This window comes from Bos indicus x Bos taurus, chromosome 13, assembly GCF_003369695.1.
Source record: "Bos indicus x Bos taurus breed Angus x Brahman F1 hybrid chromosome 13, Bos_hybrid_MaternalHap_v2.0, whole genome shotgun sequence".
NCBI lineage: Eukaryota > Metazoa > Chordata > Mammalia > Artiodactyla > Bovidae > Bos > Bos indicus x Bos taurus.
Window position 1 is genome coordinate 44,666,520 of NC_040088.1, and position 285,848 is coordinate 44,952,367.

The window sequence follows — 285,848 nt, forward strand, 5'->3', positions numbered from 1 at the left end:
CCCATTGCTCCACTTTTGTTTCTGACCCAGTGTCTCTTTCACGTCCTTCAGATATTCAGAGTCTTGGTTTTTGCCCCTTCAGCTCATCTCCCTTTATGGTTTTCAGATCCTTCATCAAGTTGACCACATGCTACTGTTCACACTCAGGTCTGTCTGAGTTCCTCTGAGGTGGGATCCGGGAACTGGGTTGTGAGCGATGAGCCTCGTGTTTCATCACTGTCCATATGCCAGGCACACAGGCTCTTCTGTCTGTACAGACAGGCTGCAGCTCTTCACTCAGCATGAGCTGCTGGTGATCAAATGCTATGGCAGGAAACCCCTGACAGATCTGTTCAACAAGTCCATTGCCCTACGACAGAGTCTACAAAACTGGAGATTCACTCTGTAAAAGCTGACTTAGACAAGGGAAACAGGACAGCTTCCTGGACCTCAATGCCTGTGGGCTGGAGGAATGACCACAAACTGCATCTGGGTCACCAGGATTTCAAACCAAGAGGTTTACACCACTGCAGATTCAAATGGACCATCTGGATACTGAACAATCTGCACTGGGTCAGAATAAAGCAATTCAGCAAGCCCCTTTCCAACTCTGTGTTCCAAGTACTTGAATGTACAGAGGTGATGTGATCTGAGCTTTTTTCCCCCTATTTTCCAGCTATGTTCTTATTTGAAGCAGACAACTGGATCAGAGTACAGGGGCTGAGAAATTATTATAAAGTCACAGAGTGTCAGCATTACCCATCTATGGCCTTATCATCCTAAATGCGACTCATCTCATCTGATCTCAGAAGCTAAGCACAGTCGGGCTTGGTTAGGACTTGGATGGGAGATTGCCTGGGAATACCAGGTGCCATGAGCTTTTAGAAAAGTTTCAACATCACCAAAATGCCAAATAAGGATGTCTCTTCTATACTTAGGCAAGAAGTATTTCAAGAGAGGATAACTATATAGGCATTAGTATATTACAGATATGCTATGTATATTATGTATGGTAATATATTATTATTATTGACATCATATAACGTCTAAAAATTATCACTGTTGTACCACTAGATCAAACTTAACTGAGAAACCCTTTACCAGACACAGTTCTTCCTTCACGTTGCTATGGGGACTTGGACACCCAGACAGCCATGCGGCTCCTGGGAGGTCATCTGTGTGGTCTGGCATGGTGGGGCTTCCCCCTGCTACATCCCAGAGGTGGATAAACCAGACACAGAGCAGCATGCACGTGGTGTTAGTCACTTGGCCTTTCTGAAGAGGATTTCCTTCACAGGCACATTCCCCTTTCCTGCTACTTACTGTCCAAGGAAAATGGCACCAACTATAAATCACCAGACAGGCTCTCACCATAGAAGCAGGAGCCTGTGTGGACCCTGAGGGAAGGCCCCCTGCAAAAGGGTTATCTGGAAAGATGTGTATGTAGATGCAGAAGGGTCAGACACGTCATATTTCTACAAACACAATCCTTAAGAAGAAACATAGCAGAATTTGGCTAAGAATAAAGTGGTTTGTTGAGCTTTGGAGTTTATTTCTTTTTAGAAAAAAAGAGAAAATTTATAAGATGCAAAGGTCTCACATAATGTATTATCATGGACGAATGTTCTCTTTATACCCTAACATGAGCCCTGGCCTAGCCAGTGTTTGGAAAAACATGGACAGTGTGACCGCATTTGGGACCCATCATGGACACTCAGAAACACACCACAGGGTGAAAGGAGGACTTGATGACAAGTGCTGTCGGGCCAGCCTGTTCCAAGAGCAAGCCGAGAATCAGAGGAACCAACGTGGCCTTCCTGAGGGGACCCTTGAGTGTGTTCCTTGCTGCCCTGTGCATGGGGCACCTTCCCCATCCTGGCAGCACCCATCTCCTCTATTAAGCCACAGCAGCAACAAAAAATGGTAACGCTCCTTTGGTGGTCTTTTGTGTGTTTTTGTATGTTCCCAGTTTCTTATTTCCATCTTCCTTTTCAGGATTCAGGTCCAAGTCTTTAAAGTAGTACAGGTGCCTAGCATCTTTCATGAATTTTTCAGGATCCAGTTCTGCCCAATGATAATGCACTAAAAAGAACAAAGATAAGACATATTACTCAGAAAGGTCCCAAAATTTGCTTTCAAATCATATTAAAATACATGACCAAGCATAACAAAACAGCTAGAGATATCCTTTCAAGTTCATACAACAACAAGAGAATGACAGTGTTTTTTTTTCACCTTACTGGGAGAAATGTGCCGTGCTGTCATGTATCAGTGCTAATACCTCTCACCAAAGAGACGCCAATTTAGCAGAACTTCATCCTTAGAGCTCAAAAAGACACCAACCAAGTATCTGGGAATTAAACAACATACTTCTGAATGGTCTTGGTATCCAAGAGAAGTCACATGGCAAATCAGAAAACATTTTAAAGTGAGTGAAAATACAACAATCAAAATTTGTGATATTCATCTATAGCAGTGATTAGAGGAAAATTCATAGTATCAAATGCTTATTACATTAGAAAACAAGAAAGCTTTCAAGTCAATAATTGGAGTTTCCATCTTAAGGAATTAAAAGAATAAAAGCAAAGTAAACCCAAAACAAGCAGGAGAAGGGGAATAACAAGAGCAGGAAGTAATGAAATTTCAAACAGAAAAACAAAAGAGAAAATTTTTTAAAAAGATGACTAAAACTAATATACTTCTTGCTAGACTTATCAAGAAAAAAAGAGAAGAAACAAGTTACGAGTATCAGGAATCAAAGAGGCAACAGCAGAACATTTTACAGACATTAAAAGAATGAAAAGGATATATTGCAACTTTATGCCCACAAATTAGACATGGATAAAATGGACAAATCTCTTGAAAAAAATACAAGGCTCATTTCCACATACTTTTAACAACGAGGGAGGCAGAGGGATTGGGAGCCTAAAGAAAGCATACGAACAGGGTACAAACTAAATGCTTGTTCTTGGGATATTTTTTATATTGCTCAAAGGAGGGTAGGTTCTTTACTATAGAATGCCCAAGTGTCTTCCTTGGCAATTCTTAGAATTTCCTTTTGCAATTCTGAGCCTACAACAAAAGCCAGATGGTCATGCCAAGATTGACATGGCAACCATTTGTCATCCAGTTTAGTTCAGTTCAGTCACTCAGTTGTGCCTGACTCTTTGTGACCCCATGGACTGCAGCACGCCAGGCCTCCCTGTCCATCACCAACTTCTGGAGCTTTCTCAAACTCACGTCCATTGAGTTGATGATGCCATCCAGCTATTTCATCCTCTGTTGTCCCCTCTCCTCCTGCCTTCAATCTTCCCCAGCATCAGGGTCTTTTCCTATGAGTCAGTTCTTTGCATCAGGTGGCCAAAGTATTGGAGTTTCAGCTTCAGCATCAATCCTTCCAATGAATATTCAGGACTGATTTCCTTTAGGATTGACTGGTTGGATCCCCTTGCAGTCCAAGGGACTCTCAAGAGTCTTCTCCAACACCACAGTTCAAAAGCATCAATTCTTTGGTGCTCTTTATAAAGCACTGAAGACTATATAAAATTTTCTTTATAGTCCAACTCTCATATCCATACATGACTACTGGAAAAACCATAGCTTTGACTAGATGGACCTTTGTTGACAAAGTAATGTCTCTGCTTTTTAATATGCTGCTTAGGTTGGTCATAGCTTTTCTTCCAAGGAGCAAGTGTCTTTTAATTTCATGGCTGCAGTCACCATCTGCAGTGATTCTGGAGCCCCAAAAAAATAAAGTCTGACACTGTTTCCATTGTTTTCCCATCTATTTGCCATGAACTGATGGGACTGGATGCCATGATCTTAGATATCTGAATGTTGAGTTTTAAGCCAACTTTTCCACTCTCCTCTTTCACTTTCATCAAGAGGCTCTTTAGTTCTTCACTTTCTGCCATAAGGGTGGTGTCATCTGTGTATCTGAGGTTATTGATATTTCTCCCAGCGATCTTGATTCCAGCTTGTGCTTCATCCAGCCTGGCATTTCTCATCATGTATTCTGCATGTAAGTTAAATAAGCAGGGTGACAATATACAGCCTTGATGTACTCCTTTCCCGATTTGGAACCAGTCTGTTGTTCCATGTCCGGTTCTAACTGTTGCTTCTTGATTTGTCATCCAAGTTTAACTAAATCCCAGACTTAACAGAGCAGTTTCTATCCCCTCAGATCTAAATTAATTGGATGAACTTCAGTAAAAGCAAAAGCACAGTAGTTTACACATGGAGATGCCACATCTGTAAACATGCTTCCAACAGATGTACTCAACACAGGTCACACTCTTAGGAAAGAGTCATATTATGAGTAGATGTCTCAATGGAATTATCAGCCTTCCATTCCAGAGCCCAGCTTGACACTGAAGTTCACAGGCCCACATGAGGAAGGCTTGTTTGAACTGCAGCTTGTCCAAGTTCTTTAGGTCTATCTGGACACACAAGAGGAATAAAAATTTCCTCCAGGTCTACCCTCGTGCTCTGAAACCCACCTGCCACAGTTCTGCACTACATTGTAACCGATATCTGAAAAAACACAAAGGTAATACGTAACTTAATTCCCAGAGACCATAATACTTCCATTTTACAGTCCAGAAAAGTAACCCACTTGCTCCTATATTTCAATCAAGATATTAACCCAAACTTAAGAGCCAGGGCCTTTCAACACCTTTCTCACCTGCAATACCAGTAACTAAAATACTGAAACTAGTTTCCATGTCCCATCTTTGGGGAACTCCACCTTCTTGGCATAGATTAAAACCTTTGTTTTTGAACCTAAAATGAGCTTTGGGATCCTGTTTGAACACATTATTCTTTTACATTTCCTACCATTAAATATTCTACATTTTAATGAACTGTGATAATAAATTTATGCTTCAAGCATCCAATGTGCAGATGAAAGTGATATGGTTTACTACACAAGAATAAACGATCCAGAAAGTGCTCATGATATTCTGCTTGATGGTAAACACAGGTCACATTATACCTACAGTATGTCTCCAACTTTGTAAACTTAGAAAGCCATAGAATTTTCTGCTTAGAGAAAACATAAAAGCATTAAGAAGTGTCTAATAACTTGGCACCACTATTTCAAGACCTTATGAAAGAAGCTGCTGGGGTGGTTCTTCTTCACTGCCTTCAAACGCTGGTTGGGTGGGAGAGAGTCCAGGGTCAGGAGCAAGGGCTCCTTCAACAGCCTGTATAAACCCTGAGTCTCTCAAAGATGCTGACTTCCAGCTGATCTGTTTCTGGTTTTAAGCCTTTTGAGCAACCAGAAGATGTGACTGCCAGAGTCAGAACATACACACCACAGACCTGCTCTCCAAACCACTGTCAAAAGAACCTAGTTTCATTTATTTTTATTTAGTTCTGGTCATGGCTGGAAACTAACATGAGCTCATTGACACAGAAAAAGCAGACTGTTCCATGAAAAACATAAGCTACTGGGAGGTCAGTGTTATCAATGAAGGATTCATGCAGCCTGTCTAGCATGTTAGGGACCCCAGTAAGGCCTGTGGCACGCTCTCAGAGCAGACATTCTTCCTATGCATGAGTTCTGTGGGTCCTGGCTTGGCACTGAGAACATAGGGACAATGGTGTCATTTCTAACTGAGAAAGGAAAGCTTGGTGTCAACTAATAAGCCAAGCAGGGGAAAAAATAAAACTAATGTCATTTGATCATGGAAGGAACAAACTCTGACAGCAGTCAGTTTTTATTTTTTGCCTTAAATTCTACCCCACGTATTTCTAATGCATACTTGTTCATATTTAACCACACCCACAGTGGCTCAGATGACGGTCTCAAAAATCTTAGTTTGATCCCTCCAAGCTGCTGCTGCTAAGTCGCTTCAGCCATGTCCAGCTCTGTGCGACCCCATAGACGGCAGCCCACCAGGCTCCCCATCTCTGGGATTCTCCAGGCAAGAACACTGGAGTGGGTTGCCATCTCCTTCTCCAATGCATAAAAGTGAAAGTGAAGTCACTCAGTCGTGTCCGACTCTTAGCGATCCCATGGACTGCGGCGCACCAGGCTCTTCCGTCCATGGGATTTTCCAGGCAAGAGTACTGGAGTGGGGTGCCATTGCCTTCTCCCCCTCTAAGCTAATGCCACCCAAAAGAACTTTGTGCAGTGACAGACTGTGGTCTATCAGCTCTGCGCAGCGTAGCAGCCACCAGCTGCACGTAGCCACTAAGCACTTGAAATGTGGCTACTGTGACTAAGGAAATTAAACATATTTAATTTTAATTAATTTGCATTTAAATATCCACAGGCAAGTAGTGTCTACTATATTAGCACACTCCAGGTTATCAGCAAGCTTAGCTCTGCACTTGAGCAATAAGCAGAATCGTTATTACGGTCAGAGTCTTGCTGATTTGTTTCTAATAAATAAGGCAACTGAGGTGCAAGGAAGTAAATCCAACCCCCTTGCCAGTAAAGTGACATAATATGCCTGCTCCTGTGTAATATCTGCATCCTGTAAAACAAAGGCCAGAACAACACTTGTGGTTTGGGACCAATAACCTCCTTCCAGCAAGAGGAGAGAAAACAGGGCAGAAAATAACGCTGGAAGAAACACTCCTTAAAATTTCCCAGATGAATTGAAAGACATGCATTTATAGACTCCAGAAGTTCAGGAAACCAAAGCAATCATCAGAATGAGGCTTAGATATTTAAAACAAGATGCTGGAATTGTCAGATAAGGAAAAGTAACTACGATTAATATGTTAAGGGCTCTACTGGGAAGAGTAGACAACGCTCGAGAAAAGACAGGTAATGTATGCAGAGAGACAGAAGCTCCAGAAAGGATCAAAAGAAAAGGAAGAGAGCTTCCTGTGGGCTCATCAGCCCCAGGAGAAGTCAGTGGGCTTGCAGAAGGTCAACACAGACTTCCAAACTGAACTTCCAAGAGAGAGAGAAAGGAGTGGGGGGAAAGAAACACACTGTCCAAGAACCTTGGGGAAACTGCACAAGGGATAACATACACAAAACCAAATTCCAGGAGGAGAAGGTGGAAAGAGCAGAGAAGTAATGATGGCCAAGAACAGCCCAGACACCAAATCACAGACCCAGGAAGCTCAGAGCATACCCATCAAGAACCGCACTGGGGCAGATCATAAGCAAACTGCAAAAAACAAAGAGAAAATCTTGAAAGAAGCTGTGTGCAGAGTGGGAGGAGAGGCACACGTTACCTGCAGCAGAACAAGGCTGTGAGTTACACAGGACTTCTCAGGAGAGACTACGCTAGCAAGGAAAGAGTGGAATGAGATATCTAAAATGTTCAAGCGAGAAAACCACCACCAATCTAGAATTCTATACCAACAAAACTATCCTTCAAAAGTGAAAGGGAAATGAAGGCTTGGTTTGATCCACAAGAAACGCTCAAGGAAGTTCTCAGGCAAGAGGAACACGACACAGGTCAGAAACTTGGATTCACATAATGAAAGGAAGTGTATCCCCTGACCAGGGATGGAGCCCATGCCCCTGCAGTGGAAGCACAGAGCCCTACCCAGTGGGCTACCAGAGAAGTCCCCAGATCAGTTCTTTTTCTTATTCTTGGTTCATCTAAAAAAAAAAAAAAAAGTCTTTATAAGGTAATAATAGGTAACAATGCACTGGGCTGTGGGACACACGGAAGGTGACATGAGTGACACAGCATCACCAGGTCTGGGACCCGCTTCCATGAGGCACCTGCACAAATAAGGTGGCCACGCTGTTTGAGGATGGGCTCAGATTAGTGAAAAATGCAGACTGCAAACTCTAGGAAACCACTGGAAAAAGGTTGTTTAAAGTTAAAAAAAATAATAAAAACACTATCGCAGGCACAGAGTGTCTTATACCATGAAACACCAGCACAGGGATGGAAAAAGTGACAAGAATACTGACACAGGGAAGCAAAGTAAAGTTCAGGAATGAGAGATCCCACCTTCACCAGGGAAACAGCAGCAAAAAGTGACGAGACAGCCTTCTACAGAGCATACACACACACACACATACAACTGCTCTAGCGCCTTAGAAAGAAACGTGCTCTGCCAGGACTCGTCTCACTATGCAGACAAAGGTTAAGTTGGAAAAGCACACGGATGGCAGCATCCAAAACACTTTCCTTGTTTGGTTTCGAGGGCTGAAACCTCAGGACAGAAATGCGGGTATTGGTCGGGAGTGCCTCTCTCACACCCTCCCAGGGGCAGCTTGGTCGATGCTCAAACAAGGGAACACTGCAGCCTGTGGTCCCAAGTGGAAACCACACTCTATTTCATAGGCAGCAGCCCTGATGCCTTTAGCCATGGGCCAGAAAGAGGGTAACTGAGCTGCGGCCTCACAGGAAACCTTGGATCCTCCTAGCACAGTGAGGAGCCTGAGGAATGGGATGGAGGACAAAAGAGGAGCTGATTTTAGCAGTTTCATGTCCATTTGGTAAGATAAGGAATGTCTGCTGTATAACAGAGAGATGGTGACACCCTGGGAATGTCCTCTGAACCAAGGGGGTTTGGGCTCATTTTCAAAGAAACACTTGCCCAAGATCCTGCAGCCTCTCACTCCATCTTCTCTTGCTTTTTTTTTCTCTCTCAAGCCTCAGAAATTCAGAGCTGCTCCCCTTCAGGCCTGTGATGCTCCTGAGGGCACTTGTTTTTAAAGAAAAGTAAATGAACCCCATATCAAATGAAAACCACAGCTCCCCTCATTGTGGGGAGGTGGGGGGACTGTTTTCCTGTAGAGCAAGGTAGATGGCAAGGTCACCTTCCATCTGTCACCACCTGTCTGCTCTTACAGACTTCTGGACACTGGGTGGTAGCTCTGGGAGGAGCGGCTGGGAGGACACATTTCGGCAGAAGGGCAGCACAGGTCCACAGGCCTCAAACCCCTAATAGACCTGTGGAGACCCCTGTAGGGTCTACAAATCTGGAAGCGTCCCCTGGTCTTCGCCTGGTGCGGGTGTCTCAGAGGACCCCTCCTCAATTTACACCTGCACCAGCCACAGAGTCTCTGCCGCCATCTCGGTGTGAATAACTACAGCTGGACCCCCCATCTTAAACAGTCAGGAAAGGAGGTTTCACTTCAGGCCCCTGGTCCAAAACCCAGCGGCTGCAGTTATATTCATATAAATGTGGCTTTGACATCTTCATGGACCCATCTACACTGCCTCAAGAGCCTCCATCCCATAAGCAGCAGCGGCTGGATCCTCAAGGCTCAGTGAGTCTGTCTCCTAAGGTGCCAGCACCTGGGCCCCACACGTGGTCCTGAGGGACCCTGGCCAACCTGGCCACACCTCGGTCTCTAGCACCACAGATCCCTCAAGGCTCACCCAGACACCTGACGGAAGTCACAGCTGAAACCTGCGAGGCCTGTCAGTGCTCGTCAAGGGCTGAGGCCGTGAGACACCTCGCTGCCTGGACGCAGCTGACCACTCAGCCTCTGGGGCTCACCTCCCCTCCACTGAGACCCGCGGTTGGCCCAGGGGACCCAATGCAGCTCCTTTGCACCTTCCCAGGGCAGGCGAGACGGCCCCTCAGCGGCTCTGCCACGTCTTGGTGGCCACGTCTTGCCGAGGGGACCTGGAGGCACCCTGCACAGCAGTCTCACCCACACGGGGTCCCCATCCACCCCGTCCGCTGGGCGTGGTGGCCTGCCTGCCTTTTCCACCATCACTGAACTCCACTCACTTAGTTCATAGAAGAAAAACTAAGGAAGCAGAAACGACATAACTCACTCACTGTCACACAGAAACTGGTAGGATGCAGGTAAGAACCTGATGAAGTTCTGAGTCACGGCTGGATTCACTTAATTAGCATAATCAGAAAACTAACTTCAAGAGCCGCCCTGCACACTGCCTTTATGTGGCCCGTCACCCCCAGATTTAGGATTTCTGGACGGACTGTAAGTCAGAGGTGGTAACGGTATTTCTGACGACAGAACTGACTATATCAATGATGATCAAGTCCTCAGCAGGTCTTGGAAGAGGTGGGAATGGAACTTCTACACATATATGCCACATAAAAGGTTAAATGTGTGTTCATGAATACCAAACATGACTTATACACCAAATTTCAGGTTCAGAAGACTCCCTTCTGAGGACAGTGAAAAAGGTGGCTTAAAACACAGCATTCAAAAAACAAAGATCATAGCTTTTTCCCCCCTGGAGCCGTGCTGGTTCTGCAGCTCTGTGGCAAGCCACGGAGTCTGGGTTCTGATCCACAGGATGGGGTTTGTTAAAGTTGTCGAGAACAAGGCCTACTTCAAGAGATACCAAGTGAAATTCAGAAGAAGGCAAGAGGGCAAAACTGACTACTATGCTCGGAAACGATTGGTAATCCAAGATAAAAATAAGTACAACACACCTAAATACAGAATGATTGTTCGTGTAACGAACAGAGATATCATTTGTCAGATTGCTTATGCCCATATAGAAGGAGATATGATAGTTTGTGCAGCTTATGCTCACGAACTCCCAAAATATGGTGTGAAGGCTGGCCTGACAAATTATGCTGCGGCATATTGTACTGGCCTGCTGCTGGCCCGCAGGCTTCTTAATAGGTTTGGTATGGACAAAATTTATGAAGGGCAAGTCGAGGTGACTGGAGATGAATACAATGTGGAAAGCATCGATGGTCAACCTGGTGCCTTCACCTGTTACCTGGATGCAGGACTTGCCAGAACTACTACCGGGAATAAAGTTTTTGGGGCCCTAAAGGGAGCTGTTGATGGAGGCTTGTCTATCCCTCACAGTACCAAATGGTTCCCTGGTTATGATTCAGAAAGCAAAGAATTCAGTGCTGAGGTACACCGAAAGCACATCATGGGGCAAAACGTTGCAGATTACATGCGCTACCTGATTGAGGAAGATGAAGATGCTTACAAGAAACAATTCTCTCAGTACATAAAGAACAACGTAACTCCAGACATGATGGAGGAGATGTATAAGAAAGCTCATGCTGCAATACGAGAGAATCCAGTGTATGAGAAGAAGCCTAAGAAAGAAGTTAAAAAGAAGAGGTGGAACCGTCCCAAAATGTCACTTGCCCAGAAGAAAGATCGGGTAGCTCAGAAGAAGGCAAGCTTCCTTAGAGCTCAGGAACGAGCTGCTGAGAGTTAAACCAAACTACAATTTTCTATCAAGATTTTTCAGATAAGAATAATAAACTTATTGAACAAGCAAAAAAAAAAAAAAACAAAGATCATAGCATCCGGTCCCATCACTTCGTGGCAAATAGAAGGGGAAAAAGTGGAAGCAGTGTCTAGATTTTATTTTCTTGGGCTTCAAAATCACTGCAGATGGTGACTGCAGCCATGAAATTAAAAAACACTTGCTCCTTGCTATGTGTTTTTTAAAGAAGAAAAGCTATGACAAACCTAGACAGCATATTAAAAAGCAGAGACATTACTTTGCCAACAAAGGTCTGTACAGTCAAAGCTATGGTTTTTCCAGTGGTCATGTACAGATACGAGAGTACCATAAAAAAGACTGAGTGCTGAAGAAATGGTGCTTTTGAACTGCGGTGTTGGAGAAAACTCTTCAGAGTCCCTTGGACTGCAAGAGATCAAACCAATCAATCCTAAAGAAAATCAACTCTGAATATTCATTGGAAGGACTGATGCCGAAGCTGAAGCTCCAATACTCTGGCCACCTGATGTGAAGAACTGACTCACTGGAGAAGACCCTGATGCTGGGAAACAGTGAAGGCAGGAGGAGAAAGGGACGACAGAGGATGAGATGGTTGAATGGCATCACCGACTCAATGGACATGAGTTTGAGCAAGCTCCAGGAGATAATGAAGGACAGGGAAGCCTGGCATGCTGCAGTCCATAGGGGTCGCAAAGAGCTAGACACGACTGGGTGACTGAACAACAACAAAACTCATACCAACTGTTTCAGTTCATGAATAAAAATCAGTGGCTTTAGGTCAGAGCATCAAGATCCAGAACAAGGTGGGGTTTGTGATGATGACAAAGGAGGCCGAGCATGAAGGGACTCCCTTCCAACTTTGGCTTCATGTTCACATGAGTGTGTGACACACGTTGAGCCCAGATCAGTGGACATGGCTGTCACCTCCCCATAGTGACACTCTGACAAAACACGGAGCCTGGGCCAAGTCAACAGGACCTACAGGACTGACCATCCCACATGGCCCCCTCACAACATGGCTTAGCAACCCCACCTCTTCCGAGATCTGCGTCCTGCCTGTCGGCAAGCCGGCTCCACCGCGCCTGGCCACACCTGCGGGCTCAGCTCACTGTCTCCGTGCTGGCAGCGAGCATCCTAACAGACATCCCACAGGCAGACCCCAGGCACCCCACTCCAGAGGCAGAAGCCACGTCCCAGGTGTTCTCTCACTATGTGGCATCTCCAGGGTTAGGGTTAGGGTTCCCAGGGTTAGGGTTAGGGTTCCCTAACCCTAACCCTAACCCACAGGCGGACTTGATCTGAACCACAGTTCACAGGCCAAAGGCTCTGAACTGCACACCGGCTCTTGATCCCATGCATTCTGCAGCTGCCTCCCCACTGGCCTGTGCCCTCCAGCCTGCTCCCTAGGGCTGTTGGCTCACCTTTCTAAACTGGAACCTGTGTCCCTTGTGCACCTGACAGCTCTCAGAGCCCCCCCGGGACCCCAGGACAGAACCCAGGTGGCTCAGACCCGCCCACCAGACTCACCACGGCCTGGACTGTTCTGGGCCCCTGCCTCAGACAAGCATCCGGATAGCAGTCGATGTGCCCACTCTCCAGCCTCTGCCCGCGCCCACCTGTCCAGGTCATCCCAACACGCACACCTGCTCTCCTCTCAGCTGGGCAGCTCCATGCCCTTGCCCCCTTCGCCCCGTTTCCACTGGCCCCTCAAGGTCCTGCCCCTCAATCCCTCATTCCCTGGAGTCTCGCCCGCATCCCTCCACACCCCCACGCCAGTGTGCCAGCTGACATGTGGCTGGACGGTTCCCATGCTTCTCCCTGCACCAGTGAATGCTGGCAAGTGATGTGTTCACAGGGAATTAAGCTAAGCCAAGGGCCATCAGGCAGCAGAGACATCGACCCCATGACCTTTAGGCAGGGAGTTGGACCCAAAACTACAGGGAACCCCCTGGAACATGAGTGGGCAGCGCCAGGAGGGTGTAGTGAAGGACAACAGGTGAGAGGCTGCACAGAGTGCCAGCTGCAAGTCCCCCCAACACACAGCTCCCAAGAGGAAAGTGTGGAAGTGGGAGCTCAAGTCTGGAACACTCTAGTAGCATTAAGAACCGCAGTGGTCAGCTGATGCAGGTGCATCTCAGCTCTTCTTTCCATCCTGGAGGGCAGCAGGATTTAAGGCGACCACAAGCGAACGTCCATAAAGTAAACTGCCCCAAGCCGTCCCATCCTCCATCCTTGACCAGTGCCCCCACATAAGAAGACCACGTAGCTCGAGGAGGCCACCCTACCTGCATCCAGCCCACCTACGGCTCCCGCTCCGAGGACACGTCCCCCTCGGCCCCACTGCTGGCACTGCGGTCTTCCTTGCGGGGAGCACTTCTCTCCTTGCTTGACTCAGAAGGCCCTTTGGCTCTGGTTTTTTCTTTCCTCTGCTGCTGCTTTTCAAGCTTTGACAGCTGGTTGTTAAAAAAAGAAAGAAAGAATTATTTTACAAATGTAAACTATGCCTGTATGTCCAAAACACCAATGACCTCACAGGCAGCAACCACGGACAATGATTTCTGTCTGATAATGTGGGGTATCGCATTGGCTCTGACACACCAGATACCATACCCACTGTCTATCCATCTGACACCAGATGCATCAGACGTGTGATCTCCGTCAGACCCTCCCCATAGCTCAGCCTGTCCCAGGGTCTGTGGGAAGGGTCCACTCATAGGCTGCTCTGACAGGCTGAGCAGGAAAGGCTTTTAGTCTAGTTTATAGTTTAGCTATTTTTTTCTTTCATGGCTCTATAGCTTTTTCTCATGGGCAGGTTGTCTTCCTGTTCAGTGTTTCCTAAAGAGTGATAAGCTCTTTAGATAAGCTCACTCTCCTATTTACTGAAGGTTAAGAGAAGCTGTGACAAAAAGCATGTGGACATCCCCTTAGCTCTCGGTTTGTCCTGAGACTCATCCATGGTCCAGGCCCTGGTGTTCGCAGCGGGCTGCATGGCGGCTACCTGGAGATGCTGCCATGGGGCCCTCACACATGTCCCCCAGGCCACCTGAGGCCACCCGAGGCCACTTCTGCCCTTCTGGGTGCCTCCCCAGCTTGTTCAGAGACCACAACCAGACAGCGGGAAGACAGATCTGCTGGAACTCTTGAGCAATGCCCAGCACTCCAGAAAGGCATGCTGAGAAACTCATCTGAGGAGATGGACCAAGCTGTGGCCAGAGGACTTTCTTGGACCAGAAGAGCCATCTGTGACAAAGCCTGACAGATGGCAACACCCAGGTTCATGGGCTCCCCAGGCCAAGTCTGCAAACATTTTGCTGTTCACATGGAAAAGGGGGAACCTGAAGGGCTGGCTGCTCCCCACTGGTCTCTGCCCCAAGCCCAGAGACATGAAGAAAAGTCACTGTAAGCAACCTGCCAGATGCTTGCTTTACTATTTTTAGACTCTGAGCTAAACCTTTAGACAGATCAATAATCAGAAACTTTCAATTTGGTGTCCAGAAAACCAAATTTATTACTGGTTGACTTAATATTCTCTCTCCCCCTACTCCCACTCCAGGTGCCTGAACAACTGCAGTAAATAGCCAGGTTGGTTGAGCAGGGAATTCAATTTTGTGAACAAAGCCTTCTCTTCCCCTTTGACCTGGTGACTCTCTTCCCAGAAAGCTCCCTGGGATAAACTCCGTCTCGTGTGTGCAGGAAAGGCTCCCTGGCATGTGCACTGTGGTATTAATGTATCAGCAAGAACCTAGAAACAACCCAGGTGTCCACCGATAGGAAGACAGGTAATTAGAACGTGGCACAGTCATACAGAGTGATCCTCTAGAGCAGATGGACATGGATCAACATAGATAAGTCTTTAAACCCAGTTTATAGTCAATACAAACCAATGTCAGTTTCAGAAGCCTTAATGGCAGGATTTCAGCAGATATAAGAGGGGCTTGGAGAGTACAAACCAAAGTCAGTTCACTAGTTAACTTTGGGGAGAAAGAGTAGAGCGTGGTATCACAGTAGAATGAATATATACGGGCTCTGACTGTAACCACCGGCTTAACTTCTATAAAAATAAGACAAGCTCTAGAACAGGGCTGCTGACCACTGCCAGACGTGAAATGCTTGCTACTGGCACTCAGGCCAGCAATGATAAGATTCATGCCAGGACATAAATGAACACATGGCTTCCTTCGTCTGCAAAGTCTGACTGTGAAGAAATACCACCGCTGAACTGTATGCTTGGAAGCCACGCTGAGCTCCTCCAGCCCGAGCTCTATGACCTGCTGTGGCCTGGTAACAAACAGCTCAAGGACAGATGCTGTGAGCAGGATGGTTTTAGGCAAAGAAGAAACAAGCGAGTATTTTTTTTATTATTATTAAGATATAATTGGCAGAAAACATGATATTAGTTTTAGGTGTAATGGCAAAACAAGAAGGTTAGCATTTTACACATCTGAGTAAAGGCTACAAGGAGCTCCTTGCCCTCTGTCCCTCTGCACTGTTATGTTTCCATAAATGATTATTATTTTCTCTGTGCTTTTCTATCACAGACGCGGGAGGAACATCCTTCATCAAGATGCCAGCTGGGCTTCCCCAGAGGCTCAATGGGTAAAGAATCTGCCTGCCAATGATGGAGACATGGGTTTGATCCCTGGGTCAGGAAGATCCCCTGGAGAAGGATAAGGGAACCCATTCCAGTATTCTTGCCTGGAAAATTCCATGGACAGTGGGAGCCTGGTGGGCTACAGTCCAGAGGGTCAGAAAGTCACACACAACTGACTGACTAGGCGTGTGCACACATGCATACACACACAAGATGCCAGCCTCCCTGCCTTGTTTCCCTTCTGGCACTCTTTCCTCTATGAAATGATTAGGACAGGAAATGGGGCCCATCTGTCTAGTTCTTTTTCTTGTAAAATGATCTTGGATGCACAACATGAATGTATATAACCATACTGAACTGTACACTTTTAAATGGGCAGGATGTTAAATTTTATGTTGTGTGTATCTTACAACTAAAATAATTTTTACTGAGACATAACTGACATATAACATTTTATCAGTTTCCGGTGTACAATGTGATTCTGTATTTGTATATAGTACAAAATGATCATCACAGTAAGTCTACTTACCATCCACCACCAAGAAAATGTTTAACGACCTTAGAAAACATGATGTTGGCAACCCCTTCCTTTTTTATTTTTCATGTCCTTAGGTTATGGAATCCAAACATCTAGAAATCAACATTCAGCAGTGAACTGTGATAAGCTGCTGCCAGCAGTTTATATTCACATCAGTGTCTGTATGCACGTTGACACATGTGTGTTCTACATATACATGTCTGCAGGCAGATGGATACTTATACATACCTATATAACTGTGAATATGTTCCAAGCTAGCCTCTGAGAAAGCATGATTTTTATTCCCCAAAGAGGATCTCTTGGTTTTGGTTCCCCTCTTTAGAGGTAAATATAAAACAATGTGGCCATCTCCAGTGACACAAGCAGACCAAGGCTCTGTGATGCTGAGAGTCCATTATACACAAAGGCTTGTTTGTGATTCTGTTATCTGCCTCCCACTCTTTAACACTGTTGAGAAACCAGATCCTGGCTGGATGACAGGGAACAATTCCCAGTAGAAGCAGGCTTCCTAAGGGTCCTCAGGTCCCCACATCGCCCATCCAATTCTGCACTGACCCAGGGGTGCCATCAATGCCGAGTAAAACTGCGGGAGCATCCACTTGACCTTCCACCCCAGCCCTGTGCCCGCCGCCCTGGACCAAGCTTGTGGATCACGTGTGACAATTACTGAAGCAACAGGCACAGCCCGACTTTCTGTAAAGGATGTGATGCTGACTCTTTCATTATTTATCTTAAAACAACCCCGACCACACATGGCTCCATGCCTCAGAGTAAAAGTTTCTCTGCGAGAACATTCTGAACTAACCTAATAAATTTAAGCCTTTTCTCGGAAAAAGTTGGAATCCAATGCAGCCAGAATGTGGAATTTACATCTCAAGGCAAGAAAGCGGTGGATTTTTTTTTTTTTTTTTTTTTGAGGAAACAAATGAGAAAGAAAAAGAAGAAGAAAAGGGTGTGCATACAGACTCCTGTAGCACGCCGTGGCTTTCAAGTTAACGAGGACACAAACGGCAAGGAAAATATAAACCACGACAGGCCTGTGGTGACACACCTACACCAGCGCAATGGAGGACTTTTGCTTTTTGTTTCTGTGTTTTTTCATTTTTAAAGATTTTTTATTTTATTTTTGGCTGCACTGGATCTTCGTTTCTGGTGTGGGCTCTCTGGTTGAGGTGAGGGGGCGGCTCTTGGCTGTGTACAGTGGCTTCTCTTCTGCAGAGCACAGGCCCCAGGCACGCACGCTTCAGTAGTCGCAGCTCATGGGCTCAGTAGTTGCGGTGCACTGGCTTAGCTGCCCCATGGCATGTGGGATCTTCTCAGACCAGGGATGAAACCTGTGTCCCTTGCATTGGCAGGTGGATTCTTAACCACTGGACCATCAGGGAATTTTTTTTTAATCATCTGAGAGGGTCCATATTGCAAAGCAGTTTGCAAACCATACAGGCTCTAGTGTCTCAAAGTGAAACCCAAACCTTCCAAAGGCAGTTCCAGGCCAAGACAACCCCAGGGGCCAGGTAACCATCCCGAGGTCAGCCCATTCCTCTCGCGCCGCATCTCTGAAGGTGGCGGGGGGTAGGTCGGGGGTGGTTGTAGCAAAGAATAGAGGACTGGACTATTTAGACCCAAACCTCCCTGACTCATGCTTAAATCCACTGAGAAAACAAAGAGCTTTCTTTTTAATCAAGATGATCATGCTCTAAGTGCCTAACATACAAATAAGCTGGTTCAACACAAAGGTCACAGTTCTCCATCATAGGGCCCGCAAACATGATCATGATCTGCGGCTCCAGGCAAGAGCATGAGTGAAGTGACCACACATGAGACATCAGGGCAGGGTGGAGACTGCGGCCACACCACAGAAGACAAGCTCCCTAAGCTCTACCAGGGCAGTCACATCCTGTTTTCAAGCATGCAACTGGGCAAAGGTAAAGTCACTGGGGTAGATACAGCCCCCTGGTGGGCTCCTGGCTTTGTACCTCTGCCCAACTGATCCGGACTGCTCTGAACAGCCCACTAACAGATGTGTCCTTACCAGCATCCCCTGGAGAAACCACACTGGTGGCCTGAGCTACAGTCACCATCCAGTCCCTCCTCTTCCCTCTACTCAGAAGTGGCCCTGAGCCTGCTCTCACACGGACCTGAGGCACAGTCACGAGGACCGGACCTAAGGGAGCTCCAGGGGGCTTCAGAGGACCATTTTGCTCCCAAATAAACACAAGTGCATGAGACTTCTCAGAATGGAGGCAGTTCTCAGAACGAGGAGGGGGTGTCTGGGGGACACAGAAGCCCTGAGGAGGGGCAGGGGCAGGGCCAAGCCAGAGGAATCAGCTGTCCTCTTGGAGGGGGGCACGGATCACTAAGTTCCTCACTGTTTCAGCTACATGTGGGCACGTCTGGAGCATGACCAGCTGACAGCAAAGCATCTCATCACACACCCATCGAAGTAAAGGAGAAATGGACCTTCAGGGGGTGAGACTTGCTCAGGGGTCGTCCACAGGATGCAAGAGGCAGACACGGGACAACACCCCAGGCCTCTAGACACCAAGCTCTACATTCTCTCCAGGGAGTCATGTGGCCTTAATCTATAAGCTTCAGTTCAGAAATTTATGAGCACTGGCTACAAGTCATGTCCTGTCCAAGGTGCCAGGAACATAGGGGAGAATCAGACATAGCCCTGGCTTTCTGGGCCGAATGTCCACCACACAAATAACTAGCGATCCCCACTCCAGCCTGGTCTTATTCTCAGCCCTGGGTGTGCAGGAAAGGAACTATTACCACCCCGTTTTGAAGTGGAGAAGCTTACAGCACTGGCGACCCCAGCATCCTGCCCGAAGCTCATGGCAGGCCAAGCAGCTACCCTCCTTTGCACTCAGCCTTGCAGATGGAGACACACAGGGACCTTGGGGCCATTTCCTTTCAACAAATGAAAACAAAACCAGCCCTGACCCAGATCCTGCTCCTTAGTGGTTTACCAAAAAGCCACTGCAGGACCTCAGTGTGACTGGATGTTTCTACCTGTGGCTGAAGAATCAGAAGGACCAAACCTAAGGTGAGTGAACTGGATACTCGGCTAAGAGGAAGCAGGATGGGGAAGCCTCCAGAGCAATGAGAACCTGGAAGAGCGCTTCGAGGTCACTGGTACTGACCTCAGGAGAGGCCTGCAGGCCCATCAGCGGCAGTAGGAGAGGTGGGCCAGGGTGAGGGAGGCAAGTGTGGCTCCAGCCTGTCCACAGATAAACGGGGTGGCCACGAGCAAGGGGCAGCCGCAGAGGCAATCAGCACCAGGGAACACGGGGTGGCCAGTGTGTGGTGGGCTGGTGGGGTACAGGCCCTCAAGTTCAGGGAAGCCTAAATGGAAGCAGAGCTGAGGGTGGGGCGGGAGTCCCTGGAGGGAGGGGAAGGTGGGCCCACTCCAGGCAGCACTGCCTCTGTATTCATCTTCACTACAGGACACTCACAGCGGAGGGTGCAGGCCCCCCCGGCATGAGGCGACTGAACCAGAAGGTCAAGGGCTGTGGAGGACAAGGCTGAGAAGCAAGAGGCCAAGGGAAGTCAGGGCTGAGCCAGGAGAAGCTGAGGAAGGGAGGGCAAGGCATGGCCAGGACTCAGAACATCCCCTGGCTGGGATCAGAGGTGGGACAAGGTGCTGCTGGGGTAACCATCACCCAAGACAGAGGTGGAGACCTCTGCCAGCTGACTGGGGGGCTGGGTCAGATGGAGACGGCTATGGTGGTGGGCGGTCCAGCACTCACTGCTGAAACATCTTTAAAGGCGGGTCCCTTCAGCCTGTGGAACAATCCAGTGGACGGTGACATAAAACACGAAATGAAGGAGCAACTCCAGGGTGCTGCAGACACCAGCCAGTCCCAGACTTGCACCACGGTCCACACAGTCAGCATTCCAGCCACCTTGAGATTCTGCTCTTTCCGGAGAAGCTCAGCAGAGGGCATGGCTCTGCGGCTGGGGATACCCGTCCAGGCTGAGAGGGTGTGAAGGGGGAGACACAGAGACGTGTGTCTGCTGTTGCCACCACACGCCTGCCCCTCTCAGGAACATCCAACCACCCAGCTGACAGGCGCGAGCAGCCGTGTCAGAGGGACCGAGAAAAGTGATTTCTTTACATTTCTGAACATAACAGGTACCCAGGAACCCCTGATGGAAGGGTCCCTCCTGGAGCAAAACGGTGCCTCAGACTTGCTTCTAACACAATTTTGCAAAAAGGTGTGAATAATTACAACTTCTAAGTGTTTCTGTATGTTCTCACAAATCCCACAAAAACCATTTCAGGTCTTCTTGACTTTCAGATGACAGCCAACTAAAAGGAGCACCTCCCTCCTCAAAGGGTCCACGAGTGTAACCTGAAATGTTAATTTCCTCCCTTAAAAGTCTGTCTTCACACCAGGGAAACAAATGGCCCCTTAGATGGTGACAACCAATTTGTCACCTTGAGCATTCTGAGAAGTCAAGAGCAGGTCATCTTATTCCCAGATTGATTTTGAGCACCACGGAGGGGTGGAGTCAATTGAGAGAGCAAGCTCAAGGCCACGGCCAGGCCGGGGAAAGCGCCAGGCCTCCGGACTCCCAGCCGAGCTTCCTGTTGACCTGGCTCCTTAGGAGCCAAAGCTCACCTGGACAGGGGCTTCTGAGGTCAGCCCTAGCGCTGGGGCAGCCAAACCTGTGCTGTCCTTACGAGGGTGGTACCAGGTATAGTCTTGCCCTTGAGATATTTCAATGCTGGTTATTTCCTGTTAGACTGTTCTGTCCTGCACATGAGCAGAATCTAATCAGAGAGTGAAGGAAATAACAAAAGAAAAGCTCAAGCCCCATGAAGTCAGTTACTAGGATTTTTATAGACCGTGGTGTAGATGGAAAAGTTCTGTTCCAACCCACCCCTTGCAAAGATTCCACGAAAGTCTTATGGTGCAAGTCATCGAGATCAAATGTCTCCTCTGCAATTACGTTTTAAAACACCACGAGGTAACGATGGCTCTGCAGACACTGGCCCACACCTGCTGACATCAGGAGGCACGAGCGGGCAACCTCAGGAAGCTGCTGAGGAGGGGACACGGCTGGCATGTCCCCTCGTTAGTAAAGACAGGAGCTAAGAGACAAAATGCCCCACACCCAGCAGCCCATGAGTCCTTCTCAACAGCTCTAGAACCTTCCCTCCATAAGCTCGCCATCCTTCCTGGGTCCACCAACTCCTGCCGCCAGAATGCCCTGACGGTGCCGATTCATTGAAACCGGCCTGCTGACCACTCTCCCACTCTGCAGATCCACCAAATGCACTGACACCAGACAACTGTTTTGCTGGCTAATTAACACACCTGAGACAGTAAGGAAGATGCGCTGTGGAGCAGAGCAATGCTCCACCGACGGTGTTCCTCCTGGGGTCAGGTGCAATCACACACACACACACACACACACACACACACACACACACAGGAGGCAGCCATCCAGCCCCACCATGGAGGTGCAGGAAAGCCCAAGGGTCCCTGCACAGTGACCAGAGAAGCCTGCAGCCCCTCCACCATGGGCAGGGATCCATCAAGAAATGACACAGGCTGGTGCTGGAAACCTGGGAGAGGGCACCCACCTCAGTCTGAAGCCCCCGAGCCAGCCCACGTTACCCTCAGGGGCGGGGCACCTGCTGAGGTCCTGGAAACCTCTGGGCCCACGACCTGCGGCTTCTCCTGCTGCCTAACAGGCCGGAGGGCAGAGGACAGGAAGAGGACAGAAGAGAAGGTAAAAAAAAAAAAAAAAAAAGAGTAGGCCAAACCCGAGTAGCCTAGAGAAACTCCAGGAAGACAGAAGTGTCAGACTACGGTGGGATTTTAAACAATCTATAGAAACCGACTTCCTCGGACTAGTTCTAACTGATCGAGCCATCTTTAAAAACTGGAATTTGTGTCGGGCAATTTGTTTTATTGAACTGTAACTTTATATAATTTCCTATTATGCGATAATTCTGAAACCTCTTTTTTTAAAGTGTCCTTGTGTAATGGAAAATCTGACAACATTCAAAGAGGATGTTGCCATACACGCCAAGGCGTCTGCCATTATGTCAACTGTTGCGTTGTGTTATTTTTAAATCAACTGGCTGCTTAATAAAAACATAACAAAGCAAAGTACACACATGGTACCTAATTTTCATACATTATTAACTCTGCTTGAGGTTTTTGTGGGAATTAAAAAAAGCCGGGGGTGGGGGGCGTGGGGAGAAGTCAAGCAAGGAGGCATCTGTTCCCATCTGAAATTGTGCAAGCTAATTTTATTTTCTAATTTCCCCCTTGTTTACAAAAACCCTCTTAGGCATGCACAGTGGTAGGTGAGGGTGGGGTGCTTGCTGTCTCTGCCTTATTCCTACTCAGCTGCCTGTCCCCCCATCCACCCAGCCTTCCCTGCGGGCGATGCGATACATTGGGTGGTTTGTTTCGGGCCATCGTGGGATGGAGGTCAGCCCAGGCGTGGGCTTCTCCATCCTCGCAGCGGAGGCTGTTGGGGTCCCTGCAGGGTTAGGACAGCTGCCCACCAGCCCACGACTTCTGACCTCCTGCCAGAGCATCTGCACCTTCATCATGAAGACGCCCGCAGGCCCGGCCAGAGCACAGGTGGTCCCAAGGCGAGCACCTCTGGAGGTGACTTCGGTCCCTCAGGGGGTGCCCAGGGGTCACACGCTGGCTCCCCGTCCCCATCTGGTTTCCACCCTCCCTGTGCCCCCTGGGAAGACTATCCACGTTAACTACCTGAACCGAAGCCTCTCACTTTGGGGGCACCCCGACCAAAGTGCTTCAGATGCTCTGAGATGAGCCAGGGTCTCATGTGAGCACTCCCTGTGTCACTGGCCAGTGTGACCCCGCATTCTCCACCAGTCAGCACCTGGGATACTGGAGGGCCACGGGGGAGATGAGGGTCCCCCATTCAAGGGGCTGAGGGATGCAGTTTACAGTCCTGTGACATCTCATACAGGTGAATGCTCTGAAGACTGGTCGCCCACATACATGGCCAACGATGTGTTTCAGCATCCAAGAGTTTTGTTGTTGACCACCCCCTCCCCACCCCACTGGGGAAAAGGACCCAAGAGCCCTCCTCACGCCTGTGCCCTGGGCCCTTCCTTCACTGGAAAATCTCCAGAGTGACAGGCGACAGCTAACCTCTCTGGGCCACTCCGTTCAGAGGCAGAAATAACAGGCGCCTGGTTTATTCAACATCCATCTAGGGCTGGAGTTGATACTGAGCTCGCTGTCAGCACGTGTCTGGTTAATCACTGGGGAGCAATGTTTAAGGAGACACTAAAACCATTTCAGTGTTGGTATTCCAGTGCATAATTGGTAACAGAAAACTCTTCATGAGCATTTGAAACTAACAGTGCTCTGTAAATGATTCAAAATGTTTCTTCAATTTGCAAGACTCTTAAAAAAGAGGAGGGGGAACCTTTCCTCTGCCCTACTTGGTCTCACATGTTGCACAAATGCCAACAGAGCAGATCTGGAGCAACATAATAATCCAGAAAAGGGGAAGACATGGGCCCCAGAAAAACAGCGCACACGACCTACAGAGAGGTCAAAGCCAGGGTGCTCAGCCGCCAGGGGTTTACCTGTCCACATTGGGGGCGGGGGCAGGTGGGCATGAGGGCTCCAGAGGGGCTCCCAGAAAGGGGCCTATGCTATGCTATGCTATGCTAAGTCACTTCAGTTGTGTCCGACTCTGTGTGACCCCATAGATGGCAGCCCACCAGGCTCCCCCGTCCCTGGGATTCTCTAGACAAGAACACTGGAGCAGGTTGCCATTTCCTTCTCCAATGCATGAAAGTGAAAAGTGAAAGTGAAGTCGCTCAGTCGTGTCCAACTCCTAGCAACCCCATGGACTGCAGCCTACCAGGCTCCTCCGTCCATGGGATTTTCCAGGCAAGAGTACTGGACTGGGGTGCCATTCCTAGAGACAGATAATGCTTAGAAACAGAGGTCTGGGAGCAAGAGGACAAAACAGTGCTTTCAGCAGGATCTCAAGAAGAAAAGATAAGTACACACTCCCAGAAAAGCAAAAGACTGAACAAGAGAAAAAAAACATAGGATACAACTTGGATCCTGGGGTGACCATAGTCACGGGGTCATGGCAACATAAAACCATTTACTGATTCAATTAAAATGATATCACAACACTGGGAAGATGGGGGATGTGAACAGTGCAGATTCCTCCTCTACAGTAATGTGAGATAAATAATGTCAGAACTTAGTACATCAAGAAATGGTAAAAGTTTATTATTTAGGGATAAAGAGGGAAAGGACCCAAGGAAACAGCTTAAAGTATGTTAGAGGTACTTGCTTGTGGGGAAGAGAACAAGGACGAGGGAAAACAGGCCAAAAAAGGGTATTTTTATTACAAGCCTTTATATGTTAAATATTTTTAATTATGCACATAATTACTTGAATAGGCAATTTAAAATTTAAGAAAGAAAACTCATACACTGGATATAGTTAACCACAGATCCAATACTACGGAAAGAAATTAATGACTCAGGAAAATCAATTCATGTAATCCTAATACACAGAGGAAAAGATGATAAGCAAAGACAGCAGAAACTTGGAAGTCACGTGTAGGAAGGGAGAAAAGGCGAGATCAGAGCAGATACTGAGAAAGCAATAAGTAAAGACATTGCAGAAGGACATGCCACGGGCTCAAGTGTATCCTGGAAGGACCAGCCGTCAGGGAAATTGAGAGAAATCCACACAGAGAGTATCATCTTCTCTTCCACATGACTACATGCCCGCAGAGAGGCAGCAGTAAAGCACTAGGGACCTGGGTGTCCCATGAACGAAAGGATGACTGCATGATGACAGACAGACATGTGGGTAAGGAAGGAAGGAGGCCAACCAGCCATTGGGATGACACCTATAGAACCTGAAGGCAACGGATGATGACCCAAACGTTCCCAGTCAACCAGGGTGTCCCCAAACTTGCAAGTCTTCAGAATGTATCATGGCCATTCCCATCCTTAAAAAATAAATGCATAAATAACTTACTCATAGAACTCCAGCCTCTTGAGAGACGAATAAAGGAAATTGTATTAAGTAATGTAGCCAATAAAATTGAGTTATGCAAATCCCAAAACTAATCAGTGAAGAAGAAAATAGAAATGTAAACAAGAAATGAATTAATCAGAATCTGAAATTCATGTTCATAGGCAATTTTTTACATAAGAAAAAATGCCAATGCCTAATAAGCTTATGAGAAAGAGCTCAACTTCACTAGCAATTAAACTGATGCAAATAAAACAATGAGATGCAATTTAGAATCCACCAAGTTGACAAGGATTAAACAATGATAATACTCAGCCTTCATGAGGGTTTAAGAAAAGGAACATTACATGATGCTGATGGAGAGTTAGTTTGGACCTCAGGAGTGCAATCTGGCAACCCACAGCAAGTGGCTGCACACTTCGACCAATAATTTCACCTCTTAAAATTTATCTTGTGGAAAATAAGTGGCTTAGTGCACAAAGATACATACAAAAGGGTGTTCAATGAATTGGTTTTTACAGCAGTAAAAACTGTGGAGCAATCTAAGCGTCCACTAAAAAGAGGCTTTCAATCCATTACAAGACTTTCTGTATAGACTGACTGACTCTAAGGCATTGCTATGGAATATTTATGGCTGTGGGAATCAAAACCTATTTAACAGACTTCCCATCTCTTCACCAATTAAAAGAGCTTCCCAGGTGATGCTAGTGGTAAAGAACCCACCTGCCAATGCAGGAGACGCAAGAAACGTGGGTTCGACCCCTGGATTGGGAAGATCCCCTGGAGGGGGCATGGCAGCCCACTCTGCCCAGTATTCTTGCCTGGAGAATTCCATGGACAGAAGAGCCTGGCGGCCTACAGTCCACGGGGTCACCAAGAGTCAGACACGACTAGTGACTAACACTAACTAGCACTAACCCGTTGTTGTGCGGGATGCTCCGTGGGTCTCAGGGTGTTCAGCCGCATCCCGGCCGCTACTCACTAGAAGCTAGCAGCATTCTCCCTCCCCAACCACCTGTTAAAACCAAAATGGTCTCCAGACACTGCAAGATGTCCTTGGTGTGAGAAATGGTTGAGAAATAAAAATAACTTTTTAAAACAAATACAAACAACAACAAAAATACCGTTCTTAGAACTGCTGTGAAATCTCAGTTTATGTTACAGGATAAAGCTGCTCTCTCCAATTTGCCCCTCGGTTAAGCACCCTTTCCCACCTCTTGCTCAGACCTTTTTAAAACCTGAGTCGATGAGGGATCCTGCACTGTTTTTCTGAGGTTCCTGCCCACATATGTGTGTAGGCTGTGTGCCCCCACTGATCCAGGGAACAGAAGAACTGGAGACCAAATCTACCTACCTGTAAACTAACTACCCACCAACCAACCACCTAATTAATTGACTTGGGTCAGCATCCCTAGGTACAGACAGACAGCCAAGAGCAGCCAGACACTTGGGGGAGCACCCACAGCTCAAGAGAGAAGGATCAGGTAGACTAAACAGAACAGCTGACTCTGAGCAGAGATAATTCTGTGAACAGAAATGAACATTTAAAAATCCAATCAATATTTTCAGAGGGCATTAAAAAGACAATACTACTAAACCCTCTACCGCTCTCCATGAATCAAAACCACAAGGAGATACCCCTTTACACCTGTCAGAATGGCTGTCATCAAAAAGAACACATATGACAAGTGTTGGCAAGGATGGGGAAAACTGAAAAACCTCTTACACTGTTGGTGGGAATGTAAATTGGTGCTGTCACTATGGAAAACAGTATGGAGAGTCCTCGAAAAATTAAAAATAGAATTACCATATGATCTAGAAATTCTACTCCTGGGTATTTATCTGAAGAAAACAAAAAAGCTAGTTAGGAAAAAATATATGCACCCCTATATCCATTGCAGCATTATTTACAATAGCCAAGATTCAAAAATAGCCTAGGCATCCACTCATAGATGAATGGATAATGTGTGTCTGTCTGTGTGTGTATATATATATATATATATGTATATATGTATGTATACACATATATATATGTATATATATACACACACACATATATATATCACATTTTAAGTGTGTATGTGTGTGTGCACATATATGTATATTATATGTATACATAATTAAACATTATTCAGCCTTAAAAAAGGATGAAATTTTGCAACAACATGGATGGACCTATAAGGTATTAGGCTAAGTGAAATAAATCAGAGAAAGGCATGATCTGTTTGATTTCAATTCTATGTGGAATCTAAAAAATCATAAATGAACAAACATTACAAAACAGTTATAGCTAGAGAGAACAAACAGGTGGCTGCCAGAGGGTTGTGGGAGGAAAGAAATCGGTCAGGAGGATTAAGAGGCACAGACTTCCAGCTACAAAGTAAATGAGTTATGAGGGAGAATATAGTCAAGAATCATATAATACCCTGCATGGTGACCAATGGTAACTAAATGTGATAATTTTGAAACATATAGAAATATCCAGTCATTCTGCTGCCTAACAGGAACTAACATTGTGCGTGCATGCTCAGTCACTTCAGTTGTGTCCAATTCTTTGTGACCCTATGGACTATAGCCCCCCAGGCTTCTCTGTCCATGGAATTCTCCAGGGAAGAATACTGGAGTGGGTTGCCATGCCCTCCTCCAGGGGATATTCCTGTCTCAGGGATCAAACCCATGTCTCTTGCATCTCTAGCACTGCAGGCAGATTCTTCACCGCTGAGCCAAGGGAAGCCCCAACTAACACTGTACTATAGGTCAAATTATACTTCAAAAGCAAACTCAAAGAAAAAGGGATCAGATCTGTGGTCACCACAGGGGAAAGGCGTTGGGGGGGATTGCATGAAGGCAGCCAAATGGCACAAACCTCTAGTTACAGGATGAATAAGCAACGGGACATAATGTACAACATGAATACAATTAACACTGCTGGATGTTGTATATGAAAGCTGTTCAGAGAGTTAAATCTAAGAGTTCTCGTCACCAGGAAAAAAATTTTTTCTATTGATTTATTTGTGCATCTATATGAGATGACAGATGCTTCCTAAACTTAATATGGTCATTTCATGATGTATGTAAGTCAGATCATTATGGTGTACACCTTAAACTTATACAACATTGTATGTCAACTTCATCTCAACAAAACTGAAAAAAAGAAAAGAAGACATAATACCCCTAAAAACAAAGTAAGAAAACAAAACAAAAACACTAGCTGGGGTCAAAAAGCAGCAATCAGAACAACAACAAAGAGAGTTCATGGATACTTAAAACATGACTATCAGAACTTAAAACTCAGTATAAGGGCTGGATAAAATTCAATCATTGTCCCAGGGAGAAAAATAACAGAAAAAGACACAGAAAACACTGAAAAAGTTTAAGACAGAGGAACAATCTATAATAACTATAAAGTGACCTCTAGGCTTTCCAGAAAGAGAGAACAGAAAAGTAAACAGGGGTGAAAGTAAACAACAGCAACAATAACAGGAGGAAGAGACTTCCCAGAGCTAAAAGCAAGCTAGAGAATTGAGATTTATGAAATCCTGGATTACTAATAAACAAGATGAAAACTGGACACGTCTTAATGGAATTTCAGGACACCAAAGAAAAAGGTTCCCACAGGATCCCCGGAAGAAAAAAGAAAGCTACCACCCAGCCGAGGGATGAAAATGGGACCGATCTGCAAGCATCCCCAGAGGCAGGAGAAAACCCTCGGGAATCCTGAAGGATTTTGAACCTACACATCTGTGTTCATCCAAACCAACGGTCAACTATAAGGACAAGATGTACAGTTCAGATTTCTAAGAACGTTTACTTTCCAAACGTTCTTCTTAGGGGAAAAAAAAAAAAAAAAAGGTGACTTGAAGATGGACATCAGAGCAAATAAAAAAGAAACCCAAGAAGCATAAAGGGTGGGGTTGGGGTGGATCCAGGAAGGGCCCTCTAGATCACGGTGGGCAGCTGAGGCTGAGCCTGCTCCAGGGTGGAGCCAAGTCCTCAAGCTTGGGGACAAAAACTAGTACCGAGAACAGGAACCACCAGTGACAGGGAGGAAAACCTTAGGGACACGGCAAAGACACATGCTGACGAGGACATCAGTTTGCCAGTTCTTAAAAGCATTTTACTGACAATTTCCTCTCCTGACTTATTCCAGACCCCATCTGTCCTCCAGCAGAAATAGTGACAGCTTTGCCTCTGATCCCCATCCTCGGAACAGTGCAATTCCCTTCAGCACTCCCGATGCAGAGACATCTAAGACCGTCCTGCTGCCGGTCACTGGCGGCTGGGGGGCCCTGAGGATGCAGCGTGGCCCACGGTAGCCGCCGGCTCTACGACCTCAGTATTGACACTAGTTTGGCTCCTCCAGTTGGCCTCGGGTCTTCATCCAAAGCTGCTAAATGAGCCAACTGCTCTAATTCACTCTAGATTCAACATCTGCCTCATCTGGAAAGCAGGGAAAGGGGAATTTATAACAGGAGATAGGTAATGGCATCCATGTGAGAGGCTGAATTGCCAAGAAAATTAAAATTAAGGAAGGGGAGCTTGTTATGGGGGTGAGGGGAGACGTTCTACACAGATGGGGAGATTCAGAGGCCCCAGAATGGAGACCAAGCATTTCTTCTGTGAAAAGATAGTCAGCCCTTCCCTCTGTCTTGGCTCAAAAGACCAATGCAAGGGTCTCTTCTCTGGGCACTTCTGCTTCACCTCTCTGTTCTGTTTTTGAAGAATATACAAGTAGACACTTACTCTAAAAACCCTTTGGCAGAGAGTTGAAGAAGAGGTTCTCAAAACATTTATTATGCAACAGATTAAAATGATTATAGAGAAATGCCTCCTATAGCAACAATAAGGTTACATAACAGGGCTTTAAAATGGACCTCGGGCGTCACACTGCATTAGTGGTATGCAAAACGAACGACTCCAGAAGGTCATTTAAATCAACCGTGGAGTGAGTTTTGTTCCTTCTCGGAATCATCCACGCACTCGATGCGTTTCATCTGGTAGACGCACAAATAAGTAATCTGCAGGACTTACAGATGATTACGTAGGAGCTGAGACCAAAACAAGCGCACAGGACATCACCCACCTGGCAGATGCTTACCAAAGAAAACCAGACTGCTGCATCTACGGCGCTGAGGTTAGGCAAGTGCTAACTCCTAAGTGACCTGTGTGCCAGCCTGTGTCCCAAGGGATGCCATCCTAGAAGCTCCCCAGGACCCTCCACACCAGATGGCCTTCCTGAGAGCACTCAGCTCACAGGGGCAGCCCCCGGCTCTTTTGCTCCAACCTTCCTCGGACCACACGTGATGAAGAAAAGCCTAAAGTCTTAAGAGCAAAAGCTCTATCACTATAAAAGCCTAAAAAGCTCAAAGAACATCGCCCGGATCTAGCAAAGACAGGATGAATCATCAGAAACTAACCTATTTAGGGAAGGTCATTTGCATTGTTTTTAAATGCTATGCACTCCTGATGAGGGAATTTCTCAAGGATTCAATAGGCCAAGCTTGTTGGTAACATCATCCCCTCTGGCCACAGGCAGATACTGAGTGCTGTCTTGCGTGTGAGGCATCAGGCAGGGGACAACTGCCTGCACACCCCTGGGACAATAACTCTCTGGGGCTCACAGTCCCTGATGAGAAAACCTGGTACCCTGTGCATCACTGAGTTAATGAATGAAACAGCCAATAGGTTAACTGGTGCTTTACTGATGTACTGACCTTTGTTAGGAACGTTCCATAACACACCATGGGAGGGCTTTCCCTGCTGGCTCGGTGGTAAAGAACCTGCCTACCAGTGCAGGACACAAGAGTTCGATCCCTGATCCAGAAAGATCCCACAGACTGTGCAGCAACTAAGTCCGTGGGCCACAACTACAGAACTTGTGCTCTAGAGCCCCGGAGCCCCACACACCAAGCCCACGCGCAGCAACTACTGACGCCCACGTGCCCTAGAGCCTTTGTTTCCAGTAAGAGAAGCCACTGCGAATGGGAAGGCTGTGCATTGCAACCAGAGAGTGGTCCCCGTTTCTGAAACTAGAGAAGAGTCTGTGCAACAACAAAGACCCAGCACAGTCAAAAACAAATAAATTTTTTAAAAAATTGTAGGAAAGCAGCAGCTTTTACACCACCACAGAATTAGGCACTTCTTTCATGGCACCTGTCACCAGGTACTCTCTTCCTAGGATGTCATGCTGAACTGTGTAATTATTGTTAAAAACAAGTATATGAGCAAATCCTAGAAAATTCTAACAGAATAGTAATATTACATGTGTGCTCTGATGAAGTTTTACTGACTTGCTTATACATATGAGCCATAAATGTGTTCATACTCATTTCTTACCATTTCTCTTATGTAAAAAAAGCATTATTAGAATAAAGATGTTCACTTTGGTGTTACTTACAACTGTGAAAAAATGTAAGATAATCTAGATGTCCAATATAAAGGAGAGTTAGGAACTTTTAGTAGAGTGATTTAACAACTAGTATATAAACACAAAAATGATAAACATAAAAATGAATCACCCTCAATGAAGATATTTAAGAAGAGTTTTAATTAGAAGAAGTATGTGGTGGTTACACCAAAATAAAGGTTATATGACTATCTGAAAAAGACTATAAATGAGAAATTAAAATCGTTCCATTAAGAGGAGTAAAATAGTTTTCTGTATTCAATGTTTCAATGTAATGTTGTTTAATTATTTTTTAAAGATTTGCTCTATTTTGGTTATAAGATTTTCCTCTAGTTTCTCAGTTTTTTGTTTTTTTTTTTTTTAATGAAAAGCAAAGAAAAAAGCAGTTACCTGGGAGCACAGTAAGTAACTCTTTTCTAGACCCCACCAAGACAGGGCTGTTCACTCTTATGAATGTCCTCAGTGACCTGCAATTCAATCACCCACACGGGACCCTCCCAGCGAGGGCAGGCACCTGGGGTCAGCATGACCAGAAGGGTGGGGGAGACCAGAGGAGATCTGCGACAAAGACGTAGAGACCAGAGGTGTCATCTGGCCATCCTGTCTGACCTGGCAAGAGGCTGTTGCCCCCTCCCCCCAAGACAGGGCTGTCCCAGCAGGTGACCCAATTTGCTCAAACACTCGAAGTCCTGAGCTGGGGGAAACGCACTGCGGGGGCCGGACCTGACACCCACCACAGTTCACCTGGAGAATTCTAAGAGAGGCTCAAGAGTGGAGGTGTGCTATTTACACAGAGGCCAAGAGAACCTGGGTATACACCAGATCCATAAAGGCACGAGCAGAACGGGTCTGCTGAGCGCTCCCTATAGACCAGAGGCGCGCTGGGAGTGTCCTCTGGGCTCTGCGGCATCCCTCGTGGGTGCTGGGCTCGGGGGAGCCCACTGCTCCTGTTCCTGGAAAAGGCCTCCCTCCCGCTGCCTCCAGCTGAAGTTGCTCTTCAAGCATCTATACCATTTCTATGACGGAAGAGATGAGAGTAATAGAGTCTCCATCGAATGCTGAGTGCTGAGCTGCACAAGCTGCACGAGCACCTCTTGTCTCTGCACCCTCACTGCCGCTCTGCAGGACGGGGACTAAAAGCCTCTCTACTCAAATGGAAGAAAATGCAGCTCAGAGAGCCTGAGAGACGGACGACAGGATGGGCTGCTCTGCACTGACCGCGCTCCCCTTCTGTAACACGTGCTGCTTAACTATCTCTCTTCCTGCTGACCTGAGGGACGGACCCGTGGCCCCCAGTGGCAGTGGGCAGAGAAGGCCTGACGTGTGTCACATGGGGATTTCTGTCTCAGCTTCTTGTGCTGCATCCCCACTGTGATGGTGGTTCCGTGAGTGCCAGGCCTTCCCTGCTCCCCGTGGTGTCCCTGTGGTCAGAACAGCCTGACAAGGAGATATTCCGCAATACCTGCCGGCTGGACAAATCAAGCTCATCACCAAAATGTCCTGCCCGGCCCTGTCCACTAGGACTTGCTTTGTGACAGAGATGTCTTGGTCTGCACTGACAACAGCAGCCAGGAGACACATGTGGCCACTGAGTACCTGAAATGTGGCCAGTAGGGCTAGCTAAGGAAAAAATATGTTTTTGCACTATCATCTTCATTTAATTTTTTTTAATTGAAGTAACATCGGTTTATAACTTTGTATGTTTCATGTATATAAAATTTTAATTATATTTCTACTTCTACAGCATACTCACCACCACCAGGAAAACAGTTAAGCAGGTATCTCAAAAAATTAAGACTAGAACTAACATATCATCCAGCCATCATCCCACTTCTGACCATTTGCCCAACGAATTTGTATGTGCTTAGTTGCTCAGTTGTATCTGACTCTTTGTGACCCCATGGAATGCGGCCTGCCAGGCTCCTCCATCCATGGGGATTCTCCAGGCAAGAATACTGGAGGGGGTTGCCATGCCCTCCTCCAGGGGATCTTCCCAACCCAGGGATCAAACCCAGGTCTCCCGCATTGCAGGCGGATTCTTTATGTTCTGAGCCACCATGGAAGTCCTGACCAAAGAATACGAAAAACTAACTCAACAAGAGACCTGCGACCCTGCCCCTCACTGTTCATCATGGCATCATTAACTGCCAAGATACAGAAACAATCCAAGTGCTTGTCATCAGATGAATGGATAAGGAAGATGTGGTGTGTATATATTAATAGTACAATGAAATACTTCTCAGTCATAAAGAAGGAACGTGTTTTTATTTTATTTAATCTTCATGAATGCAAAGTTCCATAGCTAGGTATGGCTGGTGCCTGCCCGCTGGTCAGCTGAATCTACCCCATTCTGTAATAACACAGCCCGCTGCCTTCCCAACCATGCCCCATGCCTCTGCTCCCACATCACCCTGTACCAGCCTGGTCCCCATGTGGACACCATGCTGACTAAGTATGTAGTGGGTATGAAGGTGGTACCTTCAGGCACTCATTCAGGAGCAAGAGGAGAAGCAAAATGATTCAAATAAGCACAACTAGTGATGAAGACATGGTTTGGGGACAAAAGCCGATAGAAAACATTCTTCACTGATCACTTTCTCTTCATTGATATAAGTGAGTCTTGGGAACACATAGTCCCTCCCTTCCTACCCCTTCAACCACCCCAAGGAAGAGGCATAGAAAGTCAAAAACAAAAGCAAAAAAAAAAAAAAGCAAAGAATAATTCTGCTACCAAATTTACCAATTATCAACAATTGGAGTCATGGCTACTCAGGTACCAATTAAAAGCAGAAAAGCTGACTCTACATCCCTGTCACATTTCCAGGAAACGTTCAAATGTAAAAGCAGCAAATGTCAAATTAAGCGAGTTCCAAGTATGAGGTATTTTAAGGAGGAATGCTGATTAATTCATGTGCGGCTCCATACTGTTTGGCAGGAAGACCAGGCAGGTTTTATTAAAGGAAGTGGAACTCCTAGCCTGGTGTATCAGCTGCTACGACCCCAGTTCTGAGTGACAGTTCTCTTCCGGCCTGATGGCCCTGCTTCCAGGATGTCCTTTAGGCCCCTGGCATCAGGGACAACCAGATCAATGGCTGTGAGAGCACCAGCCCTACTCCCTAAGTGATCCTATCTACCAGTACTCTTGCCTGAAGAATCCCATGGACAGAGGAGCCTGGCAGGCTACAATCCAAAGGGTCACAAAGGGTCGGACACGACTGAGTGACTAACACTTTCACAAGTCAGGCTAGTCCTCACCCTGGCGAAACCAGTCAGCTCTGTGATACAGGCAGAGGAGGTGATCCCTTTTTCCTCCACGAGTCCTAGACGCCCCAAGTGCCCCCAGACACATGGCATTCCCACTAGAAACGGCCAGAGGAAGCAAAGATGCAGAGTGGCTGATATAAATATCAACATACCACAGGCCAGAGACTTGCTCCTAAGAGGGCAGAAACCACTTTGCTACCTCCAATTTGCAAATACTAACCCTCTGTCTGTGGCATCATGTCCCTTCATAATCACACATGGAAGAGAGGATCTCCGTTCAGCCCTGGCACTGGCCAACGTGCACCCCAAGTGAGGAATAAACCCAGGAAAGGGGCACAGCTGGGATACGGTGCATACATCTTTGGTATACAGTAGGCATCCAGTAAGAGTACGTTCTTTTATACACTTGGCACTGCACCTTACGCTGCCAGCGAGGTGCTCACATTTGTCACGGGACTTCATCTGGCTTCTACCTCTAGTCATGGTGCCGACAGTGAAAGGTGAGGGGCAGCCTGAGAGCTGGCTGGCGTGAGGGTCTCCAGGCAGCGGGGCTGAGGGTGCAGGCAACAGGTGGCCTCGCCCACCCTGCGCTATTCAAGACAGTGACCACCAGCCACACGGGGCTTTTTTTTTTTTCCTTAATTCATTTTTTTTTTAATTGAAGGATAACTGCTTTACAGAATTTTGTTTGTTTCTGCCAAACATCAACATGAATCAGCCATAGGTACACGTGTCCCCTTCTTCTTGAACCTCCCTCCCATCTCACCCTTCTAAGTTGTTATAGAGCCCCTGTTTTGAGATCCCTTTAAATCTAAACTTAGTGAAATTAAACGTCACGTTCCACACTCATGCTGACCACATCTGAGGCGCTCACAGTCACAGTGGCTGTCGGATACTATGTAGATGCCACAGGTTTCCAACATCACAGAAGATTCTACTGGACGGTGTGGGTCCAGATGCTTGAAAAAAAATAGTAAAATGGACAAGACACCCTGACTTTTACTGTCAACGTGCACAGTAGTTCTAAACAATAAAGAGATAAAAGATGCCTCCCTGTCCCCCAACCCCTGGGCCTCCCCACATCCTGTTGTCCAAATAAATCTCCCTGGTGATACAGGGTAACTCAACCACAAGCTGACGACCATCTCAGCTGCATCACTGCTCACATGATGTTAAAAGGGAGGGGGGATAATGTGAGTTCTACTCCCTTTCTCTGTCTATAAGAGAACCACCTTAAAGAAAGCCTACAGCTAATTCTACAAAAAATCTAGAAAGAAAACTAGTAAAAGAATCTATAATTACCAAATGGCATATAGCCCCTGAAAATGGCATGTATACAAGGGGGCAGGTAGATAACCCAGGGCACTTTTCTTGTATCAAATGCACCTGTTCATAGGGCAGAGAAAAGGCAAGGACCTCAGGGCTCTCGTTCCACAGCAGGATCATGTCCCAAAGATGGTTCTAAAATAGAACTTCTTCCTCCAGACCAGACTGGAAGCCACAGAGAACTGCTTAGCTCTCTATGATGATCTGGGCATTAAACATTGATGGGCTACGGACCTTTTCCTAGAAGGATATTAAAAATGCACACTGTTTCTAATTTCAAACCCCGAGACGGTCTGTAAAGCTTCCAGACAGTTCTGTGTTTCTGATTTCTTATGCAGTCCTCCCCTCCCTTGCTGCTGCTCTGTCTCCCTCCCCCATAGGAGGAGGTGCACACTCTCCGAGATTGCATGTTCACTCTCTCAGTGGATCAACTACACTTATTTTCCATGACTGTCCTAGAGCTTACAGCATGCACTTTGTAACTAACTTAAGTCCCTGCACACTGCAGTGTCAACACCTGGGGTGCAGGTCCTGCGAAGGGCATCCCAATTCCTCCCTCCCATCCCTGGTGACTCAGCCGTCCCTTCAGCTCCCCCTTCCCCAAGCCAGCCTCACCCAGGGCAGCATGACTATGACAGACTGAAACACACAGTTAACTTTCGGATGAAGAATTTTAAAAAATCTAAAAATGTATCCCATCTTGATATATTCTTTCTCTCATACTCTTCTTTATGGAGATCTGAGTTTCTGACCTGCATTATTTTCCTTCTGCCCTGAGGAACTTCTTTCAACATTCCCTGCCAGACTGGGCTGCTGGAGATGAAGTCTCTTTTTGTTGGTCTGAGAAAGTCTCTATTTCTCCTGTGCCTTTGCCAGGTAACTTCATTGAATACAGAATTCTCGACTGGTGGGGGTCTTCTTCACCACCCGAAATACCATCCTCTACTCTCTTCCTGTGTGCATGGCTTCTGACAAGAAGCCCTGCTGATGCCTGTCCTTATTCCTCTCTAGGTAGTGATGCTTCATCTCTAAATTGAAAAACTTTCCAGTATAACACCTTCCTCTTAAAGCAGATACCCTCTTTATGGAACTCATAAAATTCTCAGTGGGGTAAACCTGAACAACACATGCAATACAAGCCAATTAATGAGGCTCAGATAGATGGCACGGGGTCACAGAAGCATCTGTGAAGGGGTCTTGCCTGACTGCTGCATTGCAATGCTTAAAATAATTCCACGGCTTGCAAGAAAAGCGGGCTGTAAATGAATCTGACTGCTGATAAATGCCCCCAACTGACAGACAGCTCAGCATGTCCAGCTGGTATCTGATGCAGGGATAATCCACTCCCATCCCCCTCAGGAGGCTCCTCTGTCAGGTGTGCGGGTCAGGACTTGGAACCACTTAACCGCCAAACACTTGCCAGACAAACCCGAAAAAAAAAAACCCACTGAGATAAAAGTAGAGAATGCTTACTGCTTGCTTCTGGCCATTTGTCAGCTTCACAGAAAGAATGGTTGAAAATTATTATGAACCCAATAAAACAGAAGGCTATCTATGGTGGTTTTAGGGATAATGAACCAACTGGGAAACTCATAGTACAGAAAATTGTCCTTTCAGTCAACTCATTGATTCAGGGAACAAATATTTTAAGACAATGCTGCTGGGAATTCCCTGGAGGGCCAATGGTTTCATTGCCAGGGCTCAGAATTTATCCCTGGTCAGGGAACTAAGAGTCCACAAGCCACTCAGCACAGCACCCGCCCGCCCCCCCCAAAAAAGATGATGCCTCCTAAATTTATCCATCATCCACTCTGAACTGGATTCAGTCTGCATTTGACCCCTTGAAGGATGGGCTTCCACCTGCTCCAGGTGGCCTAGTGCAAGAGCCTTGTCTCTGCTGCAGAAAGTAGCTGCCAGTGGCTCTGCTGTCTCCCCAAGCCCTGCAGCCTTGGTCACATGGCCCATCAGAAATCGACAGTGCAGGGGGGCGGCTGGCGTTCTAAGCAGGACTCACGCTCAGAGGCAGGGCGCCAGGGGCTTCATTAACCACACCCTGGCAACGGGCCATATGCTATGGATGTCAGAAGTAGGCCTTCAGGGGCAAATCAGTGATTTGTTCATCCGCATCATGGGTTCTCACCAGTGACACGAGGGGCCTTCATGAAATATGGAGTGGTCACAGTATTAGCAACATAAACAGAATGTAAAAGTCCACCTGCTGCATAGCTTCCATGCCTGGGAACCTGGCCCAGGCTCCTGCGCCCATGGGCAGGGCTGTGTACTCTGGTAGGACACAGACCCAGGGTCCCACGCAGACCCTACAGGTAACAGTTCCTTGTGTCTGCCTATTACCAGGTCTCTCTATAATCAATCCCGTGGAGCCTCTGGTCTGATGGCTGTTCCCATCTCATGTTGCAGAAGGGTTATGGGGTGGAATACCTAATGCTCACCCACCTCAAACATCCTGGAGCTGATTATCACCCGCCAGAAAGAATCTGAGCATTGTCACAGCCAGGTTGATTAGGTCAGTTCCCGGCAGTGGTTTATCCATCTTCCCTCCTGTCCATCAGACGGTCGGTGTCACATATAAATCAGAGAGTAATCATTTAAAATTTCATCTTTAATATCTGTTCTTTTTAAAAAAAAGAAAAGGGCGGGGGGGCTTCGAGTTTCAGACTCCCTAGAAAATTACAGACTGGAGAGGCCAATTACAATCATTGCCTCAGCTGGGACATGCGTCACGTGGCTCCAGAGCATCGTTGGAGAGCGGAGAACAGGCGGGGTGACTCACTGTCACGCGCTGTGCAATGGAGCCTGTTCCACACAGGGGACAAAGCGGCACCTGCCCAGCAGCATTAACCAAGTACCATCGCCATAGCAACTGTTGTCAGGCCAACAGACCTTTTCAAAGCAATCAAAGAAAATGTAAATCAAGGAAGCTTTCTGGACTCAAAAGTGGAGGAATAGGGCCCCCGGCTCACTCCTGGATTGACTTCATAAGGGAGTGCTCATTATGGGTGAAGCGATTTAGCAGCAGCAGCAGCAGAGGCATTATGGGTTTAACTCTGAGAGCCAACTGGACATTTCTTTAACATTGAAGAAACGCCCCTGACATAAAGCCTGGGGTCTCACCAGCTTTCCCCCCGTCCCTCATAGGCCATCCTAATAGATGGTAGAGTTGAACACAGAGAAAGGAGCAGTCCTAAGAAGTCAAAGGACAGGGAGGCAAGGAGAACATCTGTGTCTGGAGGAGCTTACTGACTCCAAGTGCAAAGCACACTAAAAGGAAATGAAATCAGTTCTCTATGGGGTCCCCCAGAGTGAGCAGGGGAGAAGAGGGATGACGAGATGGAGGGGCAGGACACAGGGAGGTCAAGACGGAAAATGAGTACGACACCAAATGGGTAAAAAATGCTGTCTCCCACGGTGGGAAACAGTGCATCTCCACATCAAGCATAAAGATAACATTCATTGCAAATTCTGAGAGCTTATTTCTCACATACTTTTCAGATCTCCTTTCACAGCAGATCACAGGTACAATATGGCCTCAGCTGTAATCAAGTCTCAAAATATAAATTCCTTGAAGAGAGTGTGTAGAAAACAGCAAGCATTAGAACTCCAAAGATACCTCATGTCTAGTGAGACGAGGTCACAAGTAGGCAGTGGGTTCACCTAGAAGACTCATGTTCCAAACAAAGAACAATTTCTGGGCAGTAAAGTTAGAGATGAGTGGAGGTGTTAACAGCCCACCCAGCACCTGGAAACCTCTTAGTCAGCTCTATCTCCTGCAGTCAGGTGACGGGCTTGGTGCACCTGGGGAGGCCAGCCAAGGTGGGGCTCCAGGCATTCTTGGACCCCTCCCACCTGCAGCCGCAGACACCAGAGTCCTCCGCCACCGACAGGCCGTCTCTCACCACTGCCTTCTCTGCAGTCCCATCTTGATCGCACTGACATCTGGGTTCTGAGCACCTCTTGGTTTCAAAGTCTTTTCTGTGCCTTTCTGTCATACTTCCACTCAAAAGGCTCTCATAGCATTTCAAAAATCTGGGGAAAACCTGCACTCATCACTTACGACCCATGAGACAGGAGCATCAGGATGCAGGGTTGTAGAACCCACCCCCGCCTCCTCCTCACCAAGGACACTGTAGGAGAAGCTCACACTCGTGCATCCTGTACGGAGAGCAGAGGTTTAATTTTTAAAAAGAAGCAATTTTAGTTCTCAAATCAGTGTTGAAGACTTTGGCAGAGCAGACACTCCTGAGCTGTGCCCTTGCCTGTGGGTGGATTTGGATAACAGCCTAGCAAAGTCAAGGGAAGAGGAGAATAAGAGGGTGTTCAGGATCTGCTCCTCCACCAGACTCAGCCCCCAGTTTTCCACCCTCCCCTCAGGTTCCTCTGAGACAGGCGTCTGTGGGAGGTTCTGATACTTAACGTCTTCATTAAGCGGTGCTGGAGGCACATCTGGGGCACAGGGCACCCCCCCCGACTCAGCAGCATCACCTTGGGTGGGTCCTCCCAGGTGACACCAGAGCACCAGGTGGATAATGGGGACCCTTAGCCAGTCTCAGTTACCCTCCCCTAATCCCATGTCCAGTATCCTGGATGACAGAAAACAGAGAAAAACAAAACCCAACAGTAAAACAAACCAGGAACCACTCATCACTGAAATGTTCCCTAAGTCATTGGCACTGCAGAGACAACATGGGCTCTTCAGCAACAGGTTTGGAAGTCAGGGCTCCGTTCACAAAAAAGGCAGCCCTCTTCCCTCTTGGGAAAAGAGCTGCGCGTGTTTTCTTTAGGTTCACAGAAGAGCACACTGAAGCCTCAAACATTTAAGTGCACAAGGATTGTGAAAGGCTGTAAAATTCTTGAACTCAGGCAAAGAAAGCAGAAGCTCCCAAGAAGAAAATATTTACTTGACCATCAAGGTCACCTGCCCAATTTCTTACAGCAATTAGGAATTAATCCACTTTTTTTTTCAGTGAGGCATACTCCCAATAAACAAAACTTCTGTCTTTTTCCAACACTCTTTAATCTATTGAATTGGCAAAAATCCACACTGATACGCAGAGCCCAGTGCTAGAGAAACAGCACCTGCTAATGACCTGAGGAGGAGCCTCTTGATAAAAGCAGCATACCCTGACCGTGTGTCCAGAGGCTACAGGTCTGGGAGCTTACACCAAGAATCAACCCAGGTACAGAGCAAGACTGAGGACACAATGCACCTCCCCAGCACTGCCCTTGAGAGGAGAGGCTAGGATATAACTTAAATGCCCAGCAAGAGGCAGTTAGCTAAACAGACTCGGCTACCTCTCATGGTGAAAACAGGAGGCACTCGTTAAAACTGAGGTTGAAGAGATGATTTGAAGATATGCAAAAATGTCTGTATCATTAGGAAAAATTAGGTTATGAAACAGTGCAGTGTGATCCTATTTGGTAAATTTATACGCAGATATAGAGGGGGTGTACATGCCCTACAGAGGAATGAGGGGAAGTATGACCCAGAAAACAGACTGACAGTACTTTTGTGCTATGAAGTGAGTGTAGTAAAAGTCACTCAGTAGTGTCCGACTCTTTGCAACCCCATGGACTGTCACCTGCCAGGCTCCTATGTCCATGGAATTCTCTAGTCAAGAATACTGGAGTGGGTTGCCGTTTCCAGATCTTCAGGGGATCTTCCCAACCCAGGGATTGAACCCAGGTCTCCTGCATTGTAGGTGGATTCTTTACCAGCTGAGCTACAATGCCAGGTTCCCATGGAGGGGAGAATTAAAAGGTGATTTTATTTTCTTCTTTGAAAAGATAAGATTGAGTATCATCACTGATTTCAAAAGAAGAGTGTTTGAATAAAATGCTCCCACCGTGCACTCAGCAAGGACGAACCTGTCCTCTGTTACATCTGAGCAGCCGCCCTGCAACCTCCTAGGACACGATTCACTATGTGGTACCCACACTCAGGAAGCATCCTGTTTAAGCTCACAATGGGAAGACAGGATGGATCTTACCGACCGGAAGGGACACCTGGGATGGTGGGAAGGCCAGCCTTCAAGATTCCCTAGGACCTTGTGACCTTGTGAAGCCACACTGCACAGGGCTAACCAGTGTAACCACAGGACACCACAGAGATGACAGTGTGTGACTTCAAAGGCCAGGGCTCTAGGGAAGCCAGCTGTCATGTTGGGAAGACATCTGAGTAGCCCTGTCCATGTGGCAAAAAAACTGAGGCCTCTGGCTAACAGCCAGCACCAGCTTGCCAACCCCAAGGGCTATGCAGGAGACGGGCCCTGCCGACACAGTGGCTGCGACCTAACCAGAGTTCCCTCCCTGGCAGAACCATCCAGCTCCATGGTCCACATTCCTGACTCACAGAAACAGTATGAAAAACGTCTATTGTTGTGTCAAGCCGCTGAGTTTGGGGTAGTTCTCTGCACAGCACTAGATAATGAACACAGATGCTGTCTGGCTTAAAGCATGACCCCCGTGATCCAGGCAGGCTTCACTTCGCAGGGGCAGGGGGGCCATCACCCACATGGCTGCAAGGTGTGTCCCTGGAAACAGGGGTGGGGACTTTTTTCTGCCACCGGGGTCCAGGGCTCCACCAGTGACCTGGGAGGCCAGCCAGCTTCCAACAGTGCTTGGTGAACACTCTAAATGGGACAGTAGAGGACGGGACACCAACCCCACCCCCCGAGGAGACAGCATTTGAGCTTATCAACAAAGAGACCTCTGAATCAACCTGGGCTCTGAATCAGTCAAGATCACACATGTGGCCCCAAACTGCAGGCCCAGCCCCCAGCAGCACCAACCAGCTTCCACAATGTAACACTCAAAATCGTGCCTGCCACCCAACAACTCCTCATGTGAACTGTTCGCTCATCTGGACTTCCGATTTCTGCTCCAAGTCATTCTACAAGTAAGATTATTTTTAACTCTCAATGTTATGACCATTTTTTAAGTGACTTGGGTTAACTGCCCTCTCTATGTAAATGCTACAAGCACAAGCAGTTTGTAATTTAAACAGCATTTTTTCCACTCCCTGCCCTACTCTTTCCTTTTTTTTTTTTCCTTTCTGTCATAAACTTTTGGTAAGGATCTCAGGGTTGTCAGTTATTTTAAACACTGCAATGCAAACAACCACTGGAAGTCGAGACAACTCAGGCTTCCAAGTCAATAAAATTATTATTGCTCAGAATAGTGCAATAGTTTCCGTATATATCACCAAATCACTAAACTGGCAAAAAAGAAAAAAGAAATCACCAAAGTAGGAAAGAAGTACCTCTGATATAAATCCATGGAGAAAAACAGAAATTGAGCAATGCAAATACAGGAAAAAAGCAAACCTGAGAAATTTAATTTGGTGACTTAGGAAGAGAAACTAAAGGGACTTCCCTGGTGGTCCAGTGGCTAAGACTTCGAGCTCCAGTGCAGGGGGCTTGGATTCAATTCCTGGTGAGGCATATAGATTCCACATGCTGCAGTTAAGACCTGGTGCAGCCAAATAAATATTAAAAAAAAAAGAACATAAAGCGATTCATTTTTTTAAAAAAGAGAAACTAGGCATCTTCTCCCCTTTACTACCAATATTTTTGAAAAAGGGACTCTGTAATGGTTAGTATCAGAATAGAATATAGCAAAATGTTTTCATAATGAAGTCTAAACAGAAAAATATCTCCATGTAAGGTTTTATTATCATCTTGGACAGATTTTTTTTTAATGGAGAAAAATGATCAGATAAATGTTGCCAGGCAGTTTGGCAGGACCCTTGGCTGAAAAACACTCTAGTCCACTCAGCCCTCAAAGCCTCCTGTACTGACCTCCCTGGATGCAAGCTGGAAATGCTGCTTCTCCTGCCCTGAAAAGTAAGGCTTCTAAGGGTCGATTCAGATGTGACCCAGATTTTAAAGAGCTAAAGTTCTGAGACAGAGGAGTGACAGCATTTCAGAGGAACTTACTCTCACCCTCCTCATCAACTGGGACAGACGTTATTCTGCAGAGTTAGACTCGGAAACTTGACAAGAAGTTAAGACCTCTAGATCCTTCCCTTTTTATTACATAAGAGTCGGAACCTGCAAAGAATTAAGTCCCTCCCACTCCTTCCCCCAATAACATGTGGAAATGAGTAACAAGCACAAAATAATATATGACTCATAGACATTATCTACCATGTAGCATTGATTTGTAGCATTTTTCACACCAGAAAAGGTTTGACATTTTATTAACCATAAGGTGCTTGCTGCTGCTGCTGCTGCTAAGTCGCTTCAGTCGTGTCCAACTCTGTGCGACCCCAGAGACGGCAGCCAACCAGGATCCCCCGTCCCTGGGATTCTTCAGGCAAGAACAATGGAGTGGGCTGCCATTTCCTTCTCCAATGCATGAAAGTGAAAAGTGAAAGTGAAGTCGCTCAGTCGTGTCCGACTCTTTGTGACCCCATGGACCATAGCCTACCAGGCTCCTCCGTCCATGGGATTTTCCAGGCAAGAGTACTGCTTAGGTGAATACAAAAAAAAAAAAAAGTTGATCCATTGACCTCAAATGGTTTAAAACATCACATAAAAACAAAAATCACACTAACGTTTAAGAAAACCTCAGAATTCCAGTTTAGGACTTGAATATCCCGGACAGATTAACCTGTGTGGTGGCTGCCGGTTAACACTCGCAGGTGATGACAGCACCGTGGACAGCGGGCAGCACTCCCTGCGGACACATGACATCTGGTGACTTGTACGCTGTCTGTCGAGTCACTCATCGGACAAGCAGCTGCTGAGCACCGACCACACACCTGACAAGCATCATGCTTAGTGCCCGCAATAGTGAGAAGCTTCAGACAGGACCCGCTGGTGGCAGAAGACGCTCACCTCTTGGCTCAGAAGCAAGAAGCATCTATACCGAGGAACCATGAGGATGGGCTGAGTAGCCCCTGTCTGTCCTCTCACAACAGGTGTTTTCTGTATGATTGTAATGACACACCCCAGTCGGCCCACGTATCGATTAAAGGATTACAGACTACAGGATTCACCATGACCACTTCTGCTAACAATGTGATGCTTACATACTAAGTTTAACCAACGGAGTTCCCCCACCAACCCAAAAGTTTTTAAGGGCAGGGAAGACGACTCATATAGTCTAAAAGAATAACAAATCTTTAAAAGAATCCTTGTATACTCAGAGGCTTTTTCTGAACCTAAAATTCTTTACAATACAGAGTTATAATATTATTTTACAAACACTGCTATCAAATAGCAATTTAGGAAGTTTATTTTGGCCCAAACACAGAAGCAAATCTTCTTTTTTTCCCCCAAAGTTAGTATTGGTAAGCTTTTCTATGAACGCCCAAATTCAAAGAACCACAAATGATCACTGATTATTTTAACTGTGGCATGTGAACCAAGCTCACACCCAAGTCTGAAGTCAGGACTTTATACAAAGATACAAAAGTTGCAAAAGCATAACTGGCTCATATGCTTTCTAAATAGGATGACTATTTTCTTTCTAATTTTGCCAATGTTAAAACAGTGGTAACTTGACTTCCAATTTTTGGAAGCCATCCTGCAAGGTGGTTTGACATTGGGAAAGCTCTGGAGTGCCCTGCTGACTGTAAGTTGAAAGGTTCATGCCTACTGGTGAAGCTCTTCCAGTTCATGTTTCCTCCAGGCAAACCTCCTCCTCAGCAAAGCCTTCTTGGCAACCTTGTTACTCTCTAGGACCAGGTTCTGTAGGAAGGGCTGCTCTGCTCCCACTGCCCCCACCTTTTTTTAATGTAGAAATAAATGTCCTGCAAGTCATCAGAAATTAAATAAGCAAATGTAGTCATGCCAAAATCTTCCTACTAAAACATCTGTTCTAACAACAACCAATTAAAGTGATGACAGAGTCAATAAAAAATAGAACAGATGACCATGCTGGTGCTGTTTTTAATGCTTTGCGCCATGAACAGCTCAGGAGTGAGGGGTTCAGCTTCCTCAGGCTTCAGCCTCTCAGATGCAGTCAAAGCTTTGAGAGGAGCATAACTCAAGAGTGCCATCAGCCAAAAACATGATGCTGTTCCACACTGATCGAGATGGGCAAAGGCCTTGGGAAACGATGGAAGGGAGGCCATCGACAGGGTATTCTTCGTTCATCACAAGGATCAATTAAAACCTCTCCATGACCCTAGATTCTTTACAACTGCTATGTTTTAAACATTTTTCATCAAGTGTTCTCAATTAAACAGGCTGTGAAAATAAATATGAGAATAACATTTAAACTGTAGAGACCAAGGTCTCAGAATGAAATACTGGAGAAGAGAGGAGCCCCCAGCCCAAGGACGTCTGTGAAGGGGCAGCCTCTCCATCCTGCCTCCCTTCCTCCCACCAAGGAAAGCGCCGCCCGGGCTCTGCGGGTTCCAGTTTGTCTACACTGTGGAGACGTCTGTGTGTAGACGTCTGTCTACACTGTGGAAGAAGGCTAACCATGGAAAGACAAGGATCTCTGGTCTCCACGCTTGTGAGGATGTCATCACTTCCAGCCCAGACTCTGCAGCGCTGGGCCCCATCACAAGCATCATCAGGAGCATATGGACGCCCCCTGACTCATGGCGGCCTAAGTAAACAGGGAGAATGGGTCACCCGGGCGAGGGGGAGTGTGGTCACATGCTGGCCACTGGTGCTGTTTCACTATAACCGAGATGCTGGGGAACGGGCCCTGGTTACCCGTGAGAAGCAGGAGGCTGAGGAAGGCGGGCAGGTCCCCAGGGCCCAGTCACTGACAGATGCTGACCATGACCAGGAAAAGGACTGCAGCCAAAGAGACACCAGAGCTTCTGAGAAAGACCGTCTGGCCTCTGTGAGGGCCTGGGCTCAAAGGTCAGAGGGAGCCGCTGGCCTGCAAGGGGTGGCAGCACCATGGACAGACCCCGTGGGGCACAGCAACCCTACCCACCAATACCTGAGTCCAGAGCTTCCGGCCCGGGCTCCTTGGAGGTGGTCTTGGGCACCACCTCCCCACCATTTCTCGCAGATATAGCGCTGCTGCTAAATCGCTTCAGTCATGTCTGACCCCGTGCAACCCCACAGACAGCAGCCCACCAGGCTTCCCCGTCCCTGGGATTCTCCAGGCAAGGACACTGGAGTGGGTAGATATAGCGCTAAACACCCCCAAAGACTTGCCCCTGCCTGGTCCCCACACCACACAGTGGCCCGTCTGGGTGTCAGATAGCCTTGGGGATGCAATCATATGCCTACCAAGGAGTCCCCCACTAAGTCTGCAATCAAGCGGTCCACGGTGTCCCCTTCCCTGATGGCTAGAGAGGCTCAAGCCAAGACACGTGGCGGGTTGCACGCTGCAGAGACCCCTCTCCTAGGGAGACTCTCACCACCTCTGAGAAGCTCATCAGCCAGAACCAAGGGAAACAAACATCCAAGACCTGCAGCTGCAAAAATGGTCAATTCAATCACAGTAAAGCTGAAAAGAAAACCTTCTGGTGACCTCATATTCAACTATCAAAAAGAGAGCCAGAAAAATCCGGGAAAGGGCAAGTGAAAGAAGCTATTTAAGTTTCCTCCTAAAAGAGCAGTGAGTGGCTCAGAAGAGCTCGTGGTCCACGTGAAAATGAGAACTCTGCAGCTCGCTCTGCTCAGCAGCTCCAGACCCAGAAGAGCACCCACCCAGAGCCACAGCTCGTAACAATCAGGGGAGGGCTCGGCTTCTGCGACACTGACCAGGACAGCCGGAGCAGGGGCCGCCACCAGCCCTCTGCTGGGCCACACACAGGACGGGCCCTGCAACAGGTGAGGGTCAAGGTGACCCAACAACAGGGCCCCCGGTGTCCCCCACCTCTGAACAACACAGAGTGTGGCCGTCATGCTTCAGGGCTGACGGGCTCACTCCAAAGTCCTCGACGAAAACATAACTGCCTGCTCTTCCTCAGAGCTGTTACGAACTGACCTCACAGTTTACCATGTATGTATTTAACACGCTGGCATCTCATAAACAGAAACTCAAGAAAATCCGAGACTCGGAACAGCTTGCCAGAACAGCGCGTATAGTCAGGTACCATGGAACGCTCCTGGCTACAGCAAGATCCCAAAATGTGCTTTTTACGTTTCAAAACATAATTCAAAAATAGATAATAAAATCTTGTCCTACAGATATCTGTTATCTGAGAAAATGTAAACACATGGACAAACATATGTTGTTCGATTCAACAGGATTACAAGAGCCACGCACAGGCACGTGTAACATCTTCAAGGAGCTATGTGGAACACGATGCTCCTTGTTTCTTTATGAAACAAGAATTGGCTGGGACTTCCCGGGTGGTCCAGTGGCTAAGACTCTGCACTCCCAATGCAGGGGGCCCAGGCTCGATTCCTGGTCAGGGAACTAGATCCCACATGCTGCAACTAAATGTCCTGCACACCACAACGAAGATCGAAGATCCCAAGTGCCACAACCAAGACCTGGTGCAGCCAAATAAATATTAAAAATAATAATAATAACCAGCAGCCTCAGACTAAAGGTAGTACCTGTCACATTGTGCAGTATTCTAGTAAGTTGCCCTGGGCAGTTTCACACCTATGCGGACCTCTTACTTGGGACGTGCAAGCAATCCCAGCCTGCCGAGGGTGGGTCAGTGACTGTGCGGGTGCCAGAGATGGGGCAGCAAGGAGATGGGGGCAAGGAGACCCCTCCAGAAGCAGAGGCACAGGCAGCCCCTACCTCGTGGGGAAAGGAGAGGGCACTTGGGTCAAAGGGCACCAGAGCCCCAGGACTGCTGGAAGCTTTCTGTGGAAACCTGGTGGAGTCAGACCCCATTGGGCAAGAAAACTGATTTGAAGCAACGACAACCAGCTGGCATTTTGAACGCAGAAGACAGGTCAGTGTAGGGACAAACGGTGGATCTTTGTCACAATTATTGAGGATGAGCCAAACACCTGGCAGGGCAAATAGTGATGCCCTTATTCCTCGGACAAATGTTTGCTAAAGCTCCTACTACGTGCTGGGGAGGTGTTCACCTTAAAGGGGCACCTATATCCTTTCACGTGCATCCTTTCCAATGACCTAGGAAGGCAACTGCCGTGGGTGAGAGCCACACCCCACTCACTGAGCCCAGCACCTCCCCTCTGCCTGCCCCCCAGGGACCTCGCTCTGGGGAGGCCCTCCCGAGCCCCTGGACCACCTTTGAGCATCACAGTTCCTGCTGTGTCCAGGAACACCTGCTGCTGACGAGAAGCCAGCCCTGCCTTTCTGGCTACCAGCTGCAGAGAACAAAACGCAGAGCCACAACACCAGCTGGTGGGCAAGGCGACTTTCAAGAAACCAGATCCAGAGTTCTCCAGGAAACCAGAGTCTTCCAGGTCTTCTTTTCATGGTAAAACTACCCAGATGTCTTGGGCATCCCCACTGCCCTAGGCCTCTTCATGTCCACATCCTCTTGGTGAGCGTTCCCCCTCACACCTACCACAGGTTGGGAGTTGAGGCCGCCATACTCACCTCGCCCGGTCAAGGCCAGTGGGATCCACAGGCCTGCTGCTGCCGCCCTGCCCCACCCACGATCTACACCTGCAAATTCAGCACAAAGTTCCTTTCCCTCAGCTCTGGGTTTCATTTATAAGGGCTGGAAACTATCGTGCTTTCTGGCTCATGTAATGAGAAAAATGGGCTTCCCTGGTGTCTCAGCAGTCAAGAATCCACCCCACAATGCAGGAGACGCAGGAGACCTGGGTTGTATCCCTGGGTTGGGAAGATCCCCTGTAGGAGAGCACAGCAACCCACTCTAGGATTCTTGCTGGAAAAATCCCATGGGCAGAGGAGCATGGTGGGGTCATAGAGAGTCGGACAAAGCAACTGAGCACTCACGCAATGAGAAAAATCCTTTGATTAAACATACACATATACACACTCATGCTAATTCATCTTCTAAAGCAAACAAAACTATGTTTAAAAAAAGTTAATACAATCTCTTTCACCAACTATGTGAATTTGAACAAGTCATGTGATTTAAGTCCTAATGTTCTCATTTGAAAATGTAAATAATAATAGCTGACAGTATGGCAGAAACCAACATAATACTGTAAAACAATTGTCCTTCAATTAAAAATAAAGTCTTTTAAAAAAAAAAAATTAAGTAGACAAATTGTAATCTCACTGAAACACATCAAACTGTGCTAAAGGATGACACAAAGTGGGAAGAAAAGGATACTAGGAGGATGGTAGAGTCGAACTAAAATCAGATGTTGGGAAGAAGAGACCAATTTTTCTTACAGAAGAATTCCAAATCATTAGGGTTGCCAGACTTAACAAAGTACAGGACACCCAGTTAAATATGAAGTTCAGATATCTATCACAAGGCACATACTGACATCACAAAACTACTCGTTTATCTAAAAATCAAAGTCATCTGGGGTGTCCTGCAACCCTACAAATAATCCATGTGGATGTTTCTGCTCTAGGAAATGGAGTTTACTCTTCCCTGAACCTCTTCAAGGTGGGCTGTGCTTAGGGGTTCGCTTCTAAGAATGGAGTAGGGAAAATCAATGCCCCTGCAGCAGAGAGACCCAGCCATACATCACCAGCCAGGGGACCGCGTCTCATGTCCTGTAGATGTCACACGTCCCCCTACATGATGAGACACGAAGGGCCCTCCACCCTGTGTGCTCATTTTAAAAGCCCATGCGTGCATGCTAAGTCACTTCAGTCATGTCCAGCTCTTTGTGACCCATGGACTATAGCCTGCCAAGCTCCTCTGTCCATGGGATTTTCCAGGCTAGAATACTGGAGTGTGCATTGCCATTTCCTTCTCCAGGGGGATCTTCGTGACCCAGGGATCTGACCCAGGTCTCCTGTGGCTCCTGCATTACAGGTAGATTCTTTACCACTGAGTCACCTGGGAAGCCCCTACAAAGATCATAATTCCGGTCTAATCACAAGACACATAGTGGGACAAACCCAGGCATGGGGACGTTCTGCAGGGTATCTCAGGACTGTCAGGTCAGGATCGTGGAATTGCTGCCGTTCCCCTTTGTTAAAAATGAGAAAGATGGAGAAACTGTCCCAGACAAGGAAAGGCAGTAGGGACCCTGAATGGGATCGTGGGATGGACCGAGGGGGTGAATGGAGACAGGTAGATCCAAACAAAGTCTGGAGCCTGGGCCACCGTCAGGCACGCATGCCAGTTTCTAGCTCTGACAGATGAGCCATGGAAATGCAGGAGGGTGAACGATGAGACACGTGGGTAGGAGGTACCCAGGAACTCTCTCCCTGGAGTGAAAACTACCCCACAAGTTTTACTTAAAAAAAAAATCAGAGGTAACAGAATGAAAGGACCTGCAGCATTAACCCTGGGATGGTCCTAGCAAACTTCAAAGGACAAACCTGAGGCAGAAAGTGGTGGGGCTGGTGTGACCCAAGAGCCCTGGAGTGAAGTTTCTGGTCATCGTCTTCTGCCATTGGCTCATGTCCCTTTATAAAGAAGTTCTTATTTTTAAAAAACTTTTAAAAATTAAGATTATTGGCACTTCATGAGTCTTGTCAACTTCCTCCCTGTGTTTTGCTGGAGAATTTTGAAGCCTTTCTGCCTTGGGCACGTCCTTCGAAGTTTGCTGGGACCGTCTCAGGATTAATGCTGCAGGTCCTATAACTCAGAGAAGCCTGCATGCTGGGCAAGCCCTGGCCTCTTGATGTCCATCTCTCTGCGTGTGTGTGGCTGTGTGTCCATTTCATAAGCACACGCACACACATGCACACACATACTGCGATGCTTGACTTGAATACACAAAAAGCTGGGCCCACCTCCAGAATCCAGGAAACTCCCTTTTTCTTTTTTATTGATTTTTATCAGAGTATAGTTGCTTTGCAATATTATATTAGTTTCCGCTGTCCAGCAAAGTGAATCAGCTATATATATACATGCTGCTACTAAGTCGCTTCAGTCGTGTCCGACTCTGTGCGACCCCAGAGACAGCAGCCCACCAGGCTCCTCTGTCCCTGGGATTCTCCAGGCAAGAATACTGGAGTGGGTTGCCATTTCCTTCTCCAATGCATGAAAATGAAAAGTGAAAGTGACGTCGTTCAGTCGTGTCCCACCCTCAGCGACCCCATGGACTGCAGCCTATCAGGCTCCTCCATCCATGGGATCTTCCAGGCAAGAGTACTGGAGTAGGGTGCCATTGCCTTCTCCGATATATACACATATCCCCTCTTTTTTGGATTTCCTTCCCATTCACGTCACCACAGAGCAGAGTTCCCTGTGCTACACAGTAGGTTGTCATTAGCTATCTACTTCATACATAGCATCGGTAGTGTGCATATGTTATCTCAGTCTCCCTATTCATCCCTCCCCTTTCCCCGCCTGGTGTCCATACTTGTCCTCTACATCTGTTTTGCTTTGCAGATAAGCCCATCTATACCATTTTTCTGGGCTTCCCAGATGGTGCTAGTGGTAAAGAATCCTCCTGACAATGCAGGAGACGTAAGAGACACGGTGTGTTTGAGCCCTGAGTCGGGAAGATCCCCTTGAGAAAGGAATGGCTACCCACTTCAGTATTCTTGCCTGGAGAATCCCACGGACAGAGGAACCTATCAGGCTACCATCCATGGGGTCGGACATGACCGAAGTGACTTAACACGCACATACCATTTTTCTAGGTTCCACATACAGGCGTTAATAAGAGATATTCATTTTTCTCTTTCTGACTTCAGGTAACTCACTTTTACAGAAAACTCTAGAATGAACACTGCCCTCCCTCCTCTCTGCCACCCACCCACCACCAGCACAGATTTGCACCCAGCAGCGAGCCCGGTGTGTAAATACAGAGCACCTTTGTGCACATTCTCCACAGCCTTGGTCCCGGATGTTTCTAGAGCACAGAGCCCTAGGGAGGACCACACTAGAAGCAGTCCACTACCCAGAGGAAGGGTGGTTTCCTAGGCACAGGCCTCAAAAGTGAAATCGGGGCTTTCTGGGGTCTGGCCTGGATCGACCTGAGCACGAACGTCCAGAAGGAGAAGCCGGTCGGCCCCTCCTTGGCCCCAGCCATCCTGAGGCTGTAAACAAAATATGTTCAAAGAATTTCTACCAACTCAGATATATACATTTTCAAAAATACAACATGAACATATAAAATACAAATATGACTGAGGCAGTGTTCCAGATTGGAGGAAACCAAAGAGACATGACTGATGAAACCTGGATCTCAGAGAAGACCCCAGCACAGAAAAGTGGGAAAACTAGAGAAATTCACTTTAGAGTTCAGATTAGTTCATCATATTGTACCCATGTTAATTCCTTACTTTTGATAACTATGCTGTGTTCATGTAAGATCTGAATACAGGAGAGGCTAGAGAAAGAAACTTATTATCATTGTGGTAACTTCTTTTCAAGTTCTAAGATCACTCCAAAATAAAAAGTCTGAACAGATACATTTTTGCAAGGAACATGTAAGAGACTATAAAAAGAAACCCTATAGACCACATGCATTCTTTTGTAAAGATATTTCAAAGTTATTGAAAAGAGTATGAAAATTGACTTTTATTTCATTTTTAGATTTCAGACTACAAAGTAACCTTTGCAAAGGAAGGCAGCAAAGGTTGAGCCTTACTGTTTGTACCTTGTCAAATGCTAAGCTGGATGGGTGGGTGAATGGATAGATGGGTGAATGGATGGACAGACATAAAGACAGGTGGAGGAGCGGTGGCGAAGCAGGTGGGGGAAAGGGGCCAGATCTAGACCCTGCACTGCCTCACTGGCTTACTGAGCGCCAGCATCGCCACAGCCCTGGCAAAAGAGGGGGAAGATCACCATGTAAACTTCACATGCATGCACACCAAGTCGCTTCACTCATGTCCAACTCTTTGCTACCCCATGGAGTGTAGCCCACCAGGCTCCTCTCTCCATGGGAGTCTCCAGACAAGAATACTAGAGTGGGTTGCCATGCCTTTCTCCAGGGGATCTTCCCAACCCAGGGACTGAACCCGCGTATCTTAAGTCTCATGCACTGGCAGGCAAGTTCTTTACCACAAGCGCCACCTGAGAAGCCCCTATAAACCTTGTGTTAAATACTAAAATTCATCTACAGAGAAATCGCAGGAAGTCATTTTCTGAGTCTGCTCCCCCGGCACTGCATCACTGCAGACTCAACCTGGGCTGGTGGATTTCCCCTCGAGGGGGCAGTAGGAGAAGCAGCAGGTAGCTGGGCCCAGCTACCCATATTCAATCAGAAGACGCTGGCACGAGGGGCTTTAAGATGGCCAGTCCCCCCTCTTCAGTGGAATGTTTGCAAGAATCTCCAAGTAAGGAGAATGCTTTCTTATGCTGGAAAGTGGATGTACCAGTGTCTCCTGTCTTACTCCTCTTACTTGTCCTAAATAACTCACAGTAAAGTATTTTTAATTGGAAAAGAACAAACAGAAAATGAGCTCGGATCCCAGAAGCAATGCTGTTCTGAAACGTTTTTTAAAAAAATAAATATTTTGATTTACTAAATTACACGCACAATCCATTTTGAAAGGAGCATAGTTCAAGGTACTTAGTCAATTACTGTCAAACACTTTCTGGGAAACTTTTCTCCCAAATTGGATCATGAAAACAAGATGTCTTTGGGACGCCAGCCCTATTAAGACCTTGTCAAAGGAAAACCACTTCTCAGAGGGGTTAGCACTGCCCTTCTGACCCAAGCAGGATGACAAACGGCCAGGGAACTGGGAGGACCAGACCACTGGGCAAAGCCAGAGACACATCATTCCTACCGAGGCAGGACTCCTCCCCCTAGCCCTTTATTCCCCATTCCCGGCACATACCGAAAGCAATAAAAATGATTTTGAAGTAAGAGCCATAAAAAGAAAGTTAATTTATTATTTAGCCTCCCTGAGCCACAGCGTACTATCTGAAGCAGCTGTATCAGTTCAGCCATGTGACAAGAAAGTAGTGACCAGACAGTTGTTTTACATCTGTTTAAAGGGAAAATAGAACCAAAAAAGGGCATGAATCACAGGCTGGAATCAAGATTGCTCAGAGAAATAGCAACAATCTCAGATATGCAGACGTTACCACTCTAACTGCAGAAAGTGAAGAGGAACTAAAGAGCTTCTTGACGGGGGTGAAAGAGGAGAGTGAAAAAGTTGGCTTAAAACTCGACATTCAAAAAACTAATATCATGGCATGTGGTCCCATCACTTCACAGCAAATAGATGGGAAAAAACAGACGCAGCAGCTAGATTTTATTTTCTTGGGGCTCCAAAATCACTGCCAATAGTGACTGCAACCATGAAATTAAAAGACGCTTGCTCCTTGGAAGAAAAGCTATGACCAACCTAGATAGCATACTAAAAGGCAGAGACATCAATTTGCTGACAAAGGTCTGTCTAGTCAAAGCCATAGTTTTTCCAGTAGTTGGATGCATTACTGTACAGATGTGAGACTTGGACCATAAAGAAGGCTGAGCACCGAAGAACTGATGCTCTTGAACTGCAGTCCTGGGGAAGACTTTTGAGAGTCCCTTGGAAGGAGATCAAACCAGTCAATCCTAAAGAAAATCAACCCTGAATATTCACTGGAAGGACTGATGCTGAAGCTGAAGCTCCAATATTCTGTCCACCTGATGCAAAGAGCCAACTCACTGGAAAAGACCCTGACGCTGGGAAAGACTGAAGGCAGGAGGACAAGGGGGAAACAGAGGATGAGATGGTTGGATGGCATCACTGACCCAATGGACATGACTTTGAGCAAACTCTGTGAGACAGTGAAGGACAAGGAAACCTGGTGTGCTGCAGTCCATGGGGTCATAAAGAGTTGGACACGACTTGCTGCTGCTGCTACTGCTAAGTCGCTTCAGTCATGTCCAACTCTGTGCGACCCCATCAATGGCAGCCCACCAGGCTCCCCCATCCCTGGGATTCTCCAGGCAAGAACACTGGAGTGGGTTGCCATTTCCTTAGAGAGTGAACAACAACAAGAACCAAAAAAGGGGGAGGGGTACAGTTAGACCTCTATTCCTATCTAATCTGAGATGTCATTGCATACAGGTGCGCAAAGACATAAAGCACGACAAGCATTTCATTATTAGAAATTTAGTATCAATAGCAATGGAATACTACTCAGCCATAAAAAAGAATGAAATAATGCCATTTGCAGCAATATGGATGGACCTAGAGATGATCATACCAAGTGAAGTAAGCCAGACAAAGAAAGACAAATATCATGTATCACTTACATGTGGAATCTAAAATAGGACACAAATGAACTTATCTACAAAAGAGACTCCCAGACACAGAGAATAGACTTATGGCTGCCAAGAGAGACAGGGGTGAGGGAGGGATGGAGTGGGAGCTTGGGATTAGCCGATGTAAACTATTATATACAAATCGATGGACAACAAGGTTCTGCTGTATAGCAGAAATCAAAACGACACTATAAGTCAACTACACTTCAATTAAAAAATATTTTGTTGAATTACCTTTCTTTACACAGGACCCAGCTTGAAGGGCCAAAGTTAAGGAGGGACCTGAGACAGAAAGAAAGTCTAGGTTTGATTTCAAACCTCCTTTCCCTTAAGTGCAGTGGTTGGTGGTGAAGACTTTAAGTGTTTGGACGGGCAAACATGGAGCTGGAGCTTAAGAGTGGTCAAATATACAAAGTCCCCCTCCTTGAGGGCTGGAGGACGGGCACAGTTATGGTGCTCACCCAACATCTGAGCACAAGCCCACGAAGTGAGTGGTCCCAAGAGACACGTGAGCAGAGGTGACCAGCAACTGCTGATAAGGGGTCTCCATCCTTCTCCCCTCCTGCACAGCAGGCCAGTGTTATAAGCTGGGGGAGCCTGGGTCCCTGAGTCAGCAAATGGAGTAGACCCCTACCAACCTAGTCTGTGTTTTGGGGCCAGTAACTTTTACTGTGTGAAGCTACGGAGACATATGAGTGTCTCCTGTGGCAGACGGCATTTCTTTTATTTACTTATTTGGCTGGGTCTTAGTTACCGTATGCAGGCCCTTTAGTTGCAGCACGTGGGATCTAGTGCTCTGACCAGAAATCGAACCTAGGCCCCCTGTATAGGGAGCATGGAGTCATAGCCACTGGACCACCCTGAAAGTCCCTAGCATTTCTTAAGACAGTTCCAATAAAGATACTTCCATTCAGAGAATAATTAAGCTAGAACTTTGAAAAAAAAGAGCAAGGAAGTTCTAAAATGTAGCAGGTTATGATATGTTTACGGGGAAGATGAAAGTATGCAAAGCTGCTCTCATACGTACAGGTTTCCTCCATCATCCAACAGAAACACTCACACAAGCAGGAAAAAATTTACATACGAGCGTGTATACTAACACACTGCCCATTTGTATTAGGAAAAAAACAATTTTAACTAAATGCCCTTCAAACAAGGAAAGAATACAGCCACTCAATGACCTGTTCTCTGTGGTCCCCACCCTCTACCCCTAGATGTGTGCTCTGCCCACATGGCTCTCCAGCTGGACCTCAATCAGCACTGCCCACAGCTGGCCATGCACAGGGACACCCGTAAGGTGTGAATTCTCTGTGATGGGTGACAGCCACTGGTGTAGGATGCCAAGTACATGGGGATTTGTCACCGTATCCTATTTATGTGAGCTCAACGTTTCCTATGGCATAAAACTTTAAAAATGTCAATTTCAGAACAATTGCCATAATTAAAAGTGACTAACCTTTGCAATAAACAGAAAAGACTATGCTCACTGAAAGAGGCAAGACCACTAACCCAAGCAGATAAAGCAACTTCTCAAGCATTTGTATCAGTGGCTGGAATGGGCTGCGATTAACTCATTTGTTCACTAAAGCACTCACGTCAGTTCAATGGTGATGGAAGCAGTCTGGATCGAGATTAACTTGACAGTGCATGACCTGGCCTGAAAACACAAAATACTGAGAAAGAAGCATTCCCAGTGGAGCCACATTTTCTAGACTATGCTGTAGACCCTAAGACTCAGTTCCTGTTCTGTTGTTACTGGAATTAAATTTAAGTGGAATATCAAAATATAGTGAAACAAATTAATAAACAAAAACAAGCTTTGAAATAACTTTAAATTACAAATTAAAGTCAAAATATGGAAGTATGGTTCATAAACATTTATTCATATCCCAACTCATAATTAAACTAGTAATGTAGCTTTTAAACTAGTAAGTGCCAAAGCTAGTTATCTGCTTTTTGATGACAGCTATTCTGACAGGTGTGAAATGATGTCTCATTGTGGTTATAATTTGCATGTCCCTGATGACTAGAGGTGTGGAGCATCTTTTAATATGTCTATTGGCCATCTGGATACCTTCTTTGGAGAAATGTCAGTTTAGGTCCTCTGCCCACTTTTTAATCAACTGTTTTGTAGATACTGAGTTGCATAATTTCTGTATAGACTCTGGATACTAACCCCTTATCAGATATGTCATTTGCAAATTCTTCTCCCATTCAGCAGGTGGCCTTTTCATTTTGCTGACAGTTTCCTTCACCATGCAAAAGCTTTCTAGTTTAATACAGTCCAATTTGCTTATTTTGCTTTTGTTGCCCTTGCCTGAGGAGACAGATCCAAAAATATATTTGTATATATATAAATATACAAATATATAATATATATATGTATGTTCTGCCTATTTTCTTCTACTTTTATGGTTTATGATTAAGTTTTTAACCCATTTGAGTTTATTTTTGTGTAAGAAAAATCATATTTTGGTATAAGAAAATGGGCTAGTTTCATTCTTTTACATGCAGCTGTCCAGTCTTCCTAACATCATTTATTGAAGAGACAATTTCCCACTTTATATTCCTGCTTCCTTTTCAGAGATGAACTGACCATATGAGTGTGGCCAAGAGGGAGCCCTCATGCACTGTTGGTGGGGATGTAAACTGGTGCAGTCACTGTGGAAAATAGTCTGGAGATGTCTCAAAAAATCAATAGAACTACCATAAGATCCAGCAATTTCACTTCAGGATATATACCCAAAGAAAACAAAACACGAATTGAAAGAGATATATGCACCTCTATGTTCACTGCAGCATCATTTACAATACGCAAGATATGGAAGTAACCCAAGTGCCCATCAATGTATGAATGAATAAAGATGATGTGGTTATAAATACACAATGGGATATTAATCAGCCATAAAAAAAAGAATGAAATCTTGCCATTTGCAACAACATGAATGGATCTAGATGTTATCATGCTAAGTGAAATAAGTCAGGCAGAGAAAGACAAATACCACATGATCCAACTTAAATGTGGACTCTAAAAAACAAACAAAGCAAAACAGAAACAGATCGTAGATACAGAGAACAAACTGGTAGCTGCCAGAAAGGGAGGGAGGTGGGAAAAGGAAGTGAAGACCAAGAAACAAATTCCCAGTTATAAAATAACTAAGTCACAGGAACATAATATACATAGTAAGGAATATAGTCAATAATACTGTAATTTTGTATGGTGACAGATGGTTACTAGAATTATCACGGTGATCATTCAGTAATGTATTTAAATGTGGAATTGCTATGTTGTATAACTGAAACTAACATCATATATTAATTATACCTCTATCAATAAAATAAATCGATAATATAACCTTAACAAAAAGACACTGTTAATATCGATTAATGGTCAAAATAGGAGGTTAACATTGTAAGACACTTTGATTTCCATGTCTCCCTTATGAATCTAACCTTTTACTCAACAAAATTGTTTCCCACCTGTCAAACACAGACCATGTTTCTAACTGTGACATACAAAGGCTCTGGAGACAGGCCAGTGATTCCCAGAACCTGGAAAAATACAACAGGATGAGTAAGCCCTGAAGGATGGCTTTGCAAGCCTGTACCAAGGGATTCTGCTCAACACCATCCAACGTTCAGGGAAAACAAGAACACACAGACCTGTAAACCTCAGTGCAATTACAAGTGAACTGAAGGTCAATGGCAAGGACACGAACCCATTTCTAGATCAGCTGACTCCTAGAGGACCAAGTTCCACCCACTGATCTGAGAGGTGTTGAGGCTTCATTTCTTTGAACAGATCATATTATAGATCAGAAAGATGGCAGTTAAGGAAGTTGCGTCAGAAGAAACCTTAGACAGGATGACCTGAAAGACTGTCTTCTACTGGAACCCAGTTCGTTTACTTAGTAGCCACGTCCCATGACCTTGAACAAGTCAGTCAAGGGCAGAATCGAGCTTCCCCCCGTCTTGTGGTACTTGAGGGTCCACAAGCACGGATACAAAGCTCAGAAACCATTAGTTCTCAACTGTGTTTCTATTAACAATGATCATCTGCTATGTACTATAATCCTCCTTCAGGCGGAATAATTTCATTTTTCAAAAGTGAGGTTTACTTTTAGATTACACATTAAAAAAAAAAACAAACAGAAAAACAACATTCTCAACACTTTTTTTTCTTCCAATTTGGATTGGGGGCAAGAGGAGAAGGGGACGACAGAGGATGAGATGGCTGGATGGCATCACTGACTCGATGGACGTGAGTCTCAGTGAACTCCAGGAGTTGGTGATGGACGGGGAGGCCTGGCGTGCTGCGATTCATGGGGTCGCAAAGAGTCGGACACGACTGAGCGACTGATCTGATCTAATCTGATAGTTGATTTACCAAGTTGTATTACTTTCAAGTGTACATCAAAGTGAATCAGTTATACATACACATATACCCACTCTTTCTTTTTTTAGATTCTTTTCCCATCCAGGCCGTTATAGAGTATTGAGTAGAGAACCCTGTGCTATACAGTAGGTTCTCATTAGTGTCTCATTTTATATATAGTTCAACACTTCCTTTAAAGAAAAAACAAAAGAAACATCTAGAAAGAAGAGCAGAGCTACCAGGCACAGAGAGAAGGCACATTAAAAGTTTATGAATCCAGGTCTGACCAACCTGTAAACAAGCAGACTATTTGGCTATTGAGCTGATTACTTCTCACATTATTAGAAGCCCCTTATAAGTTAAACTGATCTTCCCAGGTGGTGAAGAATGTGCCAAGGCAGGAGACACAAGAGATGTGGGTTTAATCCCTGTCAGGAAGATCCCCTGGAGGAGGGCATGGCAACCCACTCCAGTATTCTTGCCTGGAGAACCCATGGAGAGAGGAGCCTGGAGGACTACGGTTCACAGATCTCAAAGAACTGGACACAACTGAAGCAACTTAGCATGCACTTGTTCCATGGCATGTGGGATCTTGGTTCCCCGACCAGGGATCAAACCCATGTCCCCTGCATCACAAAATGGATTCTTAATCCCTGGCCCAGCAGAGAAGTCCCTCAATTTTTAAAAAACATATAAACTTTCTCTGTACCAGAATGTATTAGAGACAGCAGATCCAGAGAGTGGGAGACAGATAAATGAGTTACATACCAACCGACAGTCTTAGGTTTATATAACTGGAATCACATTGCATGTATTCTTTGGAGTTTTCCACGTAAGTTCACAGATCTCCACTGTGTTCAATTTTTAAAACTAACCAGCCAGTTCTCATAACACCTTTGATGAGAATCCACTTCTTGACCTGATCTGAAACACCATCTTTATTACAAACCAAACTTCTCATCAATAATCAGGCTCCCTTTCAGGCCTCTCATCTCCTCGGTGATGGGTTTCTCTCTTGCTCAGCCAGGACCATCTGTTTTCATTACTGTGACACTGTAATATTACATTTTACATCTAGGAAGGCCAAGTATGCTCCATAAGACAACAGACACACGAAAAGATGCTCAGCATTGCTAATTATTAGAGAAATGTGAAGTCCAGTGAGGTATCACCTCACACCAATCAGAATGGCCATCTCAAAATATCTCCAACAATAAATGCTGGAGAGGGTGTGGAGAATAGGGAATCCTCCTAAATTGTTGTTGGGAATATAAGTTGGTACAGCCACTATGGAGAATAGTGTGAAGGTTCCTCAGAAAACGAAAAAGAGAGTTATCACATGATCCAGCAGCCTTACTCTGGGGCATGCATCTGGAGAAAACTGTAATTCAAAAAGATACATTCACCTCAATGCTCACAGCAGCACTGAATATTCACAGTAGCCAAGACCAGGAAGCAACCTAAATGTCCATTGATAGAGAAGTGGATAAAGAAGAACTGGTGTGTGTGTGTGTGTGTGTGTGTGTGTATATATATAAAGGAGTATTCAGTTCAGTTCAGTTCAGTCTCTCAGTCATGTCCGACTCTAAGACCCCATGAATTGCAGCATGCCAGGCCTCCCTGTCCATCACCAACTCCCAGAGTTCACTCAAACTCATGTCCATTGAGTTGGTGATGCCATCCAGCCATCTCATCCTCAGTCGTCCCCTTTTCCTCCTGCCCCCAATCCCTCCCACCATCACAGTCTTTTCCAATGAGTCAACTCTTCACATGAGGTGGGCAAAGTACTGGAGTTTCAGCTTTAGCATCATTCCTTCCAGAGAACACCCAGGGCTGATCTCCTTTAGAATGGTCTGGTTGGATCTCCTTGCAGTCCAAGGGACTCTCAAGAGTCTTCTCCAACACCACAGTTCAAAAGCATCAATTCTTTGGCGCTCAGCTTTCTTCACAGTCCAACTCTCACATCCATACATGACCACTGGAAAAACCATAGCCTTGACTAGACAGACCTTTGTTGGCAAAGTAACATCTCTGTTTTTCAATATGCTATCTAGGTTGGTCATAACTTTCCTTCCAGGGAGTAAGTGTCTTTTAATTTCATGGCTGCAGTCACCATCTGCAGTGATTTTGGAGCCCAGAAAAATAAAGTCTGACATTGTTTCCACTTTTCCCCATCTATTTCCCATGAAGTGATAGGACCGGATGCCATGATCTTCGTTTTCTGAATGTTGAGCTTTAAGCCAACTTTTTCACTCTCCACTTTCACTTTCATCAAGAGGCTTTTGAGTTCCTCTTCACTTTCTGCCATAAGGGTGGTGTCTTCTGCATATCTGAGGTTATTGATATTTCTCCTGGCAATCTTGATTCCAGCTTGTGCTTCTTCCAGCCCAGCGTTTCTCATGATGTACTCTGCATATAAGTTAAACAAGCAGGGTGACAGTATACAGCCTTGACGTACTCCTTTTCCTATTTGGAACCAGTCCGTTGTTCCATGTCCATTACTCAGCCATAAAAAAGAATGGAAATCATGTCATCTGTAGCAACATGAATGGACCTGGAGATTATCATACTAAGTGAAGTGGGTCAGAGAGAGAAAGACAAATACCATATAATACCCCTTATATGTGGAATCTAAAATATGGCACAAATGAACTTACCTACGGAACAGACAGTCTCACAGACACAGAGAACAGACTTGTGGTTGCCAAGGGGGAGGGAGTAGAGGAGGGATGGAGGAGGAGTCTGGGGTCAGCAGATGCAGACTATTATATATAGAATGAATAAACAACAAGGTCCTACTGTATGGCACAGGAACTATACTCAATATCCTATGACAAACCATAATGGAAAAGAGAATGGAAAACAATATATATATGCAAAGTTGAATCACTATGCCATACACCAGAAATTAACTATACTTGTAAATCAACTAAAAGACAAAATATTTTTTTAATGGTTTGGACAATATAAAGAGAAATGATAAATTCACGTCAATAATATAAGTTTTTACTTTGTCTTTGGTTAGAATGGTATTAAATAGCAAATAAAAAGCATGGTAAGTCCAGAGACTATGGATGAAAGTAAAAAGCTTTACACTGTAGTAACTTTCAGTTCAGTTCAGTCACTCAGTCATGTCCAACTCTTTGCGACCCCATGGACTGTAGCACACCGGGCTTCCTTGTCCATAACCAACTCCCAGAGCTTATTCAAACTCATGTCCATTGAGTTGGTGATGCCATCCAACCACCTCACCCTCTGTCATCCCCTTCTCCTTCCACCTTCAATCTTTCCCAGAATCAGGGTCTTTTCCAAGGAGTCAGTTCTTCATATCAGGTGGCCAAAGTATTGGAGTTTCAGCTTCAGCACTTCCAATGAATATTCAGGACTGATCTCCTTTAGGATAGACTGGTTGGATCTCCTTGAAGTCCAAGGGACTCTCAAGAGTCTTCTCCAACACCACAGTTCAAAAGCATCAGTTCTTTGGTGCTCAGCTTTCTTTATGATCCAACTCTCACATCCATACTTGGACCTTTGTAGTAACTTTACAGGCACTTTTTCCTGCTTTTTGAGCAAGGAGTCTGGTATTTTGTCTGCAAGTGATCTGGCCAGCCCTTAGACGTTCGAGGTAACAGACCCCATCAAGGCACAGGCCAGGGCGCGGGTCCCTCCCTCTGCAGCTCACACTCGTGGTTCCAATCGTGGCTTCAGACCAGAACCTCCTCTGACCCGACCCCAGAGAATCTGTGTCATTGGTCTGGGTGCAGCCAGGCAGTGGGAATATTGATTTCTCCCATTACTTTGCTGCATGTCAGAGGCTGAGAACCAGCAGCTTGGATTAAGGCTAGCAGATACCGAGCATACCTGCCCAATGAAAATCAGTAACGAGAAAGAAAGGCTCTGTTCCCCTTAGAAATGGTGACTCTGAACAGGGCACAGAGCTTCAGGTTTATATAATGCTCCCCCCAGCCCCCATAGCCTTCTTTTCATGGCGTCCTAGAAGCAGGGGAGGAAGACGGAACTACCTCCTGAGCTCTCACGCCTCCTGCCCACATGCCTCTCAAAGGTCACTAAGTGGTTGCGTTAATCACAGCCTTCAGAAGCACTAAGCACCTACCAGAAGCCCACAGCACACAAGGGCTAGCACAGATTTCCTTTTTCTGTTTGAATTAAATTTTTTCTGAAGGCTGACAGAGTTGGCAGCAAATCCAGGTCAGACATTGCTTTAGGAAACAGGATTCAGAAAGAACCTCTGGTAGCACATGTACCCACACCTGGGATAAACCCACTCCACATACACTCCACACTCGGGTACCGGAGCTGTGGACAAGGGGAGCTATGCCGCTCCACTGCTGCCACCCAGTGGCCAGCGGGTGCCACAGCCCTACCCAAGAGCTGCTCGGAGGAGGGACTGGGCAGTGCCACGGATTCTGAGTCAGGAGGTGGCCAGGCCATAGCACAGAGGAGATGCAGGACAATAGGTGTGTTCTTGGGAACGGATGTAGGAAAACAAAACCCTAGGTTCCTGCAATGAAGAGTTGTCTCCACCCCAGATTGAGACAAGCTCCAGGAACTAAGTCAAAGCCAGAAGGTGTCCCTGGCTCCCAGGAGACTGACCAGCCCCTGATTCTGGGCTTACCTGCTTCGGGTCGGAGGCAGCAGCACCAGGGGCTGGAGATTCCAGTTCTATGGTCACAGGCCCGTCGTTCTGAATGTGAACTTGCATGTAGGCGCCGAACTTGCCATCTGTAAGAGCAATGGCAGCCATCACGAGAGGTGGAGACCTCAGGTTAAGGCTCTCCGCGATCAGTTCAATCGGAAACCTGGGAGCAGGGCCGGCCAGCCCCAGAATAAGGGAGACACAAGACCACACACATCAGAGGGGCCCTGCACGCCCTGCAGCCCTGGCAAGTGGGCGGCTGGGGAAATCATGGGTTAACAGGACTGTGAAGCCATGAGGACATGAAGTGTATGAACACTTTAGAGGGCAAAGAATTTGGTAAAATTCAAGTTGAACCAACACCACAACTCTGGAATTCCATTTTGGGGCAGACAGCCCAGTGTTTATGACCTGGGGTCTCATGGGGGGACAGATGGGCACAGTCTGCTGATGACACAGCACTGTTTGACCTTGAGAATCCTGACCCTGAAGGCCAGAGAAGGGCGAGAGGTCCCCAGCCCCTCCCTAGAGGATGGACAAGGAGTGAGAGGGGCTCCCTGGAGGAGGCTCCGCAGGGCACAGGACTTCAAAGGCCACGGGATTCAGGGCCCCAGCCAGCTCTGAGGCCTCTGCGTCCCTCCTGCAACACACGGAGACCAGCGAGAGGACCGAGGTTGAGATCCAAGTTCGAGGAGCAGGGGAATGCTCCTGTGTGCAGAGTCAGGGTCTGCTCTCCGCATCATGGTCTGAGGGACCATGACTGCCTGCCCATCCCTGGGGGTCACGGTGCACTGCAGCTCAAGATGGGCTCTCAAGACGTGGAGGAGGGACACCTGCTTGGTTCTTCACTCCGGTGGTCCCCACAGTCCCCTGGGGAGGAGCCCTCACTTCACATGGAGCACCTTTCACAGGACGGACCACCTCTGGGGGACAGGCCAAGGAGAAGGGCAGCCCAGGAGCCCCTTGGGCTCCCCCCTCCAGAACGGCTCAGTGCTGGGACCCCCGGACACCAGAGCCACCACAGCAGCAAGGGGCCCCTCCAATGATCCATGACCTCATGGAGGGTCCCGGCAGAACAGGCTCGGGCAGTGGCGCAGGCAACTAAGAGAAGCCAAGCTGCTCCCCATTTTTAGAGGCGACATGGATCTAGTTCCCGCTGGGCACCAGTCATGCTCAGATGACGGTGGCTTCCTGTGGCCTCCACTTAGATTAAAGTGGCCGTTCAGATCCACAGAGCTTTTGTGCTACCCTTGTCAGGAGCTAAAAAGACATCAGCTGGGAAGGAAATCATGTGTTTAATTGCAGGCTAAAAATTATGGCTACAATTAGGAGCAACTTTCAGCCGCAGCTCTCCTCAGGGAAGCTGAAGGCAGGCTCAGGAGGAAAGGAATTATTTCCGACCTTGAATTTCTGTTGCCAGGATATACAGCATATGCTTCACCCCGTTTATCATTCTAAGTAGCAAGAAATTTATTTTCTTTGCCTGTTTTTCTTCAGTTAAGAACAGAACTATTGTGCGCCTTTCCACTGGTACAGACAATAAATCCAAAGACATGTTTCAAGAAGTCTTAAAATGGTAATATATTTTTTTCCCAGTCCAGCTCACAGAGTAAAGCCCCCAAGAAAACTTACAATGGTTAGGAAAAATAAAAACATTAAAAAAAAATAATAATGTCAAAAGGCAGGAACATATCTACAAAACTACATCTGGGCTCCAGTGGTGATATAATCAGGTTGCTCTGAAATATAAGTCCCACATGTTTCCAGCAGCAACACTCCCCACTGGGGCCAACCCCGCAAGGTCCAAGGGCCCTACCAGCCCCAAACCACAGTGCTCCATGTACCGAGAAAGGCTGATGTCCACGCCCCTGATGTCAATGCCTGAAAGCCTGCCGACCTCCACCAGGAAGCCACACCCTGCCTCTCTGTGGCCCGGTGTCTTTCAGGATGACCGGCCACCACAAGGAACGTGCACGTGAGTACAGGCAGGGCACCAGCCCAGAGCCCAGCAAATCAGCATGCAGGAAAACTTGTCACTCTTTTTTTTATATATATATCTATGTGTGTATGTAGGTATTCATTTGGCTGCACCAGGTCTTAGTTACAGCACGCAGGCTCTTTGATCTTCCTCGCATCATGCAAGATCTTTAGTAGTGACATATGAACTCTCAGGGGCGGCACATGAGATCTAGTTCCCTGACCCGGGATCAAACTCCGGCCCCCTACATTGGGAGCTCAGAGTCTTAGCCACTAGACCACTAGGGAAGTCCCTAAAGGCAATTTTAAAAAGATAAGTCACAGGTATAGGTGGAAAGAAACTCCTTTCACCCTTGTCACCATCCAAAGACAGGAAACGACTCAGCATGAAAGGAGAAGTTTAAATCTTTCAGCAGGGGAAGCAGGAACAGTTTAAAAAACTTCATGGACTCGGGGTCTACAGATTCAGATCTCAACAAAGATGTGATTCCCCCATCGAGAATTCCTAGATTTACATGAACAGTAACGCCTCTGGCATCGTAGCACTGGCCAAAGTACGTAACACAGGCTTCCACTGAAAGTTTACGCATGTGATGAAAATGTTTTAAGTATTAATAGTAAAAAGAGAAGAAAATTAAGCAAACCCATAAAAAAATTAAACCCTAACCATGAAGGAAAGACTCAACATGGTCTTCCTCCTTTGGGCACTTTTCTGCAAGATGAACTTGTCAGGGCTGGGACATGCCCAGAGGGAATATGGGTCGGGATGAGGGGTGGAGGACAGTCAGAAGTCTCCTGCATTCCTTAAACAACCTTCCACATTCCTCTAGCTCTCTGCCACCCACCACGGATCAGACCTGCAGGGAATACATAGGTAGCTCTTTTTAATCCCATGGAGGCTTCTGATTTGCTGAACAAAGCTGACAGGTAAGCGCTTTCCTAGACTGAGCACAAAACGGCTAAGAGTGGGAACAAGATGCTGGAGAGTGGAGATCCCTCTTTTCAACTGTTCCATTCTGGTATCACATTTATTTTTGTTTCCTAACTATAAAAGCAACACATGCTCAGAACTCAACTCTGAGAATGGTTAAGGACACCCGCTAAGCGGTACTTCTAGGATTCAGCTGAAGGATGGAGGCTCCTGGGTGGGGGGTGGGGTGGGGTTGTAGGGGGCCACATGAGAACTCAGCATCCTGAAGCCCACTCAGGTTGGGGGTGTCCACAAAGCGCCCTCAGCCTCAGGCTCGTTCTGCAAGAGAGGGGAGGACTGAGGATTTGTGCGCTGGGTTTCTCCCCCAAAGCAAGTATTTGAAGGGAAGGCAGAGGATGAGAAAAACCCTCTGAGAACAGCAGAGGTGTGAACTGCGGAGGATGAAAGATAGTCACAGACTCTGACGTTTCTTCCACTGGAGGCGGGTCTCCACTCTTCCCCCAGAATCCGGGCGGCTGAGTAACTGCCCTAACCAACAGCACGTGGGGCATGACACAGGCCACTTTCCAGGCCTGTCTGTGGGGCTGGCGCTTCCACTTCCTGCTCCTTGAAGCGTCCCCTTCTGGTTGGGGAAGCCAGGCACCATTGTAGAAATCCAGCTACTCCAATACAGCTGGGCTAAGAGAAGCCAAGCATCATGGGGAGCCCAGGGGAATTAGATGAGGCAGGGCACAGAAACAAGATGAACAGAGGCCATCCCAGAAGCAGATCCCCAGCCCCAGCCAGCACCGTGGCCGCCACCTGGCAGCGTCGACCCCACCACGGGTTTCTACCATGAAGGCAGGGCAGTCCCTGTGTTAGTTGCCCAGTCATGTCCGACTCTTTGTGATCCCATGGACTGCAGCCCGCCCAGCTCCTCTGTCCATGGGATTCTCCAGGCAAGAATACTGGAGTAGGTTGTCAGGCCCTCCTCCAGGGGATCTTCCCAACTCAGGGATCGAACCCAGGTCTCCTGCATTGCAGGACGATTCTTTATCGTCTGAGCCAAGAAATCCCTCAGGCTGATCGGGGTCTGGGACAAGAGCCCGCCCAAGCCCTTCCAAGATTCCTGACCTGCAAAATAGTGATGAAGACAGTCATTTTTTGTTTGTTTTTACTTGAAAATACTGGATTTAGTAGAAAATATCACATTGTAAACAAGTCCATTGATGCATTAGTTTAAAACAGAATGACAGCACAATCATGCCTAAAAGTTAAAGATGAAACACTGGTACCAAACACAGCACTTAAAGAGAGGCCTGAGCTAGGCTCTGAAAGATCTTTCTCAGAATCAGAGGCGGCGGCAGCTTCCAACTGGCACAAAAGCAGGGAGGAGGAGGACACATCCAAACTGTCAGGGCACAGCGGTAACAGGAAATGAGAGCAGCACACTCGTCTTGTGAACAAAGAGTGAAGGAGCGAAGGGCAAAGCATCGTGTTTCCTGATGCCCTGGGGACCTGAGACCATGCCACATGAAGCCAGGAGGGTTAGAAGGGCAGGGTATTTTACATGGGGAAAGGATATTAGGCAACTTAGAAGAAGTTGGTGTGTTTTGGGCACTCAGCTCTTAGGGATGTAGACATGTAACCTGGGAGGGGATGGATGTCAATTTGTGGTCATTTCACAGTACATACATACGTCAAGTCACTAAATCTAACAGAGCGTTACAGGTCAATTACATCTCAAAAGAACTGGACATTTCTTTTTAATTTCTTGGCATCAGGGTTAAATTTTCTAATTTTCAAATTAAACTACATTGTCTTAAAGTCACTGAAGAGACCCTGAAAATCTTTCAAGAAAGAAAATGTATTCAGCACTTTATGTTCCTTCAGCTCACAGAGGACTTTCCACGTTGGAGGTGAAAGCCAGAATCTCAAAATTAACCCAACGACAGTAAGCGTGTAAAACATACTCCCTGCACTTTGTTCCACTACAGAAGAGCAAGCAAGGCACGGGAGATCACCGTAAGGCCTCTGAAAGCCCAAAGGAGCTGAAAATAAATTCTGATTAAAACCCCTGGCATCATCCATGTTGGCTTTTCATCAGAATGATCTGATGTACCATATCCCATGAGCTTAATTCTGATCCTTTATAAAATTATAGTGTTTACAGTACACTGCTTCAGGCACTTCACATAATGACCTGGACAAAATACACATCTTTTCAAAAAGTAAGAGCTGTTTTTAGGAACACAAAGCACTTAAGGGTACATGGAACACTCGTGTTGAAGGGCTTCCATGAAAGTGGCCTTGTTTTCACCCGCAAGTTCCCTGACAACCATCACTCATGTCCCACAGAAAGGGCTCTCTCCCGTGCTTCTGTGATATTCCTGGTGCTCATCCTTCTAAGGAACTTGGTGCAGTCTCAAACACATCTGAGGTTACTCAGAAATGGGATGATTCTACACGGCAGGCAGATGACACAATGATGGCAGCAGTTAATCCCTGGCTCAGCAAAGAAACATCATTATTCAAAGCACTGAACTCCTAATTGGGGGAAGAACCTTGTTTGTAGCAAAGCCATGTTGGACAGAGGACCCCAGTGGACGTCCACAACCAGACTTGTCCATGGAATTCTAAACTGGGATGTTCCCAGATGAGGGATGTGTATTCCTTCTCTACCAGGACCCAAGTAAAGGGCAGGACTTGACTTAAGGTGAAAGGGTCCTGATCACATAGAACCCATCTGTCCTTTTGGCAAATGGACACTTCACATAAGAGGAAAATTTAATTTAAAGAAATACCAGTGAGGAGCTGGGACAAAACTCCTCTGAACATGACCGATCTGAGGAGCTGACAGCCCTTGAGGTGGGGTTCTGCTACAGAACTCCAGAGTCAGGTCATGACATTTATCACTTATGGTTGAAAACAGACCCAATAAAAAAGGGACCTGGGTTTATTTAACCCAGAGAGAGAAAGTTAAAGAACAAGAAAAACTACAGAATTAACTGGTGACAACAGCTAAATGTCTACAGGAGGCTGACAGCAGCAGCAGACACAATTGTGGTTGATCAGACACAGAAGTGGTCATCCTGCGGTCTCACCCTGAGGTTCATCACCAAAGGAGGCTAAATACACTTTCCCAGTAGCTGAAGCAAAAGGCACACTGCTGCTGCTGTTAAGTCGCTTCAGTCGTGTCTGACTCTGTGCGACCCCATAGACAGTAGCCCACCAGGCTCCCCCGTCCCTGGGATTCTCCAGGCAAGAACACTGGAGTGGGTTGCCATTTCCTTCTCCAATGCATCAAAGTGAAAAGTGAAAGTGAAGTCGCTCAGTCGTGTCCGACTCTTAGTGACCCCACAGACTGCAGCCCACCAGGCTCTTCCATCCATGGGATTTTCCAGGCAAGAGTACTGGAGTAGGGTAACATTGCCTTCTCCAAAAGGCACACTAGGATAGTCTAAATGCAACTCGTCCCCTGAAACATGAAAACAGACTAGAGGTGAATGGCCCTCAGAAGAAAATTCATAATGTTGGATTCACAGTTCTCCTACAAACCAGGCCCACTCTTCTCAGGCCTTTTCTAGGCTCCCTCTTGGTCGATGAAGCTTGGATAGCATCTCCCACAACCAGCGGTTAAGTCTACACTGTTCACATGCCAGCAGAGAGCCACACGCAGCCACGGAGTGCTGGAAACGGGGTGGGCCTGGATCGAGGTGCACAGTGAGCAGAAAGCTTCAGTACAAGGCAGGAAAGAAGAACGCTCATCAGGAACTCTCTACACTGACTGCGGGGTCAAATCAGAACCCTGGGGATGTCCTGCGCGCCAGTTTTGCTTGTTTCTTTTTCCTTTTTTTAGTATGGCTCCTAGAAATTTGAGAGGACATGCGACTCCCCTCTTCGGCCGGCAGTTGCATTCCTCGTCAGGCAGGGTGAATAACCAAAACAAAGCACCCTGCATCCTGTGCGCTGCTGCGCCGCGACACGCCTCAAACGTGGACAGAAGCACGGAGAAGGGTGAACGGTACCATGCAGCCTTCAGAAGACACACATGGCAGCGGCAGGGGCAGCGGCTCCAATGTGGTTTTAACAAAATAATAAACTATTATATAGCACAAGGGCACTCAGCTCAGGGCTCTGTGATAACCTAGATGGGTGGGATGGGGTAGGGAGGGAGGGAGGTCAAAGAGGGAGGGGATATATGTATGTGTGCGTGCTAAGTCGCTTCAATCAGGTCCGACTGTGCAATCCCATGGACTGTAGCCCACCAGGCTCCTCTGTCCGTGGGATTCTCTAGTCAAGAATACCGGAGTGGGTTGCCATTTCCTCCTCCAAAGGATCTTCCCCACCCAGGAATCGAGCCCGCATCTCTTACGTCTCCTGCACTGGCAGGAGGTTCTGCCCACTGAACCACCTGGGAAGCCCACATATATATACACATAGCTGATTCACTGTTGTTGTACAGCAGAAACTTAACACGACATTATAAAGCAATTATACCCCAATTAAAAAAAAAGTAATAAGTATAAACAGCGAACTTTCTGGAAAGGAAATCTGCAGACTGTTGGTCCTCTGCTGGAAAATGTCCTGGGGACACTGCCCCCCTATCCCCTGGGGGACCCCACCTACCTTTGACGAGCTCCGGCCTGTAGGCCTTGCGCAGCTGCTCCAGGAAGCCCTTGTAGAAGGACTCGGCCTGCTCTGCAGGCATGGCCAGGTGGAAGTCGGGCTTGTTCCCCTTGAGGACACACTGCAGGGTGAACTGGCTGACGCACAGCACCTCGTACTGCTTGTCCATCACGCTCTTCGACCAGTGTTTCCCACTTTCATCCTCAAATACACGCAGGTTTAAGATCTTCCGGACCCTGGGGGAAAACCCGGGTGAGAGCCACCTAGAGACCCGCAAGACCCAGACACACCCATGCCCCTAAAATGTCACCAGTGCTCTGCAGACGGGGAACACTGTGCTGGCTCCATCGCCTACATGACGGATGACCTCGGGCAAGTTCCTTTCCTCCCTGCGCCTCATCAGTAAAAAGTGAGAGTGCTGGTCACTAAGTTGTGTCAGACTCTTCTGGACCCCATGGACTATAGCCCGCCAGGCTCCTCTGTCCATGGGATTTCCCAGACAAGAATACTGAATGGGTTGCCATTTCCTTCTCCAGGGGTTCTTCCCCACCCAAGAATCGAACCTGGGCCTCCCGCATTGTGGGCAAACTCTTTACCGTCTGAGCCCTTCAGTAATGGGATAATGCTGCTGCTGTTGCTGCTGCTGCTGCTGCTAAGTTGCTTCAGTTGTGTCTGACTCTGTGCAACCCCATAGATGGCAGCCCACCAGGCTCCCCCATCCCTGGAATTCTCCAGGCAAGAACACTGGAGTGGGTTGCCATTTCCTTCTCCAGTGCATTTAAGTGAAAAGTGAAAGTGAAGTCGCTCAGTCGTGTCCAACCTTCAGCGACCCCATGGACTGCGGAGCCTTCCAGGCTCCGCAGTCCATGGGATTTTCCAGGCAAGAGTACTGGAGTGGGGTGCCACTGCCTTCTCCGAATGGGATAATAACAGTCCTTTCTTTTATCAGCCCCTCTAATTCACAGAGCTTCCAGTGGGAACTTGAGCTGAGATGACGAACCCTTCTTCACTATCTGCTCCTTCAAGCTGGGGCTATATCAAAACATGAGCTCAGTTCTATTTTCTAGAGAATTCAATCTTTACACAGGGGTAAATGATGACCCTTTTTAACAATTCGGCAAACACCCTGGAGAAAACTCATGGTCAGTGCAGAAATGCAGGAAGATCTGGGGAGAGACATTTTGACAACCATGTCACAGGCTCCTTATAGCCAGAGGGGCTTTCCCTGTATGTGGGGATGACAAAGGACATCCACCTCAGCAAGGAAGAGGACTGGCTAACATTTATAAGGTCAGACTTGAGACAAATAACAACTATTTCCATGCAAGCTGCAATTCCACCCCCTGAACCCACCTGTGTGGATGATGCCAAAGACACGTTCAGAGCCTCTACAAATACTCGCTCGCCACCAGTTTTGTAGGCGCCTTCTGCAGGGGACATGTCCATGGCCCCTTTTCCATGGCTGAGGTCCACCTTCTGTTGAGTCCTCTCTCTGAACCACCAAGTTACATACTAGCTCTCCATTTTGTCAGAGCCACAGAAAGATTCAGACCCAGGCCCCAGCTTTTAACCCCTACACCACCCCCAGCCTCCTGTGTATCTGAGGGACAGCTATGGAAACACCGACATTCGTGAAGTGGTACTGAATGGTCCTTGCCAGACAGTAACACCTTAGCAGGAATTCGGTTCCAAGTCTGGTTTTCAACCTAACACAAAAGGGACTACTGGGCGCTGCTGCACTTTTGCTCTGGGCACCAAAGGGCAGAGAGAAAACAGATCCAAGCTTTGGAAGAAAGTGTGCCAGGTAGTGCTGGGGAGAGGAAACGTGAGGACAGGCCAGTCAGGCAATAACAGTGACAAAGCTCCCACCTTAGAAGAGAGAGCACCGGCTTCCAGGTCAGGCAGCCCAGGTTCTAGTCTGGAGTCAGGCTTTGTGCTACATACATGTGTGCAACCGTCAGCAGGTAACGTAACCTCACTGACCTGCAGATCCTCATGTGTCCAGTGAACAACTGAGCATTTCTGACATGTGTAACAGGGCCCAGACAGTGCAGCTCAAACTGGAAACATAAACTATTCATGTGAAAAGAGGCTCAGTGTTTGCATTAGGAGAATGGCTCGAGGCTGCAAGAGCACACAGGGACAGAGGCTGAGCTGTGCTCCAGCCCGCCACTGACGTCACCCGCCAGGTGACGGCTCTTCCCTGCCCTCCTCGTCCGTGACACAGAGGTGGCCACAATGCACCGAAAGGCACACAGATGAAAGTGACAGAGGCTCACTTTACAGGAGCAAGACACTACGGAAGTTCCGTGTGTGTGTGTGTATATACATATATGTATCTTTTTTTAAGTTTTGTTATATATTTATTTATTTGGCTGCACTGGGTCTTAGTAGCAGCACATAGGATCTTCAATCTTCTTTTTGGCATATGCAAGATCTTCAGTTGCAGCATGTGAGATCTAGTTCCCTGACCAGGGATTGAACCTGGGGCCTCTTGCATGGACAGCATGGAGTCTCAGCCACTGGACCACCAGGGCAGTGCCTATATATACATACATATATATGTCTGTGTGTATATATTATATAAAGAACTAGCCAGCTAGCTGGACAACCAGCACATATCCCACCAGAACAGCAGTGATGTGGAATGTAAGATAAGATGCCTCTTACATGTGCTCCAGTTCCTTCTGTGTATCTTCCAAGGAAATACCCAGCAACACGCAGATGCCCCGTCCAATGGCGCTTATCTGTTCTCCTCCAACTGGGAAGGCAACAAAAGGGAAAAGAGACTCAGAACCAGGCAGGTGCCATGAAGCACGTATGAGTATCCACAGGAAAGCTTAAACGCTGTACTTGTAACTTCTTTGGCAAAGGCCACAGGTACTGAAACATATAAGAGCTTACATTAACTCAGTATTATGATCATAGCTGCCCATTCTGATTTGACATCTGGAATGAATGAGTTGTGAACAACCGTGACACATGATTTTCAGGCCTCATGTTCATTTGTGTTACCATGAGTGAGACACCTGAAATTTTCTATGAGTCTGCCCATCTGTAACAACAGAGCTTTCCTCCCAGAGAATCCAGCTTAGCAATGTTAGTTCTGAGAAAGGAAATACTTGCTTTTCTTGAAAATCAGCAAACTGGGTAACACAATACAGAATGCAAAAACATTTATGTCATACAAAATAAATGATTTCTCTACTAACTGCAGAAAAGAGAAATATACATAAAAAATACATCTTAAAAGTTAAGCTTCAAGTCAGAAAAATTCTATTATTTCCCAGTTTATTACTAATGTTGCATTATAAGCCAATGACCTCCAAATCTTTTTGAATGATGCACCCCACCCATAAAAAAGAAAATTCTCTGAACACAGATTTCTATTTCAAATATTTGCGTGTATTTAGAGTCAACTGTTGGAGAAGGCAATGGCAACCCACTCCAGTACTCTTGCCTGGAAAACCCCATGGATGGAGGAGCCTGGTAGGCTGCAGTCCATGGGATCGCGAAGAATCAGACATGACTGAGTGACTTCACTTTCATTTTTCACTTTCATGCATTGGAGAAGGAAATGGCAACCCACTCCAGTGTTCTTGCCTGGAGAATCCCAGGGACAGGGGAGCTTGGTGGGCTGCCATCTATGGGGTCACACAGAGTCGGACACGACTGAAGCGACTTAGCAGCAGCAGCAGCAGAGTCAACTGTACACTCTGGGCTTCCATGGTGGCTCAGTGGTAAAGAATCCACCTGCCAATGCAGGAGATGCAGATTCCATCCCTGGGCTAGGAAGATCCCCAGGAGAAGGAAATGGCAACCCACTCCAGTGTTTTTGCCTGGGAAATCCCATGGACAGAGAAGCTGGGTAGACTACAGTCTATGGGGTCGCAAGAGTCAGATACGACTTAGGGACTAAACAGCAAGTACACAACACTACCATTTTATCAATGGTGGCACACTACTTAAGCAAGAAACATTATTACAGGGGTCAAACTAAAGCCATATTTCAAATGTTTATCTTCATAATTTTCAATTTTAGGGCCAACTTGTTACTGAAGCTCATTAGATTATTGATGTTTGGTTAGTTTATTCTGTACTGACCTAATGTTCCAATCCAGAGAAGGGTCAGCTCTGATATTTTTTTGCTGTCTGCTTCTGCTGGATGATAATATCCATAAATGTTCCTGACAAGGCATCGCATACTGTGCCATGTCCCACATCCTGCAAGCTCAGGAAAGAATGAGAAACCCTCCATTTCTGCAGGCATCTGACAAGGGACCATCTGACAGTCAGAAACCAGGAAAGTATATGCCTCGACTTATTCCTTAAATAACTCTTTTTACAGCTTAACGTTTCTTATTTTTATACTTTAAAAAACCAAACATTTTAATATTTTCTTCTATGCTTTTTTTTTTGTAATGGACTATGAGTGATGAACCACTGACTCAAAATATGAAACCAAAATCATCTATCCTGACATAGCCAGTAAACACTCAGGGTTGTTTGCCTGTTTGTATGGCTTTAGAAAACTTCGGCTCTATTTGTTCTTTAATTAAATCCATATTATTTTCTTACAATATCAGTATTTTAAAATTTTTCCCCAGAGTATATTTTAAAAACTGAAAAAATGATTATTGAACTATGTTCACCATTAAAGTAATGCCATATGCATTATAGAAATTTTTTAAAAAAACAGGAAAGAAAAAAAGAACACAGAACATCCAAAGACAAGCACTTTAGTATGTTACTGATTGATTTCCTTTTGAGATTTCTCCACTCACAGATTTTACTCCATATTTGTTCTCCACCGAATAATATTATATATAAATTTTTGTGTCTCATCTTTTAACAGCACATGGGCCTGTTTTCACATTATGAGCTTTTCCTAAACATCTTTTAGTTGCAGCCCATCCAGTGAAACAGCTGCATTCTATCTATGGATGGACTAACCATCCTATTTGGCCAGATAAATGGCTTGCTTTCAAGTTCTCACTTCAATAAATAACACCGTGGTGAAAATCTTTGGACACTAAAGACCTTTTTTTTTTAACAGACGTTTCTGTATAGCATAGTTTTAGGTTCATAGCAAAATTGAACAGAAGGTACAGAGGCTTCTCATATACCCTGCCCCCAGACAGTCCCCCCACCACCAACATCCCTCATCAGATGGTATATTTGTTCCAAACAATGAACCTCCATGGACACGTCATCATTCAAAGTCCACAGTTTACACCAAGGGTCACTCTTGGTGTTGTGGGGGTTTGAACAAATGTCTCATGACATATATCCACCATGACACTATCATATAGAGCAGTGTGACTGCCCTAAGAGACCTCAGGGCTCTGCTGGCTCATCCCTCTAAAGCTTTTTCCACAATTAGGATTAACTTCGTAGATAAATCCTCAGAAGTAGAATCACAATTTGAAGTGTTTCAAATCACTATGTGAAGAGTTTCAACATTTTCATAATGTGGTATTGTCCTAAAGAACAAATTATGCACCAAAGCCTTGAAATGACACTTTCCTTTTGGAGAAGTTATGCCCCTCCCTAGGGATGTTTTATTATAGACAAATGGATTTCTAAAGGGAAAAAACACAGGGCTAGGAAAGACCTGAGATATTTAGTCAATATAAATTTATTTTGTGTAAATATAAATTTATTTAGTTTATAAGTAAACTAAAATAGTTTATTTGATGCCATGTATGTTGGCACCATACAAGACCTCTTCTTTGAGAAGAATTCACCACCTAATTAATCCATTCAAACCCAACCAATCTCTTTCCAACATTCTATGAATCTATTCACATTTCAGCTCATAAAGCTGAGTGAGGAATCTAAAAAAGAGGTATGTATGTATATGTGTAACTGATTCACTTTGCTATGCACCTAAAACCAACCATTGTAAGTCAACTATACTCCAATAAAAATTAAAGAAAAAGCTGAGTGATAGACATGGGGGTTACTGTCTTGTTCCATCCATGTAACCATATGAATATGTCTGAAATGTTCCATCATTTTAAAGCTTTTAAAATTAGATGATCACAATAACCAAGCTAAGGCATCAATGTGCCGGACCATGTTCATAAAGGAGGCTACTACATAATGTGACTCCTAATATTCTCCTCTGTCACTCATAAAATCGGAAGTTGCATTTTAGAACCTTTGAAATAAAATGCCACTCACGAAAGGCCAAATGGCAGTGGAGCCAGTCATCCTAAAGCAATCAGAAAATGTCTCTGTTGTAATTCAAGGAGAAGGCCTGGCTAACCAAAGGCTCCTCCAGCACTGCGAGAGAATTCCATCTTATTAACTCCTAACCACAGTTAGCACTCTTGCATGTTTTTTCTTTTTTTTTCCTTAACATGCAGGATGGTTTCTACGTTGTTTTTAATCCAAAGCATGTAATTTAAATAGTAAACTAAAATCATTCAAACTATGCAGCTAATCTCACAGAATCATGTTTTTAATCAGATTGGCAGAATGGAGAGTTGTCGGTTAGGACCAAAACTCAACGTTCTGCAAAGTGTGCTCGCTGCTCATGACGATCACATTGAGCAGACTGCAAAATTCTTCCCCAAAAAAAAAAAAGGCAATAAACCCCAGAGTTATACTATCCCCCGTTACTCCAGGACCATATCGCAAACCAGTTACCAAAACACCTCAGAAATCATGTTGCAGGACTGAAAAGTAGAATCTCAGATTTAAATACATGGTTTTACCGAGTTTGATGGTTTCTTTAGGGGAGTTTGCTGTTTCGTTCTTAGAGCTATACTTTCTTGGACACAAAAACACGCGTTTGGTATACACTGGCTTGAGGGCAGGGTTATCTACAAGGGAAACAATACTAGAATTCTGCCAATAAGAATAGGAAAGACTAGAAGACAATGTAGCCATTCCAAAAAAAAATAATAATGTTAACATCTTTATGATCTTGTCTGAGTTTTGAAACGATTCCCTTGTACCCACTAGTCATCTGGACCCCTGATGTCCACACGAGACCACAAGTGACCAGGAGAAAGACTGAGGGCCGCGAGGCTCGGTCCACGAGAGACTGGTGGAAAGAAACGCCTCCCGATGCTTCAGGGTCTCCCCGGGTTACGGGAGCAAACACGCTCAGAACCAGCCCCTGCGAACACCTGTCAGGAGCGCGCACCTCGCGGGGCGTCCAGCTCCAGGAAGACCGGGACACGGAGAAAACCCGGGGTGGGTGTGGGGGGACAGAAAGGCACAAACGCCGAGGGGAGCGGCTGGGGAGGAGCTGCGCGCTCCGGAGACGCCCCCCCACGCGCAGCCCAGCAACACCCCGCGGAAGGGCGGGCCGGGGGACGCCCGGGGGTGCGGCCATCCGCGCTCCGAACAAAAGCAAGCGCCGCTGAAGACGACGGTCACCGCGTCCCTCAGCGGAGACCCGGCGGCCCTTGGAGAGCGCCGCGGGCCGGGGGACGGAGGAGCGGTCGGGGTGCTCGGGGCCGCGGGGCTGGGATCGCCCGGGGGTGGCGCCCGGGAGAACCCTTGGCAGGGGCAACCGGGCGCGGGGTCAGGGCGGCTCCTCCCGGCCCCGCCCGACTGACCTGTGACGCTGGCCCGGGTGACGCGCTGCACCACGGCCTTCATGGCGGCGGCTGCGGCGAGCGGGGCGGCGCCGGGCGGCTTCCGGCCTCGGGGACTCCGCGGGCGGCGCGGCGGCCGGCGCCCTCTGCCGGGGATACCCGGAAGCGCGCCGCAGCGCGGCCCCGCCGGCCTCGCCCACCGCAGGTTGGTCCCGCCCTCCGTAACTTGGCCCCGCCCTCCGTGTAGCCCCGCCCCGCGGTGGGCCCCGCCCACTCCCCGTTCCTGCCCACCCAGAGCTGAGCCCCGCCCAGACTCAACCCCTTTCCCGGCCCCACTCCTAGGCAGACTCACAGGTGCTAAGTTTCTGCTCACATCCCGCCAGTCATCCCTGCATCCCAGCTTTGTCCCGATTCCTAATCCTAACCGTGTTCCTCCTGCTGTTTTCCCACCCCTCTGACTCCAGATCCTCCCAAATTCCTTTTCCCTTTTCTTCCTCCCTCTGCAGCTCCTCAGAAACCAGACATAAGAGGATCTGCTGCCTAAAATAGCCATCTAACTGTTTAGGTCAATCCTAAAGGAAATCAACCCTGAACATTCATTAGGACGGATGCTGAAGCTCCAATACTTGGCCACCTGATGCGAAAAGCCAACTCCTTAGAAAAGACCCTGATGCTGGGAAACATTGAAGGCAGGAGGAAAAGGGAGCAACATAGGAGATGGTTGGATGGCATCACCGACTCAACGGACATGAGTTTGAATAAGCTCTGGGAGATGGTGAAGGACGGAAGCCTGGTGTGCTGCAGTCCGTGAGATCGCAGAGTCGGACACAACTGAGCAATTGAACAACAAACTGTTTAAGTACTCATTTGACCTACCTGTCATGTTTCCTGCAGAGATACATGATTCTGTAATTCTAATTCCTTCTCTAATCCTAATATTTGGCCTCTCTTACAGGATTATTAGAAGGTTTGAATAAAATACACTGTGTAAAAGTGCTTGGAAAGCTGCAAAGGACTGTACAAATATTACCCTAACAATCATTGTCACAGATTAAAAAAAAAAAAGAACTCCTCTGAGTGTGTCTTCTTCAGTCTGATAGTGCTGGTGGGTACAGAGGAATGGGGTTCCTGATATTCCTGAACCAAACTTGGTCTTCCCTGCCCTACTTTTGTGCTGAGCACCTCAGAAATGGCAGCTGGTTTATGGTCTTTTTGTATCTTAGTTTTCATAATTGTGGGCTTCCCAGGTGGCTCAGTGGAAAGAATTCAGCTGCCAATGCAGGAGACTCGGGTTCCGCCCCTGGGTCGGGGAAAATCCCCTGGAGAAGGAAATGGCAACCCAACTCCAGTATGCTGCTGCTACTGCTAAGTCACTTCAATCTTGTACCCCAGAGACAGCAGCCCACCAGGCTCGGCCGTCCCTGGGATTCTCCAGGCAAGAACACTGGAGTGGGTTGCCATTTCCTTCTCCAATACATGAAAGTGAAAAGTGAAAGTGAAGTCACTCAGTCATGTCCGACTCCTAGCAACCCTATGGACTGCAGCCTACCAGGCTCCTCCATCCATGGGGTTTTCCAGGCAAGAGTACTGGAGTGGGGTGCCATTGCCTTCTCCAAACTCCGGTGTACTTGCCTGGGAAATTCTATGGACAGAGAAGCCTGTCAGGCTACAGTCCATGGGATCCCAAGAGTCAGACACAACTTGGCTACTGAGCACATATCCACGTTCATTTCTGCCCCACTGTGACTGTGCATGGGTGCTGTTATTTGAGGTCCCTTATGGTTTCTTTGTATCCTGTTGCTGGAGCTGACCTCTGTCCAGGTGCAAGCACTCAGGTTGAAGGTCCCAGGTTTCAGCCTGTGTCACCCTGACCCTTCTCTCCTGAAACAGGTCACAAACTCTCATGTGAGAGATGCCCCTCTATACTGGGAGGAAAGGAGCAGTCTTATTTCCAAAGACAAAAGCTCACCAAGAAGAATCTGAACCAATAAGCTTTGCAGTTTCCCCCAGTTTACTTGCCTACCTCATATTCCTTAACCTGTCATGTTCCTCCATGATTCTTCAGTTCAGTTCAGTTCACTCAGTCGTGTCTGACTCTTTGCGACCCCATGAATCGCAGCACGCCAGGCCTCCCTGTCCATCACCAACTCCCGGAGTTCACTCAGACTCACGTCCATCGAGTCAGTGATGCCTTCCAGCCATCTCATCCTCTGTCGTCCCCTTCTCCTCCTGCCCCCAATCCCTCCCAGCATCAGAGTCTTTCCCAATGAGTCAACTCTTCACATGAGGTGGCCAAAGTACTGGAGTTTCAGCTTTACTATCATTCCTTCCAAAGAACACCCAGGGCTGATCTCCTTCAGAACGGACTGGTTGGATCTTCTTGCAGTCCAAGGGACTCTCAAGAGCCTTCTCCAACACCACAGTTCAAAAGCATCAATTCTTCGACGCTCAGCTTTCTTCACAGTCCAACTCTCACATCCATACATGACCACTGGAAAAACCATAGCCTTGACTAGACTGACCTTTGTTGGCAAAGTAATGTCTCTGCTTTTGAATATGCTATCTAGGTTGATCATAACTTTTCTTCCAAGGAGTAAGCATCTTTTAATTTCATGGCTGCAGTCACCATCTGTAGTGATTTTGGAGCCCAAAAAAATAAAGTCTGACACTGTTTCCACTGTTTCCCCATCTATTTCCCATGAAGTGATGGGACCGGATGCCATGATCTTCGTTTTCTGAATGTTGAGCTTTAAGCCAACTTTTTCACTCTCCACTTTGACTTTCATCAAGAGGCTTTTGAGTTCCTCTTCACTTTCTGCCATAAGGGTGGTGTCATCTGCATATCTGAGGTTATTGATATTTCTCCCGGCAATCTTGATTCTAGCTTGTGCTTCTTCCAGCCCAGCGTTTCTCATGATGTACTCTGCTGCTGCTGCTAAGTCACTTCAGTCGTGTCCAACTCTGTGCGACCCCATAGACGGCAGCCCACCAGGCTCCGCCGTCCCTGGGATTCTCTAGGCAAGAACACTGGAGTGGGTTGCCATTTCCTTCTCCAATGCATGAAACTGAAAAGTGAAAGTGAAGTCGCTCAGTCGTGTCCGACTCTTAGTGACCCCATGGACTGCAGCCCACCAGGCTCCTCCATCCATGGGGTTTTCCAGGCAAGAGTACTGGAGTGGGGTGCCATCGCCTTCTCCGGATGTACTCTGTATATAAGTTAAATAAGCAGGGTGACAGTATACAGCCTTGACGCACTTCTTTTCCTATTTGGAACTAGTCTGTTGTTCCATGTCCAGTTCTAACTGTTACTTCCTGACCTGCATACAGATTTCCCAAGAGGCAGGTCAGGTGGTCTGGTATTCCCATCTCTTTCAGAATTTTCCAGTTTATTGTGATCCACACAGTCAAAGGCTTTGGCATAGTCAATAAAGCAGAAATAGATGTTTTTCTGGAACTCTCTTGCTTTTTCGATGATCCAGCGGATGTTGGCAATTTGATCTCTGGTTCCTCTGTCTTTTCAAAAACCAGCTTAAACATCTGGAAGTTCACAGTTCATGTATTGCTGAAGCCTGGCTTGGAGAATAGAATTTTGAGCATTACTTTACTAGCGTGTGAGATGAGTGCAATTGCAAACATAATGACAAAAACATACATACACACACAAAACACAGGCCTGCTTCTTTAGGTCTTCATCTCCTTATCAAGACTCTCATGTCATGTAAGTGAAGTGAAAGTCGCTCAGTCATCTCTTTGCAACCCCCTGGACTGTAACATGCCAGCCTCCTCTGTCCATGGAATTCTCCAGGCAAGAGTCCTGGAGTGGGTAGCTGAAAACTTTATATAAATCTGTATGCTTTTCTCCTGTTGATTTGTCTATCACTTTACTTTTTCAGACCTGAGGAGAATAAGGAAAACTTTTTCCTCCCCTAGAAGAGAAAGTTTCAAGTTGAAAACAAGAAAGAGTCATTTGGCCAGAAAAGACTACAAAATATTATGCTGGAATGTTAAATACTACACACTCAGATCAGATCAGATCAGTTGCTCAGTCGTGTCTGACTCTTTGCGACCCCATGAATCACAGCAAGCCAGGCCTCCCTGTCCATCACCAACTCCCGGAGTTCACTCAGACTCATGTCCATCGAGTCAGTGATGCCATCCAGCCATCTCATCCTCTGTTGTCCCCTTCTCCTTCTGCCCCCAATCCCTCCCAGCATCAGTCTTTTCCAATGAGTCAACTCTTCACATGAGGTGGCCAAAGTACTACACACTAAGTTGCCAAAAATAGTATCACCGGTAGTAAAACAAACATCATACACTTCTGATACTTCACTGAGGAAAGACATGCTATCACTTTAGTGGTATTGTCTGCCAAAAACATATAATCTGAATCCAATCATGAAGCAAGATCAAACCTAAATTAAGGAGCATTCTACAGAATGCAGATTGAAGGCAGAAGGGGACGACAGAGGATGAGATAGCTGGAGGGCATTACTGACTCAGTGGACAAGAGTTTGAGCAAGCTCCTGGAGATGGTGAAGGACAGGGAAGCGTGGCATGCTATCCTCCATAGGGTCACAGAGTCCAACACGACTGAGTGACTGAACAACAACTACAGAGTAACTAGAATAATCCTTCAAAAATGTCAAGGAAAAGAAAATCTGAGATATTTTTCCAAGTTATACGGAGCTTTTCTTTTCCATTTTTGGCACCGCACAGCAGACAGGATCTTAGTTGCCCAACCAACGACAGAACCTGGACCCCCAGCAGTGAAAGTTCCAAGTCCTAACCATTGGACTGCCAGGGAATTCCATGTTCATACGCGTATTTCATATACATCTCCTTCTGATTTAGGTGCATTTACGTGGGTTTGTCACTTGCAATCAACGGAGACCAGTGGAGAAAACCCTGCAGCACCAGAGGGCAAGGACCCGGATCCTCACTTTGTACCCCCATCTCTAGAATACTAGTAGCCACTGTTGGGATTTAATCCACATCAGCTGAAAGGATGAGGGTATCTGTGCTGCTCCTAAAGAACCGATGGAGTCTACTGAATCCAGGAGTTACGACCCAGTTCATAATACACTTACCAAGCACCCACATAGTACACAAAGGGCTGCTCCAAGTCCCAAACTAAACGTGGAGGTTTCCCAAACCTAATCTTAAAGGGACCACAGAAGCTCTGTTTGACAGCAACATGAAACAAGTATAAAGTTACATCAACTAATTTCAGAACACCAAGTTTACAAAGTTCAATATGATATTTCACTTCAATCTTTCACTCCTGTGATACAGAAGGACACCCGCTGAATATGCAATTTACTTTTTTTCAAGGGGATATTTATTGCCTATTTTTTATTTTATTTTAAAGCAAACTTAAATGTATTCACTTTTCACAAATGGAAAGTGGAAATCAAGGTATCTCTCAAATGTATATGCTGAACCAAAGTTCTGTTTTCAGAGTTCAGCAGTCAATCATGATTTTGGTCCAGGGCCACTAGTCCATGATTTCAAATAATTGATGATCCTGGCAGTAACTGGAACAAAATCTTCTCTATATGTGACAATCGTTTCCACATAAAAGCCTTGTGGGGGCTCAGATAGTTCGTTTCTTGAGGCATCCTTTTGTTCTACTTTATCACCTTAAAAAAGAAAAAAAAAAAGGAACATCTGCATCATTAACTTTTTTATCTTTTTTTTTTTATAGTTGATCACAAACTTCTAACTATACAGCAGTCATTAGAATTATTAGTAGAGTCTTGAAAATTAAATAAACTAAGGTAAGAATTACCCCACCCCATCAGATTCCTGACACCATTGTCAAAAGAATTTTTTAAAATATTTTTTTTTAAAAAATGACCACTATAGGGGACTTCCCTGATAGTCCAGACACTAAGACTCGGAGTTCCCAATGCAAGGGGTCCCATTTCAATCCCTAATCAGGGAACTAGATCCCACATGCCACAACCAAGACACCCGCAATCAATAAATAAATGTTTGTGTTTTTTTTTTCAAATGACCACTACAGAGATAAATGTTTTAAAACGCTCAATTGTGGATATGTGTATTTTCAGGCCCCTGGTAATTTTCAACACCAAACGAAATCATCAGCACAGTTTTTACATAAAAAGCTTTACTGAAATATATTTTTCATATACACATTTAACTCACTTATACAATTCAGTAGTTTTTAGTCTTTCCAGATCTGTGCAATCAGCACCAAATAAAGTTTAGAATACCAGACACACACACACACACAAAATCCCTGATTTTTTTAGCAGTCGCTCCCCACCAAGCCCCAGGCAACGCCTACTCTGGAGGAAACTAGATTTATACCCCATTTCTGAAAGCTGGAGGATTTCCTCTTTGGTAGGTAATCTATTGGGAAAATTTCAATACTCCAGCAGGTGCAAGTCCTGAAACCCTTTGCTCGCTGAATGGGAGGAAGGCTGACGCTATAGGAGCATCGCCTCTTTAAACCACCTTCTAGTGTCTTTTGACATTTGACCGGGAACCTCACAAATTCTTCAGATTCTGAGGACAGTGATGGCCTCATTCAATAACTCAGCAAGGTCGAGGGAAAAGGCTCTAAAAGTCCTTTCCTGCCTGGTTCCATGATAACGATAAGCAGTCGCCCCAGTGCTCCGTAGAATAAACCTGGGGAAGCGGCCCCGCGAAGCCACTTCCGCTAACCGCCCGGACACGGCCCACGAAAGGCCGCGCGTCTGCGGAGGTCCTGCCAGAGAGCCGTACCTGGCGGCTTGCTCTTTTTCTGACTCAAAAAAATCAAGGAGCCCAGCAGGGTCCAGGCGCCCAGTCCGTAAACGACTGACATCCGCCGGTACCAACGAAGGGCTTGCGCCGGCCGCATGACACCGCCGCGTAGACCACACTCCTCCGAGTCTCGGGTGAAGGCGGGCCTTCCGGTCTGCGCGTCACCGCCGCCGCCTCCAATGAAGAGCCGCCTTGGGCAGCCGCTTCCGGCGTTGGCCCCCGATGCATCCTGGGGCGTGTAGTACGGACCTCCCACCCGGAAAGAACTCAGGTGTGGGGCTGGGCCCGAGGGCTTCCGTCTTTTGCCTGGAACCCACGACCTTGCCTTCCATGTGACGGGGCCCTATGACAGCTTCTCTTAAGCACACCTCTCAGTTCAGTTCAGTTCAGTCGCTCAGTCGTATCCGACTCCCTGCGACCCCATGGACAGCAGCATGCCAGGCTTCCCTGTCCATCACCAACTTCCAGACCTTGCTCAGACTCGTCCATCCATTCGGTGATGCTATCCAACCATCTCATCCTCTGTCGTCCCTTTCTCTTCCTGCCTTCAACCTTTCCCAGCATCAGGGTCTTTTCCAATGAGTCAGTTCTTTGCATCAAGTGGCCAAAGTATTGGAGCTTGCATAATTGTAACGACATGCCTTACAAAGGCTTCAGGTGGCACTTGTTTTGGGGTCCCCCCTTTTTTTTGGACCCCTTAGCTTGTGGGATCTTAGTTTCCTGACCAGGGATGAAGCCAAGACCCCTGCACTGGAAGCAGAGCCTTAATTACTGGACTGCCAAGGAAAGCCCCTGGCACTTATTTTTATTGGAATATAGTTGATTTACAATGCTGTAGTTTCAGGTATAGAGCAAACTGAATCAGTTTACATATACATAGATCCCCTCTTTTTTAGATTCTTTCCCATATAGGTCATTACAGAGTATTGAGTAGTTTCCTGCACTATAGGTCCTTATTACTCCTGGAAACTAACAGAGGAGTCCAACAAAAGAAATTCCTGGATGACAGCTGTCGTAGCAATTGTGTGTTAGTTGCTCAGTCATCTCCAACTCTTTGCGACCTCAAGTAGCCCTCCAGGCTCTTCTGTCCATGGGATTCTCCAGGCAAGAATACCAGAGTGGGTTGCAATGCCCTCCTCCAGGGGGATCTTCTGCACCCAGGGATCAAACCCAGGTTTCCTGCATCCCAAGCAGATTCTTTACCATCTTAGCCATCGGGGGCCTATGTGAAAGGGGACATAACCTCAAAACAAGAATGAACTCCACTGGGTAGAATAGCTAGAATTTTTATAATTGAGGTAACGTTGGTTTATAACATGTTTCACATGTACATTATAATTCAAGTTCTGTATGCACTGCAGTCACTTCACTACCACAATCCCTAGTTTCCCTCCATCACAGTACAACAGACCCCCTCCCCCCTTAATCCATTTCACCCTTCCCCATCCCTCCTCCACTGGTAACCACCAATGTGTTCTCTGTATCTCAGGTGAGGGAGGGACAGTGCCACTCCAGACCACTCAGCCTCAACAGCTGCACATTATTTCTTACGTTTCCTTATCTGTTAATATTTGGACAGTAAATGAAGATTAAGTTCAGGAATTACTTGTTGGAGAATTTACATAAAACATACTCAAGACTTACAGAGACTTCAGAAATCAAATATGTATTAGCACTATTTTAACCAATGCTTTCTCCATCCAGATTTATTTCCTTTCTGATCATTGATTTTCATGTAAGCAAGTTGCCAAAATACATTAGCTCTGATTTTATACAGACTCTAAAAGTTAGGATACAAAAAGCATATAAACATCTACCAATACCAAAATGTTTATGACCTTAAAATTTCAGAGAGTAAGAAAAGGGCACAGATAAGGAATATAAATAAATTAAAATCTAAATAGTTACTAACACTTCCTTTGATTATTTATTAAAATCCATTGGCAAAGTAAAAGGAATGTTAAGCCTTTATAAACATTTGTGAACACAAAATGACAGTGTTTTCTTCCATTTCCTGCCTATATCCTTAACTCAACAAGCACTGGAGACAGCCAGCTTCTTCAGATGGTCCATGAACACCTGCAGGCTAACGTCATCAGTGAGGATGGGCGCTCCCGTTTCCTGAAATAAAACGAGAAGGGTTTACTGGCAGGTATCTTAAAAGCTGGTTAAAATTCATGAATTAGGGACTTTCCCCTCAGGAAACTAGAAGTGCTGTCCCTCTGCCAAGAATACTCCTGTCACCCATGCCCATCTCCTACCGAGCTAACTAATTTTTTCAAGTGAAGCATAGTTTCCTCACAAAACCCTCCCTGATCCACTAAGATCTGGCCATCCCTGCCACTACACAGTTCTGAGAACATGCTCTCTTACTTCATCCTCTGTGTAATTCTCAGGACTCCTCCAGAGCTGGCTCCCACATGACAGAATTCAAAAGAGCAACAAACTCACCATTAAGAGTAAGAAATGTTAACATCCTCTCTCAAGAACTTATAGAACTATACAGATAATCAGCAGAAGTATATAAGAATTCAACATCACCATCAACTAACAGGACCTAGCTGACATTTACAGAACAATCTATAAATCTATCCAACAGCAGAATACCCAATCAAGTGACCATGGAACATATAGGCCAAACAGACCATATCCTAGACCATAAAACAAACCATCAAATTTTTTAAAAACTGAAATAATGCAAGGTATATTGTTTAACCACAATGGAATCAAAATAAAATCAATAACTAAAGACAAAAAGAAAATCTCTGGAAACTAAACACTTATAATCCAAAAGACAAAAAAGAACTCTCAAAGGAAATTTTAGAAAATGTATCAAACTGAATGAAAACAAGAATACAACAATCAAAACTTGTGGGACACAGCAAAAGTCATGCTGCAAAGGGATTCAGAAGCACTAAATGCATACAGTGAAGAAGTGAAAAGTCTCAAATCAATAATCTAAACTCCTATCCTCAAGAACCTAGAAGATGAAAGATATAAACCCACAGCAAGCAGAAGAAAATAAAGATTAGAGCAGAAATCAATGACCCAGCAAACAGATAAAAGGACAAGAAAAGGAAATAACGGGTTTCAAATTGGAATGGAAGAAATAAACTGCTTCTACTTGAAGAAGTCTGTAAAAAATCCCAAGGAATCTACCAAAAAACTGTCAAAGGTAGTAAGTGACTCAGGAAGGTCACAGGACACAAGTCTACAAAAATGACTTTATGTTATGCTTGCTGACTTATGATTCTTTGATTTTATGATAGCATAAAAGCAATACTCATTCAGTAGAAATCATACACCGTATTTTACATCTTGAGTTTTGGTCTCTTTCCAGGCTAGTGATACACAGCCCGTTTCCTGTGATGCTGGGCAGGTCCCAGTCAGCCACACTAATCACATGGGTGAACAACCAAGACGCAACCATTCTGACCCAGACAACCACTCTGCTTTTCACTTTCAGTTCAGTATTTAATAAGTTACATGAGATACTCAATACGTTCTGTGTTATTATAAAATATGTTTTGTGTTAGACGGTTTTGCCTCACTATAGGCTGATGTAAGTGCTCTGAGCATATTTAAGGCAGGCCAGGCTAAGCTATGATGTTTAGCAGGTTAGGTGTATTAAATGCATTTTCAACTTACGATACATTTATTCAGATGTAATCCCAGTGTAAGTTAAAGACCTGTACTAGCAATGAACAACTGGACACCGAAATTAAAAATACAGTATCACTCAGAGTCACTCAAGAAAAAAAGAAAAACTGATGAAAGAAATAAAAACAGACTTAATAAATGGAGAGACGTACTGAGTTCACAGATAGGAAAGCTCAATAAAGGTACCAACTCTCCCAAAATTGACAGAGAGGTTCAGTGCAATTTTTACCAAACTTCCAGCAAGATTTTTAAAAGATAGATACAAGATTATTGTACAACTCATATGGAAATGCAAAGAAATCAGAATAGTTAAGCAAGTTTTGAAAAAAAAGTGACAGAAACCAGTCTACCTGATTTCAAAACTTACTATGCAGCTACAATAACCAAGACTGTATAGTGTTAGTAGAGAGACAGAAACATAGGTCAACAGGACAGAACAGAAGCCCCAAAGTGGACTCACACAAATATGCCCAAATAATCTCTGACAAATATGCAAAAGCAATCAATGGAAAAAAGGTAGCCTTTTCAAGTAATGGTACTGGAGCAATCGGATACCCATAAACAAAAAATAAACCTAAGCCTCACATCTCATACAAAAATTAACTCAAAATGGATCACAGACTGAAATGCAAATTTAAAGTAAAAAAAGTCACAGGAGATATTTGGAATCTAGGGTAAGACAAAGATTTCTTGACATCAAAAACACAATCCATTAAAAAAAAAGTGCACTTCATAGAAATAACTTTTACTTTACAAAGACCCTGTGAAGACAATGTATACACAAACCAGAAGTGAGAGAAAACATACGCAAACCATGAATCTGACAGAAGATTAGCATCAAGAATATATAACTCTCAAAACTCAATCATTTCTAAAAAACAAATCCAATTAAAACATAGGCAAGACACAGCCTTCACCGAAGAAAACACATAGATGAGAAAGCACCAAAAAAGATGTTCAACATCACTAGCTATTAGGAAAATATAAATCAAAACCACGATGTTATACCACTCACATCTGTCAGGACACAAAATAAGAATAATGACAACATCATACGCAGACAAGGACAGAGAAATGAGGCTTCATACACTGCAGCTGGGGATATAAAAGGAGACAGTCACTCTGGAAAAAGAGTATGGCAGTTTCTTTAAAAACTGTGAACTATCAGCCAACTCAACTAATGAACTCCTAGGCATTTATCACAGAGAAATGAAGACTTATGTTCAAGAAACTTGTACAAGAATGTTTACAGCCGCTTTATTCCTAATGGCCAGAAACTGTGAACACCACAGCTGTCCTTCATGGGTGAATGATAAACTGCAGTATGTCTACACCATGGAACACTACTCAACCAATAAAGGAGCAAATTATCCACACATCCAACAATCTGGATCTCTAGATAAGCACGCTGAGGGGAGAAAGGCCAGTCCCCCAAGATTATGTGCCGTGTGGTTTCATATATGTTCACTGATTCGCAAAAGTTTCTGCTATACAGCAAAGTGATTCAGCTACATATACATGTGTAAATATATTCTTTTTCACACTCTTTTCCATCACAGTTTATTACAGGATGTTGAATATAGTTCCCTGTGGAACCTTTTTCATGAGAAAATTACAGAAATGGAAACCAGGACATGAGCTGCCAGGTGTTAGGGAAAGGGTGGAGGCAGGAGGGATGTGAGTGGCACTATAAAAGGCAACACAAGAGACCCCTGGGGAGATGGAAATGCATATCTTGACCTCATCAATGTCCATATCCTGGTTATGATATTGTTATAGCTCTGCAAGATGTTACCACTGGGGGAACTGGGTTAAGGAATAGGGGATCTTTCTGTGTTATTTCTTACAACTGCACATAAATTTTTAAAAATTACCACCCCCAAGAATGCTCTATGAAAAATAAGACTCATTTAAAGGAGACATAAATGCTGGGAATAATCAGATAAAGAAGCCAGAGCTGAGAAGTGAAGAGGAGGGAGGAGGAGTGGTGAGCAGGAGCAGAGGGGAGACAGAGCAGGAAGCGGAGGGCTTGGGGAGATGCTGCGTGTCTCTGAGGGGAGCACACGGAGGTCACAGGTCAGCATCCGGTCCTTTGGCATGAACCCATCAAACTCCACTGTGCACTGCAGAAGGGGATCCACGTGTCTCCCTGCCCCTAGCCTACACAGTAGACTCTAGTCGCCCCCTTATCCACAGTGGACAGGTTCCAAGACTCCAGTGCCTGACACCACACACGGGTAGAATGGAACCCTGCATATACTAAGGTTTTCCTATACAGGTGTTAACAGGCAGGTGGTGTAGACAGCGTGGATGCACCAGACAAAGAGAACACGGGTGAGAGGGAACAGGAAGGTGTGAGGCTTCATCAGGCTACTCAGAATGGTGTGTAATCAAAAGTCATGAATTATTATTTCTGACTACTTTCTCAGGTAACTGAAACCTTATAAACTGAAAATGCTGGTAACAGAAAATTTCTATATTATTCAAAGTTTTCTTCCCAGCAAAACACCCAAATTATCTCTGGGCCAAAAAGGATTCAATTTGTAGCATTTATTTATTTTCTCACTTCGGGTTTTTTTTTTTTGGTCACACCATGTGGCTTGCAGAATCTTAGTTCTAGGGCAGGGCTCGAACCCTGGGCCCTGGCAGTGAAAGTGCTGAGTCCTAACCACTGTACTGCCAGGGAATCCTCCAATTTGTAGAATTTAAAAGCAACATTTTAAAAAAGTAGCCTGGCCTCTCCTCAATTTCCTGACAGTTACTCACCTGTCCCCAAGCATACAGGTTATTGTGTGTCTGAGACGGATTCACTTTGGACAAAAGAAATCGAGCCTTAAAAAAAAAAAAGTAGATTTAAAGATTAAAAATGGCATTAATATTAGTTTAACAGGAAAAAAACGTCTTTACTTTTTTTTTTTTTGGTTAAATTAGAAGTTTTTTTACCACACGGGAACCCATTTGTTCAGTTTATGCCCAAAGGCTCTCCATTCACTGGGCTCCTGAAACACGAGGTATATTTTACTCTGGTAATCCTCTCCTTTCCACACCAGCATATTCTAACCACTCATTTAGAAAGAAGTTGTATTTGGAAGCCACCTGCCTGTTGATTTCGGTCACCATGTGAAATACTGACCAGGCTGTGTGGATTTAGAGCCTTCAGAGGCATCGTGCACGAGGCCAGCAGAGCAGCGGGCCGAGCTGGCTCACCTGGCTGCCACCGTGCTCTGTGTGGATGTACCGTGGCATCGGGAACCGCGCCTGCAGGATCTCCTGTGCATCGTCCAGGGGCGCCTGCAGGAGATGCTTGAAGTTTTCATACTCGGGCATGTCCTGGTAGCCTGCCTTCCGCCACTGGGCTATGGTCTGCAGCAAACAGACAAATCACAACTTGTTGTGGAGATGCTGTAATGACAGTCTTAGGATGGCCCTGACATTCTAACACTCCACTCAGGACCTGTTTCTAGTGACAAGGTCTTAAGTCAGGAAAGACGAGTTGCAGAGGGGAGCCAAGTGGATCTGACCAGGATACCACCATCTGAAAAAAGTCTCAGGTTATAAAACGCCTGTTAACATTAGAAAACAATTTCTTCCTTGCAGGACATTTGAAATCACTTCTAATGTACAGACACCAGAGAGTCAAGTCAGTTGTTAAAAAGAAATGAACTGAAGGTAAAGAATGTATCAATATATAATAGAAAAAAAGAAAACATCCTTGAACATAGAGGATTTTCTTTTGAGGAATCCCTCCTTTCCTTAGGGCACAAACCTCTCAGAGAAAGGAATAAACACCACCTACAGCCATCCTTGGGAACCACAGACCTGGCATAAGGTTCACTGGGCCATGTTATCTCAGGTAAACACTCTAGCCCCAAACTTAGCGGTGTTTACTAGTAACTCTAATGCAATTCCGAAAGGACAGTGTGAATATAAAGAGTTCACTGAGAAAAAGTAAACTGATTTTGCCTGACAACTCAGAAAGCAATAAATCATAGTGATTTAAAAGGACCACCTAAAAAAAAGTATGGAGGTTTCTCAGAAAACTAAAGACAGAACTATCATATATGACCACTTCTGGGCATATATCTGAAAAGAACAAAAACACTAATTAAAAAAGATACGTGCACCCCAATGTTCATAGCACACTTCTCACAACTGCCCAGATATGGAAGCAACCTAAGTGTCCATCAACAGATGAATGGATAAAGAAAACATGGGATATATACACAACTCTACCCTAAAAAAAGAACAAAATTTTGTCATTTGCAACAACATGGATAGACTTGAAAGGCATTATGCTAGTGAAATAAGTCAGACAGAGAAAGATAAATACTGGATCAGCTCACTTATATGTGGAATCTGAAAAAATACAACAAATTAGTGAATATAATGAAAGAGAAACAGTCACAAAGATCTAGGGAACAAGCTAGCGGTTACTGGGGGGAGGAGGAAGGGGCAGGATAGAGCTCAAGGATGTACTTAACAACGTGAGAAAAGTAACCTTTAAAAATTGCAAAAAAATAAATAAATAAAAATTGCATAAAAAAACTTTAAAAATGTAAAAGGACCACTTCAGATTTACTTACAGCAAGTAATATTGAAATTACTAAGTATACAAATACCATAACCAAGGTCTTACCTCACCAAGATAAATGACAATTTGGAAGAAGGTGTCCATGAGCAGAATTCTGTCAGCAAGAATGCTGCTGCTGTCCAGGAGCACGGGCTGCAACACAGGGAGAGAACGGCGTGGGTCTTCCCTTGGTGCCCACATGGCCACCTGCCAGCCCCCCACCCAGGGCCAGCCCCCTGCTTCCCTCCAGGCAGCTGCAGGGCCGAATATACACTGCAGGGAGGTTCACCCCCTCTTCGTGCCAAGTTCCCACTTTCTGCTCCGATGGGGCAACTCTAGGTTTCAATTTTGTACAAGAAAGAGATTTAAATAATCTCTCATCAACTGGGAAGCAAGATGAATGTTATCTTCTGCTCTAGGAACCAGAAATAATTCCAAATTTTGTTTTGTGCTAGAAATAAATTCTATCAGAGACATATTTCTCTCAAATCTACTGCGGTAGATGACAGAGAACTACAATGCCTACATGAAAAAGAACATCCTTTAATACCAGTTTTAAAGTTCATTTGATTATGACTTTTATTTCAATAATAAAAGTATACTTAAACTCATTAAGGGAAATCTGAAAATTTCTGCTAAAGAACAACAAATATGGTCATTGTGGTTTATTTTTTTTATAGTTTTCATTCCTGGTGGCTTTTTAAAAATCATCTTTAATCTAACATAAGGATTTACTTTATTCTATTACATAAACTTTGTGAATATTTCTGATTACTTAACTTCCCTACATTGAACATTTGGACTGCTTTCTAATTTTATGCATCCTGTGACTTTTTCCTATGCACGTTTTTTTAATACTCAGAAATGCTGCTAAATTACTATAAAGACTCAAAAGATTTCTTTCTTATAGTTTTGCTCGAAGAGTGAACTTGCTAGACTAAAAGCACTCCATATCAGCTGATTCCTAGTGCCTAGGTCCCTTACCTCTGGGGGGCCGTGGAAAGAGTAGGAATACAGGATGGGCTGGATCATGATGAGGGACTGGGTGAGGTCCTGCCGGGCAAAGTGGTGCCGATAATACGAAGACTCGTCAGGGCTATTGTTGAAGACTTGAAGGAATGGAGACCTTCTAAGATGGAACATGAACTGCATTTACAAAGAAAAAAGAACAAAGCACATAACTGTCACCTTCCTAGACCCCCAGAGAGCAGAACTGCCACCACCCGTAGACAGAAGAACCAGCCCTCAGGACCAAGGCCTTCAGGCGCAGTGAGCTGAGGCTGGGATGGCAGCCCATGGCCGGGGAACAGGGAGGGGAGAGCTGAAAGATGACCATTCTTTACTGAGGTGAAAGTGGCTGAGATTTGCTGCTCAACAATTGAACATACTCAACACTACCAAACTGCACACTTAAAAATGGGTGAGAGGGTCAATCGTATGCTGTGGAGTTTTCACAATTAGAAATAAACATTTCTAAAAAAGAGGGGGTTCTCTGGGGAAGTCAAAGTTTCCACATGGAAGGGCCAAGGTAGAGAAGCTTGTCTTCTTGTGGGCCTTCTTCTAGCCTCGACAGTTCGCACAGAGGCCAGACGGACACACGTCAGAACCGCCCAGCCAGCCCGTCCAGTGAGCTAGGCTCTTGAGCCTCCCTGAAGCCCTAGAGTCCAAGTTAAACAAGCTAAAGACTGAAATCTAGGTCAACTCACCAAATCGAGTATCCAATAAGGTAATACCTGTTTGTGTAGCAAAGTCCTAACAAGTTCCCTTAAAAATGAAAGTCTGCTTCTTCCTACTTATTCCTCACTAAGGCATCCCTGAGGGAAGGAGGAAAACGTTGAGTTTGCCTCCTGTTCTGGGGAAGCTGCTCTGTGAAGGGCCCGACCCACACACCCCAGGCCCGGCTACAGGGCTGGCTCCCAGCCACCAAGTGAAACAGGCGCCTGGCCCTCAGCAAACCACGAATCAGAGATCATGCCATGGCCTCACAGCAAGGGGCCTGTTCTGCCTTCTCCCCAAAGTCTGTGCACCTGCTCTCTGGGTGTCCCCTGTGTCTCCCAAGGGGCTCTGGCACCATTTGACCTTGACCTGAATGACCTTCATCACCTACAGATGAAGTCTCCAAACACATGGAGTCTTCACTTTACCCTGAGAGCAGTGAGCTTTATTTATATGACTTTCTTCTTTTGTTATTTAACATGTATTACTTACCTGAGGATACAGAGAGAAGGAATCTGATAACCTAAATGACATGGGGTCTTCTTTGTTATACTGTCCAAACTTCTGACACTGGTGAGAGAAAACAGGAAAAAAAACAACAACAAAGTGAGCATTACCTGAAAACTCCTGGGAAGAGGGCCACGCCCCACCCTCACCTCCACCCCTTCCTGCTCAGCCCAGCACTGCACTTAACACTCAACACCTGTGTGTGGGGAGGAGATGGAGAGATCTTGGAGGGGCCGGAGATCTTGGAGGGGCGGGAGATCTGGGAGGGGCCAGAGCCCCACGTCCTAACAGCTCCCATGCAGTGCCGGCTGCAAGGGGCTAGAAGAGGCATCCCAGGCAACTCTTCCATAGGAAAACCTCCAGGACCGGGATAACCTAACATCCCATCTCTCTACCACTCCGCTGTCCTCTCACAGGCAAATTTATGAATGTTTTCTTGTCAGGAAGCATTTAACAGGAGGCTTCCTGTGTGCAGTTGTGGATCTGTCAGGAATCCTCTGTTCTTTATTAATTCATAAATATTCAGGAATTAAAAGGAGAAGCAAGCCTCTCCCAGGGGCTGAGGAATCCAGGCTTTTCCTTCGTTAGTTTTTCTATATGGTGATAAGTACCCTCTTCCTTTTTATGAACCATATGGTAAAAGTGATTATTTACAACCCTCTCTCTTTCATATGGATGACCTCAGGTTTCCTTGATAACTTGTAAATTTTGATTTTATCTCTGCTGAAAATAGCTATCTTGTAAGACAGTATAAATACCTACACAATATTGAATAAAACACCTCTGCTCCATCAGAGCTTTGGTCCCCGTGTCTTGCTTTCTCTCTCTCTCTCTCTCTCTCTCTCTCTCTCTCTCTCTCTCTCTTTCAGGCTATCCCCTGGAGCACAGAGGCTCTCTGAGTTCACTTTCCTGCCCGGGCTTCTAAGACCCTCTCGAGAAGGCGCTCTGCGCCTTCACCCCATTGAGAGGGCGCCTGAGGCCTCCGTGAACAGAGCAAGCCCCATGTCAGGGATTTTATTGGCTTTCTGCGTAAACCAAGGAGTATCAGCCTCTTTCTCTCTCCTTTACTTTCTTATCAGTCGACTCCGGACCACCAGGTTCCGGTCCATTAAAGGACCTCAACATTTTCTCTTTCATTCCGATGTCCTTCTCTCACACCCCCTCCTTTCTTTCACACACCCTCTAGTCACCAAAGGATCCAACTGCCCACCGTTTGGAGAAAGCTCATCTCTGGCAACGAGCCTCTCTGCATCACATTCTCGCACAGACCTCACCATCATAAATCCTCTCCTGCCGTGAGCCAGGGGACCCCCAGCCTCTTCAATTTCTCCTGTCAGCCAGCCACTAGAGCAGCAATTTCCTGAACCCCATTATCGAACAACTGATCCTCCTCTGCCTCTTCTGACAGCCCGGCCCCTCCCTCCCCATGACTGTGGCGGGCTCCTCCACCCTCTTCCTCACCTCCCATCCTCACCTCCTTGTCTACAAACAGCTTGACAGCCAGGCCAGTGTCACCCATGTCCCTTCTCCAGATGCAGTGCTGACCTCTGACCTGAGCTCCTTCAGGACCTCTCCTGACTACAGGGGGACGCTTTCCTTGGACATGCTTTGCAAGTTCACACTCAAAATAAACTACTACATTAAAAAAAAAAAAAAAAAAAAAGGAGATTCCTTTCCGCCACTTTCAAGTTGTTCTCCTTTCCCCTTTTCCAGCGCTCCACCATTCTTGCAATTACCCACACTTAAAATCTGACTCTGTGTTGATTTTCTGAGTCCACAGACAGTTTGACCAGGTTCAATCAATCCTCCTCTCAGCATACATCCTGATTCCAAACTTCCTCTCCCCTCCAACCGTACCGCCACCATCCTGGCCTCTGCCCCCTGGAGCCAGAAAAATTCTCCATGGGCCTCCCCAACAGCAGCCCTTTCACCCTCTGATGGATCTTACATGGTGACAGGTGGCATCACGCTGCTGACACACCTCTGCTCAAGAACCACACTTGCCCCTTCCCCTCTGTGACTCCACAACCAGGGAACCGCGCAAACAACCTGCACGGCTGCTCCCCTGCTGCACACTCAGGCACCTGTGACCGTGGCCTCTGCAGGTCCCCACACACTGACCGCACACTGTGCCCACAGGCTGGCAGTGCTGCACCCCAACTCCCCCCCAAACCGTCCAAGGTCTGGAGGGAAAATGCAGAAGCCCAGCATTCACAGGGACTCCCGAGTCAACCCTCAACACACTTAGGTCTACACCATCATCTAAACAGCCTGCGTGTGGAGCCTCTTCCCACCTGTAAGGTGAGCCCTGGAGAAAATGTGTATTTGATGCTTTGTTTACACCCTTCTCAGAACCACCAGTGCTTGGTATGAGGTAAGCAACTGATAAAACTCTTGTTTACAGAATATATAAAATAAGAGGTTTCAATGAGTTTTCTTTTCTCAAAAGTAGAATTGAGACCAAGACTGAACTCAGTGCCACTGCCCCCAACTCACCAGCCGGATGAGCTGTCGGTCCAGCCACCGGAGCACATCCGGCCCCTCCTCCGTCTCGGCTCGGAACACCCCCAGCCGTGCCATCAGCACCGCCGCCGCCTCCTGGTCAAACGCCGCTTCGATGTGCTTCAGCTGGCTCTGCACGTCTGCCCAACTGACCGGACATCCCAGGGTGAGGGCCGGCTCTCACATTCACACACGCACCTCTTCTTAATCTCTGCTTTTACACACACACACACGCACACACACAAACACATGCACACACACATGGGAATACTACTCAGCCACAAAAAAGGGAATTCTATTCCACCATTTCCAACAACACGAATGGACCTAGAGGGTGCTATGCTTACTGAGACACGTCAGACGGAGAAAGACAAATACTAAATATGTTCACTTACACCTGGAATCTAAAAAATGAAACAAATGAATATAAAAAAACAGAAACAGATTCACAAATAGAGAACAAGCTAGTGGTTACCAGTCAGGAAAGGGAAGGAGGGAGGAGCAAGGAGGAAGAGGTAAAACCTACTGTGTATAAAATAAACTGGCTACAAGGACATACTGTATAGCACAGGGACTAGAGCCAACATTTTATAATAACTTTGAACGGATTACAACCTATTAAAACATGCGATCACTATGCTGTACACCTGAATCTAATGTGTGCTTGGTCACTCAGTCATGTCTGACTCTTTGCAACCCCATGGACTGCAGCCCGCCAGGCTCCTCTGTCCATGGGATTCTCTAGGCAAGAATACCGGAGTGGGTTGCCGTGCCCTCCTCCAGGGGATCTTCCCAACACAGGGATTGAACCCAGGTCTCTTGCACTGCAGGCAGATTCTTTACCAACTACTTCAAAACAGCTTTTTTTTTTCCAAAACAAAACATAAACGTTGAGGCCTTTATGTACTGACAAGAAAGGTGTCCTTGACACAGTAACGAGAGAAGCTTATGCACACCAACACAAAAGCCATCACATATATAATGCACACACGTGGTACATGACTGCCCAGAAATGGGACTGTGGACAGTGAAGCCAGCACGGTAACTGTACTTCACCTCAGGGGAAGCAGGGAGACCCACTCTTTACATAACTATGTGCTGTTTGAATCTTTTACGAGGACGGTATGCTTGTGGGTCACTTATTTGATAAATAAAATAATGAAACATCACTTTTAAAGAACTTATCCCTACTAAAGGAGTGTCTTCTAAGCTGAGTGAGCTGCAATGCTGCCTCCTCCCCTGCCCCCTCCTCCCCCCACCCTCGTCCCCACCCTGCTCTGGTCAAATGAGCCAGCAAGGGCTGGTGAGGACCATGCAATCAGTGGATCGCAGAGATGAACAACTAGATACTAGATTCCCTCCACAGCAAAGACCAGGGGCTCAGCAGAGAGGAAGCTGGGGTGCTCACTTGCGGGCAACGGTGGTCACACGGATGCGCCGCTGGGTGCTGGAGTGCTGGTAGTGCGTGACAAACTGGATGGCGCCTCGGCCTCCTTGCGGGATCGGGGCGTTGTGCTGCAGGGCAAGAGGCCTGTGACTGTCAGTGCAGGACCCCACACAAGCAGTCAGAGGCTGCAGGTGCGTCCTAAGACGACCAACACCATGGTGACAGCAAGGTTCTCAAGGCGTGTTGAATGTGACACTTAAAATCAGGGCTTTTCACTTTTCATAATTCTTATCTCAAAAACAGAGAACCAGCTGGGGCTCAGTGACAACTTACTGGGGTGGGATGTCGCGGGGAGGTGGGAGGGATGTTCAAGTGGGAAGGGCCATGGGTAAATCTATGGCTGATTCATGTTGATGTATGGTAGAAACCAATACTGTAAAGCAACCATCCTTCAATTATAAATGAATAAACTTTAAAAAAAATTAACTAAAGATAAAAATTAAAAGAATACTGGAGTGGGTTGCCATTCCCTCCTCCAGGGTATCTTCCCGACCCAGGGATCAAAAAAGAAAAAAAAGCAACAAGAGAACCATATTCAAATAAACACTGAACACGACTTAATGATATACATGCTGAGGGGTTCAGCGAGGAAAGACACTGATAACTGCAGCTTGCTTCAAAGTCCAGCCAAATAGAAGGAATTGAGGGAAGGCTAGACAATTACAGAACCTCAGTGGTGGCTACTGGGGTATTCACTGTACAATTCTACTCATTCTTCTGTATGTCTGAGTTTAAAACAGTAAAATCCTGGAGAAAAACTGACACACTCAGAAATTCACCAACATTATGATGGCTGATAAAAGCCATTCCTCTTCTGATGACCTTATCAGTTCAATAAAGTGACAAGGGCAATCTCCTGTCTGACTCTGACCAAACCCCAGAAAGAATAAAAAAGATGATGCCAGAATGGTATCGGACCCAACACGGGCCCAAAGTAGTATCAGCTTCTGGAGAGAGAAACCAAAGGCCACTGGTCGGTAATAAACCAGAAAACACAACACGGAGACATGACTATTCACAAAGAAATCCAGCCCACCTGGTTGACTACTTCAAAGTAGATGCCGAGCGTTGTCGTGGGATCCAGGCCACAGATTTTCCACTGGCTCGTGCCACCGACACCAAGCTCCTAGGGGTGAGAAGACGAATTAAAAAGAATTAAGACAAAAAAGATACTCCAGTGATTAACTGCTAATGACAAGTACTGACTCTGAGGACAGGCCCCTTAGACTATCTCACTCCAAACAAAAGCCTGAATTTCAGGTATTCCCTGGCAGTCCAGTGGCTAGGAACTGTGAGCTTCCACTGCAGGGGGGCACAAGTTCAAATCCCAGGTCAAGGAACTAAGATCCCACATCTGCACAGCACAGCCAAAAAATAAAGAAAATCTAAATTTCACGAAAAAAGTAAAATTACAAGCCAGAATAAAGTTTAACACTTATCACAGTGCTTTAAAATCAGGCTTTTCAAATGGGCACTCTGATCAGTTTTCATTACATCACTGAGACGTATCTCTACACAGACACACACAGTGCAGAACACTGACGTCAACTGAGAGGATAAGTCAGGGACAGGGAAGAAGCAAATACTAGAAGAAAAAAGAACCGCCTGCTTAGCTTGAAAGATTTGTGTGCTTCCCCCATTGTTGCTAGACTAAGAAATAATTACAGAACTTGAGCTGTCAAATATTAATTCTTAACCCAATTCCTTTACGCAAAAGCAACGTATAAATTCTTGGTAAGAGAACTGAGATTTTAGCTGTGTGAAAGCTACTTTATGTTGAACAGCTGAACGGCTCCCCAGTGATAAGAAGTTCACTGAAGTGTGAAGGGTATCACAGCTTTAAGCATATCATTGAGAAGAAAAGCTACAGGTATCATACACCTAGAACCACGAACCAGGGTCTGAGACATACATTCAACACCTCACTAGAATACGGAAAACCATCCTTGGAGAGCAACATGACTGTGCATTGAGAGTCATGACACCTCTCATACATTTCTCTGAATCCACCCGCAGTGTAAAGGGTCAGCTGAGGACAGCTGACATCAATCCAGTCTCTATGGAGCCGAGCCAGGAGCCTGTGTCCCCGGGGAACAGAACCAGCATCTGAGGAAGGTGACGCTCAGGCAGGAGAGGGGAGAGTCACAGTGACATCAGGTCACAGCTCCTTGTGCTTCATGAGACTTTCCTGAGAAGACTGCGAGATGGACAGAGGTCTGGGTGTTCACCTTCCCTTTAACTCCTGCTGGGCAGTGAAGCCACCCCCAGGAATGAGGGTGAGGAAGTAACGGGCCTGCCCACCTCCTTTTCTGGCCTTGTTAACCCTTCTCTCCACACTGTCCACCTCCATTTTTAATACGTGAAACTCATTCAAGTTTCAGACCCACGGGTTCAGGATACTGTCACCCGAAACATGCCATGATGGCCTAAGGATTATTTTAAACTGAAGGTCATTTTTTAAAAGCAGAAGTAAAAAAACTCTCCGTCCTCCTCCTGCCAAGAAGGCAGGAGCTTCTGAAGTAACCACCAAGGACGTGCTAGATGCTCATCAGCCCAGAGGTGGCATGGAAGAATGTGTAATGACTTGTGCTTAAAAAACCCTCCTTTTTCATGAGTTTCCCCGTCTATCTACGTTTCCTCCATCTACCACTCTTCAGGATCCGAAGTCCCATTCCTCTGTGTTATCCCTCTTCAACAGATTTATTGCTCTTCTGTTAAGAAGCAACATACTCCCCAAGTTCTAAGCACCCCTTGCAGTTACCTATCACTAGGCACGTACGTGCTGTGTATATGTGCGATGCACACACCAACAAACTTGCTTGTTTGCCTGTTGTTAAGCTGTTTTGTCAGGTCCCGAACAATGAAACTGACATGGGCAGAATAGCACCAGCTGCCAAGCGTGGTCACAAACCATCCAGAGCCCCACAAGGACTTCTCACTAATACACAAACTCCTTAAGTAAGCATTTACCCTGCCTTGATCAGAAGAAAATGGAAAGATGGAACTAGGAGTCACCATTTTATTGAGATTCAAATACACTGAAACACAGGGTTATCAAAGTATAACCTAATGCAATCAGAGGAAAGGCTGCTGGCAAACAAGATACTCGTGTTGTGCTATCATCTCATTCAACTGGTTTCCTGCTGAGGCAAAAAGGGAACGGCCCCTATACTTGAGGCATGAGCAGTATCACCTCCCCACAGCTCGGCTGCAGGCACACAGATCACTCAGGAAGTGTGGGCCCAAAAGGGTTTCACTTGCATCTAATCATCCGCCCAGCCTCCACTTCACAGCAAATATACGACAGAAAGCAAGTCAAATGAGAAAACAGACACACGGAAACCTCGTGACACTCAAGGACAGAAGACACTGGCACGTGGCTCCGTCTCTTCAACAGATGTCGTCAAACAAGACAAGCTAGAAAGCATAAACAAAACGACAGGAAGTCCATTCTAGATCTTAGAAGACTGAGGATACATAATCCCAGATGCAATGCTGGTTAGAGGGAAAAACAGCTGCAAGAGCACTTGGAGAGAAAGCAGGCAAAGAACGTGACTGTGTGTTAGATGGTATCAGGAAACTGCTTTCCTAGTCTTGAGAATAGCCTTGTCTTCAGAAGCTGCACACTGAAACACGGACTCAAGACATCTGCAATGTGTTTTCAAAGGCAACATAGGATAGCAAATATGGCAAATAGAGGATATCAGATAGGTAACTCAAATGTGGCCAACGAGAGGACAGAGCGATAATCCTGACAAAATGTCCAGGATTGATGAGCCTAGGTGGGGAAAGAGGATTCATTACACTCTTCTCAGACTTCCCAATGTGTCTGAAAACTGTACTTCCCTCGCCGTTGCCTCCTCCCTCCCCATCAACAAGTGTCATGGCTGATCCCTGCTGGACCCCAGAGCAGCTCATCAGCATGAACTAATCAACAACACCTTCTGAGGCAGATTCTAAGTCTATGGGGAATATTTAGGAACAAGGAAGCCTCCCAAGGCCCCAGTGAGAAACAGGAGTACAAGTCCCATAGTACTTGGGGATGATGAGGGACTCATCAGAGGCGCTTGGGGCAGCAATCCACCTCACCCAGAGGGTTACAGGAAAATTCTCACAAATTATCTTGCCTCTGGCAACTTCAAACTTGCTCTAGGTAGTCACTAGTGAAACAGTCACTGCTGAGGACAGAACTCTGATGTGAAGGGTGAAATCTAGTGCGGGCATCCCCGGTGCTTCCCCTGGGCTGCTCGCTGAATCCTCCCAATAGTGCTATACAGCAGGTCCCATCACTTCCTTTATTCCCCAACAGAGATGCTGAGTCCTGCATCCGTGAAGTACCTTGTCCTGACCACCCTCCCCGAGTCCACATTCAGCCCTCTCGTCCACCCTCAAGTTGAAGATGACGGTGGGGAAGGACATAAACATCATCACCCTGCCCAGAGCCAGCCTGGACAGGCCTCACTGGACCGCTGGTGCACCCTTGGTAGCTGAAGTGTGAGAAGAGGAAGCAGGCCACCAGCAAGGCCACCTCCCCATCTGGTAAGGGCTGAACCGTGCTTCCACGCACTCGAGGAACACCAACATCTGCACGCACAGTGTCACCCACCGCCCAGCCAACTCGAATGGTCTCTGAGAAGTGAGACAAAGGCAGCCCTTCCAAGGGCAATAAGCACATGAGTTTATTTCAAAAGGGCTGTACTCCATGGGATGGAATGCCTAGTGGTTCTCTGGCGCGACCACCCAAGCAGGAGTAGCAGGTGAGGGGGACCTGGGCCTGGCTCCTCTGTGTCAGCTCTGACCCTGAGCAGGACACTGAACCTCTGCGAGTCTCAGCTTTCTCCTCTCTGACCATTCAGATGGATGGATGGAAAGACAGAGATGACACTACCCCTCCACCCCTCTGCACAGACACAAGCCAACAGGTGACACACAAAAGGTCATCCAGCTTCAACCCATCTAAGCGGTCAAATCTGGGACAGAGGAGGGAAAGGTGATGAAGTTTTTCTTACGTTTTCTGACACACACGGTCCTTTCACATTTAGAGACACACAGGGTCCGATGGCTCCCGCAACCTTCAGCTCCCTTGAGGTCTGAGACAGAATTACACAAGAGCACACAGTTAACAACCACTAAGAACCACCCTCTTACAAAGGACACAACTAAAACTTAGAGGAAGAAACGGCAGGGTTATCATTCACCCAGAGAAAACCCTACAGGGATTCCAGTACACAAAAGCTGGTACACGGTTCTCCATGGCTTCTGTGAACCAACCAGAACTTTAATAAAACCCTCCTTGAGAAGCAGCATGTCTTGTTCCAAAGATGATGCCACATGTCCTGCTTTCTCCAAGTTGAAATGATTGTGCACACAGAGGACAGCAATTCCACCAATGATACCACATTCCTCCCCAATGCCACGAGCCTGCTGTAATGAGTCACAACTGTCAATCAGCAAACATGCTGTCTTGTGTATCTTTAAATATACTTAATTCTGAATTCATTTCAGCAAAGTCCATTCTTCATCTATTTAAATAAACCTCAAACATTTGATGATGTTGTTTGAAGTTTAACCCAGATGATTTACTCATTATCACCAATTCGCAAAGTAATATTTACCATCGTATTTTCTAATGGTCACTTTGACTGTTTTCTCAGTGACTCAGGATCAAGGGTATAGGTCTACAGTCCCTGAGTGGAAAATAAAAAGCTATACTCATGATGCCGCCCTATTTAAGAGCACTCTGGTCCATCTGCAGGCAGGTGTTATGCACGAATCAGTGGCTGAGTGGGTGCTCAGCCTACCACCCGTAATCTACGGCCTGCTGTCCTAGGGCAGGGCAGAACCTGCGGAGAGAGCAGACAACTCTGTGTTTCAAACACTGATAAATACACAGTTCATTCTTGAGAAGCAAAGCAACCAGAGATGGTGGGATTATTTTGCTGGGAAATTCTTATCTTTATAAATGCTCATGTCCTGCGGGGTGAGGTTTCTCCAAAGCCAACTACTAAATAAGCAGGAACACTATTCTTCCCTTAAATATTTAGAAATATATTGTACCTTTACTTCCAAAGTAGCACCAAAGGCCATTCGGAAATTGCCATTAAAATCTTTACTGAAAATTCTTTGGAATGTCTGCTTGAAGAGAGAAGTGTTGAAAGAATCTCCCATCACCATGTAGCCTCTAGGAAGAAAAAAGGAAAAAGAAAGTGAACCTTTAGATGACTGAAAGCCATTCAGAGGCTTCTTGGGTACTGACAAACAATTAATTTAGAGAAGAAAGTAAAAAGCAAGCCTGTCTATAAAGGTGTTACTGACAATATACTGCTTGCTAATGGTAACAGCCAGTTCAAGCTGTACTCTGGAAAAACACTATTTTTAAAACATGAAACAGAATTAATTAGAACAGCGCTTGTATCTTGATCACTATGGCAGTTATATAAACCTACAAGAGATGACAAATACCTCACAGAATTAGACGTACACAGAGATTTTAAAAATGAATGCATGTAAACACTGGTGAGAGCCAAGTCCAGTCCATAATGGAGTTAACTGTATAAACTAAGTCAAGTTTCCTGGTTGTGACATTGTGCTGTATTTATGTAAGTGCCACCACTGGGCTCCAAAATCACTGCAGATGGTGACTGCAGCCAGGAAATTAAAAGATGCTTACTCCTTGGAAGGATAACCTTGGTATCTAGGTTATGACCAACCTAGATACCATATTAAAAAGCAGAGACATTACTTTGCCAACAAAGGTCCGTCTAGTCAAGGCTATGGCTTTTCCAGTAGTCATGTATGGATGTGAGAGTTGGACTATAAAGAAAGCTGAGTGCTGAAGAATTGATGCTTTTCAACTGTGGAGTTGGAGAAGACTCTTGAGAGTCCCTTGGACTACAAGGAGATCCAATCAGTTCATTCAAGGAGATCAGTCCTAAGTATTCATTGGAAGGACTAATGTTGAAGCTGAAACTCCAATACTTTGGCCACCTGATGCAAAGAACTAACTCATTGGAAAAGACCCTGATGCTGGGAAAGATTGAAGGCGGGAGGAGAAGGAGACGAGGATGAGATGGTTGGATGGCATCACCGACTCAATGGACATGAGTTTGGGTGAACTCTGGGAGTTGGTGATGGACAGGAAGGCCTGGCAAGCTACAGTCCATGGGGTCACAAAGAGTGGACACGACTAAGCAACTGAACTGAACCGCTGGGAATTGCTGGATGAAAAGTATGGACAGATCTCTTTGTACTATGTTTGCAATTCCTTGTGAATCTTAATTACTTCAATTAAAAAGTTAAAACAAAAATGATATAATCATCAGCTGCGTGTGCTCAGCCACACCTAGAACACGCAGGGATTCTCAAACCCTGCACATCAGAAATGCTCAGCAACTTTAAATACGCTGATGCCCAGGCCATGTGCTGTGCTAATTAAATCCGACTTTAGGAACAGGACTCAAATCAAGAGTAGCTTTTAATGTTCGCAGGTGATGCCAACGTGCAGCAGCTTCAGACCAGCACTGCACGTCTGTGGATCTCACCAAAATCCCCAGAGAGTTTGTTAAAACCGACCGCCACACTGGAGCCTCAGCCTCTGATTCAGGAGGTCTGGGGTGAAGCCCAAGTGTGCACATTTCTAATCAGGCCCCATGGAGCACTGAGGCGGCTGGTTGGGCCTCATCCTGCTTTGAGGACCATGCCTCCACAACGCCATCCACCCAAGGTGAGGACTTGTGCTCTCAACCCACCCCTCACTGCACCCTCCAGGCTGTCAGGAAGTGTGGTTGCTAGGCCAGGGGAGGGGCAGCTAGTTTCTCCGGCATTCAGACCTATTCCCTACCCTTCTCACAAGGAAGTGCTAAAGGCCACACACTTCATGCTTGCCATCTTGCCCGGGTGTCTGGACAACTCTAAGAAATGAAGTTCCTCTGAAACGACAGGTTCCTAGGAAAGCCTGACCTCCCTCCGATCATAGCTTCTTCCTCCGAGAAGTACACCACCCTCCCCAGCCCAGAAACCGCAGCCCAGAGCCAAACGAATGCTCCTGTGAGCCAGCCTGGGCCCTCCCCATGGTTCCACCCCTCATTTTTCTTTCCTTAGAACCACCACTCTCACTTTACTCAGGGAGGGGCTCGCTGTCCACATACCCAGTAAGATTTGGACAACACTTCATCTCCAGGAGTCCAGTCTGATCAAGGGCACAGGCGTAAATATCAATGCAGTGACCGTTTGCAGCAGTGCGGTTCGCAAGCATCTCATAGTGCTGCAGAGAGAGAAAAACCATCTTCATGGAACAGGGACATCACCCATTAGGTATCCTCAAAGTTTTTCGAGATTGGAAGCTACACTTTTTTTATATGGATGTCATAAACTGTCCCCATGTCCCCTGTTTGATCACATCCACTCTAATCAAGGTCTCAGAACTGGGGCAGATATTTAATGTCAGCGAGATCTGGCAGGTCATCTCAGCAAAAGCAGCTCGCCTGCCACACAGCATGGCCTGGGCAGAGCAGAGGCTGCTCCCCTGAGCAGCCGAAGCCCCACCCTGGGTGACTACACTTACAGCCCGTGGCCAGGAGCACCTACCTTGGTTGCCTTTTTCATGAAGCGGGCATTGTCTTTCTCAATGTCATGCCAGGAACGAATAGGAACCTTTAATTCATCTCCAACCACCATGCCAGGTCCCTGGGTGGGGGGTCCCCCAGTGAACAGCATGATCCTGGCTCCCGTGTTTGGAAAAGTGCCCTGTGACAGTGAGTGGCAGCATGTTAGAGACACACAGCCCGCCCCAAGCATACTTCCCACAGAGATGCCGCAAACACGCGCTCCCTCAGCTGTCGTGAACTGCCGTGGACACTGAGGACACTGCAGCAAAGAGCAGACGACACTATGGACAAGCAGCTTCTCACTTCCAGGCTGAGGCTCTGGAGAGCTTTTATTAATTTACTGTGATCCCACTGCCCTAATGGTCTTGTGTTTCTCAAGAAAACTTTCTGTAATTTTCAAAACACTGAGGGCTCCTTCAGTGTGGACAATAATAATCACTGAAGTACATTCTGATAAACTAACACAGCCAGCTGACTGGGGTCACAGCTGATTTTTCAGACAAGGCCAAGAACACACCTTCTGCCATCAAGCTTGCAAGGTTTGGGGGCAGGGCAGTAAATTCTGAGTTACCTCCAACAGGCCTACAGCAATGGACAAGGCAACACCAGTGGATCGCAAAGGCCTCTTCCCCTGAGGTACGGGCCACGGGTCCCTCTGTAGCTCCCCAAGGAGATCAGTGAGGTTCATGTCAATCTTGTGAATGGGCTGCAGAAACCTGCATGATTTTGAATGGACACGTCAAATCTGAGTTAATAAAGTACTCTGGTCCTCGGCCCACGTAACACATAGCTACTGCTCTTCAAAACGTGTATCAGAGTAGAAAAAACTTGCAGTTTTTTTTCTTCAAAGTTGTCTCTAACTACAAACACAAAAAACTCAAAGCAATTTTATACAGGACAATCTCTTAAAGCCTAACGTATAATACTTTGCACATGTAGTGTGAAAGAAAATCAATTTCAAACAGGAGCAAATCAGTTTAATTAAAGTTTAAGTGGCCAAAAAAAAAACAACAACAACAGCAACAATCCTAAAGACACGCCTAACAGGAACTCAGTTCATGTAACGTTCACAAGCAGGGACAACCTTCATCGATCGTTCTGAAGATTCTCTCAATGTTTCTCTTAAACACTTGGAGTCATCAGGGAAACACCGGTTTCTTAGAGAAGAGGCTGTAACCATCACCTTATGTTGGCCAACTGTTAACCCAGCCCTTGGCCGTTCTAGGAGTGCAGCAGGCCATGTGAACTAAGTGCCCAGTCTCAGGACACTCAACAGAAGCCTTTTCAGTGTCCCCAGCTTTACAAAATGGGGGGAGTTCCCTAGTGGCCTAGTGGTTAGGATTATGGGCCTTCACTGTTGTGGCCCGGGTTCAACTCCTGGTTGGGGAACCGAAGTCCCGAAAGCTGCAGTGCTGCCAAAATTAAAAAAAGGAAAAAAAGGACAACAGCCACGTGTCTAAGAAGAGGGGAATGACTGTGTGCAGTGCTCTCAAAACCTCTATGGTGATCCAACTCTAAAAGGAAAAGCATCCTGAGCAAAACTGCCCCAGGATATATGTGAACGTATATATTTATATAGATTATAAATTTTCAACATACACTGATGTATTATGCTTATTATTAAACATTAAATATTGATTAGGCCTAATCTTTTCTTCCCCTTTAAAAATAAAATACAAAGCACTCTCGCTGCGCCCCCCCCACCCCCCACCCAAGGGGCTAGGCTCACCTGCTGGACACGGACGGGCGCTCCTGCGGCTGAGCCGGGCGCATTGGCTGCACGGGCATCGCAGGCTTGGTCAGGCCCAGCATGTCCTACACAAACCAAAAAGACGCATTTCTCATAACACGATAAGAGAATGGCTCCTATTTTTTTCCTTTTTCTTAATGAAACTTTAAGAACTATCCCTGCTCCTGCCTGAGGACAAGCTGCACACTGACCTGGATCTGCTTGGCAGTAAGGTCCTTCGTACCCCGGAAGACGTAACTCTTGGAGATCCCCTCGCAGCTGAGTTCGTGAACCTGTACCATCCTCCCAAACGTGATCAAACCCACCAGCGCGTCCGGAGGAAGGAGGCTCAGGGACATCTGCAGGGACTCCTTGAGTGCTTGGAGGTCATCATCCTCCAGACACGTGTCCACCACATACAGGAAGATCAGAGGGGATGGGGCGCCTCGCTGGATATGGGGGAAAATGGCATACAGTTAGTGTACAGACAGACGTGACCTGCTCTTTTTAAAACAAAACAGGTATGCACTAAATAACAACTCTTTATTTACACCTGTCAGGGATAACAATATCAAAACAAACTTCTACTTACCTCATTAAAAGGTAGGTTTTATCAAAACCAACTGGATGCAGACTATTTGTATCCAACAATTTATTCCCCATTTTGAATGCCAGGCCTTGCTCTAGGTCCTGCCATACATCAGCAGACCAAAAGGCCAGAGATCCCTATCTGCCTGAGGAGCTAACTTTCAAGAATCGAGAAGAGGGGCAGGATTGTGCAGGTAGGGCAGGGTAGGGGTGGAGCTCCACCAGTAACTGGGAGGCTAGGGGAGCCTTATTAAGAAAGTAACATTTTGGATTTCAAAAGAAAAAAAAAAAAAAAAAAGAAGTAACATGTGAGCAAAAAGCTGGAGGGGAAGGAGGGAGCAATGCAGATACAGGGAGAGAGCTCCAGCCTGAGGAAAAGCCAGAACCAAGGCCCAGGGACATGTCTGTGCCCACACACTGAGCAGTCAAGGATCCCGCGGGCCTTGCAGCTGTAAATCGTTCATATGGGCAAGAGACAAAGAAGACAGAGTATTTCAGAAGAAACTCAATACTTAACACTGCTCCTTAAACACATGACAATTACCTGTATCACGTACTCAATTGTAGAAAACTGGGGCATCAATTCAGCAGGCTGGTTCACCTCAGATATGCCTGCGTAAGCTGGAGGAAACTGGAGAAAACAAGACAGAGCAATGTTTCATGAGGGCTGAAAGTTACACTATGTCTCCTATCTTCCATTTATAAAAATAGTAATAGTTTAATGACCACGTATTTATTATGAAAGTATTAAACCTAGAACATGTTACTAAAATACAAAAATCTATTAACACTGCCCTATATCACACTGGAACTTTATTTTAAATGGTTTTCAGATATGTTGTAACTTCTAAATGATTAAAACACACACTATTAAAAACCATTTCCTAATTGTTGCCTATAAATGAAGGGCTGAGATTTCAGCTATCTTATCAATTATCTATGTGGAATCTAAAGCTTTTATTTAGGTTTATTATTCTAGCTGTGATCAATAAAGTAATACACGTTCATTGTAGAAACCCTGGCAAGTACAAGAAATTTCATGGATAGAGGAGCCTGGCAGGCTATAGCCCAGGGGGTTGCAAAAGCTGTACATGACTGAGCTACTGAACAAGAAAAATATAAGAAAAAAGAAACAATCCCCCGATCACACACACACCCACACACACTCCCACCACTTGGAGGCAGCCTCTGTCAACATCTCAGCTTCCACACTTGTTCTTAAGCACAGCTGAGATCATCTTGCATGCACAATTTTGCAACCTGCCTTTTGGTGCTTAACATGTCATAGGTGTCTTCTTTTTTCTCTGCAAACATTTTAGATTCGTAGCTTGTATGTTGCTTTTCCTTTCCCCCAAGTTAAAAACTGAGGTATGACGCCGTACATATCAATTTTACCATCTTTTTGAGTGTCCGGTTCAGAGATCTTAAATACACTTATAACACTGTGCGACCACCTCTAACATCCATCCCCAGAACTTTCCTCATCTTGTAAAACTGAAACTCTGAACCTGTTAAACAATCTCCGGTTCATCCCCATCCAGCCCCTAGCACCCACCTCTCCATTACTCCAAGTACCTCATTTAATGGGGATCATATATGCTTGTCTTTTTAGGACTGGCTTATTTCACTCAGTAATATCAGTAAAGCTCAATTACATTGTAGCATTAAGTCAGAACATCCTTGCATCTTAAGGCTGATACTATTTCACTGAATACAGGACACTTGCTTACCCATTCACCTGGCAGCAGATACTGAAGTCAGGTGAAATGTTTAGCTACTGTGAATACTACTACTATGAATAGGAGTGTATATCTACAAGATCCTGTTTTCAGTTCTTTTGGATATATATCCAGAGGTGGGAATGCTGCATCATTTGGTAAACATCCCTAATGATTAGTGACGATGAGCACCTTTTTATGTGCTTATTGGCCATCCATCTATCATCTTTGGAGAAATTATCTCTTCAAGTCCTTTGGACATTTCTGAACTAGGCTTCCCTGTTGTTGACTATTATGAGTTCTTAAATATTCTACACATTAATCCCTTAGACATACGATTTGCAAATACTTTCACCCACTGTATGAGCTGGCTTTTACTCTCTTGACACTGTCTTTTTGATCCAGTAGAATTCTCACAATTAATAAAATTAAACAGACATCAATTCTGAGTGTAATAGGGTGTAGGAATGTTTTTAAGACTTGCATATACTTCTGAATCGCCCATGGAATCTTGAATGGTGGGACTTCCCTGGTGATCTAGTGGCTAAGACTCCATGTTTCCAATGCAGGAGGCCTGGGTTTGATCCCTGGTCAGGGAACTAGATCCCACATGCTGCAACTAAAGATTCTGAAAGTTGCAATGAAGATCTCATGTGCCTCAGCTAAGACCCGGCATGGCCAAAATAAATGAATGAAAAAAACAAAAATACTGAATGGTACCTGCTTCTAATTCCCAAGCTTATACTCAGTTATCAACTACAGGCTAGTCCTTTATCACTGGTCTCAGTGTGCACTGAGCATGAGACTCATAATTATGATCAAATTAAGAATAAGTAGATTATGACTATCTTAAGATCTACTAGAACAGTATATATTATGATGAGCATAATTAATTATTTGCTAACTGCTTTACCAAGGTATAGTTTATATACCATAAAATCACTCATTTTAAATGCACAATTCAGTGATTTTTAGTAAATGCACATAGAACTGTGCAATACTTATCATAATCCACTTTTAGAACATTTGCTTCATAGACACAGTTCATGTCAAAGAGAATTCTCTCCCATCATTTGGGAGCTCTTAACTCAATAACTTAAAAATGCTTAAATCAAAACAAGATAAATACTGATATTTGACCCTAAAAGTTAGAAGGGTCAGAAAATGAAAATCCAGTATCCAATTAAAATAAATTGAAGTCAAATGTAATATAAATACCTTCTGTTTTTTGGGTAACATACTCAGTGCTTACAGAGAGCGTACTTAGAAAAAAAAAGAAGGGAGTTCTACGTCCTCTCCACAGCAAACGACAAAGACTCAAATAAAGAAATGGAATGACCATTTCAAAGAAAAATCACGGATGTTCAATGTTCAATATTACCAGGAGAGACCCAAATTCACCTCAATTTTTTCAGTGTAGGACAATGAACTGAAACACAGGGAATACTTTTAAAATAATTATGTTCACATACCTGATTTCTCTGGAAACAGAAATTACAGGCCCAAAGTTTTGCTCGATAATCAACCTGACTGTGAGAAAGATAAAATATTACATCCAGGTTCTATTTTCATTTTTAAACAGTACTGAGTGGGGGATTTTTGTAGAAACGAACACCTCGGGCATTAATACGTCTCTGGTCAATAACGTGTTTTAAGCTAGAAAACATTTACGTGTAAACTTCAAGTTCAGTTAATCTCAGAGATGTGTGTTCCTATGTGGGTGCATCAGTGGATGAAGGCACACAACACCTTCTCTGCAGCTCGAGTTCTAGCTAAGGACACAGAAAGGCTCCTTCAAGCAGCAACAGTGAATGGCTACTAAACCCTTTTTTCTCTTTTCTGACTTCCTAGATAATATTTAGAAGTTTGTGAGCTATAAAATTTATTCGTTACTTCCTATGGCCCCATTATCTAAACAGTCTTTATGATTTTCCTAACATCTTTACTTTTTGGATATGTGAAACTACTATATTTTAGTACTAAAAAGTACACTGCACACAGGAAAAACTCCTCAGATTTGAACCACACTTAGTTCACTTGAAGAAGTTGGGTAGGAATGCTTCTGGGTTGATACACTTCCTAAAACTTGTTGCTTGCCCCCTGCTTTCTACATTTAGAAAATTAACATCAGGAGCTATTATTTTAAAAGAGCAGCAGCATCTTATACATGGGCACATCAAATAAAAGCAAGGAGAATGAAGTTAAAAAAAGTTCCCTTATATAAAAATTTTATCCTTTAAAGAGTATTTATGGCACTCTTTATTTGTTTACAAATTCTTTGAAAGAGTGCCCACATTTACGAGAGCGATCACAGGTCACTATTCCAGGCGCAAAAAAAAGTTACACTTAACAATAATATCTTTTAAGAGCTCAAATTTCTTCTGCCTGTTACTTCTTCCTGCTGTACAGGATCACCATACCAGGTAGGTGCGACAGAACTGTCTAAAGCATTTGGATTTTTCTGGAAAAAGCTTTAAAGACACCAATAAAATGAACAGTTAAACCAAAAATAAACTGCAAAGCAGAAGGGAAAAACACCAACCAATCCTTTCCCTCCACCTCACCCCGTAAGTTCTAATTCTATTTGGAGTTATCAGGCCGGAGGGATTCCCAAAAGCACTCATTACCTAAGTATCTCACTATTCACTACTCATCTCAGATCTGACATCTTGCCCAAATGAATCACTTTTATGAGAATCACATAAACGTCGGAATTTACTGTAGTTATCCTTTCTACTGGTTTTTAAAAGAGTTCATACCAAAGTGGATTGAGAATGGCTTTGCAAGTTGGCCTGCTGCAGAGCACCGGTTCATACTGTACGGGAGGCAGGTCTGGTCGTTCTTTTAAAGGAGTAAGAAGACAAGCCAGGGGAACAACCATTCTTGTAGCCTCGAGTCTGCTGGAAGGCCACACATTCCAACTAAAACGCACGCCATCGCGTTCTTCATTCTGCTGAATGAACTCCAGGTATGTGGCCATTGTCTAAAAAAAAAAACTACAGATAAACCCTTAATTGTACTTGAAATTCCCAAATGAACTTCAAAAAAAAAGATGATGACCTAACTCAACATTCTTTAAACACTTACGTCTAGAAGAACTTGTCACTGGAGGATGCCAACGTCTCACTTCTCTCTGACCCCCAAGGGTCAGTTAACTTTACCGCTACCTTTCCTGTTCCTTTCTCAAATCCCCGTTTCTAGCACTTAAAAAAAATAAAAGGGGCGGAAGGTTTACAATCACTTGGTCATCTCTAAGCTGCATGCAGTTGAGTAAGAGTCATTTAAATCTCCTCAAACAGCACATTATCACTTCAGCCGAGCAGATTTCAACCCTGTGTTCAAGCCCTGTTTCAGAAGCTAGCTATCTTCCTCCCTGACCCCCTTTCCTCCTGATTCTATTTGAGTAAAACATTGTATTAAAATTTACATTCCAAGTGATCTTGGTTTTGTGGCCTTTTCCCTCTTTCCATTATTAACTACAGAGAAAAGACCCAGATACTGATGCTCAAATGCTATTCATGGAGTGAACAGCCCCCAGTTCTTACCCAAAGTACTTCTTGGGATCACCGGAATTAAAGGCCAGTGGACTACTACACTACATACACACCTCACCAGCACCTACCCTCTCACCACAGTCACTTATGCTCATGCCTTGAAAGATTCCAATTTTAACAGCCATCCAGATTAAATACATTTTCCAAACTCAGATAATGCCAATTCCCCTGAGTGCTCTATACATCCTGTTTACATACTAAAATCTAGGCTAATGTACAATTCAGCTATTAGGTAGGATTCAAGGGAACAAAAAGCTCAACAATGGGAAAAAAGGTAAATTAAGGAATCTGTTATATAAGTGGCCTCTAGTGCTCACTTATGCAATGCTAAATAATGACTGTCTCCAATTATTTTAAGATGTGCCATACTGTTAATAATTTGGACAAAGAGAACAATAAACAGCTTATAAATGTGAATGAATCGATTACTCTGCTACACACAACATAGACCATAGAAATTCCAAATGTCTGTTCCAATTAAACCCCTGAGGCATATGTTATTTCTGGCAAAAGTGGGAAACTGAGGCACTATATATACAGAAACACTTCCACAGCTTCCTGGGCAGCAAAAGGTAATTTAGGTGGGAATGAAAGCACTCTCAGCAAGCACCTCAGCAGCCTTCATTAAGTGACCATTTTCCTTCTCAAAACATTTCATTACTAATAGGTACTGTATTTCCATCCTATGTCCCCAAGCATCTACATATTAAAACCTGCACTGTCCATTTGCCACTGCCTGTCTTCCCCTCACTCTTTCAACAGCATGGAATCTTAACTCTGGGCTCACAGCCAACAAGGAACTTCACCAGGTCAATAAATCCTCTGAAACTGCATGCAAAACTGTGTGCATGAGCCAACAGTGCATTTTTCTAGAGACGAGTCGACCACTAATATCGTATTTTCAAAGGGGAAAAGTTTCAGAATGGGTTAATAGCTGAATGGATGAACTTTGAACAAGTAAAACTCTAAAGATCCTGTATATGTATCTGTTAAAAAAAAAAATCTGTACCATTCATTCCACCTTAAGGGCATGACTTTTAAGGACGCAGCTAAGGCTAAGCAAGGAGTCCGAAGACCTGGGTTCTTAGCTCCGACTCCGTTACGAAGCGTAAATCATTTAACCTAATTCTAAAGTTCCTCAACTTTAAAATGGACGTTGGATCCTTCCGGACCCCCCTCCCCCGAGTCCGAGGGATTCTGTGCCAAAAGCAGGCCCGCCGCCCCAGCTGGCGGGGACCGCGCCACTCTCAACAAACCCTTGGGTCACCGATCCCCTCAGTTCCTCCGCCTGCTCGGAAAAGGCCTCGCCCCAGGAAGAACCCACCCGCCCTCAGCAGAGACTCTTGTCCCAGCTCTCGGCCTCTCATCACCTGTGCTGTCCGCTCACCTGGCCCAGGGAGCTCACCTGTCCGCAGCCTTGCGCAACCACAGCGGCTAAAAGCCGGACTCCGGCTCCCACCACCTAGTCCACCTCAGCTCTAAGCCGATTGGTCAGCACTCTTGTGCGTCACTCCACGGCGCCGTCCGCTAGCCAATCAAACAGGGCCCGGGGGCGGGAGAGAGGAAGGAAGACACTCAGACAGGCTGCGCCGCCATATTGAAACAGGGCAAGATAGACACGCTTCATGCCTCAAAATCACAATTCCTCAGAATACACGTTTTTCCACGTTCACCTCTAAACCCTTCTGCCGCACGGAACACAGGCGCCTACATAACTGTTTTCTAGGCGCAACCAGGGCGCCTCAGGAGCTCACCGCCGTCCAATAAGACGTCCGCTCCCTTCAGTGGGAAGTCCCCCTCATCACCTTAGTTACCGGGAAGCGAGAACGATGACGTCAGGTACCGGAAGAGGGCGTGGCTTCTCGCAGAGGAAACCAAGCTGGACGGAAGGAGGTCTCGGCACGCACGAGGGGGCGGAGCTAAGGGAGCCTGGGGTGCGTCAGCGCAGGAGTCCTGTCGGACTGTTCTTCGTCCTGTGGGTGTTCCTGTCGTGGTTTCTGCAGGTGCATTGACGCTCTCTGCGGGGCCTGGCATTAGTAAACAGTTCTTCTCTATCCGTCATCCTTCCACGAGAAGGTGAATAATTGGGAGCTGTCGTAGTCAAACATTTTAAGAGATTAACGAAACTCCTAACGGTTAGGATGCAACTTTCTAAAACCACCACTACCGTTTTACCCCCTCTAAGCGGCAAAACGGAGCGCGTTTGTTAATCTAATTCAGAGATACCGCCTCTGTATAGCATATAAGAATAAGCAAAATTATATAAATGTAAAACTATTCTTAGATCATAGCAAGGCGTCCAAGAGTTAATTAGCTCAAGTTAGTTCAGTTCAGTTCGGTTCAGTCGCTCAGTCGTGTCCGACTCTTTGCGACCCCATGGACTGCAGCACACCAGGCCTCCTGTCCATCACGAACTCCCAGAGGTTACCCAAACTAATGTCCATTGAGTCAGTGATGCCATCCAACCATCTCATCCTCTGTCGTCCCCTTCTCCCGCCTTCAATCTTTCCCAGCATCAGGGTCTTTTCAAATGAGTCAGTTCTTCACATCAGGTGGCCAAAGTATTGAAGTTTCAGCTTCAACATAGTCCTTCCAATGAACACCCAGGACTGATCTCCTTTAGGATTGACTGGTTAGATCTCCTTGCAGTCCAAGAGACTGTCAAGAGTCTTCTCCAACACCAAGTTAATATTAGTACAAAGTTTTAAATGACCAACAGATCATAGAAATAAGTTTCAAGTTGATGTACTCTGAAGTTACTGTTAATATGAAAATTTCTCAGGAATCCCCTCACCGTCTAATGGTTAGGACTCCCATGATCTCATTGCAGAGGGCCTAGATTCAGTCGCTGGTTGGGGAACTTAGCTCCCACAAGATAGGCAAATTCTATTCCCCTACGTAAGCCAATGAGAACAAAGCTCCTTTAAGACATGTAGTAATCTAATTTATTAGAACTCTCCAAAGTTACTTGCAGAAAAAGAAAAAAAGTTGAATAACGGTTCAGTTTTATTGAACAAATTTACAATTTTCATGTTTCTAAACTATTATGGAAGAGTAATGTTAGGGTTTTTTTAAGTAATTAAACTGGTGTAACTCTAGGACGTTCAAATAAATTATTCTCTGAGTACGGAGACACAATTAAGGTAATACACATTTGTGTTATATTTCACAGTGCAAAGATTTTACCATGTCCAAGCTCATGCTGCTTGCCCGCACAACAGGCTAATAAATTGGGAGACCACCTGTTGGGGCAAAGAATAGCAACTTTAATCTAAGAGCCAGCAGACCAAGAAGACTGGTTCCCACCAGGTTGAGGAGGGGATGTGTTGATTCTTTCCTGCACCCATTCACAGGTGGGTCTGGTGAGGATGTTTCCTGTGAACTAAAGAAAGGTATTTTAGCTTAACATGCAGCCATGGGAGGCAGAGTTCCTAAACTGGATCATTATGGACACTTTAAGCTTATAGACGACTTCCCTTTAGTGATTAAATTGAAGCAAAAGCAGTAGAATACAAAGTTTAAAGAAAAAGAAACAAATCCAGTATTGAGTCAGATTTATTCTTCTCTTTTACAGAAAGACATAGCTGGGTTTTTTTTTAACCAAACATTGGAAGACTATCATTTGCCAAAAATTTTCTTGAGTTATTTGAACCTGGATTCCTAGTACTAGAAATTTCTGTAAGAAGGATTTTTTTCAATCTATCATATTGAAAGTATTAGAAATTTATTTATTTTAGGAATTTCCATACTTTATGAATAGTGAATTTTAGGAATAGTTGATTTATGTGACTGTGTAGTTATCTTGATAAATGTGGGAAGGAAGAAAATTTCCTCTGTTCTTCTAGGTTCTTCTGGCTGACTGAAAAATTAAATCAACATGAGACATTAGCAGGAGAAAATGAAACAAAATTTTAATAACATATACACAGGGGAAAGACCAGGTTAACTAAATAACTTATCAAAATGTTTGAAACCCTCACCTTAAAAACCATCCTCAGTTCAGTTCATTTCAGTCACTCAGTCATGTCTGACTCTTTGCGACCCCATGAACTGCAGCACGCCAGTTCTCCCTGTCCATCACCAACTCCCAGACTCCACCTAAACCCATGTCCATTGAGTCACTGATGCCATCCAACCATCTCATCCTCTGTCGTCCCCTTCTCCTGCCCTCAATCTTTCCCAGGATCAGGGTCTTTTCAAATGAGTCAGCTCTTCGCATCAGGTGGCCAAAGTATTGGAGTTTCAGCTTCAACATCAGTCCTACCAATGAACACCCAGAACTGATCTCCTTTAGGATGGACTGGTTGGATCTCCTTGCAGTCCAAGGGACTCTCAAGAGTCTTCTCCAACACCACAGTTCAAAAGCATCAATTCTTCGGCCCTCAGCTTTCTTTACAATCCAACTCTCACATCCATACATGACTACTGGAAAAACCATAGCCTTGACTAAACGGACCTTTGTTGACAGAGTAATGTCTCTGCTTTTTAATATGCTATCTAGGTTGGTCATAACTTTCCTTGCAAGGAGTAAGCGTCTTGTAATTTCCTGGCTGCAGTCACCATCTGCAGTGATTTTGGAGCCTAGAAAAATAAAGTCAGACACTGTTTGCACTGTCTCCCCATCTATTTGCCATGAAGTGATGGGACCAGATGCTGTGATCTTAGTTTTCTGAATGTTGAGCTTTAAACCAACTTTTCCACTCTCCTCTTTCACTTTCATCAAGAGGCTCTTTAGTTCTTCCTCACTTTCTGCCATAAGGGTGGTGTCATCTGCATATCTGAGGTTATTGATATTTCTCCTGGCAATCTTGATTCCAGCTTGTGCTTCCTCCAGCCCAGCATTTCTCATGATGTGCTCTGCATATAAGTTAAATAAGCAGGGTGATAATATACAGCCTTGATGTACTCCTTTTCCTATTTGGAACCAGTCTGTTGTTCCATGTCCAGTTCTAACTGTTGCTTCCTGACCTGCATACAGGTTTCTCAGGAGGCAGGTCAGGTGGTCTGGTATTCCCATCTCTTTCAGAATTTTCCACAGTTGATTGTGATCCACACAGTCAAAGCCTTTACATAGTCAATAAAGCAGAAATAGATGTTTTTCTGGAACTCTCAACTAAAGACTAAAGAGGATATTGAGGGTGTGGAGTGAGTTATCAGACATCACACAGTAAATAAGGGCAATGTGGTTGGGCAGATTAAACTCACTGCCTTCTTCATTCATAACTTTCTAGAGATGTGGTCATCCTCTTCCTAGTACAAGGAGGGAGACAGCCTACAAATGGAGATCCTTCTTACAAATATAAATGTTTCTTACAAAAGGATAATTCCTACTGGCTAAGAGTTTTTTCCAAGTCTGCTGTTTCTTAGAAAATAACCAGCTTAAAATAATTAATACACCAAGAGACATATTTGGGGGAAGCAAATTCTATTCCCCTATGTAAGCCAATGAGAACAGAGCTCCTTGAAGAAATGTAGTAGGCTAATTTGTCTCTAAGATATTAAGAAGAGGTGGCAAGAATACACAGAAGAACTGTACAAAAAAGATCTTCACGACCAAGATAATCATGATGGTGTGATCACTCACCTAGAGCCAGACATCCTGGAATGTGAAGTCAAGTTGGCCTTAAGAAAGCATCACTACGAACAAAGCTAGTGGAGGTGATGGAATTCCAGTTGAGCTATTTCAAATCCTGAAAGATGATGCTGTGAAAGTGCTGCACTCAATATGCCAGCAAATTTGGAAAACTCAGCAGTGGCCACAGGACTGGAAAAGGTCAGTTTTCATTCCAATCCCAAAGAAAGGCAATGCCAAAGAATGCTCAAACTACCGCACAATTGCACTCATCTTACACACTAGTAAAGTAATGCTCAAAATTCTCCAAGCCAGGCTTCAGAAATATGTGAATCGTGAACTTCCAGATGTTCAAGCTGGTTTTAGAAAAGGCAGAGGAACCAGAGATCAAATTGCCAACATCTGCTGGATCATGGAAAAAGCAAGAGAGTTCCAGAAAAACATCTATTTCTGCTTTATTGACTATGCCAAAGCCTTTGACTGTGTGGATCACAATAAACTGTGGAAAATTCTGAAAGAGTTGGGAATACCAGACCACCTGACCTGCCTCCTGAGAAACCTGTATGCAGGTCAGGAAGCAACAGTTAGAACTGGACATGGAACAACAGACTGGTTCCAAATAGGAAAAGGAGTACATCAAGGCTGTATATTGTCACCCTGCTTATTTAACTTATATGCAGAGCACATCATGAGAAATGCTGGGCTGGAGGAAGCACAAGCTGGAATCAAGATTGCCAGGAGAAATATCAATAACCTCAGATATGCAGATGACACCACCCTTATGGCAAAAAGTGAAGAGGAACTAAAAAGCCTCTTGATGAAAGTGAAAGTGGAGAGTGGAAAAGTTGGCTTAAAGCTCAACATTCAGAAAACAAAGATCATGGCATCCGGTCCCATCACTTCATGGGAAATAGATGGGGAAACAGTGGAAACAGTGACAGACTTTATTTTTGGGGGCTCCAAAGTCACTGCAGATGGTGACTGCAGCCATGAAATTAAAAGATGCTTACTCCTTGGAAGGAAAGTTATGACCAACCTCGATAGCATATTGAAAAACAGAGACATTACTTTGCCAACAAAGGTCCGTCTAGTCAAGGCTATGGTTTTTCCAGTGGTCATGTATGGATGTGAGAGTTGGACTGTGAAGAAAGCTGAGCGCTAAAGAATTGATGCTTTTGAACTGTGGTGTTGGAGAAGACTCTAGAGAGTCCCTTGGACTGCAAGGAGATCCAACCAGTCCATTGTGAAGGAGATCAGCCCTGGGATTTCTTTGGAAGGAATGATGCTAAAGCTGAAACTCCAGTACTTTGGCCACCTCATGTGAAGAGTTGACTCATTGGAAAAGACTGTGATGCTGGGAGGGATTGGGGGCAGGAGGAGAAGGGGACGACAGAGGATGAGATGGCTGGATGGCATCACTGACTCGATGGACGTGAATCTGAGTGAACTCCGGGAGTTGGTGATGGACAGGGAGGCCTGGCGTGCTGCGATTCATGGGGTCACAAAGAGTCGGATACGACTGAGCGACTGAACTGAACTGAACTGAATTTGTCTCTAAAGTTAGTAAACCATTTCACTCACAACAAAAGGTGAAGACCTTTCTTTTTCAAAATATGTATTTATTTCTTTCAATTTTGGTTCCACTGGGTCTTCATGCTGTGCCTGGGCTTTCTCTAGTTGCAATGAATGTGGGCTATTCTGTAGTTGTTGCGCACAGGCTTCTCAGTTGCAGTGGGTTCTCTTGTTGCAGAGCACAGGCTCTAGGTGCATGGGCTTCAGTAGTTGGAGCTGGCAGACTCTAGAGCACAGGCACAGTAGTTGTGGTGCACTGGCTCATTTCTCCGTGCCACATGGAATCTTCTTGAGCCGGGGATTGAGCCTATGTCCCGTGCATTTGGCAGGTGGGCTCTTACCCACTGAAACACCAGGGATGTCCCAAGACCTTTCTTGGTTACAGCCATGAAGACATAGACATGAACAGAATATAAAACAAAGAATGTTGTCTGCTATCCGTTTCTACAGGGATCAGTCATGAGCCACTAGAGCCTCTGACGTACCATACACCCTGAGAAGAATTCAATACAAAACCCAGGATGAAACATTAAGTGTTTTGGATATACATGCCCCTAGGACAGGCTAGTGAACACAAGTTAATATGCTTGATACACAGTTAGGCCAAACAATATCGAAACATCAGAGCCTGGAGTAGAGAAAGGTTTATTGAAGGCCATTCAAGGTAATGAGTGGCTCACGCCCCCCCTCAAAACCCAGAACTCCCCAAAGGGTTTCAGCAAAGCTTTTTTTTTTTTTTTTTTAATAACTAGGCTTTGAGTTCTAATTCTTTTTTCCCCCCCATTCCCCTGCTGCTATTGACTGTTATTGGCTGATACTGACTATTCTACTAAGAACCATTTTGAAATCAGGAATCCGCAACTAATAAAACGGGTTGTGTTCTGCTTTTAGGAAATGAAAACACATTTTCTATAGAAATATTAGTAATTTTAGGTAAGAGATAACACATTCTCGGAATACCACATTCTGTTCCAAATAAGGGGGATTGGGGGGATGAGAGCACTAGTGGTTTACATCTGCTGGAACCCCTCAAGATTTGCCCGTGCTTCCAGTGGAGCAGGTGGACCAGCAGCTCACAGGAATACGCGCTTTCCACCCCGGAACTACAATTCCCAGAATGCCACGGGGCAGGCTCCCCGGTTGATCAGGCCCCTGAGCACCATAGGTCTGCTGCACACATGGCGGCTCCATGCAAGGCAGTGATCATCCCGGGGAATGGGGGCGAGGATGTGGCCACCCACGGGTGGTACGGCTGGGTGAAGAGGGAGCTGGAGCAGGTAGGAGCCGCGCCGACCTGCGCTGGGAGGGTTGGCCTGGCGTCGCAGGGCGCTCCGCTCCCACACCTTGCAAAGCCCTGCCGCCCTGTCTTAGACTCTGCAAGGAGGGCTGGAAATCGGGCTGGTGAAGCAGGCTGGAGGGCTTCTCTGAGGCTAGAGTCCTAGCTTCACCTCTAGAAACTAGAGAACGCCCACTCCCCGTATCTCCTGCAGGTTCAGATAATTTACCTGTCTCCTCTGCTCTCTTTTAATTCATAATGTTGATATATACAAAGGATGTACGTAACACGTGTGTTCATCCTGAAGCACGATGTAATCAATACCTGAGAGTCCTGTCACCAAGCCGAAATCTAGAACCTTCCCAATACCTTCAGAGCCACCTGTATGTCCCTCCATCCCATTTCCCTGCCCTCTAAGCCAGTGAACCAGTGAAGTTGTTCAGTCGTGTCCAACTCTGCGATCCCATGGACTTTAGTCCACCAGGCTCCTCCATCCATGGAATATTCCAGGCAAGCGTACTGGAGTGGGTTGCTATTTCCTTCTTCAGGGGATCTTCCCCAGCCAGGAATAGAACCCAGGTCTCCCACATTGTAGGCTAACGCTTTACCTTCTGGGCCACCAGGGAAGCCTGTCTGTTTTTAAATTCAGTCCACTCTGAAAAAAATGTGCTTTTCAACGTCCATATGTATGCTTTAAACAATACCTTGGTAAATTTGGCTTCTTTGTGAGTTTTATAACAATGGCATCTGTGTTGTCTTCTGCAGATTGAATTTTTTTTTTAAACCCTCTTCTGTAATTAGGTAATGACTGTTTCCTGAGTTGCCAACCCACTCCAGTGTTCTTGCCTGGAGAATTCCAGGGACGGGGTAGCCTGGTGGCCTGCTGTCTATGGGGTCGCACAGAGTCGGACACGACTGAAGCAACTTAGCAGCAGCAGCAGAGCAGGTCTAGAATAAAATCTCAGGCTTATGGCTGAGAGCCACGATGGAGCTAGAAAAGTGTCCAGGAGGATGGGATCTCCCCCTCTCTGTACCAGCTTTGTGCACATCTTACCTATTCCCTGGAGCATAGTCGGATTGGCTCCAGGTCTGGAGCCCTCTGTCTACATATACACTGGTGGTGATAAATGGAGATTTGTAGATGCACATATAGAGATCTGCAGAGCTGGCTGGATAGAGAACTACTGACAGGTGGCAGTTCATGAGGAGGGACTGTTTGTTCATATTTAATCCTATACCATTTAATCCACTTCATTTCATAATAGAAGCAAATACTTATTGAATTGATAAAGCTCATATCAGGTGTCTCATTTCTTGTTAGCCATTACTAGTTGTAACTAAGTGCCTTATAATAGTTTTTTCTTTCCCTCTCATATTGTAGATACCTGGTTTCCAGTGTTTGTCTAAAAACATGCCTGACCCAAGTAAGTTTTTTAAATGTATCTTTAAAAAGCCCACTCTTGTTGGGTTTCAATCTTGCCATTTTCTGGTAGAGAAGCCGAAGGGAATACATACCTCAGGATGAATGATGGCAAGTATTTGAGGGGAGGAGGCTACAAACCAAAAGATGTGATAGAAAGTTCTAGGAGGAGCAAGAAGAGCACCCAGGGTTGGTAAAACTTAATTTTCAACTTTGTAAGCAACTTGATTTTCCCTTCTATAATCAAATATTTTCAGGCAGAATTCATGGGTTTTTCATTTCAGGCAGGGATATGACAAAAGTTATAGCATCTCTATGAGATCCTAATAATAGAAAATGTAACTTTGCCACTTTTGTTCTGAGCATGTCTGTGACTTGTCTCAGGAATTTCCTTCTTGGAAAGAAAGAGTATATGTGGACGTCAACTTGAGAGACAATGTTGTCAACAGGATTTCTGTTTTTCAGTTGAAAAGTTTACATTAAAACTTCAGAGTTGTATTTTTTCTTTAGTATTTCCTTACAAGAACATGGTAAAAAAATAAAAACAAAATTATTTACCCAAACTACAGATTTGAGTCTTTCCAACAGCAACACAGGAAACTTTGGCTCCATGAAAAAAGCCCCATCCCCTGTTGGGGTCCTGTAGTTTACTGAGCAATCCTGTGTTAGAAGGGTGGGCAGGACTGAGCTAAGACTGCCCCTGTTGAGTGACAGACTCTTCCTTTCCCCTGAACCGCAGTCACAGCCCGAGAGAGCATCTGGCTGCCCTTCATGGAGATGGAGCTGCACTGTGACGAGGAGACCATCATCATTGGCCACAGCTCTGGGGCCATCGCAGCCATGAGGTTCGGTCCCTGTTGAATGTCACCCCTTCCCCCGCCCCTGCCAGAGGCTGCAGCCGTGCTTGCCTGGGAAATAGCTGGTGCATGTCTTAAGTTTCCACTGCAGAGGAAACAGTGCTGCCCTCAGAAGTGGTAATATGATCTGTCCTAATTCCTTCCTGGTTTGGTTAGTGGATTAAAGAAATGTAATTCACTCAGACACGGATACAGTGATCCTTTTAAAACAAGAGTGCCTCCAAACCCCAGCAGCTCCTGACCCCCCCAGAAGAATATCTCGGCCTTGAACACCACCACCACCCATGTCATCTCTGCCATCTCCCCATAGCTGCCCCCTGCCTGGCTTATAGACCTCACCGCAGTCCTTGAACACTCTGAGCACACGCCTTCCTCAGGCCCGTGCTGGCCATCGTCCTACCTGGACTTAGTCCCGAGACAACCTGTGTGGCCTTCTTCTCTCTTAAGTCTCTGCTCCACGTCACCTTCCAGTGAGGCCTTCTGGAATCACTCCCTGTGAAACAGCAACCTCACCTCACCTCACTGAATCTTACTCCCTTTATATCTGTGATGCCCCTTATTATCTATAGCACTTTTTATCATCTGACATCCTATTCATTTCTTGTCTGTCTCCTGCCACTCAAATGTAAACTCCATTAGGTGGGACTTTGTTATTCTGACACCGAATCCCCAGCCTGGGGGAGTGTCTGGCATATGGTAGGTGCTCAGTAAATCCCTATGGGAAGGTGGAAGCTGTCAACCAGCCCCACCCCCAGTCCTCAGGGTTCACAGGCACATCCCTGCTGCCCTATTAGAACGTCACCCTGCAGGCTTCTAAGGCCTAGAGTAAGGACAGAGCTGGCTGAATAGCCTGTTAGGGTTGGGTTTCCTCATTTGTGAGGCTGGATGACAAAGGATTATTGTTTTGTGTGGCCTCTTGTCCTACTCAGTCTCTCAGGATGTCACATGAATTGTTTGTCAGAGAAATCTTGCCAGGTCCCATAACCTGTAAGCCACACCTGTTGAAGCTACAAGAATGCTTTCTGATGTGGACCTGCAGAATCGTGGTAGGCGTAGTGTTCACAAGCTGCAATGGGTTGTCTGGAAAATGAAGAAATCACTTTACGCCAAAACCTGTACCAACTCAAGGCCAGCTGAATTTTTCTCAGGCCGCTGCTAATAACCATGTGCCTTCTTTAAAGGCAGGAGCCCCTTCCCAGTCTCTGCTCAGTAAGGGAACTACCTACACCGTCAGCTGAGCGTCTGCTTGCTGGGCACTGTTTGAGGGAACAGGGCCAGAAACAGCAAGAAGGCCCAGACCTGCTGGGGGGGAAACAGATGTGACACAATGCAAACGAGTAACAGCACAGAGTGGAGCATCATGTGAGAGGCAAGGTTCTGCAGTAGGACACAGACCACCCGCTCCCGTCACCTGGGCTGGGGAGGTGTTATGCCTTAGAGTGCTGATTCCTGGGCCTCGCTCTCAGTCCTCTGAACAGATGCTCTGGGGCCGAGCCAGGGAAACTGCGCGTTAACCAAAAGGTAAAGCCAGTGCAGGCTGAAGGTGGATGCACCCACACATCGAGATGAATGATTACCCTTGTTATGCTTATTCCAGGCGAGGCCTGCACTACTTTGAGAACTGAGTAGAAGCTCAGGTAGCCCAGGTGAGGCAGTTGCCTGCTGGGCTCCTAGTTCTCCTGCAGTTTGCTTGCTCTTTTTCATACCAAGCTCAGCAGCCTGCACCATGTGCTTTCTGTAGGCTGAGTCAAGTGATTTTGGGTGGCTTACTGCCTTTCTGGGAATTACATTTAACACTAGACATAAGCTACGTCATTCCTGTCTCTCCAGGTACGCCGAGACCCACCGGGTGTATGCTATCGTGTTAGTGGCTGCGTACACATCTGACCTGGGGGATGCGAACGAGCGTGCAAGCGGTAAGTCTGAAAGCAGAGACCCCGGGGAGAGCCCCTCCTGTAGTCAAGGGGCTCCATGATAAAACAGCACTGTCTTCTGACAGGCTAACAAGACGTTTAATCGCACATGAGAAATACTCACCACCCATCTAGATATAAGGTAGGCACTTAGAGCGGTGGACCAGCTTGTAATCCACAATCTAGAACTGAGCCCCCGAACCACACCTTCCCTCTTCACCAGTAGCCACAGTATCAAGCCCTACAGATCGGCAAACTCACAGTGGGGTTCGGATTCTTCATGTCCCTGCTGTGGTCTTCACTAGAGCAGCTAGAGTGGAAATGGTCCACGGCACTGAGATGCTCGGTGTTTTTCTCACAGGCTACTTCAGTCGGCCCTGGCAGTGGGAGAAGATCAAAGCCAACTGCCCTCACATTGTGCAGTTTGGCTCCACCGATGACCCTTTCCTTCCTTGGAAGGAACAACAAGAAGTGGCCGACAGGCTGGAAGCCAAATTGTACAAATTCACTGACCGCGGCCATTTCCAGAACACGGAGTTTCATGAACTGGTTAGTGCAGTCGGGTCCATGCTGAAAGTACCAGCGTAGACAGGATGGCTCCTGCTATCTGCATACCAACATGGGAGGAGGGCAACTATCAGATTATTAATAGTCGACAATCTCTATTATCACGTGAATACTGACACATAAAACAGATCCAATTAAGGCCCAAAATACCTAAAAAAACACGTTTCAGTTTTCAAACAGCATTTTTGTTCTCAACAGAATCTACATCTCCTCAAATTGCTATGACCTAAAATATTCTTTTTCCCACTTGGAAAGGGACAGGGGACAGCTTAACCACCCTTACCTGTCCAAAGTGAGTAAGAGTAAGACAGAAACAAAACCTAGGTTTCCTGACCCCCCCAGTTCGGATTAAAACAGGTTTCATGTTACGATGAAGGAGCTGCATTGCTCTCTGACATAAAACTTTTGTTTTCGGGGAAAGAAAACATGACTGAAGGCCCAGCGTTGGTGAAGAGCTCTGAACGCTCTGCAGTTGGGAGCTGACCCCAGATGTTAACCCAGACCAAGTCCTTCCCCTTTGACACCTGACCCCTCACCCTCAAACACGTCGAGAGTGACACATAAGGAGGTGGAGGCAGGGGTGTGCAGGGGCAGGTGGTGAACATAAGAAGAGCCGACTGGATCGGCAAGGATCGGGCCAGACCGCTGAGGCCAACCGGGCAATGAACAGGGAGAACTCCTGGGCCCCATTGCCATGTGGGAATTTTTGCCAAGATATTGCCAATCTTTCTGATTTTTCAATCAAAACAAATTTATACAGTGGGTTTTAAATTTAGGGACTATTGTGTGTGTGTGTGTATATATATATATATGTATATAATCCATATGTACATGAATTATGTTCAGTCCACAGACATATGGGTTATGTTAGCTGGCAACTACAGTGTAAATAAATTTACAAACACTGTGAGACACAAAGTTCAGACCACCCCTGTGTGACCTCTGCCTTAGGTATTCCCTTAGCCAGGTGCTGTAAATGGTTCTCTGTAAAGCCTGAGAAAAGCCTGAGAAAAGCCTGAGAAACAGATATTATGTCAAAGGACAAAGTCATGGAACAATTTGGATTCTGTTACAGTCTTAAATATTTTAAAAAATGATCTTTCCACGCCTCAAGTTTTGTTCTGTAAAATGCTCCACCTTTCAGTTTCCATGGGCCTTGAGATCTCTTTTAGCATCATTCCATGATTTTTCTTCTAATCACACTCCCTCAAAAAACCCTTTCTCATTTTCCAATGTTTTTTGGCTATGATGATCCCTAAGTATTGCCTCAAACACTTTCCAGTAAATTCACACCTGACATTTGCTTCAGTAATGTGAATTCCCACCATTTACACCTCATGAAGATTCAAAGCTATCATTTGAAGCTGAAGAGTCTTGATTTCTAAATGTGCTTTTAAAAAGTCAGGAGACAGTCTCTAAGCTTTCAGCAGTAACTACCTTAGGGGGCTGGGAATCTTGCTAGGTATGGTGTGGTGGACATCTCTTGTTTACTTTCTACAGCTGGGAATGTTCTGAGTTTGCTGGGCTGAATGTGTCTTTTATAACTAAAAATAAATCTGATGAGTTAGTGAAAAGCAAAGTAGATAAATCAGTTGAATAATTTTCTTAAGAGAGGTTGTGTAGCACTGATATGACTAAGCCTGTAATCAAAGTTCGATTCTGTTTGAATTATTTGGCAGTAGTAATATATGTTCTTTCTTGTTTTCTGCAGTCCTTTCTTAAAAGCAAAAACTTATACAAATAACAGTCCATAATACTTTGTTGTACTCTTTCTCTGTAGAAAAAAACAAATACATACAATTGAAAAATAATTAACTTCGCTATTCTTCTTTCCTATAAAAGTAACGAGTTTGGAGCCATATGGCAGTCCAGCTGTGCCACTCAGCATGGCAGCCAGTAGCCTCGGGGAGCCAGCAAGACAACGTGCAGTTCTTCACTCACGGAAGCCACAGTGCAGGTGCTCTGCCATCATGGGTGACTAGTGGCTGCCTTGCTGGACAAAGATACAGAGCATCTCCATCCTGAGAGAAGGTTCCCCTGGACAGCGCTGTGCTAGAGCACATGATACATTCTTCCCTCACCCACCAACACAGTCGAAGTGACTCCACTGAGTTACTTTTGATTGGTTTGCTTAGTTGATCACGATAAAAATTACCGCCCTATAAAACTTACTCATCACCAAACCGAGATCAGAGAAGTTACATGACAGAATCCCACATGAACTATTCATGAAAACTATCAGATCGTGGCCTTTCATGATTCTCTGTTTGACTCTGTACGTACAGATCAGTATAAAGCAGAGACAGGCCTTGACAGACTCCAGGGAATATCTGTGTTCAGGTGAGCAAAATGCCGTACACTAAACGGAGATCAGCTGTGAGGAGTAGGACTTCACGTCCAGTTGGACTTTGTGGTGTTGTGAGCCTAGAGCCCCACAGTTTGTTCTCGTCAGAACTTACTCCTATAAATATCCATGTAACCAACATCAGAGGTGCTGTATTTTTAAATCACCTCTTCCCTTCTTAATATTCAGAATGAAAAACAGGCTAAGGGGAAAAAGTTTAAAGGGACTCTTTAGTCTGGTAGGTAAGGAATACTTATGGTTTAGCCACAGATTGTCAACTTTAAACAATCTCTGGCCCTCAATATATAGTACAAAATCTGTATTAAAAAAAAAAATCTGTATTTAAAACGCAAACTGGTTCCTTCTTTCCACTTGTGACTCTGACAGGCCAGGTCCCAGGAGGGCAGATACTCATCCTACCAGTCCACTCTCAGGGGAACCGAAGCCCTCTGTAGTTTCTGGCTCCCAGACCCTTCTGGATCTAAAACATACCCAATAATTGAAATGATCTCTGTTTCAAACACCAGTGTCATCAAATGCTAATTCTATAGAGCTCACCACAGAATTTATATGGTTCTTACAAACTGGTTACTGAGCTGAGTTTTATTTTACTATTTATCTCAAAATAACCCTTTGTGATGGTTCTTCAAACTGAGGTTTGAACCCAGGCCCCAGGAGTAACTTTCCTTTCCCTTGGCCCCTGGCTTTTGACCTGGACACAGAAACCTTTAAGTGGCACCACAAAGTGAAAGTACAACAGCTGAGATCCTAAAAAGCCCTATAGCTGAATTCTGTGCAACAAAACATGAAGTGACCTATTGTTTTCTGTTCACCTAAGGATTGGGACTGAAAGTGCTATTGAAACTGAGGACAGTTATAACAACTTCTTGCTTAGTTCAGACCTGTTATATATGGAAACAAATTGAAGATAGGATAAGGAAAGAAGAATGATACTCCCTTCCCCCCCCCCAAAGGAATGGAAGGCAATGGATTATTTTTAGTTTTAATTTTAGTTAAATAAGAATCTAGGGGAAAATTCTAGCAAATAATACAATTGAGCCACAGACTTTAACAACAAAGAGCCAGGGAAGATATTCCCTTTAGGATGAGAACAATGAACATTTATGCACTGAAAACATGTCCTTGACAACAGTCACCGTTTGGGTTTGAGGTAAGTACACCAATGTAATCCTCAGAAAGAACATTTCTGACATAAAAAGGCATCAGTAGTGTGTGGAAAGGGATGCTCTGCTGTCTCCCACCTCATGCTCCAAGTCTGCGTCCTCCCCTGCTATTCCTCCTTCCCCACTTTTCGTTTCTTCTCAATGAAACCGTGGAGAAAACAGAAATGGTGACACTGAGCCATATGTAAAAAATTCCCAATGAAGACCTTGATAAACACCTTTAAAACAGGCATTTTAAAGTTCTGGCCATTATCACAGTCCTTGGCGAATACTGACTCGCTGGCTTCTTTTCTTGTGAATCATCAGAAATCTCGAAAGTTCCAACAGGTGGTCTTCCAGAGGTTCTAAGTATTTTACTTACTGAAGAATGGATTTCTCCACTAACCTTATTATCTGTTTCATACCCTGCTGACTACACTATCAATATAAATTTAGTCTTCATAGATTAAAAAAAAATATTTTTCTGTAGCAGCAAGTCTGTACCTTGAATGCTGTCAAGGGAGTGTGATGTTCCATCATGAATTAAATTATTTGCTCCTGAAGTAACTTCATTTGCAAAACGTCAGCAAAGTTCATAGTTCTCTATTAAAATTCGAGCCACTCTGTCATGTAAATACAGTTAGATGGTGAAATCTCACCACCTTCATGGCAGTCATCAAAAACCTTTAGAAAAGAAAAAAGGTTACATTCAAACTCAAGTTTTAAAATTAGTATATTATAGGTAATGTCTTAAATATCAACTAAAACTAAAAATTCTAACAAAATATCCAATATTTCAAGCATTTATTTAAAGCAATATTAAAAACAAAACTTTCAAAGTGAAAGGTTAGGTCCTGGAAGAAGTCCTGCTCTGATCATGGTTGCCACAGCACTAAGCTGACTAGTCTACCTGTCCACTGGGCAGAAGGCAGGCAACGGTCCAGGATCGGAGATCTGTACACACAAATGACTTAATCTTAACTAATCAAGTGTTTCATATTTAGTCACCTTCCTTTTTGTGAAAGTGCTAAATAGAATTCCCAACAGAGTAGCCTTTTTTCTGGGAGTTGAAACCAGGGCATGAGCTGTAGACAATAGAAAGCAGACAGGCAGTCCGAGAATATACACACCACAAGAGCAGGGACAGAGCCTGCAGCATGGGTGGGAACGAACAAATGACGAGTGTGGGCGTGCTACAAGGGAGAACATGTCACCTCCGGGTGTGAGGCCTGGTTGTCAAGTCTCAGCTGAATGCTCTCAATCTTCCTTGCCCTAAGTCCCCTCACACTAATACCACTAGCTCTAAGGGTGCAGGAGGATTATGAGACCACAGACATTTTCAAAAACATGTCTGGCCCACAGCAGGTTCTCACCAAACCCCATTACCCTCCCTACTTAGGTGAAATGGTTAGCCCTCAGCAAAAACTGCATTTTGCAGGGAACTCTCAATGTATGCTCAAAGTATGTGGCAGCCTGGATGGAAGGGGAGTTTGGAGGAGAATAGATACATGAGTAAGTATGGCTGAATCACTCTGCTGTGCATCTAAAACTATCACATGGTTAATCGGCTATACCCCAATAAAAAATAAAAGGTTAAGAAAAGAATTGTGCATTTTGGGATCAAGAGCAGAAAACCAATTTCCTTAAGGTGGTTATTATAGGGAAGAATGTAAGGTGATGACATGCTCACTAAAGGTCTGTCATCAAGGTTACATGGTGCTTTCAGCAGCTCTTGCTGGTACGTTAAGTTAGGTGGCATCTGCAGTCGCAGGCAGTAAAGTAGAAAGAGAAGCCATTTTAACTCACTGGGCAGAGTCCGCAGGGTGCCCGGACCAAGCCTGTGGGCAGGATGATGGGACTGACCGCCCGGTAGAGTTTCATGTGTCCGTCCACACTGCCAACGGTGCCCTCTTTGGCAGCAATGATCGTCATCTCTACTTTCCCATCATAAATGAGTGTATTCAAGATGGTCTCTATGTCCTCCATGGACAGCTCCACCTACAAAAGCAGTATGTTAGAAAGGACTCAAAACAAGGAGTCATCCTTCTGGAGGGTGCTGATAACAGTAAAAGGTCACAATTCTTGATGAAGTGGGGAAGGATTGTGCTACAGTAACTGAAATCACAAAGAAGTTGAACAATGGCCTGAGTGAGAGTAGACCACTCAGATTCCAGGGATAGAGCACTGAGCTCACTGCTGAGCTTGATACCTGCTGATGTCTTCGCCCTCCTAGGAGGATCTAGACTTGTCACATTTCTTTAGCAAGAATCTGATGGAGATTTATAAAAATGCTTAAGCAGAAAGGTACTTTAGACAGCAAATAGTCCAAATTCCTGTGCTGTTTTTTTTAAATAAAAGAGAACTGGAGAGCAGAAATGAAAATGACTTGTCCAAGCAGCCACTTCAGCATCTTCTCTGATGGTGAGGGGCAATTAAGCACAGTGTCCATATGTACAGATCTTCCAAAGAATGTGCTGACAGTGCCACTTACATCTCCTAAGTAGGAAGCTACCAATAAATGACAACCGATACTAATGACGGATGTTTGGCACATATGTTGAAATGTCCCCAGGAGAGTCAAGAACTTGTCAGAACAGACTTTTGCATCTGGTAGTGAAATGCATGGCCAGGCTTCCACCCTGCTGCTCTGGAGCCCAAGCTCAAAGACATACAGTTCAGAAAGTGCCTGACGGCCAGGACTGCCTTTGCCTGCCTGGCTTAGGACAGTGGGTTCTACATTTTGCGGATTCTGTAGAACATACACAGATATCACCTGAGAAGAGGGTCTGGGCCAGATGTGTTTAGAATACAGTGTAAACCATATCCCTACAATGAAGCAAAAGTTTTTAAAAATAAGATGAAAATTAGAGACTGGGCTCTGACCTTACTGATTCCCAATTCACAGATATACTTCCACACTTCATGTGATGAAGCAAATGAACTATTTCTTTGTATCATTGGATTCTGTTTGCTTTCTCGTGCGGTTTCTGCCTATTAGGGTAGAAATATAAATTTCATGAAGAATACCAGTACCTTCTGAACACAATTTCTATAGAGGATAATCAACAACAGGACCTATTTTGTTTAGGAAAAAGGACCAATTTCAGTATTTTCAATTCCTATAAGATACAATATGTATGATTAAACATTGCTTATGAAAAAACTTAAAAAAAAAAAAGAAAAACCACTTGGAGGGATGTTTCCTCAGTTATAGCTCACCTTGGTTTGTAGGAATTTAAAACACTGTTGGTTAAGCACCTCCACAAATTCAGATTCAAAATCCTGGTCACTGTACCAGGCCCCACCTGTCACAGAGCGGTCTGGCTGCAGGTTATAGAGCATATACACCTTCTTTTTTGAGGCCTAGGGGAAAAAACCACATACACAGCAGACGGTTAAAAGGTAACAAAGCAGTTTTCCAAAACTAAGACTTAAAAACCCCAAAACTTTATATTTCACACCAGTGTGGGATTTACAGAATTACTGGGACTACAGGACAACATACCAAGTCGCCTTGTGCTTGGCTTCCCCTATTAACACCCGACATTATCAGAGTACATCTGTTATAGCTAATGGACTAAAGCAGCATCTCCAAATGGTCCAATGTGAGCTACAATTTTGAAAATGTTTTTTGATCAGTTGTTTTAAATCATGACATAGCCGAAAGAACGATAAACACCTGAAATATACTTGGAGCAATATATGTACAGTGAACATTCAAGAGAAGAAAAGAGACTGTTACTCACTGCCACAGACTTAACGGCTTTGATAAGCTTTTTACTTTCCAAATTCTTTAGAATTTTGTTAATTTCTGTTAATGGCAAGTTGCTTTTGTATCGGATATCTCTGCTCCATATTCCTGTAAGAAAGTAAAGTAAGATAAGTTTAATACTATAGGATTTGTGTTTCTTTTCCCATTGCTTATATCTCATTGTAAATCTAGCAAAATATGTATATAATCCTGGAGCATTGCTATAGGAAAAATGACGCACAGGTAAGAATCTCAGATAAAGTAACAAAAATATGCAAAAAAGTTGTATGTTCCATTTTCTAACTGGAAATTTCTTGGAATGCTAACATGGTATCTTTTAAAAATCATATGATAAGGGACATTTTTCTAAAGGAAGGAAAATCTTGATGTCATTGAATTAACATACATTGGCCTTTCCGTGCCCTCCTACATTCCAGCCTCTTTTTTCTAAAATTTCACTTTAGATCGTATACTGTGAAAAACAAACTTAAGTTTGGGTCAGGGTCAGTTGCCATCCTCAATGGAGAGTAATTAAAAAAAAAAAACCTTTAGAGAGCATCTATGTGTATGTATGTCCACTATATTTGGAAAACAGAAAGATTACAGTTCTTACAGTCACTAAGAACCTGTGCAGAAAGCTACGATTTTTCTTTCAAAGAAGGAAATAAGTATTATACGTATAAAGGGAATTTATGTAAAAATATTTTGCTGTATTTTCTTCCCAACAAAAAGGCATAAGATAGGAAGATTTTGTTTTAAATAGAGAATGCTGTCTTCATATTTATTTTTAAAATGTAATTTAACTTCCTAACACATAGAAAAATTGTACAATTTTAGGTTACATCATAATTGCTGAAGCTAATATCAATGACTCAAACAGGTCTTAAATTGTAATAACAGCAATTTAGATCCCGTTCTTTGAGGGCAACAGGAGAGGAACTAAACAGCTGTGGAGGGAGCTACATCAGACACTGCCATGGGGCACTAGGTGTCCCATGGTTTCCTACAAAAACCAAAGAGATGTTATGATCCACAGTTTACAGATAAGAGGAAGAAACGAAGGCTTCCAAAATTTAGAAAGTGAGGATAAAAAAACCCTTCAGTTTTAATTTATTTGCTTCAGATAATACATGTACATGGTTCAGAATTCAGAAGTTTCTTTCCATCTCCGCCCGTGGCCATCTAGTTCCTGCCTCCCTTGAGGCAACAACAGCATCACTCTTGGGTGCCTTCAAACATATGTACATTATAAATATGTATACATATGCGTGTGTGAGTATGTGTGTTATATTTTCTTCTCCTTTGAACACAAAGTTCAGCAGACTGAACTGACTACTCTACACCCTGGGAAGCCAGGATCTCCATCCCTAATATCTGGTCTGAGAGACAATGTTTTTTCTGCTTGTTCCTCTAAAACTTACCTTTATTTCCTGCATCCTCTATGATCTGATACACTAGTTTTTCTTGGTTATCTGATCCTTTCATTTTACTGCAGGGGAATAAAGCAGAATTAAAAAGGCAAAGAGGTACAGGCTAATCTAATCATCTATACAATCACTTAAAGGAATGAGTAGACAAGTCATCACATTGACTTATTTACCAAAAGGGCTTACCTTAAAAAGAATGAGACAGGGCTGTATGTACCAGAATGAAAAGATGTCCAAGATACAGTAAGTGAAAAAAAACAAGTTGCAAAACAGTATGGATAGCATGATCCAAATTTGTTAAAAAAAAAAAAAAAGAAAAGAGATTATATATAAATATATGGTATATAAATATATAATAATCTATATATATTTATATATACCTATAAGAAAGGATATACACCAAATTATTTAGAGTCACTATCTCTGGGGAATGGAACTCCTGTGGGAGGTAAGATGATTTGCAGGACCAGGTTTACATGATGCAATTCTGTACTGGCCTTTCCTACCCAAACATATATTACTTTTACAATATTAAAAATAAAAATCAGGTGCTTACCCAGCATTCTGAGAATCCTTTATTCTATACAGAAGTCCTGTATTGCTCCTTAAGAGATCCAATTGACCCTAAAGTTTTGTTTTTTTTTAAAGAAAGAAAATAGCAGTGAACTATTTTGGAGACATATCAAATCCAATGGCAAGCATTAATGCACTCTTCAATGTTTTACACAGACTAAAATATCCTACCTTGTGTAATTGTCAGTTCCTTCCTTGAGTACTTAAGATTTTCCCTACATATCACATGTGATATGTATATTTTTTAAACTTAGCTCTTTATATCACCATTTCCTCAAATATTAATACATAACAATTTCCTACATGTTAGATCCTAGCCTAGTTATAAGATCAATGCATAAGAACTTTAAACAAGCAGCTTTAGAATAATAAAAATTCATATTCAAGTAAACTGAATAAATATAAACATAATAAAATACAACATCTTTAAAAAGTTCAGATAAAGGCTATTAATGCAAAAATATTTTGACACAATGATTCCATGCTCTTGCATTTCCTTGAGTCTGAACTTGTGAGAATGCCGATGGCTGTACCACTGGGCTCCTGGCAGTTCAGGGAAGCATCACTGAGAGAGGTTCCCATGAGTCAAGGCTGGGCAGACCCGTAACTTGGAATCAGGTTGGTATATGGGTGAAAAGCAGTCCTTTCCCTCCCTCCCCCGGCCCCCTAAGTGGAAAAAATTGAACCACAAAGCCCAATTTGGAAGTTTGTTTAATTTAGTTTGTGAACGTTTAATGAACACCTGTCCTGGGAACATTTTTGGGGTGGGGAGGACAGACATGAATTCCAAGAGAGAATTCCACAGCTGATTTCAATACCATCGGGGTGGCGTGAGGACAGAGCCAAGTGAAGGGGGGGATGGGCTCCCAGGAAAGTCGCTTTGGCCCAGCCTGTGGGTTCAGGGGTGCTGCCTGGAGTTGAGTCTTAGGATGAGGAGTCAGTGTGTGAGGAAAGGAGGAAGGGCCTTCTAAGCAGGGGAGACAGAATGAGCAAAGGCCCGAGACACAGAACAGCGTGACGTGCCAGGGAACAGAGAACAAGCTGTTCCCTGTGAAAACTAATTTGTGAGGCAGGGGGTGCAGAGAGATGAGGTCAGTGGGGAAGGCAGGGGCTCAGAGTGGTAAACCCTGGAGTCTGGACTTGAATCTCCAGAGCTGAGAGAAGGGTTTCTGGTGGGAGGGTAACTTGGTCAGAAGTGCCTTTAAGACACAGCAGGTTGCTCTGAGGCACACACAGCGAGGAAGGCCGTTAAGATGCACCTAACAGTTCAAGAAGCCAAGAGCCTGAACACATACAGGGGTGGGAGGAGTGAAAACAGGGGAACGAATTTGAGGATAGTTTAAGGCAACCCACTCCAGTATTCCTGCCTGGAGAATCCCATGGACGGAGGAGCCTGGTGGGCTACAGTCCACCCGGTCGCAAAGAGTCGGACACGACTGAGTGACTTCACTTTCACTTTCACTTTAAGAGCTAAAATCGGCAACACTAGTGATTTATTAACAATTACTCCCTTGCTTAAAATTCTTGAGTAGCTTCACCACTGCCCACTGCAGGACTGGCAACAGGTGACTGCTGAGGATAATTTTCAGATAGAAAGAAAAAGGCTGAAAGTGGAGTCTGAGGACAAAAACATTTATCACCATACTTCCCAGCATCCCTTGCTCTATGCTTCCAGAAGCTGAAGACCTTCACCATGGTGAAGCGACTAGAAATCACAACACTCCTTCTCTTTTGGTTAGAACAGGGTTCAGCAATCTGATGCACTGCTTTTTTTTTTAATTGAAGTAATGTTATATTAGTTTCGGGTGTACAACATAGTGATCTCAAGTTTTTATAGACTGTACTCCACTTAAAGTTACTATAACATGTTGGCTATATTCCCTGTGTTGTACAACACATCCTGTTTCACCTCTTATGCCCCTGCTCACTTCCCTCTTCCAACTGGTAACCACTAATTTGTTCTCTGTATCTGTGAGGCTGTTTTGTTATTAACATATTCGTTTATTTTTTAGATTCTGTTGGGAAGTGCAGTACAAAATAGCCATATTAAGAAAAAGTCCTTGGGAAAATGGCGAAGGGCCAAAAGTACCTGGCTTTGTGTACTGTGGACAAAAACATCTCCTGCCTTTGGTTATGCTCGGCGCCAAGATTTAATAATAAATAAAGATGTTACTTGAAAAAATGGGTTATGGGATAAGCACATGAGTCACCTAGAACACACTGTCCTTAAAATGTTTTTACTGATTATGTGTTAACCCTGTATGCGCTCTGCTGGCCGTATACTTTAAGCTCTTTGTTCCTGCTTCTATAGAAAGACTTGACTACAAAAATAAACTTGTCCGTCCTTACAAGAGACTGTCCGAGTGTCATTCTTTCAGGTTCGTCGCTTCCGAGTCCCGGGGAAAAAATCCCCAACAGATTCCACACATAAATGATAACATATAGTATTTGTCTTTCTAACTTATTTCACTAATACCCTCCTCCAGGTCCATCAATGCTATTGCAAATGGCAAATTTCATTCTTTTTTTTACAGTTGAGTAGTATTTCATTGTATGTATATGTGTGTGTGTATATCTCTATCTATATGCCACATCTTCTTTATCCACTCATCTGTTTTTGTTTGTTTATTTTTTCCCACTCATCTGTTGATGGGACAGTTAGGTTGCTTCCACATTTGGTTATTGTAAATAATGTTTCTATGAACATTTGAGAATTGAAGTTGCTCAGACGTGTGCAACTCTTTGCTATCCCATGGACTGTAGCCTACCAGGCTTCTCCGTCCATGAAATTTCCCAGGCAAGAGTACTGGAGTGGGTTGTCACTTCCTTCTTCAGGGGAACTTCCCAACCCAGGGATCCAACCCGGATCTCCCACATGGCAGATAGACTCTTTACCCACTGTGCCACCAAGGAACATTTGGGTGTGTATACCTTTCTGAATTAGTCTTTTTGTTTTCATTGATATATATACCCAGGAGTAGAACTGCTGGATTGTATGGTAGTTCTATTTTTAGTATTTTTGAGGAACCTCCATACTGCTTTCAATAGTGGTGGTACCAATTTACATCCCACCACCTACAGTGTACAAGGATTCCCTTTACTCCACACTGCCACCAACATTTGTTGTCTGTGGTCTTTTTCATGATAGCCACTCTGACAGGTGTCAGATGATACCTTATTGTTTTGATTTGCATTTCTCTAAAAATACTGCTACAGTTTCTGTCAGAGCATGTTCTGCCTATGTTTTCTTCTAGTTTTACAGTTTCCGATCTCACTGTTAGGCCTTTAATCCATCTTGGAGTTTGTTTTTATATATGGTATGAGAAAATGTCCTAATTTCATTTTTTTACATGTGGTTATCCATTTTGCCCAGCACTACTTGTTGAAGAGACTCTTTTCCCCATTATGCATTGTTTCCTCCTTTGTCTTAGATTAATTGACCATTAAGTGGATGGGTTTATACTGGGCTTTCTATTCTGTTCCACTGATCTATATGTCTCTTTTTATGCCAGAACCATACTGTAGTATGGTCTGAAGTCAGGAAGCATGATACCTCCAGCTTTGTTCTTTTTCTCAAGATTGTTGTGGCCATCTGGACTCTTTTCTGTTTCACATGCATTTTTGTATTATTTGTTCTAGTTCAGTAAAAAGTGTCCTGGGCATTTTTATAGGGATTGCATTAGATCTGTAGATTGCTTTGGGTCATATGGACATTTTAACAATATTAAATCCTCCAGTCCATGACCATTGGATATCTTCCTATTACTTTGTAGTATTTTCAATTTCCTTCATCAGTGTTTTAGAATTTTCAAAGTTAGGTCTTTCACCAGTTTGTCTCTAGCTGTTTTACTCCTTTTATGTTACTTCTAAAAGAGACTGTTTTCTAGCTTCCTCTTTTTGATAGTTCATTATCACTGTATAAGAAAGCAACAGATTTCTGTATATTAATCTTGATCCTGCAACTTTACTGCATTCACTTATTAGTTCTAATACCTTTTTTGATTGAAACTTTAGCATTTTCTTTATATAGTATCAAGCCATCTGCAAGTAAGGACAGTTTCACTTCTTCCCATTTGTATGCTTTCTTTTTCATATCTGACTGCAGTGGCTACGACTTCTAATACTATGCTAAATACAAGTGGTGAGATGGGCCTCCTTGTCGTCCTCCTGATTTTTTCTTTCTCTTTGGCCGTGCCTCACAGCTTGTGGGCTCTTAGTTCTCCAACCAGGGACTGAACCTGGCTCCTGGCAGTGAAAGTGCCAAGTCCTGACTACTGAACTACCAGGGAATTCCTATCTTCCAGATATTAGAGGAAAGGTTTTCATCTTATCACCACTGAAGATGATCTTCTCTGTGGGTTTGCCAGAAACAGTCTTTATTATGTTGAAGTATGTTCTCTCTATACCAACTCTGATGAGTTTTTATCATGAATGGATGTTGAATTTTGTCAAATGTCTTTTCTGCATCTGTTGAGATGATCATGTGACTTTTAAGCTTCCTTTTAATGTGGTGGATTATACTGACTGATTTGTGCATACTGAACCATTTTTGCATTCTTATAATAATTTCCATTATCATGGTGTATGATTCTTTTTGTGTATCATTGAATGTGGTTCGCTAATATTTTGTTGAGGATTTCTACATGTATATTCATCAGAGACACTGGCTTCTGATTTTCTTTTTTTACTATTATCTTTGTCTGATTTTGGTATCAGAGTAATGATGGCCTTGTAGAATGAATTTGGGAGTGTTTCCTCCTTTTCAAATTTTTGCAATGGTTTGATAAGGATAGGTATTTGCTCTTCTTTATGTGTTTGATAGAACTACCCTGTGAAGCTATCCAGTCTTGGACTTTTCTTTGCTGGGAGGCTTTGATTAATAATTCAATTTTACTACTAAAATTGAATTAGTAATCAGACAATTACAATCTGGTCTGCAGAAATTGTCTATTTCTTCCCAATCATCACGTTTATCCCTTAGCTGTTTATTGTAGTTATAATTAATATTTCCATTTTTGTCTTTTAATCTTCATACTAGTTTATGTATTTGATCCAAAGCCTTTACTATATATTTGTCTTTACTAGCAGCAAGATGGAGAAGGCAATGGCACCCCACTCCAGTACTCTTGCCTGGAAAATCCCATGGACGGAAGAGCCTGGTAGGCTGCAGTCCATGGAGTTGCTAAGAGTTGGACATGACTGAGCGACTTCAATTTCACTTTTCACTTTCATGCATTGGAGAGGGAAATGGCAACCCACCCCAGTGTTCTTGCCTGGAGAATTCCAGGGACGGGGGAGCCTGGTGGGCTGCTGTCTATGGGGTCGCATAGAGTCGGACACGACTGAAGCAACTTAGCAGCAGCAGCAGCAAGAAGCAAACAGAAGGTGGGAACAGATTATGCCTATATGTACATGTGTGCCAGTATGTACCTTAGTGACAAATTACTAAATATAACAGTTAAAATACAATTATTTGTCTTGTAAAAATGCATATTACTTCTTTCCTTAGTTTAGGGAGTCTGAGCTGTTTCCTGGTTTGAAGTCTTATCAGTCACAACTTACCACACTTTTGAGAATGGTTTCATTCTACATAACAGAAAGTAATGACAATTACAACATATAAATAATTACATGAACTAGCTGGATTCACCTTACCATGGACAACAGTCTATTGATGGCCACTGCCCGCTGTTGGGCTTCTATATGCGGCATTTCATTCTGAATTACTTGGTCTGTGATTCCATGAGGGAACTGGTGACATAATTCTATAATCCTAGGAACAAAAGAATTAATGATATTCATGTTTTTACCTAGTTCAAGAGTCAGTAGGGGGAAAATATAGGCAGAACAGTTTAGAAGTGTGCCTTTTTTCACATTTGACAGATAATCTGGGTTTCTACAATGGTTCTGAATGAAAGCACATTAAAAATGAGGAAGATGCTTTTGAAGTACACAGTTGCATTTTTATTGTATTTAAGAGAAGCATTTCTTATTCATATGAACTTTAAATTAGGACAAAAGTCAAATGAAAACACAGAAAAACACATTAAAGCTGAGGCTTCAATTTTCTCAGATGCAACAAGTATGACAAAGTGAAGACGCAGTGCCTTGGGTAGCCACAAGTCTGTAAGCAGGAGGCAGATCAAACACTTCTGGAGGGAAGTCAAAGTTTCTTTAGGGACAATTCACCACAACTGGGACCTGGTTTTGGAATTATCCCTAACAAACAAAAATAAACCTCAAGTTTCACCTTGTCACAGGATCATCATGTGTGTTATTAATAACAGTTTAAAAAAGCTGGGGTCTTTATAAATTCTGTGGTAACCTAAACACTTCAGTGCACGGTAGAGAATATAAAATTATAAGATGTTTCAGTTCAGTTTTCACCTGCTCAGTCGTGTCCGACTCTCTGCGACCCCATGGACTGCAGCACGCCAGACCTCCCTGTCCATCACCAACTCCCGGACTTTACTCAAACTCATGTCCATTAAGTCAGTGACGCCATCCAACCATCTCATCCTCGTCGTCCCCTTCTCCTCTCGCCCTCAGTCTTTCCCAGCTTCAGGGTCTTTTCAAAAGAGTCAGTCTTCGCATTAGGTGGCCAAAGTATTGAAGATGCTTTGGGAGATGCTTTGGGTAAGCGTAAGATGCGTTGGGTGCCCTAAAACCTTCACTTAATTATGGCGCTCAAACCGTTTGGTGTCTGTTGCTTCATAATCGAAAACTGCACCCTAAGTCTGGTTAAACCTTCCGTCACGGGAGTTCCTTGGTAACAAGGGCGATCCTGGATCAGAACGTTGTTTACACCAGTACCCCATGGAGTCGCAAGGAGTCTGACACGACCAAGCGACTAACACTTTCCCGGGGGGAAACGCCGAGTCTTCACTCTGGGCGTGGATCACTTTAAGGAAAGGTGCGCCTGAGTAGACAGCTTCCCTGACAGACCCAAGGAAAGGCCGGCCACACAATCTCGTCAACTGTCCGACTCGCTCTGAACTTCTTAAGAGTGCCGTCTTCCAGAGACGGGAGAAGGGTCCGGGAGAAAGGAGGCCTCCAGAGGCGGGGAACGAGCCTCACTCCCCGATTTACCTGTTTTCGATTTCCACCGGATCCGCGTCGGGCGGCTGCACCTTCACCTTCACCTCGGCCATGAGGGCGCAGGTGCCGGGACCTTGGGGGAAGAGACCTCTCCGGGCGGCCGGACTGCGAGCCGAGGGAAGCCAGTCGCGGGTAAAGACAGCGCTCGGGGGGGCGCAAGGGTCTTTCTTCCTCAGGTCGCAGGCGGTCCTTCTTTGCCGGTCGCCTAGAGGTGGCCAAGTCGCGCCTGCGCCGCTTCACGCTCGCGCGCGCTGTTCTGATATTTTCATTCTGGTATTTCGTTCTGGTATTTCCAGAAAATCAGAGACTGTCGCACGAACAAGCCTGGTTCTCATTTTGAGTTGGGAGGCCACCTTGTAGCGCTTTCCAACCTCTGTGAAGGCAAGTTCTCGGACGCCTACGGTTAGGCCTGAAGAAAGGAGCGCTCTGCGGCCGCCTGTCTCCGGGCCAACCGCAGGGGCGGAGCTAGTTGCTAGGAAGCGGGTTCCTGCCAATCACCTGCCCAGCTCCCGGTGGGCGGGGCGCGGCTCGCAGCGTCTTGGTAACCCGTACAGCCGCAGTGAAGGAGAAGACCAAGGGCGGTGAGCGGTGGGCTGCCTCGGTGGGGGCTGCGGAGGTACCCAAGGGGTCCCGATCGGGTCCTGGTGCCTGGGGGAGGGGGAGGGAGAAAAGGGCATCCTTCGTTCAGCCGAGTCGTGGCGGTGTCCTTGGCTGCACCTGAAGGACGGAGACGGGGACCAGACGGGGTTCCAGAACCGGGCGGTGAGGGGCAGTCTGGATGGAGGGATGGCGGGGTGGGGGATGCTGTTGACGCAGTCGGGCCTAGCGGATCGGTCTACGGATGGATCCCCTTCGCTCGGGGCCCACTGGCCTACGCACTGTCAGCCTTTCAAGGACATCGCCTAGTCGCCGCAGGAATTATCCCCCCCCCCCCCCCGCCACCCCCAGACGTTTTTATTTTGAACTAATTTTTAACCATTTTTAAATTTTAACTGCCTCTCACGTAAATGAAAATGTGAGGATGGGCACGCTCCAGAGCCCTTCTGCAGGGGCTGTCGCGCTATCCGTATATGTATCTGCAATTTAAATTCTTAGCCTCCGACCTGGAACTATCCAACCAGGCATCAAATTCACCCCTTAAATTTAGCCATCCCACCTTTGGGTTATAGTCTATGACAAACCTCAAACCACAGAGACGTTCGGGGTAGTTTTATTTATTTATTTTAAAAAAATTTTTTGGCGTCATGTCATGCGTGGCTTGCAGTAACTTGGTACCCCCACCAGAGATTGAACTAGAGCCCCTGCAGTGAAAACATCAAATCCTAACCACTGTACCGTCAGGGAATTTCCAAGGCAGCATTGTTTAGAATAAAACCCAAAACTGAAAAGAAAATAATAAATGCCCAATCACAAATTGGTAAATAAGATTATGTAAGTATTTGGAAAATTGTAAATAATAGGGGAGGGTACAAGAAGTACTCTATAAAAATTGAATTTCAATGTAGATTTTAACTGAGTAAAACCTATGCATCCATTATCATTGAAATTTGAACAGACCATCCGAGATGTAAATGGTTTTTAAGGTGTGGGATTTCCCCCCTAAATCCTTTATGTATTAATAATTATGAACACTCCCATACCCAAGAAAAAAATCACTTAAGACCTCCATACTTGTACTTAATTACTTATAAATACAGTAGATGGAATGGGAGACTGTTTTAAGGTGTGGGTCCCCCCCCCAATCCTGGGTGTATTAATAATTATGAACCCTCCCATCCCCAAGAAAAAGATCACTAAGACCTCCATACTTACACTTAATTACTTATAAATACAGGAGATGGAGTGAGAGACTTTTGTGTTCATTCCTCACTTTTTATATCCATGCCAGCTTTCTTCTGGCTGAGGCGTGACCCTCTGTCATTTTCTAAAGTTTCTTTTGCAGCTTTCACAGGCACGAACCAATTGATGACAACTGCAGGACTTTGAACATGGAGCTTTCCCAAGGGAGCTGGCTCTAAATGAACATTTCATGCTACATACAAAGTTACTTCTGTTCCTCTTGTGTGCTGTCTTGCCTGAAGTCAAGAGAGGTGGTGTACTAAAAAGAGGCAGGTCAGACTGGTAATGATCCAGGGATTGCTTAGGTCTGGTCATCAGTGATGATCTCTGCTCTGACATGTGCATTTAACCTGCTCACTTTAAATTTTATTCCCCCATCCCATACACTCCTGCTTCCCTCCCACCCCAAAGTGAGGTAAATACTCAGGTAATCAAAAGCCCACACAAGATCTCAACAGCAAAAATACAGCAGAGACAATAATTATTTCCATTTAAAATGATATTTGGGGACTTCCCTGGTGGTCCATTGGTTAAGACTTTGCCTTCCAGTGCGGAGGGTGCCAGTTCATTCCCTGGTTGGGGAGCTAAGATCCCACATGCCTTACAGCCAAAAAACATAAAACAGAAGCAATGTTGTTACAAATTCAATAAAGACTTTTAAAAATGATCCACATCAAAAAAAATTTTTAATTATATTTATATTACACACGACATTGTAAATCAACTATATTTCAATTTAAAAAAAGACAAAAGAACTGAAATGAGTCTCCCAAAAAAGAAAAAAGAAAAATGATATTTGTAGATGGTAGAGGAACAACATTCTCTTTAGTTTTTACTAGTCTTACTGTATTTGAATGAGAGACTTCTCTTCAGTGTCTGTTCACATATAGGTGTCCGTTGGAATTTATTTTCATCCACTTTTTTTTTAATGTAAGGAGGGAAAATGACAGCTGGTTCAGTGTGTGTCCCTCAAATCATACCCCTGCGGGTGCCTCAGCCCGGAAAAGCCAACCATGAAATTGATAACAATACGCTTTTGGAAATGAAATCAGGTAAGAATCAAATGTACTGAAATTGTTTAAAATAACCCTGCCATGTTCTCTATATTCATCTGGTTGTTGATTTACCCTCTTTGCATCCTTTCTATAATCAGAATCTTGGGATGATTGTAAAACTTTCAAAATTTGAAACAATGTTGGTTTCTAGAGTGGCATTTATATAGGTTACAACAGCTGGCTCTTGCCAACCTTCCATTTGTGTTGGAAAGATTTGCAGCAACACTATGACTTACTTTAACCAAGTTGCTGCTGCTAAGTCGCTTCAGTCGTGTCCGATCCTGTGCGACCCCATAGACGGCAGCCCCCAGGCTCCCCCGTCCCTGGGATTCTCCAGGCAAGAACACTGGAGTGGGTTGCCATTTCCTTCTCCAATGCATGAAAGTGGAAAAATAAAGTGAAATCACTCAGTCGTGTCCGGATCCTAGTCAGGTTAGGATGTCCCATTGCTTCCCCAGACTTTCCCAGGATTCTCAGTGTTTTTCTGGGATATCAGTTTGACCTGCTAACACAGGTTTCCCAGTCAGACAGGTTGGAGAGTGAACAATCCTGGCTTTGAAAACATCTAGTGATCTTCAGTACATTCCTCAGCCTTTCTTAGTCTCAGCCTCTAGACTGTAAGAGACCGATAATATTATCTATAGTTTAGAGTCATCATGAGGATTAATGAATTGATATGTGATGTGAGAGGCACACAGGTTCTGGCACATGGTGATGCCAAAAGACATCACAACTATTTCTGCTGAAATAAAGCAGTGAATGTGTTTCTTTTTCATGCCAGAAACACACACACACACTCATTTACATATGTAATATAAAGAGAAGGAAAAGTTTTATAGATAGAACGTATGAACAATTACTTGTTTAAAACAGACTCTTGATTTGCAGCCACATGGATGGACCTAAGAGATGATCAAATTAAGTGAAGTAAGTCAGAAAAAGACAAATATCATATGATATCACATATATTTTGAATCTATAAAAAAATGGTACAAATGATCTTACTTACAAAACAGAAATAGACTCACAGACATAGAAAACAAACTTATGGTTACCAAAGAGGGTAGGAGGAGATAAATTCAGAGTTTGGGATTAACAGGTACACAGTACTATATATAAAATAGATAAACAACAAGAACCTATTATATAACACAGGGAACTATATTCAATATCCTGTAATAGCCTATAATGGAAAAGAATCCGAAAAAGAAAAAACTATATACATATGTATAGCTGAATCACTTTGCTATACACTTGAAAGTAGTACAACATTATAGAAAAATAGATTTCAATTTTTTTAAATAGAAAAATTAAACTTCAATTAAAAAATAGACTCTGAGACTCCAGTTACGTATTTGAATAACTAATGTGCATACAAACTATATGTACCGATGATGTGACACCTGGGCTTCCTAGACTGAGAGGTCCAAATAAGAATATATATATTATACTGTGTCTTCCTTTATCTTAAAAGCTAATATTATTTTAAAAATTCCTCAAACCAAAATTCAAGTCTTAATATATGTGCTCATAACCCTCAGGAGAAGTTGGGTAATGATTGACAAATGATGACAGGGTATCCAATTTCTCTAATATCTGAAATGTCTAATAAATGAAGGATTCTGCAATTCAGTGCCAAAAGTAATAATATCCCAATAGGAAAAATGGACAAAGGATGTGAAAAGACATTTTATAGGAAAGGAAATATGTGTTTTAAACGTATGAGAATATGCTCCTATTCACCCTTCACTTGCTTGTTGAGCAGAGCTTATCCTCTGCTTCATTTACTCCCTTGTACTTAATCACCACTTAACAAATTCTATGCAGTCGTTTCCTGTTTGTGTGTGTTTTTTTTTAAATTACGAGAGGAGGGACTTTGGTCACTGATGTATTCCCAGCATCTGAAACAGTGTCTGGCATGTAATAGGCATTTGGTAAATACTTGTTGAATGAGTGAGTGAATCTTACTCAAAATATAAGAAATATGAGTTAAAGCTATGAGATACTTTTTTTTAACCTGGGAAATAGAAATGAAATATCAGCAAAATAAAAGAAAAAATGATCACACACGATATGGTTGAGATGGTGGGTTAACATGCACTTCCATTCCCTGCTGGTAGCAGGGTGAATTGTTTCAATGTCCATGGAGGGAAGTTTGGCAACATTAACCAAAATTACAAACTCACATAGCTTTTAACTCAAGAACAGTACTAGTTCTACATATTTTGCAGATATACTTATAAAAAGAACTCTTTGCAGGGTTATTCATTATAATGTTTGCAATAGCAAAAGTAAAAAAGAAAGAAAAGGAAAAGAAGATGGTTTATATGTTCATCTGTAGGGATTGGCTGTTGGCCAGTGATTCATCCATTGGAATAGAATGCACTGCAGCCATAAAGAAGAATGGGGTGCTTTTGAATGGAGCAATATAGGACAATATACAAGATACAATGTTAAATGAAGAGAAAAAGGGTGTGAAACAGGGCATGATATGCCGTTTGTATGTACAAAGAGGGGGAGACTTAAAAATATGTACGTATATGCTTGTATGGATGTAAACTACATACATATATTGGAAGGACAGTTGATATTATTGGTTGCCTTTGGGCAGCTGATGAGGGCAGGGAGCTTGGAGGGAAAGTTTTCATTGTATATCCTTGTTTGACCTTTTGAATCTTGGATCATCTGAATTTATTACCTTTACCTTTATTACCTTATTACCTTTATTAATTTTCCCAAGAAGTGCACGAATCATTTACCAAGTCCAAATAAAATAATAACAAAACCATTTTTTAAGCAATGCTCAAAAATGAAAAATCAGCTTCTGCTTTCTAAGTAGACACTGTGGCTTTAAACCCCTGCTTGGTTTGTATCAGCGCTCTGTCGAAGAGGCAAAATGCCATAGTGGTTCAAGAGCATGGTCTGTGAGCAACTAAGATCCAGCACAGTCAAATGAATAAATTAAAAAAAAATGTTTTAATCCCTCCTGTTTTAAAAAGAAATCAGCCTGATCAACAGATCCAACTTCCCAGAAGTCAGATCAAAATTCTGCTGTCATTTACCAGATTTCTTAACCTCTCTGGGACTCAGTTCCCTCATCTATAATGTGGATATAAAATAGACCTATCTCATAAAGTTGTACTGATAAAATTAGTTAATTCACATAAAGCACAGTGCCTGGCACAAAAAACTCTATTGTTAGTTATTGTTATTCACTTCTACAGTATATATTTTTTAAAAATCTCATTAAATGACTGATCCCTAGGCATTATTCAGGGACTTGCTACTTTAGTGTTAATTCTAGATATCCTGTTTTGGGTTTTTCAGACACCCCGGATGTCAACATATATTATACCCTGGATGGCAGCAAACCTGAATTCCAAAAGAAAATTGGTTATGGTGAAAACACTACCTTTAAGTATACGAAGCCTATTACCCTGCCTGATGGAAAAATACAAGTTAAAGCTATCGCAGTCACTAAGTAAGTCAAGAGCATAATGACTGGGATGATTTATATTTATTATGTTTTAACTTTACTCATTTCAATGAGAATCGGTGCTGGATTATAAAGACACTAAAGAAAAAGTTATCTTAATTTCAGCATATGTCTGTAACCTTTGTGTTTGTCTTTTATTGAGTTATACTGTAAAATACACATATTTACATACATAATTAACATGAGGAAAAGTTTTATGGATAGAACATATAAACAATTACTTGTTTAAAACAGATTCTGGATTTGCAGCCACATGGATGGACCTAGAGATGATCATATGGGTAAAAGGGTATAGTTCAGTGACGTGCAGTGTGTATTGATACTGTTTTTAGTCTGAAATCCACACTGGGATTTTGGGAAAGTGAAAGAAAGTGAAATCGCTCAGTCATGTCCGACTGTTTGCTACCCCATGGACTGTAGCCTGCCAGGCTCCTCCACCTATGGGATTTTCCAGGCAAGAGTACTGGAGTGGGTTGCCATTTCCTTCTCCAAAGGAAGAGCCTTTTCAGGGTTTGGGACCTCCGAACAGATTTGTCTTGAGGAAAATGCTGCTTTTAATAGATGGTTCTTTTATTCCCCAGGACATGGCCTATGACCACCATGGTTCTCCATCTGATTTTGTACTGACTTTATTGCCCTTCAAAGCTACCATCATCTTGATTTGTTAGGTGTTAGCTAATTCATTCTTTTCTTTGTCCTTTCTTTCCTAGTCAACACTTTTTTTTCAGTTTCAAGTATAGAGATACCACTTAATTTGGTAAACTTCACCGTGGTAAACGTGGTAAACTTCATCTTTAGAGAAAAAAGATCCTCAAATGCTTTGCAGATTAGTCTGTGATAGAGGAATTATTTTGTGCCGCAAAACAGGTTTGGCCACATTTCTGGAAGACTAATACTGGGGCTGGCCCAGGTAATTTAAATTAGACTCCAGGCTCCCCCTGCTGGCTAAACTACTGCATGGCCTTTTAAGCTACAAATTCTACAATGATGATTGCTTGGCATTAAAAAAATTTTTTTTAATAATAAAATGAAAACAGAAAAAAACCCTGACACATGATTATTCTTTATTAAAAATTGTGATATGTGGCTTTTCCCACTTGCCAACCCATTTCTACTGAAACAAGTCATCTCAGTTATTGAAAACTAATAAGCTGATTACTCTGGCGCATCATGCTGCAAGGTGACAGTAAAATGAAGTCGCGATCAATGACTTTGTAGTTCAAAGGAGTTAATAGAACTTCCAGCAGAGTCTGAAAAATAAGGACACTGTTTATGCGTCTCACCATCTTGTTCTGTGCCCACTAAGTGTCTGCTCTGAAATGCTGTTAGTATTTCAGATATGCTCAGCTTAGGAAAAGTACCTATACAAAAAAAATTTGAAAGTTAGTGCTTGTATCTAATTGTGATAAAATAGTTCTTTATGGAAATCATGCAGCTTTGTTCAAGTCTCTGTGTCTAGGTTTTTCAGGCCATTAGTTTCTTAATAAGGAGAAAAAGGCCTTTAGATAAGACTGTTAACAATGAAAGGTCTTTAACATATTAAGAGGAAAACCTGTGGTCATGAAGTTTTGAATGATATACAAAAATATTTGTGATATAGTCAATGAAAAAAATTAGGATGTAAGATGACACACTAGTATTGTGACACTTGCAAAAATACACAGAGGACTTCCCTGGTGATCCAGGGGTTAAGAATCCTCCTGCCAATGCAGGGGACACAGGTGTGATCCCTGGTCCAAGAAGAACCTTCAGAGATGCTGCAAAGTAACCAAGCCTGTGCTCCACAATAAGAGAAGCCACTGCAGTAAGAAGCCCATGCACCACAATGAAGAGCAGCTCCCGCTTGCTGTAACTGGAGAAACCCTGCTGCTGCTGCTGCTGCTAAGTCACTTCAGTCGTGTCCGACTCTGTGTGACACCATAGCCAGCAGCCCACCAGGCTCCCCAGTCCCTGGGATTCTCCAGGCAAGAACACTGGAGTGGATTGCCATTTCCTTCTCCAATGCATGAAAGTGAAAAGTGAAAGGGAAGTCGCTCAGTCGTGTCGGACTCTTCGCGACCCCATGGACTGCAGCCCACCAGGCTCCTCCATCCATGGGATTTTCCAGGCAAGAGTACTGGAGTGGGGTGCCATTGCCTTCTCCGAGAGAAACCCTGCACGCAGCAACAAAGACCCTGCATAGCTAAAATGAATAAGTAAATAAATTTGCAAAATACACAGAGATAGAAAAGGGCAGTGATCCTCAAGTGACTGGGAACCAGGCTTCTGCTCAGAGCCACCCAGGCCGTAAACCCGACCATTCCTCAGGATTCAAATGGTCCCTGGATGGAGATGTTTGTGATGTGAGGAAGTTATCTTATTAGGAGGACACTGTATCTTGGATAACAGGCCATGAGCCAGTGATGATGAGCATCCAGGTGAGATGGATGCTGAGGTGAATGAGTTAAACAAGCAGTTCATCTAAAAGACTTTCTATATCTGCATCCAGATACCTGTATCTGTAAATTTGTTTTGTTATTGAGAATAACAAAACACATGCTTCCCCAAAGGTTAGCCGCCCGTAAGTCTCTCCAGCCAGTGAGCATGCAAGTACCCACTGATCATGTTATTTCTTAAATACTGTCATTCACTGATAGGTAGTGGCTGTTCAGACCAGTTGTATATTTCTGAGAATTGTTTTCTCCTTCTAAAAATGTGGCTTAAGACTTTGACATGGCTTAATGGTAAACATTTCTTAGGGCTTCCCTGGCAGCTCAGACAGGAAAGAATCTGCCTGCAATGCAGTAGACCTGGGTTCGATCTCTGGGTTGGGAAGATCCCCTGGAGGAGGGCATGGTGACCCACTTCAGTATTGTTGCCTAGAGAATCCCATGGACAGAGGAGCCTGGTGGGCTACAGTCCATGGGGTCACAAAGAGTCAGACATGACTAAGCAACTGAGCACAGCACAGCAAACATTTCTCAACTGTTTTGGAACTGGTATCTATTCATTTCTGGATGTTTACTTAACCAAAGAATTTTAAGTGTTTGGGGACACTTAAAGTTTCAAGAATTTTAAGAAATGTAAAAAAATCAACATGTAAGAAATCTGAGAAATTGCAAAAGAAATAATGAAACAGATAAAAACACATCAAAGGCCAATAGGTAAATCAACGAGCAAAGCAGATAAAGGACACTGAAGGCAGACACCAACTTGAGATATAAGAGTATTAAGTTCCTGGGCAGATCAAGCAGAATCCCTTGTGTTCTAGCTGTGAGCTTTCAGTGCAAATTAGTGAGAGTGAGAGTTAAACATACCAGACAAATACACCAAAGTGTGGTCACAAGGATGTGGCAGAGGCTGCAGACTGCTCCCCAAATCTGTGTTGCCTTCTTCAAGAATCATAGAAGCTTCCCTGGTGGCTCAGTGGTAAAGAATCCGCCTACCAGTGCAGGAGACACGGGTTCGATCCTTGGTCCAGGAAGATTCCACATGCTGTGGAGCAACTAACCCCATGCGCCACAACTATTGAGCCTGTGATCTAGAGCCTGGGAACCACAACTACTGAAGCCCGCACACAACAAGAGAAGCCACCGAAATGAGAAGCCCGCTCACTGAAACTAGAGAGTAGCCCCCGCTCACCACAACCAGAGGCAGCCTGGGAAGCAGCGAAGACCCAGCACAATGAAAACAAAATAAAATTATTTTAAAAATAAAATAAGTAAAGTTTATTTTTTAAAAAAATAGAGCCTAGGATTTTTAGCAGGACACACATGTGTTTTCAGTCCTCCTTGAAGCTAGCAAGAGCCCCGTGAATGCATGGGGTGTGGCCATTGAATGCACGTGGAAGTGACGTGGCAGTTTCTAGATTGTGCCCTGTAGGAGGAGGCAGGCCGTGGTTCCTGCCAGCTGGAATGTGGCTGTGGTGGTCAGCCACGTTGGGTCACAAGGACGTGTCATGTCCTAGATATGATGGGGCAACAGGGTAGAAAGTCAACCCTAGGCCCCGGGCACCATGGCTCCCATGCATAGCTCTGGGTGGGTTATAGCCCATTGATATGGTTTTTCCAGTGGTCATGTATGGATGTGAGAGTTGGACTGTGAAGAAAGCTGAGCACTGAAGAATTGATGCTTTTGAACTTTGGTGTTGGAGAAGACTCTTGAGAGTCCCTTGAACTGCAAGGAGATCCAACCAGTCCATTCTAAAAGAGATCAGTCCTGGGTGTTCTTTGGAAGGACTGATGCTAAAGCTGAAACTCCAGTACTTTGGCCACCTCATGTGAAGAGTTGACTCATTGGAAAAGACTCTGATGCTGGGAGGGATTGGGGACAGGAGGAGAAGGGGACGACAGAGGATGAGATGGCTGGATGGCATCACCGACTCGATGGACATGAGTTTGAATGAACTCCAGGAGTTGGTGATGGACAGGGAGGCCTGGTGTGCTGCGATTCATGGGGTCACAAAGAGTCGGACACGACTGAGCGACTGAACTGAACTGAACTGACTCTGTTTAAGCCACAGTTGTTTTGATTCTGCATTACAACAATCAAGCCTATATCCCAATACACCAGGGACATATCTCAAGCAAATACCTACAGAGAACATATTCAAGGGTACAGGTGATCGAAACAGGCCAACAGTGTCAAGCATCAGCGAGTGTGTGGAGAAACTGGAACCCTCAAATGATGCCAGTGGGGATGTACATGGAACAACCACAGGTCGCAGTTTCTAAAAAGTTAAACTCACTGACCATCTGACCCAGTGGTTCTGCTCCAGTGTATCTGTCCACATATATGGCTGGACCAGCCCTTGTTGTTGTTCTTATGATTCCAAAAGGCCCTCAGAGTAATCATCAAGGAACTTGGAAAGAGAAGAAGTTTATTACCTACAAGTCCTGGGGATTATGTGGCACCCAGTGAGGTCACAAATACAAAGAGATGGGGGCGGGGGGAGAGAAGAAGGGACAAATCACAGGCCAAGGGTCTGCTTCTATTAGGGTTGAGGGCGGGGGGCTGGGGGGTTCCATGGGCTCAGTCTTCATTGGTGAATTTTGAATGTATGAGCAAGAATTTACAGTGAGAAGAGAAAAAAATTGCCCAATTGGTCAGTCATGGAAACCAACCAAGATCTCTAAAAGGGCTTCCATGGCGGGGCAGTGGCTGGATCTTCATCTGGTCCTGTGGCTGGTGATGTGTTTACTCAAGAGCACCATCTTTGAAGTGGATGCCTCAGCAAAGCCTAAGTTAGGCGCCTGATTACAAACAAGAGAAAACCCAACCTCAGGGGCTCACACTATAAAGACTCATACGTGAATACTCATAACAGTATTAAGTATTGTAACCTCCAAACTGGAAAAATCCAAATGACTGCCCATTGGGGAATGGATAAACAAACTGTACATTTGTAAAATGGAATGCTACTCAAGAATAAAGTGAATGAATTGCTGACACGTGGCAACTACATAGGTGAACCTCAGGAACAACAAAAAACAAGACAAGTAAAGGCAGCCAGACGTGTGAGACTGTATTTGTAGGATTACATTTATCAGCATGGCAACCCACCCCAGTATTCTTGCCTGGAGAATCCCATGGATAGAGGAGCTTGGAGGACTACAGTCCATGGGGTCGCAAAGAGTCAGACATGACTGAGCAACTAAGCTCAGCACAGCACAGAAAAGGCAAAACTATGAAGACAGGAAGCAGGTCAGTGGTTGCCTGGTGTAGGAGGTGGAAGTGAGGAGTAACTAGAAACAGGTTGTTGTAACCCTGGACTGTGGTGGTAGGTGCACAGTTGTATAAATGTATGGAGTATCATCAAATTATATACCTAGAGTAAGTGCATTTTATGTCATGTACATTATACCTCAGTAAAAATGTTTAGAAAAATAAAGAGTGTATAGATGAGCTGCTGGTGCTGAGGGGAAATCACCTCCAGAATTTACTTCTGGCCACCTCTCTGTTGGTTTCTCATGGGACTTCTATTGCATCATGGAGGAACAAGATTAATTGTGAAATATTATGAATAAATTGAAAACTGGCTAGTATTTGGGGAATAACTGTTAAAATCTTCCAGGGCAGTGTATATTATGCTACCCACAGTTGGGATAAGGAAAATTCCCATAACTTATGTGGAATGAATGATATACAGGTAACCTCATTCTTTGCTTCAGAATAGTTTCAGGATTAAGGTATGACATCTTTATGGTGAATGTGGTAGATAGTCCTCCAAATGGCCCCCCAGTGAGCCATGCCTCCCACAATATCCCCTCCTTCTGAATCTGGGCTGGCCCTACAACTTACTTTTGACCAAGAGAATGCTCCAGACATGACGCTAAGGCCAGACCACAAGAAGCCTTGCAGTATCTGCTCTGGTCTCTTGGAACATAAAAGCTGGGAGAAGCCAGCCACCTTGTAGGAAGTCTTTGATTTACCTGAGACCTACTACTATGAGGAACCCCAAGTTCACCACCTGTAAAGGGAGACAGAAGGGAAGGAGGGAGATGACTGGCAAGTCCCCAGCTGACTTAGAACCTGAGGGGAGAAACCATTTTGGACATCTGACTGAGTTGTACTTTCACTTGACTCTGGCCCAAGCTGACACCTGACTGCAACCACACGAGAGGTGGCAAACCCACACCTCTGTGTTCTAAGACATAATGTTTTGCAGTGGCTTATTACATAGCAAGAGATAACTGAATAAGAGTAAGGTTAAAACCATAGAAATGCTAATATTTTGGTCTCTCCAATTTAAAATATTAATATAATAAATTCATTCTAGAGTCATCTTAATTGCTGGACACCTTGTCTTTGAACCTTTGTGTGACACACAGACTTTTCCTGTTTGGAATAATTTTCAGAGACTGCAGAGAGAGTGCCATTGTAACAAAGGTGTTTCAGGTGGACTCTATTCCACCAGATCCAGTCTCTCCAGAAGACACTGTGGAAAATGCTCTCAAGGACCCTCCGAAGCAGGCAAGTACTGACACTATGATGCATTTGAATCGTCACCACATCCCTGGTCTCTTTCCTCAGTGGTCACATCTTCCCCTTCATTTACCCCCAGAGTCAGTCTGTCATCCATTTTCAGGTTCTTATCGTTGGGGTCACTCTCAACCACTGCACAGTATCTTTGCTGGTTTCCCACCTTTTGGCCAGTCCCCACCCTGCCTGTTGGAGACTCCTCACTGGCATCTCTATCTAGGCTCCTGTGTCTTCTCCTCTTACCCTATGGAAGAAAGCAGAAACCCTCAGCCTGGCCTCTCAGAGCCAGTTTCTGTCCTCAGTCATCCTTTCCTGCTTTGTGACTCCCCTGTTTACGTTCCAGCTCAAACTCGATTGTGCATGCTGTGTTCTGTCTCTGCTCCCCTAGCTCCCAGGCCTTCTTTCATCAAGTGCTTTGATCACGTGATTACTCTGCTCCTTGTCTGTCTCCCCCATGTACTGTAAGCTCCCAGGCAGCAGAGAGCAATTCTGCCATACTCCATGTCCTGCATGGGGACAGGTAGGAGAGGGTGGAGGCATTTGTTGAAAAGAAGTATCGGGCTAGTAGGAGCCCTCAGGGGGCATGACCTTCAGTTATGTTGAAAGCTTTGTTTCCAGATACAAAGCCTCACCTCTTTAGAGAATGAACTACACCTATCTAGAAAGGACATTTGAAACTCTAGTCCTTGGGTTCTGGGTATCAGTGGGATGGATCCCAGGGTCAGAGGGTGGGCCAGCCCACAGTGAGGCAGTTAAACAGAAAGTCTCAGACTCTCGTTGGGGTGATGGGAAGTTTTTTGGGGGAGTCCCTTCAGCCTAACAATTAACCAGAGGGCAGCAAAGAGGCCGTGGGACCAGAGTGGTGGATGCAGGCATGGTGTGGGGCCCACTTGTGACCAGGGGTCTACACTGACCGGGAGGCAGCCAGCAGGGGTTGAGCCAACATGTACCAGCAGGTGTTCAGGCTTCAGCCAAGCATGAGGGACTGACCCTAAGGAGAAGAAAGCTAGAGAGAAGCATGTCTGTGTTTCAGGGCCGTGTGTGGGAGGACAGTGGACAGAAGATCTGTCTGGGTCCGACCCCACCCTGTCTTTGCCCCCATAGTCTGGTGGTCCCTCTATTGTCACTGTGTCTCCCAAGAGTGTGACGTCCTACCTGTGTGCTGTCACCTGCCTCCAGGCTTGGCCACTTGACATGGAAGGGGCATCCCAAGCAGGCGTGCTGCCAAGCAAACAGCCCAGAGTCAAAGCTGTGTGTGTCCAGAGACAGTGAGACAAAGGTGACTTGGTGAAAACGACTCTGACCCCTTTCTAGTAAAGAAGTGCAGGCTGTGTCACCGTCTCTCCTATGGAACTTCTAATTTTCATATCTAAACAGGCGGAGTCAAGTGATTGATACATAGTCTCTTCCCTTCTAGGAACTGAAAAATGGATTTGTTGAATCAAAAGGAAGGAAGAAATATAAGAATCCTGAAAGTAAACTGGGTTGGAATGTTAACCTTGGAAAGTTTCCAGGTATGAAGTGACAGGACGAAGATACAAGTTAATATTCTAAACCACCAAACAGGTTCAGGGCTTGTGTTCTTGTCTTCCGAGGGGTTGACTAAGAAACACCAGGACAGTACAGTAAGATCTCATTTGACTTTTAATGCCATCCTGGCTACAGGAAGGAGAGTCAAGCTATCCAGCAGACTCAGATTTATCTATTCATTGCAGCACGGGAGACTACGTGGTACAGGAACCGTGGCAATCTCATCAACTAAAGTACAGACAACAGTTGCTGGGGGAAGGTGGGGTTTGGATGAAATTTAAATGAAAGAAGAGTTCTGATAGGTAGGCGAAGCAGAGATCAGTGGGAAATGGTCGCCATGAGGTATGGACCCGAGAAGGGGACCAGGGTTCTGTTTCCTTGGAAACAACAAAGACACATGTGGAAGGTAGTGCCCAGAGACCTTTCTCTGAAGCTCTGCACTTGGGTTGGACATTGAGGCTGCTTCTCTGTGGTTGGATGGCATCACCAACTCAATAGACACAAGTCTGAGCAAACTCTGGGAGACAGTGTAGGACAGGGGAGCCTGGTGTGCGGCCATCCATGGGGTCACAAAGAGTCAGGCATGACTGAGCGACTGAACAACAACTCTATGTCACAGTGACCTGGGTCTTCCAGGCAACAGTTGGATGTTTCATTCTTACTGATAGGATTTCAAACAGCAAAGTTTTCTGATAATCTGATTTTAGAGAGCAGGGTTTCTTGGTCAGTAAGAAACAGTGGTCACTCAGAGTGGGAACTGTTAGGATGTGTGACAGCTGCAGTGTGTCCTTGGGACACATAAGATTCCCTGCTGACCTTGCAACTGGATTTATCCATTCTCCCCCCTGGTGCAGAATGCTGGGCAATGTGGCAGGGCAGATTTTCATTTTCTCAGTCTGGGCCCACTTTTTTCTTTATTGCTATGAATTCAACTGAGTGGGAGCTTCTCTGCATAGTTACTACATTAGAAAATGTGACAACAGTGTCCCCTTATTAAAAGGTTTCTAACTATGAAGACACATTTGCATGAAAGCACATATGATTTCAGATATTCACAGAATGATGCTTTTGATGTAATTGTAGACATGGGTGAAAGAAGTGACCCTAAAACATTGAAAGACCTTCGCTTCTCAGAGAGTCCGCGGGAAGCCCCAACTTTCCGTGATGAATTGGGCTCTAGACCAGCCCCCCAGCAGCCCCAGGTAACTGCTAAAGAAACTCCTTTGTTACTAAAGATCTACTGTGTTTTTAATGCTTCCTGCCCTTTTCACCATGTTTTATACCAGATACCTAGTTGAACAAAAAAGGCCCCTGTACTCATGGTGCTCACATTTTATTGGGGATGGGGGCAGGCAGATATAAACGTGTGAATAATGGGAAAAATAATTAAGAATAGTGATTTGTCATGAAAAGGATAGACCTGGGTGATAGGATAGAGCCATGGTTTTCCAAGTGTGGTCCCCAGACCAGTAGCATCAGCATCACCTGGGAGCTCATCAGAAATGCAGACATCCAGGCCACCCGCCCCCACCCTGCCCCAGCCAAGACCTGCGGCCTCAGGGCCTTTAGGGTGGGCCTCATCATCTGTTCTAATTGGCCTTTCTTCTGATAAACACCCAAACTTGAGAACCCCTGGGATAGAGAATGACCAGGTAGGAAGAACAGTGTCCTAATTCAGGGGGATAAGAGAAAGCCCCCTCAAAAAGGTGACATTTTAATTGAACCTTCAAGATGAACAGAAACCAGCCCTGCAAAGATCTCGGTCGAGTAACTTCAAGTTCAGGTAAGTGAGGATCACCAGGAGGCTGGTGTGGCTGGAGCATGGTGGGAAAAACGATGGCTGCTGCATATGGTAGGACAAAGCACTGAGATGAACTCTATGTAATTTACCGTACCAGAGGTTTTGCCGTGATTTTATATATGTTCTTCATTTCAGTTCCCTGGGTTTGCACACATAACTGGCCAGAAGAGCTTGACAAGCACAGAGATCATGAGGATTCACAGGGAGACGGACTTTCTCAAGTATGTATTGCTTTCTCTCTACTGTCTGAGTACTGCTAAGACAACAACATGGTCAAAAATAATTTGAAGATGGGGCATAGCAATGGTATTTTCCCCAACTGTTTTGTTTTTTTAGTTAAATTTTTACAAAATTTAAAGGCACAAATGACATACATAAATGGCACTTAAAGAGTACAATTGATATATACGTATAATCTCAAGACTATCACCCCAATCAAGAAAATGAAAAAATCTACCACCTCCAAGAGTTTCCTGCTTTGCACCCTTTTAAAATCCTCCCCTGTGACCTGCCCCATTCCCAGGCACCTGTTGGTCTGCTTGTTGTCATTGTAGCTTAGCTTGCATTTGATCCCATATATTTATAGGGAACAATTCAGTATTTGCTCCTTGGCCAGGCTGCTTTCACTCCGCTTGATGACTTGGAGGCTCACCCATGTTGTATGCATGCACTGGACGTTTCTTTTTAACTCTGATGTGTTCCATCATATGGATACATCACAGTTTGTTTATCCTGTTTCCTATTGGATGTACATCCAGATTGTTTTTAGGTTTTGGCTGTCGCAGATAAAGCTGCTATGAATATTTGTATACATGTCATCCTGTGCATGTATACTTTAATTCCCCTTAGCTCACTAACTAGGAGTGGGGTAGCTGGCTCATATGGTAGGCATATGTTTAACTTTTTAGGAAAACTGTCCATATGTTTTCCTAAGAGGCTGTACCATTTTACACTCCCACCAGTAGTATATGATGGATGGGAGTTCCAGTTTCCCTACATCTTCACCAACATTGTTATTTTTATTTTTGGCCATTCTGGTAGGGTGGGGGTAGTGGTTTTAATTTGCATTTCCCTTGGGGTTGGTAGAGTGGGTGACCTGGATAAAGGTGGTCAAAAGATACAAACTTTCACTCGTAAAATGAGTAAGTCCTGGGGATGTAAGTGGTGAAGATAGTTAATGACACTGTACTGCATACTGAAAGTTGCTAAGAGTAAATGTAAGAAGTTCTCAACATGAGGAAAAAAATTCTGTAACTGTGTGGTGACCGATGCTGACACTGTGGTGATCATTTTGCAGTATCCACAATTATTGATTGTTAGGTTATACACTTGAAACTAATACAGTGCTGTAGTGTCTTCTCTGTCTTTATTGGTTTTGTCTGTGGTTTTATCAGTTATTGAGGAAATTATACTGAAATCTATGACTATAATTATGAGTTTATCTACTTGTCCTTGTATTGCTTTCAGTTCTTTGCTTCATGTACTTTGAAGCTCTGTTGTTCAATATATAAACCTTTTGCATTCCTATGTTCTATTGCTGGACTGACCCCTTTATCCTTACAAAATAAGCTTTTTTAAAAAAACCCATTTTTATTGGAGTATGGTTGATTTACAGCATTGTGTCACTTTCAGGTGTACAGCAAGGTGAATCAGCTATACGCATACATGTATCCACGCTGTTCCGATTCTGTTCCCACATAGGTCATTACAGAGTACTGAGTAGAGGTCCCTGTGCTGTCCAATAGGTTCTTATTAGTTATCTATTTTTAAATATAGTAGTGCATATACATCAGTCTCAATCTCCCAGTTTATCCCTCCTCCTGTGAAATAACCTTTTATTAACCCTGGTAATAGTCTTTGCTTAGAAATCATATTTTTCTGATATTAATATCGGCATTACTGCTTTCTTTTGATTAGTATTTGCATGGTGCATCATTTTTTCATCCTTTTCTTTTTAACCTATTTGTGTTTCTCTAGTTAAAGGTTTCTTTTAAACAGCATGTAGTTAGGTCTTGCTTTTAGAAAATAGAACAATCTCTGCACGTGGTGCTGAGAGTATTTATATTTATTCTGATTATTGATATGTTTGAATTTCAGTCAGCTGTCATGCTATTTGTTTTCTGTTTGTCTTACCTATTCTTTGTTGCCCCCCCCCTTTTTTGGCTTGCTTTTGGATTAATTGGGTATGTTTTATGATTTCATTTTATTTTGTATCCTTTGTTGGCTTATTAGCTATAAGTTTTCTTTTAGTGGTTGCCTTAGGGTTTATACTACGTATTTTTAACTTATCACAGTCTGTCTTCAAGTGATGTTAGACCACTTCATATATAGTCTAAGAACTTCCAGTACCTGGATAACTGCAGCCTTTGTGCTATCATGATCATTTATTTTACTCCTACAAATATTATGAACCTCATAATACATTATCACTTTCATTCAATATCAATTTTTTATAGTCCTTTATAGTTCTACTGTGGAGAAGGCAATGGCACCCCACTCCAGCACTCTTGCCTGGAAAATCCCATGGACAGAGGAGCCTGGTAGGCTGCAGACCATGGGGTCGTGAAGAGTTGGACACGACTGAGAGACTTCACTTTCACTTTTCCCTTTCATGCATTGGAGAAGGAAATGGCAACCCACTCCAGTGTTCTTGCCTGGGGAATCCCAGGGACGGGGGAGCCTGGTGGGCCACCGTCTATGGGGTCGCACAGAGTCGGACACAACTGAAGCGACTTAGCAGCAGTAGCAGCAGCATACTTCTACTGTGGTAAAAATACAGTAAAATTTACCATTTTAACAATTTCTAAGTGCACAATTCAATGGCGTTAAGTACATTCACAGTGTTGGGCTACCGTCAGCACCATCCCATTTCCAGAACTTACTCATCATCCCAAATAGAACCCAGTTTGCCCAGCGCCATTGCTGAAAAGACCATCCTTTCCCCAAGTGAACACAACTACAAAGGCTGGTGACTGTTGAGAGGCCCCAGTAGAGACTGGTGCAGGCAACCGAACAACCCAGTGCACAGTATGCAGGTACCATAGACGCTACGCGGTTCAGCTAGGTCACAGGATCGGGGCCCTGACCTGCCTGGAAATGCTTGGCGGCAACAGGGTGACTGACAAGGGAGCCAGTTCCAGGAATCCTTTCACAACCAGGTAGGTAGATGAGGGCTGGAGGACGCCGCCACCACCTAGAAGTGGGCAGACGGTGTTGGGGCAGGACCTCGGACTCCACGCAGGTGAGTGATGGTGTAGGCAGGGCTTACCTGACAGGGACTCTCCAGAGCCAGGTAAGAGTCAGAAAAGTGCACTGTGGACATTACTGGAATTCGCAGGGCTCACCCGCACACACGTCAAAACCCAGGTGCCAGGAGGTGCCAGGGCCCCACTCGGAAGTGGGGTCGAGGCTGCTGATAAAACTGCTGCTGTGCCTGGAAGCAAGAGGCGCCTGGCCTCCAGGTGAAGGGCACCATGGTCCCAGCTGTGTGGGACTTTGTGATAAAAAGGCTTAGAGAAGCACCTCCCGTCTTAAACTTGTTCCACTGCCTTTGAGAGCATTCTGCTTCCTGTTTTGTTTTTTAAGAATGTTCAAATGCTTGTCAATGTTGTGCGCTGCTCAGCACAGGGCTGCTCAGGGGCCTCTTGTGTCGTAGGTGTGCCCGCTGCCTGGTGGCCCGCCCATCGGACCCCTTTGCTCGCTACTGTCTGGAATGTGGCTCCTCTGTGCCGCCCATCTTCGGTTGCCGTCTGCCGCCCCCAGAAGGAGCTCAGGTGAGTAGCAGGATCCTTGAAGCTTCTTCCACTGGTCGATCTGGTCTGTATTTGCAGCAGGAGCATAGCACCTGGCACACGGGAACCACAGATAGTTGTTGAAAAAATTACTGGCAAATGAATCTTGCTCTATCCAGACTCCTATTTAGGAATCAGAAACACATTTGCAGTGCCATTCCTTTTGTGTGGTCTCAAAGAAGCACAGGCTCAGAAAAAGACTGACATCTTTTGATTTCAGTGGTTCACTTATGGATAAATACATGTTTCCTACTCATATGATATTTCTGTTCATAACCTGAGGACAATATGGAAATATATTCTACAAATGCCACAAGTACTAATTACAGGTCTGTATATCTGTAAAATACACCATTCTGTCCAAAGAAGCTGTTTATATCAGCTATAGATCGATCAGTACGTCTACATTTAAAAGTTTTAGCTGACCATAGATAATAACTGATATTATCCTACCACTAAGTGGTTAGTTAGTTAGGGAATTCGCTGGAAGTCCAGTGGCTGGGACCGGGTGCTTTTACCTCCATGGCCCAGATTTGATGCCTGGTCAGGAAACTAAGATCCTGCAAGCTGCACAGCTCAGCCAAAAAAAAAAAAAAAAAACCCAAAAAGGTTTGTAGTTAGTTAGAAAACATACTTGACTTACTAAAAATCAAAACCTTCACCTAAATGTATTCATCTCTTATGCACTTGATACTTTGGGGTTCTTTTGGATTCAGGTTTACAAAATGATGCAGAAGGATCTGGGAAGTTTACTGAAAAATGACCATTTAAAAAGGGTAGTCACAGGGTAGGAGGTGGGAAGGAGGTTCAGGATGGAGGGGGCATAAGTATACCTATGACCGATTCATGTTGATGTATGGCAGAAACCAATACAATGTTGTAAAGCCATTATCCTACAGTTAAAAATAAATCTAAGCATTTGGTAGTATTCACCAAAAATAAAAAGATAGTCACTAGGAAAAAGTCATTATTCAATGAATTCAAAGTCCAGAGTTTTAGAATTGAGTTATGCCTTCAAGCAAGAGGCTAGGTGCTTAAAGGGAGATGCTGTAGAAGTTAATTTAATTTACTCTACTCCCATGATATATTTTGAACTCCTTAAAGAAGGTGGTATAGCAAATAAAACATGAACAGGTCTCATTGGTTTGAATTTTCCCTGCTTATATATTTGTTGGTGCAATGTCAAAGTTGTTTTCTTACTGGTCTGAAAACAAATTTTTCAAAACTTTCTTTGTTGTTACAGGGAGAAAAGGTTATCAGGGATTATAAATATTCAAAATGATGAGCTTCAGAACGTCTATACTGCCTGTAAATTATATTTATTAACATGCCCTAATGTATAAACCGCTTTGTAATCTGAACTATTGAGTTCTTACCATGTCCTGCTCTCAGCTGGGCTTCAGGGACTTAAAGGGGTGGATCCCACTCCTAGGGTCCCAGACCTAAGACACTCAGGGTCGCATTAGAGACGTGCAGAGGGGTTCCTCTCAGCTCCAGAGCCACTCTGCATCGTCCTGCTGAAAGCATACACAGAATTGAGTTGTATTTGTTGGTGAGTTACAGCATCACCTGAATTCACCTTATCAACACATTTCTTTATGAAAGTTGGGGATTGCAGGGGGACAGAAAGGATCCTGAGTGCTGGCTTGGACCCAGATTGAAATGCATGACCTTGATTCCCTGAATTTCTATGAGCTTCGTGCTGGTGGACAAGCTGGCTCTCCTGTCTGAGGAGGCTGGCCCTCCTTTCCTTGAAGTATATAATACCTCACCTGGGGCAGTGGCCTTGAAGGGAGACTCTTCCCAGGATTCACCACCGCCTTTTTAATTCCTATATTTCCTGTGTTGAATTTTTTTTTTTTTGCTATTTCAAAAAGTTGAGTTTTTTAACTTATTTTCTAATAGAGCCTGGTGGGCTGCAGTCCATGGGGTTGCAAAGAGTCGGGCACGACTGAGCGACTAACACTTACTAAATAGAGCTCTAGGGAATACAGCAGACTCCTTAACTTCTCACAGTCTGTTTCAGAATAGACTTAAATCTAGCAATACACAGAAATTTCCCTCCTTCTAGAACTCCCTGTTAAGTCCCTGATTACTTGCTGGTTCATCAGTTGCTCAAGACAGGACCATGATCTCAGGTTGGTGCAGCCACGGTCCTCCCTGTTGGCTGGTCACTGAGCGCGTCATCTTGACCGAGCTCCAGATCGTGTGAGCCCTGGCCGCCAGCAGCCACAAAGCTGCTGGTGTTCACAGCCCATCCTGCTCTGATGGAGCTGGAGGAGGACAGGGAACAACCCAAGCGAGACCCAGCAGACGTGTGGGGTCTTCACCCAAGGTTCATTGCTTTTCAGTTCATCCTCTATCTTTGGTTGGCTTTCAGAATCTGAAATGGTTATTTTTTTTTTAACAGTTTTATCCAACTTTATAATTGCCTTTTAATGTATTATAGAAAGGATTTGTCAATTTCCTTACTCCACTGTAAGCTGTTTTTTTATTTTTCTTTACACCTCTCTTTTCTACAATAGATATCTTTTTACCTTAATAAGAAATGAGTAAAAATGGCAATTATTTAAAAGAAATTTTTTACAAAAGTAAATTAAACCTTACGTTCTAAGATCAATTTGTGCCTTCACGTTTTGCATCTGAAGACCAACCTGGCCTCCTTCTTCATGCAGATGGGCTTGTGCACAGAGTGTGAGAACGTGGTGCCCCTGAACACACCCATCTGTGTGGTCTGTGAGGCTCCCCTGGCACCACAGCTGCAGCCACAGGCCAGCTTCCGCCTGAAGGTAATGAAACGTGAATCTGTGACAGTGTGAGTGAAATCTATAGAAATCAATGTTTGAGCAGTTAAACGTCTTTCTTCAGCTGATGGCATTGGCTAACAGTTGATGAACTAACACCCATGAACAAAACCCACTCTCATTTTTGGAAGGGCATCCGCCCAAGAGTTGAAATTGCCAACAGGATCTAAACATCAGGAAAGATCCACAGAAATGTGTTTCCCCAGACATGGGTTTGGAGGACAAATTGCACTGCAGTTCACACAGGTTTTTACTCAGTATATTTTTAAATTGAACATTGTCATTCATGTTGACTTGTAATCTTGTCCTTAAAGTCACTTGATGTTTGTGTTTGCTTTGTTCGATTATGGGTCTCTATCACCTAGAAAAGGAGGATTACATACAGCCTGTCACAAGGGTGAAAAAGTCAAGTATCATGTCGAACTTCAAAAACATCTTGTTAGACAAATGGCATCATGCCAGGAACATTTTGGGGGTAGAATCACTGAACCTACAACCATATCTTTTCTCCATTTTTGAATTTATGGTCCCACTCCTTTTTACTTAACCTCAAGTATAAGTTCACTACAGGATGAAATAGGTTTAATATAGATAACTTTGGGGATAAAAGAACAAAAAATTTCAGCAATAAGGGAAGTGCCCTTATTAAGTGCCCTTAATGTACAGTGAGAACTGTAACACCTCAGGGACTTCCCTGGTGGTCCTGCTGTTAAGACTCTGAGCTTCCACTGCAGGGGGCATAGGTTCAATCCCTGGTCGGGGAACTAAGACACCCCTTGCTGTGGGGCATGGCCGCACTACCTAGGCTACTATGTTAACCATCTTTTCTGTTTTCTTGTTTGTGTGTGTGTGTGTGTGTGTGTGTATTACAACTTATCTCCAGCTTCCTGACTCAGAAGGTTGAACTTACCACTCATTTTCTAAGACAGTCTTTTCACTTTTCCAATTCGAAGTGAGAAACTACAGAGCAAATCCAAATTTATATAGAACAAGATTACTTGTAAACATACAATCTTTTGCTTGTCTTGGGTCTTCCTGTGTCTTGTTGAAGCCAGAGATCGAGGGCCTACCCAGGAGTACAGTTTAAACACTGAAAAAAAAAAAAAAACTCACACAGAAGCAATGTGAAAAAGTTAGTTTGCCTTCCTAAGGCCAGATGAATACTCTTTTTCAGGTTTTTTTGTTTTTCATTTCGGGGTTTGCTTCTTTTAAAACTACGTTCATTTGTCAGGCACTATTTCTGTTGTAATAATTTCTAAACCAATCCAGTTTCAGGGTCTGGTGTTAGTACAGGGTCTCCAGGCTGATGGACTGGAAAGACTGCTTGGTCATTTCTTTGCACAGCTGTTTTCTCATAGCAACACTTTCTTCTTTTCTTTTCTTGTGGTGGGGGGAAGTACTTTGATTTATTGAACTTAAAGTACTGAATAAGAGAAGGGGATTTTTTAAAAAAAGCATTTTATTTAAATGATTAAGTAGATATGAAACTTCGCAATCCTGGCTTTCAAAGTGTCATACCTTGAAATACAACCTAAAACTTGAACCAACCTACAGACACCACTTTAAGTTAACATGGCATATGGCTTCCTTTTTCCATGGTGTGTGTGTATTCAAACTTGTGTTCCATGGAAGTTAATTCAAAAGATAAGTTTTAGATGCTGAAATCATCAGGATGTCTGACTGCTTCATGGTGGTAGATGCCTCTCATTATTCCACATTATTAACACCCTTTTTGTCCTGGCATTACTACACTACTCAGATGAATGGGAGGAAAAATGAACGTGTTTCTCTGAAGAGATTAGAGAAGCACCGTGGAAACACACAGGTCTCTTTCCCTGTTTTCAAGGAGAGAGTGATCTGCCGCGACTGCGGCACCGGGAACCCGGCTCAGCTGAGATACTGCGTCTCCTGCGAGGGGACCCTGCCATCCTCGCCACAAGAGGTGGGTTGACCGCACGCACCCGTCCTGTATCTCAGTGGTCGATAAATGTTCATTGATGATGATGAGAAATATAGTCTACAGAGATGGGGGAGGAAGTTTGTTGGGGAGGAGAGGGGAGAGATCACAAGTGACTCATGGTACACTGAAAGCAGCATTTCTGTGTGTGGAGAGGACACTGCACACTCACCAACACACAACTGTCTTCACAGTCTTCAGGAGGCTTCCATCAAGTCGGCAGTTTCTTAGAATTTCATTTAGTGGCTTTGTGTGGAAGCTGGCGCAGCCGGTGGGGCCCCAATGGCCAGGAGTCATTCATGTGTCACTCACAGGCAGGCATGTCTGTTTTGGTTTTTGTTTAAAATTAATTTCTTTAAGAAAAATTTTAAGCTTTATTTCAGTAAGACACTTCAGATTCCCTTAGATTATAGCCTATCAGTAAGCAAAATGCATATGTACTGGTTTTGTACTGCGTTGCCAAGTTCCAAACTTCTTGTCCTAGGAAAGCAAGCGGAAAAGCACCAGCGCTGGCAACGACTGTGTTATTTTAAGCAAAAATAAGTGCCTTTTCAGCACTTCAGTGAAGTGAGGCTTTAATCCAAAGAAGACTCAGTTCCACTGTGTGCCTGCTCTTTTTTGAAGTTTAGCAAGTGGTGGGCACCATTGCTTGGCTTTCCCGCCAGCCTATCTAGAGTGTTTAAAATGAAGGAATTGAAGTACAATTCAAGTCCAGTGATTAGGTTCTGTGTAGATGATCTATTTCATGTGTATGAAATGATGACTTCCAGGTGACTGGCCCTGGCCTAATACTCCCACAAAGAAGTCAGCATTTTCCAGCCAATTTAGAAGAAAATTCCTGCTTCCTTGGGGCCGTTGCAAAATACAGCTCTCTGACTGTTTTGGGGGGTTGTTCTCATCTCATTGACTTTCCGTAAAGGAATTTGTGTGTGCTCTTTGTTCTAATTTATTCATTGGTGAGGCTATCATAGTTTTACTTGAGCAGAAGTACCTTATTTCCAGGGTTTGCAGTGGTTCAGGGCTCTCTTCCCTTCTGGATTTGGGAGGACACTGTGTAGACCTGCCTATGTGGGTCCATGTCCACCTTCCAACTGTCCACGAGTGAGCAGAGGACGCTTGCCTGGAGCCATTGTGGGGGTGTTTAAAACAGCTTCTTTGTGCCTCACAGCCACTCCAGGCCAGGTGCCTCCTCCTCCATACCCAGGCAGAAATCACTTCTTAGGACTTGGGTCTCAGCCCCTGCTTAGTTGGGCTTCCCTGGTGGCTCAGTGGTAAAGAATCTGCCTGTCAAGCAGGAGATGTAGGTTTGATCCCTGGGTCAGGAAGATCCCCTGGAGAAGGAAATGACAACCCACTCCAGTATTCTTGCCTGGGAAGTCCCATGGACAGAGAAGCCTGGGAGGCTACAGTCTATAGGGTCACAAAAGAGTCAGCACGACTTAGCAACTCAACAACAACCTGCTTACTTAAGAATCTGGAGACAGAGACCATTAGTTCTCTCAAACTGAGACGTCTCTCATTGCTATATTCATTTGCATCTCTTTGAGGTTAAACCTTTTCACTCATGTATTGACTCCAGGTGTTTTTCTATGAATTATCTGCTTACCTTTTTAATAAAACACTCAGAATTTTTTGTGGGAGTGTCTCATGTAAATAGTGTAGGAGGTTTCGTGTGAAGGGCTAGTCTCTCCTCATCCTAGTCCCTTGGCTCCTACCCGAGAAGTCATCACTGGCACTCAGCTTCTGAGGTCTGCTTTCAGCCACCGGAGGCATGACTAATTAACTGTAGTTTGATATGAACACTGACCCGGTGCTTTGCACCTGGCATTTATCCTGTTAGTAACCTTCTCATTTTCTCCATGACTTCATAACATTACTCTGTCTCTGTATACTGTGGTAGGTTCAGGCCATCCCCTGGTGCTGGACACTTAAGCTGTTTCCAGTTACTTCCTCTGAATCCACAATCCTGCAGGGAATGGTCTTGAATATCCTTCTTAATGTATTTGTTCAACTGCAGGATAAATTCTAGAAGGTAGAACTGCAGAGTCAAGAGAGTATCAGCCTTTCTTCTTTTGATGGCTGCAGTTGTATGGGATGGGCGTAAGCTGTATGGGAAGACTGTGTCTCTAATATTCATGAAAATTTGAAAGTATTTTCTGTCCTCTAGCCTAGTGTTCCGACTTGCTACTCAGTTTGCTTTAAATGTGGGGCCAGCAATCACCCATCTGCTCGCTTCTGTGGCTCCTGTGGCCTTTATGTGAGGTCCTTGGCACGACCCTACGTGGAGAGCAGCCTGGCTCCAGCTGCTGGAGAATTTGGCCTGTTTGCTGAGGTGAGGCCTCCACGCTAGTAAAACCTGGTCCCGGGACGGGGTTTTAACTCTGAATTTGTGTACCCGACCCTGTGAGCAAGCCCAGGGGACAAGAGCCAAAACACTTAGACCCTTCTTGTGGACTTTAACTAGGTGTACAAATGAGTTCAACCAGTTTATGTTTTCAACACATTGATTGCTTTAGGATTCAAAGATATGCACTTATAGATATTCATGTCTATATAAATAGATGTGATATTCATAGATATCATAGTCATAGATATTCATATCAGGCAGATATTCATAGATATGCATTTATCTACACTAAATTGAGGCCTAACCACATATACAAGGCAATAGATGTCATTGCACACATGCTCAGTCACTTCATTCATGTCCAACTCTTGGTGACCCTGTGGACTGTAGCCCTCCAGGCTCCTCTGTCCATGGGATTGTCCAGGCAAGAATAATGAAATGGGTTGCCACGCCCTCCTCCAGGGGATCTTCCCAACCCACAGATTGAACCCACATCTGTCATGCCTCCTGCATTATCAGGCGGGTTCTTTACACTAGCACCACTTGGGAGGCCCTGCTGCTGCTGCTGCTAAGTCGCTTCAGTCGTGTCCGACTCTGTGCGACCCCACAGATGGCAGCACACCAGGCTCTGCTGTCCCTGGGATTCTCCAGGCAAGAACACTGGAGTGGGTTGCCATCTCCTTCTCCAATGCATGGAAGTGAAAAGTGAAAGTGAAATCGCTCAGTTGTGTCCGACTCTTAGCGACCCCATGGACTGCAGCCCACCAGGTTTCTCCGTCCATGGGATTTTCCAGGCAAGAGTACTGGAGTAAGGTGCCATTGTCATTAGGGAGATTTAAAATACATGGGATAAAATGTATTTTTTTCTCTTGAATTTCTTATGTAGCACACCAAGAAATTTCCCCCTGCTCTTTTATATTTTAGAAAACTTACACTGGGGTACATAAAATTGCTTTTGCCACTTATAACAACTGGGCATATTTGAGGAAAATCTCCCAAGACTATTTTCAGAAGGACTTAATCTCTAACCAGCTTCATGTTAGCCATTTATGGATTTGTCTAAACTACAGAAAGATTTTTCAGGTCTGTTCTCCTCTTTAGATTCTTCCTTTCATCAGAAGAATTTGTGAAGACTGATCATTTGTAGAGAGAATGCACATGCACTCGACAACTTTGCATCCATTTTTAGGGAGTTCATGCCTTTTTAAGTCTAAGTCCTAAGTGTTAGTCGTTTCAGTCATGTCCAACTCTTTGCAACCCCATTGTAGCCCACCAGGCTTCTCTGTCCATGGACTTTGCCAAGCAAGAATACTGGAGTGGGTGGTCATGCCCTTCTCTAGGAGATCTTCCTGACCCAGGGATTGAACCTGAGTTCTCTTATGTCTCCTGCATTGCAGGCAGATTCTTTTACTGTCTGAGCCACCATGCCTTCTTAACCCAGATTGAAACACAGATACCACGACTGCCAATAACCCAGGTGGCATGTTTGTGCAAGTGAGACACGTTGGTTTTTCCTTAAGACACTTGACTGCCATCTGTTGGAAATTGATTGTAATTTACTAATTTTGTTGGACATTTTCTTCCATCTACGGGAAAAATTGTCCTAATGTGCAAACATACAGCATCCACCAGGTGAATATCACCCCTTTAGATGCAGTGCTCTTGTGCAGTGTGCAACATATACAACATTACATGAGGGTCCTCTCAGTCCCCCAGGCCCAGAGGACGGAGAGTATCTCAGAGAAAATGCTGGTGCCCGGTAGCTGAGTGTGGATGGTCCACTGGATTGTAAAGTTGAGAGGATGGATTTCTTCCAGGCCTCAGGGAGTAGGACAGTCAGTGGCCAGGGGGTGGAGCTGGCTTCACAGATCAGGCTGGGCATTACTGGGAAGAACAAGCAGGGAAGATGAGGCAAGACCTGGAAACTTTTTTTTTAGTTCAAAGTAGTGTTTTGGAGTTACTCTTGCTTCTGATTAGGACTGTTTTCTGTGAGTAAAATGGAAAATGAATTAACTTATATTATAATTCTTTTAATGTTTCCTGTCTTGCTCACGTAGCCTCGACCTGTCTGGCAGCCCCTAAACGTTCCTCTGCCCAGGCCTGACGCTGGACCTAAGAGGGATGTGGGCACACAGACCACTGGCCTGTTCTACCCATCGGGGACCCTCCTGGCGAAAAAGGAGCTGGAGGTGGCTTCCCAGAAGCAGAGGCAGGAGAAGACGAGTGACCACAAGCCTCTCCTCACAGCTGTCAGCCCAGGGAGAGGTGAGACAAACACTTCTCTGCAGGGCACCCACACTCAGCGAAAGAGAATTTCCTTTTCTTCCTTTTGATTTATTTTTTATATACAGGAAGTGCCTTTATTTTTCTGTTTCCAAGTCATTTTGGTCTGAATGAATGATAACACTTCCTTAAACTTTTAGCGTGTTTTGACCCCTAACCCCATTATCTAGTTTGTAAATGAAATAGCACATAAGCCTTTGTATACTAACAGACAAATGTTGGTAGTCTGCATCCCTGTTGCTGTCTGCCATCAGCTCTTTTTAGTGTGGTAAAGTTCACCTGACATGAATGTCACCGTCTTCCCCATTTTAGAGGGTACAGTTCGGCAGTATTTAGTACATGAGCAGTGTTGTACGACCATCACCGCTCTTCCTCTCCTTTTCCAGAACGTTTTCATCTCCTCAAAGGTAAACCCTGTCTCCTGTAAGCACCAGCCTTTACACCACCCACCCCCCCCAAGTGTGTAGTCACCACTCGTCTGTGTCTGTCTTTAAGGATTTGCTTGTTCTGGATGTATAAATGGAACCATATGATGTCTTTTGTGACCAGCCCTTTCACTTTGTTGTTCAGTCACTCAGTCGTGTCCGACTCTTTGCAACCCCATGGACTGCAGCACACCAGGCTTCCCTGTCCTTCACCATCTCCCCAAGCTTGCTCAGACTCATGTCCTTTGAGTCAGTGATGCCATCCAACTGTCTCACCTCTATCTCCCCCTTCTCCTCCTGCCTTCAGTCTTTCCCAGCATCAGGGTCTTTTCTAATGAGCTGGCTCTTGGCATCAGGGGGCCACAGTATTAGAGCTTCAGCTTCAGCATCAGTCTTTCACTTCGTATAATGTTTCCAAGTTTGTCCATGCAGCATGTTTCAATACTTCATCCTCTTTTTATAGCTGAGTGATACTCTATTGTGTTTGTTCATCAATAGTGGACATTTGAGTTGTGTGGCTTTGGCAAGGTCTCTTTCCCTGACCACCGCCAGCCTTTAAGTCCCACATACTGCTGGCCAATTGCTTTATTACTTTCCACAATGCTCTAGGGGTATAAACTGCTCTACAGATTGATCCAGCTAAATGTGAGGCTTTTTTTTTTTTTTTAACATGGCTAGATTTTGAGGTCAGTGTTTGAGATGTTTTTCAGACTTCAGGAGAGCTTGTCTTGCTTAGCTGTTTATTTCTGTGCTTCTCTTTGGTAAGGTGGCCAGCCTGTGGTTTAACTCCTGTCTCTAGGCTCCTCTTACTTGCTTTCTACCACATCATTCACTGTTATCCTTAGGCCGTAACATCCCCTCCTGTGGGGGCTATGGCCAGCTGGAGGGCCTGCCCCATCCAGAGCAGGCAGCTGCCCCTTGGGCCCAGGCAGCTGAGCCGACGCAGAAGGGCAGGCCTAGTGCAGCCGTGTGTCACCCACCTGGGGACGAGAGAACAGACACATGTGAAATCTCTCAAGTCTTAAGTGGTGGCAATGAATTAGAATTATTGTAAACCCTGTGCCGACTGGAAAGAGGCAAAAGGAAGCTTTTCAGAAACATTCTGCATATTGACGGGCATATATACTTGCCAAGACTCAGACTGTACCTTTAAAATAGGTGTATTTTAAAGGTGTATTTTTAATAAGTTGTTTCTCAATATGCTTAATTTTAAAAGAGTAAAAGAAAAAGACTCCCTTGGGATTTCCCTGGTGGTCCAGTGGCTAAGACTCCACATTCTCAATGCAGGGGCCACAGGTTCGATTCCTGGTTGGGGAACTAAGGTTCCCCATGCCTCCTGGCACAGCCAAAAAATAAAATAAAAAGACCCCAGATATGGCAATCAAAATGTTCCATTGGAATTCTATAGTATTCTATGATTGTTCTTAGTTGCCTATCATGTCTGACTCTTTGCAACCCCATGGACTGTAGCCCGCCAGGCTTTTCTGTCCGTGGGATTCTCCAAGCAAGAATACTGGAGTGGGTGGCCATTCTCTTCTCCAGGGTATCTTCCCGACCCAGGGATCAAACCTAGTTCTCCTGCATTGCAGGCGAATTCTTTTACCGCCTAAGCCACCAGGGAAGCCCATTCTATGATTAATCATGTGCAAAAAAAAAAAAATTAACCAGGAACAACAACAACAAAAAAAAAACGGAACTTACTCTAGTACATAGTCGAGGTTCAGTAAGTAAAAACCATCACAGAGTTTGGCCAAGTGAAGCTAGCTTTCTGAGAATGCATGGCGTGCTGGTCCTTCTCTGCCTTTACCTCGGAGGAATCACCCGTGTCTTCGGTCTTCTCTCCTCCTCAGGATACTGGAGAAAGCAGGTGGACCACATCTCCGCGCACCTCCGGTCTTATGCTCAGAACAACCCTGAATTCCGAGCCTTGATTGCAGAACCCAGGATGGGAAAGGTGGGTGGACTCTGAGTGGAACTTCCACACCGACCGTCCCTCGGGATCGGTCTAAGGTTGCCCCCACTGACTGTCCTGAAACTGCACTTGGCTTGCTCTTTTTCCTTCTCCTTCCTGCTTTCCACGCTTCCTCACTGTCCTCCCCACAGCTCTGCCTCCCTCAATCACTTGCCACCGAGTCTTGTCCCAGGGTCTGGGCACCTGACTGAAGACGGTGCATTGTGAGTATCTTATGCTTCTAGATGCCGCAGGCTGTGGGATTCTGAGTCAGAACCATTGTACTTAACTGTAGGGTTGTGTGTGGGATTTCCCTCATGGCTCAGATGGTAAAGAATCTGCCCACAGTGCAGGAGACCCGGGTTCAATCCCTGCATCGGGAAGATCCCCCAGAGAAGGGAATGGAGGGTTAGACTGTAATGAAAGAATAGTGTAGTATAGCCACATTGGCACTAAATCCCATCCCTTTTCACTCGCCCTTGTGGCCATAAGAGTTACCAGGTAATCTGCGCTCAGTACCTGCATCAGGTCCTCCATCTCTAGTCCTCTCAACATACCTACAGTGGGTAGCCTCACCTTGTGGCAGTTTTGAAAACATGCCCACAGACTCTTGGAGAGTCTGCCCTTCAAAGGATGGAGTCTGCGTCCCCTCACCTTGAATCTGGGTGAGCTTGTGATTGTCTGACTAACAGACTTTGGCGGAAGTGATGCCTGGGCCTCCCAAGGTGTGATCATGCAAGCCTTCCCCTGCTTGGCACGCTCACCACCAGCACTCTCTCATGGAGCCTGGCCACCCCACTGTGAGAAGCCCAAGCCACGCCGAGTGGCCACACATAGGGGCTCCGTCTGCAGCCCCAGCTGAAGCAAGTCCTTGCATGGTCCTGCCTCGTGTGGAGCCAGGCAGATGACTGATGAGATCCTGGTCATCCCAGCCCCTGAGCATGGAGCCACCTCTTGCCACTTGAGTCCTTCCAGCTAAGACCTCAGGCATGGAGCAAGACAAGCTGTCCATGCCATGTCCTTTGGAATCCATGAACATGATAAAATGGTGGTTATTGAATGCCACTAAATTTGGGGGGTTTTACACTGCAGTAGATAATCAGAACGAGCCTTATTTGATATCCAGGAAAACTGGCTCAGGGAACTTGGTAACCTTCCCAGGACTACACCCTGGGTCTTGGGGATCAGGATTTGAAGCAGGTCTGTCAGATCTCAAGGGTACTGCTATTATAAAGGCACATCTATGAAAAGACCTTTTCCTCCGTCATGAGGTCAGAAGAACCTTTAAAAGTTGGCCCAACCCACTCCTCTGCCACCAGGTTAGGCCAACATTGAAACTGTGTCATTGTCAAGTATTGCTAAATTTTTTTTTTATAATCCATTCTGGTGGTTTGTTAAATCTTTGGCCCAGTCTGGGGGTCTGTAGGCTATGACCTGTGGGGTGAATCTGGCCTGTAGTTTTGTAAATCAAGTTTTATTGGATCACAGCTGCACTCATTCATATACTTATTGTCTGTAGCTGCTTTTGTGCTACAATGGCAAGGACCCTATGGCCCACAAAACTAAAATATTCAGTGTCTGATCCTTAAAGCATTTGCTGAGTCCCATTGATACAAATTCCTTCTGGCACTTACAAAGACAGCAGCTCACCTGAATATCTGGTCCTTGATTGCCAAGGACCTGCCCCACCCCCACCCCAGGTTACCTTTTCCTAGTTGACTTGCAGCCATGTGACTTAATTAAAGTATGTCTCCTGCAGAGAGTATAAATTTGAGTCTTGCTTTCTTAACCAAATCTGGCAGTCTTGACTCTTTGATTGGCGTATTTAGTTCATCTATGATTAATGGAATTATAGATAAGTATGCATTTGTGTCTGCCATTTGCTCTTTGTGTTCTGTTTCATCCGGTTTTTTGTTTCTCTATTCCTGCTTTCTTTTGCGTTAATGAAATAATTGACTGCATGTACAGTTTGGCATCTCAGAGTTTCTTGGCCTCAGGGCCTTGAGTCCCACACTCCTGGTCGTGAATTCTCTCTCTTACTTTTTTTACAAGCTCATCTCTGCTACTGTTCATGAGGATGGATATGAAGTCAGCATCAGGCTGAATTATATTCAAGTCTCAAACAAGGTGAGTAAAACTGTCAAAAGTTATTCATTTGAGAACTGACTGACCTAGAAAAGGGTAGCTTATAATTTATTGAAATGCTTCTACATAATCCACAGAAAGGAAGAGTTTCCAATAACTGTAGGCTAGCAATTTCATAGAATTAGATAAGTAACTGAGCTAAACCTCAGAGAACCCATCTTTCAGGCACATAAAAATGTCATGAGAACAGGAATTATCACCCTATTGGTCCTTTAGTTCTCTGGTTACTTAGACTCACTGAAGTCCAGGTGAAAGGCTGCACAAGTGTTTGCTATATGTACTTTGACCTCTTTGCCTATAAAAATAAGCCAAACTTTGTGGCCATATATCCCTTGACCTGCCCTCTTATGTGGTAACTGGAACATTGTCACAGAGCCTGTGTGTGACCAACACTAATTGACCGATTCGCAGCTTTAGTTTCATTTGACAAGAAGTCACAGTATACACAAAGAACAATGAATGAATTGAGAAGGTGAGTGAAGAAGGCAAGGAAAAGAAGGGGGAACTTGCCCACGGCTGTGACCTGGCCGGATAGATGCCTAGGCCATGCCTAAGTCACAGGGAGGCTGGGAGCGGGATCCCATGGGAAAATGCACGTGAACATGCTCTGAGACCAAGGAAAGTGCTAAATGCTATGATTTCTGTTGTGTGGCTGCAGCGGAACTTAGGCTGGGAGGTGCTTAGGAGAATGGGACTGAGGAATGCAGGAGGTAGGGTTCGAGGGGGTGTGGGTGGTGGGAGGCTGAATGACAAGGGCTCTAGCCTGATCCACCAGGAGCTCTGGCATGTGAATCACACCACCTTTGCACCCAATTGAGGTGGGGGGAGGGGCATAACCACTAGGGCAAGTCAGCACCCACCTACTGAGGACAGCTGGGGACAGGGGTCAGCCATGAGTTGTTAGCAGCCAGTGTAGCAGCTGGGATGGTAGCTGATGGGTTTAGGGGAACTGGGCAGCCGCCAAGAGCATCTACAGTGTGTGTCCATCATGTAGAAGTGGGACAAGTGTCCCCAGGTTCACAGTATGTTTCTTCTTAGCCTGTGTGTTCTGTGCTCAAGAAGTAGTGGGTGGCCCCATGGTGGGGTGGGCAGGATGCCACGCTGTGTGAGTGGTCCAGGTGGATCGGAATTCCAGGTCTGGCCTTTGTCCACCCATCCTGATTTTATAGACATCCACGTAACCTCATTTTACCTTCTGGTCATAATATTTCCACTTTACAGATGAGGAAACTGAGGCTCAAGGTTCCTAAGGTAGTAAGTGACAGCACCAGGATTCAAGCTCTGCAGCCTGAGCCTGCCCGTCAGGCCGACCTAATTCCAAGACTTGGGAGGGCACAGTTACATACACGTTGTATAGAGGGGCTGGGGCAGCTGAGGGAAAGTGGGCTGGCAGGAACCCATTTGGAGGCTGTTGCCATGTTCCTCGTGAGAGAGCAGGGGCCAGACCGAGGCGGCGTTTAAGAGGCAGAATGGACAAAGCAACACGGTAAGGTCAGGGAGATGTCCAGGATGGCCAGGCTTCAGGCTTGACCATCCATCATTAACAGAGACAGGGGCAGGTGAGCAGGGAGACCGTTCTTTGTGCTGGGACGTGGCGTCATTCACTGTGCGTGAATTTTTTCATTGGCCAGAACTTTTACCTGAACAAGGCGATGAATTTCAGCGACCACTTCCTGAGCAGCATCACTGAGGGCGGGAACGGGCTATTCGGCAGCGGGTCCAGCTTGGGTGAGTTGTCCCCTTTCTGGGACTGTTAAAACATTGACCCATTAAATATGGACATTGTTAAGAGGACAAATCCTATGAGTTCTCATCACGAGGAACAGTATTTTGCCTACCTCTTTAGTTTTGTTTCTGTACGAGATGACACTGTCCACCAAGCTTCTTGTGATCACTATTTCATGGCGTAAGTCATCATGCTGCACACCTGAAAGTTAGGCAGTGCTGGATGTCAATTACATCTCAACAAAACTGGAAGAAAAATAATAATTAAAAAAAGAAAAACCAGGAGACTTCCCTGGTGGTCCCGGTGGTTACGACTTCTTCCAGTGCAGGCGCTAAGGGTTCGATCCCTGGTCGAGAAGCTAAGATCCTATGTGCCTCGAAGCCAGAAAACCAAAGCATAGAACAGAGGCCACAGTGTTGTAACAAATTCAACAAAGACTTTAAAAACGGTGCCCATCAAAAAAAATTTTTTTAATGAGAATAAAAAAGGACAGTGGACCAAACACACACAGTGACTCCACAAGGATGGCAGAGAAGTGCTTACCATTTGCTGGCCAGCCACACCCGGCCAGCGCTTTCACCTTCAGGCCGTGTTACCTCCTCTGGCCTCCCAGAAGTCAAGTGTGAGACCTTTGCAGATAGATTGGGGCAGGGGGTACAGTTTGGGGTCTGAAAACTGTAGCTTCTTTTTTTCCCCTCCTTCTCATCCATCCTCTAGTTCTGGACTCAGAGGGCCAGCCCCAAGAGTCCTTTCTGCCAGGTTTCATCAAATAGAAATTTCTATAAAAGCCTTTTCCTCCTCCTGACTTCCAAGGGGGCACGCGGGGAGGGAGAGTGGCTGTTCCACAAGGGAGGTGGCAGGGGGCGTCACTTGGTCCTGGACTCCTGTCATTCCAGTGAGCGACTACAGCCAGGGTGCTCTTGACACTGAGGAGAAAGTCACCAGGACCAAGAATTTCAAGACCAAACCCTTTCAAGAGAAGAAGCAGCAGCTTTCGGTACGTGTGCTCCTTGATGCTTCAGCCTGTGCGTCTAGTGTTTTGTTTTGAGATTTTTACAGATTTATTCATTTTTAATTGGAGGATAGTTGGTCTCCAGCGTTGTGGTGGTTTGTGCCATACATCAACATGAATCAGCCACAGGTATACACACCACCTCCCTACCATCTCCCACCTGCCACCCCATTTTGAGATTTTTTTTAAATGGAAGAATACTTTTTCATTTTCTGTTTCCTTTTTTTTTTACACTATGTTTCCATCTTATGGAGGTAATACCCTATAAAATCTCTCAAGATTATTCACTGAAATTATTTTACAGTTCTTTCCAGTCTCCTGAACCACCTCTCTTTTTTTCTCTAGAATCAATTCCATCTGCTTATCTTTCTCTCTCTCTTTTTTTTTTTTTGGTTTGTCTTAAACACGTGCTGACCCTTGGATGTCAGGTCACGTTGACAAATGAAGGGCTGGTTTGATCAGCACGGGAGCCCAGCCTGGGTGCCTGGCTAGGTGTGGGCCCGAGGTCCATGTCGGCAGAGGGTTCCTGAAGTGCCTGGCCTGGGAAGGCTTCTCCCCTGGTGGGCAATGTGGTGGTGTGAGTGCTGTGGTGTTTTCCATTCCTTCCTGGCCCTCCATCCCCTTCCTTTGTCCATCATAGAGACCTGGGCTCTGCCCTTCACTTGCTTGGGCCCCATGTTCCCAGTAGAAGCCTCTGTTAGGCAAATCATGAACCATCTGGGAAACAGCATTGGGTTCAAGCAGCAGGAGAAACCTCCACCCTACTATACCCTTCTCTGGAGACAGGGGGCGCTAGCCATCCCCACTTTCACCCTGAAGCCCTTTCATAACGCACTGTGGATTCAGCCACACCCAGTGCCCTCCCGCCTTCTGGGCTCCCTGGGGAGAACCCACTTACACTACTGGGGTCCACACTTTGCTTTTCTTCTTGGCTTCGATTCCTGATGCGTCTGATTCCATCTATTTTCTCCCTCTGGAATTCCTCACCATTTCTGATCCACGGACAGTACCTTTTCCAGGTTTCCCACAGCTGTTTGAGTATAGTTTTTCACAAATATGGGCCCTGAATAGTTTTAAGGGGAGCTTTGGAGAGAGAAAGAGACACGGGTGCCCTTGCTCACCCACCATCCTGCCCTTTGGCTGGATGTCTTTGGCTGTGGCAAGGGGAACAGAGGTACTTAGCCACGAGCCCAGAGCCAGGGTCCCCGCCTAAGATGCAGGTGGATACGGACAGCGTTGGTTCTTCCTCCATCCTCAGTCACATCAAGCCCCGGGCCTCTCCGGCTCACACTCCAGCACCCAGCCTGCAGCAGGAGTTCTCCGCAGGCGGGTGCTCACATTCAGGCTGATTTCAAACACCTTATAAAGTATAAGTTCACACGGTAAAGAATCTGCCTGCAATGTAGGAGACCCAGGTTCGATCCCTAGGTGATCCCCTGGAGAAGGAAATGGCAACACACTCCAGTATTCTTACCTGGGGAATCCCATGGACAGAGGAGCCTGGCGGGCTACAGCCAGACCCACCTGAGCAACGGACACTACATAAACCATGCAGAGTCAACGTCAGGGTTCACCTGGTTGCTTTTCCTAGAAACACTGATGATAAAACTAGTGTGGGGTTTCTGGGGTTTTTTTGTGAGGTTTCTCATTGCATCCCTGTCCTTAGTAGCACAAACGAGTGTCTATGTGGAGTCCTTCCCCCAGGCAAGACATCAGAGACCGGCTGGGCTTACTTTAGATGTGTTTACTTGTGCTGCTGGCCATTGAGGATCCTACATACCACACATGCATTCCTCCTACACACCACATACACACCACACACACACGCCTGCATATGCACGCACGCACACACATACACACCCCTACATGCCGGAGTCCAGCTCCAGCAGCCAGGGATTCAACTTGAAGAGGTGAACAGTGTCGGCGAATGAGACAGCCTCTCAGTTTTCTTGGACTGCCTGTTTATTTCAAGTTTAAGATTCTCTTTTATACTTTTACAAAAACATTAGGTCAGAGGTTTGATATTTTCAGTTTCCACTGACCCAGATTTATTTTCTCCATAAATCGTTGTTGCTCTTCAGAGTTCCTGCTTCAGTGATTCTCTCGGGAATCAGCCCTATCATCTATTATCTACCTCCTCTAATGTGTTCTATAGTTGTGATTACATTGTAACTCATGCTACATTCCTGTTTACTACTTATCTTCCTAAATCCTGTTTGCCCCTAACATCCTGAGCTCACTACATCTTAAAAAGGCTTCTAGCTATGCTGCTGCTGCTGCTAAGTCGCTTCAGTCGTGTCCAACTCTGTGTGACCCCATAGACAGCAGCCCATCAGGCTCCGCCGTCCCTGGCATTCTCCAGGCAAGAATACTGGAGTGGGTTGCCATTTCCTTCTCCAATGCATGAAAGTGAAAAGTGAAAGTGAAGTCGCTCAGCCGTATCCAACTCCTAGTGACCCCATGGACTGCAGCCTATCAGGCTCCTCTGTCCATGGGATTTTCCAGGCAAGAGTACTGGAGTGGGGTGCCATTGCCTTCTCCGTTCTAGCTATAGTGTATCTAAAAATTCCTAACTTCTATAAGCTATAGTAAAATATGCTAACTTTACAACATTCCTTAAATCTTTAACTTCTAACTGTTTTAATTATTTCTAAGCCCTAAATTCAGTAAACTCCTTTTCCATAAACATTCTCCTCACAAATAGGCTTCAGATAGCAATCCCACACATGGCCTCAAGCTGCGGCCTATGTGCTCATCCTGGAACACTCCTTTGTAAAAGGCCTTGAGCAAATGTCAATGATTAACTTTATGAATTATTTTATGAGCACAGCTGCAGACGTTTTTGTGCCTTCTCATGTTCCTCTCAAGAACAATAAGCACCTTAATATTCCTTTTCAGTCAACTCAGCTGAGGAGAGGAAAAGACAAGTCAGAATTACAAGGCCTAACTACTTAATCCTGGGTCTGTGCCTGCGGAATGAGGAGAGGGGGCCAGGGGCCGTGCCTCCATTTTGTCAGTAATGCCTAACTCAGCTCCCAACACCTACACATATGCATCACACACACGTACGCACACACACACATGCTCACGCTTACCTGTCTTAGAGGCCCAGAATGTAACCCAGAGAGGAGACATTTGACCTGAGGGTTGAGCTGGCCCAGTGGGACTTGCCAGTAAAAATATTCTGCGGCCGCACAAATGACCAGCTTGTGTGCTCCTGCAGCCTGAAGACAGGCTTCTGCTGAAGGAGGTCGGACCCGCAGGGGAGGGAAGAGCATCTGTGATGGAGCAGCTGCTGGATGAGGTGAGGACAGCCGGCCTTCCGCCCCATCTCGGGCACACTCACAGAGCCGATTAATCAGAAACTGTCCAGGCAGCGGGCCCAGTGCTAGTCAAAACCTGCACAGTAGGGACTTCCCCGGTGGTCCAGTGGTTAAGACTTTGGGTTCCAGTGCAGGGGGTGCAGGTTCCATCCCTGGTGGGGGAGCTAAGATCCCACGTGCCTGTGACCCAAAATCCAAGAAGTAAAACAGAAGCAATATTGTAATGAATTCAATAAAGTCTTTAAAAAAATGATCCACATTAAAAAAAAAACACACACACTTCACACTGTTACCTGTTGCTAATTTTTATAGCAAAAAAAATAGGCAGAAAAGTGCAAAGGAACCCAAATAACTTGCAGGCCGGGGGATAGAACCCATGGTCTGTGACTCTGTGCGAGCTTCCTGTCTCCTGAAGAAGCAAAGTGGTCCCTCTGGGGGCCTCCTACTGGGTTGGGGGTGGTGGGGGACAGGAACTCAAGTCCATCACCCATGTGACGCGACAGCTCTGTCTTCAGAGCTGGTCCTGGGCTGCCTGCTTCTCCTCTCTCCTGAATTAAGCAGTTTACTTCTGCCAGGGACTTGTTACTAGGAGGGCAAGCGGGTGCCACGGAACACAGGCTCTTGTGCGAGTTTGTCCCTTTCCCCATGCGGCAGGGAGCCGACCCCAACTGCAGTGACAACCAGGACCGGCCTGTCCTGAGCCTGGCGGCCATGAACCAACACCACGAAGCCATCCCGGTTCTCGTGCAGAGAGGAGCGGACGTGGACCAGCAGTGGGGCCCGTAAGTGAGCCGCGAAGAGGGGAGAGCGCTGGGTGAGGTCACAGCCAGCCGGGGCCTGGTGGGGCTCCACTGTCAGTCTACACGCCCACCCCATTCAACCTGAATCACTTAAGGACCATTTCAACCCATTCTGGCCTGAATGAGAGACTTGACTGTTGTCTGTTTTCCCAACTAGGTAAAACAAAGGTTTTTAAACAGATCATTGGATCATCTTTTGATGGCTTTTATAAATGATGATCCAGTTTGTTAGCTCATAAATTTATTTATATCTGTGGAGCCACAAATCCTTAGTCCTTAGGTGCTAAGCCCTGCTTTCGTCATGATCTGAAATGGTAAGAGTGTTCCCCATGGAAATGTACCCGTGAAGTTACTGCAGAAAGAAAACCTTGTCCTGGCATCTCCAGATACTAGCAGCACTGGAAGGAAGCTCAGTTGACCACCATATCTCCTGGTGCCTCGGTGTCCCCAGCCAAGAAGCAGGACAAAGAGACACTCGGAGACATGGGATGGTTACTTACCTGCCTCTCGAGCCACCTGGCCTGGTGACTCTTTTGTTGACTTGCGAATCACTTTGGAAACTGGGGTGGATGGTGTTTTGAGTCCAGGGCCTTGCTGTTAACAGCTCATATCCCACTGCCCTGATCACAGGTCAGCCACTTGGCCTCCCTCACTATTGCTGAGACCAGGTGGTTTCCCTCTATGAACTATGCCTCTGAGGATGGCAAGGAGCACAGGGGATGAAAATTCAATAGCTTCACTTCTGCCTTCCTCTGTTTCAAAGTGTCCTCTAGCATTTTTATTCAAAATCCCTTAATTTTTCTATGTGTGTTTTCAAAGGTTTCTGCCCAGTAGGACCCCATGTCAGTAGACAGGACCCCTTTTTAGTTTCACTTTATAGCAGAATGTCTGGGATGTGGGTGAATGCATTTGATGCCTGGAATTTACTTTCTCAGGTTTTCTTACTGCTCTCATGCATCATATCTTGTAAGTTTCGTCATTTACCTACACTTACATTATCATTATTAATAGAAATAATGCCACTGTGGTTTGTGTTAAGGTATACTTTATATTTGTATAATTCCGACAAGGACTTTTTTTGGGGGTTGCAGTGAGTCTTCGTTGCTGTGCAGGCTTTCTGTAGTTCTGGCGAGTGGGAGTTACTCTTCGTGGCGGTGTGTTGGCTCATCACGTGGCGGCCTCTCTTGTTGGGGAGCACAGGCTCTAGGCACGGGAGCTCAGTAGTTGTGGCACACGGCTTAGTTGCCCCGCGGCATGTGGGATCTTCCCGGACCAGGAATCCAGCCTGTGTCTCCTACATTGGCAGGCAGATTCTCCTCCACTGTATCACCACAGTAGTCCAAGACAAGGATTTTTAAATTGCGTCTAAGAATAATATTTTTGGTTTGAGAGATTTACAAAAATCTCTCAAGCATGTTTTGAATCAGTGCTTAAGTGTGATGAATCCTGGCTTTATGAAGATCAGCTAAGAGGATAAAACTTCTCTGGACATGGAACAGATGACCTGTTTCTCTTTGGTGTCCTCAGTTCCCATTCTTGCTTTATTGTCATTCTGTAAACTGACATCTTACCCATGGGTGATCTCCTTGCGTTTCTACTAAGTCTAGCTCGTGGCTGTATGGTCTGGCTGAGTGTGTGTAACAGTACTTTTTCACATCCCCCTGTGTTGTCTTGGTTACTGTTAACAGTTTATGGGTCATGTAGGATGGGGTTCAGAAAGCAGATTTTTCCACCGAGAGCCAATTCTGCTAGGACTGGTTAGTATTTGCTAGTTTGAAATGTTTGGGCCTGAGTCCTCCCGGCTTCCGTCTCTCAGCTGGATCCAGCACATGAGCTCAAGGCTCCGCTGAGATCTTTAGGCACAAGCCCCTCAGAGATCTGACTTTCTTAGAGAAGAGGCCCTTTGCAAACAAGGACTCACATGCTCTTTCACACCCCAAGCTGGTGAAGCTGATGGAGAGAGGTCACCCAGGGTAGTCTCTACAGAAGTAACCCCTGTTAAGCACCCTGGCAGGCAGTAGAAAGCCCCTTCCTAGGATTTCTGGCTCCCCAGTTTGTGTCTTTCTTACCAGAATAAACATACTCAGCAGAATGGGGATCTTGTTCAGTCGCTTAGTCGTTCAGTCGTGTCCAACTTTTTGCGACCCCATGGACTGCAGCACACCAGGCTTCCCTGTCCTTCACCATTTCCTGGAGAGAAAGTGGATGGCCAAGGAGTAATACACATCCTCCACCAAAGCTGATACCTCTTACCAGCAAACTTTAAAAGCACAACTGGAAGGCCTTACGAGGAGAGGGACATGGAGACGCGGTTTGCTTTTGGGCGGCAGCTGGGCTTCTTCACAGTTTCAAACTGTGAACAGTTTCAAACTTTGCGCCTCTGAGCTCTGCCCCAGGAGGCAGGTGAGGCAAATGCAGCTATCAGTGTACTTAGAGGTTCACTGTGGAGATGTATTGTTAGATAATTCAGGATTTACGCACAGAGAGTGTACCTTGATTCACGGAGATACCTAGATCGGGGTAAACAGTTTGCATTGCTATACATTGGTAGAAAAGTGTCTTTATGATACAAATTTACAGAGTACCATGGTGTACTTGCTGTGCAAAACCGTGTTCTGGAAGGTCTGATATGACGACGACTAGATACTCAGAGGAACAAACTCACAGCTTGATGTTCTGACATGAGGGTGTGTTCCATCTCATGCCCTTGCTGTGTTGGAGTCAGTCTGAGGAGCAGAGTATACAATGAAGATTTATCATTTTCCCAAATGGACTGTGGTTACTCAGGAAGTATTAATTACTAATCTGGAAGATGTAGCCATCAGCAACCCGGCCCCCCTCACCCCCACACCACCTTCATTCAATAAACTGAACACCCTCTGCTCTCAGTCTGGGGAGAACTCTGAAGGCAGGAGGTCAGGAGTCTACTTGGGAGATGCTCTGATCCTGTGACTAAATAAGTTCAAATGGGAAATGTGTGATGAAGCCCCCCCAGAACCCAAGGGTGTGAAGTGACAGGTAAACCTTCTACCACCAGGGAGGCGGGAAGGATGAAGGACGAGGAGGCTGGTGTTACCGAGACCTCCGTGGTCAGGCTCCCAGCATGCTGTACACCCCTCACCCTGAATTTGTACCTGGGTGGTCTCAGCTCCCCAAGAGAGGAACAAGCACTGTGTCACACGTGACCTGGTGGCCCTGGCACCTTTAAGGGCACCAGGAGCCACCCACACGTGTGCGGAGTAGACAAAGAATTCAAGTGTCTTAGAGCCCAGGAGATGTGACCTGAAAGACCTCATGAGAAACGTACACTTTGAAGGTGACCCCTGGGAATTTTGCTAACGGTTGGGGTGACAGAACAGTTTGGAGGCAGGAGAGAGCAAAATGTGGAGAAAATGAGCGTATTCTTCTCATCTGTCAAATGGGGGTGATTGTGCTCAAGTCATAGAGTTAGTGGAAGATGAAATGAGTGTTTTGAGGTGCCCGTGAGGAGCCTAATGATTGGACTCGTGGTAGCAGTCACGATGCTGTGGTAATGAAAAGGTGGGTTGTCAGGATTTGAGTGGAAAGTGTCAACTGCTCAATGATGGTCAGTGCATAAGACGGGGATGAGAAGGGCCAGGGAGAATAGCCCAAAAAGGTATTAGGACTGGGTTTAAGTTCTGAATTCTTCTGTTGCTGTTAAGAGATGTTGCCAAGCCCTCCCAGCTCCACATTTTCACATTAAGGAAAGGGCATGTGTATTTTATTAATGCCCCAAGCTCTAAGAAGATGAACTTCATAAGTGCTTCTTATACTGTAACATGTGTATGAATCACCCAAGGATCTTGTTAAAATGCACATTCTGTAGATCTGGGTGTAGCCAGGGATGAGATCCTGCATGTCTAACAAGCTTTCAGGAGAGGCCAGTGGTCCAGGTGCCACCATTTGAGTAGCAGGGATCAAAGCCCATTCTTACAAACACTGAGATGTTAAGAGACGGCCCAGCGTGGCCCTCAGTAAGGAAATGGCCTCACGGTGCTGTTCGACATGGGATTTTCCCCATGCCTCACAGGTCAGTGATGTTGATCTGCTCAAACAAATAATAATATCACCACCACCACCAACAGCAATATGAAGGCTGATCCCCAAATCTTAGTTGCCAGGAGCTACTGTATGCCTCAACCCAAAGGCAGATCTTTGGAAAGCCATGGGAATTCAGATGTAAGGCACACAGCCATTCTCACTTCCTGCCTCTGGAGAAAGATGAAGAGGAACTAGCCAATCACACCACCGATTTACCTGGGACCAGGGTCCTTGGCTGGAGAAGGCAGTGGCACCCCACTCCAGTACTCTTGCCTGGAAAATCCCATGGACGGAGGAGCCTGGTGGGCTGCAGTCCACGGGGTCACTAAGAGTCGGACACAACTAAGCGACTTCACTTTCACTTTTCATTTTCATGCATTGGAGAAGGAAATGGCAACCCACTCCAGTGTTCTTGCCTGGAGAATCCCAGGGACGGGGGAGCCTGGTGGGCTGCCGTCTATGGGATCGCACAGAGTCGGATACGACTGACGCGACTTAGCAGCAGTAGCAGCAGGGTCCTTGGCCAGGTAAGCTGGCGGAATGGAACATACATGAATGCTAAGATCTAAAATTAGATGAGACCTGAAACCACTGGGGTGGCTTGGTACTGAGAGTTCTGCTGTAGCAAAAACCAGTTGAAAGTGCTAAGTTTCTCACTTTCTGGAAAATGGAAAGTCATCACCTGGACAGTTCCGACTCTGGAGCCAGAATCAGGCAGGGGCTTCCCCATACCCACCGTTGGAGGCAGAGATTCATAGACATGTTTACCTGCAATTCTTGCAAGTCATGTGGGTCTAGGAGGCAACACTCCTTCCCCAAGTTTGTCTGTTCATTCTCTTCATTGGTGTATTCATTTCACTAGTGGTTTCTGAGCACCTACTGTGTGCTGGTCGCATTCTAGGCAGTGGACATACAGCAGTGATGGAGACAGACCCCGCCCTCATGGAGCTCAGAGTGTAGTGGAGGAGACAGACAATAAACAAGTAAGCAGATGAATGAATCATTGCAGAGAATGCTAAGTGCTGCAAGGAAAATAAAGCCAGGTAAGAGAGTTGAGCATGGTGTGGTCAGGAGAGGCACCCCCAGGACCAGAGCAGAGGCTCCTAGAGTTAGTCTGGGACAGGCTTGCTTAGGTACAGAGCGGCGTGGGAGGTTTGTTTACCAGTTTCATCATTTCTGGACCTGTCCTAGTGACACTGTCTTATTTATGACTGGGCTGGCAGAAAGATTTCTTAAACTGTGTATGATTGCTGAAAACAATTCATACACACCAAGTAACTTTTCAATTGTATCAGAATAAGATGTGGACCTGACTGAAGAAAACCACATCCTGTGAAAGAGCTTGGCAGGCCTCGGCTACCTTTACCTCTTCATCTGCAGTTCTGTCTTCAAGGACAACTAATGTAAATATTTTAAAGTTCTCCTGGGAGTCAGCTATATCTCTGTCACTAAACAGTATACTTAAACTGGTCCTTCCTGATCTAGCATGCTCAGATAGCATCTGTTGACTCCTGCTGTGATAAATGGTGATTACACTTGCTGACCCCACCATCACGTTTTGATCATTCTGTTACTGTTTTTGGTTCTTTACTAATTACTGTGAAAATAACAGTGATAGTCCTCAACTCCTCTACATTGATTATCATCTTTCAGTGATATCACTTGACTGACCCGTGTGTACTGAGAAGTGTGTACAAGTACGTTCAGTTCAGTTCAGTTCAATCGCTCAGTCATGTCTGACTCTTTTCGACCCCATGAATCGCAGCACGCCAGGCCTCCCTGTCCCTCACCAACTCCTGGAGTTCACTCAAACTCATGTCCATCAAGTCGGTGATGCCATCCAGCCATCTCATCCTCTGTCGTCCCCTTCTCCTCCTGCCCCCAATCCCTCCCAGCATCAGGGTCTTTTCCAATGAGTCAACTCTTCACATGAGGTGGCCAAAGTACTGGAGTTTCAGCTTTAGCATCATTCCTTCCAAAGAACACCGAGGACTGATCTCCTTTACAATGGACTGGTTCAAAAGCATCAATTCTTTGGCGCTCGGCTTTCTTCACAGTCCAACTCTCACATCCATACGTGACCACTGGAAAAACCATAGCCTTAACTAGACGGACCTTTGTTGCAAAAGTAATGTCTCTGCTTTTCAATATGTTATCTAGGTTGGTCATAACTGTCCTTCCAAGGAGTAAGCGTCTTTTAATTTCATGGCTGTAATCACCATCTGCAGTGATTTTGGAGCCCCCAGAAATAAACTCTGACACTGTTTCCACTGTTTCCCCATCTATTTCCCATGAAGTGATGGGACCAGATGCCATGATCTTCATTTTCTGAATGTTGAGCTTTAAGCCAACTTTTTCACTCTCCTCTTTCACTTTCATCAAGAGGCTTTTGATGAAAGCCTCCTCTTCACTTTCTGCCAAGTATGTATTAGTGCTCTATATCTTCACTTCTGTCCTTCCTTCCCCTTCCTTCCCACAACTTCTGTTAGTCAATAATTACACAGCACGAATCACAGTTATGTTTACTTGTGTTAACATAACTAAGATGTTCATTCTTCATCCATAGGTTGATTCCAATGGTTGAAAAGTATGGAGAGTAATTGCATTATAATAGCTACATAAATATCATTCATTGCTATATTCTGATTACATTTTATTGTTTGTTGGTTCAAGAAAACAACAACATTTACGCCAGTGAAATAAAATTTCCTTACCAGAAATGTCAAATGGATTCTCCTTACACACCATAAATTATTCAAAATCAGGCCACATTTTTTTTTTTTCACAATCCATGACTAAGTTGTTCATGTTTTATGTATCTTTGATTCCTCTGGACTTTCTGATTGCCTTTGTTTTTTTCTGATTTGAAAGAGAACACACATTTACCACATCTGTAATCTTACCTTGTTCCTTACATTTTCAGTGCTTTTCCTCTTAGAGGCTTTCTTCTTAGAGTATACTTATTAGTCAGATTTTGTGTGGCAGCTCTCTGGCCCTGCAGAACAGTGGTCATCATGGCATTTCTTTTCACTGGAATCCACCTATAGTTACTCTTCACTCTTCCTTATTTCTTGGTTTTGACCCTTGTCAGGCTGGAGTGTGGGCTTAGGTAACCTCTTCAGAAAGGGTATGTAGAAAAAACTTTTGAGTCCTTGAATGTCAAGAATGACTTTCTTTTGTCTTCACTCTTGATTAATATCTTGATATTAATTTCTGTATTCAAAATGATTTTTCCTCAAGTCTTAGTAAGCCTTGTTCTGATTATTTCTAGCATCCAGCATAGCCCATGCAAATGCTACAGCGAATTCTTCCTTATTGTGACCTGTTTGTTCCTCCTGGAAGCATTTACCACTGATGTTCTGAGATTTCATATGGGTATTTTTTTTGATGTACTGTTGTTCATTCATCCAGGTGGCCCTTTCAGTCTGAAAAGTCATGTGTCTTTTCAGGGGAAGTTTCTTCTATTTTTTTTAATCTCTCTTTCTAAAATTCTTATGAGTTAATGGTGGGCCTCTTGAATTGACCCCCTCTATCTGTCTTTTTAAATTTATTTCCCCATATTTTTCATCTCCCTTTTTCTCTCTGTTTAAAGAGGTTTTCTTGGCTCTCTTGCTAACTACTCTTTATTTCAACAGTCAGCTTTTTTACTTTCTCAATTCAGTTCAGTTCAGTTGCTCAGTTGTGTCCAATTCTTTGTGACCCCATGGACTGCAGCATGCCAGGCTTCCCAGTCCATCACCAACTCACGGAACTTGCTCAAACTCATGTCCATACAGTCAGTGATGCCATCCAATCATCTCATCCTCTGGCATCCCTGTCTTCTCCTGCCTTCAATCTTTCCCAGCATCACGGTCTTTTCTAATAAGTCAGTTCTTAATATCAGGTGGCAAACGTATTAGGGTTTCAGCTTCAGCATCAGTCCTTCTAATGGATATTCAGGACTCATTTCCTTTAGGATTGATTGGGTGGCTCTCTATGCAGTCCAAGGGACTCTTAAGAGTCTTCTCCAGCACCATAGTTCAAAAGAATCAATTCTTTGGCGGTCAGCTTTCTTTATGGTCCAACTTTTACATGCATACATGATTACTGGAAAAACCATAACTTTGACTAGATGAACCTATGTTGGCAAAGTAATGTCTCTGCTTTTTAATATGCTGTCTAGGTTGGTCATAGCTTTTCTTCCAAGGAGCAAGCATCTTTTAATTTCATGGCTGCAGTCACCGTCTGCAGTGATTTTGGAGCCCAAGAAAATAAAATCTGTCACTGTTTCCATTGTTTCCCATCTATTTGCCATGAAGTGATGGGACCAGATGCCATGATCTTTGTTTTCTGAATGTTGAGTTTTAATATTTTCACTTTTTAACTTTTTAAGTCTCCTCTTTCACTTTCATCAGGAGGCTCTTTAGTTCTTCTTTGTTTTCTGCCATAAGGGTGGTGTCATCTGCATATCTGAGGTTATTGATACTTCTCCCGGCAATCTCGATTCCAGCTTGTGCTTCATCCAGCCCAGCGTTTCTCATATACCCTGGATATAAGTTAAATAAGCAGGGTGACAGTATACAACCCTGACATACTCCTTTCCCTATTTGGAACCAGTCTGTTGTTCCAGGAGAAGGCAATGGCAACCCACTGCAGTACTCTTGCCTAGAAAATCCCATGGATGGAGGAGCCTGGTGGGCTGCAGTCCATTTTGTCGCTAAGAGTCAGACACGACTGAGCAACTTCACGTTCACTTTTCATTTTCACGCATTGGAGAAGGAAATGGCAACCCACTCCAATGTTCTTGCCTGGAGAATCCCAGGGGTGGGGGATCCTGGTGGGCTGCTGTCTATGGGGTCGCACAGAGTTGGACATGACTGAAGTGATTTAGCAGCAGCAGCAGCAGCTGTTGTTCCATGTCCAGTTCTAACTGTTGCTTCTTGACCTGCATACAGATTTCTCAGGAGGCAGGTAAGGTGGTCTGGTATTCCCATCTCTTTAAGAATTTTCCACAGTTTGTTGTGATCCACACAGTCAAAGGCTTTGGCATAGTCAATAGAGCAGAAGTAGATGTTTTTCTGGAGCTTGCTTGCTTTTTCTATGATCCATCGGGTGTTGGCAATTTGATCTCTGGCTCCTCTGCCTTTTCTAAATCCAACTTGAACATCTGGAAGTTTACTTTCTAAGAGTGCCTTTTGGTTCTGATTGCTTCTTCTTCAAAGCCTCTGTTTTTGTTTTATGTTGTCTTCAGTCATTTTAAATTTTTTTATGTTTGTGTGTCTCGGTTTTTTCTCTTTGATGCTGCCAGTTTTTCTCAGATGTGCACAATCCTTTATCATCCATTCAGGTTTGCGAATGGGAAATGGGCTAGGTGGGTGGGAATTCTGTGTATATAGCAGGAGCTTATCAAATGACAGGGGGCTTTGCGAGTCAGTGAAGCTACTCTCAGGCTGGGACAAGTGGAAGGCTTCCCTCTGGGCATGGGAGTTGCTGACCTGGTTCTCACCATGTATCATCTTCAGAAAAGAGGCCACCAAACTTTTTCTCCACTGGGATACGTTTATGGCTGCAGATACATCTGCACGTGCAGGGGACGGGGTGGTCGTGTTGAGGGAAGGACCAGGGGCCAGGAGAATGCAGACCTTCAGCTGCTCATCTCATTTCTGTCTCCAGCCATGACTCCCACCTTCCATCACTCCTGCCACCTCTGATCAGGAGCCTTTCGTGAGTTCTGGAATGCAGGTACCACCCCTTCCTCCACTGTGACAGCCACTGCTCCCTCACTGGGCCAAGCTGACCAGGCAACGTGGAGAGAGAGTCTGGCACATAGCAAAATATGCTGTCTGACCTCTCAGGCCTGCCCTCAGGGCCCTAAGGCTGGTGTTTGTTTTCATATCACACAAGCCACACTCACTGAAGCCAAGATCATTGTCCCCACACAAGAATAGGAGCCTCAGCCCTGAAAGGTTATTGTCATAGGACAGTCACCAGGATTCAAGCCAAGGGTAAGACCATGTCCCACACATTCCATGAACTCTTGCAGGAAACATACTAACATAGTGTGTATTCGTATAAATTGACTACAAACCAGATCCTTGTGGGATTCCTCACTTTAAAACTTTCTCTCTGATATCAAAGCTTACCCTGCTAATCTTCCAAGGAAAGGAGCAGAAAGGGGAGAGTCAAGAGATTTTCCTGGGTTAGTTAAGTAGGTCATGGGTGAAACCAAGGCCCCGTTGTGCCTGCTCCCTCTCCAGTCTCTCGAGGATTCTAACCAAGGATTTAGCCAGGGATTTTTTCCCACCCAAACAGGCTCCAAAATACAGCTCTTCATGAAGCAACTCTGCTTGGCCGGGCAGGAAGGGAGTGCATCGCTGCCTTACTGGGGTACGTTCCTTGGCCTCTGGGGGACACTCCAACTGCCACAGTGATCCCCCTGTTGGTCTGTGAGGATTTCAGGGGGTCCTGGTGCCCAAACAGCTGACCCAGTGAATGGGGGCCACCATCCCACCACGGCTCCCAAGGCACTAAGGGCTTTTCAAAGCACAATGAAAATGCTGCCCCCCTTGAATCCACCTGGTTGTGGGTTGTGGAGGCTATGGGAACCCTCTGTCAGGACTGGCATTGGACGTGTGAGATCGCAGAGCCTGTCAGAAGGGCTCAGGGTAGAGCCGCCTTTGAGGGCTGGGTCGTGGTGGCCTCTCGGGGAAGTTTGGGACGGGGGCCCGGGAGCCCCAGCAGCAGGGAGGAGTCAGGCCCTGAGGCTCAGGGACTGGAATCCGTCAGCTCACCCCCATTTTCCTTCGCAGATGCAACGCCAGCGTCCAGAAGAAGAATGCAAGAGGCCAGACGGCATACGACCTGGCCCTGGAAAGTGGGGATGAGCCCGTCACCTCGCTCTTTGCTGCTAAGCTTGGCCTGGATGAACGCTAAGCCTGAAAGCCCCACAGGCATCATTCAGAGAAGTCACCCAGCTCCGGCTGTGCTGTGTTCGCTTCCTTCCAAATGCATATTCGAGGTTTGGAAATCGAGCTTGAGAGCCACTCATAAGATTTTAAAAACTATGTGACAGTGTAAGCCACCCATGCCCTCACTCCCTGAGTATTTCCCCAAACGCCCTGGATCCTGATGAACGTAGTGTACACTAGTGGTGTGTTGCTGCTTGTCTTTGCATTTGCTCTTGAATCTTAATTTATTTCTCAGTACACAGTAATTGCATACTGTTGTTCCGTCTTTAAGTCGTGTCCAACTCTTTGTGACCCAGTGGACTGTAGCATGCCTGGTTCCTCCGTCCTTCACTCTCTCCCGGAGTTTACTCAGATTCGAGTCCCTTGAGTCGCTGAGCTATCTCACCATCTCCTCCTCTGCCACCCCCTTCTCCTTTTGCCTTCAGTCTTTCCCGGTCTTTTCCAAAAATTGCATATGGTTCTAAGCAAAGAAGTGTAAAATCTCGTGAAGTCTCCCTCCCATGTCCGCCCCACGACCACTCACTCCCTTCCTCAGACCACCAGTGACCTCCGTGTCAGTTGTGTGTTTCCAGAAGTAGCGTAGGATTATATAAGCAAGTGTATGTCGTATGTGTCTGTGTTCGTGTAGAGTACACGTAAACGTTAAGTGAAAGTAACACACCTATATTCTGTCCCCTCTTCTAAGACAAGTAGTGGGAAACCACATACTGCTCTGCATGTTATTTGCTTAATATATCTAGTAAATTGGTTCCAAAGTAGTGCATAAAGATTGAGCTTATTAGAGTCTTTCCCTATGAAGCTGAACTCATCACTATTCGTATTGTTATGGCTTGTTCTCTGGTTGACAGGTAAGCTTCAAATAAACCAGTTACAGGAATGTGAAACTGTGATTCATTCCTTTTTTTTCAGATTATCGTCTCAGTCTTCGTGCTAATGTGCTAACGTTGCCATCACAGAGTCTCAGAATTGTTTCTTTTAACCTCTGAAAATAGGATATTCGTTAACTTAGAATAATTAATTCATGACCATAAGTGATAGACCCTGTCAGGGTGGCTGCTGGCATCGCCGCCTGCACTTCCTTTCCCAGGGTGGACGCCTGTTGGCAGGGGGATGGGTGCAGAGTCAGACGGGAGCCCCAGTGGGGTTGTGGGCTTGAACGGCAGTGACCCTGGCTCCCAGGTCAGAGGCCCAGTGGCCACATAAAGGGCGCAAGGGACAGGGGAGTCAAGTGAACCCCCAACCCATCTCCCTCCCTCTCACATCTTTCAGGAGAGCCAGGGCCCCTCACAGTAGAGCCCGTTGGGGCGAGGCCCCCTAGAAATGGGTACTGAGACACTTTGGGGCAGAAGAGGGTGGGTGTTCACTGGGGACCAACACCTGTGAGAGGAGGAGGTAGGGCAGGTCAGGGGGCACTGCCGGTGGCCACGCACACACCCACCTACCCACACCCCCACCCAACGGCCCCCCGGCCGCCACCACCTGGGCTGCTCTAGTGGCCTCCCCGCAAGGCAGGCGGCCGACGGCTTCCCCTCAAGGGAAGGTCCCAGAGGGTGAAGCCGGGTCCAGCTGTTGATTTGATCACCTGTCCCAGGAGCACCCACCACCATTCCCATGGCTCCTGCTGTGCTCAGCTCCCCAAGGTGTGAGAGGCAGGACCATCAAGAGAGGCGGGAGGTTGGTTCAAGATGGCAGACACATGTACACCCATGGCTGATTCATGTCAATGTATGGCAAAAACCACTACACTATTGTAATTAGCCTCCAATTAAAATAAGTAAATTTTTTAAAAAAAGAGGTAAGGACTTTGAGGGGCCACGTTGGGAGTAAGTACACAGAATGAATCCAAGTGAGTCAGTGAGAAGTTGTCTGAAGAAGGAGGCTCTGTCCTTAGTCAGCAAGCTCCAAAAAATACTTTCCTTCCTTTTCCACCACGGTTGCCTAAAACGGATGGTTACTGTGTAGATTAATATAGAAAGTATATGTCAGCGAAGTATTCAGAGTTAGCTGTTAGCTCTTTCCCTGGCCATTTTCTTAGCTATGTTAAGTGGACATTTATACAACAAACAGATCCGGATTTGGCTCCTCATGTTGAAGAAATTAAATTTACTACCCGCTCATCCCCCGGTGCTCTCAGGCCTTGGACAACTTCCTCATCACGGGACAGGGGACCCCAGGCTTCTTTCCAAGCCCTACCGCCTCCCCGCATCCCGAGCCTCCTGGGTACGCCCACCTGTCCCTGCTCCTGCCGTGATGACATCACATGTGTGGATGGGGTGGGGGTTGGACAACCAGGTGAAGGAGGGGAGCACTCACGCCCCTGCCTGGCTCCTGAGCTGGGACCTCTTATCCCGCCCTCAGACTGGGCCGACACCGCCCATGCTCCTGGTTCTCCGGCCTCTGTGCTCAAACTGGAACCAGGTGGCCAGCTTCCCTGAGTCTCAGCTGCGGACATCAGGAGGTGAGGATTCTCAGCCTTCACGAGGAGCGCTAGCCAGTTCCTGTAATAAATCGCTCCCTATTATAGTGTACGTCTATCCCATCGGCTCTGGTTCTCTGGAGAACTCTTGACTCGTGCAGTGCTTTAGTCTACTGTCCTTTTTCTTTGATATTCAGCCCCGTTTTCACTCTTTTTCTTTCTCAAATGGGGTACAACATGCCAGGGACCGGGCGAGACAGGCTGGTCCAAGGTGATTCCCAGTGAGTCACGTGTTTGGGAATACCAAGGGCTGTTGCTTCTGAGACTGGATTATCTTATGTGGCAGAGGTGACAAGAGCCTGTGATGTCATTTAAAAATAACAGTAACAATTAATTGATTTAATCAAAAGGGGGATTGTCCCAGGTGGGCCTAACCTAATCAGTGGAGCCCTTTAAAACAGTGTTTCAAGGTCAGAGACCGGAAACAGCTGAGTCTCTTGTGGTTTTGAAGAAGCAAGCTGCAGGTGGAGGGGCTGATGGTGGCTTCCTGGAGCTGAAGGCCGCACCATTGGGAACTGAACTTGGCCAGTGACTAGTGACTGGGCTTTCTGTCAATAAGTACTTGGTTCCAGTTCTGAAAGGTGAGGCTCACGACTCCAAGCACAGAGCCTAAGGCCCAACACATGCTGTCACCCACAAATCAGGGAGGGCAGGGGCTGTAGGGGCCTGTCTCCCCTTGGGCCGTCCCACCCAACGGGCCTGGAGACGCAGGTTCCTCCTGCCTGAGGGTTGCCAGAGGCCCAACAGGGCCGGGGTCTCCTCCCCGCAGCCTCTCCGGCCACCCCCAGCTGCAGGGATGCTCCAGGAGTCCCTACCTCTGTCAGGGTATACTCAGGCCGCATTCCTGTGACCAGGGTGGCCTCAATTGCTGCTCTGTGCAGATATTAGTGCTTGGTCTCTGTCCCCTGCGGACACTGAGGACCAGTCCTTGAATCTGCTCTTTTCACTCCTGTCTTGTCCCTTTTCTGGGGCCTTTGGCCTCAGCGCTGATGGGCTTCCAAGTCACTTTGCTTGGCTCTCTGTCACCGTTCGCCAGGGCAACCCCAGTGCATACCCTGTGGGTGCCCACTCCCCACTCCACCTGTGCCCAGGTCACCCAAACCCACCGGCTGGCATGATGCCTGCACTTTGGTCCCAACCCTGCTACCCAAATCCTGGCCCTGCCCTTGCTCAGGCCTGGCCTCCCCAACAACTCTGGTCCCTCTGCTTCCTTCCTCCTATCTTGCCTGTGTCCTGCTCATTACAGGCACCCACAACTGTCCTCGTGAGAAACCCAAACGCCCTTCCTGAGTTGCCCGGGTCTCCTGGACCAGCAGCCTTAGCCATCACCACAGCTTCTCTGGTTCTGCTCTGAGATCCCACCCGGGCCCCAGAGCGTTACCTGACTCCTCAGCTCCAGGCTGGGAGGCTCCTACCCCAGCCCCTCTGCCCCTCCCTCTACAGAGATGACCTGTCCAGCCAGTTCTCCCCAGTCACATGCCTGTCTCCCCAGAGACCAAACATCTGCAGGCATGAGATTCTGGTACCTCCTTCCAGTCCCCAGCATGGGGCAGTGACACCATGGGTGATGAGTCAAATCGACCTCACCTGCCAGCACTAATCAAGGTTGTTTTAAGATCTGCTTGTCCTCCAAGGGGCTCGGAACCTAGACAAGACATTGGCCCGAGCTGTTTTCCAGGGACTTGGAGTCAGCCGCATCTGTCTGCGCTCAGCCAGCTAAGCTGGGTGGGCGCCAGCATCCCCGGGGTGACCTAAGGGAAGTGGGAATCTGAAGCCTGGTTCCACCTGTGCAGAATGAGGCTCATGATACCTTTCCCCAATCACCACTCCCTGCGCTTCAGGCCGCCCTGCTGCCTGACTGGTTATCCTGTAAATCTCAAGTCCCTTGCCTTTGTGGAGGCAGGTCTGAGGTTTGTTCTCCCATCTCCCTGCTCGGTGGCTCTGCGAATAAACCCTCTCTGCTGCAGACTCTGCTTTGATTTCCTGCAAGTCTAGCAAAATGAACATGGTGGGGTACGTTCTCAGCAAATAGCTGTTGAGAAAATTCACTGTATCTTTGAGTTCGGGCAAAAGAATCTTGTAGACAAACCGCAGGCTTTGCAGCAGGGGGTATCCTGGCTGTGGAGTTTGAAAAACACATTTGTTGTTGGTTTTTAATCAGATAGTTCTGATATAAGGTTGTAAAGAAAAATAAAAGTATGTGTGTCAATAGACTAGAAAATATTTGATATCAAATCTCATAATCTACAAAACTTCAGAATGTTTTACATTTCAAATAATATTCTGGTTATGTGGGTTTATAGGTTGTTATAAAACAGGTAACTGTTTTATCTCTTTAGGCACTTTTACAACCAAGGTGTATATTTAGGCTTCATCAAATTTTGACAGACTAAAGTGAAGAAAATGTGAAAGTCACTCAGTCCTGTCCAACTCTTTGGGAACCTAGGGACTATAACAGTCGATGGAATTCTCTAGACTGGAATACTGGAGTGGCTAGCCTATCCCTTCTCCAGTGGATCTTCCTGACCCAGGAATCGAACCAGGGTCTCCTACATTGCAGGCAGATTCTTTACCAACTGAGCTATCAGGGAAGCCCGATTTACTAATTCTCTTACTGGAGATGATTTATTGTTTCTGCAAACCATTACATGCTTATTGTAAGAAAATAAAACAGTGCAGAAATCTCAAGTGAAGGAGGGATAGTTGTACCATCCAGAGAGTTTTCTAGATGTCTCTGTGGGTAGACTACTTACATAAATATCTTTGTTCACTAATAAAGTTGAAATCTATTTTCTTGTTTTAAAAAAATAATTGTCTTAGTTGCTAAGTCATGTCCAGCTCTTTTGCAACCCCATGGACTGTGGCCCATCAGGCTCCTCTGTCCATGGGGATTCTCCAGGCAAGAATACTGGAGTGAGTTGCCATTTCCTCCTTTAAGGGATCTTCCAGAACCAGGGATTGAACCCACATCTTCTGCATCGGCAGACGGATTCCATACTGCTGAGTCACCGGGAACCTCTGTGCCCAAAGACCAACATCCTGATTTTTTTGCTCCAGGTACCAAGAAATCTGTTCCCTCTTGGGGAAATATCCCTCACTTCTCCTACTCTCTCCTTCAGATTCTTTAAAATCAGGATCAGCTTTTACAGGGAAAGTGAAATTATCCAATCAAAAGGTGTTGAGGGAGCATTTAGTGTGTGCCCGCTCTATGGGGCGGAAAACTTCAGAATATTTCAGACATAAAGAGTGACCCGGTGTGTGACGACCTGCTGTGATGTTGAGAGAGGATGCCAGATGCAGAATATTTAAGGCTCCCACATGTTAGCAGGTTTGTCCCTTACCCAGTGGCTCAGGAGGTGCCCGGGGAAGGTCACCAATTAAAACTGTAGCCAGGTCCAGTCATCTGTGTCCAGTCACCCTGTCCTGTCAGCCTCTCGGTGCTACAAAGGGCTTTAACCCTCTCCCTTCGTTTGAATCCCATGGCATGTCCTCTCTGTGGTAGGATGTGGGCAAGGGTGCGTCCAGCCTTGAGACTTACCTCGTTGCTGAGACTTGACACAGGCTGACATTTCCTACTCCAGCCACTTGCCATGTTTCCTACTCGTCCGATTCCAAGTTCTGCATGCTGGCCTCACACTTGGTGGAAGTGCAGTGTTTACACAGAGCTTGTCTGTACCTTCGTGCCCTCCTGACAACCTGGTCAGACGTCCAACCTCATGTTCCCACGTCTCCCCATCTTCCAGGGAACGAAAAAACAGCATCTCAGAATCTTACTGTTTTGCTGTTTTATTGTTCTTATCGTTTCATTTACGCACCCCACCCCCAAATGGATGCAAGGGCTTCCCAGGAGGCACACTGCTAAGGAATCCACCTGCCAGCAAGAGATGCAGGAGATGTGCATTCGACCCCTGGGTCTGGGAAGGCCCCTGGAGAAGGAAATGGCAACCCACTCCAGTATCCTTGCCTAGAGAATTCCATGGACAGGAGCCTGGGGGCTACAGTCCATGGGTTACAAAGAGTCAGACATGACTGACCATATACGCCTGTGGCTACAGCTGTGTACAAGCAAGTGTAAAAGAAGGCCTAATTAATAGTGACAATGGTAGGGCAACTACAGCACTTGTCTAACTATGGATTTTCAGTGATAAGCTTACCTATATATTCTTTATTCTTTTTTGTTGGTGGTGGTGAGTTGTTTTCTTTTTTTGCCATACCTTGAGGCTTGTAGGATCTTAGTTCCCAGACCAGGGACCGAACCCAGGCCCCCACAGTGGGCGTGCACAGTCGTAACCACTGGACCACCAGGGAATCATTTTTTAACAAATAACTCCAGGTATGATTTATTAACCAATAGGCCATGAGAAAGTGCCATTGAATGGAGTTTAGACAGATTCCGAATTTGCTGCTATTTTCTCAGGGAATACAGCTGAAAGAGTTTTAGAGAATCTGAAGCAGAGACATAGGTGATTAATTCTCTTCTTGGGTACAGAAGCAGCAGGCAGGGAGGCTTGGCATTTATACTGACTCAGATACAGGCAGCTTCACCACTGTTTTTATAACATCTAGATTCAAATCACGAGGAATAAGGAATGCCATTAGTCAGGACCTCAGCCTGAGTCAGTTGGCAAGTTTCTCTCTTTAAAAAGAACACAGAATCTGCCTGAAAGGCAACAGATTGCCTGTGATGCAGGAGATATGGGTTTGATCCCCCAGCCAGGAAGATCTGGAGCAGGAAATGGCAACCCATTCCAGTGTTCTTGCCTGGGAAATACCATAAACAGAGGAGCCTGGAGGGCTACAGTCCATGGGATCACAAGAGTCAGACATAACTTAGTGATTAAACCACCACCACAATGTGAAGGGAATGTCTGAAAAGGCTCCTTCAACTCCACTAGACAACATGAAAATTTACCAACTAAGACCTAATCATCCCTTGGTTCCCACACCACATTCTCAGGGCGGTGGGCAGCAGGGTTACTTTTTTCAGAATGGAAACCACCATTGTTTACTCAGCAATCTGAGCCCTGGTAGGAATCTCTGCAGTTCGATGCATGGAGAGTGGAGACATGCTTTAAGAGAGAGAAAAAAAAAGAGCTACAGATGCAGCTGGAAGCATATGGTGGCCTTCAGGTTTGAGATAAAATAGCAAAAGTAGAAATATGTGCTAGCTTTGAAAGATGTTTAATAGCTGACTTGAAACAGGCCAGGCGTCTTACCTTTTCTCTCCTACCATCTACATCCAAACCTGAGTAATAGTTATTGTCAGGCTGTTTTTTGTTTTTGTTTTTTAAAAAAACGCTTTCACCAAGTTTCTCCCGTGGTTTAAATGCCTCAGTATTTTATTTTGTCCCTTTCCTTTATAATTCCAATTCTAGATTTCTCAAGGTGGTTTTTGAAGCCCTCCAGGATTTGACCTGACCATTAGTAACAATTTATCTTACTTCCCTAATACACCCCCTAAAGTCCAGGCACAGGAGTCTCTCTCTCTGGAATCTATAGCTGTTGTTTTCATACCTAAAAATTCTCCCTCCAATTTTTCCTGGGTTCGGCTTTCTCTCCTCTGACTTTCCAGGTCCTTGTCGTCATTCCTTGATCCTACAGGCAGTTCCCCACCTTTGATGAGAACATCCCTGGCTACACCTCTCCTCTGTGCAGGCAGCCCCTCTGGCTGACCGGGAGCACCGAGAGACAGGGGCACAGACACGGCCTTTGGCTGTGGACTGTCCTGGTATTCCGTAAGGACTGAGTTGTTCTTTTCTATAATACTGTATGCAGCTCGAGCAGAGATCAGAACACTACATTTTGCTTTCTTTCTTCTCCTCAAACTGACATTATAGAGCTGGGCACTCAGTCTGGCTGGCCAGCAGGGTGGCTACACCTGCTTCTGAAATGTTTGCTTCCACACTTAACAGATTAATAAATAGACACTCAGAGGATTTAGCAATCCAAACAATCAGCTCTGATCTAAAAACAGAGCAAAGCCTCTGGTTTCTCAGAACCATTTCTCTCATTCGAGTTGCTTCCAAGTATGACAAAGAATTTGCTTTGGAAAACTTAATTTTTTTTGTTTTTTTAAACAATTGAAATGCTGTCACTGCCAGTTTAGGGTTTTACCAAGTGTGTGTTGTGCTTTATCTTATGTCGGCAATTCTAGGTCCCAGATATTTCTTTGGCCCCAGGTTTTTATTTTTCCTCTAATGACAAGATTTGGGTGGGTTAAGATTTAAAATTTTTAATTGAGGTGAGATTCAGGTAATATAAAGTTTACCATTTTGACCATTTTTAAAGTATACAGTTCAATGGTTTTTAACATTTCCAATGTTCTGCAGCCATCATTACCATCGAGTTCCAGAACATTTTTATTACCCACAAAGGCAGTCCTTTATTGTTAATGGGGAACAGTCATCCCCATTTCCTCTTCTCTTAGTCTCTGGCAGCCACTATCGTGCCTTCTGTCTCTTTGCTTTGGCTTATCCTGGATATTTCATATAAATGGAATGTTTGCTAAACTATTAACATGATGTATTGATTTTTTTTTTCCTATGTTGAGCCAGGAAACCACTCAGTCACAGTGTGAAAATCCTTTTCATATGCTGCTGGATTTGGTTGCTAATACTGTGTCAAGGGTTTCTCCGTCTATATCCATAAGGGTTAGGTGTCTGTAGTTTCCTTGTGTTGTCTTTGTCAGGTTTTGCTAGTAGGGTAATACTGGCCTCACAGAATGATTTAGGAAGAGTCTTTTTGGTAAGATTTTGAGAATGGGTGTTAATCCTTTAAATGCTAGAAGTCGCCAATAAGGCCATCTGATTTCAGTCTTTTTTGGAAGGTTTTTGATTACTAACTCAATCTCCTTCTTCATGTTGGTCTGTTCAGATTTCCTACTTATACATGATTTAAGTGTTTAGATGTTTGTTCATTTCTTCTAGGTTAACCAGCTGACACACAATTATTCGTGGTGTGTTTACCTAACTCTAAGCAGTAGCAGTGGTCCTAACCACTGATTTGATTCACCAAAGGCAGAAGTGGAGACGTCTGAGAGTGAGGAGGAGGCAAGCCAGTAGGGGGCTGCCACAGGAGCTGGGAGAGAGTGGGGAGGGGGCTGCAGGTGAGAGTAAGCGGCTTAGGGGAGGTCGTGTTTCCTGGAAGACCTCCTCCCTCGCCCAAATCCCCTGAACACAGTTCCGGGATCCTCTCCCTCTACAAAGGACCAGGCTGTCCAAGAATCACAGACTGACTCAGTTCTTATGCCATCCAAAGCACTGCATTACTGCGGAACCTTGGCCTCAGAAGCTCGAGATTTCTGTACCACCCCTGATTCCCTACCTTTATAGGTGGGTGAATGAGAGAGGCAGTTGAGGCCACAGATTTGTAAAGCAGCAGAGTTTTATTAGAACAAAAGGCCCCAAACACGACAACTTGAGGTAGAGGAAGTAAACTGAGTTCAAATGACCAGTTAAGGAATGTGTTTTCAAGAAGAGCGTAAAATGTTTTGATTTAGTCTGTGCTCTTGGATGGAGAACGCAATGGCACCCCACTCCAGTACTCTTGCCTGGAAAATCCCATGGACAGAGGAGCCTGGTAGGCTGCAGACCATGGGGTCGTGAAAAGTCGGACATGACTGAGCGACTTCACTTTCACTTTTCCCTTTCATGCACTGAAGAAGGAAATGGCAACCTACTCCAGTGTTCTTGTCTGGGGAATCCCAGGGACGGGGGAGCCTGGTGGGCCGCCGTCTATGGGGTCACACAGAGTCGGACACGACTGAAGTGACTTAGCAGCAGCAGCGCTCTTGGAGCGGGTGAGGGGGTCAGTAAGGATGCTCCGGCTGGGCCTCGGGTCAGACTGAAATGGTGTTCTGTGGTGGGCACACATTCCTCCTATGTCTGTTGAGGTGGGACTTCTGGATGAAGCCTTGCCCGCACCCCTTGCACATGTGCGGCGTCCTCCCCTGGTGTGTCATCTGGTGGAGGATGAGGTGTTTCTTGTGGGAAAAGCCTTGGCCACACTCTGTGCACAGAAAGGAGTTCTCTTCCAAGTGTGACCACTTGTGCATGAGCAGGGCGGACTTGTTGCCGAAGCCTCGCCCGCACCGCCGGCAGTTGAAGGGCTGCTCCCTTGTGTGCGTGCTGCAGTGCCGGATGAGAGCCGACTGGTGGCGGAAGCCCCGCCCACACTCCCTGCACACATACGGCTTCTCCCCGGAGTGCGTCCTCTGGTGTTCCACGAGGTTGGACTTCTGGCTGAAGCCTCGCCCACATTCCACACACACCAGGGGCTTCTCCCCCGAGTGCGTCCTCTGGTGTCGGATGAGGTTGGACTGCTGGCTGAAGACACGCCCGCAGTCCTTGCACACGATGGGCTTGTGCCCGGAGTGCGTGTTCTGGTGCCTATTGAGATGGGACTTTAGACTGAAGCCCCGCCCACACACCCCACACACGTAAGGCTTCTCCCCGGTGTGTGTGCGCCTGTGCGAGATGAGGGTTGAATTCTGGCTGAATCTGTGTCCGCACACGCCACACACGTAAGGCTTCTCCTTCAAGTGTGTCCTCTGGTGGTTGACGAGTGTGGACCTCTGCCGGAAGCACCACCCACACTCCTTGCAGGCATACGGCTTCTCCCCTGAGTGTGTCCTCTGGTGCTTGATGAGGTTCGACCTGTCGCTGAAGCCCAGCCCACAGTTGCCACACACGATGGTCTTCTCCTTCAGGTGTGTCGTCTGGTGCCTGATGACGGCTGACTTCTGGCTGAAGCCTTTCCCGCACTCCTGGCACACGTAGGGCTTCTCCCCAGAGTGTGTCCTCTGGTGGACGATGAGGTTCGACTTATCGCTGAAGCCTCGCCCGCACTCACCGCACATGTACGGCTTCTCGCCGGAGTGTCTCCTCTCGTGTATGATGAGCTTCGACCTCTGTTTAAAGCCCCGCCCACACTCTCCGCACACGAGGGGCTTCTCCCCCGAGTGTGCATTCTGGTGTCCGTCCAGGCTCCTCTTTAGACTGAAGCCCTTCCCACACACCCCACACACGTAGGGCTTCTCCCGGGAGTGGATCCTCTGGTGACTGAGCAGGTTTGTCTTCTTGCTGAAACCCAGTCCACACTCTCCACAGTTGACAGTCCCAAACCCCAGGACTTCGATCCTCTTCAACAGCCTGTCTGTTTCCTCACGGGTCCCCATTTGTGCAGGGCCGGCCTCTATCTCCATACCTGGGACCCCACCCCCAGAGATGACTGGCTGCCTCTGGGGTGGCCTGGGGAATGCTTCTACAGTACTTTTCTCTGTCTTTCCAAACAAAGGCCGGGCACCTTCTCCCTCCTGCCCTTCCACTTCCTCGATCCAGGCACTACCACCAGCGGCCTGCTGCTGCTGGTCCTCCAGGCACAGGTCTCCTGGCTGGACGGGATCTTCGGCATACAGGCACGTGAAGATCCAGGGTGGGGGACTACACAGCACCTGCTGCATGTGGAATTTCTGACTGCAGAGATCCGGAGGGCAGAAAGGACAGAGGTGGAGTTCTGGCTTTGGTTCTGTGGCAGAGAGAAGAGTCTGAGTCAGAACTAAGACGTGGAGCCGCCAAAGCAGTTCTGCCTGGTCTGATGGTTAAGACTCCAGTCCCTGTTCTTCAAAATGTTTACACCTTCAGGGCCACCCAGCAAGACTTCCTGCAGAGGACCCACTACAACGACCTCCTAACGCACAGCCACCCAGTGACACAAACAGGGTCCAAAGGGATTGTCTGTGACCAAGAGAGCTCTAACCAGAGGACCCACATGGAAACGTCTTTCTCTTTCCCTGTCTCCCTGGGAGGATGGGGTGGAAGAAGAGAGCTGTCCCTGAGCCTGGAAGACCCTGGTGTAGGAGGCAACACAGTGGAGTGGTTAGATACCACATGTGAGACACCTGAAACTGGAGGGTCCCGACTCACGCACAAATACTTATTAGAGGCCTACTCTGGACCAGAATTCCCACAAGGCAGGGCTTCCCTGGTGGCTCAGACAGGGAAGAATCTGCCTGCCAATGCAGCATACACAGGTTTGACCCCTGGGTCGGGAAGAGCCCCTGGAGGAAGAAATGGCAACCCACTCTAGCATTCTTGTCTGGAGAATATCCATGGACAGAGGAACCTGCAGAAGAGCTGGACACAACTGAGTGACTAACACTTTCTTTCACTTTCACTTTCGGGAGGCTTTCAGCAGTAGACAGCACACACACGGTCTAGGTCCCCCAATGACTGGTGCCACGGATCAGTTTGAGTCTTGTTAATTTCCATAATTAACCAAAATAAAAATGGCACCAGGAATCAATATAAAAGTTTTCTTCTCATAGTACCTCTCGTAAGGAGATGTCAACACTGAACAACTTGCTTCAGCACCGCTGGTTCTACTCAGCTGGCGGAATGCAGGATCACATAGTCTGAGGAACCAGGTCCAGACCTCACTGCATCTGCCTGAACACTTGCATTCACTGATGAACTGAACTTTTGAAAACCAACTGTGTATACATCTACATTCTAGAATTATTCCATCAGTAGAGAATGCTACTGTATTCTGAGACAGGGCCTTCAAAGAGGTGATTAAGGTTAAAAGAAGTCATAAGGCTCTAATCTATATGTCTGATGACCTCCCTGTAGGAGGAAAGCCAGGATGTGCAGCCTCAGAAAGCCCGGGTTAGGACAGAGTGAGGAGGTGGCCATTCAAAGTCCAGGAGGGTAGCCTCCTTTGTAAACTGCCAACACCTCTGCCAACCAAGAACTGCGAGCCTCCAGAAACACAGTAAAACCTTTTGCTTCTGCCATGAATTCTGCTGCTGTGTTTCAGCAGCCTGAGCTAGGAGAGATGCTGCTGCCTCTACCTTGAGCTCTTCCCTAAGTGCCTCTGTACCTGCCCTACAGTCCCTAAGTAAGTCCCATGAAATCCATCAGCTGTTCCAGTAAATGTGAAAAGGCCAAAGTCCCTATTCAAAGATAATAGTTGGTTTGGCAGAAAATGCAATAGCAGCTATATGACACCGCAAATCACATTAGATATCATACCAAAACTCTCTAAAAAACAAAGAGCCACAGCAAAGCAGGTGCTAAGACTAATAAGAAATAATAGGATTGATATGTAACACACGACTCTATTTAAAATGGATAACGGACAAGGACCTACTCTACAGCACAGGGAACACTGCTCATGTTATGTGACAGCCTGGATGGAAGGGGAGTTTGGGGGAGAATGGATACATGTATATGTATGGCTGGGTCCCTTCACTGTCCACCTGAAACTATCACAACATTGTTAATCAGCTATACATCAATGTAAAATAAAAAAAAGTTTTTTAGAAAAAAATGAAAGTTTAAGGAATATAATGTGGAACAAAAGAATTTTAACATTAAAAACTTCATTAATGAATGAGATAAAATTGTCATGAACCTTTACATGCCTAACAGTACACTGAAGTGAAATATATAGCAAAAACTTAGAAAGAAATGGAGGATTTGATATAAATTACAATGACACTGGCGAGTAATCTGCTATGACTCTTCCATTCCATTCAGTCGCTCAGTCGGGTCCGACTCTTTGCGACCCCATGAACTGCAGCACACCAGGCCTCCCTGTCCATCACCAACTCCTGGAGTTCACCCAAACTCATGTGCATCAAGTCGGTGATGCCATCCAGCCATTGCATCCTCTGTTTCCCCTTCTCCTCCTGCCCTCAATCCCTCCCAGCATCAGGGTCTTTTCCAATGAGTCAACTCTTCACATTGAGATGGCCAAAGTATTGGAGTTTGAGCCTCAGCCTCAGTCATTCCAATGAACACCCAAGACTGGTCTCCTTTAGGATGGACTGGTTGTATCTCCTTGCAGTTAGGGAATACCTAATAAACACATGTATATACACATTCAGTTCAGTTCAGTCACTCATTCATATCCAACTCTTTGCCACCCCGTGGACTGCAGCATGCCAGGCTTCCCTGTCCATCACCAACTCCTGAGCTTGCTCAAACTCATATCCATTGAGCTTGGGGTTGCCATCCAACAAGCTCATCCTGTGTTGTCCCCTTCTCCTCCCGTCTTCAATCTTTCCCAGCATCAGGGTCTTTTCAAATGAGTTCGTTCTTCCCATCAGGTGGCCAAAGTATTGGAACTTCAGCTTCAGCATCCGTCCTTCCAGTGAAAATTCAGAACTGATTTCCTTTACACTGGACTGGTTGGATCTCCTTGATCAAACTGTCCAAGGGACTCTCAAGAGTCTTCTCAAACACCACAGTTTAAAAGCATCAATTCTTTGGCACTCAGCTTTCTTTATGATCCAACACTCATATCCATACCTGACTACTGGAAAAACCATAGCTATGACTATATGAACCTTTGTCAGGAAAGTAATGCCTCTACTTTTTAATATGATGTCTAGGTTTGTCATAGCTTTTCTTCCAAGGAGCAGTTCAGTTCAGTTCAGTCGCTCAGTTGTGTCCAACTCTTTTCGACCCCATGAATCGAAGCACGCCAGGCCTCCCTGTCCATCACCAACTCCCAGAGTTCACTAAGACTCACATCCGTCGAGTCAGTGATGCCATCCAGCCATCTCATCCTCTGTCGTCCCCTTCTCCTCCTGCCCCTAATCCCTCCCAGCATCAGAGTCTTTTCCAATGAGTCAGCTCTTCGCATGAGGTGGCCAAAGTACTGGAGTTTCAGCTTTAGCATCATTCCCTCCAAAGAAATCCCAGGGCTGATCTCCTTGCAGTCCAAGGGACTCTCAAGAGTCTTCTCCAACACCACAGTTCAAAAGCATCAATTCTTCATCGCTCAGCCTTCTTCACATCCGGTCCCATCACTTTATGGGAAATGGATGGGGAAACAGTGGAAACAGTGTCAGACTTTACTGTTCTGGGCTCCAAAATCACTGCAGATGGTGACTGCAGTCATGAAATTAACAGACGCTTACTCCTTGGAAGGAAAATTATGACCAACCTAGATAGCATATTCAAAAGCAGAGACATTACTTTGCCAACAAAGGTCCATCTAGTCAAGGCTATGACTCTTAGCAGACCAAAAACAAGGATATAAACAACTTGAAAAATGTAAATGATTTCTATTATATATGCTATTTCCCTTGATTTAAGACAAAATTAGCTAAGCCTTCAAATTTGATAAAACTGAGAAATAGAAAATCTCCTACAGAAAAAGAAAACATATACTTTTTATTATGAAATTGTCAACAGTATTTTAAAAGCTAAAAAACACACAATTCCCTACAGTTATCTATTCCTCTATCATTTAAAAAGAATGCCAAGTCAAAAAACTCCCCAGAAACTCCACTCTTTCCAATTCTCTACCCCCCAGGCTAACCACTGATCATGGTGAATAATAATGCAGATGTCTATGTTCACATATACATGTTGACACAGTCTTTCACACAAACCCAACTATGTAATAAACATTGTTTTGCAATTTTTCACTTAAAAATGTATCTTCTAAGTATCTGCTTTTCTGTTAAAGAAGGTAAAGGAAAATCTGCTCTTCATTAATGAACAATTAGGAAGCATCATCACAAAAATGGAAAGTTATAAAAAAAAAAAAAAACAGGCTCAGTAAACTGTGGGACAATGTAAAATGGACTAATACACATGTAACTATCATTCCAAAAAGAAGGAAACAGAAGGGAACAAAAGAATCATGAAAGAATCATGTCCCAAAATCTCCCCAATGTGGCTCTAACCATAAATTTATAGGTTCAAAAATCTGAGCACATGCTATGACAGGAAAAATAGTGACATCGCAGTCAAACAGCTGAACACCAAAATACAGAAAGCTCTGAAAGTACCAGAGGCTTAAAAAGTAACAAAAAAACAAAGCAATAACTGTGGAAATGACAGCTGATTTCTTATTAGAAACAATGGGAGGCCTAAACAGGGGAACAGTAACCTTAAAGTGGTGAAAAAATAAGCCAATCTAAAATTCTAATCCAGGGAAAATATCCTTTTAAAAATATAGTAACATGAGCCACCAGACTATGTATGTGGGAGGGAACTAAGTGAGGCAGAGACGGCAAACCCAGTGCAGGGAGACGAGACACCAGGACGCTCGGGTGCCGCTGCAGGTCTGGAAGGAGGCCAGGAGGGCAGTGCATACGGTGAGCGGCCAGGGCCCGGCAGAAAGACCTCCCCACCCCCAGCCCTCTGAACCACCCAGGGTCCCTACTCACCCAGGCAGCTGACGGGCGAGCATTTCCTCTCTTCTCTCCAGGTCTCCTTCCCTTGCTCCAGCTGGGTGATGAGTTCTGGTTTAGAAAACGGAATGCCTGCTCAGAGGAAAAGAGAACAAGATGGTTGCAGGTTATCCTGCACTCAGAGCCACACCAGGGGGGAGGATTTCTAAAGGTGGTGGGGAAGATGTGAGAGTGGTGAGCTCCCCCAGGGAAGGGAAGCCAGGATGGGAGTTCACTGACCCGACTTCATGCTGTGAGAGAACACCTCCCTCGTTTACAAGAAGATACTGACTAGGAAGAGATGCCAGGCTTACCAGAGAGCCTGCGGGAGAAGGCTAGAAATGCGGAGTATCACACACATATACACACCTGTACACGTTTATAGAGTGTCTCTGCTTTGGAGTCCAACCCAAAGGTAAGGCCAGAAAGCAAGAGGGCTGCTCCAAGTTGCCAGCAGTCAGGACCCGGGTCCTAAGAGATGCAGGCTTACCCAGTGAGACCAGGTTGCTGTAGTTCTCCAGCATCACCTCCCGGTACAGGGACCTCTGAGCAGGGCTCAGCAGCACCCACTCATCCTGGGTGAAATCCACAGCCACATCTCTGAATGCCATGTGTGCCTGTAACACAAAACAGCCCTGTTCACCCGGGAGCCAGCCCTGCCCAGGCCTCAGGGTAAGGGGCAAGGGGGAGGCGGCCCAGGGGAGGCAGGTGAGATCCTGCCTTTCACCCTGGTGCTCTGTATTCCAAGATCTTTAAAGCCCTGTCACCACCTGGGCAGTGGCACTTGTCAACACGTTCAAGGTCCTAGCTGGGCTGATGTGGAGAATACATACAAAAATAGCCTGTAACTTTCAGGAGCTTTATGTTGAGGGAAAGCGCCAGACTTTTAAGAATTTAAAAGAATAGTCTGAACCACGGTATTAGTGTTGAAGCATCCGAATGACTGAGGTTCACACAATTCAGTTATGGCAAAGACCAAACACAACTCAGTCCCTCCCTGAATCCCACAGCCCCTCCGGCCCTCCTTCCCTGAGAGGCACCAACCAGCAGGGAATGGTCATGAGCACGAATTTGAACCCTACTGCCCTGGTTTGGAGCCCATCCCAGCCATCAGCTAGCAACTCCGCTTTTTCAACTGTGGGTAGCAGTCCACTAAACGTCCTGTCCCACACTGTGGTGCTCAGGGTGGACGTCCCTGCCATTCAGTCCAGAATTCATCTCACATGCCATTCTCACACCCTGCCCAACTTTACTGCCTTTATCGCAACACTGTTTCAAAGTGGAAAGCACCCTGCAATAGGGACATCAGGAGAGGTTTTCACAAGAGGCCCAGGAACTTGGTCTTGAACGAAGCACAGGAGTCTAGGGAAGAGAAATGTGCCAGGTGTTCCCGATGAGGTGTATGGGGAGCACAGAAGAGGACACCTGCGCCAAGGAGGAGAGGAAGCCTGAATCCTGGGATGTAGGACCACTCAGGAGGAATAAAAGGCACTAAGTGGGAGAAATGCAGAACAGGTCGAGCGTAGGACAGCTTGTGGGTTTTAAATGATTGTAAAATATACATAAGCATTTTACTATTTTTACCATGTGAAGTGTACATTTCAGTACATTAAGCATGCTCGCACTTAATGTGGTACAACCATCACCACTATCCATCTCCAGAACTGGTTCATCATCTCACGTTGAAACTCTGTGGCCATTAACCACAATGCCCTTTCTCACAAACCCTGGTAACCAACCATCATTTTACTTTTTGTCTCCATGCATTTGGCTATTCTAGGTATCCCAAATATGTGAAATCATACGGTGTCTGTCCTTTTGTGTCTGGCTTATTTCATTCAGCGTAATGTCTTCAAGTTTCAGCCACAGACCAAAGACATACAGATGGCCATGAGACACATGAAGAGAGGCTCAACATCGCTAATTGTTCAGTTCAGTTCAGTCACTCAGTCGTGTCCGACTCTTTGCGACCCCATGAATCACAGCACGCCAGGCCTCCCTGTCCATCACCAACTCCCGAAGTTCACCCAAACTCATGTCCATCGAGTCAGTGATGTGACGCAGCCATCTCATTCTCTGTTGTCCCCTTCTCCTCCTGTCCCCAATCCCTCCCAGCATCAGGGTCTTTTGCAATGAGTCAGCTCTTCACAAAAGGTGGCCAAAGTATTGGAGTTTCAGCCTCAGCATCAGTCCTTCCAATGAACACCCAGGACTGATCTCCTTTAGGATGGACTTGTTGGATCTGCTTGCAGTCCAAGGGACTCTCAAGAGTCTTCTCCAATACCGCAGTTCAAAAGCATCAATTCTTCGGTGCTCAGCTTTCTTCACAGTCCAACTCTCACATCCATACATGACTACTGGAAAAACCATAGCCTTGACTAGATGGACCTTTTTGTTAGAGAAATGCAAATCAAAAGTACAATTCACACCAGTCAGAATGGCCATCCTCAAAAAGTCCACAAACAATAAATACGGGAGAGGATGTAGAGAAAAGGGACCCCTCCCACACTGTTGATGGGAATGTAAAATTCGTAACAGACCCTCTAGAGAACAGTATGGAGGTTCTTTAAAAAACTAAAAATAGAACTACCATATGATCCAGCAGTCCCACTCCTGGGCACATATCCAGAAAAATTCATAATTCGAAAAGATACATGCACCCAGTGTTCACTGCAGTACTATTTATTATAGCCAACACACGGAAGCAACCTAAATGTCCACCAACGGAGGAATGGATAAAGAAGATGTGGTACAGCCTTCCCCGGTGGCTCAGTGGTAAAGAATCCACCTGCATTCACACAGTTTCAGTGGTAAAGAATCCTGTGAATTTAGGAGACACGAGTTCGATCCCTGATCCGGGAAGGTCCTACAGGCTTCGAGCGGCTAAACCCATGTCCTGCAATTACTGAACCTGTACTCTACAGCCCGAGCTCTGCCACAAGAGTAGCCACTGAAAGGTTGTTGTTGAATCACACGAAGACACCGGGATTCTTGGCCCCGGGAGGAGAATTCAATCCGGGGCCAGAGACGAGGCTTGACTGCTCAGAGCTTTTGTGTAATGAAGTTTCATTAAAGTATAAAGGAGATAGAGAAAGCTTCTGACATAGGCATCAGAAGGGGGTAGAAAGAGTACCGGCTGGCTAGTGTTAGCAGTGGAGTTATATACTCTCCAATGAATCCAAAGAATGTCTGGAGGTTGTAAAGACCTCACCAGACCTACTCCCATAATTTACATTTTAAGATAACAGAATTAGCCAGAAGGTTTAATCCAGAGACTGTCCTCAGGCAGGATACATCCTTGTAAAGACCAGGTCTACTCCCATAATTTACATTTTAAGATAACAGAAGGTCTAATCTAGAGAGTGTCCTCAGGCAGGATACATTATTGTTATATAATCCTAAGGAATGTAGAGAAGGAAAAAAAAGTTTCTCCTTTCTTCCTCCTTGAGAATTCCAGACCCCTCTCTCCTTGGGGACCCCGAGACTCCTTATCAACCTGCCTAGGAAATGACTCTCTCACCACCTCAATGAGAAGCCCGTGCGCCACCACTAGAGAGTAGCCCCCACCTGCCGCAGCCAGAGAAAAGCCCAAGCAGCAGTGAGACCCAGCACAGCTATGAATAAATAAAATTTTTTTTAAAATGTAGTACATCTTTGTACAATGGACTATTACGCAGCCATATAAAGAATGAAATAATGTCATTTTCAGCAACATGGATGGACCTAGAGATTATCATACTAAGTAAAGTAAGTCAAACAAAGGCAAATATATCACTCATACGTGGAACCTAAGTTTTTAAAATGATATAAATGAACTTATTTATAAAACAGAAACAGACTCACACACTTAAAAAACAAAATGTATGGTTACCAAAGGGGAAATGTGTGTGTGTGGTGGGGGGAGGAATAAATTAGGAGTTTGGGATTAACATACACACACTACAATATATAATATAAAAAGTACATAGACAGGTAACCAACCAGACCCTACTATATAGGACAGCAAACCCTACTCAATACTCTCTAATAACCTATATGAGAAAAGAATCTGAAAAAGAATGAACATACGTATATGTATAACTGAATTACTTTTCTGTACACCTGAATTACCACAACATTGTAAATCAACTGTACTACAGTAAAAATTGGGAAAAAAAGATGACCTGAATCAAAATATTAAGGGCCTACAAAGGACCAGGGAGAAGCTGACACACAGCCAACAGCTTCAAGGTATCTTTCTACCGGAAAAACTATCAGGCTCTGAAGAAGAACAAGAAAACTCCTAAGTGACTCTAGACAAAAAATATACCAGACTTCCATGAGACTTTTCAAAATCGTCATTCAACTCACGTGCACTGCAGGTGGGAATGTGCAAGCACTATGGAAAACAGCACAGCAGTTCCTCAAAAATGTAAAAATACACATTAGCATATGATCCACCAATTCCACTTCTGGGTATTTCCCCAAAAGAACTGGAAGCAGGGACTTGAATAGATATTTGTACACTCATGTGAGCAGCGTTATTCACAACAGCCAAAATGTAGACGTGACCCAAGTGTCTATCAGTAGACAAATGGATAACACAGTGGTGTGTGTGTGTGTATGTGTGTGTATGTATATAATGGAATATTATTAAGCCTTAGAAAAGAAATTCTGACACATGCTACAACATGGATGAACATTAAAGATACTATGCTAAGTGAAACAAACCAGATACAAAAGGACAAATATAAAATTCCACTTATATGAGGTACCTAGAGTAATCCATATAGACAGAGTACAGCGATGGTTGACAGGAGCTAGGAGGAAGGGGAAACTCAGTTATTGTTTAATGGGGATAGTTTCATTCTGAAAAGTTCTGGAAATGGAGAGTGTGAACAGTTGCACAACAATATAAATGTACTTAATGATACTGGACTATAGACTTAAAACAGTTAAGATGGTAAGTCTTATGTTATATATATTTTATGACTTTAAATGCATGGCAAGAATATCATTCAAAGCAATAAGAAAATATTTCGGGGACTTCCCTGGTGGTCAGGTGGCTAAGACTTCACACTCCCAATGCAGGGGGCCTGGGTTCAATCCTTGGTCAGAGAACTAGACCCCACGTGCCACAACTAAGACCCAGCAGAGCCAAATAAATTTTTTTTAATTTCACCAAGACAGAGTGCCCAGAAATGTAAGACTGGCTGAATATGAGGAAATTCATTACTGTATATTATACGTATTAATGAACTGGACCAAGGAGAAAAAACATGATTGCATTTATACATGCTGAAGTATTCTTTAACAGAACTCATCCAACATCCAATTCACTGTAAGACTAATGATCCATAGAACTTTCATTTTGAATTTTAGACTTAGAAGTTGCAAAAATATGAATTCCCATGTAACCTTAATCCAGTTTTCTCTAATGTTAACATCTGAGAAAACTATACTACAATGATCAAAACCAGATTAACATTGATTATTATTACTATTTTCTAAACTACAGCTCATAACCACATTTCAACAGGTTTTTTCTACTAATGTCCTCCTTCTTCTGGTCCAGGATTCAACTGAGGTTCTCGCACTGCATTTAGCTGTCATATATCTTTAATCTCCTCCAATCCTTCTTTCATGAATGACATTTTTGAAGAACAGCCCTCAATTGTGATTTATCAGATTTGACAAGAAAATGATTAGAATGACCCTAGTTCACTTTTGGCTAGATTGTCTCAGAAGTCACGTGCCCTTTTCATACCCCTTGATAGGAGTTCATGATATCGGTATGTTTTACTACTGATGATGTTAACCTTGATCACTTGGTTAAGGCAGCGTCTGCTGGGTTTTTTCATTACAAAGTCACTCATTTTGCCTTTACATTTAATACACATCTTGGGAGAGTTACTTTGAGATTATACAAATATCCTGTTTCTCTTCAACCTTTTACCAAATAATTTTAGCATCACTTTGTGGGAGCTGTCTTCAACCATTATTACTGCAGTGTTGACCAAATGACAATGTTCTACCCCCTTCTTTCCTTTGAAATTCATTAGCTGGAATTCTGTAAGCAAGAGTTGTCCCTTCTCTTTTTTTTAAATTAATTCATTTATTGTTGGCTGTGCTGGGTCTTCGGTGCTGCATGCAGGCTTTATCAAGTTGGGCAAGCGGGGACAACTCTTCGCAGCAGTGTACAGGCTTCTCGCTGCGGTGGCTTCAGTGGTCATGGAGCACAGGCTCCGTTGCTCCACGGCATGTGGAATCTTCCCAGACCAGGGATTGAACCCATGACCCCTTCACTGGCAGCCAGATTCTTATGCACTGTATCACCAGGGAAATCCAAGAGTTGTCCCTTCTTATTTACTTCAGTGTGGATTCATAGCTTATCCTAGGGGTTATATTAGAATATTATCACTATTTTGCTGCTCAAATTATTTCATCAAACACTGGGTGCTCCTTCAGGCTGATCTCATCCCTGCTTTCACCCACAAATGTGCGACAAGGGATGCTGTGCCAGTCACAGGCTTAAGTCTGTATGCTCTCAGAGGGCCCAAGGCACCAGGTTAAGAACGTCAGCACCCCTGCTAGAGGGACCAAACAGAAGCAGAGGCCCGATACCATGTGGAGAGGGTGTGGGGCCTAGCAAAGACGACACTGGTGTCTTCACCTGCTTAGGCTAACCCAGTGACAGGAACTGTATCGATGGCTCAAGAGGAGCAAATGAGGTACCCTACCCTCTAACAACCACCTCCTGGTCCAGTGGGAGGGTCAGACAGTCATGACACAGCCTAAGCCCTGGAGTCCTGAGCCCCAGGGTCCCACCATGAACAGGGAACCTGGGAACACTGCCGGGGATGTGCAGGCTGCTCTGCACGGGGAGAGCATCCCAGCTCATCACCAGTTGACACAGAAACAGAAATGCTCGGGGAAACACAAGCAGACAAGGAATATGCTTCTGTGCAGCTGTAAAGCAGGGTCTGACCAGGCTGGGAGTCGGGGAGGAGACTGAGGAGGAGACTTGGAGAAGCTGGAGGCATTAAAGTAATTCTAAAAATTACCTAGGCATTATGTGCCCCACACTGTAACTGCATTGCTAGGGTTATCTCCTCCAACATCCCCGGGAGGTGGACACCATTCTGATGATTCCCATCTGGCAGATGAGGAAAAGAAGGCTCAGGGAGGTGAAATAACAAGCTCAGGGCCACACAGCTAGACATGGTAAAACTGAGATTTGAACCCAAGCATCCTGACTTTGGAGTCGGGACAGAAGCAGACGATTAGGAAGGTCTCTTTCTAGCAGGCTGAGTGCCAAGTTCAGTATGTGGACGTCAGGTGCCCAATGCAAGAGGCAGGTGGGGAGAGGGACAAGAAGGTGGAGCAGAGACGAGTGAGGGCGGAGCAGGAGTGAGGACCAGGAGGAGAGGGGTCCAGGGCACAGTGTATGTGCTGCTGAGAGACAGGGCAGGTGAGCCTGGAAAGAGCAAAGAGGCCAAGCTGCGGGTGTTCACTGAGGTCCACAAGGTCAGAATCGGGGAGAGGGCCAGACACAGGGACACTGTCCCCCGGAATTCCTCCCCGGCCACACACCTCCCCCCTCCTGCCTCTGAACAGAGCTGCTCTGACTGAAACAGCTATTCATTCCCTTGAGTGTAGTGATGACCCTGTGGTTATTTTACAGGAAGCTCTAATGTTAGAGCTGCCTCCTGAGGTAACTGCAGGGGAGATGACAGGACGGGGACACAGGCAGTGAGGGCCTCGCTGGATGGAACCAGAACAGAAGGCCGAGGCCTTCAAAACAGACAAGCCTGAGAGTGCACAGGCCTCAACACACCACAAGGATGGGGGAGGAGGGGGTGGTCAAGGAGGACACAGAGTCTGAACAAGAGTCCCTGGGACAGCAGCCACCCCTACCACAGACCATGTCCCCTGGGGAAACCAGCTGGGCTCTGATCCCCGGGCGGGGCGTGCTGGGCACAAGATGTCAAGGCTGAGCGAAGGAAACGCACCTTTGGTTCAGCACACGGAAGGCGAGCAGTCCCCACGTGAGTCCGGGCTGTCAGGAGCCCTCCCCTCGCCCACCAGGCTTCCTCTCTGGGCAGCACAAGAGCAGAAAGGTTCAGGAGAGTCACTGGAAACTCACGCCCTTAGGCTTTGCTCTTCCTTAAAGGCATCAGGAATGGACCTGTCACAGAAGAAAAGGCTGCGGGCAGCTCGCTCAGAACACAGCCTGCCCCAATAATGCTGCCGACACCAGGGCTGAGCTGACCCACTCTTGCCTCAGACCTTCCTAAGCAAAGTTCTTACTTACTGGGCACTTAGGACTGTAAACATCAGAGACGGTTCCAGGCACAGAACCGTCTTACTTCATTCTAGCCTCACAATCCAATGGAGTACAATTTATTATCTTTATTTTACAGATGAGAAAACTGAAGCACAGTGAAGTCAGTCCCTTATCCAAGGTGACACCGTTACAAAGTCACAGAGTCTGGATGAAGCTGGCAGCCGAGGCTACGCTCTTCAAGTAGGGCAGGGACAGTGAACCTCTGTGGGTTGTAGGCTTCTCAGTGTGCCATTTTGAGATGAATCAAGATTGCTCCCCAGGTGACAAGGGTTACATCTGGATGGTGGGTCTGTAGAGTTCTATTTATTTCTGTCTAAAATCCCTCCTTAATAAAACTTTAAAATGGAACTCAAAATCCCGAAGTCCGGAAACACTGGAGCCCTGCACATCCGTGACTGCTGGGGTCAACGCAGGTTTCCAGGACCTTTGAGAAACTTGCCCAGTGGGCCTCAGACAACCTCTTCCTCCACGGCCTGAATCCAGGGGTGACCGGCCAAAAACACACCCAAGATTGCTGCCAAAGTGGCCCGTTCCACACCCAGCCCATCCCCAGGCACATGCTGCCCACGGCAAACCACCCACCAAAACTCCTGGCGGCGGGCTGGCCCTCATCCCGGCAGCTGGGAAACATCAGGGCCCCATGCCAACTTACTCAACCCTCTGGCCCCCAGGGACTTGGGGATAAAGGCGACACGCCCACCCCCCGTCCCCAATCATCATCGCTCTTTCGGCCAAGGCCTAACGTGTCCTCACCCACAGAAGCCCCGGGACGTGGCTGGATTCCGGCATCCGCCACCACTGGGCATCACGGCTGAGCTTCGCTCACGTCCATCGAAGATGCGCGCTCACATCCCAAATATGACATCCGCGAGGGCACGGCCTGAACCGCGACAGCGCGTCCCGCCGCCGCCTCCTCTGCCCGGCACCCGCACAGTCCCCAGCCTCAGGCCCAGCCAACAGCCCAGACTTTCAAGACCTACCTTTCCATGCAGGGAAGGGCACGCCTGCAGCTTAGAGCCCCACGGGCGCCACACTCACCAGCGAGGAACAAGGGTTCACTCCAGCCACCAGCTGGGCTAGGACGCTAGGACTACACTACCCAGAATCCTCGGCCTAGCGGCAGGACTACATCTCCCAGGATGCTCGGCGCGCCCAGAGGCCTCTGAGGGAGCTGTTTCTCAGTAACATGCCCTTGGGAGAATGGCCACTGTGGCGCCTAGATTTCCGCCCCGCCCCCTCTTTTACAGAGGACCCGGGGTGAAACGCCTCTCCTTCAGTGAGCACTTCGCTAACGCCTCCGCCTTAAAGAATACACTCCCCAGTGACCCCAGCAGTGACTCCTGCCTCCGGTGCTGGGCCCAACCCTCGGCTGGCGGAAGTGATGTGCCCGGGGAATCTCCGTTTAGTTCCGGGGTGCGCGGCGGAGCGGACAACGGTTTCCGGGCCACGCTTGCTCCAGGGAAAGCAAGGCTGTGTCTGGGCGGGTGGGGAGAGGGTTCCGTGAGCCGCGCAGGCGTAGTGTCGACCAGCTCCCTTTAATTCACTTAAACCCACGGTGGGGACTGAGACTGAGAAGGCGAGGTACCTTACCGCGATCTTACTGTCAAAGGAGGCAGCCCTGGGTTCCGAGCCCATGTCCCCAACTAGCGCACCCGCACCGCTCTCCCTAGATCCTGTCCCTCTGTCGCAGTCCGCGCGTTTATGGGCAATCTCATCCGTCTTCTGGGGGCAGAAGCCTCACCGTTAGACCATAGCTTGGGGCTCAGTCCCTCTTAGTGTCCTTTGAAAAAGCAAAATATCAAGAATGACAACCTAAAAGTTGAGAATTGTGTTTCAATTGATGGCCTTATAACTAGGAGACAGCCTCGCAGCTCTGAGGAACTGCTTCAAAGAGTTATGGGAGGAGCAGGATATGTAGGAGTTTGCTGAAAAGAAAACAGGGTGTTTGAACATCGAAAGGTTACTGCTGATCACAAAGGAACAGACAGCTTTATGAATTCAGAACTTTTCTACTATGGGAAGATGAAAGAATCTGGGCTCCCTTAAATCATTCCTTTGAGATGCATCTGAAGTATCTAGGGCCAGCATACTGTTTTTCTCCATCCTTAGTTTCCCTAAATGTGCACCCTCAGAGTGCCTGCAGAGGTTGATGGCTTCATGGCAGGCAGCATCCCGTTGTTTACTAAAACAGCATCTTTTTCTTTTTGGTCTACAGCTCTCTGAGTCTTTGTTCAGGGTTCTGATTGAGGTCAGGGAGGTACTGGTGTCATCTGGGACACACCCACTGGGGAGCTGAGGAGCACACCCCCTTCACTGTGGAGGGTGTTTCCACCAAGGCACCCTCTCAGTTTTCCTTACTTCCCCTAGATTTGCTTTCTGAAGTTTTGTCATCTAGAAGACCAAGAAGATGTTCACATGGCCTGCAAAGCCAAGGAGAGACAAGCATTTCCTACAATTCTTTCTCAGCTCCCTGATGGTGCATCTGTCCCCTTCTCTTGCCCGGAGGCTGCCTCATTCACAGTGAATTCAGTTCAGCCCCTGCCCTAAGGAAAGTTCCTAGTCTGACTTGGACACTCTCTCCACATCCCTTTCTGCTCTACGATAGGACTAGTAGTTCACCAAGAAATTAGAGTCCACTAAAAAAAAAAAAATATATATATATATATATGCACAACCTAAAAACTGAGAATTCTATTTTATTAGGCAGATTTTCAGAAGACCTCAAGCCTAGGAAGCAGCCTCTCAGTTACCTCTGAAGGACTGCTTTGAAGGACAGGGGAGCCAGGATGTATTGGAGTTTTATAAAACAGATAATAAGAACATCAAAAAATTACTATTAATAAAGGAAAACCAGACATCAAGTTAATGAATTTAGTGCTTTTCTATGAAGCAGAAGATGCCAAAGTCTGGGTACACTGAAAGCATTCTTTTGACAAGCACCTTAGCTATCTAGGGTGAGCATCCTGTTCTTTCCCATCCTAGTTCCCTGAAGTACATGGGGATGGGCCTGATGGCTTGAGATCGAGTGTTCTGTTTTTCCATCCTGAGGTCCCTAAGGGCTCACCGTGGGGCAGGGGGCCTGTAATGTGATGGCTTAATGGCCCACAACATCCTTTGTGTAACCATTCTTAGTCCTCACCAGCAATGAACAAAGAAAAGTCAAGAATGTCACCTACCAAATCAGTAAACAAAGGATGCTGTGGCTACTACAGTCACCCCCAACTATGCACCCTGAGGGGATTCAAGATAGAGAAAAAAAGAGTGCTGGTCCTAGATAGTTGAAAGTGAAAGTTGCTCTGTTGTGTCTGACTCTTTGCCATCCCATACAATCCATGGAATTCTCCAGGCCCAAATATTGGAGTGGGTACCTTTCCCTCCTTCAGAGGATCTTCCCAAACCAGCGATCAAACCTAGGTCTCCCACATTGCAGGCAGATTGTTTACCAGCTGAGCTACAAGGGAAGCCCGAGAATACCTGAGTGGGTGGCCTATCCCTTCTCCAGTGGATCTTCCCGACCCAGGAATTAAACTGGGGTCTCCTGCCTTGCAAACGGATTCTTTACCAACTAAACATTGGGTATATATCAAAGGATGATTTCAAAGAACCTAGACTTTTGGATTTTCCCATACCTAGAAGTACTAAGTTCATTAACCTGAGATTCTAGTTTTTCTTTAGGTGCGTGCTCAGTTGTTCCAGTTGTGTCAGACTCTTTGTGACCCTATCGATTGTAGCACTCCAGGCTCCTCTGTGCATGGGATTTTCCAGGCAAGAATACCGGAGTGGGTTGCCATGCCCTCCTCCCAGGGATCCTCCGGACCCAGGAATTGAACTTGAGTCTCCTGCAGTTCCTGCTTTACAGGCAGATTATTTATTGCTGACCCACCCAGGAAGTCCCCTGGTTTTTCTTTAAATAACAGTAATATTTTGATGTTTTGACTACCTGTTTTTTTTTGTTTTGTTTTGCTTTGTTTTGTTTTCTCTCAAAAACCCCTGTATCTCTTGGCTCCTTCCTTACCTCTTCTGAACAGTACCTCAGAGCCACCTGAGAGGCTGTCTCTTGGGCTTAAATCCTCAGTATGTCCACTGAGTAAAACACAATTCTCACAATTTATCACATCTGTAAACAGTAGGATTTTCGTTTCAGCCCCAATCTCCAGTTCCTTACAACTTTTTTCTCTTGTTTTGGCTAGAACTACAGTTGCTGTTGTTTAGTTGCTAAGTCGTGTCCAACTCTTTGCAACGCCATGGACTGTAGTGCGCCAGGTTCGTGTGTCCATGGAATTTCTCGGGCAAGAATACTAAAGTGGGTTTAGTTTGTACATATTTTTTAATTGGACAACACCAATACTGTATTTATCAGACTCACTGATAATTAATGTTTTGCTCCAGGGTCTCTCTTATGTGTCCAAGTGAACAAGCTCTTCTTTCTATCCTTTGAACCACGTGTAATTGCACACACTGTAGACCCTTAGCTATGTTGGCATGTGTTTCCTAAGAACAAAGACATTCTCTTATGTGACCACAGTAGTTACTGGGTTCAGTAAATTTAACACTCAGTTCAGTTCAATGGCTCAGTCGTGTCCAACTCTTTGCAACCCCATGGACTGCAGCATGCCAGGCTTCCCTGTCCATCAACAAGTCTTGGAATTTGCTCAAACTAATGCCCCTTAAGTTGGTGATGCCATCCAACCATCTCATCTTTCGTCATCCCCTTCTCCTCCTGCCCTCAATCTTTCCCAGCATCAGGGTCTTTTCAAATTAGTCAGCTCTTCAAATCAGGTGGCCAAAGTATTGAAGCTTCAGCTTTAGCATCAGTCCTTCCAAATTTAACACTAGAGCAATATTTTACATTAGCCTGCCATCCACATTCTGGTTTGACAACTGGCCCGAGTGTGTTTTATAATATGTACCCCTCCCCAGCACAGGATCCAGTCTAGGATTTGAGTTTTAATTGTGGTGTCCCTAATTTCCTCTAATCTGGAATATTCCACACTTGTGTTTTTGTCTTTTATGACAACAGCATTTTTGAAGAGTTGGGGCTTCTATTTTGGAAACCATGGTTCTTACTAGGGTCTGCCTAGGGCTCCCGTACGGTTGGGCCCAGGTTGAGGTCCTGGTATGAGCACTAACTGGAGTGGGATTGTGTCCTTCATGAGGCATCACGTTCAGTGCTGCTCAGTTTCTGCCTGGTACCAAAGACCATCTCTGGGTAGACCCTTAAAGACCTTATACCCATTTTTCTATTTTCAAAGCTCTTCTCAGGAGCCAGGAGCTTCCCTGGTGGCTCAGATGGTAAAGAATCTGCCTGCAACGCAGGAGACCCAGGTTCAATCACTAGGTCGGGAATATCCCCTGGAGAAGGGAATGGCAACGCACTGTGGTATTCTTGCTTGGAGGATTCCATGGACACGCGAGCATGCTGGCGTGTAGGACTGGCGTGCTACAGTCCATTGGGTTGCAAAGAGTTGGACATGTCTGAGCGACTAACACTACTACTACTACTCAGGAGCCAGATACTCTTGTTTTACCTACATCACCTTCTTGAAGCCCCCAAGCTCAGAGCTGGCAGCAGCCAGTAAGCTGCAGAATCCACCTCTGAGCCCCCAGTCCTGCTCTTACCACACATGCATTAAGTGCCCACCACACACCACTCACAGGGCTTGTTAGGTGAATGTGTTACACTCCAAGCCCTCCAGCAGCACAGACTCTGGGAAAGAAGGACATGTCTGCAAGTAATAACCAGCCAGCCATGTTACTAGAGACAAACACCACCGAGGTACCAGCTTTCCACTCTGAAGACTTCTTCGGTTAGAACTGTATAAATGTCCTTTTCTAAAGTAGAATCTTGAAAGTTGACTCAGCTATAGTAACATTATGCTTAAGGGAGTAACTGATTGAATCTTAATTCTTTTCCTCCCATTTTATTATGAAAATTTTCTGACACAAATAATTGGGAGATTGGAATGTCCAGACGCCCATCACAGTTAATATATTATCATATATATGTATTTGTCACACACCTCTCTTTCTGCCCATCCATTAGTTCATCTAATTTGGGATGCACTGCAAGGTCACAGACATCGGTTCACCCCTAAGCACTTCAGCGTGCAAGTCATTAGCTAAAGTTCAGTATTTGTTTACAGCTCATTTTGAAAGTAAAATGTGCTTACAGTGAAGTGTGTGAAACTAACGAGTACCATTTAATGAAGTGTGACAGATGCAGACACCCATAAAACCCCAATCCTTCTCCAGTTACAGAACGTTCCCATCACTCCAGGAAGTTCCCTCAGGCCCCTTCCGGCTACATCCTCATCCTCGTGGCCTTAAGGGCAATTGCTAGATTAGTGATTCTCATCCTAGAACTTCATATAAATGGAATTAGCTTTTTCTCTTTTTTTGAGAAGCCTGTGGCTTTAGCAAATAGTTGCGTATGTTCAACACAGCTTACTAGTCTCCAGATACATTTATATCTGTAAAAGGATTAGTTTAGGGACTTCCCTGGCTGTCCAGTGGTTAGGACTCCATGCTTTCACTGCAGGGTCATAGGGTCCATCCCTGGTCGGGGAACTAAGATCCAGGCAAGCCAAAAAGGTGGTGCAGCCACACACACACACACACACATACAGAATTTAGTTTACAGGAAACATTTGCTTTAGTTGAGTGGTCAGGTTTGGAGGGTTGGTACTGGCAAGCCCTCATACCAAGGTAGATGCATCGACAGACTAGATCAAGGCACATCCCAGTGCCATGTGAGAACAAAGTGGTCCCCAGGGCGGGAGAGTCAGTGACTCACAGAGTCAGCCCCAGCCTGGGGCTTCTGGGCCTTCGGACATCCTCAGATACATGTGTCCATACCGAAATCAAAGATACCAGGTTCCTTTGACCTCTTAAGATTCTTTTTAGTATTTCAAAACACCAGATAGAAGAGATACTAACCTTCCACAGGGCACCAGAGACTAACAAAAAACCCCTTTCCCCCTTGGCTTTGGCTGTTAAGATACAATTCTCATGGCTAATATTTCCAGAAAGCCCACACTGTCACTGTCATGGGGTAGAGTGTTCCACACCTCCAATTTCATTTCGTGATATCAGTTAGAACTACAGTCTGTGCGTCTAAAAGTGAACATGTTTCCTCTAAATATGCGCTTTGTTTGGTAGATTTTTAAAAACCTTCAAAACATGAGGCCTCTGGAGAATTATAATGAACAAAACGGCTGGGCTAGTAAGAGGCAGGCCCCTCTTCCGTTGGTCCTTAAGGAAATCCCCTTCTGGGGAGCTTCTGGGGTCCAGGTATAATTAGATCAGATCAATTGCTCAGTCGTGTCCGACTCTTTTCGACCCCATGAATCGCAGCACGCCAGGCCTCCCTGTCCATCACCAACACCCGGAGTTCACTGAGACTCAGGTCCGTCGAGTCAGTGATGCCATCCAGCCATCTCATCCTCTGTCGTCCCCTTCTCCTCTTGCCCCCAATCCCTCCCAGCATCAGAGTCTTTTCCAATGAGTCAGCTCTTCGCATGAGGTGGCCAAAGTACTGGAGTTTCAGCTTTAGCATCATTCCTTCTAAAGAAATCCCAGGGCTGATCTCTTTCACAATGGACTGGTTGGATCTCCTTGCCGTCCAAGGGACTTGCAAGAGTCTTCTCCAATACCACAGTTCAAAAGGATCAGTTCTTCAGTGCTCAGCCTTCTTCACAGTCCAACTCTCACATCCATACATGACCATAGGAAAAACCATAGCCTTGACTAGACGAACCTTTGTTGGCAAAGTAATGTCTCTGCTTTTGAATATGCTATCTAGGTTGGACATAACTTTCCTTCCAAGGAGTAAGCGTCTTTTAATTTCATGGCTGCAGTCACCATCTGCAGTGATTTTGGAGCCCAGAAAAATAAAGTCTGACACTGTTTCCACTGTTTCCCCGTCTATTTCCCATGAAATGATGGGACCGGATGCCATGATCTTCGTTTTCTGAATGTTGAGCTTTAAGCCAACTTTTTCACTCTCCACTTTCACTTTCATCAAGAGGCTTTTGAGTTCCTCTTCACTTTCTGCCATAAGGGTGGTGTCATCTGCATATCTGAGGTAATTGATATTTCTCCCAGCAATCTTGATTCCAGCTTGTGTTTCTTCCAGTCCAGCGTTTCTCATTATGTACTCTGCATATAATTTAAATAAGCAGGGTGACAATATACAGCCTTGACGAACTCTTTTTCCTATTTGGAACCAGTCTGTTGTTCCATGTCCAGTTCTAACTGACTTGCATACAAATTTCTCAAGAAGCAGATCAGATGGTCTGGTATTCCCATCTCTTTCAGAATTTCCCACAGTTTATTGTGATCCACACAGTCAAAGGCTTTGGCATAGTCAATAAAGCAGAAATAGATGTTTTTCTGGAACTCTCTTGCTTTTTCGATGATCCAGCCGATGTTGGCAATTTGATCTCTGGTTCCTCTGCCTTTTCTAAAACCAGCTTGAACATCAGGAAGTTCACAGTTCACATATTCCTGAAGCCAGGTATAATAAATGACTTTTAAAATCACTTGATTGTTTTAAATCATGTCTTGAAAATGTGAATGGTTCACATTATAGAAAGCTGAAAGTACATTTGTGATGAATTGTTCTTTTTTAAAAAAGGCGGAACACTCGAGTTCTGAATTTGGTGTCTCCTTGATGCGAGGCAGGGGTCAGGAAAGCCAGCTTTAACGAACTGTGAGCACGGACAAGACATTGACCTCTTTGGGCCTCAGTTTTTCTATCTAAAATACGTGGGTTTGAACTGATCTCCTTGAAGGTCCTTTCCAGTGAAGTCCAGAGGGCTCTGACCTTTGACCTGAGACCCTCCTCCCCTGGAAGCCTCCCCTCCGCTCTCCACATGGCCTCATCGCCACTGAACAGCAGGGGGCACCCTCTACACAGGGAGCCCTCCCCTCCCCATAGGTGGCTGGCCGTCCAGGTGGAGACTGGGCACAGGCCAGCCACTCAGAAGTCAGGGCTCAGCTGTCTAGAGCCAGCCCTTCCCAGGAACAATGGGGATGACCACAGCCTCAGAGGAAACCACCCATCTTGTATCTTTTCAAATATTTGTGAGATTGAAATATTTAAATGTATTTTAAGCATGGATACCATTGAAGATAATGGAAATCATGATGCATATTCTTATAATCGGGCTTCCCTGGTGGCTCAGAGGTAAAGAATCCTCCTGCAGTGCAGGAGACCAGGGTTTGATCCCTGGCTGGGTAAGATCCTCTGGAGAAAGAAGTGGCAACACACTCCAGGATTCTTGCCTGGAGAATCCCCATGGACAGTGGAGCCTAGAGGGCTACAGTCCATGAGGTCACAAATAGTCAGACATGATTGAGCAACTAAGCACAGCACAGCATGTGCCTGGCATGATTCCAGGCACTAAGGCTTTGACAATAAACAAGACAGAGCGTCTGTCTTCTCAAGAGCTTACAATTTCCAGGAGGATGCCAGGCAATAAATACTTTAAAAAGTAAACAAATAAATGAAGGTGTAATTTCTTTGGAATTAATTTTAGTAACAATGAAATATTACTTGTGGTGTTCTTGATGTTACGTTGCCATAGACTGAAAGTGTGTGTCCCTCCAGTATTCATATGTTGAAACCTCAGCTCCAATGTGACGATATTTGGAGGTGGGGCCTTTGGAAGCTGATTCGGTCATGAGGACAGAACCTTATGAATGGGATTAGTGCCCTTAAAACAAAGACCCCGAAAAGTTCCCTCAGTCCTTCCACCATAGAAAAGTTTGCTGTCCATGAGACAGCCGAACCTGAAGCGGGTTCTCACAAGACACCATATCTGCCAGGGCCTTGATCTTGCACTTTCCAGCTTATGGGACTGTCGGAAATAAATAATTTGTTTAAGCCATGCAGTATTTTTGTCTTGGCAATATGAAGGGACCAAGACATGTGCTCATGTAAGAAAACACCTTGCACTTAAGGAACCGGTACAAGAATCCTAGCAAAGAACTCAAGTCAGGGAGCTGCTGGCTTCCTTCTCCACTTCCAGAAGATGTGGGCAGAAGTTGAGAGGCTGTGGGTTCTCTTCTGGTAAAAGAACTGAGGGCAGCTGGGGACAGGGATCAGCCATGAGTTGTTAGCAGCCAGCGTAGCAGCTGGGATGGTAGCTGATGGGTTTAGGGGAACTGGGCAGCCGCCAAGAGCATCTACAGTGTGTGTCCATCATGTAGAAGTGGGACAAGTGTCCCCAGGTTCACAGTATGTTTCTTCTTAGCCTGTGTGTTCTGTGCTCAGGAAGTAGTGGGTAGCCCCATGGTGGGGTGGGCAGGATGCCACGCTGTGTGAGTGGTCCAGGTGGATCAGAATTCCAGGTCTGGCCTTTGTCCACCCATCCTGATTTTACAGACATCCACATAACCTCATTTTACCTTCTGGTCATAATATTTCCACTTTACAGATGAGGAAACTGAGGCTCAAGGTTCCTAAGGTAGTAAGTGACAGCACCAGGATTCAAGCTCTGCAGCCTGAGCCTGCCCGTCAGGCCGACCTAATTCCAAGACTTGGGAGGGCACAGTTACATACACGTTGTATAGAGGGGCTGGGGCAGCTGAGGGAAAGTGGGCTGGCAGGAACCCATTTGGAGGCTGTTGCCATGTTCCTCGTGAGAGAGCAGGGGCCAGACCAAGGCGGCGTTTAAGAGGCAGAATGGACAAAGCAACACCGTGAGGTCAGGGAGATGTCCAGGACGGCCAGGCTTCAGGCTTGACCATCCGTCATTAACAGAGACAGGGGCAGGTGAGCAGGGAGACCGTTCTTTGTGCTGGGACGTGGCGTTGTTCACTGTGCGTGAATTTTTTCATTGGCCAGAACTTTTACCTGAACAAGGCGATGAATTTCAGTGACCACTTCCTGAGCAGCATCACTTGAGGGCGGGAACGGGCTATTCGGCAGCGGGTCCAGCTTGGGTGAGTTGTCCCCTTTCTGGGACCGTTAAAACATTGACCCATTAAATATGGACATTGTTAAGAGGACAAATCCTATGAGTTCTCATCACGAGGAACAGTATTTTGCCTACCTCTTTAGTTTTGTTTCTGTACGAGATGACACTGTCCACCAAGCTTCTTGTGATCACTATTTCATGGCGTAAGTCATCATGCTGCACACCTGAAAGTTAGGCAGTGCTGGATGTCAATTACATCTCAACAAAACTGGAAGAAAAATAATAATTAAAAAAAGAAAAACCAGGAGACTTCCCTGGTGGTCCCGGTGGTTACGACTTCTTCCAGTGCAGGCGGTAAGGGTTTGATCCCTGGTCGAGAAGCTAAGATCCTATGTGCCTCGAAGCCAGAAAACCAAAGCATAGAACAGAGGCCACAGTGTTGTAACAAATTCAACAAAGACTTTAAAAACGGTGCCCATCAAAAAAAATTTTTTTTAATGAAAATAAAAAGGACAGTGGACCAAACACACACAGTGACTCCACAAGGATGGCAGAGAAATGCTTACCATTTGCTGGCCAGCCACACCCGGCCAGCGCTTTCACCTTCAGGCCGTGTTACCTCCTCTGGCCTCCCAGAAGTCAAGTGTGAGACCTTTGCAGATAGATTGGGGCAGGGGGTACAGTTTGGGGTCTGAAAACTGTAGCTTCTTTTTTTCCCCTCCTTCTCATCCATCCTCTAGTTCTGGACTCAGAGGGCCAGCCCCAAGAGTCCTTTCTGCCAGGTTTCATCAAATAGAAATTTCTATAAAAGCCTTTTCCTCCTCCTGACTTCCAAGGGGGCACGCAGGGAGGGAGAGTGGCTGTTCCACAAGGGGGGTTGCAGGGGGCATCACTCAGTCCTGGACTCCTGTCATTCCAGTGAGCGACTACAGCCAGGGCGCTCCTGACACCGAGGAGAAAGTCACCAGGACCAAGAATTTCAAGACCAAACCCTTTCAAGAGAAGAAGCAGCAGCTTTCGGTACGTGTGCTCCTTGATGCTTCAGCCTGTGCGTCTAGTGTTTTGTTTTGAGATTTTTACAGATTTATTCATTTGTAATTGGAGGATAGTTGCTCTCCAGCGTTGTGGTGGTTTGTGCCATACATCAACATGAATCAGCCACAGGTATACACACCACCTCCCTACCATCTCCCACCTGCCACCCCATTTTGAGATTTTTTTAAATGGAAGAATACTTTTTCATTTTCTGTTTCCTTTTTTTTTTTTTACACTATGTTTCCACCTTATGGGGATAAAACCCTATAAAATCTCTCAAGATTATTCATTGAAATTATTTTACAGTTCTCTCCAGTCTCCTGAACCACCTTTCTTTTTTCTCTAGAGTCAATTCCATCTGCTTATCTTTCTCTCTCTTTTTTTTTGGTTTGTCTTAAACACGTGCTGACCCTTGGATGTCAGGTCATATTGACAAATGAAGGGCTGCTTTGATCAGCACGGGAGCCCAGCCTGGGTGCCTGGCTAGGTGTGGGCCCGAGGTCCCTGTCGGCAGAGGGTTCCTGAAGTGCCTGGCCTGGGAAGGCTTCTCCCCTGGTGGGCAATGTGGTGGTGTGAGTGCTGTGGTGTTTTCCATTCCTTCCTGGCCCTCCCTCCCCTTCCTGTGTCCATCATAGAGGCCTGGGCTCTGCCCTTCACTTTCTTGGGCCCCATGTTCCATAGAAGACTCTATTAGGCAAATCATGAACCATCTGGAAAACAGCATTGGGTTCAAGCAGCAGGAGAAACCTCCACCCTACTATACCCTTCTCTGGAGACAGGGGGCGCTAGCCATCCCCGCTTTCACCGTGAAGCCCTTTAATAACGCACTGTGGATTCAGCCACACCCAGTGCCCGCCCTCCCTCTGGGCTCCTTGGGGAGAACCCACTTACACTACTGGGGTCCACACTTGCTTTTCCTCTTGGCTTCGATTCCTGATGCGTCTGATTCCATCTATTTTCTCCCTCTGGAATCCCTCACCATTTCTGATCCACGGACAGTACCTTTTCCAGGTTTCCCACAGCTGTTCGAGTGCAGTTTTTCACAAATATGGGCCCTGAATAGTTTTAAGGGGAGCTTTGGAGAGAGAAAGAGACACGGGTGCCCTTGCTCACCCACCATCCTGCCCTTTGGCTGGATGTCTTTGGCTGTGGCAAGGGGAACAGAGGTGCTTAGCCATGAGCCCAGAGCCAGGGTCCCCGCCTAAGATGCAGGTAAATACAGACAACGTCGGTTCTTCCTCCATCCTCAGTCACATCAAGCCCCGGGCCTCTCCGGCTCACACTCCAGCACCCAGCCTGCAGCAGGAGTTCTCCGCAGGCAGGTGCTCACATTCAGGCTGATTTCAAACACCTTATAAAGCATAAGTTCACACGGTAAAGAATCTGCCTGCAGTGTAGGAGACCCGGGTTCGATCCTTGGGAGATCCCCTGGAGAAGGAAATGGAGAAGGAAATACACTTCAGTATTCTTACCTGGGGAATCCCATGGACAGAGGAGCCTGGCGGGCTACAGTCCACGGAGTAGCAAAGAGTCAGACCCACCTGAGCAACGGACACTACATAAACCATGCAGAGTCAACGTCAGGGTTCACCTGGTTGCTTTTCCTAGAAACACTGATGATAAAACTAGTGTGGGGTTTCTGGGGTTTTTTTGTGAGGTTTCTCATTGCATCCCTGTCCTTAGTAGCACAAACGAGTGTCTGTGTGGAGTCCTTCCCCCAGGCAAGACATCAGAGACCGGCCAGGCTTACTTTAGATGTGTTTACTTGTGCTGCTGGCCGTTGAGGATCATATATACCACACATGCACGCTTCCTACACACCACATACACACCACACACGCACGCACACACACATGCTCATGCTTACCTGACTTTGGGGCCCAGAATGTAACCCAGAGAGGAGACATTTGACCTGAGGGTTGAGCTGGCCCAGTGGGACTTGGAGAGTAAAAATACTCTGCGGCCGCACAAATGACCAGCTTCTGTGCTCCATCAGCCTGAAGACAGGCTTCTGCTGAAGGAGGTCAGACCCGCAGGGGAGGGAAGAGCATCTGTGATGGAGCAGCTGCTGGATGAGGTGAGGACAGCCGGCCTTCCATCCTATCTCGGGCACACTCACAGAGCCGATTAATCAGAAACTGTCCAGGCAGCGGGCCCAGTGGCTAGTCAAAACCTGCACTGTAGGGACTTCCCCAGTGGTCCAGTGGTTAAGACTTTGGGTTCCAGTGCAGGGGGTGCAGGTTCCATCCCTGGTGGGGGAGCTAAGATCCCACGTGCCTGTGACCCAAAATCCAAAACATAAAACAGAAGCAATATTGTAATGAATTCAATAAAGTCTTTAAAAAAATGATCCACATTAAAAAAAACAAAAAACAAAAACACTTCATACTGTTACCTGTTGCTAATTTTTATAGCAAAAAAAAAAACAAAAAATACAGAAAAGTGCACAGGAACCCAAATAACTTCCAGGCGGGGGGACAGAACCCATGGTCTGTGACCCTGTGGGAGCTTCCTGTCTGCTGAAGAAGCAGAGTGGTCCCTCTGGGGGCCTCCTGGTGGGTGGGGGGCGGCGGGGCGGGGGACAGGAACTTGAGCCCATCACCCGTGTGACGCGACGTCTTCAGAGCTGGTCCTGGGCTGCCTGCTTCTCCTCTCTCCTGAGTTAAGCAGTTTACTTCCAACAAGGACTTGCTACTAGGAGGGCGAGGGGGTGCCACGGAATGCAGGCTCTTGTGAGAGTTTGTCCCTTTCCGCACGCGGCAGGGAGCCAACCCCAACTGCAATGACAACCAAGACCAGCCTGCCCTGAGCCTGGCGGCCATGAACCAACACCACGAAGCCATCCCAGTTCTCGTGCAGAGAGGAGCGGACGTGGACCAGCAGTGGGGTATGTAAGTGAGACGTGAGGAGGGGACAGCGCTGGGTGAGGTGACCCCTGGGAATTTTGCTAACGGTGGAGGGAAGGGGAAGAGATAGCCTTCTGTGGTGATGGAACAGTTTGGAAGCACGAGAGAGCAAAATGTGGAGAAAATGAACGTATTCTTCTCATCTGTCAAATGGAGGGATTGTGCTCACGTCATAGAGTTAGTGGAGGATGAAACAATTGTTTTGAGGTGCCCGTGAGGAGCCTAATGATTGGACTCTAGTGGTAGCAGTCACGATGCTGTGGTAATGAAAAGGTGGGTTGTCAGGATTTGAGTGGAAAGTGTCAACTGCTCAATGATGGTCAGTGCATAAGATGGGGATGAGAAGGGCCAGGGAGAATAGCCCAGAAAGGTATTAGGACTGGGTTTAAGTTCTGAATTCTTCTGTTGCTGTTAAGAGATGTTGCCAAGCCCTCCCAGCTCCACATTTTCACATTAAGAAAAGGGGATGTGTATTTTATTAATGCCCCAAGCTCTAAGAAGATGAACTTCATAAGTGCTTCTTATACTATAACATGTGTATGAATCACCCAAGGACCTTGTTAAAATGCACATTCTGTAGATCTGGGTGTAGCCAGGGATGAGATCCTGCATCTCTAATAAGCTCTCAGGAGAGGCCAGTGGTCCAGGTGCCACCATCTGAGTAGCAGGGATCAAAGCCCATTCTTAAAAAAACCGAGATGTTAAGAGATGGCCCAGCGTGGCCTTCAGTAAGGAGATGGCCTCACAGTGCTGTTCGACATGGGATTTTCCCCATGCCTCACAGGTCAGTGACGTTGATCTGCTCAAACGAATAATAATATCACCACCACCACCAACAGCAATATGAAGGCTGATCCCCAAATCTTAGTTGCCAGGAGCTACTGTATGGCTCAACCCAAAGGCAGATCTTTGGAAAGCCATGCGAATTCAGGTGTAAGGCACACAGCCATTCTCACTTCCTGCCTCTGGAGAAAGATGAGGAGGAACTAGCCAATCACACCACCAATTTACCTGGTCGCAAAGAGTCAGAGACAACTGAGCGACTGATCTGATCTGAGAGTCCTTGGAGGTAAGCTGGCGGAATGGAACATACATGAATGCTAAGATCTAAAATTAGATGAGACCTGAAACCACTGGGGTGGCTTGGTACTGAGAGTTCTGCTGCAGCAAAAACCAGTTGAAAGTGCTAAGTTTCTCACTTTCTGGAAAATGGAAAGTCATCACCTGGACAGTTCCGACTCTGGAGCCAGAATCAATTTCTCAATTCAGTTCAGTTCAGTTGCTCAGTTGTGTCCAATTCTTTGTGACCCCATGGACTGTAGCATGCCAGGCTTCTCAGTCCATCACCAACTCCTGGAACTTGCTCAAATTCATGTCCATCCAGTCAGTGATGCCATCCAATCATCTCATCCTCTGGCATCCCTGTCTTCTCCTGCCTTCAATCTTTCCCAGCATCATGGTCTTTTCTAATAAGTCAGTTCTTCGTATCAGGTGGCCAACGTATTGGGGTTTCAGCTTCAGCATCAGTCCTTCTAATGAATATTTAGGACTCATTTCCTTTAGGATTGATTGGGTGGCTCTCCATGCAGTCCAAGGGACTCTTAAGAGTCTTCTCCAACACCATAGTTCAAAAGAATCAATTCTTTGGTGGTCAGCTTTCTTTATGGTCCAACTCTTACATGCATACATGATTACTGGAAAAACCATAACTTTGACTAGATGAACCTATGTTAGCAAAGTAATGTCTCTGCTTTTTAATATGCTGTCTAGGTTGGTCATAGCTTTTCTTCCAAGGAGCAAGCGTCTTTTAATTTCATGGCTGCAGTCACCGTCTGCAGTGATTTTGGAGCCCAAGAAAATAAAATCTGTCACTGTTTCCATTGTTTCCCATCTACTTGCCATGAAGTGATGGGACCAGATGCCATGATCTTTGTTTTCTGAATGTTGAGTTTTAATATTTTCACTTTTTAACTTTTTCACTCTCCTCTTTCACTTTCATCAGGAGGCTCTTTAGTTCTTCTTTGTTTTCTGCCATAAGGGTGGTGTCATCTGCATATCTGAGGTTATTGATACTTCTCCCAGCAATCTCGATTCCAGCTTGTGCTTCATCCAGCCCAGCGTTTCTCATATACCCTGGATATAAGTTAAATAAGCAGGGTGACAGTATACAACCCTGACATACTCCTTTCCCTATTTGGAACCAGTCTGTTATTCCAGGAGAAGGCAATGGCAACCCACTGCAGTACTCTTACCTAGAAAATCCCATGGACGGAGGAGCCTGGTGGGCTGCAGTCCATTTTGTCGCTAAGAGTCAGACACGATTGAGCGACTTGACTTTCACTTTTCATTTTCATGCATTGGAGAAGTAAATGGCAACCCACTCCAATGTTCTTGCCTGGAGAATCCCAGGGGTGGGGGAGCCTGGTGGGCTGCCGTCTATGGGGTCACACAGAGTCGGACACAACTGAAGTGACTTAGCAGCAGCAGCTGCAGCTGTTGTTCCATGTCCAGTTCTAACTGTTGCTTCTTGACCTGCATACAGATTTCTCAGGAGGCAGGTAAGGTGGTCTGGTATTCCCATCTCTTTAAGAATTTTCCACAGTTTGTTGTGATCCACACAGTCAAAGGCTTTGGCATAGTCAATAGAGCAGAAGTAGATGTTTTTCTGGAGCTTGCTTGCTTTTTCTGTGATCCATCGGGTGTTGGCAATTTGATCTCTGGCTCCTCTGCCTTTTCTAAATCCAACTTGAACATCTGGAAGTTTACTTTCTAAGAGTGCCTTTTGGTTCTGATTGCTTCTTCTTCAAAGCCTCTGTTTTTGTTTTATGTTGTCTTCAGTCATTTTAAAGTTTCTTATGTTTGTGTGTCTCGGTTTTTTTCTCTTTGATGCTGCCAGTTTTTCTCAGATGTGCACAATCCTTTATCATCCATTCAGATTTGCAAATGGGAAATGGGCTAGGTGGGTGATAATTCTGTGTATATAGCAGAAGCTTATCGAATGATGGGGGGCTTGGCATGTCTGTGAAACTACTCTCAGGCTGGGACAAGTGGAAGGCTTCCCTCTGGGCATGGGAGTTGCTGACCTGGTTCTCACCAGAGGCTCCACATATCATCTTCAGAAAAGAGTCCAGCTCCAGCAGCCAGGGAATCAACCTAAAGAGATGAGTGGTGTTGACAAGAAACGACGCAGCCTCTCAGTTTTCTTGGACTGCGTATTTATTTCAAGCTTAAGATTCTCTTTTATACTTTTACAAAAGCATTAGGTCAGAGGTTTGACATTTTCAGTTCCCACTGACCCAGATTTGTGTCTCCATAAATCATTGTTCCCCCTCAAAAGGAGTTCCTGCCTCAGAGATTCTCTTATCTACTTCTTCTCATGTGTCCTTGTGAATACATTGTAACTCATGCTAATGTCTGAGCTCCATACCACATTCCTCAGTTTATTTCTTATCTTTCTAAGTCCTGTTTGGCCCTAGTATCCTAAGCTCACTATTTATTTTATTTTATTTATTTTTTTATTTTTTAACTTCACAATATTGTATTGGCTTTGCCATATATCAACATGAATCCGCCACAGGTATACACGTGTTCCCCATCCTGAACCCTCCTCCCTCCTCCCTCCCCATACCATCCCTCTGGATCGTCCCAGTGCACCAGCCCCAAGCATCCAGTATCATGCATTGAACCTGGACTGGCGACTCGTTTCATATATAATATTATACATGTTTCAATGCCATTCTCCCAAATCATCCCACCCTCTCCCTCTCCCACAGAGTCCAAAAGACTGTTCTATACATCAGTGTCTCTTTTGCTGTCTCGTACACAGGGTTATTGTTACCATCTTTCTAAATTCCATATATATGCGTTAGTATACTGTATTGGTGTTTTTCTTTCTGGCTTACTTCACTCTGTATAATAGGCTCCAGTTTCATCCACCTCATTAGAACAGATTCAAATGTATTCTTTTTAATAGCTGAGTAATACTCCATTGTGTATATGTACCACAGCTTTCTTATCCATTCATCTGTTGATGGACATCTAGCAACATCTGTTGCTTCCATGTCCTGGCTATTATAAACAGTGCTGCAATGAACATTGGGGTACAGGTATCTCTTTCAATTCTGGTTTCCTCAGTGTGTACGCCCAGCAGTGGGATTGCTGGATCATAAGGCAGTTCTATTTCCAGTTTTTTAAGGAATCTCCACACTGTTCTCCATAGTGGCTGTACTAGTTTGCATTCCCACCAACAGTGTAAGAGGGTTCCCTTTTCCCCACACCCTCTCCAGCATTTATTGCTTGTAGACTTTTGGATCGCAGCCATTCTGACTGGTGTGAAATGGTACCTCATTGTGGTATTGATTTTCATTTCTCTGATAATGAGTGATGTTGAGCATCTTTTCATGTGTTTGTTAGCCATCTGTATGTCTTCTTTGGAGAAATGTCTATTTAGTTCTTTGGCCCATTTTTTGATTGGGTAATTTATTTTTCTGGAATTGACTGTAGGAGTTGCTTGTATATTTTTGAGATTAGATGTTTGTCAGTTGCTTCATTTGCTATTATTTTCTCCCATTCTGAAGGCTGTCTTTTCACCTTGCTTATAGTTTCCTTTGTTGTGCAGAAGCTTTTAAGTTTATTAGGTCCCATTTGTTTATTATTTGTTTATTTTTGCTTTTATTTCCAATATTCTAGGAGGTGGGTCATAGAGGATCCTGCTGTGAAGCATGTCAGAGAGTGTTTTGCCTGTGTTCTCCTCTAGGAGTTTTATAGTTTCCGGTCTTATGTTTAGATCTTTAATCCATTTTGAGTTTCTTTTTGTGTATGGTGTTAGAAAGTGTTCTAGATTCATTCTTTTACAAGTGGTTGACCAGTTTTCCCAGCACCACTTGTTAAACAGATTGTCTTAATCCATTGTATATTCTTGCCTCCTTTGTCAAAGATAAGGTGTCCATAGGTGCGTGGATTTATCTCTGGGCTTTCTATTTTGTTCCATTTATCTATATTTCTGTCTTTGTGCCAGTACCATACTGTCTTGATGACTGTGGCTTTGTAGTAGACCTTGAAGACAGGCAGGTTGATTCCTCCAGTTCCATTCTTCTTTCTCAAGATTGCTTTGGCTATTTGAGGTTTTTTATATTTCCATACAAATTGTGAAATTATTTGTTCTAGCTCTGTGAAGAATACCGTTGGTAGCTTGATAGGGATTGCATTGAATCTATAAATTACTTTGGGTAGTATACTCATTTTCACTATATTGATTCTTCCAATCCATGAACATGGTATATTTCTCCATCTATTAGTGTCCTCTTTGATTTCTTTCACCAGTGTTTTATCGTTTTCTGTATATAGGTCTTTAGTTTCTTTAGGTAGATATATTCCTAAGTATTTTATTCTTTTCGTTGCAATGGTGAATGGAATTGTTTCCTTAATTTCTCTTTCTGTTTTCTCATTATTAGTGTATAGGAATGCAAAGGATTTCTGTGTGTTGATTTTATATCCTACAACTTTACTATATTCATTGATCAGTTCTAGTAATTTTCTGGTGGAGTCTTTAGGGTTTTCTATGTAGAGGATCATGTCATCTGCAAACAGTGAGAGTTTTACTTCTTCTTTTCCAATTTGGATTCCTTTTATTTCTTTTTCTGCTCTGATTGCTGTGGCCAAAACTATGGTGAATAGTAATGGTGAAAGTGGGCACCCTTGTCTTGTTCCTGACTTTAGGGGAAATGCTTTCAATTTTTCACCATTGAGGATAATGTTTGCTGTGGGTTTGTCATATATAGCTTTTATTATGTTGAGGCATGTTCCTTCTATTCCTGCTTTCTGGAGAGTTTTTATCATAAATGGATGTTGAATTTTGTCAAAGGCTTTCTCTGCATCTATTGAGATAATCATATGGTTTTTATTTTTCAATTTGTTAATGTGGTGTATTACACTGATTGATTTGCAGATATTAAAGAATCCTTGCATCCCTGGGATAAAGCCCACTTGGTCATGGTGTATGATATTTTTAATGTGTTGTTGGATTCTGATTGCTAGAATTTTGTTAAGGATTTTTGCATCTATGTTCATCAGTGATATTGGCCTGTAGTTTTCTTTTTCTGTGGCATCTTTGTCAGGTTTTGGTATTAGGGTGATGGTGGCCTCACAGAATGAGTTTGGAAGTTTACCTTCCTCTACAATTTTCTGGAAGAGTTTGAGTAGGATAGGTGTTGCTGCTGCTAAGTCACTTCAGTCGTGTCCGACTCTGTGCGACCCCATAGATGGCAGCCCACCAGGCTCCCCCATCCCTGGGATTCTCCACGCGAGAGTACTGGAGTGGGGTGCCATTGCCTTCTCCAAGGATACATGTTAGCTCTTCTCTAAATTTTTGGTAGAATTCAGCTGTGAAGCTGTTTGGACCTGGGCTTTAGTTTGCTGGAAGATTTCTGATTACTGTTTCAATTTCTGTGCTTGTGATGGGTCTGTTAAGATTTTCTATTTCTTCCTGGTCCAGTTTTGGAAAGTTGTACTTTTCTAAGAATTTATCCATTTCATCCACGTTGTCCATTTTATTGGCATATAATTGCTGATAGTAGTCTCTTATGATCCTTTGTATTTCTGTGTTGTCTGTCGTGATCTCTCCATTTTCGTTTCTAATTTTATTGATTTGATTTTTCTCCCTTTGTTTCTTGATGAGTCTGGCTAATGGTTTGTCAATTTTATTTATCCTTTCAAAGAACCAGCTTTTGGCTTTGTTGATTTTTGCTATGTTCTCTTTTCTTTTGCATTTATTTCTGCCCTAATTTTTAAGATTTCTTTCCTTCTACTAACCCTGGGGTTCTTCATTTCTTCCTTTTCTAGTTGCTTTAGGTGTAGAGTTAGGTTATTTATTTGACTTTTTTCTTGTTTCTTGAGGTATGCCTGTATCACTATGAACTTTCCCCTTAGGACTGCTTTTACAGTGTCCCACAGGTTTTGGGTTGTTGTGTTTTCATTTTCATTCGTTTCTATGCATATTTTGATTTCTTCTGTGATTTGTTGGTTATTCAGCAGCGTGTTGTTCAGCCTCCATATGTTGGAATTTTTAGTAGTTTTTCTCCTGTAATTGAGATCTAATCTTACTGCATTGTGGTCAGAAAAGATGCTTGGCATGATTTCAATTTTTTTGAATTTACCAAGGCTAGATTTGTGGCCCAGGATGTGATCTATCCTGGAGAAGGTTCCGTGTGCACTTGAGAAAAAGGTGAAATTCATTGTTTTGGGGTGAAAGTCCTATAGATATCAATTAGGTCTAACTGGTCTATTATATCATTTAAAGTTTGTGTTTCCTTGTTAATTTTCTGTTCAGTTGATCTATCCATAGGTGTGAGTGCGGTATTAAAGTCTCCCACCATTATTGTGTTATTGTTAATTTCCCCTTTCATACTTGTTAGCATTTGTCTTACATATTGTTGTGCTCCTATGTTGGGAGCATATATATTTATAATTGTTATATCTTCTTCTTGGATTGATCCTTTGATCATTATGTAGTGTCCTTCTTTGTCTCTTTTCACAGCCTTTGTTTTAAAGTCTATTTTATCTGATATGAGTATTGCTACTCCTGCTTTCTTTTGATCTCTATTTGCATGGAATATCTTTTCCAGCCCTTCACTTTCAGTCTGTATGTGTCCCCTGTTTTGAGGTGGGTCTCTTGTAGACAACATATATAGGGGTCTTGTTTTTGTATCCATTCAGCCAGTCTTTGTCTTTTGGTTGGGGCATTCAACCCATTTACGTTTAAGGTAATTATTGATAAGTATGATCCCGTTGCCATTTACTTTATTGTTTTAGGTTCGAGTTTATACACCCTTTTTTGTGTTTCCTGTCTAGAGAATCTCCTTTAGCATTTGTTGGAGAGCTGGTTTGGTGGTGCTGAATTCTCTCAGCTTTTGCTTGTCTGTAAAGCTTTTTATTTCCCCTTCATATTTGAACGAGATCCTTGCTGGGTACAGTAATCTGGGCTGTAGGTTATTTCCTTTCTTCACTTTAAGTATGTTTTGCCATTCCCTCCTGGCCTGAAGAGTTTCTATTGAAAGATCATCTGTTATTCTTATGGGAATCCCCTTGTGTGTTATTTGTTGTTTTTCCCTTGCTGCTTTTAATATTTGTTCTTTGTGTTTGATCTTTGTTAATTTGATTAATATGTGTCTTGGGGTGTTTTGCCTTGGGTTTATCCTGTTTGGGACTCTCTGGGTTTCTTGGACTTGGATGATTATTTCCTTCCCCAATTTAGGGAAGTTTTCAACGATTATCTCCTCAAGTATTTTCTCATGGTCTTTCTTTTTGTCTTCTTCTTCTGGGACCCCTATGATTCGAATGTTGTAGCGTTTAATATTGTCCGGGAGGTCTCTGAGCTTGTCCTCATTTCTTTTAATTCGTTTTTCTTTTTTCCTCTCTGATTCATTTATTTCTACCATTCTATCTTCTAATTCACTAATCCTACCTTCTGCCTCTGTTATTCTACTATTTGTTGCCTCCAGAGTGTTTTTGATCTCATTTATTGCATTATTCATTATATATTGACTCTTTTTTATTTCTTCTAGGTCCTTGTTAAACCTTTCTTGCATGTTCTCAATCCTTGTCTCCCAGCTATTTATCTGTGATTTCATTTTGATTTCAAGATTTTTGATCATTTTCACTATCAGTATTTGGAATTCTTTATCAGGTAGATTCCCTCTCTTCCTCTTTTGTTTGGTTTGGTGGGCATTTATCCTGTTCCTTTACCTGCTGGGTATTCCTCTGTCTCTTCATCTTGTTTAAATTGCTGAGTTTGTGGTATTTCTGTATTCTGGCAGTTTGTGGTGTTCTCTTTATTGTGGAGTTTCCTTGCTGTGGGTGGGTTCATACAAGTGGCTTGTCAAGGTTTCTTGGTTAGGGAAGCTTGTGTTGGTGTTCTGGTGGGTGGAGCTGGATTTCTTCTCTCTGGAGTGCAATGAAGTGTCCAGTAATGAGTTATGAGATGTCTATGGTTTTGTAGTAACTTGGGCAGCCTGTATATTGGAGCTCAGGGCTGTGTTCCTGTGTTGCTGGAGAATTTGCATGGTATGTCTTGCTCTGGAACTTGTTGGCCCTTTGGTGGTGCTTGGTTTCAGTGTAGGTATGGAGGCATTTGATGAGCTCCTGTCAATTAATGTTCCCTGGAGTCAGGAGTTCCCTGGAGTCAGGGTTTGGACTTAAGCCTCCTGCTTCTGGCTTTCAGTCTTATTTTTACAGTAGTCTCAAAACTTCTCCTTCTATACAGCACCATTGATAAAACATCTAGGTTAAAGATGAAAAGTTTCTCCACAGTGAGGGACACCCAGAGAGGTTCACAGAGTTACATGGAGAAGAGAAGAGGGAGGAGGGAGTTAGAGGTGACCTGAATGAGATGAGGTGGAATCAATAGAGGAGAGAGCAGGCTAGCCAGTAATCACTTCCTTATGTGCACTCCACAACTGGACCACTCAGAGATGTTCACGGAGTTATACAGAGAAGAGAAGAGGGAGGAAGGAGACAGAGGTGGCCAGGAGGATAAAAGAGGGGAATGAAAAGGAGAGAGACAGATCCAGCCAGTAATCAGTTCCCTAAGTGTTCTCCACCGTCTGGAACACACAGAAATTCACAGAGTTGGGTAGAGAAGAGAGGGGTTAGGGAGGAGACACAGATGACCTGGTAGAGAAAAAGGAGAGTCCAAAGGAGGAGAGAGCAGTCAAGCCAGTAATCTCGCTCCCAAGTAAAAATGGGTACTGAAGATTGGGTTCTTAAAGGTACAAAATTGATAACAAATACCAAAAAGCAAAAATTAAAAATCTAGAGTAGAGTTTGGAATTTCAAAAATACAATGTTAAAGAAAAGAAAAAAAAAAAAGAGAGAGAGAGAGAGAAAAGACAAAGTCACAAAAATTATAAAAATATATATATATAAAGTTTGCTTTTAAAAAAATAGGGTCTTTTTTTTTTTGCAAAGTCATAGTAGGTTATAAAAGTGAAAATTAAAGAAGTAATAGAGGACTTAAAATTTTTAAACATTTTTAAAAAAGAGAAAAAGAATGATTGTAAAAGTAGTAAAAATATGTCTAGGACTTTCTCTGGTGTTGTTGTGGGTATTGTGGGTTCAGTTCATTTTCAGATAGTTCCTTGGTCCAGCTTATATTTCTCAAGATCTATAGGCCCCTTCCTATGTAGTTGGAACTAACGACAGGGTTTTAATCTGTTGCACCTGTCACTTCCAAGGTGGTTCCCTCTGTTTTAGCTTCTTCTGTTTGCCGGTCTCTTCAGTGTCTGACTTCCGCCCTGACACAAAGGGGGCGGTGGTGGACACTTTTTTTTTTTTTTTTTTTTTTAAGGCTCACTTTTTCAGTCACGCTGTGGGGAGGGAGGGACGCTGCAAACAAATAACACTGGCGTGTGCTCGCAGTGCCTCAGCCACACTGGGCCTGCCCCCGCTCACAGTGCGTGTACCCTCCCTGTCCACACTGCTCAGGCTCTAGGTTGCTCCACCGGGAACCGTCCGAAGCCGGCCCTGGGCTGCATGCACCTCCCAGGTCTAAGCCGCTCAGGTTCAGGCACTCGGGTAGTCCTCAGAGGCGCAGACTCGGTTGGGCCTGCGTTTTGTGCCCTTCCCAGGTCCAAGCAGCTCAGGTGATGAGGTGTTTGGCGAGCATGGTCGCTGCAACTTATCGCCTCCCCCGTCCCTGCCACTCAGTTTTCTGGGTGTACAACTGGCGCACCTTCTTAGGCGGATCTTGACCGTCCAGAACCCCAAGAAGTCTTAGTTAGCAAAGAAGCCCACTTACAGTTTTGTAGATAATGTCTCTGTGGGGCTGCAATTGCCCCCTTTCAGCTCTGGCTGCCTGTCACCGGAGGGGGATGGTCTGCAGCCGGCTATCTATGTTCAGTCCTTTGTTCTGTGCATGGGCCTGGCGGTGTCTTAGGTTAGGGCTGGCTTTTCGCGTGGTAGTCATCCCACAGTCTCGTTTGCTAGCCCAAGTTAGTTCACTCAGATAGTGCTCGGGGCATTCAGGCCAGATCCTTACTCTAAGCAATGCAGCCCGCACCTCCCTGCCCAGCCCCCCGCTTGCTAGTGGCAGGTGCAGGCGTCTGTGCTGCTTCTCCGCTGGGGGAGTTACCGTTGGGCTCAGTAATCTGTGGGTTTTAATTATTTATTTATTTTTCCTCCCTGTTATGTTGCCCTCTGTGCTTCCAAGGCTCTCCACAGACTCGGCAGTGAGAGTGTTTCCTGGTGTTTGGAAACTTCTCTGTTTTTAAGACTCCCTTCCCGGACGGAGCTCTGTCCCTCCCTCTTTTGTCTCTTTTTTTGTCTTTTATATTTTTCCTACCTCCTTCGAAGACAGTGGGCTGCTTTTCTGGGTGCCTGATGTCCTCTGCCGGCATTCAGAAGTTGTTTTGTGGAATTTACTCAGCGTTTAAATGTTCTTTTGATGAATGTGTTGGGGAGAAAGTGGTCTGCCCGTCCTATTCCTCTGCCATCTTAGCTCCTCCTCCTAAGCTCACTATTTCTTAAGGGCTTCTAGCTATTAATATCCCTAAAGTTCCTAATCTCTATAAGCTATAGTAGAATATGCTAACATTACAACATTCCTTAAATCTGTAGCTTCTAACTATTTTAATTATTCCTAAGCCCTAAATCCAGCATATTCCTTTGCCATAAACACTTTCCTCACAAATAGGCTTCAGATAGCAATCCCTCCCATGGCCTCAAGCTGCGGCCTATGTGCTCACCCTGGAACACTCTTTTGTAAAAGTCTTTGAACAAATGTCAATGGCTAACTTTATGAATTATTTTCTGAGCACAGCTGCAGAAGGCTTTGTGCCTTCTCATGCTCCTCTCAAGAACAATGAACACCTTAATATTCTTTTCAGTCTACTCAGCTGAGGGGAGGAAAGAACAAGTCAGAATCACAAGGCCTAACTCCTTTATCCTGGGTACGTGGCTGCGGGACAAGGAGAGGGAGTTGGGGCCGTGCCTCCATTTTGTCAGTAATGCCTAACGTGGCTCCTGACAGCCAACACACTTTTTCTCCACTGGGATACGTTTATGGCTGCAGATACATCTGCACGTGCAGGGGACGGGGTGGTGGTGTCGAGGGAAGGACCAGGGGCCAGGAGAATGCAGACCTTCAGCTGCTCATCTCATTTCTGTCTCCAGCCATGACTCCCCCCTTCCATCACTCCTGCCACCTCTGATCAGGAGCCTTTCGTGAGTTCTGGAATGCAGGTACCACCCCTTCCTCCACTGTGACAGCCACTGCTCCCTCACTGGGCCAAGCTGACCAGGCAACGTGGAGAGAGAGTCTGGCACATAGCAAAATATGCTGTCTGACCTCTCAGGCCTGCCCTCAGGGCCCTAAGGCTGGTGTTTGTTTTCATATCACACAAGCCACACTCACTGAAGCCAAGGTCATTGTCCCCACACAAGAATAGGAGCCTCAGCTCTGAAAGGTTATTGTCATAGGACAGTCACCAGGATTCAAGCCAAGGGTAAGACCATGTCCCACACATTCCATGAACTCTTGCAGGAAACATACTAACATAGTGTGTATTCGTATAAATTGACTACAAACCAGATCCTTGTGGGATTCCTCACTTTAAAACTTTCTCTCTGATATCAAAGCTTACCCTGCTAATCTTCCAAGGAAAGGAGCAGAAAGGGGAGAGTCAAGAGATTTTCCTGGGTTAGTTAAGTAGGTCATGGGTGAAACCAAGGCCCCGTTGTGCCTGCTCCCTCTCCAGTCTCTCGAGGATTCTAACCAAGGATTTAGCCAGGGATTTTTTCCCACCCAAACAGGCTCCAAAATACAGCTCTTCATGAAGCAACTCTGCTTGGCCGGGCAGGAAGGGAGTGCATCGCTGCCTTACTGGGGTACGTTCCTTGGCCTCTGGGGGACACTCCAACTGCCACAGTGATCCCCCTGTTGGTCTGTGAGGATTTCAGGGGGTCCTGGTGCCCGAACAGCTGACCCAGTGAATGGGGGCCACCATCCCACCATGGCTCCCAAGGCACTAAGGGCTTTTCAAAGCACAATGAGAATGCTGCCCCCCTTAAATCCACCTGGTTGTGGGTATGGAGGCTATGGGAACCCTCTGTCAGGACTGGCATTGGACGTGTGAGATCGCAGAGCCTGTCAGAAGGGCTCAGGGTAGAGCCGCCCTTGAGGGCTGGGTCATGGTGGCCTCTCGGGGAAGTTTGGGACGGGGGCCCGGGAGCCCCAGCAGCAGCAAGGAGTCAGGCCCTGAGGCTCAGGGACTGGAATCCGTCAGCTCACCCCCATTTTCCTTCGCAGATGCAACGCCAGCATCCAGAAGAAGAACACAAGAGGCCAGACGGCATACGACCTGGCCCTGGAAAGTGGGGATGAGCCCATCACCTCGCTCTTTGCTGCTAAGCTTGGCCTGGATGAACGCTAAGCCTGAAAGCCCCACGGGCATCATTCAGAGAAGTCACCCAGCTCCGGCTGTGCTGTGTTCGCTTCCTTCCAAATGCATATTCGAGGTTTGGAAATCGAGCTTGAGAGCCACTCATAAGATTTTAAAAACTATGTGACAGTGTAAGCCACCCATGCCCTCACTCCCTGAGTATTTCCCCAAACGCCCTGGATCCTGATGAACGTAGTGTACACTAGTGGTGTGTTGCTGCTTGTCTTTGCATTTGCTCTTGAATCTTAATTTATTTCTCAGTACACAGTAATTGCATACTGTTGTTGTTCCGTCTTAAGTCGTGTCCAACTCTTTGTGACCCAGTGGACTGTAGCATGCCTGGTTCCTCCGTCCTTCACTCTCTCCCGGAGTTTACTCAGATTCGCGTCCCTTGAGTCGCTGAGCTATCTCACCATCTCCTCCTCTGCCACCCCCTTCTCCTTTTGCCTTCAGTCTTTCCTGGTCTTTTCCAAAAATTGCATATGGTTCTAAGCAAAGAAGTGTAAAATCTCGTGAAGTCTCCCTCCCATGTCCGCCCCATGACCACTCACTCCCTTCCTCAGACCACCAGTGACCTCCGTGTCAGTTGTGTGTTTCCAGAAGTAGCGTAGGATTATATAAGCAAGTGTATGTCGTATGTGTCTGTGTTCGTGTAGAGTACACATAAACGTTAAGTGAAAGTAACACACCTATATTCTGTCCCCTCTTCTAAGACAAGTAGTGGGAAACCACATACTGCTCTGCATGTTATTTGCTTAATATATCTAGTAAATTGGTTCCAAAGTAGTGCATAAAGATTGAGCTTATTAGAGTCTTTCCCTATGAAGCTGAACTCATCACTATTCGTATTGTTATGGCTTGTTCTCTGGTTGACAGGTAAGCTTCAAATAAACCAGTTACAGGAATGTGAAACTGTGATTCATTCCTTTTTTTTCAGATTATCGTCTCAGTCTTCGTGCTAATGTGCTAACGTTGCCATCACGGAGTCTCAGAATTGTTTCTTTTAACCTCTGAAAATAGGATATTCGTTAACTTAGAATAATTAATTCATGACCATAAGTGATAGACCCTGTCAGGGTGGCTGCTGGCATCGCCGCCTGCACTTCCTTTCCCAGGGTGGACGCCTGTTGGCAGGGGGATGGGTGCAGAGTCAGACGGGAGCCCCAGTGGGGTTGTGGGCTTGAACGGCAGTGACCCTGGCTCCCAGGTCAGAGGCCCAGTGGCCACATAAAGGGCGCAAGGGACAGGGGAGTCAAGTGAACCCCCAACCCATCTCCCTCCCCCTCACATCTTTCAGGAGAGCCAGGGCCCCTCACAGTAGAGCCCGTTGGGGCGAGGCCCCCTAGAAATGGGTACTGAGACACTTTGGGGCAGAAGAGGGTGGGTGTTCACTGGGGACCAACACCTGTGAGAGGAGGAGGTAGGGCAGGTCAGGGGGCACTGCCGGTGGCCACAAACACACCCACCTACCCACACCCCCACCCAACGGCCCCCCGGCCGCCACCACCTGGGCTGCTCTAGTGGCCTCCCCGCAAGGCAGGCGGCCGACGGCTTCCCCTCAAGGGAAGGTCCCAGAGGGTGAAGCCGGGTCCAGCTGTTGATTTGATCACCTGTCCCAGGAGCACCCACCACCATTCCCATGGCTCCTGCTGTGCTCAGCTCCCCAAGGTGTGAGAGGCAGGACCATCAAGAGAGGCGGGAGGTTGGTTCAGGATGGCAGACACATGTACACCCATGGCTGATTCATGTCAATGTATGGCAAAAACCACTACACTATTGTAAAGTAATTAGCCTCCAATTAAAATAAATAAAAATTTTTTTAAAAAAAGAGGTAAGGACTTTGAGGGGCCACGTTGGGAGTAAGTACACAGAATGAGTCCAAGTGAGTCAGTGAGAAGTTGTCTGAAGAAGGAGGCTCTGTCCTCAGTCAGCAAGCTCCAAAAAACACTTTCCTTCCTTTCCACCACGGTTGCCTAAAATGGATGGTTACTGTGTAGATTAATATAGAAAGTATATGTCAGCGAAGTATTCAGAGTTAGCTGTTAGCTCTTTCCCTGGCCATTTTCTTAGCTATTTTAAGTGGACATTTATACAACAAACAGATCCGGATTTGGCTCCTCATGTTGAAGAAATTAAATTTATTACCCGCTCGTCCCCCGGTGCTCTCAGGCCTTGGACAACTTCCTCATCACGGGACAGGGGACCCCAGGCTTCTTTCCAAGCCCTACCACCTCCCCGCCTCCCGAGCCTCCTAGGTACGCCCACCTGTCCCTGCTCCTGCTGTGATGACGTCACATGTGTGGATGGGGTGGGGGTTGGACAACCAGGTGAAGGAGGGGAGCACTCACGCCCCTGCCTGGCTCCTGAGCTGGGACCTCTTATCCCGCCCTCAGACTGGGCCGACACCACCCATGCTCCTGGTTCTCCGGCCTCTGTGCTCAAACTGGAACCAGGTGGCCAGCTTCCCTGAGTCTCAGCTGCGGACATCAGGAGGTGAGGATTCTCAGCCTTCGCGAGGAGCGCTAGCCAGTTCCTGTAATAAATCGCTCCCTATTATAGTGTACGTCTATCCCATCGGCTCTGGTTCTCTGGAGAACTCTTGACTCGTGCAGTGCTTTAGTCTACTGTCCTTTTTCTTTGATATTCAGCCCCGTTTTCACTCTTTTTCTTTCTCAAATGGGGGTACAACATGCCAGGGACCGGGCGAGACAAGCTGGTCCAAGATGATTCCCAGTGAGTCACGTGTATGGGAATACCAAGGCGTGTTGCTCATGAGACTGGATTATCTTATGCGGCAGAGGTGACAAAAGCCTCTGATGCCATTTAAAAATAACAATAGCAATTAATTGATTTAATCAAAAGGGGGGTTGTCCCAGGTGGGCCTAACCTAATCAGTGGAGCCCTTTAAAACAGTGTTTCAAGGTCAGAGACCCGAAACAGCTGAGTCTCTTGTGGTTTTGAAGAAGCAAGCTGCAGGTGGAGGGGCTGATGGTGGCTTCCTGGAGCTGAAGGCCGCACCATTGGGAACTGAACTTGGCCAGTGACTAGTGACTGGGCTTTCTGTCAATAAGCACTTGGTTCCAGTTCTGAAAGGTGAGGCTCACGACTCCAAGCACAGAGCCTAAGGCCCAACACATGCTGTCACCCACAAATCAGGGAGGGCAGGGGCTGTAGGGGGCCTGTCTCCCCTCGGGCCGTCCCACCCAATGGGCCTGGAGACACAGGTTCCTCCTGCCTGAGGGTTGCCAGAGGCCCAGCAGGGCCGGGGTCTCCTCCCAGCAGCCTCTCCAGCCACCCCCAGCTGCAGGAATGCTCCAGGAGTCCCTACCTCTGTCAGGGTGTCCTCAGGCTGCAGTCCTGTGACCAGGGTGGCCTCAATTGCTGCTCTGTGCAGATACCAGCGCTCGGTCTCTGTCCCCTGCGGGCGCCGAGGACCAGTCCTTGAATCTGCTCTTTTCACTCCTGTCTTGTCCCTTTTCTGGGGCCTTTGGCTTCAGCACTGATGGGCTACCAAGTCACTTTGCTTGGCTCTCTGTCACCGTTCGCCAGGGCAACCCCAGTACATACCCCGTGGGCCCCCCCGACAACTCCGCCTGTGCCCAAGTCACCCAAACCCACCAGCTGGCATGATGCCTGCCCTGTGGTCCCAACCCTGCTACCCAAATCCTGGCCCTGCCCTTGCTCAGGCCTGGCCTCCCCAGCAACTCGGGTCCCTCTGCCTCCTTCCTCCCATCTTGCCTGTGTCCTGCTCATTACAGGCACCCACAACTGTCCTCGTGAGAAACCCAAACGCCCTTCCTGAGTTGCCCAGGTCTCCTGGACCAGCAGCTTAGACATCACCACAGCCTCTTCTCTGGTTCTGCTCTGAGATCCCACCCGGGCCCCAGAGCGTTACCTGACTCCTCAGCTCCAGGCTGGGAGGCTCCTACCCCAGCCCCTCTGCCCCTCCCTCTACAGAGATGACCTGTCCAGCCAGTTCTCCCCAGTCACATGCCCGTCTCCCCAGAGACCAAACATCTGCAGGCATGAGATTCTGGTACCTCCTTCCAGTCCCCAGCATGGGGCAGTGACACCATGGGTGATGAGTCAAATCGACCTCACCTGCCAGCACTAATCAAGGTTGTTTTAAGATCTGCTTGTCCTCCAAGGGGCTCAGAACCTAGACAAGACATTGGCCCGAGCTGTTTTCCAGGGACTTGGAGTCAGCCGCATCTGTCTGCGCTCAGCCAGCTAAGCTGGGTGGGCGCCAGCATCCCCGGGGTGACCTAAGGGAAGTGGGAATCTGAAGCCTGGTTCCACCTGTGCAGAATGAGGCTCATCATACCTTTCCCCAATCACCACTCCCTGCGCTTCAGGCCGCCCTGCTGCCTGACTGGTTATCCTGCAAATCTCAAGTCCCTTGCCTTTGTGGAGGCAGGTCTGAGGTTTGTTCTCCCATCTCCCTGCTCGGTGGCTCTGCGAATAAACCCTCTCTGCTGCAGACTCTGCTTTGATTTCCTGCAAGTCTAGCAAGATGAACATGGTGGGGTAGGTTCTCAGCAAATAGCTGTTGAGAAAATTCACTGTATCTTTGAGTTCGGGCAAAAGAATCTTGTAGACAAACCGCAGGCTTTGCAGCAGGGGGTATCCTGGCTGTGGAGTTTGAGAAACACATTTGTTGTTGGTTTTTAATCAGATAGTTCTGATATAAGGTTGTAAAGAAAAATAAAAGTATGTGTGTCAGTAGACTAGAAAATATTTGGATATCAAATCTCATAATCTGCAAAACTTCAGAACATTTTACATTTCAAATAATATCCTGGTTATGTGGGTTTATAGGTTGTTATAAAACAGGTAACAGTGTGTTTTATCTCTTTAGGCACTTTTACAACCAAGGTGCATATTTAGGCTTCATCAAATTTTGACAGACTGAAGTGAAGAAAACGTGAAAGTCGCTCAGTCGTGTCCAACTCTTTGGGAACCTAGGGACTATAACAGTCGATGGAATTCTCTAGACTGGAATACTGGAGTGGGTAGCCTTTCCCTTCTCCAGGGGATCTTCCCAACCCAGCGATGGAACCCAGGTCTCCCGCATTGAAGGCAGATTCTTTACCAGCTGAGTCATAAGGGAAGCCCAAGAATACTGGAGTGGCTAGCCTATCCCTTCTCCAGTGGATCTTCCTGACCCAGGAATCGATCCAGGGTCTCCTACATTGCAGGCAGATTCTTTACCAACTGAGCTATCAGGGAAGCCCGATTTACTAATTCTCTTACTGGAGATGATTTATTGTTTCTGCAAACCATTACATGCTTATTGTAAGAAAATAAAACAGTGCAGAAATCTCAAGTGAAGAAGGGATAGTTGTACCATCCAGAGAGTTTTCTAGATGTCTCTGTGGGTAGACTACTTACATAAATATCTTTGTTCACTAATAAAGTTGAAATCTATTTTCTTGTTTTAAAAAAATAATTGTCTTAGTTGCTAAGTCATGTCCAGCTCTTTTGCAACCCCATGGACTGTGGCCCACCAGGCTCCTCTGTCCATGGGGATTCTCCAGGCAAGAATACTGGAGTGAGTTGCCATTTCCTCCTCTAGGGGATCTTCCAGAACCAGGGATTGAACCCACATCTTCTGCATCGGCAGACGGATTCCATACTGCTGAGTCACCGGGAACCTCTGTGCCCAAAGACCAACATCCTGATTTTTTTACTCCAGGTACCAAGAAATCTGTTCCCTCTTGGGGAAATATCCCTCACTTCTCTTACTCTCTCCTTCAAATTCCTTAAAATCAGGATCAGCTTTTACAGGGAAAGTGAAGTTATCCAATCAAAAGGTGTTGAGGGAGCATTTAGTGTGTGCCCGCCCTATGGGGTGGAAAACTTCAGAATATTTCAGACATAAAGAGTGACCCAGTGTGTGAGGACCTGCCGTGATGCTGAGAGAGGATGCCGGATGCAGAGAGTTTAAGGCTCCCACATGTTAGCAGGTTTGTCCCTTACCCAGTGGCTCGGGAGGTGTCCGGGGAAGGTCACCAATTAAAACTGCAGCCAGGTCCAGTCATCTGTGTCCAGTCACCCTGTCCTGTCAGCCTCTCGGTGCTACAAAGGGCTTTAACCCTCTCCCTTCGTTTGAATCCCATGGCGTGTCCTCTCTGTGGTAGGATGTGGGCAAGGGTGCGTCCAGCCTTGAGACTTACCTCGTTGCTGAGACTTGACACAGGCTGACATTTCCTACTCCAGCCACTTGCCATGTTTCCGACTCGTCACGATTCAAAGTTCCGCATGCTGGCCTCACACTTGGTGGAAGTGCAGTGTTTACACAGAGCTTGTCTGTACCTTCGTGCCCTCCTGACAACCTGGTCAGACGTCCAACCTCATGTTCCCACATCTCCCCATCTTCCAGGGAACGAAAAAAAAGCATCTCAGAATCTTACTGTTTTGCTGTTTTATTGTTCTTATCGTTTCATTTATGCACCCCACCCCCAAATGGATGCAAGGGCTTCCCAGGAGGCACACTGCTAAGGAATCCACCTGCCAGCAAGAGATGCAGGAGATGTGCATTCGACCCCTGGGTCTGGGAAGACCCCCTGGAGAAGGAAATGGCAACCCACTCCAGTATCCTTGCCTAGAGAATTCCATGGACAGGAGCCTGGGGGCTACAGTCCATGGGTTGCAAAGAGTCAGACATGACTGACCATATATGCCTGTGGCTACAGCTGTGTACAAGCAAGTGTAAAAGAAGGCCTAATTAATAGTGACAATGGTAGGGCAACTACAGCACTTGTCTAACTATGGATTTTCAGTGATAAGCTTACCTATATATTCTTTATTCTTTTTTGGTGGTGGTGGTGAGTTGTTTTCTTTTTTTGCCACACCTTGAGGCTTGTATGATCTTAGTTCCCAGACCAGGGACCAAACCCAGGCCCCCACAGTGGGTGTGCACAGTCCTAACCACTAGATCGCCAGGGAATCATTATTTTTTAACAAATAACTCCAGATATGATTTATTAACCAATAGGCCATGAGAAATTGCCATTAAATGGAGTTTAGACAGATTCCGAATTTGCTGCTATTTTCTCAGGGAATACAGCTGAAAGAGTTTTAGAGAATCTGAAGCAGAGACATAGGTGATTAATTCTCTTCTTGGGTACAGAAGCAGCAGGCAGGGAGGCTTGGCATTTATACTGACTCAGATACAGGCAGCTTCACCACTGTTTTTATAACATCTAGATTCAAATCACGAGGAATAAGGAATGCCATTAGTCAGGACCTCAGCCTGAGTCAGTTGGCAAGTTTCTCTCTTTAAAAAGAACACAGAATCTGCCTGAAAGGCAACAGATTGCCTGTGATGCAGGAGATGTGGGTTTGATCCCCCAGCCAGGAAGATCTGGAGCAGGAAATGGCAACCCATTCCAGTGTTCTTGCCTGGGAAATACCATAAACAGAGGAGCCTGGAGGGCTACAGTCCATGGGATCACAAGAGTCAGACATAACTTAGTGATTAAACCACCACCACAATGTGAAGGGAATGTCTGAAAAGGCTCCTTCAACTCCACTAGACAACATGAAAATTTACCAACTAAGACCTAATCATCCCTTGGTTCCCACACCACATTCTCAGGGCGGTGGGCAGCAGGGTTATTTTTTTCAGAATGGAAACCACCATTGTTTACTCAGCAATCTGAGCCCTGATAGGAATCTCTGCAGTTAGATGCATGGAGAGTGGAGATATGCTTTAAGAGAGAGAGAAAAAAAAAAGGAGCTACAGATGCAGCTGGAAGCATATGGTGGCCTTCAGGTTTGAGATAAAATAGCAAAAGTAGAAATGTGTGCTAGCTTTGAAAGATATTTAATGGTTGACTTGAAACAGGCCAGGCATCTTACCTTTTCTCTCCTACCATCTACATCCAAACCTGAGTAATAGTTATTGTCAGGCTGTTTTTTGTTTTTGTTTTTTTAAAACGCTTTCATCAAGTTTCTCCCGTGGTTTAAATGCCTCAGTATTTTATTTTGTCCCTTTCCTTTATAATTCCAATTCTAGATTTCTCAAGGTGGTTTTTGAAGCCCTCCAGGATTTGACCTGACCATTAGTAACAATTTATCTTACTTCCCTAATACACCCCCTAAAGTCCAGGCACAGGAGTCTCTCTCTCTGGAATCTATAGCTGTTGTTTTCATACCTAAAAATTCTCCCTCCAATTTTTCCTGGGTTCGGCTTTCTCTCCTCTGACTTTCCAGGTCCTTGTCGTCATTCCTTGATCCTACAGGCAGTTCCCCACCTTTGATGAGAACATCCCTGGCTACACCTCTCCTCTGTGCAGGCAGCCCCTCTGGCTGACCGGGAGCACCGAGAGACAGGGGCACAGACACGGCCTTTGGCTGTGGACTGTCCTGGTATTCCGTAAGGACTGAGTTGTTCTTCTCTATAATACTGTATGCAGCTCGAGCAGAGATCAGAACACTACATTTTGCTTTCTTTCTTCTCCTCAAACTGACATTATAGAGCCAGGCATTCTGGCCGGCTGGCCAGCAGGGTGGCTACACCTGCTTCTGAAATGTTTGCTTCCACACTTAACAGATTAATAAATAGACACTCAGAGGATTTAGCAATCCCAAAAGATCAGCTCTGATCTAAAAATAGAGCAAAGCCTCTGGTTTCTCAGAACCATTTCTCTCATTCATTTGAGTTGCTTCCAAGTATGACAAAGAATTTGCTTTGGAAAACTTCATTTTTTTTTTTAACAATTGAAATGCTGTCACTGCCAGTTTAGGGTTTTACCGAGTGTGTGTTGTGCTTTATCTTATGTTGGCAATTCTAGGTCCCAGGTATTTCTGTGGCCCCGGGTTTTTATTTTTCCTCCAATGACAAGATTTGGGTGGGTAAGATTAAAATTTTTAATTGAGGTAAGATTCAGGTAATATAAAGTTTACCATTTTGGCCATTTTTAAAGTATACAGTTCAATGGTTTTTAACATTTCCAATGTTCTGCAGCCATCATTACCATGGAGTTCCAGAACATTTTTTTTACCCACAAAGGCAGTCCTTTATTGTTAATGGGGAACAGTCATCCCCATTTCCTCTTCTCTTAGTCTCTGGCAGCCACTATCATGCCTTCTGTCTCTTTGCTTTGGCTTATCCTGGATATTTCATATAAACGGAATGTGTTTGCTCCCCCCCCCCCCCACTTTATTCTGTTTACATGATGTATTGATTTTTTTTCCTATGTTGAGCCAGGAAACCACTCAGTCACAGTGTGAAAATCCTTTTCATATGCTGCTGGATTTGGTTGCTAATACTGTGTCAAGGGTTTCTCCGTCTATATCCATAAGGGTTAGGTGTCTGTAGTTTCCCTGTGTTGTCTTTGTCAGGTTTTGCTAATAGGGTAATACTGGCCTCACAGAATGATTTAGGAAGAGTCTTTTTTGGTAAGATTTTGAGAATGGGTGTTAATCCTTTAAATGCTAGAAGTCGCCGATCAGGCCATCTGATTTCAGGCTATTTTGGAAGGTTTTTGATTACTAACTCAATCTCCTTCGTGTTAGTCTGTTCAGATTTCCTACTTATACATGATTTAAGTGTTTAGATGTTTGTTCATTTCTTCGAGGTTAACCAGCTGACACACACTTATTCGTGGTGTGTTTACCCTAACTCTAAGCAGTAGCAGTGGTTCTAAACAGTAGCAGTGGTCCTAACCACTGATTTGATTGAGCAAAGGCAGAAGTAGAGACATCTGAGAGCGAGGAGGAGGCAGCAGAGAGTGCAAAGGAGGCAAGCCAGTAGGGGGCTGCCACGGGAGTTGGGGGAGAGTGGGGAGGGGGCTGCAGGTGAGAGTGAGCGGCTTAGGGGAGGTCGTGTTTCCTGGAAGACCCCCTCCCTCGCCCCAATCCCCTGAACACAGTTCCGGGATCCTCTCCCTCTACAAAGGACCAGAGTGTCCAAGAATCACAGACTGACTCAGTTCTTATGTCATCCAAAGGACTGCATTACTGCAGAACCACGGCCTCAGAAGCTCGAGATTTCTGTACCACCCCTGATTCCCTACCTTTATAGGTGGGTGAATGAGAGAGGCAGTTGAGGCCACAGATTTGTAAAGCAGCAGAGTTTTATTAGAACAAAATGCCCCAAACACGACAACTTGGGGTAGAGGAAGTAAACTGAGTTCAAATGTCTTTTTGACCGCTTAGGGAATGCGTTTTCAAGAAGAGCGTAAAATGTTTTGATTTAGTCTGCGCTCTTGGAGCGGGTGAGGGGGTCAGTAAGGATGCTCCCGCGGGGCCTCGGGGTCAGACTGAAACAGTGGTCTGTGGTGGGCACACATTCCTCCTATGTCTGCTGAGGTGGCACTTCTGGCTGAAGCCTTGCCCGCATGCCTTGCACACGTGCGGCGTCCTCCCCTGGTGTGTCATCTGGTGGAGGATGAGGTGTGACTTGTGGGGAAAGCCTTGGCCACACTCTGTGCACAGACAGGAGTTCTCTTCCAAGTGTGACCACTTGTGCATGAGCAGGGCGGACTTGTTGCCGAAGCCTCGCCCGCACAGCCGGCAGTTGTACGGCTGCTCCCTTGTGTGTGTGCGGCGGTGCCGGATGAGGCCCGACTGGTGGCGGAAGCCCCGCCCACACTCCCTGCACACATACGGCTTCTCCCCAGAGTGCGTCCTCTGGTGTGCCACAAGGTTGGACTTCTGGCTGAAGCCTCGCCCGCACTCCGCACACACCAGGGGCTTCTCCCCCGAGTGCGTCCTCTGGTGTCGGATGAGGTTGGACTGCTGGCTGAAGACACGCCCGCAGTCCTTGCACACGATGGGCTTGTGCCCGGAGTGCGTGTTCTGGTGCCTATTGAGATGGGACTTGAGACTGAAGCCCCGCCCACACACCCCACACACGTAAGGCTTCTCCCCAGTGTGTGTGCGCCTGTGCGAGATGAGGGTTGAATTCTGGCTGAATCTGTGTCCGCACACGCCACACACGTAAGGCTTCTCCTTCGAGTGTGTCCTCTGGTGGTTGACGAGTGTGGACCTCTGCCGGAAGCAGCGCCCACACTCCTTGCAGGCATACGGCTTCTCCCCTGAGTGTGTCCTCTGGTGCGAGATGAGGTTCGACCTGTCGCTGAAGCCCAGCCCGCAGTCGCCGCACACGATGGTCTTCTCCTCCAGGTGTGTCCTTCGGTGCCTGACGACGGCTGACTTCTGGCTGAAGCCTTTCCCGCACTCCTGGCACACGTAGGGCTTCTCCCCAGAGTGTGTCCTCTGGTGGATGATGAGGTTCGACTTCTGGCTGAAGCCTCGCCCGCACTCACCGCACATGTACGGCTTCTCGCCGGAGTGTGTCCTCTCGTGTATGATGAGCGTCGACTTCCGGTTAAAGCCCCGCCCACACTCCCCGCAAACGAGGGGCTTCTCCCCGGAGTGCGCTTTCTGGTGTCTGGCCAGGCTCTTCTTTAGACTGAAGCCCTTCCCACACACCCCACACACGTAGGGCTTCTCCCCGGAGTGGATCCTCTGGTGACTGAGCAGGTTCGTCATCTTGCTGAAACCCAGTCCACACTCTCCACAGTTGACAGTCCCAAACCCCAGGACTTCGATCCTCTTCAACAGCCTGTCTGTTTCCTCAGGGGTCCCCATTTGTGCAGGGCCGGCCTCTATCTCCATACCTGGGACCCCACCCCCAGAGATGACTGGCTGCCTCTGGGGTGGCCTGGGGAATGCTTCTACAGTACTTTTCTCTGTCTTTCCAAACAAAGGCCGGGCACCTTCTCCCTCCTGCCCTTCCACTTCCTCGATCCAGGCACTACCACCAGCGGCCTGCTGCTGCTGGTCCTCCAGGCACAGGTCTCCTGGCTGGACGGGATCTTCGGCATACAGGCACGTGAAGATCCAGGGTGGGGGACTACACAGCACCTGCTGCATGTGGAATTTCTGACTGCAGAGATCCGGAGGGCAGAAAGGACAGAGGTGGAGTTCTGGCTTTGGTTCTGTGGCAGAGAGAAGAGTCTGAGTCAGAACTGAGACGTGGAGCCGCCAAAGCAGTTCTGCCTGGTCTGATGGTTAAGACTCCAGTCCCTGTTCTTCAAAATGTTTACATCTTCAGGGCCACCCAGTAAGACTTCCTGCAGAGGACCCACTACAACGACCTCCTAACGCACAGCCACCCAGTGACACAAACAGGGTCCAAAGGGATTGTCTGTGACCAAGAGAGCTCTAACCAGAGGACCCACATGGAAACGTCTTTCTCTTTCCCTGTCTCCCTGGGAGGATGGGGTGGAAGAAGAGAGCTGTCCCTGAGCCTGGAAGACCCTGGTGTAGGAGGCAACACAGTGGAGTGGTTAGATACCACATGTGAGACACCTGAACCTGGAGGGTCCCGACTCACGCACAAATACTTATTAGAGGCCTACTCTGGACCAGAATTCCCACAAGGCAGGGCTTCCCTGGTGGCTCAGACAGGGAAGAATCTGCCTGCCAATGCAGCATACACAGGTTTGACCCCTGGGTCGGGAAGAGCCCCTGGAGGAAGAAACGGCAACCCACTCTAGCATTCTTGTCTGGAGAATATCCATGGACAGAGGTACCTGCAGAAGAGCTGGACACAACTGAGTGACTAACACTTTCTTTCACTTTCACTTTCGGGAGGCTTTCAGCAGTAGACAGCACACACACGGTCTAGGTCCCCCAATGACTGGTGCCACGGATCAGTTTGAGTCTTGTTAACTTCCATAATTAACCAAAATAAAAATGGCACCAGGAATCAATATAAAAGTTTTCTTCTCATAGTACCTCTCGTAAGGAGATGTCAACACTGAACACCTTGCTTCAGCACTGCTGGTTCTACTCAGCTGGCGGAATGCAAGATCACATAGTCTGAGGAACCAGGTCCAGACCTCACTGCATCTGCCTGAACACTTGCATTCACTGATGAACTGAACTTTTGAAAACCAACTGTGTATACATCTACATTCTAGAATTATTCCATCAGTAGAGAATGCTACTGTATTCTGAGACAGGGCCTTCAAAGAGGTGATTAAGGTTAAAAGAAGTCATAAGGCTCTAATCGATATGTCTGGTGACCTCCCTGTAGGAGGAAAGCCAGGATGTGCAGCCTCAGAAAGGCCGGGTTAGGACAGAGTGAGGAGGTGGCCATTCAAAGTCCAGGAGGGAACTGCCAACACCTCTGCCAACCAAGAACTGCGAGCCTCCAGAAACACAGTAAAACCTTTTGCTTCTGCCATGAATTCTGCTGCTGTGTTTCAGCAGCCTGAGCTAGGAGAGATGCTGCTTCTTCTACCTTGAGCTCTTCCCTAAGTGCCTCTGTACCTGCCCTACAGTCCCTAAGTAAGTCCCATGAAATCCATCAGCTGTTCCAGTAAATGTGAAAGGGCCAAAGTCCCTATTCAAAGATAACAGTTGATTTGGCAGAAAATGCAATAGCAGCTACATGACACCGCAAATCACATTAGATATCATACCAAAACTCTCTAAAAAACAAAGAGCCACAGCAAAGCAGGTGCTAAGACTAATAAGAAATAATAGGATTGATATGTAACACACGACTCTATTTAAAATGGATAACGGACAAGGACCTACTCTACAGCACAGGGAACACTGCTCATGTTATGTGACAGCCTGGATGGAAGGGGAGTTTGGGGGAGAATGGATACATGTATATGTATGGCTGGGTCCCTTCACTGTCCACCTGAAACTATCACAACATTGTTAATCAGCCATACATCAATGTAAAATAAAAAAAAGTTTTTTAGAAAAAAATGAAAGTTTAAGGAATATAATGTGGAACAAAAGAATTTTAACATTAAAAACTTCATTAATGAATGAGATAAAATTGTCATGAACCTTTACATGCCTAACAGTACACTGAAGTGAAATATATAGCAAAAACTTAGAAAGAAATGGAGGATTTGATATAAATTACAATGACATTGGCGAGTAATCTGCTATGACTCTTAGCAGACCAAAAACAAGGATATAAAAACTTAAAAAATATAAATGATTTCTATTATATATGCTATTTCCCTTGATTTTAAGACACAATTAACTAAGCTTTCAAATTTGATAAAACTGAGAAATAGAAAATCTCTTACAGAAAAAAAAAACATATACTTCTCTTTATTATGAAATTGTCAACAGTATTTTAAAAGCTAAAAAACACACAATTCCCTACAGTTATCTATTCCTCTATCATTTAAAAAGAATGCCAAGTCAAAAAACTCCCCAGAAACTCCACTCTTTCCAATTCTCTACCCCCCAAGCTAACCACTGATCATGGTGAATAATAATGCAGATGTCTATGTTCACATATACATGTTGACACAGTCTTTCACACAAACCCAACTATGTAATAAACATTGTTTTGCAATTTTTCACTTAAAAATGTATCTTCTAAGTATCTGCTTTTCTGTTAAAGGAGGTAAAGGAAAATCTGCTCTTCATTAATGAACAATTAGGAAGCATCATCACAAAAATGGAAAGTTATAAAAAAAAAAAAAAACAGGCTCAGTAAACTGTGGGACAATGTAAAATGGACTAATACACATGTGAATATCATTCCAAAAAGAAGGAAACAGAAGGGAACAAAAGAATCATGAAAGAATCATGTCCAAAAATCTCCCCAATGTGGCTCTAACCATAAATTTATAGGTTCAAAAATCTGAGCACACGCTATGACAGGAAAAATAGTGAGATCGCAGTCAAACAGCTGAACACCAAAATACAGAAAGCTCTGAAAGTACCAGAGGTTTAAAAAGTAACAAAAAAACAAAGCAATAACTGTGGAAATGACAGCTGATTTCTTATTAGAAACAATGGGAGGCCTGAACAGGGGAACAGTATCCTTAAAGTGGTGAAAAAATAAGCCAATCTAAAATTCTAATCCAGGGAAAATATCCTTTTAAAAATATAGTAACATGAGCCACCAGACTATGTATGTGGGAGGGAACTAAGTGAGGCAGAGACGGCAAACCCAGTGCAGGGAGACGAGACACCAGGACGCTCGGGTGCCGCTGCAGGTCTGGAAGGAGGCCGGGAGGGCAGTGCATACGGTGAGCGGCCAGGGGCCCGGCAGAAAGACCTCCCCACCCCCAGCCCTCTGAACCACCCAGGGTCCCTACTCACCCAGGCAGCTGACGGGCGAGCATTTCCTCTCTTCTCTCCAGGTCTCCTTCCCTTGCTCCAGCTGGGTGATGAGTTCTGGTTTAGAAAACGGAATGCCTGCTCAGAGGAAAAGAGAACAAGATGGTTGCAGGTTATCCTGCACTCAGAGCCACACCAGGGGGGAGGATTTCTAAAGGTGGTGGGGAAGATGTGAGAGTGGTGAGCTCCCCCAGGGAAGGGAAGCCAGGATGGGAGTTCACTGACCCGACTTCATGCTGTGAGAGAACACCTCCCTCGTTTACAAGAAGATACTGACTAGGAAGAGATGCCAGGCTTACCAGAGAGCCTGCGGGAGAAGGCTAGAAATGCGGAGTATCACACACATATATACACAGCTGTACACGTTTATAGAGTGTCTCTGCTTTGGAGTCCAACCCAAAGGTAAGGCCAGAAAGCAAGAGGGCTGCTCCAAGTTGCCAGCAGCCAGGACCCGGGTCCTAAGAGATGCAGGCTTACCCAGTGAGACCAGGTTGCTGTAGTTCTCCAGCATCACCTCCCGGTACAGGGACCTCTGAGCTGGGCTCAGCAGCACCCACTCATCCTGGGTGAAATCCACAGCCACATCTCTGAATGCCATGTGTGCCTGTAACACAAAACAGCCCTGTTCACCCGGGAGCCAGCCCTGCCCAGGCCTCAGGGTAAGGGGCAAGGGGGAGGCGGCCCAGGGGAGGCAGATGAGATCCTGCCTTTCACCCTGGTGCTCTGTATTCCAAGATCTTTAAAGCCCTGTCACCACCTGGGCAGTGGCACTTGTCAACACGTTCAAGGTCCTAGCTGGGCTGATGTGGAGAATACATACAAAAATAGCCTGTAACTTTCAGGAGCTTTATGTTGAGGGAAAGCGCCAGACTTTTGAGTTTTAAGAATTTAAAAGAATAGTCTGAACCACGGTATTAGTGTTGAAGCATCCGAATGACTGAGGTTCACACAATTCAGTTATGGCAAAGACCAAACACAACTCAGTCCCTCCCTGAATCCCACAGCCCCTCCGGCCCTCCTTCCCTGAGAGGCACCAACCAGCAGGGAATGGTCAAGAGCACGAATTTGAACCCTACTGCCCTGGTTTGGAGCCCATCCCAGCCATCAGCTAGCAACTCCGCTTTTTCAACTGTGGGTAGCAGTCCACTAAATGTCCTGTCCCACACTGTGGTGCTCAGGGTGGACGTCTCTGCCATTCAGTCCAGAATTCATCTCACATGCCATTCTCACACCCTGCCCAACTTTACTGCCTTTATCGCAACACTGTTTCAAAGTGGAAAGCACCCTGCAATAGGGACATCAGGAGAGGTTTTCACAAGAGGCCCAGGAACTTGGTCTTGAACGAAGCACAGGAGTCTAGGGAAGAGAAATTGCCAGGTGTTCCCGATGAGGTGTATGGGGAACACAGAAGAGGACACCTGCGCCAAGGAGGAGAGGAAGCCTGAATCCTGGGACGTAGGACCACTTAGGAGGAATAAAAGGCACTAAGTGGGAGAAATGCAGAACAGGTCGAGCGTAGGACAGCTTGTGGGTTTTAAATGACTGTAAAATATACATAAGCATTTTACTATTTTTACCATGTGAAGTGTACATTTCAGTACATTAAGCATGCTCGCACTTAATGTGGTACAACCATCACCACTATCCATCTCCAGAACTGGTTCATCATCTCACGTTGAAACTCTGTGACCATAAACCACAATGCCCTTTCTCACAAACCCTGGTAACCAACCATCATTTTACTGTCTCCATGCATTTGGCTATTCTAGGTATCCCAAATATGTGAAATCATACGGTGTCTGTCCTTTTGTGTCTGGCTTATTTCATTCAGCGTAATGTCTTCAAGTTTCAGCCACAGACTCTAAAGAAGATGGACACATGGCCAAGAGACACATGAAGAGCGGCTCAACATCACTAATTGTTCAGTTCAGTTTAGTTGCACAGTTGTGTCCGACTCTTTGCAACCCCATGAATCACAGCATGCCAGGCCTCCCTGTCCATCACCAACTCCCGGAGTTCACCCAAACTCATGTCCATCAAGTCGGTGATGCCATCCAGCCATCTCATCCTCTGTCGTCCCCTTCTCCTCCTGCCCCCAATCCCTCCCAGCATCAGGGTCTTTTCCAATGAGTCAACTCTTCGCAAAAGGTGGCCAAAGTATTGGAGTTTCAGCCTCAGCATCAGTCCTTCCAATGAACACCCAGGACTGATCTCCTTTAGGATGGACTTGTTGGATCTCCTTGCAGTCCAAGGGACTCTCAGGAGTCTTCTCCAACACCACAGTTCAAAAGCATCAATTCTTCGGTGCTCAGCTTTCTTCACAGTCCAACTCTCACATCCATATATGACTACTGGAAAAACCATAGCCTTGACTAGACGGACCTTTTTGTTAGAGAAATGCAAATCAAAGTACAATTCACACCAGTCAGAATGGCCATCCTCAAAAAGTCCACAAACAATAAATACGGGAGAGGATGTAGAGAAAAGGGACCCCTCCCACACTGTTGATGGGAATGTAAAATTCGTAACAGACCCTGTAGAGAACAGTATGGAGGTTCTTTAAAAAACTAAAAATAGAACTACCATATGATCCAGCAGTCCCATTCCTGGGCACATATCCGGAGAAAGTCATAATTCGAAAAGATACCTGCACCCAGTGTTCACTGCAGCACTATTTATTATAGCCAACACACGGAAGCAACCTAAATGTCCACCAACGGAGGAATGGATAAAGAAGATGTGGTACAGCCTTCCCCGGCGGCTCAGGGGTAAAGAATCCACCTGTATTCACACAGTTTCAGTGGTAAAGAGTCCTGTGAATTCAGGAGACACGAGTTCGATCCCTGATCTGGGAAGATCCCACATGCCTTGGAGCGACTAAACCCGTGTGCCACAACTACTGAACCTGTGCCCTACAGCCCGTGCTCTGCCACAAGAGAAGCCACCTCAGTAAGAAGCCCGTGCGCCACCACTAGAGAGCAGCCCCCACCTGCCGCAGCCAGAGAAAAGCCCAAGCAGCAGTGAGACCCAGCACAGCTATGAATAAATAAAATTTTTTTTAAAAATGTAGTACATCTTTGTACAATGGACTATTACGCAGCCATATAAAGAATGAGATAATGTCATTTTCAGCAACATGGATGGACCTAGAGATTATCATACTAAATAAAGTAAGTCAAACAAAGGCAAATATATCACTCATACGTGGCACTTAAGTTTTTAAAATGATATAAATGAACTTATTTATAAAACAGAAACAGACTCACACACTTAAAAAAACAAAACGTATGGTTACCAAAGGGGATGTGTGTGTGTGGTGGGGGGAGGAATAAATTAGGAGTTTGGGATTAACATATATACACTACAATATATAATAAATAAAGTATATAGACAGGTAACCAACTAGACCATACTATATAGGACAGCGAACCCTACTCAATACTATGTAATAACCTATCTGAGAAAAGAATCTGAAAAAGAATGAACATATGTATATGTATAACTGAATTACTTTTCTGTACACCTGAAATTAACACAACAATGTAAATCAACTGTTAAGTTCAGTTCAGTTCTGTCACTCAGTCGTGTCCGACTCTTTGCAACCCCATGAATCGCAGCACGCCAGGCCTCCTTGTCCATCACCAACTCCCGGAATTCACTCAGACTTACGTCCATTGAATCAGTGATGCCATCCAGCCATCTCATCCTCTGTTGTCCCTTTCTCCTCCTGCCCCCAATCCCTCCCAGCATCAGAGTCTTTTCCAATGAGTCAACTCTTCGCATGAGGTGGCCAAAGTACTGGAGTTTCAGCTTTAGCATCATTCCTTCCAAAGAAATGCCGGGGCTGATCTCCTTCACAATGGACTGATTGGATCTCCTTGCAGTCCAAGGGACTCTCAAGTCTTCTCCAACACCACAGTTCAAAAGCATCAATTCTTCGGCGCTCAGCTTTCTTCACAGTCCAACTCTCACAGCCATACGTGACCACAGGAAGAACCATAGCCTTGACTAGACCGACCTTTGTTGGCAAAGTAATGTCTCTGCTTTTCAATATGCTATCTAGGTTGGTCATAACTTGTCTTCCAAGGAGTAAGCATCTTTTAATTTCATGGCTGCAGTCACCATCTGCAGTGATTTTGGAGCCCCAAAAAATAAAGTCTGACACTGTTTCCACTGTTTCCCCATCTATTTCCCATGAAGTGTTGGGACCAGATGCCATGATCTTCGTTTTCTGAATGTTGAGTTTTAAGCCAACTTTTTCACTCTCCTCTTTCACCTTCATCAAGAGGCTTTTTAGTTCCTCTTTACTTTCTGCCCTAAGGGTGGTGTCATCTGCATATCTGAGGTTATTGATATTTCTCCCGGCAATCTTGATTCCAGCTTGTGCTTCTTCCAGCCCAGCATTTCTCATGATGTACTCTGCATATAAGCAACTGTACTACAGTAAAAATTGGGAAAAAAAGATGACCTGAATCAAAATATGAAGGGCCTACAAAGTACCAGGGAGAAGCTGACACATAGCCAACAGCTTCAAGGTATATTTCTACTGGAAAAACTATCAGGCTCTGAAGAATAACAAGAAAACTCCTAAGTGACTCTAGACAAAAAATATACCAGACTTCCATGAGACTTTTCAAAATCATCATTCAACTCACGTGCACTGCAGGTGGGAATGTACAATGGTGCAAGCACTATGGAAAACAGCACAGCAGTTCCTCAAAAATGTAAAAATACACATTAGCATATGATCCACCAATTCCACTTCTGGGTATTTCCCCAAAAGAACTGGAAGCAGGGACTTGAATAGATATTTGTACACTCATGTGAGCAGCATTATTCACAATAGCCAAACTGCAGATGAAATCCAAGTGTCTGTCAATAGACAAATAGATAAACAAAGAGCGGTGTGTGTGTGTGTGTGTGTGTGTGCGTGTGTGTGTGTATGTATATAATGGAATATTATTAAGCCTTAGAAAAGAAATTCTGACACATGCTACAACATGGATGAACATTAAAGATACTATGCTAAGTCAAACAAACCAGATACAAAAGGACAGATATAAAATTCCACTTATATGAGGTACCTAGACTAATCCATATACACAAAGTAGAACGATGGTTGACAGGAGCTAGGAGGAAGGGGAAACTTGAGTTATTGTTTAATGGGGATAGAGTTTCATTCTGAAAAGTTCTGGAAATGGAGAGTGTGAACGGTTGCACAACAATATGAATGTACTTAATGATACTGGACTATAGACTTAAAACAGTTAAGATGGTAAATCTTATGTTATATATATTTTATGACTTTAAATGCATGGCAAGAAGAATATCATTCAAAGCAATAAGAAAATATTTCGGGGACTTCCCTGGTGGTCAGGTGGCTAAGACTTCGCACTCCCAATGCAAGGGGCCTGGGTTCAATCCTTGGTCAGAGAACTAGACCCCACGTGCCACAACTAAGACCCAGCGGAGCCAAATAAATAAATAAACAAATTTTTTTTTTTTTTTAATTTCACCAAGACAGAGTGCCCAGAAATGTAAGACTGGTTGAATATGAGGAAATTCATTACTGTATATTATACGTATTAATCAACTGGACCAAGGAGAAAAAACATGATTGCATTTATACATGCTGAAGTATTCTTTAACAGAACTCATCCAACATCCAATTCACTGTAATAATAATGAATCCATAGAACTTTTCATTTTGAATTTCAGACTTAGAAGTTGCAAAAGTATCAATTCCCGTGTAACCTTAATCCAGTTTTCTCTAATGTTAACATCTGAGAAAACTATACTATAATGATGAAAACCAGATTAACATTGATTATTATTACTATTATCTAAACTACAGCTCATAACCACATTTCAACAGGTTTTTTCTACTAATGTCCTCCTTCTTCTGGTCCAGGATTCAACTGAGGTTCTCGCACTGCAATTAGCTGTCATGTATCTTTAATCTCCTCCAATCCTTCTTTCATGAATGACATTTTTGAAGAACAGCCCTCAATTGTGATTTATCAGATTTGGGAAGAAAATGATTAGAATGACCCTAGTTCACTTCTAGCTAGACTATCTCAGAAGTCACATGCCCTTTTCATACCCCTTGATAGGAGTTCATGATATCGGTATGTTTTACTACTGATGATGTTAACCTTGATCACTTGGTTAAGGCAGCATCTGCTGGGTTTTTTCATTATGATGTCATTCATTTTGCCTTTATATTTAATATACATCTTGGGAGAGTTACTTTGAGATTATACAAATATCCTGTTTCTCTTCAATCTTTTACCAAATAATTTTAGCATCACTTTGTGGGAGCTGTCTTCAACCATTATTACTGCAGTATTGACCAAATGACAATGTTCTACCTCCTCCTTTCCTTTGAAATTCATTAGCTGGAATTCTGTAAGCAAGAGTTGTCCCTTCTCTTTTTTTTAAATTAATTCATTTATTGTTGGCTGTGCTGGGTCTTCATTGCTGCATGCAGGCTTTATCAAGTTGGGCAAGCGGGGACAACTCTTCGCGGCAGTGTACAGGCTTCTCGCTGCGGTGGCTTCAGTGGTCATGGAGCACAGGCTCCGTTGCTCCACGGCATGTGGAATCTTCCCAGACCAGGGATTGAACCCATGACCCCTTCACTGGCAGCCAGATTCTTATGCACTGTATCACCAGGGAAATCCAAGAGTTGTCCCTTCTTATTTACTTCAGTGTGGATTCATAGCTTATCCTAGGGGTTATATTAGAATATTATCACTATTTTGCTGCTCAAATTATTTCATCAAACACTGGGTGCTCCTTCAGGCTGATCTCATCCCTGCTTTCACCCACAAATGTGCGACAAGGGATGCTCTGCAAGTCACAGGCTTAAGTCTGTATGCTCTCAGAGGGCCCAAGGCACCAGGTTAAGAACGTCAGCACCCCTGCTAGAGGGACCAAACAGAAGCAGAGGCCCGATACCATGTGGAGAGGGTGTGGGGCCTAGCAAAGACGACACTGGTGTCTTCACCTGCTTAGGCTAACCCAGTGACAGGAACTGTATCGATGGCTCAAGAGGAGCAAATGAGGTACCCTACCCTCTAACAACCACCTCCTGGTCCAGTGGGAGGGTCAGACAGTCATGACACAGCCTAAGCCCTGGAGTCCTGAGCCCCAGGGTCCCACCATGAACAGGGAACCTGGGAACACTGCCGGGGATGTGCAGGCTGCTCTGCAGGGGGAGAGCATCCCAGCTCATCACCAGTTGACACAGAAACAGAAATGCTCGGGGAAACACAAGCAGACAAGGAATATGCTTCTGTGCAGCTGTAAAGCAGGGTCTGACCAGGCTGGGAGTCGGGGAGGAGACTGAGGAGGAGACTTGGAGAAGCTGGAGGCATTAAAGTAACTCTAACAATTACTTAGACTTTATGTGCCCCGCACTGTAACTGCATTGCTAGGGTTATCTCCTCCAACATCCCCGGGAGGTGGACACCATTCTGATGATTCCCATCTGGCAGATGAGGAAAAGAAGGCTCAGGGAGGTGAAATAACAAGCTCAGGGCCACACAGCTAGACATGGTAAAACTGAGATTTGAACCCAAGCATCCTGACTTTGGAGTCGGGACAGAAGCAGACGATTAGGAAGGTCTCTTTCTAGCAGGCTGAGTGCCAAGTTCAGTATGTGGACGTCAGGTGCCCAATGCAAGAGGCAGGTGGGGAGAGGGACAAGAAGGTGGAGCAGAGACAAGAGTGAGGGCGGAGCAGGAGTGAGGACCAGAAGGAGAGGGGTCCAGGGCACAGCGCACGTGCTGCTGAGAGACAGGGCAGGTGAGCCTGGAAAGAGCAAAGAGGCCAAGCTGCGGGTGTTCACTGAGGTCCACAAGGTCAGAATCGGGGGGAGGGCCAGACACAGGGACACTGTCCCCCGGAATTCCTCCCCGGCCACACACCTCCCCTCTCCTGCCTCTGAACAGAGCTGCTCTGACTGAAACAGCTATTCATTCCCTTGAGTGTAGTGATGACCCTGTGGTTATTTTACAGGAAGCTCTAATGTTAGAGCTGCCTCCTGAGGTAACTGCAGGTGAGATGACAGGACGGGGACACAGGCAGTGAGGGCCTCGCTGGATGGAACCAGAACAGAAGGCCGAGGCCTTCACAACAGACAAGCCTGAGAGTGCACAGGCCTCAACACACCACAAGGATGGGGGAGGAGGGGGTGGTCAAGGAGGACACAGAGTCTGAACAAGAGTCCCTGGGACAGCAGCCACCCCTACCACAGACCATGTCCCCTGGGGAAACCAGCTGGGCTCTGATCCCCGGGCGGGGCGTGCTGGGCACAAGATGTCAAGGCTGAGCGAAGGAAACCCACCTTTGGTTCAGCACACGGAAGGCGAGCAGTCCCCACGTGAGTCCGGGCTGTCAGGAGCCCTCCCCTCGCCCACCAGGCTTCCTCTCTGGGCAGCACAAGAGCAGAAAGGTTCAGGAGAGTCACTGGAAACTCACGCCCTTAGACTTCCCTCTTCGTTAAAGGCATCAGGAATGGACCTGTCACAGAAGAAAAGGCTGCGGGAAGCTCGCTGAGAACACAGCCTGCCCCAATAATGCTGCCGACACCAGGCCTGAGCTGACCCACTCTTGCCTCAGACCTTCCTAAGCAAAGTTCTTACTGACTGGGTACTTAGGACTGTACACATCAGAGACGGTTCCAGGCACAGAACCATCTTACTTCATTCTAGCCTCACAATCCAATGGAGTACGATTTATTATCTTTATTTTACAGATGAGAAAACTGAAGCACAGTGAAGTCAGTCCCTTATCCAAGGTGACACCGTTACAAAGTCACAGAGTCTGGATGAAGCTGGCAGCCGAGGTTACGCTCTTCAAGTAGGGCAGGGACAGTGAACCTCTGTGGGTTGTAGGCTTCTCAGTGTGCCATTTTGAGATGAATCAAGATTGCTCCCCAGGTGACAAGGGTTACATCTGGATGGTGGGTCTGTAGAGTTCTATTTATTTCTGTCCAAAATCTCTCCTTAATAAAACTTTAAAATGGAACTCAAAATCCCGAAGTCCGGAAACACTGGAGCCCCGCACATCCGTGACTGCTGGGGTCAACGCAGGTTTCCAGGACCTTTGAGAAACTTGCCCAGTGGGCCTCAGACAACCTCTTCCTCCAAGGCCTGAATCCAGGGGCGACCGGCCAAAAACACACCCAAGATCGCTGCCAAAGTGGCCCGTTCCACACCCAGCCCATCCCCAGGCACATGATGCCCACGGCAAACCACCCACCAAAACTCCTGGCGGCGGGCTGGCCCTCATCCCGGCAGCTGGGAAACATCAGGGCCCCATGCCAACTTACTCAACCCTCTGGCCCCCAGGGACTTGGGGATAAGCGCGACCTCCCCGCTCCCATCATCATCACTCTTTCGGCCAAGGCCTAACGTGTCCTCACCCACAGAAGCCCCGGGACGTGGCTGGATTCCGGCATCCGCCACCACTGGGCATCACGGCTGAGCTTCGCTCACGTCCATCGAAGATGCGCGCTCACATCCCAAATATGACATCCGGGAGGGCACGGCCTGAACCGCGACAGTGCGTCCCGCCGCCGCCTCCTCTGCCCGGCACCCGCACAGTCACCAGCGTCAGGCCCAGCCAACAGCCCAGACTTTCAGGACCTACCTTTCCGCGCAGGGAAGAGCACGGCTGCAGCTTAGAGCCCCACGAGCGCCACACTCACCAGCGAGGATCAAGGGGTCACTCCAGCCACCAGCTGGGCCAGGACGCCAGGACTACACTACCCAGAATCCTCGGCCAAGCACCAGGACTACACTACCCAGAATCCTCGGCCCAGCGCCGGGACTACATCTCCCAGGATGCTCGGCGCGCCCAGAGGCCTCTGAGGGAGCTGTTTCTCGGTAACATGCCCAAGGGAGAATGGCCACTGTGGCACCTGGATTTCCGCCCCGCCCCCTCTTTTACAGAGGACCCCGGGTGAAACGTCTCCTTCCAGTGCCCACTTTGCTAACGCCTCCTCCTTAAAGACTACACTCCCCAGTGATCCCTGCAGTGACTCCTGCCTCTGGTGCTGGGCTCACCCCTCGGCTGGCGGAAGTGATGTGCCCGGGGAATCTCCGTTTAGTTTCTGGGGTGCGCGGCAGGGGGGGACAACAGTTTCCGGGCCACGCTTGCTCCAGGGAAAGCAAGGCTGTGTCTGGGCGCGTAGGGAGGGGTCCGTGAGCCGCGCAGGCGTGGTGTCGACCAGCTCCCTTTAATTCACTTAAACCCACGGTGGGGACTGAGACTGAGAAGGCGAGGCACCTTACCGCGATCTTACTGTCAAAGGAGGCAGCCCTGGGTTCCGAGCCCATGTCCCCAACTAGCGCACCCGCACCGCTCTCCCTAGATCCTGCCCCTCTGTCGCAGTCCGCGCGTTTATGGGCAATCTCATCCGTCTTCTGGGGGACAGAAGCCTCACCGTTAGACCATAGCTTGGGGCTCAGTCCCTCTTAGTGTCCTTTGAAAAAGCAAAATGTCAAGAATGACAACCTAAAAGTTGAGAATTGTGTTTCAATTGATGGCCTTATAACTAGGAGACAGCCTCGCAGCTCTGAGGAATTGCTTCAAAGAGTTATGGGAGGAGCAGGATATGTAGGAGTTTGCTGAAAAGAAAACAGGGTGTTTGAACATCGAAAGGTTACTGCTGATCACAAAGGAACAGACAGCTTTATGAATTCAGAACTTTTCTACTATGGGAAGATGAAAGAATCTGGGCTCCCTTAAATCATTCCTTTGAGATGCATCTGAAGTATCTAGGGCCAGCATACTGTTTTTCTCCATCCTTAGTTTCCCTAAATGTGCACCCTCAGAGTGCCTGCAGAGGTTGATGGCTTCATGGCAGGCAGCATCCCGTTGTTTACTAAAACAGCATCTTTTTCTTTTTGGTCTACAGCTCTCTGAGTCTTTGTTCAGGGTTCTGATTGAGGTCAGGGAGGTACTGGTGTCATCTGGGACACACCCACTGGGGAGCTGAGGAGCACACCCCCTTCACTGTGGAGGGTGTTTCCACCAAGGCACCCTCTCAGTTTTCCTTACTTCCCCTAGATTTGCTTTCTGAAGTTTTGTCATCTAGAAGACCAAGAAGATGTTCACATGGCCTGCAAAGCCAAGGAGAGACAAGCATTTCCTACAATTCTTTCTCAGCTCCCTAATGGTGCATCTGTCCCCTTCTCTTGCCTGGAGGCTGCCTCATTCACAGTGAATTCAGTTCAGCCCCTGCCCTAAGGAAAGTCCCTAGTCTGACTTGGACACTCTCTCCACATCCCTTTCTGCTCTGCGATAGGACTAGTAGTTCACCAAGAAATTAGAGTCCACTAAAATATGTTTTTTATATATGCACAACCTAAAAACTGAGAATTCTATTTTATTAGGCAGATTTTCAGAGGACTTCAAACCTAGGAAGCAGCCTCTCAGTTAGCTCTGAAGGACTGCTTTGAAGGGCAGGGAGCCAGTATATATTGGAGTTTTACAAAACAGATAATCAGAACATCAAAAAATTACTATTAAGGAAAACCAGACAGCAAGTTAATGAATTTAGTGCTTTTCTATGAAGGAGAAGAACCAAAGTCTGGGTACACTGAAAGCATTCTTTTGACAAGCACCTTAGCTATCTAGCAGCCAGCACCCTGTTCTTTCCCATCCTAGTCCCCTGAAGTACATGGGGATGGGCCTGATGGCTTGAGATCGAGTGTTCTGTTTTTCCATCCTGAGGTCCCTAAGGGCTCACCGTGGGGCATGGGGCCTGTAATGTGATGGCTTAATGGCCCACAACATCCTTTGTGTAACCATTCTTAGTCCTCACCAGCGATGAACAAAGAAAAGTCGAGAATGTCACCTACCAAATCAGTAAACAAAGGATGCTGTGGCTACTACAGTCACCCCCAACTATGCACCCTGAGGGGATTCAAGATAGAGAAAAAAAGAGTGCTGGTCCTAAATAGTTGGAAGTGAAAGTTGCTCTGTTGTGTCTGACTCTTTGCCATCCCATACAATCCATGGAATTCTCCAGGCCCAAATACTGGAGTGGGTAGCCTTTCCCTCCTTCAGAGGATCTTCCCAAACCAGCGATCAAACATAGGTCTCCCACATTGCAGGCAGATTATTTACCAGCTGAGCTACAAGGGAAGCCCGAGAATACCTGAGTGGGTGGCCTATCCCTTCTCCAGTGGATCTTCCCGACCCAGAAATTGAACTGGGGTCTCCTGCCTTGCAAACGGATTCTTTACCAACTAAACATTGGGTATATATCAAAGGATGATTTCAAAGAACCTAGACTCTTAGATTTTCCCATACCTAGAAAAGTGCTAAGTTCATTAACCTGAGATTCTAGTTTTTCTTTAGGTGCGTGCTCAGTCGTTTCAGTCGTGTCAGACTCTTTGTGACCCTATCGATTGTAGCACTCCAGGCTCCTCTGTGCATGGGATTTTCCAGGCAAGAATACCAGAGTGGGTTGCCATGCCCTCCTCCCAGGGATCCTCCGGACTCAGGAATTGAACTTGAGTCTCCTGCAGTTCCTGCTTTACAGGCAGATTATTTATTGCTGACCCACCCAGGAAGTCCCCTGGTTTTCCTTTATTCTAATATTTCTAATATTTTGATGTTTTGACTACCTGGTTTTTTTGTTTTTTTCCTCTCAAAAACCCCTGTATCTCTTGGCTCCTTCCTTACCTCTTCTGAACAGTCCCTCAGAGCCACCTGAGAGGCTGTCTCTTGGGCTGAAATCCTCAGTATGTCCACTGAGTAAAACACAATTCTCACATTTTATCACATCTGTAAACAGTAGGATTTTCGTTTCAGCCCCAATCTCCAGTTCCTTACAACTTTTTGTTCTCTCCTATTGGCTAGAACCACAGTTGCTGTTTTTTAATTGCTAAATCGTGTCCAACCCTTTGCAACACCATGGATTGTAGCGCGCCAGGCTCGTGTGTCCATGGAATTTCTCGGGCAAGAATACTAAAGTGGGTTTAGGTTGTACATAATTTTTAAGTGGACAACACCAGTACTGTATTTAACAGACTCACTGATATTTAGTGTTTTGCTCCAGGGTCTCTCTTATGTGTCCAAGTGAGCAAGCTCTTCTTTCTATCCTTTGAACCACATGTAATTGCACACACTGTAGACCCTTAGCTATGTTGGCATGTGTTTCCTAAAAACAAAGACATTCTCTTATGTGACCAGTAGTTACTGGGTTCAGTAAATTTAACACTCGGTTCAGTTCAGTGACTCAGTCGTGTCCGACTCTTTGCAACCCCATGGACTGCAGCACTCCAGGCTTCCCTGTCCATCAACAAGTCTTGGAATTTGCTCAAACTAATGCCCATTGAGTTGGTGGTGCCATCCAACCATCTCATCCTTCATCATCCCCTTCTCCTCCTGCCCTCAATCTTTCCCAGCATCAGGGTCTTTTCAAATTAGTCAGCTCTTCAAATCAGGTGGCCAAAGTATTGAAGCTTCAGCTTTAGCATCAGTCCTTCCAAATTTAACACTAGAGCAATATTTTACACTAGCCTACCATCCACATTCTGGTTTGACAACTGGCCCGAGTGTGTTTTATAATATGTACCCCTCCCTAGCACAGGATCCGGTCTAGGATTTGAGTTTTAATTGTGGTGTCCCTAATTTCCTCTAATCTGGAATATTCCACACTTTTTTTTTTTGTCTTTTATGACAACAGCATTTTTGAAGAGTTGGGGCTTCTTTTTTGGAAACCGTGGTTCTTACTAGGGTCTGCCTAGGGCTCCCGTATGGTTGGGCCCAGGTTGAGGTCCTGGTACAAGCACTGACTGGAGTGAGATTGTGTCCTTCATGAGGCATCATGTTCAGTGCTGCTCAGTTTCTGCCTGGTACCGAAAACCATCTCTGGGTAGACCCTTTAGGACCTTATACCCATCTTTCAATTTTTAAAGCTCTTCTCAGGAGCCAGGAGCTTCCCTGGTGGCTCAGATGGTAAAGAATCTGCCTGCAATGCAGGAGACCCAGGTTCGATCCCTAGGTCGGGAATATCCCCTGGAGAAGGGAATGGCAACCCAGTGTGGTATTCTTGCCTGGAGAATTCCATGGACACACGAGCCTGGCGTGCTACAGTCCATTGGGTTGCAAAGAGTTGGACACGTCTGAGCGACTAACACTACTACTACTACTCAGGAGCCAGATACTCTTGTTTTACCTACATCACCTTCTTGAAACCTCAGAACAGCCAAATGGTGATCACCCCATTTTGTGGATGAGGACACAGAAGCTCAGAGCTGGCAGCAGCCAGTAAGCTGCAGAATCCACCTCTGAGCCCCCAGTCCTGCTCTTACCACACATGCATTAAGTGCCCACCACACACCACTCACAGGGCTTGTTAGGTGAATGTGTTACACTCCAAGCCCTCCAGCAGCACAGACTCTGGGAAAGAAGGACATGTCTGCAAGTAATAACCAGCCAGCCATGTTACTAGAGACAAACACCACCGAGGTACCAGCTTTCCACTCTGAAGACTTCTTCGGTTAGAACTGTATAAATGTCCTTTTCTAAAGCAGAATCTTGAAAGTTGACTCAGCTATAATAACATTATGCTTAAGGGAGTAACTGATTGAATCTTAATTCTTTTCCTCCCATTTTATTATGAAAATTTTCTGACACAAATAATTGGGAGATTGGAATGTCCAGACGCCCATCACAGTTAATATGTTATCATATATATGTATTTGTCACACACCTCTCTTTCTGTCCATCCATTAGTTCGTCTAATTTGGGATGCACTGCAAGTTCACAGACATCGGTTCACCCCTAAGCACTTCAGCGTGCAAGTCATTAGCTAAAGTTCAGTATTTGTTTACAGCTCATTTTGAAAGTAAAATGTGCTTACAGTGAAGTGTGTGAAACTAACAAGTACCATTTAATGAAGTGTGACAGATGCAGACACCCATAAAACCCCAATCCTTCTCCAGTTACAGAACGTTCCCATCACTCCAGGAAGTTCCCTCAGGCCCCTTCCGGCTACATCCTCATCCTCGTGGCCTTAAGGGCAATTGCTAGATTAGTGATTCTCATCCTAGAACTTCATATAAATGGAATTAGCTTTTTCTCTTTTTTTGAGAAGCCTGTGGCTTTAGCAAACAGTTGCGTATGTTCAACACAGCTTACTAGTCTCCAGATACACTTATATCTGTAAAAGGATTAGTTTAGGGACTTCCCTGGCTGTCCAGTGGTTAAGACTCCATGCTTTCACTGCAGGGTCATAGGGTCCATCCCTGGTCGGGGAACTAAGATCCGGGCAAGCCAAAAAGGTGGTGCAGCCACACACACACACACACATACAGAATTTAGTTTACAGGAAACATTTGCTTTAGTTGAGTGGTCAGGTTTGGAGGGTTGTACTGGCAAGCCCTCATACCAAGGTAGATGCATCGACAGACTAGATCAAGGCACATCCCAGCGCCATGTGAGAACAAAGTGGTCCCCAGGGCGGGAGGGTCAGTGACTCATAGAGTCAGCCCCAGCCTGGGGCTTCTGGGCCTTCGGACATCCTCAGATACATGTGTCCATACCGAAATCAAAGATACCAGGTTCCTTTGACCTCTTAAGATTCTTTTTAGTATTTCAAAACACCAGATAGAAGAGATACTAACCTTCCACAGGGCACCAGAGACTGACAAAAAACCCCTTTCCCCCTTGGCTTTGGCTGTTAAGATACAATCCTCATGGCTAATATTTCTGGAAAGCCCACACTGTCACTGTCATGGGGTAGAGTGTTCCACACCTCCAATTTCATTTCATGATATCAGTTAGAACTACAGTCTGTGCGTCTAAAAGTGAACATGTTTCCTCTAAATATGCGCTTTGTTTGGTAGATTTTTAAAAACCTTCAAAACATGAGGCCTCTGGAGAAAGAAAATGAATGAAAGGGCTGGGCTAGTAAGAGGCAGACCCCTCTTCCATTGGTTCCTAAGGAAATCCCTTCCTGGGGAGCTTCTGGGGTCCAAGTATAATAAATGACTTTTAAAATCACTCGATTATTTTAAATCATGTCTTGAAAATGTGAATAGTTCACATTATAGAAAGCTGAAAGTAAATTTGTGATGAATTGTTCTTTTTTAAAAAAGGCGGAAGACACTCGAGTTGTGAGTTTGGTGTCTCCTTGATGCGAGGCAGGGGTCGGGAAAGCCAGCTTTAACTAACAGTGAGCATGGACAAGATATTTGACCTCTTTAGGCCTCAGTTTCTCTCTCTGAAATACGTGGGTTTGAACTGATCACCTTGAAGGTCCTTTCCAGTGAAGTTCACAGGGCTCTGACCTTTGACCTGAGACCCTTCTCCCCTGGAAGCCTCCCCTCTGCTCTCCACGTGGCCTCAGCACCACTGAACAGCAGGGGGCACCCTCTACACAGGGAGCCCTCCCCTCCCCATAGGCCACTGGCCGTCCAGGTGGAGACTGGGCACAGGCCAGCCACTCAGAATTCAGGGCTCAGCTGTCTAGAGACAGCCCTTCCCAGGAACAACAGGGATGACCACGGCCTCAGAGGAAACCACCCATCTTGTATCTTTTCAAATATTTGTGAGATTGAAATATTTAAATGTATTAAATATTCCCTGCTCAATCATGTCTGACTCTTTGTGACCTAACCAGGTATTCCTTTTTGGCTTGCCTGGATCTTAGTTCCCCGACCGGGGATGGAACCTATGACGCTGCAGTGAAAGCATGGAGTCCTAACCACTGGACAGCCAGGGAAGTTTAATATTCCATTGAAGATAATGGAAATCATGATGCATATTCTTATAATCGGGCTTCCCTGGTGGCTCAGAGGTAAAGAATCCTCCTGCAATGCAGGAGACCAAGGTTTGATCCCTGGCTGGGTAAGATCCTCTAGAGAAAGAAGTGGCAACACACTCCAGGATTCTTGCCTGGAGAATCCCCATGGACAGTGGAGCCTAGAGGGCTACAGTCCATGAGGTCACAAATAGTCAGACATGATTGAGCAACTAAGCACAGCACAGCATGTGCCTGGCATGATTCCAGGCACTAAGGCTTTGACAATAAACAAGACAGAGCGTCTGTCTTCTCAAGAGCTTACAATTTCCAGGAGGATGCCAGGCAATAAATACTTTAAAAAGTAAACAAATAAATGTGTGATTTCTTTGGAATTAATTTTAGCAACACTGAAATATTACTTGTGGTGTTCTTGATGTTACATTGCCATAGACTGAAAGTGTGTCCCTCCAGTATTCATATGTTGAAACCTCAGCTCCAATGTGATGATATTTGGAGGTGGGGCCTTTGGAAGCTGATTCGGTCATGAGGACAGAACCTTATGAATGGGATTAGTGCCCTTAAAACAAAGACCCCGAAAAGTTCCCTCAGTCCTTCCACCATAGAAAAGTTTCCATGAGACAGCCGAACCTGAAGCGGGTTCTCACAAGACACCATATCTGCCAGGGCCTTGATCTTGCACTTTCCAGCTTATGGGACTGTCAGAAATACATAATTTGTTTAAGCCATGCGGTATTTTTGACTTGGCAATATGAAGGGACTAAGACATGTGCTCATGTAAGAAAACACCTTGCACTTAAGGAACCGGTACAAGAATCCTAGCAAAGAACTCAAGTCAGGGAGCTGCTGGCTTCCTTCTCCACTTCCAGAAGATGTGGGCAGAAGTTGAGAGGCTGTGAGTTCTCTTCTGGTAAAAGAACATCGCATTTGACTGTGACAAGATTTTAAGCCT

General features: G+C 45.6%; 9 protein-coding genes, 3 long non-coding RNA genes, 1 other non-coding gene and 1 pseudogene across 42 annotated transcripts; 7 read left to right on the plus strand and 7 right to left on the minus strand.

Annotated features, from left to right (window-relative positions):
• Nucleotides 1-1,502: 1,502 nt before the first annotated feature.
• DTD1 (D-tyrosyl-tRNA deacylase 1) lies at nucleotides 1,503-80,726 on the minus strand. Its single transcript, XM_027559614.1, has 6 exons — nucleotides 80,568-80,726; nucleotides 75,664-75,754; nucleotides 72,994-73,229; nucleotides 65,457-65,563; nucleotides 13,394-13,561; nucleotides 1,503-2,061 (listed from the first exon to the last, which is right to left on the minus strand). Exons 1-5 carry the CDS (start codon nucleotides 80,608-80,610, stop codon nucleotides 13,409-13,411), a joined length of 630 nt encoding a protein of 209 aa, XP_027415415.1. The 5' UTR covers nucleotides 80,611-80,726; the 3' UTR covers nucleotides 1,503-2,061; nucleotides 13,394-13,408.
• On the plus strand, nucleotides 10,134-11,101 carry LOC113903472 (annotated as a pseudogene). The gene has a single exon (XR_003514137.1). The product of XR_003514137.1 is annotated as a 60S ribosomal protein L5 pseudogene (transcript).
• TRNAG-CCC lies at nucleotides 48,538-48,610 on the plus strand. Its single transcript has one exon. It is a non-coding gene; the product is annotated as a tRNA-Gly (tRNA).
• LOC113903473 (translation initiation factor IF-2-like) lies at nucleotides 76,866-81,729 on the plus strand. Of its 2 annotated transcripts, none has more exons than XM_027559613.1 (2): nucleotides 76,866-80,751; nucleotides 81,053-81,729. In XM_027559613.1, exons 1-2 carry the CDS (start codon nucleotides 80,071-80,073, stop codon nucleotides 81,071-81,073), a joined length of 702 nt encoding a protein of 233 aa, XP_027415414.1. In that variant the 5' UTR covers nucleotides 76,866-80,070; the 3' UTR covers nucleotides 81,074-81,729. The 2 variants fall into 2 exon arrangements, with proteins under 2 accessions (XP_027415414.1, XP_027415413.1); XM_027559612.1 differs by having other exon boundaries at nucleotides 81,011-81,186.
• A 4,127-nt stretch (nucleotides 81,730-85,856) lies between these two features.
• On the minus strand, nucleotides 85,857-87,806 carry SMIM26 (small integral membrane protein 26). The gene is made up of 3 exons (XM_027558122.1): nucleotides 87,788-87,806; nucleotides 87,297-87,566; nucleotides 85,857-86,185 (listed from the first exon to the last, which is right to left on the minus strand). Exons 1-3 carry the CDS (start codon nucleotides 87,804-87,806, stop codon nucleotides 86,019-86,021), a joined length of 456 nt encoding a protein of 151 aa, XP_027413923.1. The 3' UTR covers nucleotides 85,857-86,018.
• Nucleotides 87,807-88,589: 783 nt separating this feature from the next.
• Nucleotides 88,590-119,715, minus strand: SEC23B (Sec23 homolog B, coat complex II component). Of its 9 annotated transcripts, none has more exons than XM_027559622.1 (21): nucleotides 119,669-119,689; nucleotides 117,448-117,563; nucleotides 117,120-117,343; nucleotides 115,833-115,890; nucleotides 113,187-113,273; nucleotides 112,267-112,503; nucleotides 112,055-112,140; nucleotides 110,897-111,041; nucleotides 110,306-110,464; nucleotides 109,867-109,982; nucleotides 107,777-107,900; nucleotides 106,729-106,809; nucleotides 102,756-102,845; nucleotides 101,681-101,787; nucleotides 100,267-100,420; nucleotides 97,756-97,833; nucleotides 96,532-96,693; nucleotides 95,614-95,700; nucleotides 94,185-94,340; nucleotides 93,744-93,809; nucleotides 88,590-89,438 (listed from the first exon to the last, which is right to left on the minus strand). In XM_027559622.1, exons 3-21 carry the CDS (start codon nucleotides 117,338-117,340, stop codon nucleotides 89,349-89,351), a joined length of 2,304 nt encoding a protein of 767 aa, XP_027415423.1. In that variant the 5' UTR covers nucleotides 117,341-117,343; nucleotides 117,448-117,563; nucleotides 119,669-119,689; the 3' UTR covers nucleotides 88,590-89,348. The 9 variants fall into 9 exon arrangements, with proteins under 9 accessions (XP_027415423.1, XP_027415419.1, XP_027415424.1 ...); XM_027559618.1 differs by lacking the exon at nucleotides 119,669-119,689 and adding an exon at nucleotides 119,320-119,662; XM_027559623.1 differs by lacking the exon at nucleotides 119,669-119,689 and adding an exon at nucleotides 119,320-119,662 and having other exon boundaries at nucleotides 117,120-117,356.
• Nucleotides 119,716-126,218: 6,503 nt separating this feature from the next.
• On the plus strand, nucleotides 126,219-133,789 carry RBBP9 (RB binding protein 9, serine hydrolase). 3 transcript variants are annotated; one of them, XM_027559650.1, is made up of 6 exons: nucleotides 126,231-126,335; nucleotides 127,716-127,758; nucleotides 128,494-128,599; nucleotides 130,442-130,527; nucleotides 130,886-131,073; nucleotides 132,934-133,789. In XM_027559650.1, the coding sequence occupies exons 1-6, from the start codon at nucleotides 126,237-126,239 to the stop codon at nucleotides 132,934-132,936; spliced, it is 525 nt and encodes a 174-aa protein (XP_027415451.1). In that variant the 5' UTR covers nucleotides 126,231-126,236; the 3' UTR covers nucleotides 132,937-133,789. The 3 variants fall into 3 exon arrangements, with proteins under 3 accessions (XP_027415450.1, XP_027415451.1, XP_027415452.1); XM_027559649.1 differs by lacking the exon at nucleotides 132,934-133,789 and having other exon boundaries at nucleotides 126,219-126,335; nucleotides 130,886-132,902; XM_027559651.1 differs by lacking the exon at nucleotides 130,886-131,073 and having other exon boundaries at nucleotides 126,234-126,335.
• A 635-nt stretch (nucleotides 133,790-134,424) lies between these two features.
• POLR3F (RNA polymerase III subunit F) lies at nucleotides 134,425-147,647 on the minus strand. Of its 4 annotated transcripts, XM_027559644.1 has the most exons (10): nucleotides 147,439-147,647; nucleotides 146,005-146,122; nucleotides 140,333-140,400; nucleotides 139,963-139,983; nucleotides 139,771-139,838; nucleotides 138,345-138,457; nucleotides 137,818-137,961; nucleotides 137,482-137,589; nucleotides 136,405-136,596; nucleotides 134,425-135,282 (listed from the first exon to the last, which is right to left on the minus strand). In XM_027559644.1, exons 1-10 carry the CDS (start codon nucleotides 147,498-147,500, stop codon nucleotides 135,205-135,207), a joined length of 972 nt encoding a protein of 323 aa, XP_027415445.1. In that variant the 5' UTR covers nucleotides 147,501-147,647; the 3' UTR covers nucleotides 134,425-135,204. The 4 variants fall into 4 exon arrangements, with proteins under 4 accessions (XP_027415445.1, XP_027415446.1, XP_027415447.1 ...); XM_027559645.1 differs by lacking the exon at nucleotides 139,963-139,983; XM_027559646.1 differs by lacking the exon at nucleotides 137,482-137,589.
• Nucleotides 147,648-147,943: 296 nt separating this feature from the next.
• Nucleotides 147,944-200,585, plus strand: DZANK1 (double zinc ribbon and ankyrin repeat domains 1). Of its 12 annotated transcripts, none has more exons than XM_027559629.1 (21): nucleotides 147,949-148,028; nucleotides 150,222-150,338; nucleotides 153,669-153,822; nucleotides 160,674-160,788; nucleotides 162,215-162,311; nucleotides 163,411-163,529; nucleotides 164,264-164,349; nucleotides 167,784-167,901; nucleotides 170,595-170,708; nucleotides 172,570-172,665; nucleotides 174,848-175,012; nucleotides 177,085-177,292; nucleotides 179,586-179,689; nucleotides 181,739-181,813; nucleotides 183,463-183,559; nucleotides 184,454-184,554; nucleotides 187,793-187,873; nucleotides 188,547-188,674; nucleotides 198,407-198,457; nucleotides 199,046-199,120; nucleotides 199,543-200,585. In XM_027559629.1, the coding sequence occupies exons 2-21, from the start codon at nucleotides 150,230-150,232 to the stop codon at nucleotides 199,664-199,666; spliced, it is 2,217 nt and encodes a 738-aa protein (XP_027415430.1). In that variant the 5' UTR covers nucleotides 147,949-148,028; nucleotides 150,222-150,229; the 3' UTR covers nucleotides 199,667-200,585. The 12 variants fall into 12 exon arrangements, with proteins under 12 accessions (XP_027415434.1, XP_027415430.1, XP_027415433.1 ...); XM_027559628.1 differs by having other exon boundaries at nucleotides 147,981-148,063; XM_027559630.1 differs by lacking the exon at nucleotides 147,949-148,028 and adding an exon at nucleotides 148,189-148,209.
• LOC113903481 lies at nucleotides 189,721-190,849 on the minus strand. The gene is made up of 2 exons (XR_003514138.1): nucleotides 190,762-190,849; nucleotides 189,721-190,057 (listed from the first exon to the last, which is right to left on the minus strand). It is a non-coding gene; the product is annotated as an uncharacterized LOC113903481 (long non-coding RNA).
• An 8,121-nt stretch (nucleotides 200,586-208,706) lies between the features above and the next one.
• LOC113903478 (zinc finger protein 133-like) lies at nucleotides 208,707-226,068 on the minus strand. 3 transcript variants are annotated; one of them, XM_027559641.1, is made up of 5 exons: nucleotides 225,672-226,068; nucleotides 224,357-224,441; nucleotides 216,856-216,982; nucleotides 216,363-216,458; nucleotides 208,707-211,702 (listed from the first exon to the last, which is right to left on the minus strand). In XM_027559641.1, the coding sequence occupies exons 1-5, from the start codon at nucleotides 225,677-225,679 to the stop codon at nucleotides 210,015-210,017; spliced, it is 2,004 nt and encodes a 667-aa protein (XP_027415442.1). In that variant the 5' UTR covers nucleotides 225,680-226,068; the 3' UTR covers nucleotides 208,707-210,014. The 3 variants fall into 3 exon arrangements, with proteins under 3 accessions (XP_027415442.1, XP_027415443.1, XP_027415444.1); XM_027559642.1 differs by having other exon boundaries at nucleotides 224,357-224,532; XM_027559643.1 differs by lacking the exon at nucleotides 224,357-224,441.
• Nucleotides 226,069-235,396: 9,328 nt separating this feature from the next.
• Nucleotides 235,397-239,432, plus strand: LOC113902828. Its single transcript, XR_003513922.1, has 4 exons — nucleotides 235,397-235,638; nucleotides 236,533-236,633; nucleotides 238,645-238,725; nucleotides 239,412-239,432. It is a non-coding gene; the product is annotated as an uncharacterized LOC113902828 (long non-coding RNA).
• A 12,143-nt stretch (nucleotides 239,433-251,575) lies between these two features.
• On the plus strand, nucleotides 251,576-253,899 carry LOC113903482. Its single transcript, XR_003514139.1, has 2 exons — nucleotides 251,576-252,433; nucleotides 252,855-253,899. It is a non-coding gene; the product is annotated as an uncharacterized LOC113903482 (long non-coding RNA).
• A 9,150-nt stretch (nucleotides 253,900-263,049) lies between these two features.
• On the minus strand, nucleotides 263,050-278,226 carry LOC113903483 (zinc finger protein 133-like). 2 transcript variants are annotated; one of them, XM_027559652.1, is made up of 5 exons: nucleotides 277,765-278,226; nucleotides 276,458-276,633; nucleotides 268,585-268,711; nucleotides 268,090-268,185; nucleotides 263,050-264,938 (listed from the first exon to the last, which is right to left on the minus strand). In XM_027559652.1, the coding sequence occupies exons 3-5, from the start codon at nucleotides 268,703-268,705 to the stop codon at nucleotides 263,251-263,253; spliced, it is 1,905 nt and encodes a 634-aa protein (XP_027415453.1). In that variant the 5' UTR covers nucleotides 268,706-268,711; nucleotides 276,458-276,633; nucleotides 277,765-278,226; the 3' UTR covers nucleotides 263,050-263,250. The 2 variants fall into 2 exon arrangements, with proteins under 2 accessions (XP_027415453.1, XP_027415454.1); XM_027559653.1 differs by lacking the exon at nucleotides 277,765-278,226 and adding an exon at nucleotides 277,538-277,749.
• Nucleotides 278,227-285,848: the final 7,622 nt, after the last annotated feature.

Bases quoted from the DNA above. Each gene is read 5' to 3' on its own strand.
- LOC113903473 (XM_027559612.1), top strand. From the start codon at position 80,071: ATGCTTCAGGGTCTCCCCGGGTTACGGGAGCAAACACGCTCAGAACCA. The intron at 80,752-81,010 runs GTTGGTCCCGCC...CTCTGACTCCAG, and splicing joins GCCGGCCTCGCCCACCGCAG to ATCCTCCCAAATTCCTTTTC.
- DTD1 (XM_027559614.1), bottom strand. From the start codon at position 80,610: ATGAAGGCCGTGGTGCAGCGCGTCACCCGGGCCAGCGTCACAG. The intron at 65,564-72,993 runs GTAGGTGGGGTC...TTGCTCTTACAG, and splicing joins CAGGCCGGAGCTCGTCAAAG to ATGGCAAGTTCGGCGCCTAC. The intron at 13,562-65,456 runs GTAAGCCCAGAA...TTTAACAACCAG, and splicing joins CTGCCTCCGACCCGAAGCAG to CTGTCAAAGCTTGAAAAGCA.
- SMIM26 (XM_027558122.1), bottom strand. The intron at 86,186-87,296 runs GTACGGCTCTCT...TTCTTTTTTAAG, and splicing joins GAAAAAGAGCAAGCCGCCAG to GTGATAAAGTAGAACAAAAG.
- SEC23B (XM_027559627.1), bottom strand. From the start codon at position 117,340: ATGGCCACATACCTGGAGTTCATTCAGCAGAATGAAGAACGCGATGGC. The intron at 111,042-112,054 runs GTGAGCCTAGCC...AAAATCATGCAG, and splicing joins CGCCCGTCCGTGTCCAGCAG to GTTTCTGCAGCCCATTCACA. The intron at 95,701-96,531 runs GTAAGGGACCTA...CCTGTGTTGCAG, and splicing joins CTTTCCACGGCCCCCCAGAG to CCCGTGCTCCTGGACAGCAG.
- RBBP9 (XM_027559649.1), top strand. From the start codon at position 126,237: ATGGCGGCTCCATGCAAGGCAGTGATCATCCCGGGGAATGGGGGCGAG. The intron at 126,336-127,715 runs GTAGGAGCCGCG...CTCATATTGTAG, and splicing joins TGAAGAGGGAGCTGGAGCAG to ATACCTGGTTTCCAGTGTTT. The intron at 130,528-130,885 runs GTAAGTCTGAAA...TTTTTCTCACAG, and splicing joins TGCGAACGAGCGTGCAAGCG to GCTACTTCAGTCGGCCCTGG.
- POLR3F (XM_027559644.1), bottom strand. From the start codon at position 147,500: ATGGCCGAGGTGAAGGTGAAGGTGCAGCCGCCCGACGCGGATCCGGTG. The intron at 139,984-140,332 runs GTAAGCACCTGA...TGGTACATACAG, and splicing joins AAGGATTCTCAGAATGCTGG to CCCTGTCTCATTCTTTTTAA. The intron at 137,590-137,817 runs GTGAGCTATAAC...CTACCCTAATAG, and splicing joins TTAAATTCCTACAAACCAAG to GCAGAAACCGCACGAGAAAG.
- DZANK1 (XM_027559629.1), top strand. From the start codon at position 150,230: ATGACAGCTGGTTCAGTGTGTGTCCCTCAAATCATACCCCTGCGGGTG. The intron at 160,789-162,214 runs GCAAGTACTGAC...CTTCCCTTCTAG, and splicing joins TCAAGGACCCTCCGAAGCAG to GAACTGAAAAATGGATTTGT. The intron at 162,312-163,410 runs GTATGAAGTGAC...ATGTAATTGTAG, and splicing joins TAACCTTGGAAAGTTTCCAG to ACATGGGTGAAAGAAGTGAC.
- LOC113903478 (XM_027559641.1), bottom strand. The intron at 216,983-224,356 runs GTGCGTTTCCTT...TTTGTGTTACAG, and splicing joins TTCCGTGTGCTGAACCAAAG to GCACACATGGCATTCAGAGA. The intron at 216,459-216,855 runs GTAAGCCTGCAT...TCCTCTGAGCAG, and splicing joins CAGCAACCTGGTCTCACTGG to GCATTCCGTTTTCTAAACCA.
- LOC113903483 (XM_027559652.1), bottom strand. From the start codon at position 268,705: ATGGCATTCAGAGATGTGGCTGTGGATTTCACCCAGGATGAGTGGGTG. The intron at 268,186-268,584 runs GTAAGCCTGCAT...TCCTCTGAGCAG, and splicing joins CAGCAACCTGGTCTCACTGG to GCATTCCGTTTTCTAAACCA. The intron at 264,939-268,089 runs GTGAGTAGGGAC...TCTCTGCCACAG, and splicing joins CTCGCCCGTCAGCTGCCTGG to AACCAAAGCCAGAACTCCAC.